Below are 248,028 nucleotides of genomic sequence, written 5' to 3' on the forward strand. Positions count from 1 at the left end.
AGCACTTGGTCTCAGAGAGCAAAGATTGCTTTTAATTTATCCGTTGAAGAGAGTGTTGAACCTGGTAACACTTTGGCTACAAGATCACAAGGGTTGTCAAAGAACATGTAATATAGACTTTGATGTTGGTCGTGTTAGTTGTAAAACTATGCCGCGTGGGATGTCAAGGGAAATCTATGGCAATTCTTTTTGACTTGACCTTTAGGATTAAGGCAGCCGCACATTTTACAAATGGCCTCTGTGTAAAAGGATTCAGAAATACAGAAAAAGTGTTAGTGTTAGGGAACTGGAAGAAGTAGTAACAGAGATTCAGATACAATAAGGTTGGATAAAAATAAGCTGCATCACGCAGAACTCCACCGGCTGCCCCACTAGACACCAAGAAATCTGAAGCACTGGGGACAAGTCGAGGGATGCACTGATAAGTCGGAGGAGGGTAAGAGTGGCATATGGGGGGTATAAGGGCTTTCTGGAGGCAGAGTGGCATATAAGGGGGTATAAGGCATATCTGGGGGGGCAGAGTGGCATATAGGGGTATAAGGCATATCTGGCAGCAGAGTGAGATATCAGGGAGGCATAGTGCATATAGACATATATGGGATATAAGGTATTTCTGGGGGGCAGAGTGGCATATAAGGGGGTATAAGGTATATCTGGGGGCAGATGTGCATAACTGAGGGCAGGTTGGCAAATAAAAGGAAATAAAAACAAAAATTCTCATGTGAATAAATATTTACTGGTAAAACTTTTTTTCCTTATAGGGTAGTCTTATATTCAAATTTTGGGGGTCGTCTTATAATTGAGCAACTATGGTAAATATGTCAATTTCACACTAATTGTTTTAATTTATATGACATGCCCTTTCCCTTTCCTTTTAATATGAACATTTTGGGTCGATAAAGTGGGAAAGGACGGCTATGAGAAAAACTCTAAAAGAAATGAGCCATGCCTTTTTGATAAACAACCACCCAACCACAAGGTGGAATTAAGGGTCAAGTCAGGGCCAGACTAAGGATGAAATGCAACACTGTCACTTTGCAGCCAGTAGCCACTAAATTACGTAGATAGAGCCACGTGTTACGTTTTTACACTCTTGCAGAATGCAGTCACGTATATCCAGTCACACACTGCAAGACCCCCGCAGCAACTACCCCAGTCTACGACTCCTATGGAGTTCAGCTAGTAATGGCTGACTGTATATCATGGGAGCTGCAGTTCATCTGTACTGTAGGCCACCACAACCCTAGTCTAAAACTAGAATTCTGCTGAATATTATCGTAGATGCAGTCAACAAACGCTAGTGGTTGTACTGTAGACGTAGTGTAGCCCCCAAAGCCCAGTCTACAGTTACAGCTACTATTTCCATAACAATCAACTTGCAATGTTGCTGCTCAAAATCGTGCGAGTTGTAGTCCTTACTCCAGTTGTTGAGTATTCACATGGCTGAGAGTCACGGAAAATGCATTCTCAACAGTTGGAGTATTAACTAACCCCAGCTGCAATACCTGTTTGATATAAACTATTTTGAGTCTGCAGCCTGCAAACTGTGTCTCTGCCCAGGCAGGGACTCTGTGCCTGTAAAGGAGCAGCTGGCAGGGAAGCAAGGAGGAGACCAGCTAGAGGGAGAGGAAGAGAGCAGACCAAACCACTCTGACAGCAGGGGGTGTACATAATTAAATGCCACTCCCCTGACTACCAGTTTATTTCTGCTATGTTTTTAACAGCCTCTTTGAATTCCCCCCCTCCATGCCGGCCATTTGCCTGTTATACCAGATGGCCAATCTGGTCCTGCGGTGACCAAGATGATTGGATTTTTCTAAAGCTGTATGCAGCCACATGATACAATTGTGTGATCTTTACTGCAACTTTACCCATGTGTAAGTGCGGGGCTCATAATTGGCCTGAGGAAGGCATGGTCCTACCAATACGTATGTGTATGTAGCAACAGCAACCATGTTTTAAACATCAATTGTTCCCTAAATAATGCAGAAGAGAGGAGTGTATTGAGCGATGCAGATCGTCTCGCACATGCTTGGGGCCGTTGGTCCAGTAAATGTCAGTGAACTATGTCAAGAACACATGTAGTTTTATCTTTATAGTGTAATTTCTGATTCATTAAAGATGGCCAAAGCCTTTCATCGTTTCCAAATACTTCTCTGAAAGGACGTTCTGCTGCTTTTCCATACATCTAACATGGTACTTTGGACATAGCGGCACATACACAACTAATTATAGTGTCTTGGGAGAATTATGAAACCCCGCTCTAGTATCCCTCGTGTGTGTTTCACAATAGGTATAAATCTAACGTGCTATTCACAGATTGCCTGATTCTAGCTTACAATTTAACCCCTTCAGGCTAAATGACGTATATATACGGTACTCTCTCTCTCTATATATATACGTATATATATACATGATATAAAACAAAGAGTTTTAGTAATGCTACCATTATTTTAAAACAGAAAACAACTCTTTGAAGGTTTTTTTCACATATAAAATCTACAGTTCATGCTATTAACCTGCGGTATTCTACCTGAAGTTATAAGCAGCCGCAGATATGAGTCTAGCTGGCTAGGTTTTAATAAATGTTCTGCGGGTCATCGAATTCTTCTGACAGCATCTTCTGTGTTGCCTCTGGCTATCTGGTGTTTTTTTACACATTCTTCCCAGAATGTTATGCTAGGATCTTGTGAAACATCTCGGTAGGATGCCTCGGATTATACAACGCAGACGTAAGAACAAATACATTCCACCGGTGGGGGTACATAGCATGACAAAAGGGAAATGCTCAAATCTGCCATTTGCATAATTGTTCTCTCTCTCTCTTGCTTCTACGTGGAGATCGTGGGTTCATCACCAGATTGGGCAACTGACAGGGGTAATTTACACCAAAAAAAAAAATTGATTGATGAAGATATTTAAAAATATCATTTTCTCCCCGATGTAGCAGTCCAAGAAAAAGTAAATTACGTCATGGGTTGAGGTTTCCTTTGATGGATGAACAAATCAATCTTATGAGGTATTTCAGGGCAGATGGGATCGAGAACAGAACAATGTTTCTTCTTCGTGACAAGGTTTATGGGGCAATCCTATTATATCTCGCTTGATCCCATTCCCAGTTGGTTTCTATGCATGGTATACTCTTGCAGAGGTTTTTCTTTGGTAGTAGATACGCAAAACAACCTCCCAGTAGAAGTGGTAGAAGTTAATGCAATGAGGGAACTTAAACATGTATGGGATAGGGATATTACTATCCTGAACCAACGACTGATTAAGGTCTGAGCCTTGACAGCAGGAAAAATGGGCAGACTAGACGGGCCTTCAAATTCTATGTAAAAAAAGAAAGGGAGAACCAATGGAGCTATCATAAACATTACGAGAATAATAAAACAGACGATATTTTCTGCTGTGTTACATGATTACCTATGCTAATTGGGAATAGAAATGTGTTAATCTAACGCATTAATCTGAGATGTTGAACTGACGATCCATAGCAGGCTGACAGCTTTCTATGTAACACACGTAGAACTTTAGCGGACACAAGAAATGGTGTAGAACCAAGTTCAAGACACTTCAATGGAAGGAAAATGTGTTCAAATCTCATAGCAGAGTCCTCAGATCAACGTGATCATCAAAGTGCTCGTATAGCTCAACGTCACATTGTGTTGACCCCCGGTGACACGTTTTAGTTCTCCACAATTAATGAATACATTATTTTGTAAAAAAAATTTGTAAAAAAACAAACAAGAACTTCATGGTTGTATACACTAGAACTATATGTAAAAGGAAAGAATAACCTATGGTAAATATCAGGGTTTAATGCAGTGTAGGAAGGGGTGCTGTTGTGCGTGTGTTTGTGTAAGTGTGAGTGTTAATGTCTGTATGAGTTGGGAACTTTGTTTCATATGCCCCCTCAGCCCTCCGCGGGTTTTATGTCACCCTCAAGAGATCCCGATCTCCCTAAGTGACTGTCCAATGATGCAAAACAAAGTGAATCAAAACAATGTATCGTTGTCTCATATAATGTTCATCAAAATCAGGTATTCTGGACTAACTCCACAAAACTGGGGAGTAGCTCAACTTCTAGGGTGATCAGACCTCCGGTGTTTGGCATCTTAAGACAGAGGTTACAAGGGAGATCCTAACAGGCCTATGTAGACTATGGGCACGGCCTCCATAGACTGCTATAGAAAGCACTAGAGTCCAGAGTGACTAGGTCATGGCCCAGGGCTCTGCATAAAATATTTCTTCTTTTGGTGTAACAAAAACCAATCCAAGTGGACCATTCTCCAAATCATGAACTAATACCAACGAGTCTCTCTATCCCTAAGAACTATTCATTCTCTTTAAGATAAAAATGTATATCAAGAACATATTTGTTCCTTGAGACATTGGAGAAGTAAAAGTATTTCGAGAAGCCGGGTGTCCAAGGGGTAATGTGCTTGTTTCATATGCAGACAGCGCTGTTCCTTTAAATTGCTGTTTTCGGTCTGAGAGACAAAATGTATTTTATCGCCACTTGTGTGTTGAAATAATGACCAGCTGTTTCATGTTACCCTCCTATATTTAGTGCTTTTTTGCTTCTGAACCATAAACGGAATTTCAATCCTTCTGGCTGTATTTAAAAGAGGTGAATATTTTGTTTTTTTGTAAGTACGGCTTGTAATGTTAGATTACAAATAAATAACAAAAAAAATGGAAAGATTATAAAACGCATAAACATGCTTAATTTTAGTTTTTATTTCCATGTATCCAAAAGTGAATTATTAGATAGTTTTAGTGCCTTGTTCTCAAATAGCAATAACAAATGCAGACTATTGTGATGTTTATACCTTGGAAGAGCAAACAGAAAGTTCCTCAAAAGAAGTTATGTTTCAGGATTAAAATGGCCTTTATGGCAGCGATTATTTTTTCCTACAGTATTAGCCAACACAGTGAGCTTCTAATGCAAGAAGGACAGAGCTGGCCGCGTATAACGCACAGTTAAATCGAAGGGGGTATATTCACTTAACCGGGATTTTCCAGAAGTGTGGTTTCAGCATTATGAACATTCTCTTCAAAGAAGAGTTTAGATAGCCCTGGATAATGTATACTTAAAACACTGAGAAGCCTCCTCACTGATTGAACAATAAACAGTATCATTTAGGGCGGATGTAATCCTTCTGTGCTGGCCATTTATAATGCGTAAAGATGTCGGTGAGTCAAGAAATACCTCACTAAGTCTACAATACTCAAGAGTAATTCAATCCTGACTCTCACTGGAGTTAGCCTATTATATTGAATTTTGACTATCCTGAGCCCCATCCATGGGTGAGCCTAGGGTTACCGGCACCTGGGTGCAGGATTACTTTGGCGACCCCCTCCTCCTGGCAAGTTGCACACACCTCTCATATTTTTCTTACCTTTCACCAAGTCACGTGCTCCAACGTCCCCACCAGCCTCTGTATTGTCCCCCACTAGCCCCCATCATGATCCCCACAGTCTGTGCAATGTCCTCACCAGCCCCTGCCATGTCCCCACCAGCCCCTGCCATGTCCCCACCAGCCCCTGCCTTGTCCCCACCAGCTTCTGGCATGTCCCTTTCAACTTCTGTATTGTCCCCACCAGCTCCTGCCATGTCCACCCAGCCACTGCTATTTCCTCCTAGCCCCTGCCATGTCCCCATCAAACCCTCAGTGCACCCTTCGTAAGTGAGCGCCTAGGTGCAGTGTACTCTCTGCACCCTAGCCACATCTCAGGCAGAGGCAGATTTATTCACTAATGTGGGTGATTCCAGGAGAGTTTGCAGAAAAGTTATGGTTTCAACTCAGTTCATTATCCATGATGAAATTCTCCTGTGTGAACACAATGACTGCAGAATTGAATGGATGAGGAGACATTCCAGAAATGTCATTATACTAGGCCAACCAAGGTCTTCTTACAGGAGATGCTCACTGGGGTCATCCCTTTATAATGTACAGTGACGTCAGGGAGATGAAACTGCAACTCTCCTGCAAACCCATCTGCCAGCTTCCATTTAGTGAATAAGCCCCTTAGACTAGGAAGACGCTCTAGTCTTCCATACTAATACAGAAAGGTATAATAAAATAACCCCTTAAGGACAATGGGCGGTCCCTAAACCCATTGAAAACAAGGCATTTTGAGCCCGTACATGTACTGGCTTTGTCATTAAGGGGTTAATATGCAATGAGAATTACTCGGTGGCACTATATATATATAAAAATAATATTAATCAGGCTCCCCAGTGCACCATTGCTCAACAGGACTGTTACAAGGGAGCTCTCTGAACTCCCAAACCAGGACATTGACACTGTGGAGAACTGTGCATAGCAATCATATCCCGATGCTCAGTAGCCCTAGGTGCTGGGATCATGCCTAGGACAGCAAGCATCCCCGCTTGCACACATCTTAACGTATTCAGCTTCTTAAGAACAGATGGACTGCGTGCATCCAATCCATATTTACAGTACAAATTGTTATTGCAAAGAAGATAAATTATCAATCTAAACTTGACACCCCATCAAGGAGAATATATATATATATATATATATATATGTAAAAAAATATTTATATACACTATTGTACATGATTAATAATGACGATCTTTTCCAAATAGCTGAGAAATATGTATTTCTTTGAGAGTGAGATATTCCAAATGATGAATCCTCTGCTAGCACGTCGGAGTGTAAAGCGTGGTATCGTTCTATTCCCGCTGTGCAGCTCCGTGGGTTAAAGCGTTTTATTACTCAGATCACTTTCACGTACTTAATAATTGGTGCGCTTGCCGACCTGTCAGCCGGCTCTTCAGGGGACCGACATATTGGGATCGGTTCCAAAAACATATACGCCGCTCTGGTTTTCTATACATCTTTCTAGCGGAAACACATGAAACGTTCGATGCATTGTGACCATATGTTCAGTGGAGTTTTATTTTTGTAAATTCTCTTGTAAGAATCATCTGCAATAAATGTTCCAGGGGCCATCCAGGATGTTTTATTCATATCCAGAAGTAATTATGTATCGCAGATTCCTCAAATATCTGACCTTTCCATATCTTCCCTGACTTGCAGTTCAGTCGCCTTTAACATTCCAGCCGTGCGCCGCGCATCTGCGTCCGTACAGGATCTACAATTTCCCGTGTACGAGCCGTCCGTTTTACTCGGATTTTTTTTCTGTTTTATTTATTTATTTATTAATTTTTACTGACAGGTCCGTGGGCTCGTTTCCTCTGGAAATATATAAAAACTAACATGTGTTCTTAAAGTGGCTCTGTCGCCAAAAAAATAAACTTGTCAGCAGGAGAATAAAAAAAAATACCTATAGGCTATATATGCCGTGTTAACATCTCTTAAAATATTATACGGCGGTTTTTTAAGATATTTGTAGCTTTTCCTTAGGGCACAGTTGGGCATCTGATATTATTTCTAGATTTCTGGAAAATAGACAAATGAGAAGCCAAACAGGAAGGCAGAGGTTAGCTGAATACTGGGATACACACATATTTTCCGAGACTGGCACTGCCTATTGGATCTGGTCACCGACAGAAGGACATCTTAAGTAGATCCCCTCTAACGTTTTGGATCCAAAGTAAGTGTTCCTCATTGCTGGAGCAGTAACATAAGATTGCTCTGTCGGAATCTAGTCTCTCCGCTGATATTCTTTGATGATTGGTAGATTCTAAGAGAACTGACCTGAATGCATGAGATCACAAACAGTATTATTATTTCTTGATTTATTTGGCTCCAATATAACTCAGGACATAACACGTACTGCCTCACATAACAATTTGAACAGAGTTGAACAGGACTACACAAGCTTACAACCTAGAGGTATAAGTACACTAGCCGAGAAGAACAAACTATATATAAAGTATATGTATTTTGTTTATGGCACAATAATAAAAAACTAAGTATTCTGGGATATGGCGTTCTGCTGGCATCTGTGAAAACCAGATTCGTTACGAAGCGAGAAGAATGATTCATCACTCAAGAGAAGACGTTTCCACTGCTCCAGAGTCCAGTGGCGATGGGCTTTACACCATTGCATCTTGGTGATCTTCTTGATCTTGACTTGTGTGCAGCTGCTCGGCCATAGAAACCCATTTCATGAAGCTCCTGACACGCAGCGCTTGTGCTGATGTTGCCTCCAGAGGCAGTTTGGAACTTTGTAGTGAGCGACAGAGGACAGGCGATTTTTACACTACACAAAGGGAGAGCTGTTGTTACTCCTAGATGCTTCCACTTCACAATAGTATCCCTGAAGCAGATCTAGCGGAGCAGACATTTAATTAACTCATTTGTGGCAAAGGTGGCATCCTATGATACTGCCATGTTTAAAGCCCCTGAGCTCCTCAGTACGACTCATTGTGGTGCCAATATCTCTCTGTCTACACGCTTTGATTTTATACACCTGGATGGATGTGGCCGAAACACCTAAACTCAATATTGAAGAGTGGGTCACCAAATACTTTTGGTCATAGAGTGTAGCTCAAATTGTATCAATTTAATGTCAGTAATGGAATGACATTGTCATGTATTGCTTGCAAGTTGTAAATGTGAGTCGGAACAGTCAACGGCACCATTTATTCCCTAGGTGCTACTTTCTAATGTAAACCCCCTTACTGGTCATGGACTGGGAGAGGGGGGTATAGATGGGCTCCATGTCTCCCCACAGTTTTTTCCTCATTTTAATTACCCCCCTCCCCACATCACTCTCTATATAAGATGTAGGCTAAGAGAGAGAGGGAATGGGGAGTCTACTCATACTTTCTCAAGGGCAACGTATTAGCCCTAACCTCCCAGCACACATCTTTGGGGTAGAAAGGTGGCAATTACCAGTCAAAGGGTTCCAATGACCCTGTTTTTTTATTTATTTATTTTATGTACTTTTTATTAAGTTGCAAGCACTTAATTTCCTCCTATTTCATCCCTTTAATTCAACGTTTCACCACATTTGGCTACCTTAATTTTTAGAGTTTAATGAGTTTTAAGACAATAAAAAATATGACTAATAAAGCATTATACCGCTATGAGTTATCCACAATCTTATATCCAAAAAGAAAAGAAAAAGCACCTTAAATTAAGCCACCCTAATTTAAATCCAGCCATATCACACGCAATTCTCAAATATTCTCTTACATGTGCCAACTATATAGCTGCAGCCTTCTAAGGGCAACATCTATATGAAATGCAGTCTATCTATATCTATATCTATTATCTATCATAACTGTTACCTTTCACTCTTCTTAAATAATCCAATATACAATCCAAGTTTTAATTAAATGCCCCCCCTTATAAAATATTACAAACGTTTCATAGAAAGGAGGACAGAAAAGGTTCCATAGAGCAAAAAAAATCACTTGTGAAGGTTTGAATAGATAGAAGACAGAAAAGGAAACTACTTGTGCCGTGTCAGACACGTCAGTCATATACTTGACTATCTTAATGTGGACTGCCTATTCCTGTCTGAACCAGTTAGACAAAGGGTATGCATAAAAGGAGCAAGTAAGGATCCAGGGCACATAAAGGATCCAGTCAGGGTGTAAATGTTGCCCAACGTCCTTGTTTTTGTAGACACCCCAGTGACCACGTGTGGAACGACAGGTGAAACACACCAATAAGTGCCAGGTTGCAGCCCAAAATGTTTAAATCAGAGCACCCCAGAGGGGCAATTGCACCCTTGCCCCCAATTCAACACAGTTTTGGAACTGATCAGCTTGGCCGATTTATGACATCTCCCTAAGCAATTGTTTCACCCCAGTAACACCGAAGCAGTAGAAATATTATACAACTGGGCTCCTCATTCTTTGGCATCATGTATGTAAAATGTTCACATACGCAACCCATGGCTCAACTTTAACCCTCGCTGAAGTTCTTACAGCGATATTCCGGAGTCTCTATGGAATAATCTGCCCCGTTAAACTTGACAAGGTTCCGCTGGTTCTTCTGAGGACATCGCTCTGAGCAAAGGCAATCCTTCCAATAAAACGAGTATAAATTAAAATATACATAATAAATAATAGAACACAGTTAATGTTTTACAATATCTCTCTATTATCTACTCGGAGCAAATATATTTATGACCAGATGCAGGTTATCTCTACACCCAGGGCTAATATTTCTTTCCATTAAAGCCATTAGAGTCATTTGATGAAGCGTTTGTTACCTACTGGTTGATATTCTCATATGTTAAGATGGTTTCTGAGGGATAACAGTGGAAGGCTAGGTAATAATGAATTACCAGCGTAGTAAAATATCTTATTTATATTGGTCTGGTTACAGAACAAGAACAAAAAAGCGTGATTATTCACGTGTGGATATTTTGGCCACGAGACAAGCTGATATATCCCTTGAAACGTTTTATTGGCGATTTTCAATTGACTCCTCAGAAAGTTTCGCCTGTACATGAAACGCAAGTCGCTTGCCGATTTCGAACTCCAGAATTCACCAGATTATACAAGTTTCACAGATGTTTTTGCTTTTAAAAAATCTGTGGGAAACTCGGTGAGCATTTTCCTCCTTAGGAGAAACAAATTCCATTGCACTTTCGATCCAAAGCTGCTGACCTCAGACCTAAGTTTTTATTGGAAGTTATCAAACTTGGATAGTTTTTCCTGCTTTTTTTTTGAATAATAAAGTAGGGCTGACAAATATCAAATTCACATTTCTACATGTGAAGGACAAGTGTGCGGGGAAAGGCCAAGAACGAGTATTTCAACTGTGAACTGGAAAAACAGCGGATCTAACTCGAAGTGGAAAGTAAACTGAGTCTGGAAGGTCTAGGGTCAGAAAATAAATATGTTGTGCGAGGTCAGGTTTGCTACTATTTTCAAAAGTTACATTTCTGTAAAAATAAGTAGTCTTTTACACTAAGGGACGTTATTTTTCTCTTCTTATATATATGGATACACTTATTGCATATGTATCTTTATATATTATTGAGCCTTGAGCAAGCTTCTGTCCCATAGGCCACCTTCTGTAGCCTAAGTGCAAGTGATCTAACGCTTTCTCCAGTGCTTAACCTGCTACTGGACGCTGGCCGTGGAGATATCTGTGCCAGCGGCTGCAGAGACATCTACCGCCAGACTATGGTGGCTATTGGAGACAGCTGCCAGCAGGCCTTAAAGTAAGCATCTACCCAAGCTGGTCATGGGTGGACTGACCAGGCCAGCATATGAACTCTACTGGGGTACAACAACAAAACATGCCTGAACAACACAATCTCTTCCTACAGAAAGTATCATTTACAAACTGTACTGAAATGGTATTGGAGAAACAGATTCCTCCATCCGGAACTGTCGGTGTAATTTTGTGTCTGTCCTTCGCAATGTCATTGGTCAGCAATCCCTGGAGAAGAAAATCTCTTTGCCAACATAGAACATGGGATATGGAGGAATCTGCCCATACGTGATGCGCTTGTCTGCGGGATGGGTTCTGGTCCAGCTAAATGGTTGCTGTTTTTGGCCCAGATATGTGGGAATTTGAGAAAAAAAAAATATTGGGCCTATGTATATTTTTTCTCAGTACAGTAATCACACGGCGCTGGACACTTTATTATAGTTGGAGGATTAGATGTGTATTTATTTAACGCTTAGAAAGAAATTATTTTTGTCTGATGTTCTTATTGTTCGTTTCTTACAATGTGATGTATGTTCCTTACATAACCTAAAAAAACAATATCCCTCCCCTCCTTCCAAAAAACTGTCACCAAATCACAATTCTTATTTAATGCCACTGAGGCATGGATGGGAAACCTTTGCCTATTTTGTTGTTAAAGTCCAACTCTTATCACTTTGTGATCTTCATATCTGAATTCTGAACTTGTTGCTTACTGTAAAATGATCAGACGTATTGACCCCCCAGGTCTCCAGGGCTTTTTGATATGTAAATACATATATAGAAATATATACAGCCTTTCATTGGTTGATGCCAGAGGAGCTCCCTGCCGGCGACCAATAGAGTAGCTCATATGGACCTTTAACTCCTGACACCAAAACTTGGCCTGGAGCGACCATTGGTCTCCCGGCTCGAGCAGTTAAAGGTCCGTACGAGCGACTCCATTGGTCACCGGCTGGGGCCTCCTCTGGCACCAACCAATGAAGGGCAGCTGCATGGTGTTAATGAGCCTGTTGGGGATCTCAATGAACTCCCTTTCAACAGGCCCATTGGACAGGGAGCCTGGTTGCACAAAAGGGAGACTGGATCCCTGTTGTTTGGCAGAGGGGCAGCTGCCGATCTGGACCTAGAACTGGGTGCTATGACAAGAGTAAGGGAAAATGAAATAAGAAGAGCAATAAGGGACACCTTACAAGAAAGCACATACAAAGGTTCTGAGAAAAGAAGAAAGGAAGAACTGAATACTTCAACAGAACTAATTAAAAAACTAAAGACTGAGGGATCTGAAAAGCCATGGAAACAAAAGGAAATCACAAATGTGGCAAGTATTGTTGATTATAGATGTAAAAATGCATTAAATATTTAAAGATCTAGGGTCTATCGTCAACAAAAAAAATGTACTTAGAAATTATGCCAGAAGTAATTACGCTAATCACAGATATAAGGATGGACAGCAGAGGCAACAGACATTACTTCTCTACTATCCAGCATTTTCCATCCAAGTACTGTCATGAGTTATATCGTACATATGAAAAGCTTCGCATTACAATACATCACCAATATCATCACCTAATTGCAAGTGAAGTCATTCATCCATACACAGAATTTGGAAATATATCGAATAGTGAGAGAGATCCCTTGAGCAACCTTAGGTCTCGAAGCATTCACAACATGGGCAGAATTCCACGTCTTTATACGATGTTGTATGGTAACAGAGACTATTTCTATCATCAGAATTATCAGTCTTATTACTGCGTAAGAGCATGTGCTTTAGATATATATATATATATATATATATATATAGAGAGAGAGAGAGAGAGAGAGAGAGAGAGAATAGACACTTTGTACAATCCTGTAGTGTGCTGACAGGTTAATCAATTTCCTCCTAATTATATGTCTCTGAAGTTTTTATTTTTGGATATTATTTAGTATACACAACAAACTTCAGTCGACTAATATCTCTTATGATACTGTTATGTACAAAGGAACAGAACACTCCTTTATGTTCTTTATGGGACATCTAAAGAAGTGAAGCTAGGTCAAGGAGGAACAGACAAGGGTATTGGGAGGACAAAGCCTTACTGCCACCCAAAGAACAAAGGCTTCTTCCGAGACCTGGTAGTCAACTATGATTCCTGGAACTTCTGGGGCAAACCAGTCTGGGTAGAAGCTGTCTGGAGAGCAATGGGAGGTTTTGGAAACTCATTCAGATCTTTTGCATCTTCACTACTTATCCTCAAAGCACCAGTATGTTGGATATACAGTGAATACAATGGTTAGTGAATATCCTCTAGAGATAAGAAGGCTCTCTGGAGTCCTTGGTTGTCCTCATACTTCCATCAGCTAAAAGGTGGCTATAGCCCTGGTCTGTATGATCTTAAAACTATTCAGTGGACGATTATTATGTGTCCCATTGCTCGTGGAACATTTCTGTGAATCTTTTTTTTAGGAAACAGAAAACTGACTTATCCTTGAATGGGCTATTGTAGCATGTTTAGAAATGTAGCAGATATGTCAACTTCTATTCAAATGTCTGGACATTTTGAATTTTTAAATATTTCCTGCACATGCTTTTGTTTTTCTTTCTACTTCAATATTTATTTTGACTTGTTTCCAAATAACATTAAAACCAATATTTTCAGCTATAACATTATGTTGCTGCACTTGGGCCAAAGAAAATGATGTCTTACGGGATAGTCAAGCGCATTTTAACTGCATTGCACCGTAATATGGTATACCTAATAAATATATACACTGCGTTCATTTTATAATTAAGATGGTATATACTTAGTTAAGAGCAAAAAGGGGGACCACATGGGTATATTTGGGGGGAAATATAACTTATTCTCCACGTTTCAATGTTGTATTATTATTTATTGTTTTATATGGCGCCATCAGATTCCACATCACTATACAAAGGGTAGACAGGTACATTTCTTTTAAAACTAACTTTTCTCCAAGGTTCCTAATGCAAGGTTCCAAATTCAATAGTAACCGAGTGCAAGCGAACTAACATTTCCCTTTCACAGAGTTCAGACCACATTTTGGAGGCTAACGTTTCAAACCTGTCAGATTTTGCGTCTCATCTCAGGGTCAAAAAGATGTCAGCTTTTGAGCTTGGAGGTCTAAACAGAAGCATCTGGCTGAACTTTAACCTTTCAAGACCTTAATTATCTTCTAAAAGAGATAATCCGGAGGCATCAATGCCTAAACACGTATATCTTTAAAGGGAGGTTTTATGCCATAATCTAGACATTCAGGTATATATTAATGTTAATTTGGAATGATTGCTTATAAGGAGTAAAATAACAGAATCCTGATTTGTTGTTGACGCTTTGAGGTGTATGGTAGTCGGTCCTCTTTATCCATGGAAAAGGTAAAACGTCCATATCAGTCTCTCAGCTGGTGGTCTTTCCATCGGGGTAAATATGGCCCAGGGGAGACACATTCTGTTTACCTAATTACCTTATTGCACCTGTTCTCGTAGGTAGCCTATTATTTTTTTCGATTCAAAGATTTTTTTAAACAAATTACCGGCAGAGGCTAAATGGATATTACTGACTTCAATCAATAAAGGACTAATTTCCCTTTTTTTTTTATAACAACTCCATAGAGTAAAGACCCAGCCGTCTGAGAAACTGGATGGTTACTTTGTTCGTTCATTTATCTGTTTGAACCAATTGGGAAAGCAGAAAAGTGATGACTTCATATCAGAAATACTCTGTCCCTCTGTTTGCAAGGAATACTATTTGCCCCTTACATGGTGCTCTAGCAAGGGATAAGACATAAAAACCATGTAAACCATGTCAGAAATAAAACTGCAATGGATTCCTTACGTCGACAAACACTTTCATCTCCTTGGGTATCACCGATCATTTTTTTTATCCAATCCAATTAATTCAAATAATTTCCCAAATAATACATATTTTGCTGGAACACAGTGACATCTTGTGGAGTTAAGTTTGGAACAAAATTAGTGTAACCTTCCGTTAATAACGAAGGGATCTTGCTTTGAGGATACTGTTTACATATTGAAGGTTTATGGCACTTATATGGACACCATATGGTATAAGAAACAGCTGTAATGTGGAGGCCAGCTCAGAAGGCATATCATGTTCCACAGATCAATGCAAGTGGTTTATTAAATATAGCTCAGATAATTCAAACTCAACCACACATGGAGCTCCATGACTCCACGGTCTGAAAGCATATCCTGACTAGCACTGGAGCTTTGTAAAGCACCGTGAAAAGATGTAAAAATGTTCCTCAAGCGATCTTATGAATGTTGCCAGGATTTGCCATTGAGGCATGGCTGGTTTTGGCTCAGAATGCATACATTTACTAGGTTAAATCATCTGTCGAGTTCCACTGTCAAACTGCAGCCAGAGTCTGTTCCTACAACTCTAGACGCTTCCCAACTCTGTTATTTACTCGAAGTGCTTTTGAAACAGAGGTCTTAAAGAAATGAGATCCGTGGAACACGCAAGTAGTGACAGATCCAGTTAATCAGAGATTAAACAACCAAAGATTTAATAGTATTTATTTAGAAATTCCAATCTTAGTAGAGTTGATTATCGTTCCAGGAAAAAAATTAAAAGGTTTTATGAACTGTTTATGAAGGACCTCTGTTCAACCATCTAAAGCGGACTACCTCTGCCTCTTGTAAAATGTTGGGCAGCAAGTCAGTAGAGGTGGGGGAGAAGGCCATGCCCCGGGGAAAGAGTCGGACCCCGGGCACGGTTGTACTTGCCTTCCAGATATGGAGGTTCAGTGTGTGCTTTTCTATGTTTTTCTCAGCCTTGGCTTCTTTTCTGGACTAACCGAGCCAAGTGGAGCTGGGGTCATGCCCTTGGCCCCTTTTCATTGCTACACAAAATCTAAAATGAATTTAAAAAACCAGGACAACTAGGAATATGTTGAACATCGCTGCAGCGTCTTATTTTTGACCCCTGTGTGCTGCTGTGTCTGCTGACGGAACTGGGCTCTTCCTCTCCGCCAGCCCGTGTCAGGTGCCAAGTGGTTGGTAGGTACGTGCGTATGGCAGACCATACGCTCCTCATTAACCTTCCTCTGTGTTGCTTTCCCTGGGAGTCCCCCCCTTCCTTTTACCGGTGCCTGGAGCTCTCACAGGAGCCCAGTAAGATCCTCTCCCGTAAGCCTGTCTGTCCATTACAGGGGGAGCCATGTACACCGCCAAATCCACAACTGCTTGAAGTGCAGTTCCCCTCCTCGTCCGAGGTTACGTCCCTCCAGCTAGTGGTTTCATAACTCATTTCCACTAGCTAGTGAAACAAGCAGACCCATGTCACCAGTATTACTGACCACGATGAGCCTTTACCACTTGCGTAATGCAGATTCTAAAACAACGTTGAAATGTTTCTGTTTTTTTCCATTTGCATATCCCCACGGCCATAACTGGAACCCAGAAGGCATTAGTTTCTCTTGCTCTGTTAGCTAACAAAGATAGGTTATTAATTGAGGTCAATAATTGTATATTTTGTCTAACATTGTTAAAACATTATTTTGCCCTCTTCTAGGTCTAACTGACATGGTCATGGCACTCTTCAGACAGACTTTCTCTCAATATCGCTATGTTCTCCTCCTCTCCATTTCTACCCACTTGCCCCTACCAACTAATATCTCAAGGGGAAGTACAAATTAAATAAAAAGATGGTTATAGGGAATTTAAAAATCAGTTTTTTCACAGATAGTAACATACGTGTTTCAAAAGTAAAATGTTTGCGTTCTTACACAGCATAACGCTGATAATACCCACTGGCATAACTACAAAAAGTTGGAAACTGTGTCATCTGTACTGTCCTTATGTATTCTTAGGTATAATTACAGATTATTTCCATTAACTCACTGAGCACACCGATTATAGCTTCAATGTTATACTTACACACAGACAAAGATGTAAAGTTTTCAACATCTCAGAGGTCTCTTCTTCAGATGACAAGCTTGTTTAGAACGAAGGTCCTGAAAGCTTATGTGGCTTTTTCTTTAATTTGGCCCTATAAAAATATCAACTTTTCCCAATGTTTCTGAATAGTTAATTGTACATATTTCTGATTCTGCTCCCTCTGATCCTTAAGTACCAACCCTGCCAAATATTCCTTTTTGTAATTTGGTCACAATATCATTATGTAAGAATTGTACTTTACTTGACGCAGGGCCACAGCTGTTTCCATGAGTCGGAGCGGCGTTCAGATGCCATGTAGGTGAAAGGATCAGATTCATGCTGGGAGAGTGAGGGCTTAGATTGCCAAGAAATGCAAGAATCGCAACCCGCTGAGAGAAAACTATCTGTTTAATTAGAAATAAAAATAAAATGAAGCTGGTTCAAATATGTAAATATGGCAAGAAAAAAAGTGTGTGCTTTTTTCTGTTTTTGACCTTACTTTGTACTACTTTGAGAGATGCCAGTGTCCCAGAGAGACTACTTTGAAAGTTCAAAAAAATAAAATAAAAAAATATAGTTACAATTGCCCCCGGGCCACTCCAAAATTCTTGACTGAGGTCAAGCATCAATGTCGGCAGCCCCCCCCCCCCCAAAATGACGACATACGCAGGGATAATCATTAACATTGTTCAGCTATGGATAAAATGTAAGGGTGGGAGGGAATGCTTTAAATTAAGACTCCAGGTGGGCTCACTATATATATCACCCCCCTATAAACAGGGGTGTCCTGTCACCTCTGCACCTATCACCTTACAGCTCTGGTAATTGATTAGGGCCGTTGCCCCCTCAGTCATGTGCCCCTTTGGCTTAATACTTTCACCCAGGGCTTACGAAAAAAATACTGCAGTTTTTCTGAAGTAATACTGCAGTTTTTTGGACATGAAAAAACTGCAATACTGCACATTGAGGCTTGGTTTCCATTGGGGTTTCTTTTGCTAAAAACGCCTATAAAAACGCCAATAGCGCCACCTGGCGTTTTTTTGTGAAAAACGCATGCAGCCAGATGTTAGCTGTAATTCAATAGGAAATCGCAAAATGCCATTTTCACTTGGCGTTTTTCTGTTTGGCGTTTTTTCAGTCCTCTTTGGCGTTTTTCTGCTTTTTTGGGCTCTGTGGCAGTTTTTCAAAATCGCAGCATGTTGACACTCTGGCGTTTTTTGCAAGAAATCTTGGCTTTTTTTCTCCAATAGAAGTCTATGGGAGAGAAAAAACGCCATGAAAAAGCCATGTGGGTTTATTGCCTTGGCGTTTTTTATGGCGTTTTTTCCACAGTTACAATGCAGAGGATGGACCCAGTATCTGTGTGTCCTACGAGAAATAGGCTGAAAACAAACAGTTTCACACAAAACAAAGTCCTGGACTGGTTCATATTGAATTTTACACCATTTGGAACAAACATGCCATTACAAACAAACATATGCGACCGGATCCTGCGTGCCAAAAGCAACAGCAAACAATTTGCACCATCATTTAGGGCCAATCTTCCCAGAGGAGCAGACATTCGAAATAAAGCATGCCTTACAAACCACAGAAAAGAGACAAAAGGGTCTACCAAGTAAATGACATCAGGAGAGGGCAGATACTTGCCATTTATCCTAATCCATTTTAGCTGGGTGAAACTTCTAACTTGTAAAGGCTGGAAAAACTGCCTAAGGTCAAAAAAAGCAATTTCCACAGAAAGGCTAAAACGCCAGAAAAAACTGCAGAAAAAACGCCAAAACGCAGGTAAATGCAGTGGCAGTTTTCTTGGCAGTTTTCCTGGCGTTTTTCATCAAGAAAAAAACGCCGGACAAAAACCCAAGTGGAAACCTAGCCTTACTGCAGTTTTACTGCATTTGTACTTCACTGTACTGCAGTTTTACTGCAGTTATTTTTGTACGGAAGTACAAGTGCAATAAAGCTGCAGTACATTGAAGCACAACTGTAGGTTTGCAATATAAAAAAAAAGTGCAGTAAATGTGCAGTACAACTGCAGTACAGTGAAGTACAAATGCAGTAAAACTGCAGTAAATGTGCAGTAATACTGCAGTAAAAGTGCAGTATTGCAGTTTTTTCATGTCCAAAAAACTGCAGTATGGCTTGGTTTCCATTGGGGTTTTTTTTTGCTAAAAACGCCTATAAAAACGCCAATAGCGCCACCTGGCGTTTTTTTGTGAAAAACGCATGCAGCCAGATGTTAGCTGTAATTCAATGGGAAATCGCAAAATGCCATTTCCACTTGGCGTTTTTCTGTCTGGCGTTTTTTCAGTCCTCTTTGGCGTTTTTCTGCTTTTTTGGGCTCTGTGGCAGTTTTTCAAAACTGCAGCATGTTGACACTGGCGTTTTTTGCAAGAAATCTTGGCTTTTTTTCTCCAATAGAAGTCTATGGGAGAGAAAAAACGCCATGAAAAAGCCATGTGGGTTTATTGCCTTGGCGTTTTTTATGGCGTTTTTTCCACAGTTACAATGCAGAGGATGGACCCAGTATCTGTGTGTCCTACGAGAAATAGGCTGAAAACAAACAGTTTCACACAAAACAAAGTCCTGGACTGGTTCATATTGAATTTTACACCATTTGGAACAAACAAACATACGCGACCGGATCCTGCGTGCCAAAAGCAACAGCAAACAATTTGCACCATCATTTGGGGCCAATCTTCCCAGAGGAGCAGACATTCGGAATAAAGCATGCCTTACAAACCACAGAAAAGAGACAAAAGGGTCTACCAAGTAAATGACATCAGGAGAGGGCAGATACTTGCCATTTATCCTAATCCCTTTTAGCTGGGTGAAACTTCTAACTTGTAAAGGCTGGAAAAACTGCCTAAGGTCAAAAAAAGCAATTTCCACAGAAAGGCTAAAACGCCAGAAAAAACTGCAGAAAAAACGCCAAAACGCAGGTAAATGCAGTGGCAGTTTTCTTGGCAGTTTTCCTGGCGTTTTTCATCAAGAAAAAAACGCCGGACAAAAACCCAAGTGGAAACCTAGCCTATTACTTCAGAAAAACTGCAGTAATTTTTTGTAAGGGAATTTCTTGAAAAAGGGCCCACGCGACTGAGACCGGCCCACTCAAAGAGTGCTCAAATCAGCTTGAAGTAGCCAGTCAATGGCAGGAAAGCGATCTCATTGATATAAATAGGAGTGCTTTCTCAATAGATCCCCACCCACAGCATTTGCCGAGCCGGAGCTGGGGCTGATCATGCGCAAGGAAATTAGTTTTGGCCGAAAACATCTTGTGCAAGGAAAACACCTGGGGAATGGAGGAAAGGACAAATTAATATGCGGGGGGCTTCCACAGAATAGAGGTTACCAACTAAATTTAAAGGGATCTCTCAGCTATCATATGCATGAAAGTACTAATAAAGTATTAAATACTGCCTTCCCCCACATCCTATCCTAACAGACACCTACCAAAGCCTGTGTGTTAAGCACAAAAAAGCCAAAGCACTCAAATATCCCAGTTTGGGAGGGAGAGTCCCTCTTTGGAAGTCAAATCCCTGTGTCCCTCTTTTCTCCCCTGATGTCTCTCTTTTATTAATAACAAAGAACATTATTCTTTTTTTAAATGCCGTACTCAGTTACATAAACATATCTATCAATAGTTAACAAGGTCAGCTAAAACGTGCGGACAGTCAAACCTCTTACTACATTGAAAGTTAAATGGAGGGATGTATGACAAAGGAGCCTTTATAAAGCTGGGTATAGAATCTAAAACTGGTTAAAGTTCTGTATTAACCTAAGCTGGAAACACTCTGCGTCATAGTTTTTTTTTGCTGTAAACCTAAGGAAAGGGCACTATATTATGTTCTTATACAAAGAAACAATAACATGAAGCAATGCTTTGCTACTATACGATTCAAAATTATGATGCATAGTATTGAAATCTGTATGCTGTGTTTGCTCAGTTATAAGACGCCTTATTGCAGAAGTACGCCAAGAGTTTAGAATATTGCAGATGGATTTGGGGAGAAAGAGAGGTGCAGAAAGGTCCTCTTTCTCCATGAACCGGTCTGTAATATTCTGGCCTCGGGGAGCACTTCCACAAAACGGGGGAGCCACAGCGCACCCCAGGGGACATCCTCTCATCTGTTCCTCCAATTGGAGGTTGTTTGTGGAAGTATCTGGATTATGAAGGTGATACTAGGGAGAAGCACATGAAGAAAGAACACAGAAGAAAGAATACAGAAGAACAAAAAGCGGCAAGAGAAGAAGTAGAGCTGCAGAAAACGACACAGAGGGGGTCGTCGGAGTAGGTAGAGTGAGAGCGTAAAGGTGTGTGAGAGGGTGAATGAAATAGTGTGAGCATGAGAGTGTGAGAGAGCAGGAGAGAATGAGAGTAAAGGAGCATGAGTGAAAGTGAGTGAAGTGAGTGAAAGTGACAAGCCCCTAGGCTTAGTAGGCTGTGCGGTGATACCACAGATCTGAGGTCTGAATAAAAGATGACCTTGGAGACATGGCTGGATTTTCTGATGATTTTTTGAAAAAAAAGTCTTACAATTGAGCAAATACAATAATATGTATTTTCCTCATACTTTGTAATTTAGATCAAAAGTTATAGGATAGCATGATACACGTAACATTGTTGTACACATACATCATACCTCCCAACAATTCTGGGTAGTCATGGGTAGCTGCTCCCCTGACCGACCCAGGGAGGTAAAATACCAATAAATCAAAATCAATTATTATCATCAATATTATCTTTCTTATCTATTTATTATGATTTGAAAACACGCTAATAATAAGATATGTAGACATTGTGGGTTTTTGATCATTCCTAGATTTTACATTCTGATTATATAAACAAATCAAGAAATTGAAATAAATTCAACAAAAAAATGTGTTCAAAACAAAAAAAGAATTACTAACTACAAACAGATGAGGAAATTATCATTTAAGGCAAAATAACAAAAACGTCAAGCAGTTATACTTTATCTCGGTGTGTCAGCACAGTGTTCAGCCACAGACAGAATGTACCTGATACATCGAAATGTGTGATGACCTGGGACTTATTCTTTTTGGGGCCAACTAGGCTTTGGACGGCAGGTCGGTGCGGATGGAAGTCAGTACAGCAATATCTTCCCCTACCATGTTATGATTTCTATAGCCATTTGCAAGGACAGACATGGGGATAACCTGTAGGTGCTAAGAATCCAAGGTCTTTCAAGGTGTATTTAGAAGGTACTAAGGGTGTAGGCTTGGAAATGATCTTGTTCAGCTCATATGGCAAGAAGAAATGGTTTTCCTTTATGATTGAATTGGCTATGATGAGAATTAAGTCTTTAAGGTTATAATTAGGCAGAGGTGTAACAAAAAAGTATGGGGCTCATTGAGGGATCCCATGAGGGATCCCATGTAGGGCCTCCATTACGCCAGTGGGCTCTAGTGAAGAGCCCCTACATGTTGTATTCTGTTTCCCCGTCTCTGCTGAATTTAACATGTATTAAACGTAACAATGTTAATTAGAAACATCCTTCCTAGTTCTGCTAAATACCTAAATAGTTCTTTCCTTGAAAAAATTGTCTAACCATGTAAAATGTTGTCTGATTCAGAATTTTCGCCAGGAACATTTAACTGGCATGTGACACAAAAGCAAGTACTGGAAAAAAAAAAAACCTGAAAGGGGACCTTGTAACTTTCTGCGTTGTTTTTCCGTTATTAAACATTCAGAGAAAAGGAAACAAGGACAGATCTGCTAAGGTTTGTTTGCTTAACCTATTAGAGAGTACAATTACTGTTTTGTCTCAGTGGAACAGCACCTTTAACAGTGACGTTCAACAGGACCCTAAAGAACCTGTTCTTTAGCCAACGGCCATCACACTTGAAAATATTTTAGCGCTTAGAAGACATATCAACGCCATAAACGTTTGGGCTCTTTCCAGCAACGAAAAGACAAAACAGAAGAGTGGATCCTCCCGCTGCAAAAAGTAAATGTCCAAAAACACTGACAAGCGATTTCTTGAAGGCACAAACATTAAAGCACAGTTGATATACGTCCGAACATTCACACCCATTATCAATTGTTTAAAATACCATTTTGTCCATTTTTTTGCTTGTGGGGTATTGATGGCAGATGTCCTGAGAAAAATATATTTTTCGCCGAGCTGCTGTGTGATGTCATATCCCATAGGTCATATTTTACTGAAAGGGGTTTCACAAAGTACAGGAGGGAATTTTATCGAAGCCAGAGGTCATAATTTAAAACTAGAGGGTCAGAGGTTTAGATGTAATGTAAGGAAGTTTTTACTGATAGGGTGGTAGATAAATGGAACAGCCTCCCAGCTGACATGGTAGAGGTTAATACAGTGAGGTTATTTAAACAAGCATGGTATAGGCATAAAGCTATCCTTAATCTAAAACAAGATCAAGGACTGATTCAGAGCTGCGTTGCATCAGGAGAAATGGGCACACTAGATGGGCCGAATGGTTCTTCTCTGCCATCAGATTCTATGTTTCTATTTTAAAAGGTCTACTTAGGTATGTTATGCACAGGAGTAGGTTTCCTAAAGGCAGACTAGGCTAGAAAAGCCATTTTACATAATGGCTAAACATAGACTAAATCTATGTATGCCGTCTAAATGCCCCCCCCCCCATATAATAAGGATCATCTTAGTTCTTGGAGTTTTTGTGTCTATTTGTTTCAGTAAAGTCTAACCCCGGTCATAGTAAAGTAATCTGGCCCTATTCCTGAAATGAGTCTCCCATTGTAACACTCAATTATCATCTCAGATACACTGATTGAAAAGCTCGATTCAGAGTCTGGCGGCTTTGCTTGACAGCTGCCTAAATTTTGAGTAACACCCAAACCCATTACTTTTGTCTATTGTCTTGCTGCTTGGAGACCCATTAAGTCACGACAAGATCATATTACCTCATTACGTCCTATCCTCTAGTGTAGAATGTATTTACTTAAAAATGAGTTTGCAGGTGATTGGAAACCTTTGATGTCATCGCCTCCTCCTTAGAGAGCTTCTCCTGCAAGCTCTGACCATGGATAATGCAAAGTTCAGTTGGTGAGTTGACTTTTAAGAAAACTCAGCAATGCTTTAGGCGGAAAAATATACCGTTCTTACAGTATCACTTACCAGGGCTCAAGTTCCGTTATTCCTAGATGGAACCTAGAGAAATTGGTGAGCTAAAATGTTTCAAATCACTGCACTTCACCCAAACTCATGGTCTATAGAGTTCCTGATATCAGATATTAACAAAAAAAAGCTTACATTTTTCCAAGCTATACACATAAAAATAAGATTCTAATGCATACATATGACTTATATACTCCACAAAACCATAGCACAAGTGTATTTAGTGTAGTGAACTGTAGAATGTAGGTCCACCTACATGTATTTTGGTGACATCTAATTTAAACGTGCCATTATGTAGATAATGATACTAAAACATTAAGGACATCGCAACATAATCCAATTCATAAACTAGCTGTAAGAATGATTACAGGATTGTTACTAGATCATAGACAAAAGAGAAAATATATTAAAGCACTTAAAGGGCACGGTATAATTCCTGCCTGACGCATTTTGTGTCACTTAATCATGAGTTCTGATGAAGTGTTTGACATAAACGACGCAGACAGAGAATTTAATGAAGTGCCTAAGCTCTCGAATAATACGGATAATAATCTTCCCTGTCTGTCTCTTACAATGTATATTGTCACCAGTTTGAGTCTTCTTTATCTTGTTGCTGTACGTTGGTCCAGACTACCTCAGTCATTTGAAGACAAAATATTAAAATAATAATAAATGATTTAAAAAGCTGTAAAGGATGATGATCCACGCAACCATCGTCAACTGTAAATATGTTCAAAAACTCAAATCTATGTATTATGAGTAACTGATCCTATTCAAAGTAACATACTCATATATTCACTAAATTCTGCTATAAATTGGAATTGTAAAAATGGCAATAAAAGTTTTAAAAGTTTAAGAAATGGTTTAAGGCCTTTCATTAAAAAAAAGAAAAGAAAAACAGCTTAACATTCTGATTTATATTGTTACATGTTACATACCCCACAACATAGGTATCCCCACTGGGGGTGTAACCAGAGGCAAAGAGGGGTGGGGTTATAGGTGGGAGGGCGGAGCTGGAGTAAAGGCTAGGACAGACCAAGAAGAGCCACCATGTGGTCACCTTGCTCAGCTTCAGAGTATCATAAGGTGACCACACGGGAGCTACCACGGAGGTTTGTGTTTCAATTGAAACCTGTTGAGGGGAGATCTGGGGAGCTTCCCAACTGGGCCACGATCCCTGCTGCCTGTGATAGAGGGACAGTAGGGCAGCTCGGCAGGACAGAGGGACATTTCTCCAATGTCTGACTTTCCAGTGGAAAACAGAATGGTCAGGACGTACAGAAGAATAGAGTTGGACAGCAGATAATAACTTTTCGTCCCATCTAGTCCGACGTATAATGTTATATTTGTAAATTATGTAACCATTCATTTTACTTGTATTTAATTACTAGGGATTTTTTTTTCCCTTTTCCTTATTAATTGTATAACTCTTGTCTTTGTTCTTGGATTCTTCTGGTTTAGATCCAGTTTCCGTTTGTTTAACACAATGAAACGTTAAAAAAAAAATTGATCAGAAACAACAATAATGACCCATATTTTTCCAAAACAGAAAGTTAGGCATGACCTTCGTAGTAAAGTATGTAATTAGGATCAGTTACAGAGAAGACATTCACTATAATAAAATGCCAGTCGCTATTAAAACAAACGGTTATTGGAACTCAACAAGACTCAAAAAAGCTTCTCGCAGATTTTCAGTCATAAGCAAATTAACTAATACATAATGGCATACCTCAACACTTCGGGCATTGCTTATTTATATTTTCTATTTCTAAACCATGAGAATATGTGATGTAGCGTCTAGTTAATCTGTTGCAATAAAGCCTGGTTTAGAACGTTAGAAAGATGTTTTAGACTGGCTCCAAAATATATCAATCCCCCCCCTCAGCTAAACTAATTTCTGTTCCTAATGTTAACTGACAATAATTCTAAAACCATCATTGTAAAAAAATGTGCATGAGCTAAATTGTACTTATTCTGCATTATTTATTACAGGGAAAAGACTTTATCTCTGCCCACTGGAGGGGAGGTATGGTTAGGATCTGGATGATAATTTACCAGCGACCCATTAGAGATCGGGTTTATCGTCAGTGTTTGGTATATAAACAGAACAAGTCAAATATAAGAATCTGGAGAAAACGTGAAGACATTAAATGGGAATAGTTGTGACAACGACTTCAAGTTTCATTAAAATTACTAAATTTAAATCTAAATAATTCGGTGCTTTTTATTTTTTCAGTCGGTGAAAATGTTTTTAATTGTTTTGTAGATATTTGGTTTAAAATGAAATTACACCTCGGCAAAGCAAAGATATGTAGGAAAAGATGGCAAAATTAATTACACACTAATTAAATTCATGTTCATTCATTGTGGCCAAAGTGGTGCCAAAACTAGAACTCGAGAAACTCCACAGGAAGTTAAGAAGGCTGCTCCCGCAGTCAGTCAAGGGCCGGCGAGGGTGCCATTGGGGCAAGAGGCCCCTGAGCTGGTCTTTTTATGACTCTTTTATAACAATTCTATGGTAGCCAACAGGATATCTAGAGCAAGCAGGGATTTAAAGGGCATTTCCTTGATTATTACAAGGCCACTTGGTTCAATTCCCCCCCCAGTGTGAATGTTGCGAGCTCTCCTCTGTCCACTCTATGACAAAAGAGCTGGTTTCTCTCACTTTCTCTCTTACAGTGTTGTCCAAATCAATGGCCAAATAGTTTGAAATGTTACCTCTATAGTTTCAATATGGTCGCCATAATGGTGGTCACCATAATTTTTTTATAAAACCCGATTCTAGACCAATTCATTACGTCATAAACGAAGCTCCAAGACTGCTTGTCCTTTGATACCGCTATAAACACTCTTAATGAAGAGGCTCATACAAGCGAAAAAGCCACTCAGGGTCCCGTCTCAGCCGGAAGCCCCCCAGGGAGCAACAAGCTCTTCCTTAAGAAGAAATTTTAAAAATATCAATTTATAACTACAGAAAAAAATATGGTTCCCTTCTCTTTTAAGAACTATCTCCATCAAACTTTATACATTTTTTTTTCTCTTTTTGACTGTTTTTTTCCATGTTACGCAGGAGCCTCCTTCATTATCTCTGGACAGGACATATTTACAGTGCTGTTAAAATGATGGAAACGTCTTGTAAGAATGTTTATCTAACCTAACAAAACTATCTTGGAGAGTAAATACCGTCAGACACATTTGGAGTCACCGAGATAAAGACAAACGATACCTCAACTGCCTATGTGACTTTATAGAAGCTTTGGTCAGTAACCTTTAGAGTTTTTGTAATGTAAATATGAAAGAAGAGGCCGAAACTGAAATTTAAATAATAAATGATAGGACCACATGCAGACTTGGATACACTCTGTTTGAATGATGTACGACCTAGTTCGAAATCGGAACAGTAGATCAAGTAATTCTTAATAGCTCGATGCAACATACAGCGCAAGAATCAAATAAATCAAAACAAACTAAATATAATCATAATAAAACACATATGTTTAATTAAACTGTGTACAAAAAAATCTGGCGCAAGTGGAACGCATAAATTAAACTCTGAAAAATATTTTGTTTGGTTGAACATTTGCTGTTTGATATGCGATCCAAATCATAGCACAGAAAAATAACATTTCAGGGCATTTTACATGATTTTAAAGTACTGAGCGTTTTGGGCTCTAATACAATAGAGAGCCAAATGCCACGTATTTCATATGAGACAATTTTTACATTTTTTCTGTTTTCAAAATAAATTTTCTTTTCAGTTGCTGAAAATTGATGAGGTTATTGCGATTTTAGCTGAAAATTTTACCCAATTTGGATCATAGTAAAACAATTTTATGAGTCTAAACTAGGACCAGAAAAATGTTAGCTTTTTGATGAAAATGGTTTGATGCCAGTACCTGATTAAGACTTTCTGGGGCCCCTAGGCACACATAAACACACATACACACAAAAATACACATAATGTGACCCCCCCTGTATCGAATTCTGCCTACCGTATCCTGAACAGTTTAGGTGATGCATTGCCAGATTAACCATTAGAGAACTGCGCCCCCCCCGATCAGGGTCTGCTAGGCACTTTCCTTATGTATCTGATGGATAATCTGCCACTTTATTTAATATTTACAACTTTTTGACACACAAGTAATATGAAGTTCTCCAAGGTATTATCAAAAATAATTAGAGGAACAATTTTAAGTCACGTTCAACAATGCCGGAGCCAAAGGGTAGAAAATAAATATATTTTTGGACTTTCCCACAGGACCGTCTTCGCTAACCCACCATGAACATCATATCCTCAGCAGCTACAGCTGGCACACACTTGAGGGGCACCCGTCGCATTAAAATGCCTGTGGGAAAAAGTTTTATAAAAGATTCTCCGAGGAATATTGCGATGTTAATCATTTCAAAAAATGCAACATAATAAGGTGCTGAAGTTATGTTGGTATCTGCCGTCCTTTGATGTCAACCAAACGTTGCGTGGAAAATATCTCTAAGCAATAATTATTATTTTTTAAATTAAAAAATAATAATAATAAAAAAATGGTCTCTGGGACTTTCCTGCAACTCCTGGAAGTGTGAAAGGCGCAGGCAAGTCAGAGAAAGGGATGAAAAATACGTGGAGCCAAATTGGTGTATGTGTGGAGGTAAATGCTATTCCCCACCCAGAGTTAAAATATTGGTCCTAGTGATAATTTGGTAAGAGAGAGAACAATGGAACAATGGGTTCGCTTCCACTATTTCTGTTGCCGTGATACATTTTGTGATTCTGTGATACTACCGATAATACCTGAAGATATTAAGAAACCCCCAGTAGTATTGTAGAACACACCTTACGTGCCCCGGCTTCCTAGCCATGAAACCACCTCGACCCATTAAAATATAGCGTAAAAACATAATGGGTGGCGATGGGAGAAGCGAAAATAAAGCCTCCCATAGCATCCCTACATAAAAGTGTTTCTTTATCCTGTGCCAAGTCTGGCCCATGATCATTAGTCTGTAGATGATTGAGCATCAGTAGAAGTATAGCCTAAAATTATTTAAAATCAAATTCCGTAGTCTATCACCCTCTCAGTAAAGTAAAATGTCCTTTCATTCATTACATTGAGCATATTGGGAGTTTAGCATAAAAACACAATTCTCGTTCTTGTCTTATCATCCATCTTTATTTGTTTGAGCAATAACGGAATGTGTGTCCACATTTGCAATGCGTAAAAAAAAATAATGTTTCTTTATTAATGTCTGTGAAAAGATAAAGAATCCATCAGGCAGATTGAAATACACAATTAATATAAAGAAGTCATTAAAATCTGTTTGATACTGAGAACCAAGGAGAAAAATCTATCTCTGAGCTTAAATTGTCATGTTTTCAGTGGAAAGAAATAAAAGAATATTTAATAAACATTATTCAGCGCCAAGAACTCTGCTCTTGTTCCTAAATAAGTGATTAGTGCCAACTGGCTGTTAATTACGTTTGTGTAAAACGTTGCACGCCATGCAGTGAATGCACGGAATAGCCGTGCTCGCACCCCTATTTGCAGTCATGCACACATTCTTTCTGAATCCTAATGTGGGTCAGACAGATTAATTACAAATAGATGTGATTAAGCGACATGCTGGCAAGGCTCTTCTAAAGCACTCGTGGAATTTGTCTTTTGTGCAGTAAATTTAAAGGGATAGTAAGTGGTTCGGATTGGAATCTTTTGGTACAATAAACATTTTTTTTAAATAAAAAGTTGCACAAAAAAAAACCTGAGAATAATGATTTGTGTTGACCATGGGAACCAGAAAGGGGAGAATGATGCTGCAGGAGGGCATTGTCATACTTCTCTCGTCACCAATGACAGACCAAGTGGTCTATTAGGGAGCAGAGACAAGTTCTGTACCTTGACATAGATACTAGGTTTAGGATCGAAGAAGGAACCGGACCCCTTTGAGACTCGGCGTCTAGTCCAGGCTACACCTCCTGCAACCCATTAGACAGTTTGCTAACACCTTGTTTTAAATAATGACACCTACAGTAGAGTTTATCTGGTAAGAAGGCAGTAACCATAACCTATTCACCTTTGGCCCAACCTAGGGCAGCTCCCCTTGGTCGCCCTCTTGGTAGAATAAGTAAGTAAGAACTGGGCATTGGGATATTACATCTTTTAATAAAGTCTATGGAGGCTGTGTTGAGCCTCCATAGTATAAATGAGCTGGTTGGGGATATTGGGCCGTCGAGGGGCTTAATCGCTTGTGAGGGTGATCTGCACCTTGGTTTTGTACCAGGGAGACTGCTGTGCCCCTGGACGTGCCATCCTAGGCCAGGGTACATCACTCACCATAACAGATAGTAAATAACATCATTAACAAATACACTGAAACCTCATGCATGGTGCGCTGTCTGTAACGGTATTTAATGGCTATCCCTCCCCACTGCCTACACTAACATGATTGATCTAAAGTCTGGTGCTAACCATTAGCTGACCTTGCACTTTTTATACCTTTAATGGTTGAGAGTTTTAAGTCTATTTACTATAATCACTTTTTGTTCTATTTCTTCTTTTACACATTTTCTCAACTAATTTAATTCAAAAATCAGACAAATCCACCCAAATTAACAACAAATTACATAAATAAACAAGAAACAGAACTGGATTTCCAAGTAAGGTACCCCAATATCCAATTAAGAATGCAACTACCCCAATCATTTCCCTGCTCTTATATGCAGTGGGTGCTGCTCTAAGCCTCACAAAGGGTCGTAAACCTGATACCCGCTTCAGTGGTTGCTGTTACTTCCACTGAGCGCAGGCATACATTGAGCAGAGGCACACCGAGGAGCCTGATCCTGACCAACTGATGTCTCCTCCACCCCTGACCTGCTCCTGAAAACACCACTGATCTTAGATCCTTTCTCTTGTATAAGGGAATCCACAAAGTACATGTTGCCCTGCCTTGAGCCCTGTCAGTCATGGGCAGTTGGAGTCTTTGAAAGCACTGAGAGCAAGGTGTCCATGTATGAAGTATGCATAAATGCAAAAGTGTTGGACAACATTCCGGGAACATTCTTATCTGAGGCACACGTTCATGTAACAAGACATAGCATAGTGATGTCTCCATGTTATAACACAAACCAGAGGAGCATGTTTCCTTATTATGTGTACATCATAAAGGCACGGCTGATACCATCTTGGCCCCAAACCCCTTTAAATTTCTAGAGTAATGAGAACTGTCTAATTTCTGTATTGAAGAGACCCAACTGGTGGGTGTTCTAAAAACAGAAGATGACAAGAGTGCTGGTGTGTTTGACATTTTATTACTGTAGATATTAGTTCCTCCTGCCATCGGATAATTTTTGCCACGTGTAGAATTCCTCGTTTTTAACTTGTATTATTTCGTTTAGACGCATGAAGACTTTTATCTCGTTTGAACCGATTATTTTTTAGTGGTTTGAATCTCAGATTACGAAGACTAATTTCAGTAACTTGGCAGCTCGGGGAATCCTATTGCACTAACATCCCAACAATTTGTATCTGTATCATTATATAGGGGAATTATTTCAGGAGAGTTTACATTTAAACTAATAAGCCCAGCAGGGATAGAAATAATAGCAGGATTTTAACTTTTTGTTAAAAAAAAACAAGTTGAGCTTACTCAATAAAAAGCAAATGGGGTGGTAGATCAATTACGTTTTGTGCTTTGGGATCTCTGTTGGTCTTGTTGTCTCATGTAAATAAAACAGCAACTATTTGTATGTTAACAAATGATCCAAAAGCCAGTAATGCTCTAAAAATATTTTTGGAAACACTGATTGGAAAGAAGGTGAGTAATGAGGGAACAGAATTGGCTGCCAGTATTGTTTTCTGCCAAAATATTTAGGATTTACAATTCTATTTGCTTTGTTTTTTAATAAAATTGTAAAGTTCCATAGAAGACCTGCTCAGTGAATTGCAATGATCAAGCTTCACTTTGCAGCCATACAACTGAAATGGCTAGGGGTATATTGTGTTATTTGGGGTATCTTTGGGTGTTTTTAGTTTACAGCCAGGCTCATATTTGGTTGATGAAAATGTCCATCTTGGCAAAGATCACTCACAAGCAATCAGAGGGAAACAAGAGGGAAAGCCATTCAGCAAGGTTAAAGTTTCTGATATTCTGGTTATGGCTCCTTTCTTTCCCACTTCCCTTTTCTCTCCTTTTTATTGTAAAGTACCTATTTTGGGGGGGGCATTGATATGGATTGTTACCAGCATGTTTCTAGATACCTAAAACAAGAGGGTCCAAACTACAAGACTAACTCTATGACAACCCCTACACATTTACGGCTAATTAACACACTATTGGACTTAATTTGGCATTGAAGGGGTAAAATAGATACCCTTTTTGGATACATCAATGCATATGTATTAGGTGAATGTTTAAAATTTCTATGGTAGTGGCCGTGGTTTTCTATTCTTTTCATTCAATCATTTTTTTAGACGTCACACTATACAATTTTTGAGTTTCGTCAGGAAGCTGAATCGCTAAACGTACATTTTCCACCATCGTTAACACCAGTGACGGTTAGACGGTCTGCAAGCAAATTCTGTAGTGAAATGTGACTTCATTAGCAAGAAAGCTCAATACCACTGTTAGGGGCAAGACGATCCTAGAACCGTAGACAAGAAAAGGAGGATTAATACACTTTTTTTGTGTCGCACACTAGCAACTAGACTGAGTATGGCTGCAATAGGGAGGGCTAGTAGGTTTGCCCAGTCTACGGAAGACCCAACCTCTTTGACAGTCAGTACAGGAACCCTATATCTACTTAATAATTAGTGCGTCCCTTTGGTTTGACCTTAAAATCCATTTACTGTCCATCTGTTATCATAAGAGGGATACCAGAGACTTGGGCATTTGCTGGGTGCGCCTAATGACCAGTCCAGGCCCACACACATAATGCAGTTATAATTAGGCTTAGCGCTAATAATTGATGGAAGGTTATCTTATTCTTAATTACAGGCTGGCTCTAGTTAGACTACTTTCATGGGTTGGAGGTTATTGAGGAGTTTGTGTAGTACATTTCCCCCTTATCATTGTGGGATATCATCAATTTCAGCAGATTTATAGTTAACTCAGGAATGTGCAAATATAACATTTCTGTTTTTGTTCTGTCAATTTCCCCCAAATCCAACTTTTTAAAGTTCTAGACACTAAATAAACCCATTAAATGGTGATTACAGAATAAAGAAAGCACTATATATTTATGGTATGATGGTATCTCCTGATGAAGGCTCCGTGTAGGAGACCGAAACGTTGATATGACCTACTCTATGACCTAAATTAATAAATATTTTTCCACTTTAATATGAAGTCCACAGACCGCTCCTATTTTTTTCCATGGATGTCTAATTGTGGTCGAGGATCAGCACCGGGGCGAGTAAACATATGGATTAGAGTGTTCCTTCCATTCTTGGGACATTTATATATATATATATATATATATATATAACCAGTCTTATGTGTAATAGTCATCTTAACCTCTCGTTCTCAGGATCTGCGTGATAATTCTCTGTTCTATTGTTAAGTTGCTGATTCAGGTAGTCATTGGGTCAGAAGCATAAGATGAGGAACTGAGGAACTTCAGGACGAGTAATTAATGTTAATTGTGCATCATTTCGACACATATAACTGGTTTCTGTTAATCAAATATTGGAACCCAATATGTCCAAAACAATGACATTGATCAACAATCAAAAAAGAATACACATTTGCTTATATTGGCATAAATATATCTTCAAACGTGTTTTGGAGAAAGATCCAAGTGAGAAATGCGGTAAAATAGTAAATGTTATATTACATATATTCAATGTAAAAGTTTAAACATAACCTTTTTTTTAAAAAATGCAGGGCCTCTGACCGTCATTGAACCCACTTCCTTCATAGGAAGGATGAAGAAGTACGAGGGGGTACAGCACAACAGCTGGACAGTTTTAGCAGTGATATGTTTTAAGGATTAGTTTAAAAAGATTTGTGTCATATTACATTATATTTTAGGTTTTTCTGACCATATGTGTTCTCCCACATGGCTGGCCAACATTCTTAAGGTCCATATGCCTTTCTAAGTTCCTAAACTTCCTGACACTATTTCTGCCCAGGAATTTTCTCATTCCCATCTATGATAGTACTGAGAGTTTTAAAGGGACATGCAGGAAAAGTCGGGGGAACTGGAGTCAGCGTAGCATATTGAGATATATGGCACCTTAGCGGGCGCTAATGTGCTAAAGTCACTTGTGTTACAGATGTCTGTAAGGTAAATAATCATATGCGTAAACGTATGTGAGTTTGGAAGACGCGGTGCGCATACATGCTTTCAACCTGCTTCCATCTAACCATCCATACAGATATCTTCATGTGTACAATGAACATATATAATATATATAATGATATATATAAATATATATATATATACGGTATAAAATATATTATAATATATAATGAATATATATATATATACAGTACATGCAGGGAGCACTCACAGGACTTTTTCAAAAATCAATTAAACACAGCCCAATGTTAAGCTGAGTGCAGACATTATGGAGTGATATATATTATTGCACGTTGAGCAAAATCGATTCAGACAAAATCTTTGTTTCGTTTCTGGCGCATTTGTTTTTGGGCAAAGAATTTCATTTCCTGGCCATTCGTTTCGAATGAAAAATAAGAGGTGGGAAAAAGAGGTGCAGCAGCAGCAAAGTACTAGGCCTGGGCCTTGGCAGACTCTGGCAGATGATAGGCACATGCAGCCCCGTGGAGCACTACTTCTACCTATCAATCATTAGTATGTACCCTCCTACTCACAGCCCCTCCCACTTTACCTCATCAATGACCGCCAAAACAGCTCTTAATGGCGGCATCTTTACTTGGTGACAAACGGACGAATCATGACCAAGTTTAGTATATATATATATATATATATATATATATATATATATATCTATATATATATATATATACATATCTACAACCTCCTTTACAAGATGGTTAACATGTATAACTATTACGCTAACTCAGTCCCTATGAGTCATCTTGCTGATGGCCTTACCAAGTTCCTGATAGTCAACCAAGTGTATTTTTGTCTAATTTATGTTGGCTTTGTATATAGTTTGGCATTCGACAGGAAAATGTTTTATTTTTTTTTTCAAATTTGGGCAAACAACTTCAATCAAGATCCAAGAAAAAGGGGCCGTTGGAGGCTTGTGCCTTTAGCTCAAGAAACAGCTGTATGATTTAGGAAAAATAATTACGAGGTAGAATGTTTGGCAGATAATTTACTAAAATCGCAGAAACACATTCCATAAAGAGGAAAAATACAAAATTAACAATCATTTTAATATGAAAATATCTTTTTTTTTTTTCTTTTAAATCCGGGATGTATTTTTATCTTACAAAAGAGCTGTCTGGTAAATTGAAAACGCTATTTAAATTCCACCGCAGCACTTCCAAAAATATATATTTTTTCAATTTTTCTTTTTGTTGTTAGATTAGCTAAATAGAGAATTCTCTATTTAGTATAAGAAGAAAGCAAGCAGATACAACATTATCGGCTCTATTAAACTTTTGAGCCCTTGTTTGGGAGAAATAATATGTCTGTTGGTCAGCTCAAGAGCCGATCATCCCCCCTGCACTATAGAAACAATAGATCACAGAGAGGGGGCCCTATAGTGCTTGGCTCCTGGGGTCCATTTGTCACATATATTTTCTTCCCACATAAATGGAGTACACACTTAGATAACGGCACAGACTGGCCTTTAGGTACAATGACCAAATATCCTATAAGCGCGTACCCTACTTGCGTACCCTTGCTACATATCCCCAGCCATGCACTGCAAAAATGAGGGTAGTATCATTTATGCTGCCCTTAAAATGCTAAGGTTTATATTTATCCCCAGTCCATTTTCTCTCATATATACATTAGATGGCAAGAAATCTGCCTTTCTTAACAGATAAGTGTGGGTGTAGTTACCAGTACCCTTATATATTACCTTTAACTATAATCCCATGAAAATTACAAAATGTATATGGTACAAGATTTGTGGCATTCAGTGTGAAGGCACATGGTGGGGTAGTTTATGGTAAGAAGTATACTTGGGCGCCAGTCTTCGTGGGGAAAAAAATCTTTGTATTCCACGAATATTTGCCCGTTCCTGTGTTCAGTTTGTGCGAATATTCGTGTACATTCTTCATGATCGTTTTTTTTAGAAGGGGTTAATACGGGGTTAATGCGGTACTCAGCAGCTTTAGCGCCAGGATGCCAGAGGAACTACCAGCTGGCAACAAACAGTCACTCGCACCGACCTTTAACTCCTGGCACCGAACCGTGGCATGGGGAGGGAACATGAGTTAAAGGTCCATAAGAGCAACTCTATTAATCACCGGTGGGGACCTCCTCTAGCATCAACCAATTGGTTGATGCCGGAGGAGGCCCCTACAGATGACCAATAGAGTCGTTCACACAGACCTTTAACTCCTTGCACGATCCTCCCCCTTCCCTTTATTAACATTAACCCCTGTAATGCTACGTAGACAAGGTAGGCTAGAAGGGGAAGGGACCAGGGAGATTAGTTAGGAGATACTAACGAAGACGAACACAAAGATTCTTCATGTTGTGCGTCTTCGTGTACGTTTTGCCGCCGCCATGTTCGTTTCTTCGGTATTCATGCTAAACAATGAAAACGCACCCTTCGTGTTCCTTTTCATGTTCGCCTGAATACGAATGCACACGTCTAGTAAGAAGAGGAGTAAAGCCAAGAGAGAAGATTTGCACTGTAGATAGGGAAATGTTTGCATAACTAATGTTCCCTTAAATTACATTAAATAACAATATTTCATGTCTGTCAACAACAATGCACACACTTGTTAGCACTTTGGAACACAGAATTCCTCCCCTTTAAGGTTTATCTCATTAAGTACCAAAGAGGATATGCCTTCTTCACTGTGACTTTTAACAGGTTCAGCACCATGGTGTTCAGTGACATAACTTTAGCACACACAGTGGCGTATTCTGGCGTAGCATGGCTAGGCCTAGGGCGGCAGGTCCAGCGTGACGGCAGCCCCTATGCTGCATAACAGACAGCCTCAGGCTTTCTGCAACACCACTACTCAATGGGCCGGTTAAATGGGAAATCGCTGCTCTCCCAAACTGGCCCATTAACTCTATAGAAGGCTGTGCCATGCTGCGCTTCCTTTAAAAGTAGTGTGCCGGGATATGGCATCATAACCTGATACCCAGAAGTAAAGACATGGGGTTAGCCCTAGGGTAGCGCCGAAGCACATGGATATTAAAATAGTAGACACTTTGTAAATTAGTTTTCAATAAAATATATATGATGTGACATTTAAGTCAACTTTTCGATTATAACTGTAAGTTAACTGCCTGCATTAATAAAACTTTGAGCAGACACTCCCATTGACAGAAATAAGAACTTTCCAAGTGTTTTGTGAAATATATAGCTCCGTAAAATGCTGACAGTAATTAAAATGATAAGAATTCAGGGTGCTGCCAAATTCAGATGTCAACCGGTTAGTACTGCGGTGGCTTGGGAAATAAAGTCTTTGCGATTAAGAGATCTATGTTCCCACTTGACTTGTTGAAAACAATAGGTTTTGCCTTTAAATTAACTTGTACATTTTAAACGCATAGTTGTAAAGGTCCGTAAGAATATGTTGGCTTGCAAATCTATAGTAAATAATTAAACTGAACTATATGTGAAGGTTTTTTATTTTTATTGGATTAAAATGAAGATATTCCACCTTTAGGAGCACAATTTATAAGTGTCCTCCCTTTTGTCCCGTATATATTCAGTTTAAATATAATTCACTAGGAAATATTCTAGATTTGCACAATACAAACACAAAGCGATACCAGATTTTTTTTAAAAATGGCCCCCAAGCGGCAACTTTTTGGTTTGGCGACTTTTCGTGATTGAAAACATATACAATTACGTTGGCGTGAAAAATCCGTCACTCCCAAAAAGCAACACAGCGGGTGAATTATTCAGGACAGCTCACAGGTGCCAAAAACAACTCAGAAGGCGTGAAATTATATGCGGAAATGAGAATCTCTGGTGTTGTCATGGTGACATACAGATGCAAAGTACTGTTAATAATACAAAGTGCTTAGAATGGAAGGGCTCATCAACCTGTGCTTTATTACTGAGCATGACCCGGGGTGAACGAACGCCTTTTGGGGCTGTACTCACAAAGAGCAATCCTGGGTCAAATTTCTAAATGAGGAATAAAGCAAAGGAAACCAGTGGAATGTACCAGCAACTTTTACTTTGCACTAATTAACAAATGATGACATCACAATGGCGTTGAGGGGCATTAAAAGGTAGCTTTTAGCATAAGTAAATCAATGTATTAAAACTAACTATAGATTGTGCTTTTTGTAATCAGTGTAAATGTTTTGGAGATATATAGGTTTGTGGAAGATGGGATCGGTGGTTCAGGGTTGCAGAGTCAGCATTTTCTGACCTATTTCCTGTTCCTTCTCCCTTTACCCCCAACTTTACAAAGGCTGCCAGAACAATCAGCAACTTAATGACAGGGCAGGTATAAGTTAATAGGGAGGAATAGTCATGTCTTTCCCCATTGTATACATGTAAAGTATTTCATTTGTATACAGTATATTGCTTTTTTAAAATATGCACTCACTGTTTTATTGGTTTATTTAGTACACTGAACTATAAACAGGCAGCATTAGGGAAAAGTGACAGACCCCCTTTAACCATTAGTGACATACAATGGAAAGTATGGAAAATTGTGTGATTTTTCATGTGTGTTTTGTTAAAGGGACACTCCAGCACTTTAATGGTAACTTTTGCAAACGCATGGGGGGGGGTCTCCTTTGCCTGTCCCCGTTATTGGCCACACATTCTTCTTGCACGTTTTTTTCCTTTTTTAAGAACGCATATTAAAATATTTTCACGTGCATTCTTCTTTAGTGGGGCAGGGACAGTAAACCGTCCTTTTAATTTTAGGTTTTGTGTATCCCTATTCCCATCAAAATTACTTTTTCCCATCTAGATAAAGTTTTTAGGTGCATTAATATGTTAAATATATAATGACCATTTCTATGTATCTCTATGTGTTCCTTAGGAAATGTATACCTGAATATATATCACCCATTAATCCTGTAGCTCTAAAATGTAGCGTATTAGTGGTGGCGGTATTAAGGTCATATTACCTCCATACCTTCAAGACCACTGAGCCCATTGGTAGCACTGCACGGCAATTACAAATATAAACTTTATTAATTAGAAGACTAGATATATTAAATGGCCACCATAGACTGGGCACTAGCTACAGTTTCCACTACACAAACCACAGAGATGAATGAACTGAACATTAAAGTAACAAACAAAGGAGAAAGAAACTACCAGAACAGATTACTAGAAGTTGAAGGTATCATATTTACCCCCCCCCACACACACACTGCAATATACAAATAGAATTCAAGATGAATAAAAATCTAAAAAAATTAAATATAAAAGTAAATAAATCATTTTTTTAAAATGAAACAGGGTTCCTCAGGACAACAGTGAATCCTTTGCTTTAAACCTCAGACGCAGCCATTAGAAAGCTTGGTAGATTTTTTTAAAAGTGAAGTGATTTACATGTTATCGTTTAAAGTTAAAGTACTTGAAATTGCGGTCAGTTATTTTCTCTTGTCATCAGATTCTGTTTTTTAAAGTAATTTAATGTTCAATAGTTCAAAACTATTTTGGCAGCTGGAATTGCAAAGTACTTGGTATTGTGCCAATTCTATATATTTATATATATATATTGTATATATCTATATATACATATATATATATATATATATATAATAAATCAGTGTATTATATACTTTATACTGTATGTACATTAGTGTATGTGTCTGTTGCCATTAAAATGATGATTGTAATGATTTCTCTTTCTGTTTTTTATTCTTTTATTGTTTATTTTCTTGTGTCCTTTATCTTCTCTTACTATCTCATTTTTTTCCTTATTTCTATTTTATTCCCTCTTTTTCTTTTTCTCCCTTTCTGTTTCCTCCCTCCTATTTGTATACAACACGATCCAAGCACCCATCCTCCCCCCACACAACACTATCCAGCAACCCCACACTCTCTAGCAGCCCCTTCTCTACAAAACTATCCAGAAGCCATCAAAAGTATTTCATCTCCTTGGTTTTCGCATAAATTCTTTGGGATGAACTGGAACAGAGATTTTGAGCCAGGCCTTCTCCTTTAATTTTAGTGCCTGACTTCACAAATGCTCAACTGGGTGAATGGGTGAAAACTCCCACAGAAACATCAAAGTTCTGGACCGGATCGTGCAAACCCAGCTTGGGCATCCAGTCTGCTACAATACTGAAGTTGGCGCGTTGGCCCACTCTGCTCTCCAAATGCTTCACCCCAGGGACCCATACACAAGATTTGCACTTTATCTTCACAATATACACACAGAACGTCTCCCTGGGGCTGTACAGTTACACAATATATCTTCTTTTGGGTGCACATTTAGAAATTAAAATGTTTTTTTTTAAGTTATGTTTCCATGCCAAATACTTTTAAAACTTTTACAGTACATGGAAAACATGAAGCTCATATTAGAGTAACACTGTGTTCAATAAAATGTCACAAATGAGCACATTAACAAGAAAAAAGTAAGATAAAAGAACAAATATGAAAAAGAAAACTATACTTAATGAAACCCTTCATTTTTACTAGTACTCAGAGAAATATTTGTTCTTTACTATCTACTGTCCTGTTTGCTCGTTAATATGCTCCATTACGTTTTATCAGCACAAATACGCTTTCAAATATTTAGTCAACAATTGCTGAGAAAGAAACATTGCACTTAAAATGTCCCCAGTGGGAACATGAGAATTCATGGAGAAGCCCAAGACAGACCAACCGCAATCAGACAGCAAGTGAGACAGAACTATTGGAATGTCTTTTGTTTGGGGCAGACTCCAAGGAAATACTGCAAAAAATCCAAATGTTGTGACAGAGAAAAGTAAAATATCACTTCCTTTTTAGTGCTTTTATTTCAAGAGACATTGAATTCAAGACGTGCTTTCAAAATAATGCAGAATAAATTGCACTTACATGTTCATTATTAATATTTAGTGTCCTGTAAACCTGAGAGCAATGTTGTAAACATAGAAACAAATTATCTGAGTATATTGGCCCTGACGAAGAGATTTATGCTTCTCTAAACTTTGAATCAAGATTTACTTATGATTAAAACCTATTCAAATATAATTTTATGGAACTTTTTTACAAAGATACTTACTACACCTTCATATTTACCTTCATAGGACCAGGCAGCACTTTTGTGCACCTCTCTTTATCCACAAATCTATCTGTGCACTTCCGCAAAAGGGCAGAGCCATGGGGACAACCTCTCCCCCATTCCTTCAATTAGGGGAGAAGGTGTGTCTGGAAGCTTTGCTCTTTTGCAGAAGTGCACTGAGAGGCCAGGTTTATGGAGAAGCAGTTGAAGAAAGAAGACACGGGTAGAAGCGGACGAAGAAAGACGGCAGAAGAAAGAAGACAAAAAATATTAGACAAGAAGAGACAAGAGAAAAACCGGAGCTGCGGGAAAGGAGACAGGGCTATGGAAGCAGAGGCGGTAGGAAGACATTGGGAGAGGGCATGAATGAGAGTGTGTGAGAGCATGAGAGTGAGAGTGTGATAGAGCATGGTATAGCATAATGGATGTGGGCATGGTTTTGGTGGGAGGGGGCAGCATTTCATCCTTGAGCGCAAGGCCCTCAAGGTGTTACACATACTGGGACTTAAGTCCATATTATGTTTCAAAAGAATATGAATGACTTTACTTATACACACAACACAAATGGTCTATACACACAACAGAATATAACTATTCCATATATACTGTTCATTATCCTGACTCCAGACATTACCAGGAAACTAAAAGCTTTACTTCTTTTTTGGCCCTAACAATGCTTATCAGTTACCCTATTAAGGGGTTGTTACATTAGTTTGTCACCTTATGCTTTAAATAAGAGGTGTGCTACTCCAAACATCAAGGGCTGTAAAAATGCCACACTTTTTGGATCTCCCAGCTTGAGCATAGGCATCTCAATTAAAAATGAATTTAACTACTTGCTCTCAAACAGAGATCCACATCATTCCTGCCCTGTTTGTGGCCCTTGAGGACTGGAGTTGTGCACACCTGCTTTAAACGATGGTGAACCGAGAGTGCTGAAAGTTCTTCGTCTAGATATTCACAGACAAAATGATGACACCTACATTAAATTCATTGTCTGGGAGCACTTGGCATCCCTTTGGCTGCAGGTGGGTTAGTATATCTATCCATGGTCACCTATGTATTAAGACCTCCTATGCATTATTGTGGGGTCTTATTTTGAAATGTCTTCTCATCCTCTGGACAGCGAGCCTGTATATCCTCCTACACCTGGGAAGATGTACTGTAGTGTCAATAACTATTGCAACTCTAAGTGTTTCATAACCTCCTCCTTAACTGTGTGTGAAATGTCTGATGACAGATAAAGACCTCAACAAGCCCCGAGCAGTACCTTCTTTGCAAATGTTTTACCCTATGGAGATATGAAAGATCGTTTAGAACCTTGACATTCCTATTGCCAAAAAGCCCAAAGCACAAACAGATGAATAATGAATATATAGTATTATGTGAGTGTATAAAAGATACACTGGCACTGAAGTCTATATCCAGAACTTAAATTATGGACCTGGGAATCTGGGACTTACTAGTTTGACGTTTTCCTATCTCCTCCCTTCCGTGAGAAAAATATCCCAAACTAAAAAAAAGTTCTATAGTGAACATAATATATTTAACTAAGGCATTGATCGACTCTTAGAAGACAGTGAGATGTGTCATCCTAGGACTATGTACATCGTGTTCCTGAAATCAACCAACATTTCCAGACTGCCCATTACTATGAGAAACATTTTTCTATATATATATTTTTTTTTTATTCACTCTTAATCAAAATTTGTGTATTAAAAAAAAAATAACATCAATTAGTAATTTATTATGAGATTCAATGTGGCAAAAAATTGTTACCTCCAGAGAAAATTTATATTTTTGCAGCGTTACTTTATTACATTTGCAGGTATATTTCAGAGATATCTAAGCAGGTAAGAGTTTTGATGAAGTAGTTAAACATGCGGCTGGTGTTATGTACCATCTTATGGGCGTGTTGGCCAAAGAAAACATTGGTCGCCGCAACAATAGTAAATAAATAAATATCCACCGATCAGCCATAACATTATGGGGGAGGGGATATATTTGGCCGCAAGTGAACATTTCATTCTCAAAGTTGATGTGTTAGGAGCAGGAAAAATGGGCAGCGTAAGGATCTGAGCGACTTTGACAAGGGCCAAATTGTGATGTCGAGAGGACTGGGTCAGAACATCTCCAAAACTGCAGCTCTTGTGGGGTTCCCGGTCTCCAGTGGTCAGTACCTATCAAAAGTGGTCCAAGGAAGGAAAAGTGGTGAACCGGTGACAGGGTAATGGGCAGCCAAGGCTCATTGATGCACATGGGGGGCGAAGGCTGGGCCTGTGTGGTCAAATCCAACAGACGAGCTGCTGTAACTCAAATTGGTGAAAAAGTTACTGCTGGTTCTGATAGAAAGGCGTCAGAACACACAGAGCATCACAGTTTGTTGCGTATAAGACCGCGTAGCCGCAGAGCAGTCCGGGTGCCCATGCTGACCTCTGTCCACTGCCGAAAGCGCCTACAATGGGTCAGTGAGCATAAGAACTGGACCACGGAGCAATGGAAGAAGGTGGCTGGTCTGGTGAATCACGTTTCCTTTTACATCATGTGGATGGCCAGGTGCGTCGCTTACCTGGAGAACACGCGGCACCAGGACACATCCATGGAGGCCGCACCTCGCAACTTACAGGTCTTAAAGCATCTGCTGCTAACATTTAGGTGCTGGAAACCGCAGCACACCTTCAGAGGTCTAGTGGAGTCCATGCCTTGACTGGTCAGGGTTGCTTTGGCGGCAAAAGGGGGACCCACACAATATTAGGCAGGTGGTCATAATGTTACAGATCCTTCTTAAAGGGCTATTCTATGGCCTATATCATCTAAGGGGCTGTCTTTGTATTTATATCCTCCACATTTATCTACTAAGTACACTATATAGTGTTTTTGTTCTGTTTTTTTTTATATATATGTGGATCCATTTGAGTTTCTTCCAGCACTTTAAAGATTTGTTGCGGTTATTTATTATGTTATAACATGCAGCCCTGGCACATTTGTGTTTATTATTGGTTCCTTTTATACTGTTTTTTTGCATTTTGGGAATAATGTTATGGCTGATTGGTGTACTTGTCATGTGGTTGGAAAACTTGTTTCTGATTCCTGGCTCTGCCCCTATTGATGTCAGTGGGGCGAGGGGTGAAATCATTTTAATGATAATTCCACCCTTTCCTGTTCATACCACATTATGCACCCTTACACAAATTTTCAAGCATGTTAGAACTATTTTTGTTTGCATCACATTCATTTTCCACCAGTGCCTGCCTTAGAAGGTATATTCAGTATGTTTAACCTTTCCTAATGTTTAAATAATGCACTGGATAGCCAGAATAAGGGCTAAGGAAGTCCCAGCACTGGTGTTGGGACATCGATGCACGCTTATCCTTTGTTATCAAGTTTCAATGGCTAATTTAATTATACCTTTTTAGTGATTTAACTATTATTGGCTTTGCTAAGTCACTTTTACTGCATTTCAAACAAAGCCTTGGTCACTTTAACTTTTACAATAAGACTTGCTAATGGTTCAAGTAGCGAGCTGGCCATTGCGCTGGATGAACCAAGTCTGAGCCAAGGCAGACTTGAGGAGCCATAAACAACCTGACTCCATGTGCCAAAGAACAGGAGGGAAATCTTTGTGAGTGTCCAGGACCAAAAATCGGACGAGATTTAAGCCAGACTCAAGCCAGGTGTTTGGCTCAAGTCACCCGCTCTCCAAAATTCAGAATCTGATCAAGATACGAAAACAGTCACTCTTAACCTATAAAAATGTGCCTTTAACTGACTTTTATTTTACCGCCATAGCTGGCAATGTTTCAACCTCTTTCGGGTGTTCTTATGTCATTAAAAAGTCTAACCTTCCTTTCATACAGAAGTGCTCTGGTAAAAGTACCCTGTCACATATATTTCAATGTACCTAATATTTACCCATTAACGGGTTTCAACTAAGACACATAAATGTAGCTATCACAATCACTTGCATTCACAATAATCACTACATTTGTGCACGCTACAGAACGATTATATACGATCGTACTTTATCTGAGGTATTTTTGCTATGGAATCATAGAGTATAGTTACGGTGTGATGTAAAATCCAGTCTTTATACGTTACAATAGTTGGATAGCTCTGCAAACAATTTTGTGAGATTTTAAGGAACCCCTAGGTCTTGGGCCCCGGGGACATGTACAATGTTACCGTACCCCTGCCAGTTTTCCAGAAAGGTTAATTTAGCCACATCTCCTACACGGGATATGGGGAAAAGAAACTGTTATAAAAACAGTCTGTCATGGCGATTCTATTATAATAAATTAGAAACATTTAACATTCCCGAGAAAAGTCAACAAGCAACCTGTGAAATGTCAATGAAGAGAGACACATGAATTAGGCTGTGGCTTCTCATACTAACCTGACATCGTGCCTCCATGCTGCCGGATAACATTCAGATTAATTAGGACAAACCACATGCCGCTAAATGTACGTTGTTCCCCAGACAATTTGCTCTCATTTGACATAAGATTACATGCTATATAAGCCTATGGAAGCCCACATTCCGCTGAGCGATAGGATGACTTGCATGATGATGGTGCTTGGCCTACTAAAATATAGAAAAGATATGACTAAAACAATTCATTTTTTTATTAAGTATTTTAGTTAAATAGTTTCGTTACATGATTACATAATTCTATGTATTTATTTCCATGAAAAATGTAAAAAAAATATTTATTTCAGTCATCTCAGTTATTGAAACAACTATAAATTCCCTGAACCCCACATACACAGACACATATAATCCCCCCCCCCACACAAACTCACATCCATACATATATAACATTTTTAGTGAAATATTTTTTATCCATTTTTATTTAAAGTTAGCTCATCAAAATAATAATGAACATATAATGGTGTTTTTCAAATTTGTTTTTTTTAATTTGCTTTTCAAAATAACCATACGTATAGTTTGAGCCCACCTTTTGTGTATAAGAGTGACCATCATTAAGGGACAGGTCTATTGTTCCTGAAAGCCCCACTAGGGAAGAATGCATATTAAAGTACTCTGTGGATACTTTAAAATGCATTCTTTAAAGATGAAACAAATAAAAATAAAAGCACTTACCAGAGGTATGTTGCAGCATACAGGGTATAAGCTCCCGTGCAGCCTGTGACTGGGCACACAAGCCTATAAAACACAGAGGGAAGTGAAGCAAGACAGAGGCTGAACAGCCAATCAGAGCACACTGTGACCTAAAGCCCTCCCACGCTTACTGTCTGGGTGTGGATGGGATAGAGGAGCCGGATCCGCATGGGGTTAATCAGGTAATATCCATACCTGCTGTAGAGCAGATGTCTGACAGCTCCTCATATTAATCCAGAGCTCAAAGGCAGCACAGGTTAAGGCAGCAGAGGAGCAGCTCAGGCTATTACCAATCAACTATGACCATTACAAGTAGAGAGCTCAGGGCCCTCTAACACCCTGAACAATTTCCCAATGTGACCCTAGGTTAATCCGGCCCAGTGTAACACGTACATGTTTTCCATACAAAAAGTTACAGTTTCATTAAATAAATATGGTTATGCAAACTGTGACAATTGACAATTCCCCTTAAAGGTGGAAACATTCTGTAAATACCTTTAAGGGTTACTCACTTTGGCCGCACATATACCTTTAACTAAATTATTTACTAAACTTTCATACATACGGTAATACATAAAAATCTCCAACTTTTCAAAATGTTTTTCAGCTAGTTTTTAAATGATGATTGTCAGAGAAAATGTACAGGATTCAGTCAAATATGAAATAAATCAGCCCTTTTAGCAGACTGCTAGAACATTACAAATGCCTGACGTTGCCTAAAACCATGAAGAAATGACAAGATCTGGCATCGGGAAGACGCAAATATGGAAGAATATCATGCATTTGAGGATTCCAGAATTCTCACTGCGTTTTAACATTTTGACCTCGTCAGCTCCACATAATAACTTATCACTGGATTCAGTTCATATACTAAAGAGTATGTGAATTGATGTGCATAGAGAAACACCTTTCCAAATATCCCATCGGGGTTTGTTGTGTGTGTTAATTACGACCTTGTCTGTGGAATATTAACATCACATTCAGTGTTTGGTAACTGTGCAAGTCAATGAAGTATGTGAATCTTAACACACAATATGGACATAAGTATTGGGACACCTGCCCATTACACAAACACAGACATTAATATATAATTGGTCGCCCCTTTGCAGCTATAACAGCTTCCGCTCTTCACAAGGCTTTCCACAAGATTATGGAGGGTTTCTGTGGGAATATTTTCCATTCATCCAGTAGAGCGTTTGTGAGGTCAGACACTGAAGTTGGACGAGGAGGCCCGGCTCGCAATCTCCGTTCCAGTTTATCCCAAAGGTATTCGATGGGGTTGAGGTCAGAGCTCTGTGCGGCCGGTCAAGTTATTTCACACCAAACTCATCCAATCATGTCTTTATGGACCTTGCTTTGTGCGCTGGGGTGCAGTCATGCTGGAATAGAAAAGGGTCTTCCCTAAACTGTTCCCACAAAGTTGGAAGCACAGCATAGTTGAACTTGGAAGCCTCTTTTTTTAAATAACATATTTTTGTGGGAAAATAATTACAAGCTGAGCATGATTGACCCACTTTTATTTTGCCATATTTTACTTATAACACTAAATTATGCAAAGGTAAATAGCCCAGGTGGGGATGCTTCTATGCTTTTCAGAGATTTATATTAAATGCATACACATCCTGTACAATAACTTTTATGATCAAAATAATTTTTATTATGCATCAACTGAATGTATATTAAGAAAATTTGCTATGGAAAGGATCTGAGAGTATTAATACTAAAAAAAAAAGAAATCTGGATTTTTTATTTTTTTAAGCAAACGCAAGTATGAAAGTTGTAGCCTCTGGATTAAACATAGACAAACATTAAACACGAGACATAGTTAAAGCGCTGGAAACCATAGAGCTTGCACACGGTCTAACTTGGCTCTATGCATGAGAGGTATCTAAGTATAAATAATAAGTGACCTATGGCTTAATTTCCCCCGTTTACATTTAAAGAAACATTGGTTTTGTTTTACATCTGTATAAAGAGTTTCATTTTTATTCTATAAGTGGAACTCTGAACTTCACAGGAACAATGATGTACCGGGTACATCACAAAACAGAGGACAAGAGAAGTGCCAGGTACTTCATAAGTTGAAAATGGTATTCCAGCACTGATCTCATCATTGCCGGACTGAAGATAATCTGGAGTCTAGTGATGTAACGCTACAGCACCTATCGCAATGTTGGACAGCAGCCCACCGGGCATTTGCCCAGTGTGCCAGGTGGCCAGTCCGGGCCCGGATCCCATCAAGAATCAGTGGACGAAGGCTGTATAATGATATCCTGGTCTTCTCTGTGTCAACATAGAACAATATCTCTGGCTCTAAACTATCAGATTCAATGTATAAAGCAAAAAAACTAATAATTATAGGGAACCAAGTGATACCACCATGCCATCAGAACAGATACTCTCTTAATAAAATAGAAATCTCTGACCCCAAAAAGATCGCTAGTCTTGTCGCAATGCTCTCTGATAAAGAGCAGTGTAAATGAAACATTTCACTGTGTGGATCATAACGAATTGTGGCAAGTTCTTGGGGGTATGGGGATACCAAGTCATCTTGTCTGCCTCCAGAGGAATCTGTATAACGACCAAGTAGCAACAGTAAGAACAGACCACAAACAACGGACTGGATTAAGATTGGTAAATGAGTACGGCAGGGTTGTATACTCTCACCCTACTTATTCAACTTGTATGCGGAACACAACATGCAACGTGGTGGGCTTGACAAATCCAAGGCTGGAGTTACAATCGCTGGAAGAAACATTACCAATCTAAGATATGCAGATGATATCACTTTGATGGCTGAAAGTGAGGAGGAGCTGAGGAACCTTATGACAAAGGTGAAAGAGGAAAGTGCTAAAGCTGGGTTGCAGTTAAACGTTAAAAAAAACGAAGATTACGGTAACCAACTTGACAGTGGAGACAGTGACAGACTTTGTATTTCTAGACATAAAGAATACTGCAGACGCTGACTGCAGCCAGGAAATCAGAAGACGTTTACTTCTTGGGAGGAATACAATGACAAATCTCGATAAAATAGTTAAGGACACACGCATCACACTGACCACAAGGTTCTGCATAGTTAAAGCAATGGTATTCGGTGTAGTAACCAATGGCTGCGAGAGCTGGACCATAAGACAAGTTGAGCAAAGGAAGATAGCTGCTTTTGAACTGTGGAGGAAAATTCTGAGATTGCCATGGACTGCAAGAAGATCAAACCAGTCAATACTCCAGGAATAGAGCCAGACTACTCACTTGAGGGAATGATATTAAATGCAAAACTGAAGTGTTTTGGCCACATAAGGAGAAGACAGGATACCCAGGAGAAGATGCTGATGCTAGGGAAAAGGGAAGGCAAAAAAAAAAGAGGGGCCAACCAAGGGCAAGATGGATGATATTCTGGAGGTGACGCACTCGACCTTGAGGGAGCTGAGGATGGCAACGGCTGATAGGAAGCTCTGGCGTGGCCTGGTCCATGAAGTCATGAAGAGTTGGAAACAACTGAACGAATAAACAGCACAAACACTGAAGAACGTTTAACAAATAATTAAAAAGAAAAAATTAAGCCAAAAATAAAAAAAAATGCTAATTAAAAATGATTAAGAAATGTCTAAGAATTGTGCAATAACAATATATAACTGAACAACCGGGAAAAGATAATTTAATGGGAGGAATAATCTTGTAGATCTTGATGCTTGATCTAATTACATGGGTTTATTAGGAGTACTGAACGGTGAATGTAGGATCTTCAAAAGATCTTAAGGCCTTTTCAGATTCCGGGGCTTGTGCTTAAGAAAGAAGATCTACCTAAATATTCATCCTCCTTTTCTCTGTTTGGTTGATCAGTCCGTAGCTGTTTGAGGCCGCAACTTGTGTTGAAAACGGTGACAAAAAGTTTACAGAATATTCACATAACATAATGAGCTCTATGTCAGTCAGGCTTAACTTAATTAAAAATACCTTTCGGCATGCTGGAAGATAGAGAAGAGGAGAAGAAGGAGATGAAAGAAGAGGAAGAAGAAAAAAGAAGGAAGAAGAAGTAGAAGAAAAAAGACAATTTTCCTTAAAAACTGTTTCAGTAAAATAAAATGCACTATATTTTATTAATGAATATATTTTAAAAACATGTGTTGCATTGACATTCATTCTAAGTCAAAAGCTATTTAGTTTAGGCATTATTTAGGTTTTTTAGGTGTTTGACTGAATAATATACAGATAAAATAGATGATGTGGATTGTATTGTGTGATTTATAGCAGATGAGGCAATTTTTCCAAGCTACTAGTGCAAAAATAATATAAACATTTGATATTCTTTTTAGTAAAATGACACAGAAACCAGAAATGGATACCTTCCATTCAGTAGAACAATGAAAATGTTTCACATCTCTTTCCAGAAGCCGAAAACCTATCCTTAGACAAGCTTGTTAGACCCAGTGTACAAAAAAAAGGATCCAGTTGTATGTCTGCCAATCAGAACAATAGTAAATGTCAAATACGATTGGATAGAACATTAAATGTTTCATCTTGATCCAACGCTGGCTCCGTACTTGTATGGAAACAACAAGACGTAGCATTGTTAGGCTAGGCAAATTATAAAAACATCTGGCGTGACAATAATTTCAATCATACAGTGACGAAAAGCATTTAGAACAACAAGAATCAAGTAGACAAATTCCTAGACAAAGCAAAAAGTTGTTGAAATATATACTTTGCATAAACTTTTCATACATTCTGTGGAATGCCCAGGCTTTTTATAAAATGGTGAAATACTCACACAATGGTGAAACATGCGCACTATACATAATATTGTGTTATTTTAGTAAATTCAATGGACTCTGTATTGCTGGGCTCGGAGGCCTATGGTCGATAGCTCTTAAAATCTGTGCCGTTGAAAGACATATGGTATAATGCCATTGTTACTCAGGTTCAAATATCTTTTAATCAAGAAGAAGGCAAAACATGTGTCTTCAACATCACGTCGAAGTTAAATTATTGTAAAATTGAATACCTGTCTTTTCTGGAAAGGCATTGAACTTTTTTTTGAATGATTTAACTAAGTCAGTCAAAGCCACTAAACTGGGAAGTGCATTCCACATCTTAACTGTCCTCACTTTAAAAACCACTAGCAAAAGGACACTTTTTCACTGGCCCCCATGTTGTCTGCAAAGTCTTAAGAGGGCAAAGGTTCCCAGACTGGTCTTTGCATTGTCCTTGAATATTCTTGTCTAAGCTGATCATATTCCCATGCAAGTGTCTTTTCTCCAAGGTAAACAAACCTGATTTGGAAATTCTGTCTTCGTCCCTTTTATTTGTTTTTTTGCCTGTCCCCTCAGCACTCTCTACTTTGTTTTTTTTTTTTTGGTACTGAATGAAGCAATAGTATGTTTTTATAGGCTAGACTAGGAAAATGGACCAAAAACGAATTTAGTAACATGCCTTTTCCGTTTGGAAGAAATTTAGAGGGCGTTTTGAATTAGGAAACAAAATTGGTTGTCACTCACTTATTCACTTAGACTCACTTTCTCTCTAAATGTCTCCCTACATTTTCCACCAACCGGTTTCATGTCCCTGTCTCCTTTTTCAGCAGCTCCACTTCTTGTCTTGCCTCTTCTTGTTCTTCACTTTTTCTTTCTTGGTCCGCATATTCCTGTGTTATCCAGGCCTCCTGGAGCGCTTGTGCAAAAGGGCGGAGCCTCCATGCACACCCTTTGCCCTGATTGGAGGAGAAAGAGTGAAAGGAAGAGAAAAAGAACAAAATGCATTGAAACCCAGTGAAAATTCAGCTCTAAAAAAGTTAACAACATTTTTCCCACACATACTTTAACCGTGCAATAATCTGCCTTCCTTGGGACAAAGGTAGTCCCTCAAAAAGCATTAACTTGAAGGCTGATTTCATAAGTTTACAAAATAATTTTTAGTATTTTTCTCTGACGTTGTCTTTGGTTCCAATATGCACCAAAACATCTGGATCATCTCTACTTCCTCCCGGTAGTTTGTCGACACGATCTACAATATGTCGAGCCTGAGCAGCAGGGAGAGGGTCTATTGTTTTGTGGGTGTAATTGGGGTACAAATTACCTCCTCTTAATAATATATAATAACGACCCCACACCAGCACAACCCGTCTGGGCTTCCATGCAATCCGGATCCTATCTATGCTAGAGGGATGGGACCGGCCGCCATTTTCCTCTCCTCCTCCCCGCTGTAACCATTTCTGTTACCCGACCATGTCCCTTGTGGTCCTCTAGCTAATTTCCTCCCTAATCTATTCTTGCAGATCTGTTCCCTTTAAAGATTGTAAATGATTTCAGGACAGGGCAGAAGGTGAATGATCAAAGCCCACCAAGCATCGGTGATTCAGTCCCTCTACAGTAAATAATAAAACACTAAGACTAGGAAGATGAACTCAGAAAAAAGCAAAGTTACGCATGATTTCGGTTAAACGCTATAGGAAATGCTACAAATGAGATACATTGGTAATGATTACAATGTACTTTTATAAGCATTACATGTTATGATGGGTTACTTCATGATCACTGATTTCCTCTTTTTAATTATTTTTATTATGTGTAATGATTTTATTATTATTTATATGACGGCAAATTAAAGGTAATTCCACGTGTATTATTTAAAAGTAATATATTATAATTACACGGAATTAAAGTAATTTGTATGAGATTTTTGGGATGTAGTTTAACATAAATGTCATTTGTACAAAATAATACTTGCCATTAACGTTATTTTATTTTTTTGAGTAATAAATTAAGCAGATGTTACTTATATTAACAGTAAGTCATCATTCCTTAAGATTTTAGAATAAAAAAAACCCTTAGCGTATCGATGCTTTTTAAAGGTTTTGTTGATTAACCCCTTAAATACAAAGATTATGTTTTACTTGAGGGCAAGCAGTTTTAGGGTGTCTTTGTTTAACCCTGATTCCCCTAATTCCATTTACCTGCACAAATCAGCAAATTTTTAGCAACATTTCTCTATTGCCTTGATGGATTAGGGTTTTTTATATAGGTCATGTTTTTCAGGACATATATATATATATATATATATATACATATATATATATATATATATACAGTGCTGCCCCCTGCAGTATGGAGGATGTAAAGACTGAGTAATGTATTCACTTTACATGTCAATGTTTGGAATGTTTGTATCTCCTGGAAAGAAAAATTGCCAACCCAAAGTGTCAACGATGAAACCACAGGGAAGGAACCCCTGAACTTCTTTTCCGACTCTCAAAGCCACCGCGGGCTCCTCTGGAGAGAGGCAACCAGGCCGCCTTCCACAGCAATCCCCACATGAAGCAGATGCAGCTCACATTTTAACCTATTAGTTACCTAAAGCATCACTGGTCTTCTAGGCAATGGTAGAAGAGCCACCACTTTCGCATGACATGTTCAAAGCCTACAAAGTACAGTGAATAGTCAGAGAAAGCGGGGGTTGATGCCCCTCGATGTGTTGAGGATGATGAGTTTCTCTAAATTAAGCAGACGAGGTCCTGGAGTGATGAGAAAAACAAATTTAGCCAAAGGGCAAGAGTTAGATGTAACACCTGCAGCCCCGAAGCATTAATTATCCATATCCAATTGGCTTTGACCTGGGGATGAACAGAGTTTCTGATTCTTTCCTATTGACTGTATGTATTGAGATAGAATGAGCAATCTGGCACCCATGCGTCGGAATTCTTTGGATTTTCTCCAGTGTCCAGCTTGGCCCTGGCTCTTTAAAGCCAACAGTCGATAAAGCAAAGGCATTTGGCCACCTGCTGAAAGGTGGTCAGGAAGGTTACCTCAGGGCAAAAAGGGCAGCTGGGGACAGCCCAGACATCCTCAGAGGCCAATACACAATCACTCTTTTCCCCTCTGATTGTTTTTCAATACCCTGGCAGACCCCTGTGCGTCGGATATAGATTGAGAAACAGTTGGAAGCCTTATTTAAAACTGATGAGGAGAAAAGATCTACCTTGCCCCCCCCGCCCGCTTCTAAAGTGGTTTGTTCCATGGACACTTCCTGCCCACAGAGAGCACTTCCTGTCTCAGGGTGCATGAGGGCAATGAACTCTTTTTTTAAATTAATTATTATTATGTTTTATTTTTATTAATGCGTTTGATTTATCCCAAGCTGGTATTGTCAGTGATGATAATTTCTATCCTCTTTGCGACGGTCATGGCAAACAGAAACGCTTAGTGAAGTTGGGACTGTCCTGGTACATTTATGACGTTTGGCAGCTATAGTGATAGCGGAAACGTTTGTAATAATAGTATTAAAAATAGTTAGAAATGTAGCATTTTTGGGATTATATTACACCACTGGCTGCATCACTGATATTGTTTTAAACTGTAGTCTATCTTTCTGTGGAAACTGGGCTCATAATAATTAATTCTCCAGGGAATAAAAATGCTATTTTATGTTGGCCGGGATCTTTTTTGATTTACATATTTTTTGGCAAAAATATATTTTAACCTCGCGCCAACTACAACCGCTGCTGGAACCACACACACTGATATTTTATATATTTCCCAGGCATCAGTTTACATTATGTTACGGTTTTATAATGGCTTTTTTTGGTTGTTGTCCTCTGCAGTAATGTGGGTTATTGTTGTATTGTGTTCTATTTTTGTGATAATTCACCTAACATGGCTTTTTTAGTGAAGATGTGACGAAAACGGCTTTTACCAAAATTGGATGTCAAAATTAAGGTACAGTATAAAGGGAATCATACAGTATAAGGGTACCGTACAGTATAAGGAGTACCGTACAGTATAAGGAGTAACGTACAGTATAAGGAGTACCGTACAGTAAAAAGGGTACCATACAGTATAAGGGGTACTGTGCAGTATAAGGAGTACCGTACAGTATAAAGGGTACTGTGCAGTATAAAGGGTACCATACAGTATAAGGAGTACCGTACAGTATAAGGGGTACCGTACAGTATAAAGGGTACAGTACAGTATAAAGGGTACCATACAGTATAAAGGGTACAGTACAGTATAAGGGTACCGTACAGTATAAAGGGTACAGTACAGTATAAGGAGTAACATACAGTATAAGGGTACCGTGCAGTATAAAGGGTACCATACAGTATAAGGGGTACCGTGCAGTATAAAGGGTACAGTACAGTATAAAGGGTACAGTACAGTATAAAGGGTACAGTACAGTATAAGGGTACTGTACAGTATAAGGGGTACCATACAGTATAAAGGGTACAGTACAGTATAAGGAGTAACGTACAGTATAAGGGTACCGTGCAGTATAAAGGGTTCAGTACAGTATAAAGGGTACAGTACAGTATAAGGAGTACTGTACAGTATAAGGGGTACCGTACAGTATAAGGGTACCATACAGTATAAGGGGTACTGTACAGTATAAGGAGTAATGTACAGTATAAAGGGTACCGTACAGTATAAAGGATACTGTACAGTATAAGGGGTACCGTAGAGTATAAAGGGTTCAGTACAGTATAAAGGGTACGGTACAGTATAAGGAGTACCGTACAGTATAAGGGTACCATACAGTATAAGGGGTACCATACAGTATAAGGGTACCGTAGAGTATAAAGGGTACAGTACAGTATAAGGGGTACCGTACAGTATAAGGGTACCGTACAGTATAAAGGGTACAGTACAGTATAAGGGGTATCATACAGTATAAGGGTACCATACAGTAAAAGGGGTACCGTACAGTATAAAGGGTTCAGTACAGTATAAAGGGTACAGTACAGTATAAGGAGTACCGTACAGTATAAGGGTACCATACAGTATAAAGGGTACAGTATAGTATAAGGGGTACCGTACAGTATAAGGGGTACCATACAGTATAAGGGGTACCGTACAGTATAAGAGGTACCGTGCAGTATAAAGGGTACAGTACAGTATAAAGGGTACCGTACAGTATAAGGGGTACCGTACAGTATAAGAGGTACCGTGCAGTATAAAGGGTACCGTGCAGTATAAAGGGTACCGTACAGTATAAGGGGTACCGTACAGTATAAGGGTACCATACAGTATAAGGGGTACTGTACAGTATAAGGGTACCGTACAGTATAAGGGTACAGTATAGTATAAGGGGTACCGTACAGTATAAAGGGAACCGTGCAGTAGGTACGGTCATACAGATGATTTAAAGGTGGGCAGATAATTGCAAGTTTGATGCTGGATTGTATAGAAAGAGGTTGTCTTGAAGAGATGTTCCATGGGAAGGTGGTGTAAGACATGGGCATAATTATAGGATCTATACCCTCCAGGGTATTTATTAACCACAATAACACTGCAATGACCTCATTCTATACGGTAATGCTGATAAAGTCCTGCTTATCCAATGAAATTGCTTTTTCCCATAGACTTACATACGAGTTTCGGGGAGATTTAAGACTGAACCCTACTATTATTTTCAACAAGGAGACGTGATAAGGAGTCGGGGGTCTGTCTGAAAGATCGGGCTCAGATTACAAAGTGAGAACAAATGGCTGATATGCAGCCGCCTTAAGCAGTATATTATGCGAAAAATAGAAGTTTTTAAAATAAATAAAACAGGTCAATAGTTTCTAATATGATAAAAAAAATGGTGGGAGTTTCTGTTACAATAGGGAGTCTTTTTAATTTTCTTTAAACGTTTTCATGTTAAACCATGATATTGATCTATGTATATGACAATTTTATATTGGTAAACCAGACGTATTACCTTTTTTTTAAAAAAAAAAAAATAATACCTCCCTACTACCTATGTTATTTCTTTCAATTCCTTTGATAAAAGAGGTAGCTGGTGCTCCAAAATGGTTGAGGGTAAATATACAAGACCATATAATTTGGTACATAGATTACTTATACCCAAGTGTCCTGATGATTTACCAGATTACTTAAAAAAATAAAGAATATAAGAAATATGTTTTATATATATATATATATATATATATATATATATAGTCATTTTAATTGGATCGGATTGTTCTACAGCTACAAAAACAGCTACAAAAACTGTATTAATGTGTATAGAGACAGCGGAAATGTGATCATAAATTTAAAAGGTAAATAAAATACATTATTTTTCTTCTGAATGCTTTAATCAGTTACATAAATAGCGCACAGTGTCACATAAAAGAGTAAGTGTCCGTGAAATTATATTCTTTTTCATTAAACGTTTTTGGCAACATAATAGAATGTGCTATTATTTTATAGGTTATATTATAATAGGTACCGTATTTTTCGCTCCATAAGACGCAGTTTTTTTCCTCCCAAAGTAGGATGAAAAATCAGCCGCGTCTTATGGAGCGAAGATGCAGGCAGGGAGGGGGGGGGCATATACTCACCAAAAGCGCACCGGGTGCCGCTCATCAGGGGGTGCCAACTTGCCGGCACCCGGCACCCCTCCAGAGACGGACAGTAATGTCCGCCGCTGGAGGAGCAGGCTTGCAAGAGAGCGGTATCGGAGGTCTTTAACAGACCTCCGGCTCCCTTGAGTGATTTTAAGCCGGTTCCCTTGAACCGGCTTAATATCACTCAAGGGAGCCGGAGGTCTGTTAAAGACCTCCGATACTGCTCCCTTGCGATCCGCGCGGCAACTGCTGCTGTGGGCGCGGCTTCAGTGCCGCCGGGATCTGACAACAAACCCCGGCGGCACTGAAGCCGCGCCCACAGTGCCCTCTGACCCGGAAGAAGACAGAAGAAGAGGAGCGAAGAGGAGGATTGCTGTAAGAAGAAGACTGCTGTAAGAAGAAAAGAGGTAGAAAAGAAGGTAGGAAATCATTCAGTAAGACTGAGTGACAGTGAGAGTGGATTGGTATGTGTGGAATCTGTGGATTGGTATATGTGTGGATTGGTATGTGTGGAATCTGTGGATTGGTAATGATGGTTCTTAATGCTGCTGTTGGCTATTGTTCATGTTAAGTTATTCAGTTATTGTAATAAATATTTTAGCACATTTTTTAGCTCAAAATATTTTTTCCTTTTTTTTCTCCTCTAAAATCTAGGTGCGTCTTATCAGCAGGTGCATCTTATAGAGCGAAAAATACGGTAACTTTACAATAGCTAATTGGAGGCATCCTTATTATTGAGTATGGTGTAATCCCTCAGGATCATGTCATTCATTCATTAAAATTCCTTCTGTAAAACTGTTTAAACCTTTACATGGAAGGGATTGGAGTAAAGTTTCCAATTCTAGGAGCCAAAGGAAAAATACCCCATGTGCTGATGTTTAAACATTTGTCAGCCTTTAAAAAGAAAATCTGCAGTTCCACATATGGCCACTGGGTGTGCCAAGGAAACATAACCGCAATTCATGTGCCTCTGGTTAAGGCATCTAATGTGACCATTTCCTTACCTGGACTTATATTTTATTATTATTATTATTTATTGTTTTATATAGCGCCATCAAATTCCGTAGCGCTGTATTTTATAAGATTTTTAAGTTCTTCAGAGCTAAAAGGGTGTACGAAGCAAAATATAACGCATGCCATAGGAAGGGTTAATACTGGCAAACAAAAACCCTAAACCAAAGGTTATTTTGCATTTCATAAAGTGTCCCCATACTTACAATATGTTAATTTTCAAATACATTATAAAAATGTGGGTTTTTTTTTCCCCGTTTACAGAGATTTGTAATTTTCATGAAATACTAACCTTACGAATGACTTTTTCTGTATTATATTTAAAATTTTATTTAAAATATGGTAATTTCATTATGGTAGGTGAATCTCGCAAGTCTATATCTCTGTATTTGAATACCCGCGTCTCGGTATCCAAAGATGGCCACGGAAATAACCGCTGACCCGGAGATCAATAATAATTTTGGGTGATCAGTTGACAATGTTTTTTTAAAGATGGAAACCCGAATATAACAACAGGCTTGGACCGGGGATGCCTAAGCGGCTCTGGTACATTTAGTCCGGTTGTCGTCAAATGATGTTCATACGGCTGCCGGGTGGATATGCATGACTGCTTGGGTCATTTGGGTCAGAGCCAGTGTGGTATTAATCCATGGGCCACCAGGCTTCATTTGCGACTTCATACCCCGTTGTTTTGCCTTTTAATGACACAGAAGTAAACGATAATATGACAATTGACTCCCTGTTATGCAACAGAGGGACTGACGCCCTATGGGCCATATCTTGGAACTGGGAACCGGCGCGCCCCACTCCCGAGCCAACAACGTTTTCCTGTGTGTGGGACTAGCCACGCCCACAACATCACCAGGACCGCCCACTGATGTGACTGGAACCACCCACCTGCAAAGCTAAGGTTCCGTGTAGCTGAAGCCTACCTGTTCCCAGGTATGCCCACGGACCGACCTCCCTAAGCCAGAATACACCGCTTGTCACAGGGCTCGGCTTCCTCCAGGCCCCTCATAAACCCACCATTCCTGCCAGGAACTGTGTATGAAAATACCAAAAAATGTGTGTTTTCACTAATCCGAACATCCCATACGTGCCGTGTGAAACATTTGAGGCTAATTCATAGATGGGCACCAGCTGCAGAACGAGCGTTACAATAGATAATAGCTGTCTGGTGAGACCATATGGAACTTGGTGTCAGCTTATTGTACAAGCAACTAAAAACAGAAGAAATGCATTTACTTGTCTGCTGTGGAAAATAAGGGAGAATCCAACAACAACAAAAGGATCAGTATATACGATCTTCAAACAAACAAACACAACAAAGCGCATGTTGTTTGTGTAGAACGTCACATAACGGCATTTCGGTGCAATTCCGTTCTCTGAAACACTAGTTACCCCTAAGCCGGGGCAAACACCATGCATTAACTCTCTATAAGCAAAACGGCGGGTTTATCATTTCTACATTACAGCATTAAAGTGTTCTTTTCCACCAAATCCCACAATTCACTGCCCAGCTCCCCAAAAAATACATAAACCTATGAAATATCTGCGAATTAGAAATATCAATTAAACGTGATTCACATTATTACTTTCTCCTATTGTTAAGTGGCTGATTGTTCCTGATTGGTTCCGACATATTAGTAATTATTAGTATTATTATGATTATTAATTATTATTATTATCTTTTATTTATATAGCTCAGCTTCCCCATTGTAAAGTCCATTTAATATACTTAAAAAGTAACCGGCCCCCTATCACACAGCCTGCGGGGGCCAACACCGTGTTACCTCTAGACTGTGAGCTCCTCGTTACCTGTGGTTTCTGTCAGTGCAAATTGTTGTGTTACACGCTACTACTTGTTATGTGCTGTTTACTCATTGTACAACGTTACGGAATATGATGGCGCTATCTAATAAATAATAACGTCACGTTACATACATTAATCGGATGGATTATCTGCACTTTAACAGCATTACAGCCACAAACTCCTCAGACGGGTGACATTTAGTGAAATGCTGGTTGGAATCCATCTAATCCGCCCAATATTTACTGTTTTATGGTTTTAAACCTTATTTACTCCTTTACAGCTTTGTCTACCTTTCTTCACTGTATTATTACGCTACCACTTACGCTGGGAGGCTGTCCCACTTATCCACCACCCCCTATGTCAAGTAATACGAGCCAGTAAAGTATAGATTGTTGCAAATTCCAAAAAATGAAGGGAACCTGGGGTAATAAAAGTCACTATGCACAAAAATATAATGTTTCTGTAGATCTGCCATGTCTACTAAACCGATATTCATTCTGGAATGAGCGTGTGTGACAGTATGGTAATTCTGATCAGTCATACTTTAGAAATACCTTCCAACACACACACAAAAAGACAAACATGTTTATTGGTAAACATATCAAAATAAAAAACAAACAAAAACTTTACAACTAAAAACTATGTGAAATCTTAATTAGATTTAGATTGTAAGCTCTTCTCACCTTTTGTCCAGATTGTTATTCAATGCACTAATTGTTGTGTTCTATATGGTCATTGTACAGCGCTGCGGAATATGATGGCGCCATATTAATCAATCGTACTGATTGTAACTGTAGATTTTTGTAATGTATCGCAGCGAGGGAGCCTACAAATGTATTAACAGGATGAAAAGTGGAATTAAGAGCCCGCAGGCGGCCCCCTGTGATGTGGGGGGAGTAGAAGACAACTCCTTCACTGATAGCTTGACCTCCGGGTACTAAAAAAAAAAGTTTGAAAACATCCAAGAAAGTTTACAATCCAAATGTGTCACATGAAAGCGCAAAATCAATCCCACCTTCCAGGGAGAAAGAATAAAGAGGGGCTGCGAGGAAAGCCAGAGGAAAGCTGGGGCAAGGAGACCCCTCAGCCAGGGAGATAAGAGGGGCAGAAAGGTAAAGAGGTAAAGCAGAGAGAAGCCACACAGAGACAGCAGACAGACAGCCCTGAGATACAGTGAGATTTATTGAGAGAGGGTAGAAGCAGGGGGTAGATAGAGGAGGAGGAGGGCAGGGAGGAGAGGTGCTGTCAGGAGAGGAGAGATAGTGAGGGGTGACACTCACACCAAGAGACAGGGCATCACTGAGGGCTCACTCATACTGTGTGGGTGAGGAAAGGAGGTGACATGAAAACAAAAGGAGAGGATCTGAAAAGCAGAGTCCAGAACACACGGGAATAGCAAAGAGGGAATCCAGTGGGTGACATAAGAGATCCAACTGTGGACTGGACAGGGATTCTGCGATCAAAGAAGCACTGGAGACAAGGAGATCTGCTACACAGGACCTATCTGCTATAAAAGATCCAGCAGAGGACAGGAGATCTGCTATAAAAGATCCAACAGAGGAGAGATCTGCTAAAGGAGATCCAACAGAGGAGAGGAGATCTGCTGAAGGAGATCCAGCAGAGGAAGGGGATCTGCTAAAGAAGATCCAGCAGAGGACAGGAGATCTGTTTAAAAAGATCCAGCAGAGGAGAGGAGATCTGCTAGAGATCCAGAAGAGGACATTATATATTCTAAAGGAGATCCAGATTTGCTAAAAGAGACCCAGCAGAGGACAGGAGATCTGCTGAAAGCCGCAGCAAATCCGATACAGAGAAGGGGAAAGGAGATCTGCATTAAAAGAGCGAGCGCAGGATAAGAGATCTGCTGTCAGAGACCCACCGGCGGGATCTGTGCGGGATCTGTGCGGGATCTGTGCGGGACGGTGCGGGACTCCGGTGTCCTTCACATGCCTTCCAGGCCGGCCTGTGATGTGAGCGCCCCGCCTCCAGCGTTATACCCCGGACCGTGCAGCCGGCTGTCTGACTTCAGCTCCCGACTCCTCCAACTGCGCTGAGGCTCGCCAGGTCCCCCGACCCGTCCGATCTCCGGCTCCCGAGCGCCCCCTGTAGCCCAGATCCGCCGCGTCTGCGCCCCCCGATCACCGGCGAGTCTGCAAACCGAAGCCTGGAAATCAAGAGTTTTGGGCAAAAACCAAGACTTTCACAGAATAAGGGCACGGAGCGCGGGCTGCGCCAATGTGTGAGAGCGGTCCCCGGAGGCTCTGCCTGTGTCTGGGCTGCCTAATGCTGCTCCTCTCCCTGGGACTGGCCTGGACCTACAGAGAAGATCTAGAAGCAGACAGGTGAGTGTGACCTGCGGAGACCCGGAGATCTGCCTCCCAGCAGGTGAGGTCACTCTCACACCTCGCCAGTCAGCAGCCCTTTTGTACATTACCCCGGGTTAGAGGTTGCTGGGTGCCTTATTGCTGCACATTGCGACATGTCCCGATCATGATAAGAGTTACTGCTGTTACTTCCTGGTGCTCTTTGCTTAGCAGTCCTAATAGCATCAGTGAAAGCACTAATCACCAGTGCCTTCTACATCAACCCCCCGATGGGGCGATAAGAGAGACCGTCCACCTGAAAACATACATTTATTTATATGGCGCCAGCAGAGTCTGTAGCGCTGTCACAACAGGGGGCAGTGGAAATATTTACCAAGGACCATTTCAAATTGACAATAATCCTAATACATACTGGGACAGAAGGAGAAGAGGGTCCTGTGAGTTTACAATCTACTAGATCAGTGGTCATTAATCTGATTCCCAGCTGATAATGGACTCCTATTTTAATCACAGGGTGATACAAATTATATTTTCGGCCCCATCTAGTCGCCCCGCTATTCCTGATGTTAAGAGTCCGACCTTAATCAGTCTTTGGTCTCGTCTTAGATTCAGGAGCCATATGCCTGTCCCATGCATGTTTAAATTCCCTCACTGTATTAACCTCTACCACTTCTGCTGGGAGGCTGCTCCGTTTATCTACCACCCTTTCAGTAAAGTAAAACACTGTTTGGAAACGGAGATCTCGTATGTGGCCACATTGGCATCACAGTATTTTACAACTTTCTGCAAATAATGAACATATGAAAAAAGCAGGTTATGCCAATAAAGGGGAGAAGGTGAACCCCCGATACAAACACCCAGAATGTTATTTTACAATCAAACCCGAAAACCTTTTTTTTTTCCTTAAATATTTTTTTTTTCTTTTTTAGGGAAATTTGTTCGGAGAATAAAATCACCACCACCAAGTACCCGTGCCTGAAGTCGACGGGAGAGGTGACCACATGCTTTAGGTACGCTTTACGATTCATTTAACTCGTCTGCGGAGCGGCTTTTGATAAGCAGGCGATAACCGTGATAAGAGAACGCCTGGGCTACAATAACCTGCTTGCAAATTTTTTTAAAAAAATAATAATAATAAATGTGTTATTTATTGAATTTTGGGTTCTATGACTTGTTTTGATTGCGGACACCCTTTGATAACGAATGAATTATTATTGTTTTTTTTAAATGTTTCTAAATATTTGGTTATGACATCATCAGGTGCATGCTATGTTATAAAAACACTGGAGAGTTTTCTCACCTGCTGTGCGAATGTTTATCTGATGCGCTGCGGACTTTATTTTGGGAACCGCGGACGGTGTTGGGATCTCTTTAGTCATGCTGGTAATGAATCAGAACTTAAAAGAAGTATTTTCCAAGAGAAACATGAAAAAAAAACACGTTATGCGTGCCGTTAACTCTTTACCTGCCAAACAACGTGCATACTGCTTCAGTGGCACTCACAGGCACTTAAAGAGTTAAGGCGCTTTATTGTATTTCTTGTGATTCTGCTGTAAGCCTGGATATAAAACAGCTGATTTGGTATTGGTATTTTGACCTTTTCAGAACGTTTTTAGCCGCTGGGGGCTGATTATTGTTGTTATTATTATTTATTGTTTTATATAGCGCCATCATATTCAGCAGCGCTGTACAAAGGGTAATCAGGACATAACAAGTAGTAGGTAACATAAGAATTTGGCGGCCCTGCTCAAGGAGCTTACAATCTAATTTATTTCAGGTACCGTAGCGGCTAATTATAGCTCCGTAGAAGATCTCGTTTTAGTATCACAGACAAGTCGCGCTTTGTGTTCTCTGATCTATTATTACTGCAGAGTATCTTCAGATCTACAGAAACATTATATTTTTGGTACATAGTGACCTGTATTATCCCAGTTTTCCTTCATTTTTCTTGAATTTGCAGCAATCTATGTCTTCACCGGCTCGTATTACTTGACATAGAGGGTGGTGGATAAGTGGGACAGCCTTCCAGCATAAGTGGTAGACGTTAATACAGTGAAGGAAGGCAGACAAAGCCGAGGAGTAAATAAGGTTTAAAATCATAAAACAATAAATATTGGGCGGATTAGATGGGTTCCAACCAGCATTTCACTAAATGTCACCCCGTTAAAGTGCAGATAATCCATCCGATTAATGTATGTAACGTAACATTATTATTATTATTTATTAGATAGCGCCATCATATTCCGTAACGCTGTACAATGAGTAAACAGCACATAACAAGTAGCTTATAACATAACAATTATAGCTATTATGGTAATTACATTATTAAACTTTAATGCGGGCGCCCAATAATCCAGAGCTCCCTGGGCTTTGATCTTTCATGGTTAACATTTAGCAAATTTATTATTCTTTTAATTTCTTAATTTTTTTTTTTATAGAAACTAATTTATTTGCAATTTTTCTCATGTGACATGTTACAGCCATAGCCGATTAATAAGCGTCACTCCTGCCAAGAAGTTAGCAGACACGGGACCGGTCGTACATCATGGAAATAATAAATAGATTAAAACCTAGTTTTTTTTTGCCTAGTCTTCTTCTATTATGGCGGTTACTTTCCGGAGAGGGTGGTAGATACGTGGAAGAGCCTCCCAGCAGAGGTGGTAAAAGTACATACGGTTCTGGAATGTAAACATGCAGGCGATCTAATGACGGATCACAAGCTTTAGGTTGAATGTGCGTGTTGAAGCGGGAACCTGATAACATTAGATAAGTATTTGGTGTCAAAGGACAGTCTGTGATTAGGTTTCAAAAGGACTACTAGTAGCCGTACCCGGGATCAGGTTTGCCGCTGAGTCGCAGAGGTTTTTGCTCCAACCTCAGGGTCTCAGGGTGAAGGGGCAGATTCTCAGGGTCACGCAGCCTGGAGCCGACTCTCTGCAGAGCTGATAATAAACAAACCTCCCAATTAGTGCTTTGTATGTTATGGATGATATCCCTGCTTGAATGCAGGTGATTAAAATAAGTGCATCTTTAAATAATGAGTCCAGTCCAGGATCAGTATAGGAGTCATTTGGTTAACACGTTTAAAGGGGGGGGGTAGAATTCTCTAAAGGGGTTAATATTTAAAGAGCCTCAGGGTCAGCTCTGCACTTCTTACTGGTATCCTTGGATTGATTAATTTCTCCTTGTGAATAGGTTTAGAAGTCTTATCTCCCCCTCCGCTATCAGTCTTATGAGACCATAAAGCGCCCGATAACCTGATTTCCTCTATTAACCATTTATTGACATTGCGGCAACATTCAGTACCTGGAAACGAGAAGGTGATATACACGATGGATTTGGCACTGAAAGCGTTAAGGATATATCTATACCTTGTGCTGGATCCTGTACATTTTTCTCAAGGCTTTACCGCTCTCTGTGCAGAAATCAAAATAATCCGAGGCAATTGTTATAGCACTACAGGTAATTTAATAATAAAAAGCATTAAAGGCAAGGGGATTTTCAGTTTACTTTACTGAAGGGGTGGTAGATACGTGGAACAGCCTCCCAGCAGAAATGGTAGAGGGTAACACAGCGAGGGATTAAACATGCATGCGACAGGCATATGGCTTCTGAATCGAGACCTACGACTGATTAGAGTTTGAGTCTTTACATCAGGAATAACGGGGGTTTATGTTCTAAATATATCTCTAAACGACTAACCTATGCTGTTCTATAACACATGCCTCCCAACTGTCCCGTTTTGTGCAGCACAGTCCCAATTTTGCCACTCTGTCCCCCCGAGCTCTACCTGTGTCACGCTTGTGAGGATGCATCCTGCGCGTGTGCTGCATTGTGCGCATGCTCAGTTGTGCTGCCAGTTTGAGTAACATAATACCTCCCAAGCTTCATCCCCGGCGATAACACCATGCCTGGAAGCTTCATGGCTCTGGCTACCCGGAGCCCGCTTGCGGGATGTGGGCGGGAAGTCCTGCTGATGTCGGTGGGCATTCCTGCTGATGTCGGTGGGCGGTCCTGCTGATGTCGGTGGGCGTCCCCCCCTGACATCAGAGAACCAACACCTGGGATCTTCTGGGCTCCCGCTACCCGGAGTCTACCCTTGCGGGATACGGCCAGGACTGCCCACCGACATCGGTGGGCGGTCCTGCTGACATCGGTGAGCGGTCCCATTGGATGTCAGTGGGTGTACCCGCTGGCGTTGTGGGAAACACCCCCATTTAAAGGGGAAATGGGCGGGGAGCGGGTCGTGTCAAGACCCCGCCCCCACGACCCAGAAGATTTGAGTGTTGACCCGGAGACCCAGAGAAGCGGCACTTCTCCCAGAGACTCCAGGAGAGTCCCCGGTATGGATAACACACAATATATATATATATATATAGATATCAAAATAAAGCGTCTTTCTCTTTATTACGCCCCTAAGGAGAGGATTCACTAAAGGTTACCCATTTGCCGTTTGATACAAAGATGAAATCCATATGACTAATAGCTGCGCTCTTCCTCGGGGAGCTGGAAATGTAGAGGGAAATTTATCAAGGTTTGCAAATTGGACGCAGGATGAGATGACAGCGAAAGAGCGATAGTCAGAGGATCGTACGATTAACCTGTCAGAGGCTCCCCGGACGCAGATTACTATTCCAGAGAGGAAACTCTCTCTCAAACATTCCGTTCGTTACACGGGAGCCGTCCTTCCCCGTACGCCGTAAATACTGCCGGCCCACACGGGCTGCACGCTGAAAAATAATACACGGATATCGATGATCTCCTTGTGAGAAATACGCGTTCTGCAAAATGACATTTTTCTGTTAGTTTAAGGAATTTTGTAACACTACAGGTGGGGGGTTTATTTCGTTTTTTTCTGGTGTGTTTAAGTAGGGGCACATCGCGCATGCTGAAAGCCCGGAATAAAATATATGGCATGTATAAAGTTTTTTAGTTGTGTGGTCTTAGGTCTGATGCTTTATTTCCAGGTGGGGTGTGAGTGGCATCTGTTTTTGCCCACTCCCTTCCCGGGCTGCCCTCACTCAACCTCCTTTTGGCTCCCCTGTGGGGCATTTGGGGGTGAGAGAGGGCGATTGGGGCCGTAGTTTTGGAAACTTGTTTTGTGTAATTAGGAAAGCAGTCTCTTTGCATATGGTAATATGCGTGTGTAAAAATGTGTGTGTGTATAAATGTGTGTGTGTAAATGGTTGCGTGTGTAAATGTGTGTGTGTGTAAATATGTATAAATATGTACGTGTATAAATATGTGCGTGTAAATGTGTGTGTGTAAATGTGTGTATAAATATGTGTGTGTGTGTGTGTAAATGTGTGCGTGTGTAAATCGTTAGAGTGTCTTGTCTTGTAAAACAACACAGCTTTATGTGTATTGTACATTTATTTACATCCAAATGCACATGAGGTGGCGATCAGCACAGTTATTATTATTATTATTATTATACTTTATGCGGGGGCCGCAGCAGAATTAGTGGTGAGTGGTGAGTGGCGAGTGGCGCGTGGTGAGTGGTGAGTGGCTCTCAGGGTACCTGTGAGGTCCAAACTTGTTCAGTTTCCTCCTAAGCAATCAGGTCTTTCCTAAATGGTTTAACAGATAAACAAACCTGTCTGAGCTTTTAGGAAAAGCAGAGGCCTGAGGGATCTGTTTCAGAGTACGGGTAGATAAGGCTTTCATTTTCTAGGGGGCTTTTATTCCTTTTAGGGGGGCAGCTTAAATATATCCTGCAGGGCTGTATTAAAATCAGGGGGAGGAGGTCTGGTTACTGTGGAATGAATGCATAGAAGAAAAGAAGTGTTTTTATGGCCAAAAGCTTTGTAAAACATTACCAGTTTTTATTATTCGGCCTTCTTTAACTTAACCCCTTGGGTGAATGATCCTTTGCCCAGGACCAATGCATTCCTTCACCCCCCCGGCATGCGAGAGGTTAACCGCGCTCTCCGAAGCTGGGACAGCCCGTATGCTTTTACTCTATTAATCTCTCTGGGTTTAAAAACAAAGTTTTCCCCATTTCTCCTTCACTTCATATTTTACGCCGGAGGACTGTGCCTGAGGACAGGGCTGTTCCAGAAGAGCCCAGAGGCAGAAGTAATTAACCCCGGCGCTCCGCAGGCTTATTTCAATTCTCACAAATGACATTGTACATGAAATATGATTCTCCGCTGACATCTGATAAGAAACAATACATGCTTTGGTATATTTACTTTGCATTTTGCAGAAGTGGCCTCTTCATCCACATTTTAACAGTTTCTGCGCTCATGCTTAGAACTCATTACCTGTTTTTTTAACCCTTTAAATTAGTTTTTCATATATATATATATATATATATATATATATATATATATATATATTCTTTATTTCTTTATTTCTTTTCCAGTGTTACATTAATTAAGGTTCAACAAAAGCACACTGCAATCTGTAGTAGATACATGGAATGATCTCCCAGTGTTCATTCACACTAGCCCATTTAAAAATAACTACAAAATAATAACGATATATATTACAAATATAGAATAGGAACTCCAAGGGAGCCAGGAGGAGGGTGCCTTTTAGGTCTGGTATGAGTTGATACATTGGTAAAATATATTTTTTAAAGGTGCTGTTCCATCTACTCTACTGGATTGAACACTTTTGTAACTAAATGGATTATGATAAACATCCTAGTACTGATGGGTGTCCAAACCTCTCTCAAAGCTAATTCTTCATCATGTACAATGTTGCCAGCAACAATTGAGTATCGCAGGATGCAGAAGATTATTATATACGTTGTGATGATGTGTGTTGTTACTATTGAAACTGGGAAAAAACATGTATTATGTATTGTTTTTTATGTGAATACCCTTCAAAGGAACAAAAAAAATATGGCAGATCTATTAAGGTTTATTTATCTGTAGGGTTTGGATGTATGGCGTTGATATATGCTGGGTTATGGGGGTCTATGTTCTAAGGGTGACTAGGTTTCCCCTCTAACCATAGTTATGTTTATGGGAAATGCTACCACGTATGATGCATGTTTTAGATGGGTCTCCTTTCAGAGATGCCATCAATATTGGTTAGGCATGAAAAAGGACAGACAAGCAGAGCCTTTGTGTCCTTATCAGCTCTCCAACCCTCCTGTTTTCCTGGATCTATGGAGAGTTGACCTGTTCTCCTGGATCAATGGAGAGTTGACCTGTTCTCCTGGATCTATGGAGAGTTGACCTGTTCTCCTGGATCTATGGAGAGTTGACCTGTTCTCCTGGCCGGGCGCCCTGTAAGGTCAGGCTCTCGGTTGTAACTTCATTAAGGTGGGTGTCAGACCTCATCTCTGAGGACCACATCTTATCAGGTCTTGAGAATGTCTCCCATTAACATGTAATCAAAGATAAAAGGGCTCTTCACTGGAGTATCTGCGGACATGGAGGATGGGAGGTTTAGCTTGTTTGCACTGAACACCTCTGACATGCGATGGGATCACGCAGTAGGATAAAGCGATGATATGACCTCTGCTACAAGTGATAGCGTGTAGAGCCGTGTTTACGGAGGGGCTGATATTAAGGAGTAAATGGATCCTCCCTGGGGTATTCAGTGAAATGCACGTTGGTAGATTCACAGTTTGCACTTTGTCGTTTTATTAGCTTTTGAATCGGTTTGATAATAATTACAATGTTGGCGCTGTAGGTAAGATCCGGTGAAACGCAAAGCAAGTATTGGACCGGGTGGGCATCAGCGCTCCATCAACAGCCTGTATCTAGAAATATAGAATGTGACGGCAGATCAGACCCATTCGCCCGTCTAGTCCGCCCGTAAAGACCTTAATCAGTCCTTGGTCTCGACCAATTCATCGGACTAATTATTCATTATTTTTTCTAATCGTTTCAGTCATTTTTGGCCCTGTCCACACGTGCCCCGCAGACCTAATCTGTGGCTTTTATTACGCGGCTCGGAAACGATTCTTGAAAAGTAAATTTAAAAGGTGTAATAGACTCAAAACCCATGCCGACTCACATATTAGATAAGATATCTTTTGTTCTAGAAATTTGCCAAGCACATTAAGATGTTTGCGCAGCACAAAGTAAACCTGATGTGTTTGGATGTCAGATTCACTTTAATGACTTGTTTCAAATAATAAAAAAAAGCAAGCTTCTTTGGGAGATAGAATTTGATGGCAAATCTGGCCCGTTAAAGTAAGTTAAGGAAATAAAGCCTGCCGATTGGACAATCATTGGGGCAATTTGATTGATGCTATAAAGTTTTTACCTAGTCCAGATATGGCCACTGGGTTTGAAAAGCCCTGGGCGGTTAGGGTGGTCTGTGAACCATGCAATTGCACAACGAGTCCTAAATCCAGAACCCTTTACCTTTCATCTTTATACATAATATATGCCCACCACCTGCACATATTGCCTTAATAGCCAGTTGGGCCAAAAGATAGAGTACATTAGTCCTTGATAGGACCATAACTATACATGGTGGCTACGTTCTACTGCACCATTAGAGTAACAGATTAGTTCTTGGGAACTACAAAGTTCTACGCTGAGTGATTCCCGGTTATCAGCTCTATGCTTCGTTGAAGACTCTTCATGTCTAATGCAGGTTTCTTGGCTGACCAATGCCATAGTCTTAGATGATGGGTATATGCTTCATGTGTTCCGGGTTGACCTCTTTGTTCCAAGGTGACGGGTCATGTGGGTGCATTCTTATTAGAAATGTCCCTGGGACCTTCCCGCGGACTGAGAACAGATTGAGTACACACTCACTATGCAACAAGTACTTTCTCACTGTAACTCTGCTATGACCTCCGAGAGACTGGGGCCGCGCTGCAAGCCTTTGGATGTGACGGCTATTTTATATTGTTTAGAACTTCGCTGTCTTGCAGTAGAGCACAGATCTAAGTCCCTGATGGTTTCATTGTAGTAGATGATGAAATGGATCATTGTAATTGGGTTGAAGGGCATCTCCTCGGTGGCCGGACTGCATCATCACACAGCACGCTAGTCATCGGAGACATGACATGCCGGTGATTTCATTATTCTGCTTCTATATACAACCCCAAAAGAAATTAGAATTGTCAAAACAATCATTTTACAACATTCCTTCTGCCACACGAATTACATAAAGTAGGCTGAGCAGCACTGGGTCAAAGGCATATGGCTGATTGTGAAAAGGAATACGTTGGACGGTTTTTCCTACCATCGCGTGCCTCTTTCACATGTTATTACAGATTATGCTTGTGGTTGTTTTGGATGTAGTTGGCTAAAAGGGGATCGGTCGTATTCAGTTTCCACTGCGGTCCACACGTTATCTGCTGTTGGACACCAGTGTATGATGTCATATCCCACTTCTCTGTGCAAGCAGGTGATGCGTAGGTGATGACGAGTGCAAGCTATCTGCGCAGACCCCCACCGCAGGACTATGGCAGGAAAAATAATTATATATATATATATATATTAATTAGTTACTTTTTATCCGATCTTTCAAATGTGCGGCTGATTCTCTTTTTTTTTTTTGCCCACTGAATGAGACATACAGTAATTCGACACATTTGCCGGAATAAGCCAGAGAATTTCCTTTTCTTTGATTTATGGAAGAAATGCCTGAAGTAGTAGTCATGCAAACAATATAACGTGACATGCCTGGTGTCTCTAAGATCCTTAAAGTGCGAGTGCATTGGAAATGTGCAGTAATGGTTTTCCCACCTGCCTATATTTATATAGTGTGTGTGTGTATATATGTATACTGTTATGCGTTTGGTGTTTTTCACATTTCAGTGGATTTAGTTATTTTAAGTAAATCGATTACTAAATGGAACACATTGTATCAAAGTTTTTCTTTTTTCCAGTAAATATCAGTTACTCAAGCCTTGTTATGGAGAAAAACATTGTATCTTATCGGGTTTGAGTGAAACACAGGATTCCGTAACATTTTATGGTGGAAAGTATTGCCCCTCCTTTTGATCTATATATATATATATATATATATATTATACAAATGGCATCCTTCTTGTTTCAGGAAAAGAGTGTATCAACCCACCTGGTGGGTCTCAAAGTTCAGGCTGAACCGTGGTAATCTGTGGGTATTCGTTATCGGAGAGTTTCAGTAGGAGGAGCGGGGGGTGGAAAGGAGAAAGGCCATTTCTTTCTGGACACATGGAAGTTTCACAGGCTCCTCAAACAGTGGAATTGAGTAAATAGTTTGGTTGCCATTTAATGAATCCAATATTAAGTGCCCCCATAGGTACATTCATGTTCTACATTCTATATGATGACGCTGTGTAAATCAGTTATTCATACTTTTAGGTTGGGTTTGATATTACTAACACTTGGAACAAAGGAGCCAAGCAGTAGCCAAAACATTCTTGTTTCACTAAAAGCCGCCTTTCACTGCCCTTTTAAGTCATTGTGTGTCGTCCGTGTTGTGTCTAAAGACCTTTTATCTTTGATGGCACATCTAGAATAGATTAGGAGCATTGCTTGGGATTGTCCTTGAACATAAAACCAGACACTGTATTCTTCCCGGGTAATGGTGGTTGTGGAGGAACTGTGTCTGAAGGGGAATCAGTTAATTGGATGCTTTAGGAGCTCACCTGCTCCATGCGCAGTACTCCAGCTTCCACGTGTCCTCGGGACACAGTGACATATTCATTGTACTGGACGGTAGAATGTATCGGTTTGTCTTAGTCTGTCAATCCTAGTCTTGTCAGACCCCTTGAATATCTGTATTGTAAGAAGTGCTGTGTGAATTGTTGGCGCTATATAAATAAAAGATAATAATAATGATGAGATTTCACATGAGTTATTGGCATGTGGTGGAGAAGTGAAGATGCAGAACTCTTTTCTGGGTACATTCAGCTAGCTTGGGCGAAACATGGAACGTCGTCACTCTGGAAAACTGAATACGTTTATGGTAGCCCACCATGAAATGATGGGTTCTCCTGCATAAAACCTTTTGCTGTTGCTTTGAATGTCTCATGAAGTCCTGCTAATGAAGAATTCAAATGAAAGCATGTAGGAAGTCCTTTTTTTGTGGAAAGTATAGAAAACATAATAAAGTATTTACCGTCTTGAAACTGCCCTCCTTTGTTGTCCAAATTTCACGATGATTTCAGCTGAACGTATCAACATACATAATACCGCATTCAAACATACTACACTATAATAGCTGAATCTCCGTTCCAGAAGTAACTGTTATCGTAATGTGAAATTTAGCCTCTTTCATATTTGTGCTGGGAACAGGTAATTGTCATGTGACCCAAAAGCAAAAACTGTTACCATAGAAACGTATATGTCTCAGTGTTGTTTTTATGTGATTAAATCTTCAGCCGAGATTGTAAAATTGTCAGAGCAGCTACAGTTGATTTGCTTAGCATATTAGAGAAGTGCAATTAATGTTTTGTGGAAGTGGGACAGCACCTTTATTGCCTGTTTTCTAGAGGCTGGTTGGATTTATGATGTATCAAACTGAAGCCACAATGTTAAGCTACCTTGTAAAGGGTAATGCTTTCTGCTTAGGGCCCCGATGTATCCTTTCGGGGCCCTCTCTGGAACACTGGAGGTAAAGTGATATATTATCACGATGATAGCACTGTGTTTTGCTATATATTTTTTATCGCTCCTGCAAGATTTAAATGGAAATTCCTTAATTGTTTTCTTTATTCACCGTCATTGTGAATTTAACACCCTTTTGAAATGATACCTCTCGGGGGAAACATTATGATGACGTTTCTTGTTGACCTAGCGCGGCGTTAACACTTCTTCTATGGAGAGGCCAAGAATGATCGCATATCTGGTACGCAGAACACATTCAGAGCAGGTTCTCTGCTTTACGTCCTCGGTAAAAACGTGCATCATTCTATCGGTGTAGTCACCGCCGTGGATCTAGATCCAATTCCACTTGTGGAACAGCGAAGGATACGTTTCAAGAGGTCGTGTACTGAATGTGGACTTCTTAGGGGTCTCCAAGCTCAAACTAGTCAATAGTTATTGGGTCGGTGGGGTGTTTTTGGGGCACCAGGTTCACTTTTTCCTCCTGGGTTTACGAGCCCTTTGGCTGACCCCAAGCCTAACAACTTCTCTTCTTTACGTAGAAGAATGGAGCAGACATTAGTGAGGTGAACAGAAAAATAGAGGCAGCTAAAGGCTGAAACCATCACCCTACAAGTACTTGGACATTTTTATATTCAACCCGTTCAGTAGGAAGCTAACTACACTGGGTGGTTAATTTAGTTATCTGTCTATCTTCTAGGTATCGTTTGAAGTGGGTTGACATACATTACTAGCTGATTTACTATCGCAGAGCTAGAACAAGAGGTCGGGGCTGGGACAGAAACCTGCTTTGGATTAATAACAACAGTATCCAAACTTTCCAAAGTCATCGGAACATCTTAGATTTTACGATTTTTTTGAATAAAAGAAATTGATAAACAAGTCCCAAGTATAGGATATCTTTAGTTAAAACGCTTCCATATGTTTACATATTAAAAATTGTGTGTTTAGCAGGTGGAGAATATGTTGTATAAACATATTTTGTGGCCTGCTAGGTGCGCTGACATTTCTTCGGTTCCATGTGGGAGTTGTTTTAATGAGGGCTATTCTCACTCTGTGTCCTGCTAGCCCTCATTAAAACAAAGGGGCTTGGGAGGTAGGCAGCCATATGGCGGCCAGTAGGCTCTATGGCTCCCAGAATCGAGGTCTCCCTGTGTCCTCTTGTGTCTATGAAATCAGTGACCTATACATAGCGGGCTGCTCCTAGCTTCCAGTACTGAAGCAGTTTGCCCAGGTCCATTACTGATCTATCATTATCCTCTGGTTTTTATGACCCCCTGTCTGGACTCTGGCTATGTTCCCATCTCAACTTCTCGGCTCACTGTTTTCTAGCTATGTATGCCCGCTTTCCCTATGGTACCATATTCTGGTTCCTGTACCAATGTATGACCTTGTTACTCCTGCCTACATTCCCTTCCCCAGTCCAGAAACCTGTACTTCAGGCCAGCTCTACCAAAGCCTCATGTTTACTAGCATTCTCCTGAAGACCCTGTCCACAGATCACAGTCTCGTGGGCAAGAAGAAAGACCAAGGCAGCAGTCGAAAGCTGCTTTCCTTTGGTAGCTCAAGACTGCTGTCTCCAGCCTGACACTTTCTGGCTGGAGACAGCAGCTCCTTTGAATTCTGTGTATCCTTACCATGGTACCCATATGTTCCCCCCATTTTGTTGCCCTTATGTTGTTCACCATTTACCAAAAGAGGTCTCACGTTCTATGAGTTTCCCCAAACTGAGACCCCATTGACTCAGCTGAGAAATGGAAAATTCATTGGTCCATTTTTCTAGCAACCCCCCCACACACAACTAACCTTTGTAACCGTGGACGTTTAAGCTGGGGTGCAGAATGCCACGATAAGAGAAATATAATGGTTTCTGGACAACTTTTTGGCTCCCTCCGTAGTTAATTCCGTAGTTAATCGATAAGTTTTTAGCTATTGAGACGACTTTTTAATATTTGTTATTTGCACATGAATTAAACACCGCGGGTATGTCTTAGCTTTTAGCAACCGCTACAGTGACCCATGAAAATGACGGATGCACAGAAAGGGAAGGAATCAAAGGACCTCGCTGTCTAAATAGTGATTTATGGCCGACACTTTAAAAGCTTTAAAAAAAAAACTTTAATAGGTTTTTGATAATTCCTGATCCTTTAAAGTGCACTGTGCTTACCGACAGCGGACTTCATGATAAATGAGGGCATCTTAGGTGCTTTATGTAAATGCACGCTTTAACTAGGATATTGGAAATAAAATTCCACGCTCGGTTACTGATATCATGAAGCTATACATCAGTATCTGTCAGTTCCGAGAGAGCGAGAGAGCGCATGAGAGAGATATTCCCCACTGACTAGTGTCTTGCATGATGACTGCTAGGTGTAATGGAAATATTTACCCCGGTATATATGTAATAAGTAGGATTTGTATGGTATCTATCCCTGTCAATATTTTATCTGTAGTATTTTTAATAATTAATAATTAATTTTAATAATTATAATATTAAAATTATAATTTCTTTCGAAATATAAAATTTTAAAATGAAAAAAAAATAACAAAATTTATTATTTCATTTGGGAATTAAATAAACACAATGTCAAAGTATTTGGCTTTGTTCCCATGATAGATGTGTTTGAGATGAAGACTCACGTGTCTCAATTCTGTTTGAGATGGCGTCTTTCTATGAAATGTATTCAGTCTCTTTCTTTTTTTTGGTTTTTTTTTGTTTACCGGTCATGGGCCATTGAATGGATCAAAAAGCCATTGCGTTAATACGCCGAGAGGTTATGATAAAGCTCTCCAGCTTGTTCAGATTCTGTTTACGGAACCCATTTAAGGGGAATTACTCAATCAGGTTGTACAAACACACTTTTCTTTTGATTAAGGAGTCTTTGCTCCAGAGGCTATGCTTCCTTAAATAAGCCATCGGGCGTGTAACAAGGAGTTACATGCCTGAGTGCTCTCATTTGGTTGCAAATCCATTATAAATTGCAAAATGGGCCAAAAGGATTTAAGAGAGCTTTACTATGCAAAATCAACCGAATCGCATTCAACAAACTAGTTCCAGGAGCTTGCAGTTCAATTTTGTAATTGTGGATATTAAATCCTCCAGCTAATCTTTTTTTGTATTTTTTTTTACCGTGGCCGAGAGGTTTTAGGTTTCAGTGTTTTTCGTGTTTGTCAGATCTAACTAACCTAACATGGTAACCATTCCTCATTATAATTCATACCATGTCTCTATACAAGAAATCACAAGTGCAGCCATATGTTCTTCCATTGATACATTTCACGTGTAGTTAACTCTCAAGGAGCTTTACACAAACACCTGACGCACAACGTATTTAATACGCTCACTGGAATCGCCACAGAGGAGGCCTAGCTTTTTTTGGTGGGGAGGCGGTGGTGCCTTTTGGCCCCCAATGGCACTCCTCATAGCTCTCCCCCGCTGGAGATTTAATCCGAAGAGGGAAGGAAGGGGCAGCATATCCCTTCGGGGAGTGTCGCTTCAGAAAATTTCAGGGTCCGGCTTCCACTGTGGCTTTTACAGTCACCCCCCCACTTCTTCATGAGTATAACAAAGCACCACCACCCTGAGGTTCAATAACGTAATAATCTGTGACAATAATTAAATATTAATTGGAGAAGCTGCCATAGGCCTGCCTATGTCCTACTTGGGCAGAGGTCATAGCCCGTCTCTCCGCAGCCTTCCGAAGCACGGATCTCCACAGCGTAAAAGGGCTGGTTGCAAGGTCAATCACGGGTACGAAAGACCAAGAGACTTGGCCATAAGCATGGAGGTTGGCATTGTAGACACAAGGAGAGGAGGACGCTGTGCGAGATATACTCCACTGGAATATGTCATTCTAGACTTCAAATCAGCGCAAATAAAACACAGTCCAGGACTCACCCAAAAAAATTCCATCTATTTACCGGCCACAAAGAGACACAAATTTTAGGGGCTGGTGCTGCGTATTATCCACGTTTAATCTCATTTTTATTGCTGTGGTATTAGTACCATATGAGTCCAGCCCTCTCCTGGTGGGAATATATTAATATCTATTACTCTTTATCACTGCCAGATGCTAAATCTGTTTTGGGTCGTTCGTTCATCTCTCTACTGATAAACATGCACCTTACGCGTGTGACGTGTATTAAATGCCTTTCTTACTGAATAACAATGGGAGGATCATGCGGAGTATCCTGCCAGTAAACTCTTTATTGGAAACGCATCACAGAAGATGCCAACATTCTACAGAAAGAATTCTATGAAAGCCGAGGTCAGGACAGGGTAGAGCAATATAAATATAAAAGAAGCCACATCCCACCCCTCGATTTAGAATTTGTATGCACCCAGCAAAGTAAGTGTCGGTGAACGGGACGTGGTGACGACTGTGAAACCATCCCCTGGAAAGTTTTCTCTGGCCCTGCTCTGACTTGTCATCGATGTCAAATGCTGGAATCATCATCGGCTTGCCCAGCGCAATGCCCCGCAGATTATTGAGGCTTGAACCTTTATCGGCTTGCTCAGTGTTAGGCTGGACAGAACATTAGGGTTTAAACCTTCATCTGCATCCCCCAGTGTTTGGATGCAGAAGACATTGCAACAAATTGGCCCCGTCTGATGTCAAGACTCAGATCGTTGGTCTCGTCTTAGATTCAGGAGCCATATGCCACATGCATGTTTAACCTGCCTCACTGTATTACCCTCTACCACTTCTGTTGGGAGATTCTTTTATTTATCTACTACCTAGGAAATTACTTGTTCTAAGGGACCTGTTCATCAGCTTAGAATGAAGCTCCATAGGATTATATTTTCAGTTTTCATTTTTTGACCTCTAAAAGTCTACTCCTAAATTCCACTTATCCAGCGTTTTTCCTTGAAACTGGATAAGAAAAGTGTATGTAGCCTTTGATTCCACCTCAAGAAAAGACCTCTGAGGCCCCGAAAGCTCATGTAACATTATACCCTTTTCTATATTGGCCCAATTAAAGATATCAACTTCAATTTTAAACAGAGTTCATCTCTAGCAGCTTAAAAGATGTTATCAAAAGCAGAGTTTGTACAACCTTCAGCCCGACAAGGATGTGAATTGTAAGTTGTTGGGATTTGAGTAGGCTCGGGGGGAATCAGAACTGGACTGGCGAGGACAGGGCGGCCCTGGCACTAGCTGGCTAGCGGGCTCCTGATGACGTGAGTCTTATGTTTCAATGTCTACGTTGTGTATGGCATGTTGCTTTCCCCAGAGGGGCAGATCGGGTAAGTGCAGCTGCTCACTGGGAAGATGGTCCATTGGGGTCTGGGGGAATCTTTGTAACCATCTATTTTGTGGTCTGTTGGTAGACGGTAGTTACAGGCTTAATGGAACTGTAAGAATTTCTCACAGCCCCTACCCTTCTCCCTAACCCTACCTGTTAGAGTAGATAGAATAGATTGTGGATGGATGCCTTTTAGCAGGTGGGGGCAACCACATGCCCAACGCATTTTCAATGCACATCCCAGTTGCGGACAGAGGTGCATCCATGGGACAGACGGAGCGGAAAATTAACTGGCAACACTTTTCAGATAAGGATTTAGCATTTTATATCGACCAAAAAGTTCTTATCTACCAGCGAAATGCATTTTCCTCTCTTTCTCTCCATCCGTTCTCTACACATAATGTATTGCAGATGGGACTGTACATATTGAAGGGATATGATAATTACAATAGCCAGCTATATCCACGGTGAAGAAGGATTGCAGTGTAATGACTTCTTATCTCTATGATATACAGACGCATGACAAAACAAATAATAATTGTAATGCTGTTTTATAAGCTCTACACCCATTCTGAGATAGGAATTATCGGATGAGAGGTTTATAAGGAATTTAGGTTGTAATATATATCCCTCGCGCGGCAACTTTCCAGATAACCTCCCGTCTAAACTATCGTATAAGCAGGAACACTGCAATAGTTTGATGATAGTTTATACTATAATTACAAGCTATTTTATTATACAGATCCTGGTTTACATTCCTAATTTAAATCAATAAATAGTTCACAATATAAGAAGTATTTTGTTAGTATGAATTACATTGTAAGTGATGGTCTAGTAGACTGAATTTACAAATGAAATGTAATTTATGAAACGTACAATAGTGCCTTAGATGAAATAGGGAAAGACAGTATATAGTATAAGGAAGTTTAACTTTAAAGAGATGGTGGTTGATAAGTGGAACTGGCTAACAGCAGAAATGGTAAGAGGCTAATACAGTAAGGGAACCATGGATGGGTCCTTCATCTAAGACGAGACAACGACTGATTAAGCTCTGAGTCTTTACATTGGGATTATTGGGCAGACTAGATGGGCCGAATGGGTCTGATCTGCCATCAAATTCTATTTTTCTGTGATTGCTTTGTGTTAATATCATTGTCAGTTTTTAATTGTCTTTGTTAAATAGTTTCACTGTCCCCTTTTTGTATCAGCACTGCGGAATTTACTAGCCCTCTATATAAATAAAAAGTATAATGACGCAATAGTGGAACTGTTTGATCGATTCTTGATACTAAGGACAAGCCTTGAGTTCTCTCTGAGCTCCTGTAACGCCATCGAGTCTCTGGAGACTCCAGGCGGTAGAACTGACATGCAAATGAGTTCAGTAATTTCATCACAGATCGTTAAGACTGGAAAAATAAAGCATGCATCCTGTTAACGAGACAGATGAAGAAAGCCAGGACGGAATCGCCCCCACCCGAGGAACTCGCCACAAGATCTGGCTACTTGTAATGTCCTTTGATAGGCACCACATTAACGCCAGCGACAACATATATCTTTATTGTCAAAGCTTATCTTTGTGTGAATTTGTCATATGAAAACACAAAGTGCGTTATTGGTCCTGGGGAAAAGCCTAGCGAGGTGGCGGTGGGGAAGCCTGAAGTTCTTAGTTCTATACGTATACAATGAAGACATTTACGTTTTGTTCTTTGAATTCAACGTGCCAATATAGATTTTTAAAGAAAAAAAAAGCTTTTAGGTTGTGAAATAATTAGCATTGTCGTATTAGCGGCCCAACGATCTTTTTTCTGCATGCGTTCCAATGTAGGGTTCTTTCATTTCAGGATCAGCATGGAGCAGGGTTCATACGCCTTGAAGGTAGGACCTGAAAAGAAACACATATAGAATGTTTTCGGGCAAAAAGTGTAATTTAAGCTGCCGTGAGGTCTTGGCCTTCCAGATGAAGGGCTTTTTGAAGGTCTTAGACTTGACCCAGGCATGGCGAATCCAATGAAGCCCAAACGTAGGTAGTAGATGCAGGCTGCTGGTTTGGTCAATAGAAGCTGAGGTCCCATTGAAATCAATGGGAATAGCATCAGCCAATCACATGCTTGCATATCCCCCAATATTTCAGGATTGGAGTACAGGGAACTTAGGGTTTAATGGAAAGATGGACCGGATCATCAAGAATCTGGTTCTGGGAAAGCATGAGGAGCATCTGTGCCCCGAGTGTCAACCCAACAAGTTTTGCTGCAGAGATTATTGGCCCCAGTGAAAAGTGAGTGGGTTAAAAGAGTTGTGCCATGATTGTGGTAAAAACACACAAGTACTGCTTTAAGAACGCCATGTTCTAAGGATCTATGTGATTATTCCTCCCCATTACCTTTTCAGTCCCTTATTGTTAAGTTGCAAAATGTTATTGATTGGCTCGGCAGCATTTGTAAGGGTGGATAGAGGAGAAAGTGGATGCTAACAATCCGCTAAATAATAAGGTTGATGGTAAAAACAGTTCATGCTGTGGAGGGGACAGCTCCCATGTACTAAGGTATATTTATTACGAGGCTGCTATAAACATCACCCTTTGCAAACAGGCGAAGCTAAGATAGCAAAACGCATTCACAAATATTGAATTTTGTTATCTGTGCGCCACAGGATATTATAAACCGTCTGGTTAAATTCATTCAAGCGAATCGTGGTTTATTTATAGAGGTTTTTGTCATCTGTACTTAATCTGTAATCAGTGGAAAATCTTATGCCGTCTGTGAATTTCTTTCTTCTTTTAAACCGGAATCACTCTGGGTGCTCCACCTTGCACTTTGAACGTCAACAAAATAAAAAAAGGCTTCGGAAATATTGTTTCTCCTGGTGACGGAAACCAACTCTTCGCCAGACCTCAGTCTTCTTTCTTCAGCAGTGCCAGCGTTCGGCTTTCTGATGTTATTTGATGAGGTTAATTATAACAATTCCATTTTGTCCCGATTCCACCTAATTTACTAAGGAGTTGGAGTTAAAGCTGCTGTTCCCTAACTTTCTCAGATCTTTTTATTAATAGGCACTACTATGGGACATTACTTTTATGTATCAGCCATGACTCCACGGCACAAAGAGCGGGAAACGGGCAGAGACCGCTGGGCATGGCCTTAGTCTGGTACCCTCAGACAGGGCAGGCGGGTGACATTTATTATTGAACTTTATGTTCACACTGGAGAACTTCAAAAGATCCTGAGTTAATAAATGCCAACGTTTCTACCCAGTATCAATCTGGCTTTCCAGTCCAGGAACGTTCTGCCTGAAATGAGGTTCAGCTCTGGTTATAGCCGACCTGAATTGACTTGTGTGATTTTCCTTTGAAATTCAGGCGATAACTAGGAATGCGGCATATTTACGCATATTTCACGCGGGTCCCACAGTGGGACACTGAAGCACGTGTGACACCAATGCATGGGTGACATCACAAAATGCCCCGTCTACTCCCATTTCCTGCGTGTGCGATCGTACACCGTGCATGCAAATGCGTAACTTGGACATTAGCCTTGACTGCCGGCAGCTGTGACATAACTTCAGTCATCGGGACTTCCCTGGCAAATCCAGGGACTCTTAGTGAATCGACTATCGCCATATGTGTTTATGGTGTGACTTTTTTGAGGATCTTCCTCAGCTCACAAATTACGCAATAAGTTCCAATTCACTAACTATGGATTTATATGAACTTGAAAATATTCTGTGAAAATCTTTTATTACCAAACCCAGCTTTAGCAGGTAAAAGAAAAGCAAAGGTGACGGTATAGCATGCCTCCCAACTGTCCTGCTTTGTGTGGGACAGTCCTGATTTTGCCACCCTCTCCCGCTGGCTCGCCAATCTTTTCTGGTCCGAGGTAGAGCTCAGAACCACGATCCCCCGGTTCCGATTTCATTCTGTGGTGTCACCGCTCTCATATTAATGCAGTCCTATAGACTAATGTATAGACCCCCTATACCACATCTTTGCGATAAACCCCCACACACGATTTCCTTGTATCCGACGCGGTTCATTTTATCTACGTCCTAAAACCTAATGGCCATACTTTTATACGCGAATGTTAATTTCCCGCACGACATCTGTTTCCCTGCAGTTTGAAATGTCGGAACATGATTGCATTTAATCGTACATAGTTGAACTGTCAGCTGTGTTTTTTCAGGTTAATTTATGACGCCATAAGAATTTAATAACATGATGGCCGTTTTGTACTTTTTTTCCCTCATTTTTATTGCTTTTATAGTTGAGAACAGATTTAAATTTTGGCTAAATATGTGCCATTTCTGTTGCAAATATAGGAAAGATTGAGGAGCTGGCAGCGGAAGTAACCACCTTACAATCGCCTTATTCTGTTCTCTGTACTCGGGACATATTAAACGGCATCGTGTTTGTCGGTTACCGTAAATATAATTTCTCAAAAGATGAAGAAATCAGTGGAACCCGAAGGCCTTTTTAATCCATAAGTGCCATATCGAAAAAGTACTAAATGCTATACTTTTGACAAATTAGTTTTGATTCTCTTTTCGTAAGAACAAATATATTTTTTTATACCGCTTCTAACATTTTTTTATATCCTTAAAAAAAAAAGTCGCCGAGCAACTTTACATTTTAAGGACATTAGACTAGAAAATATGACTGAAGTAGCCTTAATCTCCGCGTCAGGCCCCCGACCCACTTTCCCTTAACCCGATAACGACAGACACCAGAAACTTGGATTTTCTTTTTTATTTAATAACCAAGTCATTGCCCAGCAACCTTAGGCCCGACACCTCGTTGCGTTAACAGGGCAAAGACTACAAAACTGAACACATAAATATAATAAATAACAGCAATAAACATAAATAACTAGGAACCACCACACAGGGACGGACAAACCAAGATGCCCGAACCTGAGGCTCCCAGCACCACCTACCGGGAATCTCCCGCCAAATGCTCTCCTCAGAGCATTCACACCCCCTAGATGCCTGGTAATCTACCCACCTGGCTGTGACAGCAGAAATACCCCCAACCTAACACAATAAACAAGGAGGGAGGGCAGGACAAACACCACAGGGTGAGGTGACTACAAAATGTCCCTCAGCCTCATGTCAGAAACCCTTAAGTAACTACCCCCTAAACCCCACCCCCCACTTACCAAAAATTGGCGCCAAAACCTGGCCCTACTCGGGATCCCAGTCAGGGCCCACTCTGGCCATGCTGCCCCCACGGGCATCGTGACTGCGTACATAATATACTGTAACTGGTCTAGTCCTTCAACCAGCTAGGCCCTTCATTCCTCTTGTATCTGTATGTCAATTGCTGTATTGTACTTGTCGTTATCTGTAACATTTTCATCTTTGTACAGCGCTGTGGAATCTGTCGGCGCTTTATAAATAAAGTATAATAATACCGTAATAATAATAATAATTTATTCTTTACACACATTCTTTGCCCGCTTAAGAAGAGACATGAAGGGTAAGAGATATCTCTAACTATTCCAGAGACAGACACCCCCAATGTGTGACCACCCAGCAGACGACTAGTTTCACAGAGCTCTTTATCGGTTATGTCCTGAGCGGCATTGATCGCTCATCCGTTTTATGAAGTATCCGGGAAGTATCCACGTGAAGCGTGTCTTACAGACCTGCCGTGGCTTTAGTCAGCCGGCCCGCTGAGACACAATCAGATATTTGGGATGTTTTCACAAATTGCACAATGTCGTTGAAAATTCCACTCTGGAACTATGCAAACAGTAAAAATGTTGGCCAACTTCCAACAAACACACAAGTCTGAGTGAATGAGGAAGCAAGAATGGCAATATGTCTGGGTGGATGATTTAAAAAGAAATGCTTTTTATTGAACGGAAAATAACTAAAAATGTATCTATAGGGCAATATTTCCCATGTACGTAGAAACATAGAATGTAACGGCAGATAAGACCCATTTGGTCCAACCATCAATGCTTGGTCTCAGACTCAGAAGCCATATGCTTACCCCATCCATATTTTAATTCCCTTATTGTATTCACCTCTACCACTTCTGCTGGGAGGCTGTTTCACATACCTACCACCCCCTCAGTAAAGTAAAACTTCCTTATATTCCATCTAAAACTTACATGCACTGCTTAAAACAGCATCGACTTATATTCAGCGGTACATGTAGCCACCGGAGCATCTGTTTTCCTTCTTTCATATCTTGCTCCTTCATTTGAGAATTTTTCCTTTTGAGAAATGTTCCTCCCATAACATAGTGACAAACTGCCGCTAGCTGCCAGAAATAAAAACGTTAATTATTTTTTAACTGATTATGGGTCAGTTTGATGAATGACCCTGAAAATTACGCCTCCGAATCCAAAATAAACAGTAAGTGTTCTGGGACCTGCAGACACCCGTCGCTTTGAATTTAAACGCACACAGACACATTGTGGAGGTAATTGACTTGTGCGTTTTCAGCCGGGTCTGCCCGACCAAAAAAAAAATATATATAATTTCTACTTTTCTTTAATTACGTTAGACACCATCGTTAGTTACGCATAAAACCGCAGCCATTCCAATGTCAGGATCCTAAAGGAACGTCAAGCCGTCATAAGCGTTCAGTCATTTGATATAGTAGCGTGTAAGTGCCCCACGTCCTCGGAGACTCTTTGTTTTCAGTAGCTCTCCAACTTTTGTGGAACTGCCACTTCTCAGATGCCCTCTTTATAGCCAAGATACCATAATAAAGCTGAGCATCATGGGAGTTATAGTTCTATAACTATTGAGGGTATTCTGCACCCTCAGGGTCCTAAACCCTCAGATTGCGTGATCGGTTTGTGATTCTAAAACCCAAGAATCAATGTTTTTATGTTGAAATTAGGTCTTAAGTAAATTAAACAGGATGGAATGGACACTTTGGGTATCACAGGCGAGTGAAAGACAAATAGTCAGTACACAAACATAACAGTAATATTCTGAACAGCATTCTGTACTGGGTCCTTTTTTTGCCCCTGTATGTTATTTTCCCTCCTTCTTGTAGTCGAGGAAGGATCATTCACTTCCTAAATGCTCCAGAAATAAAGAAGTCCAGAAGTCATTTGGTGGTATTTCATCCTATTTAACCTAAATTTACCAAAAGGATCTACATAGGAAACCAATGAAAGGAACACATAAAGGATCCAGCTGGAATAAAAATACTTGGTACATTAGATATCTCAATGGCTATATGTATGTTTAGTGAATAAAATGCAACATGCTTGTGGCCAAATTCTTCAAATCAGAAGGAACTATCGTAGGACTTGCTTTCTGCATAGTAGAGCGACATTGGAATTTCTTCTTTTTTTATACATTTAAGGGCAAACTTCCAAACCAAACATCCTATTTTAAGTAATAAGCTATTAGTAGTAAGTGGAATTCTGTAGAATTATGTTGGCGACTCGATGCAGTTACATATCTCTGATTCACATGAATTCTCCCTATGTGGTCGGTATAAGAGCCCCGTTCATTTGGAAGGATCGTCTCTGACACCCAAAGCTGTCATGCATTTGCCCTGTGAATGGAGAATTGGACAGACGCTTCCTGCCCCGTGGCATTTGCTGTGGTTATAGGTCAAACCAATAATCCTTACGGGAGATATTGTGTGACGTAGGAGTCCGGGTGTCTCTTTGAATATCAGAACTCTATATCGTGTATGGTTCATGGCACTTGGGTTTCATCATCACTGTGTGCACATTGTATTTACCCAGTATCTGACTTATCTTCTGCCACTATGTACCTTTGGTCTGCTAAGGACTTTCCTAAACAAATACAAAGTTACTGCCTTCTCCCATGTATTGCTGCATAGAAACGATTTTACGGTTGATACCGCCATATGATTTATTATATATGTAACTACTTTATAGGGCAGGCTTGCCTGTGAGGTGCTCTGCAGACCATAAGGACCTTGAAGGTCCACCATATTGGATGTGGCAGCATGACGAGCATTGACCGTGGATGCTGTGCTGATTACAAGATAAGATGTTACAGGGAGCAGCTGTTCCGTTGCCCCATTTTTCTTTATTGGCCTTAGGCTTAATGGATGGGGCAGTGGTTTCCTGGGTCCTTTTTTCTGCCCCTATTTTTGCCCCCAATTTGTTGTCAAATTACTATAAAGGCAAAAATGTAAAATTATAGTTATGAATGAACTATGTTAATTTGGACAAAAAGGCATGGAATGGATAAAATAGGGTTTTAGAACATTAAACTACTATAGTCCAGTCTGTAACATTTACATGGACAACACAAACAAACTTGATCTGATGCTGTTAACACCCTCTTAAACAAATGCCTGATCAGCGAACAGGGCCATTGGCTCTCTCTCTGTCGCCCCCTGGGCTTCGTTGGCCGAGGCTCAGCATCTTCAGCAGATAAGTCTTCTTCTTTTTTTAAACGGGTAATGAATGAATATTGAAATACTTCCAAAGAACCTTTTTTAGAATGTGTTCTTGGTTGGTGGGGCTGTATGGGGTATTAGATTGTCCGTTCAAAATAATTGTGTAAGACAACCTTCACCATTTACAAGAATGCTAAGCAAAGCATCTTCTTCTGTTACCGTACCAGCTATTGAAGACTAAATGCTTCTGAAAGCGGGGCTTTACTTGATGGGAGAATGTTATTTAGAACTGACGTCCACGCTGGGCCTGCAGGTGAAACGCATTCCTTGGCCTTTTTTATTCTATAAGTAACGAGAGCTCGGGGATATTTTCCAGGAAAGCTTTTTGAAGTATACTTGCAGCTTTCCATTTAATTTGTTTCAGGATGTAAAATAGATTAAGAACACTATATCAGTGGGGCCGCCATTTGGCTTTAATTACAACGGCATTGAGGACTTTTAACAACCAGTAGTCATCATTTCTCTGTGTCTCTCGGTATTTAATTTCTTCTATCTGTTCTGTTTGGCGTTCCTCAATAACATGGACATGGACATCTCCACTGGCCCAACTGGCTAGCAGAATCCTTAATCACACACCAGCGTTTTATATGCATAAATACTTAAGACAGAAACGTGTCCACCTCACCATCCGAATTGATACATAAAATAAGAAGATTGTGCTTGAACAGCGTCTGTTGTAGAATAAATTCCAGGGGAAAGACGACCTCGCATTGGATTTTTGAGCGTACTTCATCCCGAGTGTGAATTCTGCAATATGCTAGGCACTTAAAAACCATTAGCGTGCAGAATTCACACACATCTGGAATCCAGAGGCTGATCTGGAACGGCTAGTCGTCATCCCGTAGCGAAGCGGACTCAAAACAGAAGAAATATGCGGTGCTTGGTCACTGGTACTCCTGGCCTCGTCAGCAACTTGGAAGAAGCATTAGAGGAGAGAAGCAGCCCTAAGAAGGAATGGTTCTGGCTCACAGGATAATTAGTTAAAGCCGTCCAATTGTACTATGACATCGACACTTACAAGGGAGCAAACGGCAAAGACTGATACCCTAATGCAATCCAAAAGCGCTTCATCGTAGACGTTTCAACCATGCCTTCGCCTTCTGCTCTCCTGAAAGTGTCCACAAATTGCGTTTGGTACTTGCTTCGTGCCACCCATACATCATTGTCTATTTAAGGGTTTGCTGAGGATTTGCTTGCATTTAATCAAATTTCTTTATAACAATAACACCATCTCAGAAAAAGCACAAGCCGAGTATAATTTTAATCATAAAGCTGCGAGGGCTTCCACCAAGCCTTCCACCAATCCGTCCGCAGGTTCTTCAATGTTGACTTCTTCCATGGATGGAATTCTTCAATCTCACTCTGTAACTCTTTATCATTAGAATCCAGAAAGATTATTTTGTTGTGATGCCAGGTACCCTGTACTACTGCAAAGCTTAATCCAAATATGCATTGAGACAGTTATTGGAGCTTGGATCTCTTAATCCTCCTTCTTCTTCTTCTGACTCCAGTGTAATAATATTTTTTTTTTCTTGTTATAATTCCTAATAATAAAAAAAGTAACAGACTGTTCGTATATCAAAGACGTGAAGAGTCTGGCTGCCCTCTTATCTACCTTTTCTTGCTATTCTCCAGGAGTGTAGAACACACGTATTACAGCGAAGGACATTTTGTGTTGGGTAAAAAAAACAATATATTCATCGTTTTATTATTTTCTTGGCCCTCGCTGTAATTCTGACAAAGAGGGAGGAAAATAGATCCATGTGTATTATAATAATGTCATGGAAAATATTTGTTTTATTTTCTTGAACACTGTTTTGTCTTTTTGTGCACATTTTTATTGGGGGAAAAATAATTAAAGAAAATGGTTACAGAAAAAAAAAGTTATTTTTTTTAATGCCATCCCGTTACCATTTCCACCCCATAGGTACGCACTGTGGCCAAGGCCGTTTAAAGAACATGGAACCCGGAACCACTTATACAAAAGGGGCCCCTCTTTTCTTGCAGTCGGCTATTTTTTCACGTTGGCCAAATAAAATATAAATAAAATAAACAAAAACAGTATGTTGCAGATTCCTCCACGCTCCTTCATAATGTCACATTTTGTTCCACCTAAACTAAGGCCTGTTAAATGTGAAACCAAGTTTTACTTTAAAAAAGGCACCGTGAATGTGTTTCCAACGAAGAGCCAATCTGTGGTGACACTGGACAGGACTCACAGCGGGACAATTGGCCTGGGACTGGGCACACAAGCCCACGTAACATGAAGAGAAGGAAGAAGGCAGAACAGCCAATCAGAGCACACTGTGACCTCAAGCCCTCCCACGCTTACTGTCTGGGTGTGGATGGGATAGAGGAGCCGGCTCCGCACTGGGTTAATCAGCTAATATCCATACCTGCTGTAGAGCGGCTCTTCTCTGCCATCTCCATCACAGCCCCCGGCCAGTGTTGGCCCTTTGTAATATATAGTTAAGTCAGGGAGTTGAAACCATAACTCCCCTTTAAACGTATTTGACAACTCTCCGTTTAGTGAATAAACCCATTTGAGGGACTGAGAAGATCTGCCATCTTATCTGCACAAGACATGATTCACCGCTTCCTTCAGGTCGATATATTGAAGCCAGTTGTGGCAGAGAAGAACATGGATGCCAATAACACATACTATCCGTATTACTTATATATTACTTATAATATCACATTCCAGTCTGCCCATAGAACATTCTAACTGTTTTTTTTTCTCTGTCCATCAGCATCACAATTAACCCCTTACACCCAGTTGGATATTAAGCTTGTATAGACCTATGAAGATTCTTTCTACGACTCTAGATCCTGTTTTGGCATATTGGCGATTTTACTGATCGGATTTAGCAGACATGATCTTTTTGATCTCATGGAGGACTATATTTATCATTTAGCTAGAATAAAAAAATGCTTCATCGCACCAGAACTGTCTACCACACCACCCATAATTACTCCTATTGTAGGATATCTGAAGACACATGTGCATGTTATACATGTATAAAATAGAATTGCATGCACTGTGTTTTTTTCCCTATAACGTCTGATGTAATTTATGTTTGTGTCTTGCGTGTAAGAACAAACACTCTAGAGATTACACGGTGGTTTGGTTCTCATTCATAGAGCATTGTTCGGATATTTCCTTTATCGAAGAGAAGGAATATTAATGTCCTCCTCAGTAAAACATATAAATCCCAAAGAACAGAAGAAGAGAGTTAGCAATATGTCATACCTCCCAACAGTCCTGATTGTTGTGGGGCAGTCCCAATTTTCAGGCACTGTCCCTGGACGCTCACAAAGCGCTCATAAAGCGTAATCCACGAGAAACATAGAATTTGACGGCAGATCAGATTTGGGTCTGCACATTTTTTTGATCGAAAGACTTAAGTGTCTTAATTCAGGAGCCATATGCCTGTGAGAATACGAACGTTGGATGATCAGTTTGTTCTAGAAAAGTTTACGGAAGAATATGTTTGTTGACGCGATGTATAAATACGATTGACCGGTTTAAGAGCCTGACAGCCATTGGATGCCAGAGAGATAGAGTATTTGTTTAAATACTAAGAAACTCTATATCCTGTAATAATTCATTAGTTTAGTTTATCAAATGGTTTCCAGCTACAAGAAACAAAAAGATTCATTTACACGATCCAAAGTTATATTTTTACGTGGATACAATGAAATGTTTTCCCCAGAACTTCTCTGAAAACGCCATTCCGTTCTCCTTGTACTGAGCTGCGTGTAACATTATATCACAACCACATACACATGATACAGAAAAGGACTAAAGCTTGTATTCTCAAATCCTTACTAAATTTTATCTAGGAAAAAGACAAATTTTATTTGTTTTTTATTTGTTTTCTCGTTTATTTTTCTTTAGGCAACAACAGCTTTGAGTTATATTACAAAATATTATATTAGATACGGAAACATAGAATTCTACTGCAGATGAGAACCTTAATCAGTCGTTGGTCTCGACTATCCCATTCATGTTTAAATTCCCTCGCTGTATTAGCCTCTACCACTTCTGCTGGGGCAGTTCCACTTATCCACCACCTTTACCAAATTTCCTTATGTTACATTTAAACTTCTGACCCTCTCATTCTGGATGGCGACCTCTTGTTCTAACATTTCTCCTGTGAAATAAAACTTCCCTCCTGCACTTTGTTAAATCGTGTTAAGTATTTAAATGTTTCGATCACGTCTCCCCTTTCTCCCCTCCAAGTTCTGTTTTTGTTTATTTGTGGAATGAATGCATCTTTCGTCTTCTTTATCAGATTACCATAAACAACACGGATCTTGCGTAACGTGCAGAACACAGAATTTGCGATGATATTTTAGCTTAGTTCTGGAAACAAGTGTTTGTGGAATCTTAACAGTTTGTGTCTGTTCCTGATTACATTTTTACAACCTTATAAACAATCTGAATTCGTAGGCATCGGGAGACGGAGCCGTTTGAATCTGACAGCAGATGAGACAAGCTGCCAATTCCCCAATCTACTTTACATCCCCAGATTTCCTCGATCATTTCATCGGAATCCATGCTCAGGAGAGTGGAGAGATGAGATGTCCCTGAATTATGAAAGCCTGGGATGTCCAAATTGGTGAAAGGGGTGGGGCCAGCCCAGGGAATGGGTGGGGTAAGGGCGTGGTCACCCGCCCATCTCACCAAAGTAGGCTAGCGTTGCAAGAAGCCAAAGTGTGAGCTGCAGTGGTGCTCTGTGTTTTAATAGTCCAGACATCTATTTATTTTACCAGGGCTGGTCGGGAACGGGGAGGGGATGAGAGAATCTCCCCAGCCAACTTCAAAATCGAGACTGTCCTGCAAAAACGGGATTGTTGGGTGGTATGAATTAATAACGAAAGCTCAACTACTCAAACCCACAGCTCACTGGTAGACTTAATGTGGTGCATTAGGCAATTAATGAGGAATTCACACATATTCTCATTCTCTCTCTCTCTCTCTCTCTCTCTCTCTCTCGCTCCATATATATATATATATATATATATATATATATATATATATATATATATATATATATATATATAGTATAATAATAATAATATATAATATTATATATATATATATATATATATATGCAGTTTATACAGTATATATATATATATATATATATATATATACATACAGTAATATATATAATATTATATATATAAATATATATATATATATATATATATATATATACAGTAATATATATAATATTATATATATATATAAATATATATATTTGTAACATCACTTTAAAGTGTGGTGTAAATTCCTATTCTGATTAAGTTAACTTGGCCATTCCTTTGAAACCGCATTGTTCAGCAGTCCTGTTTGGCCAATAACATGTAGGACCGAACACGTTTTCTGCGAGTTTCCTCCAGCTTTCTGAAAATATGTGGCTTTATTAGAAAAAATTGAGGCTATGAAGTTATTTGACCTCCCAAAACACTGGATGTACAGTTTGAGTTGCGCAATCTGCAGGAAGATTAATACTCGCTCTGATCATTCTGGCACCTACGTTGGCCATACTATGTGCAAAACGGCACATATTTCAGATTAATGTACCCAGAGGACAAGGTTATTTTTAAATAATTTTATATTGTTTTGTACAGTCATGTTGGTCAAAGAAACATCATGATGCTAATAGCATTTGTTTTTCATTTTATTTATGATTTATGGCATGGCATTTTGTCCCAAAGTTTAGCCATATGTGAAAAGCTCTTTATTTTTGAACTATTGTTGAAAAATAATGAGTTTTTAGTTGAATATACAAACAGGTAATTAATAGCAAGTATTTTGTGTAAACCCAGGACTAGGGCGGCAGGCCCAGAGGGAAGGTAGTCCGCTTGTCGTAAAACTGGCCAGATCGTCCTATAAGTTGGGGCAACTCTTTTATCCTAGCTGTTCACATGAAACCCGATGGGATCAATGTATGCAAATGGAGCAACAATGATTTGGGCATCTAGAGGCCATATTTGCCCTGATGTAATAGGTCCTTTCTGTGGGCAGAAGATTACGAGGGGCTTCTTAGTCACATTAGTCGCCTAGTTTTCAAGATTAGACCACCCAACACTTTGTATTCATATTTTACGGAAACTGATTTACTGTATAAACAGGTGAACCAACAAAATGCTCCGATCTAGCATTTATTGGCAAATAATAAATGTGATGTGACTTGCTTACAGTCTGCATTCAAAGAAGGATATGAAAAAGCCTCATCACCCGGTAGTCACTGAACTTCATGAGTATGACTTAGTCTTGCTTTTCCACTCATTACTGAACCTAAATTTGAAGTTTTGCATCGTATTCCAAAACTCCATAATCCATCTCGCATGCACACGACGTGATCATTAATAAAGCCCCAATGTTTACAATAGGTCTGGGTCCACTGTCTGTAAGGTCATCACTTTTTGGGCTTTTCCCTCATTCTTCACATTCAGTTCTTGGCCAAATCTTTTTGAGATTGTCTAGAAACATCATCGGAAAACACCCTTTTCCCAATCACGAATCAACCAGAACTTGAATTCATCGCATCCAACATCAACTAATATATATAGTCATCTTCATTTGCTTCGCATTCTTCCTACCCTAATCCACCCACAATGCCTTTGCCAGACATATTGCTTCTCATCTGTTTCTTCACATGCAAATATTGTATACTAGCTTTTAAATCCTCCAGGATTGCATTTCCAATACTAAAACACTGGCTTACAAAGTACTTCAGTGATGCTGACAACTCATCCATCAACTCCATGCACTCACCCTTTGTTCTGACTTCAATCTCCATCTCTACCCCTTACTCACAACCTTCCTTAACTAAAACAAGATACTTTTACCAGTACCCAGAATACGTAATATTCATTTTTAATATTTTTTTTATGAATTTTATTATTTTCTTGGTTACTAGGACATCAGGTGGACATCGCTTCTCGGCCTTTTGGCTAAGATCAAGTGTAGTCTCTCTTGTGGTGGGGAGGGATGACACTGATCCTCTGGCCTTAGGGTTCGGGAAAGCAATGGAACCCGAGGTGAAATTGCCCTGGCAGAAATGCCGGAGTCACCGTGTGTGGTATTGCACGCCACTGCACACGGTGAGCGCACGTTTCCACTGGCGGCCTTCCAGCACTACTCGCCCCCATGTACCATCAGGTCTTGGGGATGAGAATTATTTTTGAATCCGGCAGGCCAGAAATGGCCTGTCCCTAAATTATTTTTCTTTAATTTATATAATTCACTTCGTTTTGCACGAGTGCCAATTAATTTACCCCCCTTTTTGATTCACGGTTTTGAAATTCACGGATTGGCCCTCACTACTCTATGGCACACGTTTTGTAACCACGTTTTTGGACACTGTTTTTCCTTTTAGGAGGCAGTGAAGTCTGGACTTTGCTGGAGGAGGATTGGAGCCTTCTGGCCCTTTCCTCTCTTCAAGAAGGCCAGCAAGGAGTCTCACTCTTCAGGGTGAGACTCAAGATCCGACCCTCCCATGGGGGGGGTTGGAATTTGTCCGAGTTCTCCGTGAGGGAACTCGGTATCGTAGTCTGGCTTCTGCTGCCTCGTGCACAGAATGCGGCACCAAAGGAGCACGCACCTCGGGCTTCCAAATAAAAAAAAAAAAATCAGGTGGACAAAGTCTAAATGAGAGAGCCGCACCGAAATAGTAAAAACAAAAAACAAAAAAAAATCCCAATAATTAAAACAACAAATAAAAAGTGTTGTTCTCTAATAATGAATTAATAAGTTGACGGAACATTTCTTATTTTTACTGATGGGTCTCTCTAGTTGATTGGTCTTCTAGTTGAGTAAAGACAACATAGCAAGTTCTTAGTATTATGTCCTTGAGACTGCGATCCGTTCCTCGTCGGAACCCAGATGGCTGAGAATCTCCTGTACTTTGCAACTTTTTTTTTTTTTTTTACCCGCTCCCTCTTATTTTGGAAGCGACTTCATTGTTTTTCGCTGTCAATCCAGGACAGTTGGCAGGTATGGGGTTAAATATAACAATCCATCCAATCCATGCGATGAAATTGCTTCGCAGTATGCAGAAGATGAAAGATCAGACAGAAGTTCTGGAAGTCATCAAGTTGGGTGTAAATCGTACAGCGTGGATTTGTGATTGAATCTCTAAACTCCGATGTGACATCTGGAAACCATCTCCACCTCGGCCACATTAGGTATATTATCTTTATAAGATCCTGTAACTTGTTGATCCTTAGGATGATTACCTTCACTTTAAGAAGACCTTAGATGTTCGGAGGAAAATAGAACCTAATGCATAGAATTGTAGGAGATTCATCTAGTGCTGTGGCATTAAATCATCAAACCTGCCATACTGCATTTCATTTTATCGATACAAATCCTCTGCAGACCACAGCCTACATTTAAAGCTCATTATGAGATATTTTCACATCTTATTAATAGTTTCAACACAGGAAGAAAAAAAAAAAAAAAACCTTCCGAAATGTATAGGCAGTGGAGTACTTCTGCGGGATAGCTGTTTATAACCTGAAAAGGACTAGAAGGAATTATTCTGCTAACCAGAAAAGGGGAAAAGTGAAGCATTGAGTAATAAACTGAAAATATATCATGGTAGATCACCGGACGAGACACTATCCAGCATAAGATTTATTTTATTTTAAATATTTATGCCAACACACCACTGGCACCGATGGATCCCAAAAAGGAGAGCGTATCCTTTGAGTCCAGTAGACCCGGTAGTATTACATGTCAGGTTCTGGGCAGAAGCTGACTACCCCCAGCCCCACTTCTAATCACAGTTCCGGCAAAGGTGTCCCGCTTTGGGTACCTGGGATTTTTGGAAGGGCCCTCTTTAGTGTCATAGGATGCATAGAATTGCTAAAAGCTGTTATTCTTCCTCTTTCTGGACATCCGAACCAATCGGGCAATCTCTTACCATACCCAGAACGAGGCCAAGTGAATCACGGTCATATTGCATACTATGTTCAATTTAAAGGTACTTTGGGGGCATTTGTGAATTCTTTGGTCGGCGGCCATTATTTTAACCTTGGTTTGAACACCAAGAAGCCGATTGAATTCAGCTTTGATTTAAATCTATTCTTTCTCTGTGTTTTACTGGCACTCCGATCCATGACTGGGCAGTCTGGGTTTAATCCCGAGTCTCCGGGTGAAGTGCTGCTTCCCCGGGTCTCAGGGTCACTCTCTTCCCAACCCAACTGGGGCAATACTCTGAAGAACGGGAGCTCCAGGTACCCTACGTATGCTTCTCTGCCACGCTTTCACTAACGTGAACAGTCAAACCTGGCTTTGTCAAACATGTCCGACCTCTCTCCTCTCTCGGCACCAGATCGCATAAAACATTAGGGCGTTCCTGGCCAGATTTTGGATCAATGGGGTCAGTTAATGGACTTGGTACATTGTTTCCCCGCATCAGCAACATGCTGTTCTCTGGAACCATCCCAGTCGTACTTCAGCAGATGTTGATGAATAGCCTCTTTTACTCTTTTTTACACAAAAACAGATCCAGCGCCATTTATAACAGGGTTAAATGAGACAAAACCAGTTGTATTTAATTTCATAGCTTTCACAAAATTTATAAGCACTTAATATGTTGGAAACAGGCATATGGTATTCATCGTGACAAGCAAAGGAATGCTGATGATTACCCTTCCAGTTTGTACCTAAAATGCCTGCAGGAAATCATACCAAATAATAACTTAAATTATTGAAGTAGTGCAATAAAACGTAATAAAAAACATATATATTACCTTATGGCTTCAGCCGGAACCGGGACTCGGAGTACACGGAGTTCCCATCTTGATGATTGATAAAAATCATAATAATGGAACATTAGCTTTATTCAGATAAAATGTAAACTTTGCAGGTCTGATTAGATTGCGTAGCTGGATATCTGTCGGTTGATGCTATAGGTTAGGAAATCTGATGATAACGGCAACCCCCCCCAACAAAAGCGGGAGAGCATAAAAAAGGGACGGGGATTAGGTGGTAGATAAGCGGAACAGCCTTCCTGCAGAAGTGGTAGAAGTGAATACAGCGATGTGATAGGCACATGGCTTTTGAATCTAAGACTAACGACTGAATATGTTCAGTCTCGTACTCTGCCAAGTGCCAAGCGATTAAAGCCAAGCATGCAAAGCCAAGGTGTTACAGATCAACCATTCACTGAATAATTTTATATCCGTTTGGGACTCATAGACCCAAAAGCTCGTGAACCCTCTGTACATAATCTTTTGAGTCTATGATGATCGTAGCCAGGTGGATGAACTACAGAACAGAAAGGCTTGTGAAAGAAAAAGAAACAGAAATGCTTGCAAGCTCATTATTATTATTATTATTATTATATTTGATGTATACAGCTCCAACAGTTTATTATTATTATTATTATTATTATTATTATTATTATTATTATATTTGATGTATACAGCTCCAACAGTTTATTATTATTATTATTATTATTATTATTATTATTATATTTGATGTACACAGCTCCAACAGTTTATTATTATTATTATTATTTATTGCTTTATATAGCGCCATCATATATCATTACAATATGGACTTACAGAAACAAGAGGTAAGGAGGACCCTGCTCAAAGGAGCTTACAATCTAGAGGATGTAAGTAAAATTCGTCCAGTAGATGCCCCGTGCTCCATATTCACGTCGAGTGGAAAATGAAATTATTTTGAAAGGATGAGTGCAAAGACGGGGTAGCCCCTCAGACTTACAACCAACAGCGGCTTCCAGCTGTCAGTAGGGATCAGAGCTTTTGCCAGCAAAACTGCAGATATTTTGGCAAAGAACTAAATCTTCAGTGCTGTAGCGCGGCGCATGATTTATGGGCAGGAGAATTGGCCTTCTGAATTGCCCAGAACGTATCCTTGTAAATATGCCGGTGTATCTGAAAACACGGAAAATCAATGGCAGCTGTTGCTGGTGAAGATTGAATCAGATTTTGTACTAATGTTAGAGATTTATGGGACTAATGCACATTTTTTTTTACATTCCGTGGTTGCCTTATAATTCTACGAGGCTGGGCCACCATGGGGCAGATATGGCCAAGACGGATATTATACCCGTTACTGTATCGTGTTGTTGCAGCCACCTTGCGGATGGTAGTGGTTGCAGGAATTGCGCCACGGTATGTGCAGGCATCAGAAGGGAGAATGCTTAGGTCAGACCAGGCCTCAAACTCATATTATCTGTGATAAAGGATATTTCCTCACACAGACCTGAGAATCCCGCATGGCCACATAAAAAATCTCATTTTCCGTTTCCCTGTTCTGTTTCTTCTTCCTTTATCATTGAATTTCTTTATCATTTTCTATACCCCCTTCCTCCCATCTGTCTCTTTGGTTCTTTGCGTTCCTCCATCCCTTCTGTTGTTTTTTTTTAGACAAACCACCTCTGGTAAGCAATTCAATAGGGTGCGAAGAATATTAGCAAGACTTAAGTGGATACATTAAGTGGGCACATTTCAGAACATAAAACTCTTTGTCTACCAGGAAATATATTAATGTAACAGAGATTAACAGAATCTGGTACTCCCACTACTAGCTGTCTCATATTGGCTGTAATGAGCTTCTGCTGTGGCAGATGGGCAATAGTTTAGATGTAGAGTCAGCACACATTGGCTTTTGTGTCGGAAACAGATTTTTGTTTTATTATTTTGCAGCCAATCAAGGATTGGCAATGCCTTGGTACATGAGTGAGAGTGTGAGTGTGAGTGTGTGTGTGTGTTAGAAGTTAAGATGGCTGATTCCATCATATACATAAAATGTGGGTCTTTAAGTCTTTTTTTAGTCGGTAAACAATATCATTATTTAGCGTACTGAACATTACAATTTTGGGTTTGGGGAGAAAGAACAGATCCGCTCGATGAGTTAATGTTCCTTTGAGAAAAGGATCTGTATAAGTTTAGTGAGAATTTGCCTCTGGGATCTGCCATGAGTATACGGAGAAAGATAAGAATGATGGATATAAAAGTCAGCGCTACCAGGGTTTTTAAGCAGAAATATGTTTCCTGCCTTTTGTTACGAGTTTCTGTTTTTCACACATATCCCCTTTTTCTTGGATCCACACTATCTTCATGTTACTTAAATATGCTTTTTGGCAGTAAAAGTATAACAAATATTTGTATTGCATCTTCTTGGCTTAATGTAATTCAGTTGTTCAGTAAAAAAAAAGTCTAATCAGCCCCCCAAAAAACCCAAGTCTCTGCTCATTACCTTGTGTATTGGACAGGGGTAGTCTTATCATGGATACCACCGACATTTTGCCTATCCCTGGCATCTTCAGCACCCAAGGTCTATGGTTGAACGCCGTTGGGGGTATGCCTCTGATGGACTCTCCATTGAAAGCTAGGTTTAGAATAGAAGTTTGACCTGTCCGAGCCACTGGCATATGAGCCAAATAGGTGGCCGTGGCCTCAGCGCCCTTGAAACCTCTAAAGGACACAAGGAGACCGCAGCTATATGAAAGGCAACAAATTGATGCGGTATAAATGGACGGAGTTTACTTCTGTTATAACTCAATGGTAGGCAAAGGGTTAGGACCGGAACGCGTTGATACTTGAGATGTCATGTATCTAAATCCACCGGGCTATCCAGAGATCTGTAAAACTCCATCCCACGGAATGCATGACATAAGGCTGATAAGTCGGGTTTTATAAGGCTTCGGTAGAGTTTTGCAGAAGCTGTGCGCGGAATGATGTTAAAGCGAGCCAACTCATGCTGCGCCATAAAGCCTGGCGGGACGTGCTACGGCTGCGGGGCTACGGCTGCGGGGCTATTCCGTGTGATGCTGTTTTATGAGGTCACAGGGATACTCAGATCAAATAAATACATAGATAGCGTTAGTACTTTTGTTTTGTTTGAAGGAATAGCAAATAACAACAACTACACTCATATCTAAGCCTTATTTCTGTATTCTGCCTGCTCAGCATTTACAGAGTTTTATCGTGAATGCGGGGGGTTCAGCAGAAATTTGACCAAATCCCTCTGATGTAATCTCCCAAGGTTGAATAGCACAATATATAAAAAAATGGAACGTATTTTTATTGTTATTTATTGATTTGTATGGTGGAAATAGTACGCAGAGATGAACTTCATCAGTAAACTCCTTCTGCAAGAAGGACTTATCTCATCCCATTCATGATCTTTTCACAAATGAATGTAATATGCCTTTTTTGCAAGAAAACACCCCAATCTTTGCGCTTTTTAATGCATTGCGAGGTTGGCACGTTGACCGGGTCAAGTCTCCTTCAAATTCCTGGTTTGCTGAATAAATAAATAAATATAAATATGAAAATTCAAGTTTAAGGTTTAGGTTAAAAGGACGCCTCTTTGCCTTTCACACAGGCTTTACACATCAGCTGCTGTAGGCATCAGTTTTTAGAGAGTTAATTATCTCCGGGGGTAAGTCTGTGCAAACGGGGCTTTTAATCTGAAAGCGTTCTACCCGTGGAGCTCTAGCAATTCAAAAATTACCTTATAAACCACAGGCGTTTGGTTTACGAGCTCAGTGCTTTCTTTTAATGATTTACCTGCGGGTGTCCAGTGTGCTTTATAAAGCATGTTAATGAATTAAGTGTGTGAGATGGTGAATTGCCGTTCATGTACGCTAACACCCTCCACCCAGCTGCTGGTTATTAGGCTGGAAAACCAGTATGTGCATTCCATACGATTTAGATCGCTTACGATTTAGGGAGAAGCTCTAATAAAGGGCTCTCCGACATACAGATTCTTAAATAGTTAGTATATCGTGTTGGGAATAAACGTGGTCGGACACTAATTCTACCTAATTCATATGTCAATGTTGTCTGGTTCAATCCACTAATTCGGGGAGGTTTTTTCCCCACGGTGGCTGCATCTTGACCTCTCTGCACATGCTCCTTAGCAAGCACACACAAAAGTGTTAGTGCGAGTGTATGCGTTCCCAGTAAGCGGACCCACTTCCTAGACACTCTTTGATAGGTTATGTCTGCGGTTGTGGAGTGGTCGGGGCTGTCACCATGGGTGCAGCTTTACCCGTGACAGCTAAAATGTTTGGTCTAGTAGAGGGAAAGGAGAGGAAAGAACGGAGACAAGAAAGAAAAGAGATAAAGATGAGTGTTGACCATGAAAAAGGCAAAGGAGAGAGAATAATAAGAAAAAACGAGTGGAGACTGTATAGTGAGCTTACTCCACCGGCACGTATATCACAGGGGACATCTCTGATCTCCTCAACCTGCCCATGAAGCGGTGGTGCAGCAGGGAGCCAGATGTCTCATTAAGGTGATCTGCCCCCAGTTAAGTGGCAGAAGGACCTTGGAAAAGGGGGTAAAGGTCATTCAATGACATAGTGTACTATCTACTACTAAGTATGATCTTGGACTAAGCATTTGCTACTCCACTTAAATGAAACAGTCAGTGTCTGATATGTACCTGAAAATCTACTGAACATGTGTGTGCACACGCACACATTCACACGCACACATTCACATTCACACACAATTCATGCAGTTATATGCAATTAACTCCAATTACCTAGAACTTACAAACACAATTTGTTTTTATATTTTATGTAATTAGGTGATTTAGGGATTTTTCGGTAATAAATGAAAAGACAGGTCTGATTTTATTATGCTCCAGAACGTGCAAAATACCTTAAAAACAAAACGTAATTCTTATTCTTTACTTTATCAAGGACAGACAGTGAGTCTGAGAATCTTTAGCATTTATAGCACTTGGCAAAGCTCTCAACCCTCCTCTCTCTAAGTGCGGTGCTACTCATTCCTGAAATAATGCCCGCTTGGTTGGAAGAAGCCTAAATCTTCCAGTTCCTTAGAAAGTTTCAATCTTTGTCCTTTTCAACTTTTAATTTTACTTATTTTTAGACCTGAAATGACTCAAAGGAATTTTTAGGCACCATATTATATATATATATATATACATAAAAAAAACTAACCGATAATATAAATATAGTAACATTGTTAAAGTCAATGTTATAACATTTTTATGGTTCGTTTGTTTCCATATGTTGTTCTGCTAAACACGATAGAGAGAGGGAGGGGAGAGAAAGAAAAAAAGGAGAGAAACCGTAATGTAAACCTGTCCAAAGGTCTTCCTGATTGTGGACTCCTCACCATCACACCTATATGAGTTTGTTGGGCATTAATATGGAGTTGGCCCCCTTTGTGGCTTTAACAGTGTGTCTGTGGGAACTTCTGCCTGTTCATCCAGTAGAGCGTCTGTGAGGTCAGGCAACGATGTTGGACGAGACGCCGGCTCGCAATCTCCGTTCCAGTTCATCCCAAAGATGTCCGGTAGGGTTAAAGTCGAAGCTCCTCCACACCAAACTAACACCGCAACGTTGGAGGCATACAATTGTCTAAAATCTAATTAGAAAGAGGGTGTCCAAATACTTTTGGTCATATAATGTATAAATACAGGCCAGTATACCGTTAATGTTACGGCGTGTCTGTATTTACTCCAATGTGTCTTTTGCAGATTAAATAATAAGGTTATTTGGGAACATAAGCCAAGAAACACAAGCTAGATATGAATCTGGCCTAAGCAGTGTAATCGACTAAGTGCTTATTCTAGATACTGAGATCATTGCCCTTTTAGATTTGCCTGTAACAGTTATTCTAACCTGTGACTTTATAAATACAATGCGGAGGGCTGAAACGTTACGACTCCCCGTCGAGCTTTCACCCAGTTAATTGTAATGCAAAGAGTATCTCAGCGCTGTCAGGCTGCTCTATGTTTAATGTACAATTTAGATGTTTTACATTCTGGTAGGGACACAGCGGTAATCAGCATGAAATGAAAATAAAAAGAGGAATCAGCGTTAAACCTTTGAGATCTATGACTACTGGGTTTTTTTTCCAAACCTGGTTAAGATGTGGAAGGAATGATTCTTCCCAAGACAGTCTTCTCCTCTTCTGATGATGATGAGGGAGCTGCTATAAGTCCGATGTGCTCGGCTTGAGGTAGATCGGCTCGGGGTGGAACAAACCTATGTTCTTCCTCCCTGAAATAAGCAGAGCCTGAGTGAAGTAGAAAGTCATGCTTACCTTATACAGCATTGGGGCTGGGTTGGTGCTCACCGGTAGGTGCTCCAAGGCATTTGTAGCAGAGAATTAAAGTTTGGCAATCCCATAGACCGCTTAAGTTAGATAATTAAAATTAAAAACCAAGTTTATTGTTCCATCAGCAACAATGCACTAAGCACTGGGAGGCAGAGACCATGGCTGACGGATTTTACATCTGATGACGCTAAATACTAGGCATGACGAATCATAGATTTATGATTAATTGCCATTGGGCACAAAATTCATCAGACATGGCCCTTGACTTCATGCACCGCATGCTGATGGAACAATAAAGCTTGGTTTTGAATATTAATTGTGCTGCTGGAGCTGTCTCTGAGACTGCTGCCCTTTCCTTCTCTCCAAAGTGTTTCTTTCAATGCCATAGCCTATGATTGCGTTACATGTTGTGTTTTGTCTTCTGTTCCTGTAACAATGTGACAGACAGTCTGTTGAATCATACGTTGACTCCTGTGTGTCTAAAGAGGCTGCTCATGTTTCCTTGCACGCTAATAAAGTCTGTCGGGAGCAAAGTGCTTGGAGTGGTCACCACCAAAATCCATCGCCATTGTGGGAAACGATTTCATTATCCATGGAAAGCAGCGAATCCTCCATGAATGCTCTGTCCACCTTTTGTTCTAGAGCAAAACGCCACTGGAGTGAGTGGGCACTAAGAGCTATCACACTGGCACAGGTCTCTAACGACCAGCCTCTAATGGAGGCTCCATAGGTTATCGGGGATCCAACTGTATTGGTGATATAACGCAATGCTGGCTCCACGTCTTGTTCACATCTTGATCACTCCGATGATAAAGTCTACTGTTTAGCATAGGGTTCTAGGCGTCCCTTGTTAAAATGATTCCTGATTTATTGCTGTGTGTAAGGTCGCATGGAGCTTGGATTAAGCGTTCCAACATGTAACCCTCTCACCTGGACCTCCAGTTTATTTTGTACATTCTGCGGTTGTAAAAAAACATAAACACAACCCCATTCTTTCCACGCCGCCCTATTCCCATTTGATTTTCTAATCTGGTTCTCATTTTTTTCTCCAATGTTTGTTTTTGAAGATGCTGCAGAATACGGATTCCCTGATTACCCCAGCATTCTTTTTTTTTTTGCGAGTCTCGTTAGATCCTCGTAGACCATATCGTCATCCAGCATAAATGATTTATACCGTTTACGAGGTTCCCAGTTGTGTCAAATCTTTATGTTGTTTTCATCTGTCACTCCATGCTCTGATAGTAATCAGATGTTCCGTAATATTAAATTAGAGGAATCTAGACTGTGAACCGTATTAAATGATGACTTCAGTATGGTTTACGATAGCCGGTTACTGCCCATCTGCGATGTTTAAATATATAGGTCTAATTTTAACCCTGCGGTGCTGGATGGATCTTCCCGAATATTGAACATGATGCACTAAGTACATCGATAACAGAAATTATCCATCTGGTTTATGATTAAAGGGCCATTAAATCTTAAAAGTTTAAAATGAAACCACTATCTTTTATACCAGATCGGTAGATAAGATCCCCTCTAGTTAAATCCAGGCTGAATCCCGTGGACTGATGGCTGATGGCCCATTTTTTGGGACTGTTGACTACTGTGTATTTACGCTGCTCGAATGGGGGGCTGCCGGTGGGACAGGCATTAAGTGGAAGCGGCATGATGTGATGTCATAATGACATACTTAGGACAAACTCAGAATTCTGCCTTTAAAACAAAATTCTATTGCATTTCAATTTTTAAATAGGGGTATAATGAGCGCTACGAAATTCTGTGTGGCTTCCGCATTCTTCAATCCCCTTGCCTCCGACTTAATGAGGGATAAAGTGTTAACAAGTGTTATTTTTGTAGACTTCCTCATGACCTAAAACCGAGCAGAGCGTCAGCCTTTCACTTTCCATCAGCCGTGTCTGAGTACTTAAAGAAACAAAAATATTAGGTCAGCCTAATGAAGGCTCCGTACGTAATTCAATCCTTAGATCAAAGGCGTAGGTCAAACGACCACGTGTCATCGGCTGCAACTTTCTGCTTACACGCTGACCATCACAAATAAAACTTTAAAACCTTACGATTGTCCTAAGTTCCTTTTATTCTCCTGCTGACTCCAATATTCCGCTAACGGCTCTTTAAATGCAAAAAAAAAAAAAAAGTTTTGGTTTCTTATTAATGTATATGTTGTTTTAGAGTGACCTGTGCGCTTAGATTGTCAGCTTTGTTGTCCGCTTGTTATTTTGTTTTTCTTTAAGTGGTTTAAAGGGAGCCCTGAAAGACCAATTGCGGTTTATGAACGGGCGGGCGGCTTCTTGCTTATATGATTCTCACTTAATTTAACCCTTTAATTACCTGTGGAAGCAATGCATTGCAAATGCGTTACCGTTTGCGTTAAAGAAACTCATCATGGAATAACGTTTTATCCAGTTTTACTTTAGACACGGTCCGAACAGCAGTTTGATTTACACGTTTTACAGACTTAAATTTGTAATTAAATATTAATTTAAAGGTAATTTGTTTAAAAAAAAACCTGATTTATAATGTTATCTATGCAATGGAAAAATTTCATAAAAAAGACATTATTGGACCATATTTATTAACTGAAATAAAAACATGGAATCTGAGTGTACACAAAATATAGGTCTCCCTTTCCTTCCATCTTAAACTCCCTCAACCTCCTAATAGATTGTAAGCTCAGAAGAGCATGTTCCTCTTTTCCTTCTCTACCAATATGTCTTAACGTGCATTAATGTGATCGTCATTTTAAATTGTCTATTAAATATTTTATCTGTCCCCTATTGTAACAGCGCTATGGAATCTGCTGGTGCTATATAAGTAAATGTAATAGAAATAAATATTAATATACATCACTTCTTAAAAAAAAATTAATTGCAATTTGTGTGGCAATTGCTAATTAATTAATACAGAAATGGATATAGCCATATTAATCCAAGAAAAGTCACCTATGAGTTTAGAACCTCAGAAGTCTCTTATTCAGATTTCGGAGGTCCCAAAAGTTTATGTGATATTTTTCTGCATTGGCCTAAGGATCACCTTTCACTACAGACTCCTGTTCGATTAATTTTAATAACTTTATCTCCAGTATTCCACAAATTATTAGCAAAAAATCCTCCAAAAAGGAGTGATCCTTTTCCACAACAGACTAATCCAAACCGAATACGCTACAAATAGTTACACGCATTAATAAAATGTCCACGATTAACATTAAAACAGACATGCAGACATTAATCCAAACCACACTCTATAGGCTACCCAAACTTAGGTCTTTTATATATATATACACAAATGTATGGATTTAGAAGACAGTTTGGGGTCAATTAGAAATATCCTTGTTTTTTTAAAGAAAAGCACATTTTGTCCATTAAAATAACATGAAATGAATCAGAAATCCAGAGCAAATGGGGTTAAAATTGTAAATGACAATGGAATCTCTTCATAGGCGTACAGAGGCCCTTTATCACTCCCATCACTCCTGTGTTCCAATGGCCCTTTATCACTCCCATCACTCCTGTGTTCCAATGGCCCTTTATCACTCCCATCACTCCTGTGTTCCAATGGCCCTTTATCACTCCCATCACTCCTGTGTTCCAATGGCCCTTTATCACTCCCATCACTCCTGTGTTCCAATAGCCCTTTATCACTCCCATCACTCCTGTGTTCCAACGGCCCTTTATCACTCCCATCACTCCTGTGTTCCAATGGCCCTTTATCACTCCCGTGTTCCAATGGCCCTTTATCACTCCCATCACTCCTGTGTTCCAATGGCCCTTTATCACTCCCATCACTCCTGTGTTCGCTGATCAATGTCTACATTTAAAAGGCCAATTGATCGTCAGAAACCCTTTTGTAATTATGTTACAGCGAGGAATTTCCTTGTTTTCCATAAACGGTCGTGTGTATTACTAACCAAGCCCTCTATAATATCATAATTGTTCCTCCTCGTTATCTTTTTTTTTTTTTTGCTTTGCCCCTGCTACCTCGCAGCTATTTTACAGGCACATTTGATCCGGTTTATCAGCTCGTGTCTCCGCAGTCTCTGGGGGGTGTTGTTTGTTAAAGGTCGCCAGCTGTAAAACCTGCAAACCCCAATTAACCTACAAAAATGACACCAGCACATACCAGTTCAGGCGCCTTAACCCTTTGAGTGCCCCGGCCATGTGACCTTTCTCGCCCCGGAGATGGTAATCAGAACGCTGCGTAGACTGAATGTGTAATGATTATTGTCTCAGTTTGTTTCTTTCACTCTTTCCTTGGTTAAGTGTTGTTCTGTCGCACAAAACCCGTTGTGTGTCCGTTTGCACCGAAGCTCACAGAATGTGGATTTTTGTAAGCAAGTTTGCTTAAAAATTATTTCAAAGGACAAGAAATGTTACAACGTGTCATGTCATACTCTAAAACGAGAGGGTCCGAGGGTTACACATAAACTAAGGTTTTAGTTTTACTTTACCGAGAGTGTGGTAGATTAAGTGGATCAGCCTCCCTGCAGAGGTGGTAGAAGTAAAACCCGTAGAGTTCCCTGGTATGCCTATCACACCTGGCTAGCGTATCAGTGTGACGGATAAATGGTTAATACGTGTATGTGTGTTATACTTACCTTAATTAAATGGTAAACTGAATATACGGGTGGTATTCCTGATGACGATAGACCTTTACGATAAGTTACTGTTAAAAATATACATTCGCTTGAAAAGTCGGTAACACTCTGTATTATTAAAAAGCCCGTGCTAAATACCAAAGACAAGACGGTGGTAAATAAATGGAACCGTCTCCCAGCAGAGACAAGAGACAAGACTAAGGACTGATTGAGATCTGAGTCCTTACGGTAGGTAAAACGGGCAGACTGGACGGGGCCGCAGGAGTCTGATCTGCCGCCAGATTCTGCGTTTCTACGACTTGGATACATTTAACACCTTGAGTTTATATTAAATACAATGTTTTCTGCCCATAACTGAAAATTCCACCTTTAGAGACCAATAACGGTTAAAACCACAGAAGGGAAGCTGTGAATTCAGAGAGGCGTATGTTCCAAGCAAAGCAGTAATTGCTATAAGACCACCAACATGACGGCGAAGCCCCCCGTTACACACGCTCATTCACACGAGCCGGATCCAAATACCGGGATGTGTAATAACTCGGAACGTCGGTGATATCCAGACAATAAATCGCCAGCTGGAACCGGAGCCTTAAATGGCAGAATTCATTTCTTTGAAGCTTAATTAAGTAATAGATCTTGACTTAGCGAGTTGTATCCACCCGAGAAGGACACCGGAGGATTTTTAAACAAGCCTGGGGAACTTGCCAATGTTCTGCAATCTAATTAAAGGCTTAACTGCAAATGGATTTACTGCCCAATTATACCCCGAGAAAATGGATACTTTAAATGGTTCAAAATGTTTGACGTGCTGAGGGGGCCACTACTGGTGATGAAATAAGCCCACCTATATGATTCAATTGTAAAGATAAAACTGCAATAAAAAGACTATTTTGACGTATATGAAAGATTATTTTTTTTATATTTCTAGTAATTCGGAGACGTTAACCCCTTAAATGAGGCATGTGGCTTATAATTATAGCTTAAGCCGTCTGAATGCTCAATGAGTGTGTAGGGGAGCAGAAAGAGGCTCCTTAGCTAATGATCAAAGAGATGGTTGCACAGAAGTCTTCACTCTGGTGGTTCTCATCCATGAGGATGCAAAGAGTCCCCTGGCAGTCCCGTGCGGCATTTCTACGTTGGTGGAGAGACTCCTTTTTTGAATACTGCCCAACTGTCCTGTTTTTTTCTGCGGAACCATGCTGATTTTCAGGCTGTATCTTGCTGTCCCGCTGGGATGCCCCACTGTCCTGCTTTTGTGGGCAGCGGGAATCAGGTGCGGGTCGAGAGGATCAGAAGTTCTCCCCATACCAGCCCATCATGCTTTGAAATCGATACAGAAATGTATCACAGCGTGGCTGCTAGGGGATACATTGAAGCTGAGCGCGGCAAGGTGGCCGGGTGGGTAAGGTAGGCGGGTGGTCCTGCCTATAAACCATACTCTGACCCAGTGGCGGAACTACAGGGGTCACAGGGGTCGTGACTGCGACCGGGCCCTGGAGTTCTGCCAGTCAGGGGGGCCCAAGGGGTGCCGAGCGGTTGCTGAAAACGACCGCTCGGCAACTCTTGGGCCCCCCTGCCTGACAGAAATCCAGGACTCCTCTGCTCCCCGCCGCTGCTGCCGCCGCCTGCCTCAGCACTGCCCAGAGTGCAGCGTTGGGAGCGTGAGGTGTTTGTCTCGGGTGCCGGCGCTCAGCAGTGAAGACAAACGCCTCACGCTCCCAACACAGGAGTTGACGGTAAGTGACCTACAAAGGGGGGTAGGGAGGGAGTGGGTAGATCGTGAGAAGGGGGGGTAGGGAGGGAGAGGGTAGATCGTGAGAAGGGGGGGTGGGGAGGGAGAGGGTAGATTGTGAGAAGGGGGGTAGGGAGGGAGAGGGTAGATAGGAGATTGTGAGAAGGGGGGTAGGGAGGGAGAGGGTAGATTGTGAGAAGAGGGGTAGGGAGGGAGAGGGTAGATTGTGAGAAAGGGGGGTAGGAAGGGAAAGGGGAGATAGTGAGAAAGGGATAGATGGGTTGGGGGTGGGGGGGGCCTTTACAGATTCTCGCACCGGGGCCCTGAGGTTTCTATTTACGCCCCTGCTCTGACCCTGCCGCCATCCTGCCCCCCAACAAAGTTGCCTGGAGATGGACACCTGAAATATTGGGGGTATCCTTGTCCTCCTTTTTATTATAGGCTCACTTTTCCCCTTCAACCAGTAGGGGGGTCAGACTAAGTTTGCTTGGGTGTTCTGTGTCTATGTTTTGCCATTTCCATGGAGCACAAAACATACTTATATCATCAAGACGGACGTTCTGATCGATGCTGATCTTTGTGAAAGCCACAAAACTCTTTAATTAAAGTTTCTCCGCAGAAACTTCGTGTGACATTTGTGACATAACCACAGCTAACCTCCCGCTTAAACCATTCCTGAAAATACCCTCAGCCCAGTAAACCGCAGTGTCCCGTATTCTTTTGTTAAAGTATTTTGTTTGGATTTTATCCTTGATAAATTACAAGCGCGATATACTAACGTGTAGCTGCCAACTTCCATGATTCATTAGGTAAATTTACATGATGTAATGCGTTCTGGCAGGATTCGCTTCCCCGCAATTCTACATCAGGTTCATCCACTGCGATTTGACATCAACAGTTTAATGCACGTATTTGGCTGAGTCGTAACGACCACAAATTGTAGTTTTTTTTATGTTGTTGGCAGCGCCAAAATCAACACAGCATCAGATCGCCGTTCCTTGCTGCTAACAAAGTGCGGTGTCGAGCAGCGGGTTGAGCGTCGATAACAGACGTGTGGTTCACACTTGGTATCCTGATAACACGGAGGAGGGATTCCAGTTAAAGGGCAAATCATGCTCTCCTCGAGTTTGTTGAGTTAGATTAACGCCGAGCCAGGAACGGGATTTTGTCTGATCGCGTGCCAAGTCACTCTTTCTTGTATTAAGTTTTTCAGTGGCGAAGGGAGAAATGGTTGTGTAGCCCAGCTCCGGCATTCGACACAAACGTGGGCTGTGAGAAGAAGGAGGACACTTTTTTTTGGCTCCTCTACTGGTTTTTTGACCTCCTAAGGTCCCCCAAACTTCTTTTACTTTACCAGTTCTTCCTCTGTGCGTTACATTGCAACTTGCCGTGTCAATGTTAAAAAACAGTTGGTTAGTCGGACCTGATACAGCACCAGAACTCAGTAAGACCCCACAAAGTGAGCTGGGCCCACCCCATGGAATATCGGAAGTTCTCAAGCTCAACAAAAGCAAGGACCAGGCTACTAAGTGGGAAGGATATGTTTTAGTCGGCTTTCTCCTAATTTTTCAGGGTGCCAAAAGGGATAAACAGCATTAGGTAGCACATAATATTGTTATTATTCTATCTATATAGCGCCATCTTGTTCCATTGGGCAATGGATATGTTCATAAATCACAGGAAGCGTGATTTGTAGGCTTTGGAATTTGAAACCTGACACTGAGTAAATGATTTTTCTCTATAAACCGTAAATTACACAGATAAAACATTTTGACGGAAAAGTACTTGTAAGTGCTAATCCCTTTTGAGAATAAGGAGTGGTAATGAATCATACGTCGGTACCATCTGGCCGGACCTATCCACCCAACATGCCGCTGGAATGGCAGATGGGATGGTGCTGTTGGCCAGCAGCGCTTTGGGCATTTGCCTGGTGTGCCAATTGGCTAGTCCGTGGCTGCTTACATGGTTGAGGTCAGCCAACTTTCCATGGATTTGACTATTCAGGGCATTTTTTTTATGTATTCAGAGTGTTCTGGGAGACCATCGCCTCTTTAACAATACAACAGGGGTGTCCAACCTGCGGCCCTCCAGCTGCAGCAGGACTACATCTTCCGTACTCCTCCGCCAGCCCCTTAGCTGAAAGAGCATTATGGGAGACGTAGTCCCGCAGCAGCTGGAGGGCCGCAGGTTGGACACCCCTGCAATACAACATTTACTTAAGATCTTTCTCTCACCTAGACCTTAAATTCTGGTAATGTTCTTTTTTATTTATTTGTTTTTCCTGTTTTTATCCTGAGTATATATATCCATCAACATTTCACGTAGCTTCGGGTGATTTCCCTTCCATTCCTAGTCCGCTTGTTTAAAATAAGCCAATAAATAGAAGCCCTGAAGGACAACGTCATAATAGAATATTGGTCTAGACAATTTTAATGGCTGCTCGTCGACATTTGTAACAGCGGAGAGGAAATGACATTTTTCTGTGTATACATTTAATGGAGTTTCTTAATTACTTTGTTAATCTCCAAAGAATTCCGTGCACTTCTTTCAAGCCTGACTTACATTGCAGTTTATTGTTCTTACGGAGGATACGCAGCCATTTGTAAAGAATGTTTCGGAATACGCCGTGTGGGCTTTAGTGTTACTTGGTAAGGGTTTCCTGTATATGGAAAAGGCTCGTTTTCTTTTCAGCGTGATTAAGCCTTAGCCTTTCTTCTAGCTAGAGCTGATCACAATCAACCAAAAAAAGATCTGTATTATTGTCCAAAAGGCAGTAGGAAAGCCACAGTCCTTCCGTCCTAGAGCAAGTGCCCTATCTCTTCATGGACTTCAATTCCCATCATCTGCTGCAGGGCCGGCCCAAGACAAAATGCCCCCTGGGGCGAAGTTTAAAATGCCACCCCCTCCATTATCTACCCTTCCTCCCTATTATCTACCCTACCCCCCCTTGTACTTACCTTTCAGCAGTCCTACTGTCAACTTGGTAAGCGAAAACCACTCGGCGCCCCTCTCTCTCTCTTCCGCTTTAAAAAAAAAAAAAGGGCTTGGGGCGGCCCTGATCGGCTGCTTGGTGGCCACACTATGTCCAGTTTGATGTTAACAAAAACTAATATGCATTCAGTTGGCTTCTAGGTCTCTATTGCATTCCATGAATTGTATAGAGATTGGCGATCTGGGGTCTGAATGGACTCTACCTCGGCTCCGCCAAAATGATACCAGCTAGCAGAGAGTGTTTTAGTGATTTTAAGCATCTCTGGTCAAATAAGGGGCTTATTGGATAAGCAAATACTATATCTCATATATTCATTCCCTGGTTTCTATAGCATCCTATTAATATCACAATGAGTAATTAACTTACTTAAAGTTAGCTGAGCATTTACTCTACTGACTGCATTTCAGAGCAATGGCAGTTTAATTAATTTAATTATCAAAACAGATTATTTTGTTGTACCTGTGTAATCATCTGCCTCTTTTTCCTATAAATGTATAATTAAGTATATAAAAATAGCCTTTGATTGCGATATCATAGAACATTTTGTACAGAAAAAAAAGGATACAATACCTTTTTTTTATGTTTATGGCTGTTTATTTTAAAGTAGGAAGAGTCAGTTAGGAAGCTTAAGACATTTTAAGTAGAATATCAGAGGCTAAAGAACAAAAAAACCCAGAAACACTTGAATCAAACATTTTCTCTTTTGCTGATAGTGTAAAAAAAAAAAACTCAAAACGTTTATGAAAGTAATTTTTCTGTTTTCAATAGAGTTCAATAAAATGTTCAATGTGAAAATATGTTGGTTTTTTTTATTTCCTTTAATGTTTGGTTGAATTCTCTTACTGACCAGAAAGTACTATTGTGTATATAGATAAGGAATGATACTTACCGACTTTTTAATGTCCCAAGCCGAGGCATCGGGTCACATGTAATGCCTTAACCCCTTAATGACAAAGCCCGCACATATACAGGCTCAAAATGCATTGTTTTCAATGGGTTTAGGGACCGCCCATTGTCCTTAAGGGGTTAATAGGACGGCTGGATTGTGATGCCACTGCTCTGCGCACGTTCAATGGCATTAGAGTTGTGAGTTTTTATTGTTTCTAAGAAAAATAAGAGAAAACACAAGTTTATAAGCATTGGATCTAATGTCAGATCTACCCACCTAATCTGAAAATGTCCTGCTAGTGGACTTCAAACCTTATTTTGTCCTTGGTTTTATCTTATATTCACGATAGCTTTATGCCTATTGAGTGCATGTTTAAATTTCTTACTGTATTAACCTAAACTACTTCTGTCATCATCCACATCATTTCAGAAAAGCTCTGAAACATCAATGTTCTGCATGAATTTAATTATCTTCCATGGCCCCTTAAAAGCAGAAGAGCTCCGGTCATCTTTCTGAACTCATGAGGAACTGTGATGAGTTCCCATCAGGTTCTCTGGATCCAGCGGCTCACCTTGGACTTCACACTTTGGATACGGTAAAGAATTCTTCTACGGAGCCCGGGCCGTACCCATATTCTGTGTATTTAACATGATGATTGCAGAATTTATTTCTCAGGCAATTAATCTAGAACAGGAGTAAGTTCTGGCCACGGAATTCTGCCACACTTTGCAACCGTGTAACGATTTTCTTTTTATGTTTCCCTGGGTTCTTTTTTTTTTTTTTTTTGACTCGAAAAGCGTCAGTTTTACCAGCTTCTCATTCCAAAGGGCCCCTACAGGGAATGAATCCACATTCTCTGGGAAGCGTCCTGCAGGCCCCTCCAGCTGCCAGATTAAGTACTCGTCCGTTTCCTTCAACAAGACGGCCAAAAAGACATCTAGTTCAATGAAAATTTTGTGCGTGTGATTTATAATTTTTGGTAATCTGAGCAAGCAAAGGCCTTCCAGTGTGTATCTTTGGAAATTCTTTGAGCATGAATGATAAAAACATTTCCTTCGGAGCCGGTGCGATTTTTTTTTTTCTTCTTTTTTTGTTTTGTTCCTTTTTTTGGCTTTGGAAGGAAGCGTAGGTTGTACACTAAACGAGTGCACGCGTGTAACATACACCAGACACGTGCAGTAGCGCGGTATGCTACACTGGCTATAATCATTGCCAGAGACCTTGCATCTCAAAAAGCCGTGTTATGTTGGTGTCTTTCACTAATTACGGACTCCTCTTTGCTGTATCTTAATTTAATTTAGTATTATAATCATTCCATGGGAAGAAAGGCAATAGTTTAGCTATAGAGCAGGAAACTGACAGACAAAACCAAGACGTAAAGAGACATGTTTAAATATAAATTGGGCACAATAATATTGTTTTATTATTACTTATAATTTAGCAATATTATTTATTTATTTTTTTACTATTTATTTTTTATTTGCTTTTTTATTTGTTTTCATGATTTTGCCTGAGAAATACTTGCTTTATTTGTGTATAAAGATCAATCATTATCATACCTCCAACATTGGCCCTATTCTGAAGTGACAGGCCCTCTTTGGGGCCCAAATAACCCCGTGTCCCTTTTCGAGGAGCTCAGAATTTTTGCTGGGTATGAGGGTATCGCAGGGTCTACAGCTCTAAAAAACCCCCAATAATGTGTATAGAAACAGCAGGACCTCTGCACTGTTGATGAAAGAAAAACAAGGAGACAATAACCACTCGGGCTCCCATTTGTATTTTAAAGGACGCGGCGCTTTACTAAACGCTGCAACGTGTTTATTGATATCAGAAATATACAGTAGTTTATTAACCATGTATGATAAAAAAATTAAATCAACTTTAGCTATTATTACTCACAAAAGTACAAACGTGTGAAAAGGACGGTAACCCGTCTTACCTCATAGATCGGCGTCCTGCCGAATACCACCAGCCGCAAACCATACACCAACATGGTGGGTCTGGAGCCACCTCTGCTTCCTTACACCATGAATAAATCTCCATGGTCCCCCCACAAAACCAACTTAGTCTGATCAAGGCTGCCACCAACCCAAATTATCCTTCTGCCAGACAGGAGCCATATGCCTACCACTCAAGCTTTAAACCAAAACCCAATCCAACTCTAGGGAGGGTGGGGAGGAATTCTAAATGAAAAGGTTCCCTTAAGGGAAATGTTTGGCCCTTATAAAGAAAACCCTTAGCTGCACTAACCACCCCTTTATTTTCCCTCCAATGTCTGAACTTTTCACCTCCATCGTGGGTGAGGTCATGTCCCCTGCTGCACATTTTGCTCCAGGGGTTCATTGAAAGTTGGTTTATAAATTAAATATTGTAAACAGAACGCATAATTACTTTTTTTTTTATAAATGCCTTCTTCGGTTACAGTTGAAAAAGCTGTATGAAGGCTCTTGATAAAAATCTGCCTTTTAGCCACACTTCTAATCACACAACCCCCTAAAACAGAAGTGCCCCTCTTTGGCCGTAATAAATGATAGGAGGTATGCATTGTAACAGTCTTCTTGGTGACTTTTAAAAGGTTTTTTTTATAGCTGTAAAAAAAACAGAATGTCTGGGTTCCAATCCTCTAGGAGGGCGACCTCAGCAATGTTATTTTTATTTATTTTGTATATCGCCATCATATTCCGCAGCGCTGTACAATAGGTAAAACAGCATAGAACGGGTAATACATAAAAGTTCGACTTACAGAAAACAAGAGGTAAGAAGGGCCCTGCTCAAAGGAACTTACAATCTAGAGGGAGTTAGGGTGTGTTACACAGGGGGTAAAAGTGCCGTTGTTAGGGATGTAGCAGCCACACTGGTAAAAGTATTACAGGAGAGAGGCTAGGAAAGGTCGAGGAGGGCATTCCAGAGGATAGAGGAGAGGATAGATGGAAATCATTGGATGAGAGGAGAGACTGACAGAGAGGAGAGGTGTTAGTAAAGCGATGGGTGAAGAAATTGACAGTATTAAAGAGGTGTTTAGAGTTATGAGAGATATAGGCGGTGAAGTAGGTTTCCTCAGCAAGGGTGAGAGCAGAGTAGTAGGAACACAGCATGAATTTATACTGCAGGAGTTTAGACGTAGAATGAGACTTCCGCCAACTAGGTGTCGCATTACTGTCGTGTGCCAGGGTCATGAAGAGAGAATAGTAGTTGGAGCTACATCTTCAAGAGTAAATGGGAGAGAGGAGAGGGAGTCAATCGCTTGAGAATTTCTGAAGTTCTGAAGTGGTTATTGGGAAGAAAGTGTAAGAGTAAGGGGCAAGGTGAGAGAGCAGGATAGGAAGTGGTGGTCAGAGAAGGGGAATTAGAGAAGATAAGGTCAAGAGTGTGACCATCACCGTGAGTAGGGCACTTAGTAGTTCAAAAGAGGAGGTAATGGAGAGGAATTTCAAGCCACGGGACTCAGAGGGGTGTCTTCTGCGATCCAAGAAGTCTCCAAGGATGACAGAGGAAGTGGGGTAGCCATGAAGAGAAGTGGTCATGAAAGATTTTAGCAAGGCCAGGGGTGCTGGTATACGACGGCTATACAAAATAAATAGCAAGATAGCATGAACATAAAATGAAGAGAAAGAGTGATGGAGGGAATAGGTTGAAAAGTACAGGTTCTATCATCAGGTTATTGTATAGGGAAATAAATAAACTACTAAACCCTGCCTTAAATAGCATTATTGGAGCTGTGACTGGAGTGGAGAATGAATATAAAACAGCACAATATTTTCCAAAAATAATTTTAATCTGATACTAGCAATAACAAATGTTGGGCGTTCCCATTTAAGTATTCTTCTTTACGCTACTACAGTTGTTGTCCTTTCGTTTTGTGGCCAGTTAATAGCATTTCACAGTGATTTCGGCATTTTTGCCTAACTTCAAGCAGGCGAACATTTGATCGTGACTAGAATGATGTAACATAATGTTCTTATGGAAATACTTACGCTAATTGACCTAGATGGATGTTAATACATGCACATGCGGCGCACCTAACAGTAATGTGCATGGGTATGGAATCTGCATTCTGAAACATGGTGATTAATAGGAATGCACTTGTGTAAAAATGTAATGGACTTTAAATGGAAAACAGAAACATGTTGGGTGAGTTTGTAAGTCTTGGAGTTAAGAGGACATTGTGACGTAGGCTTAACCGTTCTATTAGTTAAAGTTGTCCCCGTGCGGAAAATGTTCTTCTTGTTGGTATTCTTGGAGACATGGGGATGGTCTTATGATATATCAGAACGACACAGATTTCTAGGGTAAGGAACTGGTCGGGGGGCTTGTCCTATGTTATCAAGCAAGTACAATGAGGAAGGGGGCACCAGAAGCAAGGTTTGCCCGGGGAGCTAGAAACTCTAGGGCTGGCCATGGCCATCTGGCACACCAGGCAGATCGGGTGCAGAGTTCGGCCAGAGGCTCGAAATGACCGTCTGCACGCTACGTGAGCATAAAAGGTGTGCAGCCACTCATATCTTTATGTCATCAGTCGCTGACCTTAAGGTGCCAGGGTCTTCCAGACATTGACAGTCCGGCCCTGCCAGGCCACCAGGGAAATGAGTCCGCAGGTAGATGGAAACATTGACAAATTTTTATAAGGATCCAGTTTTTTACTTTTACAAAAACAACTAAGAAAACCTTATAGTACAAACAACCTTGGCAAAATTATTTTAGGAGATTAATGCTTATCTGCTGTTGCCTACTTTCTCCCGGGCACCTTCTCCATATTGTCCGCTGTACACCGGGTCTCAACCAGTAGAGGAGCCGGCTCTGTCCATACCGAGCAAGTTTGCAAGATTCGAAATGCTAGCAGTATGTTTATGGACTCATAGATTTTCTGTAAACCATCACTATTGCTGTCTGCTGTTATTCTTGGGCCATCTAATGTATAGCTGGCCTGTGGTAGCCCATGGGGCATGTTAAGGATTTTTATTTACTGCCTGGACTGTCTGAAAAGAGATCTTCCGCTCTTCGAGTCTACCTGAATGGTTGCTACTGTGTATTCTTCTACATGTAGATATTTAATCTCCAGAAGGTTGCTTTCTCAGATCATACATTGTATAAGTCAGCGGTCTTAATGCAATGAGCAGGTCCGATGGAACACTCAAGGACAATAAGATGTATACCATATGATATATAATGTAAATAAATGGCATATGCACGACAAGTAATGATAGGATTGATTTCTGTTCTACCTTTTGGCCTTGTTTGGCCAAGATTTATTTCAGGCTTACTCGCTCCAAGGGAGTTGGCAGGAAAGCTGCAGTTTCAGCACTGTGACTTTACATTATGAAAGACCAACCCTGGTGAACTTCTGCTCCAAGCATAGCGTGGTTGGCCCTGTATAAAGCATGTAAAAAAATTGAGAATGACAACTCTAATTTTGCTTGGAAACGATGCCACCCTCTGTATCCGAGATCATGGATCCAGTATCTTGAGGAACTATTGGAAATCGGGAGGAAACATGAGATTAACTAGAATTAAAAAACGACTTTGTTGAAGACTATATCAGCGAGTTAGAAATCAGTTTCTGGCTCACTGACTATGTTTACCACAATTAAAATGTTTTGCGTCCCGCTCTTCCAAAGTGTTCTTGATGAGGTTAAAAAGTAAATGTATCTTCATTTAAACATCACATTTTAAAATGACCGTAACATAAGACATATGGGTTAGGTTAACAAAGTCCTGCTCCAGACCTAACCTCGTTACTAAACGGTGAATATTTCATTAATAGTAATAATACTCGCAGATAATGAAGAGGACGGTTAAATATGTTATTCATCTGTGATCTGCCTCAAAAAACACGGCAAGAGAAAACACTCACAGACATTAAAATCAACATAATAGCCCCGTAACCCACAAAATTGTCAACATACAAACATATGGAGTTTATTTAGCAATGATCTAAGATGAAGCATAGATTGAATCAGCATGAATCAGAGACGCTATGAGAGGATCTGCAATTATTCAAGGTGCTGTTCCACTTATACAAAACATTAATTAAGCTCTCGAGCATGTTACCCAACTTAATCTAGCTGATGACAATTAACCATTCCTGGCAAAAATAATAAACAAGGGAGAATTAAAGAATTGTATCTACAAAGGTTTTGGACATTCAACCGCGCTAGGAAATATGTCTTAAATGCAGCATTTATTACCCACTACCACTTCTGATGGGTGGTTGTACTACTTATCTACCACACTCTCAGTGGTAGTTCCAGAATTGTATAAAATATTTCTATATAAATACAGAGCTGGTCAGAAAGAAAACTACAATAAGGATCCTGAAACACAACTTGGTGAAATATCAAGGTTCCAAACTTAAAATGACGTTAAACCTCAAAGCTCTGGCAGCGTCTCATGAATGTAAAAAATGTTCGCCTGTCTGAGGGTTTTAAACGTACAAACATCTGCTGGGCATTCCGAGGGCAGGTAGCGTTCGCTGAACCCAGCCATCGGGAATTTGCATTTTTTTAATATGTTGGTGATGTCTGCATGAAAGGTTATTTTATGAGTTCTCCGGTCTGAATATACTGTATTTCCTGACTTTTATACAGATTGTGTCTCGCTTCTTCACTATGGTCATATAACAAAGGCCTGCTGCCGGTCCATCTTCTAAATTACAATCTGTGTAATTTAAGAGAAAATGTTATTAATTTTCACTTTGGGACGTATCCAGGTTAGCCACCTAAATGGTTTGGATTAGAGGAAGGAGATTCCGTACCCAAGCAAAGTCAGTAGATACTTCAGGCCCCGTTGTCCTCTCCTATTATTATTATTATCTTTTATTTATACAGCGCCAACAGTTTACGCAGCGCTTAATACAATACATCTATTCAAGGGGTCTGACAAGACTAGAATCGACAGACTAAGACAAACCGATACATTAGGTGGGGAGAGCCCTGCTCGCACTACTCCTACCTTATCTTTATGAATGAGGTGGGGAGTATCTCGGATTAGGTGTTTTTTGTAGTCTGGCAGAAGGGAGGAAAGTTTACTATAAAATGAAAAATGGAAATGAAACAGAATGAGGGTAAAACTGAATACGGAAAGGACTTGAAAGACATAATGAGGCCACAGAACATGGGGGGGGCATCACTTGGGATCTTCATTTTGCTCCTCTTGTTCTAAAAAGTTTCAGAAATTTGGTATATTCTTTCTTCTGCTTGTAATTTAGGAAATAGGTGTTTTCCTGCAGACATTTACGCAAAAGTGCACTTGGCATGTGGATCGGGGCACGCGGCTCAGGGCCCATCCAGTGGTTCCTATTATCAGAAGTAGTCATTGGATTTGGATCCCTCCCCACATCCCCTCTTTGAAAAGACTTTACATATCGAGTATCTTTAGCCGCTTATTCAATTTCCTCAACAGCAAAATATTCTTTGATTGGTGCTTCCATTTCTTTAAAATCCAATCAGTTTATTAAATTAAGCAGATACTGAATATCTAATAAGGAAGAGTGTCGTCAATATACCTTCCTTAGCTCACTAAGTAGGGGTATCGCTAATTTACAAACTTCTAAATAAATACTCGCATGAGCCAGATTTATTTTAATACTTTATTCTAACAAACAAATTATTACTTTGGTTATTATATTGCACATTATTGCCTGGGCTTAGTATGGGAAGTATTCAGATCAAGTCTAGTAATAGGGGTTAGGGGGGGTACAATGGATGTCCTTGACAGTCTGCTGTATTAATAAATAAGGAGCTGAAGTATGATGTCATATCCCAACCAATTTATTTGCTCGTTGGAGTCGTATGAGGGCGCAGACGACATGTCCTAGTGGTCATACTGGACCAGAAGCGTCTTGAGATACAACGTATGAAGCAGGGAAATTGAATATGTCCCAGCACAGGCTCCTGTACTCCTAATTTAAATGAAACATTAAGATCACCCACGTGCTCGTCTTGATCTGTCATTTGTATAATAACAACGTGGAAAGAATCCGCGTCTATTTCAACACAGCCTGATGGATTTTATTTTAATAGCTAAACACAGCTTCCGAAAATTGCGCAAGTCATCTCCGACGGGCTTAACAGGACTTAACCCGGTCTGAAGAACCTTTTCTTTTACGAACCAAAGATTTAAACAGCACCGGGGTTGAGGGCAAGGATTGAGTGGAAATAGCATCGCTGTGTATTTTTCTTTTTTTTGCAGTACACATAGCTTCGGGGTTTTGGAGGATCTGTAAAAATCCTCTAAAAATGAACAATTCGTAAAACAGAAGCAGATCGTTTGACAATTGTTAGGAAACATTTGTTCCGTATAGTCGGCTCATTTTAATTCCTAATGCAAAATTGTTTACATCTGTAGAAAGGACCCCCGAGGTCGAGGACAGCAGCGGTACTCACATCCTCAGTGTGACTATTCCACGAACGTTTAAAGGTTCTACCTGCTGTAAAAATCTCAAGGTTTCCTAGGCTCCCTTGTGTCGTCTTTGTGATAGCCGCATGCATGTCCCATTGTTTCAATTCTCATGGCCTCTTGTTCTCCGCTGAAATAAACTTCCCTCCTGTACTTTGTTAAAAATATGGAAGACTTCACCAGTTTGAGTGTCATCCTTCCACAGGACACTGTGGGCACTTTAGAAAAAGGGACACTGCAGCACTTTAATCTATATGATAGCTGAGAGGCTTCTTTACATTTTCATTTGGTGGGATTCTGAAGACCCCCTTATGCATTTGCCTGATTCCCCTTCCCGCAAGCTGGCTGGAGATGGCGTGGGTGCTGCACTCGCCATCCGCCGGCTCATGCAGGAGTTCCAGGGGGTCTAGCGTGGCTTCAGCGGGAGCCGATCGCTGCTGCTGACTGACGGCTTCAAGCAGCCAACCACCGAGACCACCGAGGGGGCTGCGAATGACATAAAGAATGTGGCGTGATTTGATGCACTGCTGCTACGCGTTGGCTGAGAATAATGGCCGTTAGCATGCTTTTGGTACGCACCGGCCGTACCGGTCTAAGGCAATTAATGTATGTCTACGGTGTAAGGAGCATATTGTACTTGACGTTCAGCTTTCGAATAACGTCTGCAGCGCATGTACAGCTGCCTTTTGTAACATAGTGTGTTCTCTTGTTGACATGTCACAAACGTAAACATCATTATAGTGCAATTGCTTGAAGTCACCCTAAATAGCTTCATTTATCACCGAAAATATGCCGGGGAGGTCTCGAGTTACTCCAGTTCACGTCAGTCCCTTTTAGAAATCGCAGCTTCTACTTTATCACGGCCCGCGGAAAGGACTCAGCTGTGCAGCCCGAACGCCAGAATGGCTTGGCCAAATATCCATTAACTGGGCTTTGGAACGTGACTTTTAACCCTTTCACTGCCAGAGCTGCTGGAAAATGTCTAATGCACCAATCCCTGATATTATTGTGATGCACAGCAGGGTCGCCATTGTTGGTAACGATGTTGTTACTATTTATTGTATTCTTTTTCTGGCTAGTCACATGAATGTTACTGTCACGTTACATTTTTTATCAGTATTTTTCATGAAATTTTGCAGGAAACAGTTTTTCTGGAGTTTTCTATGTTTGTACAGTACTCTGTGGACATCGCCAAAAGGATTTCAAATCTTGATATATTGTAATTGTTTTTTTTGGGGGGGTATTATTTGCCTTACCATTTTTGTGCTACTTTAATGAGTGGATGGTAGATAAGTAGAACAGCCTCCCAGCAGAAGTGGTAGAAGTGAATTGAAACATGCATACGGCTCTTAAATCTAAGACGTGACCAACAACTCAATTAAGGTCTGAGCGTTTACAGCAGGAAAGATGACTAGATGCCAGAATCGTTCTTATCTACTGTCAGATTCCATGTTCCTGTGGTTCTGTTGTTACTTCTCTATTAAATGCTCTCTTCTCATCGGTGAAGTCACCAGGACTGAAAACCTCTCGAGTCTTTCCATAGGGGGGACTCCATTTAAACCTTTATGTATACGGCTCACTGTTGGATCTCAATACTGGTTGAAAGTCCCAAATGTGATCCCGCTCTCGCTAGCATGTTGTGCCATGATTAGTATGGCTTCTCCCACCATCACTGAGTGATATATGTCCGATTAGAACATTAATTATTATTACATCGATACAGTGTTAATCCACACCATTTACTCCCTTATGTCTCAGAGGTTCTGGACAATGTCTGCATTGCTAGTTAATCTCCGCGGACTGTACTTTTAATTTGGTTGCTTTATCATTTTGAGGTCTTACAGATTCAATACAAACATCATATCTACACGCCTCAGCTTAGTAATACGTCAGGTCATTGAATCAACCGGTATTAAAGGGACGTCCCAGTGTCCCAGACTGTCTCCTGAACAAGGAATACACATCAAAGTCCTTTGTACTTTCAAATGCATTCATTGAACATGGAAAAAAAGAACAGTCGGTTAGCTTTAGTAGAAAGTGCAGCTCCAGAGCTGCAGCGTATCTTCTGGTTCGTTGTTTGACAATTCACACTGCTGATAGGCTGTTTGAAGTATCCAATCAGTGGCAGGAAAGCACTTCCATATGATGACTGGAGTTTCCGTTTAAGCCTGATCTTAGGTGTTAAGAAAGATATTCTTACAATATTAGTAACCTAAGTCAGAGCTACAACCCGTCTGTACTAAAGATATTCTTTTACCAACATACTTTGCTCTGTGCACCCCACGCATTGCGAATCCATGGCTTATTTTTTATTTGCATGAAATTGACGATGTATATTTCTGCACAATATTTTTCAGAACTTATTTTTAATCTAATGCTAGTAAAAAAAAGTTTTACTTCTTACAGTTGAACCAAAAAAAAAAAAGCCAAAATTAAGGTAAAGCTCTGCAAAATTTACTTGCCTTGTAAACCTCTAAATTGTTTATGAATTGCTCCAGAGCCAACAGAATTATGGAATTAACGATGAATAATTTCATTATTCTCATCTATCCAAGAAAAGCCAACCAAAAAATACTATTTTTCAAAAGTTACCCAACAGATCGTTGGCATATTATCATAAAGAAACCTTAAAATGTCCTTAATTCACGCTCCTTTTTTATTTTTTTTATTTTAAAAAAAAAAACCCAAACATTTTGCATATTAATCAGATTTACGGAATTCAAATCTATTAAAATCCCTTTTAAAATATATATTTAATCCATTTCTGAGTTCCTGCTAAAACCATAAGGTAATGAAATATTAACTACTTGAGCTGAATTATAGCCAGCGTTAAGCAAGAGGTGTTGGACAACAGAACACAAAGATGTTTCTGCGTTTTGGGATATCGTGTTTCTTGTTACATTTTTTAATATGAATAAAATATCCCACAATCTGCCGAGGTATTTTGGAATACAGATAATTAAAGCTCTCTTTCTGCTAACATTTTTACTATTCAAACGAAGGCTTTCTTTTTAATAGACAGCTGGCTGGGTTACCCGTTTTCTCCTTAATCTCCCTATGAATTTTTGGAAACAACCGTAAATGTATATCTGTCATGTTCATGCTGTACAGAAGCATTAATGTTTCATGTAATTACCCCAGCGCCCCTTCCTATAATCTCCAGCTATTTGTGGCTGGTCTTTTTCACAGTTCATATGTATCCTTAGGTTTTCCGGACATTAGTTAACATGTTTATCCGTATGGTTCCTGTAACACTTAAGAAGAAATCCCCCAAATAACAAGTTTTTCTTTGAGAAGTGGTTGAAATGATGAATGGCAGGATTTGTAGCACAGAAATGCTCGGCCCTTTGAATTTTGGATAGATCAGGACACACTTTTTCATATCGAACCTCAAATCGATTCAATAAGTTATATAAAAAAAAAAGAAATGACCACCTAAAATGAATACATCCATAAACCCTTAACAAATATGCTTCACGTCTCCAAACCTTACCTCCTACTGACCATCTCATAGTTATATAGTTGCATAGTACATAAGGTTGAAAAAGACCTAGGTCCATCAAGTTCACCCCTTCTACCTAAACATCCTACTCTTCATCCAAAAGAAAGCAAAAAAGACCCCTAATTAAGCTACTCTGAATTCTGCCATCAGGGGAAAAAAAAATCCTTCTTGACTCCAAAAGGCAATCGGATTTCTCCTTGGATGAAGAAGCTCTAAAATATTAATTCTATTTATATCCCTGTATGTCATGTCTATAATATCCAGACCTCTTTAGAAGGCATCTAATGAATTGGATAACACCACCTCCCTCGGCAGTGGATTTCATACCTTTATTGCGCTCACTGTAAAGAATCCCCTCCTTTGTCGTCTATGAAATCTCCGCTCTTCCAGAACAGGTCACTGAAGAGCTATCATGTCTATGTCTATCGCGCCATTTGTAAAAATGATAGATTTATAATTTCAAGAGGCAGGTCTTGTGGTTATTTGCGTAAAAGCCAAAAGGAACATCTGGGATTTTTAACAATGAGGTCTACTTACTCGACTAGATCATTCCTGTGCTCCCTCTATAAGCTTTCAGTGCTAGTGATGAGTTACTTGTTTCATTAAGTATGTTTCATGGACGCTACATAACCTGCTGGGAATTACCCCATGATGTCTCCTGTGCCTGACGTGAGCTTAAAGCCTCCATAAAGTAGCAGGGAAAGACAACGATGTCCTCCAACCACATCTCTTGCTAGGTTGTCCCTTAAAGAAACATGGCTGTAAACGTGGCATTACCCATGCACCCCAAATAACCCCATCACTCCCCTGACTGCCGTCAGCCGCTACCTTGGTGACCGGCGGCCCCTTTGGAACAAATGTAACTATTTCGGAGATGAGCATTGGCGTTAAAGCATATTGCATATCAAAATATAAATATTTTAAAGCACACAGCATTTTTTATAAACATAAAATAAAATTGGCACGTATTTTTTTGGCACCGTTTTAGCGACGGCCGTTGAAAGTAATCCATAGTGGAGGTGGAAGTATGGTCAATTCCCCGTCGTATATGTCTCTTAAACACGGTATATGTGTGATTTCAAAAAAGCTTTTAAGAGGATTTTCATACACTCCTACCTTGGTTGCTGTCAAGAGATAGTGCCAAGGAGACAAATAATTCACTCCCAGGGTTCTCCAGAGGCCTTCAGAGGTCATGTTTGATGCAGGAATGTAATGGAATCCCTGGTAAGCAAGGAGAGATCGTTTAATACCTTTTAATGTCGAGTTGAAAAATATTGCTTTTTCGGAGGGTGGAATGGAAGTAAAACTTCCCCTGTCATCACCGAGTTAATTTAATATTATGTTCTGGACAAGGGCTGTCAACGGTAATGTAATATTCATAGAAAAATAAGGGTTATTTGATAGCCCTGAAACATTCCAGAAAAAGCCATTTTTTAAGATGATGTCCACTTCATATGGCAGGCTAATGTACAATAGCTCTATACAGGACCATGTTTAATCATAATGGGGGCTGGGCAAGCCCCTAATGCCCCGAGCTCCCCCTCTAGGCCAGTCGTACCTGGCGGTGTAGTGTGAAGGTGGAGGTACGTGCAGACTCTGGCACTGATCTCTCCAATAGCGACTCCTCCTGCATAATGGAATCTGGAATATGATGTCATTATATTATTATTATCTTTTATTTATATGGCGCCAACGATACACGGCGCTTATCATCCACTGGCTGCAGAGACCTCTATTGCACCTTGCTGGAGTTTGGCAGCAGCTTTTGATGAGGTCCAAGATACCCCTGCTGGATCCAGGCAGCTGCCCCCCGTTGCCTTGCTTTAGCAAAACTACTGCTGGGTGATATTTTGGTGCAATTTGGACCTTTTTGTTCTTTTAAAGTCTTTATTCGAAGTTGATCCTTTTAATTGGATTCTAGAGGTCTCTCAGTTATGGGAGTTTTACCTGAGTTGACCCGAACTATGCATACTGCAGTTAATAGAAGCAGGAGGTGAAATTAGGAGATTTTTTGTAATGTGTAAAATGATCAGAAAGGTAGTTTCTACAAATAAAAAAATTAATTTTTGGATTTCGATTGAAACCTCCATCTCGTTTGAAGATTCGTATCTGTGTTTTCAGAGCCATCTTTCAGGATGCTCTCCAAATTGGTGATTTCAACTTTGATATCATATAGAATATTCTTTTCTATGGGTAATTCAGATGATGGAACTGTGAGGTTTTTGTTAATATCTTAATCAACTGCAAAAGGAAATACTATATTTTACAGGCTGGCCTGACTTAATTAGACCTTCGTCGTGAATACACTGTGGGATTCGCAGTATTTAGCCCATCAGTACCCATACTGAAACAAATCTAATAATTCTATTCCAAATAGTCCAAAGCAACATCAGTTCTTCTCATTCTTCACTTTAATTATGTTCTTTTTGTTGAGAGGGAACATTTGTTTTTTATGATGTAATGGAATTATCACTTTGTAAAGAAAAAAAGGGTATTTTGTGTATTAATGAAGCAAATCATGATTTCCTTCATTTTTCTATATCTAAAAATGTGTAACTTTCATGATGGCGCATTCAATTTTTAGTATTTAAGAAGAATCCCCTTGGACCTCCAGCCATATGGTAATTGGGAAGTGGATACTGTGTAGTACAGGTTACTTTCTACCATACAAATTGCAATATTTGTGAATGACTGATTATATATATAGATGTTATTTTGGGAGGGGGTTCACTAAAACTTCCTTTTTGGGAACAGAATTTTTTTTAAGGATAAAAGATTTTTTTTTTCTTGTCTTTTTTCACAATATCATATTTTATTAATATACAAGGAAACATTTCTTAGCAATATCCCATTTTAATCTTAATAAATCATAATGCACACACAAACTCTGTATACACAATTTTCCAACTACATTTTCCAGAATGTACAGTCATGCCAAAAAGTACAAAAAGACACGTGTTTCAGGTCAGTTGAAAGCACTTTACAAAGGATATACCGTATATATATAAGCTGGAAATCCTGTTGAACGGAATACATATAATTGCGATTTTTTTAAAAAATTGCCGCGGACAAGCATGTTCTAAATACATAGAATATTGTATCATTTTTTGGTGGCTTATGATGTTTACATTGTATCCTTGTTTGAGTCGATAAGCGGAGGACATCAATGTACTGTCGTGTATGTGCAGCTGTGTCAACATGTTGCTTATGTATGTACACGCAGTGTATGACCATAGGAAGTACTGAGACAACCAAGAACAAAGCAGCGCTGCGGGAGTAACATGTCCTATTGTGTTAACCTATGTGATCGGCCCTCTAAGAACACTTCTCTATGGGGTGCATGTAGCTTTGCTCCAGAGCTCAGGGGGTTAAAGAAATGTAACGCACAGATCTTCCATTTAAAGTATGTAGAACATGGATGTTGGGTGGTTAACAGGGATCCATCCCAGCTTTTAGAGACTAAAATTCTAAATTTTTCTAAATTATTTGTACTTTGCGCCTTTCCCCCCTGGCTAATTGTTTTACAGTTATTTGGTTTAAAAGGAAATGACTATTTTTCCTAAGGCAAAAGGTGGCAAAATTAGGATATCCAATCAATTTCCTGCCCCTCCCCCCAGTTACTGCCAGATTCTAAAAGATTCGTGATAATACGGCTTCCTAAAAAGTGTCAAAATTACCCTGGTGAAATATAGTCTTATATTTATTAACATATGGTTTGAACAGCGCTACGGAATATGATGGCTCTATATAAAAAATATATAATAATAAAAGTTTTTAACTATTCAAGGTAGAGTCCTATGTTAAGCTTGAAAATTGGCGCACCTTGTAATATTCGCCCTATAACTAGAGAAAATAGATGAAAATCCTAACTGATGAAGAGGGACATTACGGCTGAAAAGAGACAGCAAAAACGCGACAATTACTGCTGTCCTGAAATGTACAAAAGCTTTGGTCCTGAAGGGGTTAAGAAACCTCCCCTGTTGGGGCAATATTAATGATTGTAGATTGTGAAGTATCCACGAACAAGGGAGCTCTTGTGTACCTGTTGGAGAAAGAGGCCAATTTTAGAACAGGATCTCACAACACGGGTCTAAAAGTCTCGTAGAAGAAAATAACAGCCAAAAAGGTTTTTTTTTTCTGGGGGCGGAAAAAGGGAACGCATCTTTTTAAAGAATGTAAATTAATGTTGCTAAGAAACATTACTTAACGTTATTTTTAAATAGCAACATTGTATTACTCCCTTGGCTGATACCCTAGTATGCAATAATAGCGCTGTTTGGACAGACTCGTTCTCTGTCACTCCTACACGGGAACGCTACGTGCCTTGTGTATTATTTTTCTTCTTCTTTTTTTTTTTTTAAGGAAATTTCAGATTTTCTGCACTTTTTATATTTATGATCCTATTAAAACGATCTCACGGTAGATTTTTTTTTTTTTTTTACATATAGTTTGGAAAAGTTCCACTTTTGGGAAGAGGAGATATAAGATTCTTCTATTTAAATAATCAAAGCTAAAAAGGAGATCAAATGCACTTAAAGGACTAATTGTGATGTACAAAAAAAACACAAAAAAAATGTGTTCTAAATCAATTACAAATTTATTTTGATTAAAATAGTTTAAAAGAATAAAAAAATAACCTAAAGGCAACCCACTGCATTTAGTTGCATTTAGTTTGTGTTGTTATTTTTAACAGTGTAACTTTACAGATATTGGTGTTATTACGGGGCTATTTTCTACTGGCAGAGATAGGATTTGCGTCGCAAGAACGTTTTCTGTTCCCTGCCCCGTGCCTCATTGCTTTTTTTATGCTGACACAGCAGCTTCCATTAACGATGTACAACAATTTAATTAAAAAAAAAGGAAAAGAGACAAAAATCCATGTTTAAAATGCAGGCAATAGGTTTTTATTATATATAAAATATATCTGGCAAAGCCAGTTCTAACCAGTTGTAAATCTTTTTATTCCTGGTTATCTTGGGTTGTTAAAGTATTATAAATATGTAAATATAAAAATAACATTTTAAATGTGTTCCATGGAAGCCGTTATTTTACCTACCTGTTCTTAGAATGTTCGTGTTAATTCTTTCCTGTTAAGTTCACTTTTGCCTTGTGTAACGTTACCTACATACTTTAATTCCGCCTGATGCTGCGCGTCTTTAAAAGGCGGAGCTACAGGATATGATGTCATATCCTGATACTCTGTATTAATGACTGCATCCTATTGGCTGGAGGGTCCCTTTAATGTTCTTCCAGCCAATTAAAAGCTAAAGGAGATTTGTGAGGTACTGCATGTTCGGTACATGCGCTCCTTCCACAACCACTTAGTTTCATCTACATTCTCCTTTTTCCTCTGACAGGCTTTTAAATCTAACTTTTGCTTCTGTTTCTAAAAGTGTCTTTTTTTTTTTTTTATATTAAACGTGCTATCCCACACTCTGAAGACCCTTCCATTACCATTCATTATTTCTAAACACAGCACATTGTGATTTGTTAGTGTATTTAATGTATTAATACGTCTCAGTCCATTAAAGACCTTTCCATATAACCTTTATGCTCCGGATTTGGCCAACGCTTCTTTCATGCGCCAGACGCCCCATTAAAAGCTTTTAACATTCTCCGCGTCCATATGTCAAAACGGGGAGATATTTTTCTCTTGCGGAGGTCTCGATATTGGTGTGTTACCCCCTTAGTTACACGTACACCGGATTATGTGCACTTAACTAGTCAGCACCCCACGTAACCTCTTACCGTGGAGGATTGTGGTTCTAGAATAGATGGTTGCCGGAGGAGGATAATCTGATAATAATGCTTTGTCAGTGAAAAGTTACAAATTTAAACAAATTGATTTAAAACACTTTGCAGAATTTACTGTTTGAGACCGTAACTGAGATTTTGGATTCAATGTATGTTATTATAAAAGAATATATTATTATTATTATTATAATTTTTTATTTTATATAGTGGCATCATATTCCGCAGCACAGTACAAAGGGTAGACAGGACATCACATGTAGTGTATAACATAACAAGGTGACATACAGAATATAACTAATAATCTATGGCCCCAAACATACTAAATAAAATAAATAATTATTTAAAAAATATAAAACACTTAAAAACATAAAAAAGATAACCATTTGAACCAAAAAAATGGGTATTCATGCAAAGTATGTGCTACTGAGTAATATGTAGCAGTAATTAGAATTAGAACTTAAACCAGATTTTGACGATAAGCAGTGTGATAACTTGTTTACCGCTCTAAATTACCATCAATTACTTGGAATTACACATGGAAGCGCTGCGGCTAATCTCGCTGACAGCTAACGACTTGTAGACGCTTTAAGATTAAAAGTGTTTTCAATTACAAGAAAACAAAATTTGGGTTTCGGTTTCTTCTTTGATGTGCTGCTTTCGTTTTTTTAAAAGAAATATTTAACCTACACTGTATGTATAGTAGACCAAATGATGCTTCATGTCATAGTACAAAATTGTGGAATTAATTAGGAAAACAGATTGCGATTCAATAGTATTACAACAAAAAGACTGTGAGATCACCAGATAAAAGTAGAATGTTCCAATTGTCGATCCGGTTCCACAAAAAGACTTGTGCATGACCAAAAATATTTGGACACCCATCCTAATTATTAAGTTTAGTTGTTTCAGTCCCATTCATTGCCAAAAGGTGTATTTATAAAATATATTTATTTTCAACACTGCCCTAGGCCTAACACCAAGCAGCGCCACCTAACACCAAGCAGCGCCACCTTAGCCCCCTCCTGGCCATGATCCTTAATTCAGGATATATCATATCCTTTTGAGATGTGCTGCGCCAAGTGAAAGTAAGCGGTGGCTATGACTTGGCACACTCTTCCATAGTGTGTGTTCCATAGTGTTAGTGGACCACTTGGGGAGACCTCTGATCTCCCACTTAACCAGCCCATTGTATAGTGAAGCTACAGGGAGCTCGATCGGCCAAAGGGGCCATCCTAGACCTTGTCATCTTAGGCCAGAAGACACCACTGCTCGGCCTCTTCTGATTCTTGTAGGAAGCAATTAGGGGCGTGTCTTAGTTAAAGAGTCGGGGATAACTATGCATAATGATTGGAGAAACACTTGAAGGGGCAGGGAATGGGCGGGATCCTGGGTGGGACTGAATGCCGCTACTTTCCAGGGCCTCCCAACAAATTCCGTGGAGATCCCAGGATTGAGTGTAGGTTCCTTGTGTTTGACACCTACCAAGTTTGTTTGACTTGACTCATTGACTCTTTAATGTGCAGACGCATTGTCTTTGTCTTTAATGACAAAGGCATTTTGTAATAAGGTTGTGAAATCTTTTATCCGCGTTTTGAATAAGGCCCAAAGAAGAAACGCTATTTGAGAAATGTAACTGATAAACCAATAGAAACGTGATCACTGCCTGAGAAATGCGAACTAATTCCAAGGAACTGATTATTTAATACGTGTCCCTTGTGTCTTACAAATTCCTGGTAGTTAAATTGCATCAGACAGAAGTTCGCAGCAATCACTGTGAATGAGGAGGAGGCAGGATAAACAGGATCTGGTCTAAAGGGTTTAATCCCGTCACATGTCGGATAGCTGTGGGAGAGATACATTGCATTCTGATGTCACATACCACGGTGATAATATTATTACTGTTGGGGTAAACCTTCCTGTTCGTTCAACATTTTTGCAATCACACTGATTCAACATGATGTCACTCGTGTGACTAATTGCAATGCAATAATAATGATAGGCAGATGCACATCAAAAAAAGGGAAAAAGGAACGTTGCAAAATATGGAGGGCTACTGGTAGGATATATTTCTATTTAGCCAACGTTTTGGCCATAATGACCTTGATCAGGGCAAAAACTTACAGGCCTGTGGCTAATTAATAGCGACTGGTTACACCCGTACAATATTTATAGCTTTATTTCCCCAAAAATATTTGTTTACTGCTGAGAAAATTCCCCAACACCTCTGTTTTAGGAAGGGACCTAACAACTTGGTCTTGAAAACTTGCAATTAAACTCTCAGCCAAAAAATGGTATCAGCAGATTCGGGACAGTTTAAAAGGTCGCACTTCTGCATCAAGAAGCCTTGGGGGGCCTCCTAAACTCAGGGGCTGCGGTGACCCCAATTACATATTTTCCTATGTCTACCCGTAATACCTGGGTATATCAACTATGACTAAAGACACAATCTTCACTCTTATTAAAACGGTTATTTCCATTTTACGAATCAGGAATAGCCCAGAGATGAAGCAATGGGGAGGAATAATCACAAAGAACCCTTTCCCATGTAATTACGCTGTCTCTTTTCGACGGAGACAGCATAATTACATAAGAGTATCGTTTGATCTATACATATGCTAAGAACCTTGTCTACGGTACGGAAATGATGTTACTCAAATACTCAAATATGCCATATACTGTTCTATCGATCGTGTAAAATGTCCTCTATACTGTATGATCTCTACCACTTCACGAATATATCATACAACGCTCTGGAATATGAATGCACCAAATAAATCCATATTAATAATAATGGTATGGCACTGAACGGTACAATCGCTGTGCTTCGGACGTAAGGTGTCCAAAAGCGTATGCTTTATTGCCGATTTGATATATGCCGCTAAGGAGAGCTGTAACGTTAAGATCGTTAATTCTCCTTGACTTTTGAAGCCTCTTTTGTTTGTGAACTTGGCAATAATGTCATCCATGTCCTAATGCTATTTAGTTTCCAATGTGTGGTGCCTGCACACTCATAGCAGCGAGCCAGGCTTTTTTTAAGTGCTCCCCCGGGATGACTTCTCTAACCCCTTAACAAATTCTTCGTATTCATTGTTTTGACGAAGCGTCCGTGCCAAAGCCTTTGCTTTCTTTTATGAGCTGCGCATCCAGTAAACCGGCTTTTTTTTCTCTCTCTCTTTCTGGGTCTCGGTAGAGACTGACCATTGATCGTACGCGCTGATTCCGTTAGTCATTGTATCGAAGGACGAGTCTGGGAATTAATAGCACATCATGGAGGAAAAACAAGTGAACGTGGGAAGGATTTTCACGACAGAGCTGTTAATAAGACGCCAGAGACTTGTGAAAAATTTGGTAATGACCTCCGCAGGCCCGCAACAAACTATATTTCATTCCTAGAACGCTCTTTAAATGCAAAGTAGCTATTTAGACCAAAATAACCAAACTAATATTGCTATGTACTGTATAATGTACTCCTCTATAATCGAGTATATTGTGTTAGATAATTAAATAGAAGCAGATTTTTTTATTTCCTTTATTTCGGCTCAATATTTAAAAAAACTATTATATACAAAATATATATACAAATATAAATATATATATATATATACACAAATATATATATATATATATATATATATATATATATATATATACATATATATATATATATACATATACAAATATATATATAAATATACCATTATATACCCAATATATATATATCCACATTTTTATATAAGAATAGGGCAGGCATCACATGTCAATAAACATAATTAACCGGTCAGCTGTGTGTTTGTTTTACACAGATATTTATATACATATAAATGTTGTATACAGTGGAGCAGTAGTGGTACCGCAGCAGTAGCAGCAGCACCTGCAGTAGCGGTGTATTTTATAGCGCATGTACGTCATAGTTGGGAACTTTCTAACAGGCTACCTGGGATATTCATGGCGGCCTTATCATGGCACAGGGCTAGATATGCATGGTGCGGGGCTAGCTGTGCAGATTTGCATGTCTAGCCCAAACAGTATTGAGTAGATTGTAAGCTCCTTTGAGCAGGACCCGCCTCACCTGTTGTTTCTGTATGCCATCTTGTTATGTTACATACTAATTGTTATGTCCTGTCTAACCATTGTACAACGCTGCGGAATCTGATGGCGCTATATAAAACAATAATAATAATAATAATAGACTGCTGGGATGGTCTATAATGGAGAGATGATGGATTTAAGTCGCTGTAACATGAGTTTATGATTAAGAAGGACTACCTGTGTACTTTACAAGCGGCTCCTCAAATCAGATCATATGCAGTACGGCGCATGTTCTTCATACATGGAGCACCGTTTGAGAATGTTCAAAGACAAAGCCTTCTCTTCCAGCTGTTTGGTGTTTCTGGGTCTCATCATTGTAAGGATGCTTCTTTCTTCTGCTATTATTATAGCTAATCACAGAGCCTCTATTAAAGGCCATCTGAGAATCAATTTCCCGAAACAGTTTAGACTCGGATCAAGGGTCAAAATAACATAACATGTAAATCGAATCATATATCAGAACTGCACTTGGGAACAAGTACACAGCTTAGGAAAAAGGTATACCCTATTATATTTATTGCTCATTATATATATATCGCTCATAAACTACGAAAGCGTTTGATGCAATCAGATGTGATTCTACACAAAATCTGTAACGTTTTCTCAACTCCAGGCACAAGAACCACATCATCCTTTATCATTATAGTATAGAGAATTATACAATATGGCGATATAAATCAATTAATAATAATAATAATAATAATACTAATACAGGCACTTGTGTGGATAGCTGTCAGTATGTGATAAAGTCACCGTAACGTTTTGGTAAAACCCCAGCCTCACCTCGAGCCGCATTCATAAATTTAAAAAAAATGTCCTTTTTTTGGACCAGGTGAAACGTTGAGAGGAACAATAAAATGTAATATTAGTGGGTAAGACTTTTTTCTCCCTGTTTATTGACTTTGCTGGAGTGATTTATGCATTTAAAACAGACGAGCAAGTGAAGGAGAATGAAATTCCCTTATATAATATTCCATTTCATTTAACGATAGAGAAATATATCACACGGAATTGAATGGCAATTTTCCCGTAGACTGAAATTTTAAAAATATTAAGAAAAGACTCTGTGTCTGTATATATAGGGTATATTATTATTATTATTATTATTAATAATTATTATTATTATTATTCAATCTCAGTAATTAAATAATAAAGTATATTTTATTTTTTTCCATTTCTGAGTAACTGCTATTCAATTACTTAAGATATATGCATCTCTGATGTTGAATAAACTTCCAGCATTGAATCCAGCACAAAGTATCAGTTTTTCTTACTAAATTTTAGTGTTTCCTGATTAATTTGCTCTCAAAGATCTCCAATTAGACAATAACTTGACAATTTATCTAAACCAGAGGCCGGATATCTGTTTTCTTAGTGAGTTATTGTCATTCCTTCTCCATGAGGATACCCAGCCTGACAAACTCTCTATTAATTCATACTTTCATCGAATCATATTTTTTTTTCTAAATTACATTAAAAACAAAAAAAATGAGAAACAGGAAATAACATAAATGAAACAATGAGGCAGCAGCTAAGCTACTATCTTTAGTTGCTAATCCTCAATTACTCATTAACGTTATTTGTGTCCAGTATAGGCAGTAACGAGCAAGTTATTCTTTCTTCTGCATTTTTTCAGTTAATATTTTTGGGAAAAATGACAAAATCCCGTCAGATCACTCGGAGTAGATGATTACATTTTCGGATAGAACTAATAAAAGCTGGACTGCAGTGTAACTTTGAGAAAGACGTTGCCAAGTTTCTGAGCCACATAGCATTCCTGATAGATATTCGGACAAGTATTTCTACACAGTCCAGAATTACTTATTCCCTGTACTCACGACCAATCCTTGGACGTTATTTGGAATCTGTATTATTTAATTACACCAAATTTCTTGCAGACGTCTTGCAAATGATTAACTCACTTCAATATTGTCTTGCCAGCAGTGAAGACACTCTTAGAAAGATTTTGCTGTTGGGTTGTTACACATACATTTAAAGGGCAATACTTTGCCCCAGATGCTCCAGAATATCTGCCCTTAAGGCACTTCAAATATTACCCATTTAATACCCTACCGCAAAGATCCCATTATAGCGGCTCTCTAATGGTGGTAACCAAATGGTTCCAGTAATGGTCCTTGTAAAAACCACCATTTGTCAGCGGGTAAAGATATTGTGAATTAAGTCACCTGTATGCAAGCAGTGATTTAAGTGATGTAGCAGTAACAAAAGCATAGTTTAGGATATCATTAAATGAGAATTGAATATGAATCCTGATAATTTGCCTGCCTACCCTTAGATTACGGTGGAAACCCTGAGACTCTGGATCAAACCCTAAGAGGTCCTGGTTATGGGCTTTGGAATTTCATGTTATGAGCTATGGGATGAAAGAGCTCATTAATGGCTGATGATGGGGAAGAGACGTCTATATCAGTCATCTCCTTCTCCCCTATTTGCTGATTTCATAAGCTGTTCACCACCAGGGTCTGCCCTCATCATAGATAGAAGGTGGAAAACTTCAACCAAAGAAGTCATGGACACCCAAGAAATTGAATGATTATAAACTCATAACTCGGTTGGGGTCCTTAGATCTGTATCAGGAGCTTGAGACTTATGAGCACTATGAGTACAATGTTAATTCCTTAAGACACCTAAGCCATCTAAGGTATAAATATTGGGGATTCCCACGATGTGGACCTGGACAACTAAAAGCCAAGATCTTTTAAAGAGAAAGAAATAGTGATCCTTTGCTATTAGACGTGTAATCTTATCCACTTGCTGATATTTCTTGTGGAACCTCAGCTGATGATTATGGATGATGGAATGTTCTATACATTTTATTATCATATTATAACATCTTATTCATAGAGGACCAGTGGATTCTCTAGCACCATAACATTATAATAGGAGAGTAAAAAATTAAAAGTAGCATTAAATACAGTAATATACAAATAAATAATCTATATTCTATGAATATTCTTGTCGGAATTAAATAGAATACAGTTTATCTTTTAAAAAAATTACAGCTTATCTTTCAAAAAAACTTTGATGCGTTCCTTAGTATTTTAAATGGTTAAAGGCATACTTGTGGCTTTTATGAGCAGGCATCCGGAAGCTTTAAAAATAACCATTTGAGTGAAATCCAAACTGCGCTTCATGTACAAGCATACCTCACAACTTCTATAGTCTGGGTATTAGAGCGTCACTGGAAGCGCTGTCATAGACACCAGAGAATGAAATCGGGACATCGGGATTATGGTCCCCAATCCTGCTCTCCAGCGGAGCTCTACCTCTGTCCCATGAAGCGTGACAGAAGTAGAGCTCGCATGTAGAAGCCTTGCTGACATCACCCATTCTGCATTATGAGGTCTCTGCCCTTGCATTATCGTAGCATCACTTTGTAAGAGTGTTAATGAGGCCAAGAAAACCTTTCAGTATTGGGATCATAAAGCGTTCCTTTGACTCTGTCGCTGGTATTAGCGGTGTCCCCATCTGATTTTCTTACAGCCTTTTATGTGCTATTATCGTGAATGAGCGGCCACTACAAGTCTGTGACACAAGCATCTGTTTCCACTAATGTGCCGTATGCCTGTCACTCCTCAGCTGTTTGAAACGTAGGAAGAATAGTTTTCACTTTAAACATCTCCTATGGTTTTAAAGAGCCGGTCTTCCTCTTTTTTCGGTTTATGTGATTTATTGCTCAGGAGAGCAATATTAGGCCAAAAACCAGACCACTGCTGAAAACAGAAAACTGTCTTTGAAGAGGTTTATCTCTGTACCTCGATGCCTTCATTTTTCTCTAGTGTTTGTAAGACCCCAGGGAACACAACACGAGAGAGATGAAACACATACGCACACGCATGTACGCACTATCACCTTGCACAGACAGCAAGGATATAATAGGTCCTGAGGTCTGTACAACAAAGGGAGGTCTTGATTATAATTTATTTGGAAATACTATTTTCAACTCATTATTAGCCGTCTCATTACAATTCACCTCTTATTACTCGTGTTCTTGATCTTGTTTTGGAATCCAAAGCCTCTGACCTTGTGCTGGAGATCACTAGAGCATTAATAGTGATAATTAATCAGATGCAGGATTAAAGCGTTTGTATGAATTAATGGAATTAAACGTTCCCCTTTGTATAGATCATATTTCCAGTTTCTTCTGTTACATAAGAAAAATCTTCTAGAAGATAAGCGACTCACATGCTTACCTCCAAGTCAAAGTAGAGTTTTAGTTGTACTGTATTTAATTTAAACCGTACATGCAATAAATTAAGATAACTGCTATGTCTGTCAACTGCCTCTGACTACAACTCCCAACATCCTCAGCAAGCAGTTTTGTTGAAGCCAGATTCAGAGTGTGATATAGGCAGCCACTGGCAGATACCAGGTTTTATGGGCACCATGATACTTCAGGGCATATGATGTCATATGTGAGTCTACTTTCATGGAAGTGTGATGTCATATCATGCTAAACCGACATTATAGAGATGCCACACGACGCTAAGCTTACATTGGCAAGGGTGGCCACCGATAATCTATAATCCAGGTTGTCCACTGTTGCCAACAGTCCAGGTATACCATTCATTGCTCTGGACTACAACCCCCGCCATCCTATTGGCTTAGAATAATGGGATTTAAGGTCCTGGAAAGCTTAGCTATGAGCACGTGGTCAGATTCTTAGATGCGTTTGATTAAGAACGTTTATATTCTGTAGGCAACGAACCCCCAGGAACCATTCTTTGGACCACACAATGATTAATAGACACGCTTGATGAATTGGGTGTCTGTCCAACAGCGGGGGTTTTAGTTTTGCTGTGTAGTGGATTAAGTGAACATTTCATATCGGACAACACGGCCACGTTTGCGGTTTACAATAAGGATGTGCATCATATTATCTGTAATTGAAACCTAAATATCTCAAATCACCTACCAAACATCCCCTGGCTGAGCGTCCGCGATACCGCCTGCATCCCGATGATTAAGTAGGGCTATTGAAATAAGTGGATCTCGGGCACCAACATTATTTTTCATTTAAACATAAAACACATGAAGGAAGATCGCTTGGAAGGCAGGCGGACATCTGTTTGAGATTGCAGGTTCAGGAATGTCAGTGATGCTGATGTTTTGATGCAAAACACATTAAAACCATTATGTTAATAATAGTAAAAACATGATAATTTACTTAAATGGAAGGAAACAATGTTCAGGTTTCATACAGTCTTTCACTGTGGAATACGGTCTACCTATCCACCATCTGTCTGTCTGCCTCCTTCTGTCCGTCCGTCTGTCCGCCGCTTTCTACAAGCTTTGAGATAAATTCTACCAAATAAAATAACTTTATGTCCAATATTTTTATATAACTTTATTTTATTTTATTTTTTATTACTTTTAGTTGGCGTTGAGATACCTGTTTGTGTAAAATTTCCAAAACTAACTTATCCTTTTTTTTTTATATATAAAAAATTTCGCATCCTCAGGGCTTAATTGTTAACATTGGCTAATCAAAAGAACGCGGTCCGATGTTTATTCATTTGATGTAAGTTGAAGCTTTGTTTAGAAACATAGAATTTGGCCGCAGATAAGACCCATTCGGACCATCTAGTCTGTCCAGTTTTTCCTGATGTAAAAAGAGGCAAAACCTTAATCAGTCGCTGGTCTCGTTTTTAGATTCAGGAGCCGTATGTCTATCCCATGCATGCTTAAATTCCCTCACTGTGTTAGCCTCTACCACTTCTGCCGGGAGGTTGTGCCACTTATCTACCACCCTTTCAATAAATTAAAACATCCTTATATAACACCTGGGCCTCCGACATCCGTCTATGGACTAGATTAAGATGAGGACATTAAATTGCGTGATCGGTGCTACTATAACAACATCTGGCAAAGTCCTGCCATACCAGGCACACATCCGAAGCTTCCCAGGTATTCATAAATGGGGGAAAAAAACACAAACTGATACTTATTGTGTTTTTCTGCTAAATGTACATTTTTTTAAAGATCCCGTATTTGATGTTGCCGGTTCAAAGACGGCTCTGTAAACATCGAACATAAAAACTGGATTCCGTAAATGTTAATACTTTTCACGCACATCTTTGTTTATAGGATTCTGTTTCTTAGCAATGAAAATAAGAAAATAAAACCTTTCAAAACAGGGACCGGATCGCATACCATCAGCCACAAAGCCTACCAAAAACGAACAGCCAGATTCCATAAACCTTAAAGCAGATGTCTTGGGTGTTTTTGGATGAAATATATCATTGACATTGGCCGCAGATTTATCTGGAAACCGAAGAAACATCAACTTTACAGATTTTAGGATATGACCCAAGATGTCCCCGTAGACTCTCATGCTAAAAGGCATATAAAAGGGGGGGGGGTACATTTAAACGTTCTGTATGGTCTGTAATTAGAATGGTGATGGTAAAAGAGAATAGTATATGGGAATGCAGTTATGTACATTAAGGGAAAGACCACACATCCCAAGTGTCCCCTGGTTGTAGTGAGAACAGTCCCTATTTGGGACTCTGCCCTGGTTTGCTGCTCGGATGAAATATTGTATGCGTAAGAGGGTCTCAAAGACCTAAAATAATAATAATGCATATATTATATATTATATATAAAACCTATGTATACATTTTGTTTCTGGACCCACAAATCAGGGAAGGGGAAATGGGCAAATGGCCGGTGGGCCGAGGGTCGATACCCCACAGTCACGGTATGCCTGAGTGTGCGTGAGTGTAACGTAACGTGAACATTTCTGTCATTTGCCGGCCGCTGGCCTTGAAGTGCTGGGCCTAGTCAGAATGCAAGGTCAGGTTGCCATGGTGACGTGCTGCCTAGGATTGGCAGAGACTTCAGCTTCAGCCCCGGCTTACATGGGAGTTCCAGCGCCTAATGGCACCCTCTGCACACATGCACCAAAGAGCCCTGGATTCCTTGTACTTTAATATGCATCTAAATCAGCCTAAATAATTATTTATTGTTTTATATAGCACCATCATATTCCGCAGCGCTGATTTTATGATTTACACATTTACCCATACAAAAAGTTTCATTTTTTTACATAGGCTCCTTAGAGGTTTTTGGTAGTTTTTAATGAAACGCTGTTATTATCGTAAATGCAGAATCTCTAAAGCTAGAAGAACCTCAGAGATTTTTCTTCAGATGTTACAAAAAAAATGTAAAATTTTTAAGATTATCATCAGTGTTCTGACTTAAAACGTGTCAGAATTCAGTGGCAGAAAAGGTACAAAATAAATAAATAAAATAAAAAGACGATGTTTTCATAGGAAGCTGGCAAAGAGTTTTAGAACTTTTTAGTAAAACTTTTCTCGACCTCAAGGGGGGCGAGTTATGGAAAGAAATTATACGCTACGGCTAAGTGGAAACGTTAACAAAGAGAGTTATTATAGATTCCGAGCGTGTAGTTCGATGTTACGAGTTCTTAAACAAACGAAACAAATGGCTTTTCCCGTCGATAACGAGGCTTAGAAGAAAACTAATAAACACCAATCAACCTTATTACATCGGTTCTAGAATCACACAGGATCAGATGAATTTCGCTGCACTAACATTATGCGTAACCGTGTATTTCTGCGCCAATACTCCGCGCTTCGCAAAATCGGAAAAATATAGGAAACGTCTTGCGTTGTAAAACCTGTTAGCTGTATACGGGGGATTTGCACCAGCTCAGATGCACAGAAACTCGACAAGTTTATAGCAGGTAACTTGATCGCGGTTCATCCTTTCTAATGCTGTTATTTCTCCAAAGACTCGCTAGCTGATCTTCTCGGCCTGAATTGCCAACCTAAGAATAAAGGACACTGAAAAATATATCCGGGAACCATTTATCAGGAACCATCGGCCCTCAATCGTAAATTTTTTTTTTTTTCTATGCGCTTCATAGTGTGTGTACACCTATGTCTGCCAGTAGCATGGACAGAAACCCACTTGGTTAGTTTTGAAGCCACCGCTAGTACTGATAACAGGTATGTAGGGTCTCTGTTGCTGCGATCGTATGCGGGATATCAAGAACATTAGGATCACTTATTGGATTTTAGAGTGCTTACCTGATCCCTGAATAAAATAGCATTTTTAATACGTTTTAGTGTTCTAGGGAATAACAGCACAAACACTGCAAGAGTCAGAAGCCTGTGCGTTTTGTCTTTCTTTTGGATCTGACCCCAGCTATGGATTTTATCATGGGAGAGTCATAGACAAAAACACAACTTAGTGGCTGCTGTAGCAAACAAATCTATAAATAATATATTTTTCCATTTCTAGGGTTTTGCATCATTCTGTGTAACGGGATATGAAGGGTAACATATAACTGTATTTCCAGGTGGTTCTGGTCTGTGGTGGATTTAGTATCATAGTACCTCCGGAAGACTGATGTTGGCGGTTTGGGCTATGTGTGAATATTGAAATCCTAATAAGTTTTGCTTATGATGTAATAGGGTGTAACTGGTAATGGGTCAACAGATGAGTGACCAATGACCTTTTTTAATAATAATGGGGCCCTGGGCAAGTGTCCTCTACAGGGAGCACCAGTCCAGTGGAACCTGCCGCGGTGTGATTGAGGCAGAGGTCTGTGCAGCTGCCAACATGTTCTTCTCCAAGAGTGCTTCTCAAAATCTAGCCTAGTGGAACATATCCAGGAGAGAACACAACCTTGAAACAGAAGAATACTGTCTCAGATGGCTTCTTGGTTCTGTAACCTTAAACGGGTGGTTAGTAAGCAGGTCCCTGGCAAGGCTACTAGGTGTCAGTGTGTGTTGGGGTAGATATGTGGCGAGCCCTACAAGAGAACATCCCTACGAAGAGGTCTAGGACTATGGTTGGCTACATACTACAAACATGGAGGTCTGTGAAACGGAGAAGACTCTCTGTGAAGCGTTGCGCACAATAAATCTATGTTATGGTAACAATAATAATGTTAATAAATATGAATACATTCATAACTGGCTTTATTTCATACAAGTAAAAATTAACCAGCATTGCTGGGGTTATTTCTAAAACTCTTTTCTACAAATTAGGTTTTTTTTTTTTTTTTTAGCTTTCTACCCTCCTGCTCCGAGTCTTTTAATATTAATAGTTTTCTGTTTGCCAGCATTGCCACAAAAATATACTTTACAAACTTTTTGTATACTTTGTCTACAACTTAATATCTGAGGAGGGGACATCTGAGGCTTTTCCCCTCTGAATCTATAAAATGCAGTATCTCATCTCTCTGTTCTGTGAAATGCCGGCCGTTAAATCTTTAGCTACAGAATAGTCCTTAAGTGTAAAACCCATCATGAGAAAAATTTACACAGAGAGTACAAAGCAACATAAATATCCATCTTTCCATATCGTTAAAGTCTCTTGCAATTTTGAGTCATAAATACATATATATTTTACTAGACACGGCAAGGAACATAGAAATATAAAATTTGACTGCAAATTTTACCCTGGATCGGTAAGATTTTTGAGGCAATCCTGGCTTTAATCCAGTGTTGCGTTTTACTAATATTTATGGACTGTTTAGTACCTCAAATTCAAGCATTTTTTAGATGCAGTAGGATACTCATCAAAACATGTTATACTTTGATATTCCAGAGAAATATGTAGTTAATTATTTGTGCTATAGATAAAACAATGTATTTATAGGCCGCACCAGATTATAGGCCGGTGCTATTTTAAAGAAAAATACACATTAGTGGAATGGTATTTTACCTAATAAACAGAAATACATGTATTTTACCATTTTGGTATCTACCATGCAGTTAGTCAGAATATATAGTTATATACAAACAGAAATTTGGAAAACCAATAGCCATTTTAAGGTCCTCCCTTACTTCGATATTCCCTCTGCCCCTGATATGCCACTCTGTCCCCCTGATATGCCACTCTGCCCCCGATATGCTTTATGCCCCCTGATATGCCATTCTGCCCCTAGAAATGCCACTCTGCTCCCTAGATATGCCACCCCCCCCCCAATACACCCCCAGATTTGCTGGTGTGTAGCGGGGCCAGTCAGTAGACGTCTGCGCGGCACTTCTGCCGGGGCTTCTATGGCGGAGCACAGGAAGGTTACGTCACACCTGTCCTCTGTTACAGAAGTGCCGGCCACAGCGGTTGTCTACGCGCATCTCCCAGACGTCCGCCGGCTGCCGGAGAGGAGGATCCAGGTCCCTGCAGCGCTGCGGGGGATCTGGAGCCTAACCCTGCTGCTTACCCTCAGCAGGGATAAATGAAAAAGAAAGTCTATTGTATTTATATGACATATCAATTTGTTATTTGTTCATTTTTGCCAAACAAACAGACTGATGCAAGGAAAACAAAGTAACGGAATACATAGGATTATTATTTTATTAATCTTTTTACATCCTTCTCACATAATTTAATGCATAAGAAAGCTGTGTGGCCCCTTTTAATTTTTGTGGTTTGCAAATAGATGGGGGGCTTCTGCAGACTTCCCCGTGTGAATTTGCCCCTTCCCTTGCCTCCCAGCTTTTTACATTAGAGGAGCTGCGTTCAGGGCCGGCAGTTGATTGCCAATCCTCTGGGGGGGGGGGGGCTTTTTATTACTTAGGAAGGAAGGGCCTGGACCTGTCCACTCTTACATTTCTAGGTGTCTGGAAGTAGGCAGCAACAGGTGGGCATTTCAGTAAATACATCATTAGGTACCATGGCTTCCAAAAACCTTGTTAGGGGCACTCGTGTCTGGCTATGGACACTTTTCCTACGTGTGTCTGGGTCTCAGACCATCTCAACGCTATGGAAAGGACCTGGGGAAGCTCTGGAGGAGCATAGCTGTCAGGTTCCCAGGTCAAAATGAATGATGTGGCCCCTTTAATGAAAGGAATCCCCCATTGCGCTCTCAAAACTAGCCTGTCTATGACTGCCCTTTGTACGTCAACCTATTTATAAGTACACCTTATGGGTTAAATTGCTGCAATATGGCGGCGAAGACATTGGACTCATGTCCAGTGCCCCATAAATGACTTCTGCAATGTACACATACAACATGTTGGAATTACAAAGCTGGAGACCCAAAAACTCTTATGAGTCACAAGCTGATATCCAGCTGGACATAAAGCAGACATTGTTATGTACAACAACAAAATTTGGATTACAGAAATTGAAACCACACGTTACATATTCATCACGTTTCATCTGTATTTATCTCACATGCGATAAATAAAACATCTTGTTATTCTAAGGAGCTTCTTCATCAATCACTGAAACTATTTTAGACACTTTAATTAATATGCATTAATGCTAACCGTTAATTATCTCTGTTATCTGGCGCGGGGTAAACACATTTTTGTTGGGTTTACTCCATTTTTCGAGAATGGAACATACTCAAGTGTAACAAATTATGCAACTGCTTTTCATAAGATTTTAGCTGCAGCATGGGAATAACATATATAAGTGGGTCACACTGAACTGGAATTTTAGGGACCGAGCCATAACATTTTTTGGAAAAGACAAAGACCATGTTGTTTCATCTCAAAATAAAAAATCAAAAAAAATCCTAATTTTATAAAAGAACCATCACCTTTTTATTTTTAGCTCTACTCACAGCTATAGGCAAGTTTAATAACTAAAAAAACCACATTGTTAAAATAAGCCTAACTTATTTGCGTTGCTGATTTTACTCTTATATGCATATTAAAAGATAACAGCTGCACGCATCCAATAAAACTGGTATGGGATATATTATATGTTATAAAAGTAGCTATTTTTAAAAGTTTTATCATTAATATATTTTATGTCTATAGTTCCAACAAGTTACCCAGCTCTCAGTCTTTATATTTAAAGGGTCGGAGAAAACTAGAATTGAAAGACTAAGACAAACTGTTACGTTAGGTAAAGATAGGGTCGGACATGTCATCAATGTGTGTTGGGTTCCCCATTCCTTACACCAATGGTGTCCAGGTGGATAGTTTTAGTACTGTATCGAGGAAGCAGTAACCCATATACCCATCTGCACCATCATTTCAACCTTTCAACATGGTCAGACCAAGAGATAGGCTGCCCTGATGCATCTTCTAGATGGCACTCAAGATGTTGGCTCACGAGTATTAGCCATATGGACATCACTTACAAATGAATGGGTCTTGCGGCAGGTTGGATCCATATTATGTGTTTCTAATTAACATGCTTTATAGTTAGTGTAGGACTCACATGAGAGGCCATGTCCATTTAGACCTAGGTTTCAATGAAATATCTTAAAACATTTAAATATGTAAAAAAAAAATTACAAAAAGTTGTTTTTGTCCTGTTTATGGAATGAAGTACCTTGAGATAATGGCACCACTTAATGAAAATGGGTTCATTTTACAAAAAAAAAACAATCCCAAACACCAATGTTGGAGGACACTGCGTTCTCACAGATGCTATTTGCTACTATTATTTCCGTAAACAATGACATCAACGTGCAAAGACCAAGCAAGGATATGAAGACGTTTGTGGAATGTCTGTTTACTCTTTAATTGGGGGGCTTTATTTTTTTCTAAATAGATGTACACGACAGATGTGCAGCTTGAGGGGTTATTCTAGGTCTTTGAGGGTGTAGAAGCTGAGTGGCCAAGTTATGGTAATTCATTAACAACCTTTTCATTCATGTAATTTTGCCCGGATGGTTCTTGCAGGGCGATTTAAATGAGTATGGGCTGAACCGAGGGGCAAATAGGGTGTTTGGGGCACTAAGCGATGGCAGGAACAATGAATACCTATGGCTTTGATCGGGGCCTTCACTGAAAACATTTCTCCAGATTCCTATAGTGGTTTTCCACACAGTAACCATTGAGAAACAGCTACCACATCTGTCGACAAAACCGTAGATAACTTATTATTCTATGTCAAGCAGGACAAGCACACAGCTAATGTTTTTTGCGTTGCACATATAAACACGTGTAGCATGTCGTGTTGTCCTTTGACACCAATATTGATTCCACATTTTGGTGAGCTCACCCTACGATATATAGAATTTCACTCTTCATACCTCGTAACGTTAGGAAACTCAGCTGGAGTACGAACAAAGGGAAATAACTTTGTGAAGAGAGCTTTCCATTGATTCCGTGAATCAATCATTCCACGCAGGGTGTAAAATAAAGCAAGGAAGCAAATAAAAATAAATATATTTCATCACATTGCAAAAAAAAAAAAAAAAAAAGGAAGGTTTCCAGCCAAATACATGTTTTTGGAATCCTAAGCTTTGTCAAGCACACTTTAGCTGCAAGGAATTCTGGGATTAAACAGTCAAATAAACACAACCATCGAAATTTTATTCTTCATTGATGAATTTTTCGAGGATGGCTGTACCCTAATCTTCTGCGGATTTTTAAGGGCGAAAAATACATCTGGAACGGTGTTTTAAGTGGTACGTGAAACCCAAACTGACCTTTTGACAAATATCACCCACTTGCCAGCAATCCAACCTAGAAACACTTTATCAGCCAACTAATAAAACCACATTCCTTACTTCACGGCTTTGGCCTTTCTTTTGGTTTATAAAACAGAAATGAAGTGCATGACTTTATTTCTCTTCTGAATTTTTTTTTTTCATAGGAAATTCAAACCAGTTAAGGAATTTACTTTATGATAGTTTTTCTCCGGCTGTTTTCGCCAGCGGGATGGTTTGATGAAGTCGAGAAGGTATCTGATAAGCCTTCCTGAAGAGGTGTGCAATGTTAGAACTTTTTATGTGGTTGGTTTCTTGAAATAAAAAAAAAAGTGATTAAAATAGTATAGGGCAGGACGAAGCTGTTCACCAGCTGTGTCATTGCACGATAACTCCCATTATCCTCTGCCAAAAAGAAATATTATTTCACTGTTCAGGAACTGATATTCCATCTCCCCTTCATTTTATCAAAAACAGATATATTGATCTGCCAAAGGCAGGACACAGGTGGTTAATCTCAGACCGGCCACTAGGGGTCTCCACATTACATTACATTTTATTTATAGATCAGCAGCAGTTTCTGTAGCGCTATTACAATAGGAGAGAATGAAAAGTAGCCATAACACTAAAATAGGCAATTTACTGAATTGACAAAAACATGAATACCAGATGTTGCATTTAGATTGTAAGCTCTGATGAGCAGGGTCAGTTTATATTTCTTGTCACTGTGTGCCAGCCTCTTAGCTTCCACACTATATCACACAGCCTTATAAAACTGGTGTATTTATGATGATGTCATTATGTTAGAAACATTTAAATACATAAAGGGATTCCCAAGTACAAGAGGGAATTTTATTTAAAGGAAGGGAAGATGTCATATTCTAACACTAGAGGGCCAGGGGCTTAGATGTAATGTAAGAAGAGACCTCTAAGGTCCCGAAGGTTAGATAACTTTACATCTGTGTTGGCCCCATGAAAGGTAACAGCTTAGTAACTAAAATCCCCATCTTCTCTTGGGCAGAAAAAAAATATTTAAAGAAAATAGGTACTATTTTTTTTTCTTTTTTTTCTGGTTTTTTTTTTTTTTTTTTAAGTTTGCTATTGGAATAATGCTGGCCTGGAGCTTTGGAGATTGGCAACACGTACTTGTGATTACTCAAGTCCTTACATCGCATGTGAAATGTTACGGTGATTGCCCCTTCATTGTCTTCTTTACGGTTTATTAAGTGAGACAGCATGATGGAAATTCTATTTCCTAAAATATATACAAATGAGACGCCTTTATAAAGAAACTCCTAACGTCCGCAGATTTCTATGTCTATGCTGTGAATGACGCTCTCTGACATTTTTTCAGCCACGGATTTAATAAAATTAAAAGAGCATAAAATTTCTGTGAATCCGTTTTGACATAATTGCCCCATCATGTTACAAGCTTTTTTTTGATTGTTTCTCTGTATCTTCGGCTCCATCTATGTTGAATATGGTTTCATGCTTTTTTATATTTGGAAAAATGTTAATAAAAATTCCCAGTCCCTTTCATCCCTTTTTGTCTCCTGAAGTGCCTTTGTCATTAATAGTGCGAATGAATTACAAGGTTACGAGATAAGAGATCTAACCTCTACAAAATCAATGTACCGGAACGGCACAGATTAATAAAGCCAGAAGTTAAGCATTTTTTAAAGGGGCATCTGACCTGCCTTTTGTTTCTTCTGAATCTGGAACTGACTCATGCGGGCACCGGTGGTAAATGTTGTTGTATTCTTTACGAGAGGCAGGGTTTGTGGTAGAACCCATTCATGCCATTGGCATGCAAGCCATAGAAAATTCAAGGTCAAGAAAAAAGCAAGCAGGCTTGCTGGCAGATACCATATCCCAAGATTGTGCGGTCTGATACATTAAAACTTTCCCATGAGAACTGATTGGAAATTATTTTAATAATTTTAATTATTTTAATTCCTATGAATCCCACTAGAATATACCTGCATTTTCCCCATGAAGTAAAAGGCTTTAGACGTACCTAGGAACCACAGCTTAATTAAAATGAATAATTTAACTTTTTAATTAAAATGATGAATTACGTTTACCATAAACATGTTATATATCTGAAAAAAAAAAAAAAAGGCAACAAATCAACATACTCCCAGAAAATATGTATTTAAAAACACATACCGTATTGGCCCGAATATAGGCTGCACTTTTTTCCCCCACTTTAAGTCTTTAAAGTGGGGGTGCGGCCTATATTCAGGGTCTAGCGCCCGACGCCCGGGACATGCAGTCCCGGGCGCCGGGCAGGCAGCGGGGTCAGGATACAGATCCCCCGCAGCGGTGCAGGGGACCTGTATCCTACTGTCTGATAGGCTCAGACAGCCTCCCCTGCCAGCACTTCCCACGGGGGGGTGCCGGCACGAAAGGTTGTCTAAGCGCATCGCGTGGACGTTCACCAGCAGCGGCGATGCGCCGCTGCCGGTGAACGTCCGCATGATGCATTTTACATCCCCCCCCCCGACTTATCAGAGCAGACTCCCGGGTGTCTTGCAGGACCGGCGGAAGACATCTACGCAATACGCGTATACAACTTCCGGTGCCGGCACTTCCGCTGAGTGCTGGCACCGGGAGTTGTATACACGATGTGCATAGATGTCCCCCTCCGGCCCCGCAAGACACCCGGGAGTCTGCTCTGGTAAGTCGGGGGAGGGGGACAGAGTGGCAGCATATCTCGGGGGGGAGGACAGAGTGGCAGCATAGGTTGGGGGGGACAGAGTGGCAGCGTATCTCGGGGGGGGAGGACAGAGTGGCAGCATATCTCGGGGGGGAGGGACAGAGTGGCAGCATATCTCGGGGGGGGGGAGGCCAGAGTGGCAGCATGTTTTTTTGGTGCTTTTTTAAAGAGAAAAACTTTTTCTTTAAAAAAGCACCAAACTTTTAGGGTGCGGCCTATATACGGGGGCGGCCTATATCCGAGCCAATACGGTAAGGCATAAATATTGGAGATTCCGTCACACTATGTAGTCATATATTGCTTCGCCCGTCACTATGTCAATGTACCCCAAGTTTGCTGATCCCTGTCTCAATTTGTTCCATAAAAAAAAAAACACTAAATGAAAACTAAATATTATTTATTTTTATTTCCTGACAGTGAATATTTGGGTGGATTTTTTCCAATTGTATTTGGATGATCGCTGCATTTCTTAATATTTGTTTGACTTATCGTGTAGATAACGTTATATAGTACAACCACAAGACTATGGCAGGGGAAGAAAAGTTTTCAAGTTAAATTAAAAAAAAGGTTTTATTGGGTTTATTTGGATAGCAGTGTTAACCGTTATCTTGAATAAGATTGACTTATTGCTGTGTTGGTGAATGAGAAGGTTCTCAAGACCCCAAGACCACCCAACTATGTATATTGTAAGAAGGAAAGAGAAAGGGTCCGTCTGCCAGCATCCAGCGTAAGTGATAAAAGCACAGCTTTACCGGCATGTAGTTTAATTAATTTCATGCGAAGCCGGCTGATGCATAGATTTTGCTTAACATCAATGGATCCTTGGAATGCGCTGCCCTCAGAAATTAAGCTCTCTGTAAATCTTCCACATCTTGTGATTAACCTTGCACATAATTCTGCCCCTTCCTTCTCCTGCCTGTATCGGTCCAGCAACCCATCAGTTATGCTCTGAGCAACTTGCCCTGGGAGGAACAGGGATTTTAGTCCCCCTTTAGTCCCCCCAAAGTTCAGGGCAAGGTACACCGTGGAGCAACTTGGCCTGGGGAAACCAATGGCTTTGGCGCCAGGATTAAAAGGTCCATAAGAGCGACTCTATTGGTTGATGCCAGATAAGCTCTGCCGGCGACCAATAGAGTCACTCTTACAGACCTTTAAATTCTTGAGCGATCCTACGGATTAACCCCTAGGCTAGAGGCAGTGACTTGTATGGGGGGAAGGGACCAGGGAGAATAGCTAGGAGATATTTAGGGATTTTGTCTTAACTAATAGGCTTCCCTAGTGTATATATATATATATATATATATATATATTTATATATATATATATATATTAGACTTGGGCACCAGGGGGCTCTTCGTGTTCGTCTTCGTGCTCGTCTTCGGCAAAAAAAAAAACTTCGTATTCCGCGAATATTCGCCTGGTCCTGTCTTCTCTTCGGGCGAATATTCGCGGACATTCTTCGTGCTCGGGTTTTCTTCGTTTTCCCCGGTTAAGGGGTTAAAACGGAGTTAAAGCCGCTCTGGCGCCAGGAGTTTAAATGTCCGTATGAGCAACTCTATTGGTCGTCAGCAGGGGGCTCGTCTGCCATTGGTTGATGGCAGACGAGCCCCCTGCTGGCGACCAATAGGGTCGCTCGTACAGACTGTTATACTCCTGGTGCCGTAATTGTTCGGCAGATCCCGCTGGTCTCCCTGTTCTATCATTTATTAACTGATAGAACAGGGAGACCAGCGGGATCTGCTGGGTAAGTTGCAGCATTGGGATTTTAAAAGTCTGTACGAGCGACTCTGTTGGTCGCTCGTGCAGACTTTTAAAACCCCAATGCTACAATTTACCCGGCACATCCCACTGGTCTCCCTCCCTGTTCAATTAATTAAATGTCCGTACGAGCGACCAATAAAGTCGCCCGTACGGACATTTAACTATCTGAACAGGGAGGGAGACCAGTGGCATCGGCGTGGTAAGTTGCAGCATTGGGGTTTTAAAACTAATTGAACAGGGAGGGAGACCGATGCTCGTACGGACATTTAACTAATTGAACAGGGAGGGAGACCAGTGGCATCGGCACTGCCTCCAATTGGTTGATGCCAGAGGAGGTCCCTGTAGGCGACCAATAGGCTCATTCGCACTGCCCTGTAACCCCTGACGGCGAACCTGCGGATTTCCACTTCCGGGAACTGCCGCGAAGCCGCGAAGACAAGGTAAGATGAAGGGGGGGAATGGTAGACGAAGACAATCACGAAGATCTTCGTGGTGTGTGTCTTCGTCTTCGCCTACGTTTTACCGCCGCCGTCTTCTCTTCGGCGTGTCTTCGGAACGAACACGAAAACGCACTCTTCGTGTTCGTTTCCATGTTCGCCCGAAGACGAATGCACAAGTCTAATATATATATATATACGAAGACGAAGAAACGAATATTCTTTGTGTTGTGCATCTTCGTCTTCATGTACGTTTATCCGCCGCCATATTCGTTTGTTCGTTATGTGGTTTCCCAAATACGAATACTAAACACCTGCACGGTGAAATCCGTTACTAATCATTTTATGTTATATACTCGATAATAAAGATGTTATTGTAAATGTAAGAAGTGCGTAGGTTGTAAGAAAAGAACATTTTAAAAAGAATGACATGAAATTATTATTATCATTATTATATTAAGCATTGGGACCTACCATAGAACTTTATTTTCCTGACTTCTGTCTCCGACGCAGTATGACGCATTAAACCAGCTCCCCAAAACATCTCTGATGTACTCCAAGAATCCAGTTGTTATGGAAGTTTGCGCTGCTATTTTATATTGCTTCTTTCATGCATAATTTGTTAACTTTTGGGTCCAAAAAAATCAAGTGATTAAAATGAAAGAGGATCTTGCAGGCCTCACAAAAAGTTTACAAGAAACTCCAAGAGTAAACCAAGTACCAGGTTATTGAAGTCCAATAAAAATGTAACGCTTGGCAGGGGTAGCAAAGATAAAATCAGCACAGCTTTCCCAACAGGCCCGTGCTCTCCGCTGCGGGCAAAAGCGCAACAGTGGGCCAACGACTCTTTATCGTGGGACAGCACTCGAAAATCAGGACTGGCTTGCGAAAAACCAAGACTGTTGGGAAGCATGGCATTGGTCTGTACTGACTCCAGTGTATCAATTAATCTCATTTACTAATTCCTTTGGAATAAAATCCATAATATGTATAGGATAGAAAGAGGAGATGTGATAGCAACATTTAAAAACAAAATACAGGAAGGAAGTTTATTTTCGAACAAAGGGTCATAATATAAAACTAGAGGGTCAGAGGTTAAGATGGAATGTATGGAAGCTTTACTTTACTGAGAGGGTGGTAGATAAATGGAACAGCCTCCAATCAGAAGTGGTAGAGGTTAATGCAACGAGGGAGTTTAAACATGCATGGGACAGGCAAAGGCCTTCTGAATCTAAGATGAGACCAACGACTGATTAAGGTCCGATTCTTTATAACGGGAAAAACGGGCGGACTAGACGGGGAAGAATGAGTCTGAACTGCCGTCAAATTCTATGTTTCTAAAACTGATTATTTTGGTTGCAACATAAAGAATTATTACTATAAACAAGTTCCTCTTTGGCCAGATGTCGGATTTTGCCCCTTAAAGCAAGAATAGTTACCATTAGCTCACTCCTTCCATGGCAACTGTTTCCACCTCTCCCACTATGATATTTCGCTCGTTTCTTGGCAGGCCCCGTTCATTTTTAACATTTTATCTTTCATGTAAGTAATCAGACTTGTTGTAGTTTGAGGAGAAATCTGGCAACATCGCAGCTTAATCTATAGATCGTGACAGACGTATCCTCGGCTGCCAGACGATACCATAAACAAGATGTAAAGGTCCTGCGGACCACTTGTCGGCATGTGTTTTCTGTGTACTTTTTATTTGCTCATCTGGCCGGGCTAGTTTGAAAATAGTTATTAATGACTTTCTTCTGTAACCTGTTTTCATGGGTTAAGATAGTTTGCCGGGTATTGTGCAATACCCTCTAGATTGTAAGCTTGCGAGCCGGGCTCTCTCCACCTAATGTGTCGGTTTGTCTCAGTCTGTCAATTCTCGTCTCGCCAGACCCCTTGAATATATGTATTGTATTAAGCGCTGCGTAAACTGTTGGCGCTATATAAATAAAAGATAATAATAATAATAAAAATAATAATAATTCCATGATCTTTCTGTATCTAAACCATTAATTGATTGTCAGTTTGAACCTTTACTGCGTTCTTTACATGATGTATAGAATCTTGGTTAAGTAGTCTGTCGATGTACGCGGATGGGGGGGGTACGGCTGGATAGGAAGAAGTATGCAGAAAGAAATAGGAGGCAAAGTATTCCTTCAAGAAATGAGTACAACTGGAGTGCTGTGAAAAATCCAAAAATGAAATGCTGCCAATATAGTATGAATGCTCCAGTTGGGAAGATCAAAGATCTCCCTTGTTCCCTCACTGTATTAACATGGGCCACTTCTGCTTGGAGGCTGTTCTCCTTATCTACCACCCTCTCAGTAAAGTAGGAATCCATTACATTACAAAAAAATTCCTTACCTCGGAGCCTCTGACCCTCTAGTTCTAGATTACGACATCGTGTTCTAACGTTTCTCCTCCTTTACAATTAACGTCCCTTCTGTACTTTGTTAAATCCCTTTATGTCTTTATCCCTCTATAACCTGTCCAAGATTGCTTTTGGGGTCATTTGCCTTTGGGAACTTTATAAATCATCCCTTTTCTCCCAATTACAGGTTTATTTATCGGCTTTCTTTATACATTTTCCATAATTTATTTGGGTCTTTCAACCTTTTCCCCATCTTTGTTTTCAATTGTAGTAAAAAAAACCAAAATGAGTTGATACATTTCTCTATATATCAATGTACGTTATCTTATGTTTTTCACAACCCCACCCAAAAAAACAGCTCGAGAATTCACATTAAATCATGAGAAACCTACATAGCACGGCACTGGATTGGCGTAACGTTAATGGCGTGTTCTCACTCCTTGGAACGTCAGATGCTGTCGAATACCCTGATCGATAGATAACTCAGGCCAACATGGCCAATTGCGGATCTTGATTCAATTTAAAGAGTTTTATCCATTTCCCAACATTCGTTGAACTGTTGCAAAGGGAGGGATCGTTATCTGAAGCTGCAGATGTTCCTTAAATTGGAGTTGGTTTTTACGGAGGGTTTCCAAATATTTCACTTCGTTTCAACACTTCTAACTCTTTTTTACTTTAGAACGCTGGTGCAAAAAAAATTGAACTAATTCCATCTTAATTAACCTCAGATTTTTTAGTAATAAAGGGAATTTAATTGCTTTTGTAAGCTCAGGTTACTACATTGAGCTGTATATAGGAGGCAGATTGTATATAAAAACAGATGGATTCGGGATCTTAGCGCCTATAGCTTTTTATATACGGGGGTAGATAACACCAAGGAGGGATAACAATGTATGACCGCCTATAAGGTACATTCGTTAAGACAGGAGAGAATATGTAATCTCCCTGACTTCGCTATGCGTTAAGAAGGGCCGACTCCAGTGATCGACGCTTAAAGAAGGTAAGTTGTCCCTGAATAATAAAGAGTTAAATCATTTAGATGACTTTTAAGGACTCCCTCGGCCATTATACAGGGCCAGCTGAGTCCTCCTCACTGCTGTTGAGCCTCCATGATGCATTTGGTAGTTGGTCATCTACATAGTGGAATTCCCAGGACCCGCATAACGTTTAGTTAAATGAATTAGGAGATCTCACCGATTTAAGTTCTTGGAGCGGACGCTCTGGGGTTGGACCTTCATAATGTAAACGGAGGTCAGAGAGATGAAACCCAGCTAAAATATGCGTGTGTTACTCTATTTCATTATTATAAAACGATTTCAATAGCACCATCATATTCCGCAGTGCTATTCAAAGGTGCGGTTCTTCTGAATAAAACACTTCTGTAATTAAATGCAGCATTAGAAGCATCATTTGCGTGAAATCATTCTTTAATGCTATAAATCATTTTTGCATGGAATATCATCACGTGAAACAAATGCAGGCGCTGACAGGCAGGGGCTACGTGGCCCAGGGGCCACACTGAGAGGCGGGAGCTCAGTGAGGTCATATAAAGTGGCATAATGCAACCCTATGTAGCATGAGAACGAAAGTACAAGGGGTGCACTTGGCTTTATTAGCCCCCAGGTTCCCCAAAGTGCAACACTTCCTATGCTGATAGGTTGTTGCAATACTGAAAAGGGTTCTTCAACATTTCGGCATTGTGTTATGTCATTAAATAAAATGGCAGATATTCTAAGGCTTCTATGCTTAACATACACAAGAGGACAATTAATGCTTTGTCTAAGTGGAACAGCACCTTTAACTACTGTGGGTATAAGAGAGGAGTGAAAGCAGCTATTATGTGTCCTCCCCAAGCTTTATATATATAAAAAAAAATACATGAAAGAAAATAATTTTTTTGCCATTATTTTTTAGACAAATAATAGTAAAACCTGTACAATTTAGTCTGGTTCATGCTGCAAATAAATATTATAGGTGAGTTCTAATGGCATCGGTAGTATGGCTTAGAAATAAATCCCTGATAATAAAATCTGATCTTATATACAATATTAATAAATATCGGCATACCTTTTGTTAAAATCCAACACTAGGGAGATGACGCCGACTTTCAGACTCGAAGATCACGCGGATGGCTGGTTCAGGGAAACGTCAAATTAGTTTTTGATACATCTGGTTCTGTTTAACCTACAAACACCTACTTTGAGAAAACCTTTGTTTCCTAAAACTCTTTTATCGCAAGCTGGATTTCTTCATAATGTTACAGATGCTTTACAGGGGATAATAAACGGCTTTTTTTTTTTCACGATATCGTACTATTTGACACAATCTTTTGTGTACTTTTGAACCAGCCAAGTATGGAATTTGAAAAACCCTTTAAAGCCTTTGGAACACAAAGGGTAAAACTTTAAAACATTATCTAGATTTTTTGTGTGTGAATTTTTATTTATTGACGTATTTTGGGATTTTACTTTGGGAAATAAATGTGAGGCAATTATACCTCCACAAGGGAACCTACAACCCCATATTTATATATATTTTGGCCTTCATGAGCCTCGGCGCTGAAGTGTGGTCGGCAAACTGGTAAACCCAATGGGTCTGAGCTGGAGTCTCCTGATGGAGTGCTGCTACCTCGTGTCTCCGGGTCACTCTTCTCTTTTAGCTACGCCCACTTCCCCCTATTTCTCCCAGCACACTAAAGGTGGACTTGGGCTAGCCCCGCCCCACATAAGGCTTGCCCCGCCTTCACACATAGAATGAAGAGAATCCCGGTACCCTACCCTAGGAAGTTCCCAGGTATCCCTATAGGCATTGTATACATTAGGTTTTACTCTGGATGTATCTACAGCATAAAAGCTGAGCTCCTTTCACATTTTACCATATCCGTTCGATTTGATGTATGACTGGAGTAAGTTGTGGGTTGTGAAACCTGTGTCTTCCCCAGATCATCGTAATTAGAACCTTCCCAGAAAGAAAGAATCTTCCTAGAAAATTAGGAAATATTTGCTTTATTGTTGAACCGTAATATTCATCCTGTATATTTTACAAGTATAATGTAAATGTTTATGTACGGTATAACAGTCTCCAAATTGAAAGTTATATTTGCAGCCCATGGAATAACCATTGGTTCATAACCAAAACAATATCATCTCTGCGGAACAGATGTTTTGGCATCAGCCCGCTGTCTGCGCATGACCTTTAAAGTATAAATGGAGCTGTACGTGTTAAATACATGTACAGTGTTCGGTAATAGAGAAACGCTGTACAAATAACACATGTGTTTAAGAATAATGTTAACTGAGCATTGTGGTGAAATTGGCAGAGACGGAAACACGCAGAACCGTGTCACGGAACTCAGAGTAATGTATCCAGGACCTTCTCTGTGTCTCGTGCGCTGGGGATGACGGGATGACGGTAAATCCTTACTCATAGGTAGTCAAGAAAGATGGCAGGGTCCCCCGTCTACCCGCCTCACACATTTAGCTTTGATGTTATAGTCTGCGGGCAGGCGGTGAGGGAAAATTTTCATGTCAAAATCTAGCTTGGAGTTATAACTAGACGTGTGCATTCGTATTCAGGCGAACGTGAAAACAAACATGAAGGGTGCGTTTTCGTTGTTCAGCCCGAATGCCGAACGTACGAACATGGCGGCGGCAAAATGTACACAAAAATGAAGACGCACAACGCGAAGAATCTTCGTGTTCGTCTTCGTTAGTATCTCCTAACTAATCTCCCTGGTCCCTTCCCCTTCTAGCCTACCTTATCTACGCAGCATCGCAGGGGTGAACGGGAATCTGTAGGATCGCCCAAGGAGTTAAAGGGCCATGCGAGCGACTCTATTGGTCACCAGTTGGTTGATGCTAGAGGAGGCCCTTGCTGGCGACCAATAGAGTCGCTCTTATGAACCTTTAACTCCTGTTCCCTCCCCAGCTGCCCTTTATTGGTTGATGCCAAAGGCGCCCCCTGCAGGCGACCAATGGAGTCGCTCGTACGGACCATTAACTCCTGGAGCGGGGAGACCAATGGTCTTGTTGCAGAAGTCAGGGATGGGTTGTTGTTTGTGACTGGTTATAATACCAACATGGCAGATAAAGAAAGATCTCACATCCTAAACCACCTGGAAGAGATGCTCAGATGATGCAACGCCACCGAGGCCTTATAACTTTTAGACATGGCAGCTTATGCAAAATGTTGGCATTAACTGTTTACCGGTACCTGGAAACTTGCCGGCATCCACCAAGTTCCACCAACTTCCCCTTTCCTCCAGTTTTTTTTATGTTTGAGCAATGAGCATTTGGTTTATACCCAAATCATGATGAAGCTTGAAATCCAGAGGCACGGCCGCACCCATTGCCTGAGAAAGTGGCTTCTGTCATCAATTTAAAAAAAAAATGATATGCCTGCATATGAATTTTCCATAAATGTAAATTGGAGTGTGTTATGTGGTTTTATTGGGTAGCTGCTACCGCCGTTTTTTTGAGATTTTGTATGTTTAATGTGGTTTAACAAAACCAGAAGAAATAATCGCAATAGAACACTGCTAAACTGAATGTGTGTATTTCATACATTTTTCGTAGAAAAAAAATCACAGAGAAGGGAAATTGTCCGTCAGTCATGTGATATTTTGAACGAATTTACCTGCTCAAACACCACACTGAGTTGACACTTTATGGCAATGCTAATCAAGTCCTGTTTGTACAATAAGGTCCTTTCTACCATAGACTTTGATTAGTCAGAATGCCCAGCTGGGTCAGAACTTATACAAATGGCTGATACGCAGCTGCCTGAAACCGCATATTACGCAAAAACCATTAAAAAAATAACTTTTAATACTTTTAAAAACTTTTTTTATTAAAATAAACTTTTTTTTGGTAGTTCCCTTTTAACCCCTTTGTGTGTCCCAAGGCTATTGATTTTTGTTGTCGTAACCCTTTCCTGTGCATGAATTATATACTCACCCTCCCAATTCCCTAAAATAAAGGATTTGTCCCAGGGGCATAGGTGCGCAAAAATTGAAATTAAGCAACACTAATATCTCGTTACACTCTCTGGGGTCCTCTTAAAAATTCCTTAGTAAGTCTGCCTTTTGGGAAGTCCGGTTCCTTCAGGCGTGGAAAAATGTCTTTGTTTTCATATTTTGTCTAATTTTAGAATGTAGATCTTAGATTTTTATTAAATATCCGGATTCTTTTTTTTGTTTTTCGTTGCCAAAAAAAAATTCCAGAACCAGGTAGAAAATTGACGCGTGCTGCTGCTGCTGCCGCCAGGATGGAGGCCGAGACCATTTAAAATACTTTTTTTTAATGAGAAACAAGGGGCTGTGAATTATTCCATGTAACGGGAAAAAGGATAAAAAAAAAAAAAAAAAAAAAAAAAAGTGGAAGCTGAAAGGAATCATTTCGATTTATCTCGGTATGTTTTTCCCCAGTTGAAATTCTATCGCAATTGGCAAAACATAAAATGTTTAGTTCTTTGAAAGGCTTCATGTAGTTCTCCACCAAATGATAAAAGACTACAATGATTTTAAGCTATTTAAATGCTGTTAAACGTGCGATTAGCCTTTCTGGATTCTCATACCTTAGATACTACAATCAAAATAGTAACAGAGAAATGGAACCACATGTCGGAACGCGGCCGGGGAGCCGAGTATGGAAACCATATGGCAGAAGCGTCTTCATTTGGTTCTAATATAGCGCATTTAATATTTGGGAAGAACGCAGACCGATCGCAGCCTTGCCTTGCTTCAGAAGTGACCTCTCTCTCTTCTGTGAGCTCGAATAAAAGACAGATTTATGAAGACTGGAAGACCCCTCTGTCACTTGCACGTTTCAAGATGACGTTTCCATTGCCGGCACTGGTTTTATTACCGGTGGAAAACGATCAACGTATTACACGTACGGAGGGTGTAATTGATGATTTAAAAGAACACGAATCTGAAATAGTTGTAACATTCGAATAAAAATAAATGGCAGATGGAGCCAAACTTTAAAGACACAAATTTTATGCGTTTCTCCCTCCAAATATATTATATATATAAATATTATGGAAAGGATTGTACCCAAGATGGCGGTAAATATCACAATTCTTTGTCTGCCCAGGACGTAAATCATTAAATCTTGGGTGTGATATGTACTCGTGCATAACACAAATGCTTAATTTAGCTACATGCTAAGTCAGTCTTCAGGAATCTTTTACATATAGGGGACGGTATTTGGCACTTGTGTGTGATTTTTAAATATTGTGCAAAGGGCTCATAGATCTGAAAAATGATTACATTATTTATACATATATATATATAGAGAGCGATCAGCCATAACATTATGACCGCTGACAAGTGAGTAACACGGATAATCTTGTTATCATGGCACCTGTCGGGGGGGGGGATATATTTGGCGCAAGTGAACTTTTCATCCTCAAAGTTGATGTGATAGAAGCAGGAAAAATGGGCAGCGTAAGGATCTGAGCGACTTTCACAAGGGCCAGATTGTGATGGCGAGACGACTGGGTCAGAGAATCTACGACTGCAGCTCTTGTGGGGGTCCCGGTCTGCAGGGGTCAGTACCGATCAAAAGTGATCCAAGGAAGGAAAAGCGGTGAAACGATGACAGGGTCATGGACGACCAAGGCTCATTGATGCACGTGGGGGGCGAGAAGGCCGGCCCGTGTGGTCAAACCCAACAGTCCGGGTGCCCATGCTGACCCCTGTCCGCTGCTGAAAGCGCCTACAATGGGCCCATGAGCATAGGAACTCGACCACGGAGCAATGGAAGAAGGTGGCCGGTCTGATGAATCCCGTTTTCTTTTGCATAACGTGGATGGCCGGGTGCGTCGCTTACCTGGAGAACACGCGGCACCGGGACGCATCCATGGAGGCCGCACCTCACAACTTACAGGATCTGCTGCTAATGTCTTGGTGCCGGAAACCACAGCGCACCTTCAGAGGTCTAGTGGAGTCCATGGCTCGATGGGTCAGGGCTGTTTGGGCAGCAAAAAGGGGACCTCCACAATGTGAGGCAGGTGGTCATAATGTAATATATATATATATATATATATATATATATATATATAAAAATATATGTTGTATCCAGGTGTAAGAATAAGGATTCAGTAAAAATGAACTGAGTCAATTTCCTTTCAATTTTGGTAGGTTAGGGTGAGTTCCATTTTCCTGGCTGATGCCTTTTCGTAAAATAGCTATTACTTGTTTTCTTTTTTTTTTTGTTGAGGGGGGGCAAAATCTGAATTTAGACCACAGTGAACAAAAATACTTTGCCTGACTTACGAACATGAGGTTTAAATAATAGACAGATTTTGATCGCTTTAAAGTACATTTTGATTTTGTATATTTTTCCCCCAAAACCCTTTGAAGACCACGCCGCTTCCAAATATACCTTGTTAAATCGGTGCAGCTGAACCCACGTCGCCCAATTCTCCTGAAACAAACGGAAAGATTTTTACTGAAATAATGAAGTTTGGGAGGTATAGAAATCTCTCATCTCGATCCAGTAAAGCACCCGACCGAGAATTAAATACACAAACATTCCCCCAGTTCAGTTTCCAACTCAATTTCAGCATCTAAAAATGGAGTGAATCGAGTTAACCCCTTACGTGCTAAAAAAGAATGCAAGACAATGCCAGCTCTCTACTGGATTTGGGGTTTATTCACTAAACAAGTGACTTGAACCATTAGATGTCGAGGACCAAAAATTTGAATAAAAAATCGAAATGTCCAGACTCAATCAGTGCAATGATTGGTAAGAACTTAAAAAACGTATTTTTCCGATTACCAAGACGTTGGGGAAAAGCGTACGTCTTCTGTATATTATTACTTTTGCCCTACCGCTCTCTCATTAAGACCCCATAATGGAGGATGAGGGGTGAACAATACTTTATATTGTACCAGTAGGCAGTTTTTGTGAAGTAAATTGAGTTGGCAGGATATATATATATTTATGTGTGTATGTATATATGCATGGGGTAGAAAATAGCAGTCTGTTCATTTGTCCATAAAGACAAGTCTTCTGAGGTCTTGAAAGCTTATGTGATACTGTTTATACGGTCTATACTGTTTTTCTATTCTGTATTGTTTGTTTACTTGTTTGTTTATGGGATATCAGACGGATACATTGTATAACGTTTAGGGATTTAGGGAAGTAACACTTAAAGTAGACAAAACGGAGCAAGCCAGTATAATATTGCAGATAAGATTCTAAATATTCACGATGAGGTCTTTATCAAGTAAAAAAAGACCTCACCGTGAGGTGGAAACGTTGTTGTCCTTCTCCTTCAATAAACCTGCCTGAGTGGAACCCTTGAGTGCCTGGAGCCTGTTTTCTATTTTCATTTCTATAATGTCCCCATGAAAAAGGTGAGCTCTGTCTTTCTTATCATAAAGGCCCTTAACGACCATCTGGTAGTTCTCAGTAGAGTGTTTCTGATATGACTTGGTTGCCTCCAACTATGTAAGTTAATAGAACAAATACTCCGGTCATCATTGTTCAGATCGTTATATTTGAGGCCCATTGCGTGATGCAGGCTGCTCAAGGGCCAAAAAGAATTTGACAACCGATAAGAACCTGATCTGTCCATTTTTCTCCTGCCGCAAAAATCTCAAACCTTGGTTGTTCTTTGGACTCGTCTTAGATTTAGGATATGCCTATTCCCTCTCTGTGTTAACCCCTACTACTTCTGCTAAGAGGTTGTTCAACGAACATACCTACAAGCAGGGGCGGGCTGGGCCGGGGGGCAATTGCATCAGCACCCAGCGGCCGTATGCGATGGCCGCCAAGTGATGGGAGCAGCGTGAGGGGTGAAAGCTCCGCCCCCTCGCACTCACCTTTCACCCCTCACGCTGCTCCCATCACTATGCGGCCATCAGATTGTTGGAAATCGAATCTAAACGGCCGCTGGGTGCTGATGCTGCCGGCCGGCGCTACTTTAATACTTTATTTATTTATTTTTAATATGGCAAGCCGATCCGGCATATTAAATAAATAAAAAAAAGGATTAAAGTAGCTCCGGCCGGTGGCATCAGCACCCAGCGGCCGTTTAGATCAGTTTTCCAGCAGTCTGATGGCCGCATAGTGATGGGAGCAGCGTGAGGGGTGAAAAGTGAGTGCGAGGGGGCGGAGCCACTTCACTTGACTTGCCCCCCCAGGCCTTAGGCTGCCAGCCCTCCCCTGCCTACAAGTAAAACTTCCTTACGTTACATCTAAGCCGTTGACGCTCTAGTTTTAGAATACTTTGTTATTTGTAGCTTGTTGAATCCCTTTATCCATGTAAGTGTTTCTATCACATCCCCTCTCTCATCCAAGCTATACAATAATCACCTTTTCGGTTCGTTCTCACCCCTCCTAAAAAAAAAAACTGCACTGTGTGGCTATCAACGCTGCTTCAGAAATATTAGGTAGGACGTAGGAGCCTGAGCATTCCGCTTGGGGTTTTGACTGTTGGCACGAGCTCAAAATATATCACATAAATAAGTATAAACCATAAACGAGTTTGGTTAAAGTGCACATAACCAGTCGATGTGCGTTATAAAACCCGAGTGAAGTAATTTTGGTCTTAAAGCACTTCAGACTGCAGTCGAGTAACAGGGTCCTTCCATATGTGCAGATGTCTCACAGTCTAAAAGCTGTTTAACGTGACCTGGCAGATGGAGGGACCTTCTGGCAGGCAACCTCCATGTGGGTGTCACCTGCGAAGCAGACAGTTATATAGGAAGTGATTTGTAGGTGGTTTAAGTGGATTTCTTTCTACTGAAAGACTCACTGAGCGCACAAATAATAAGAATCAGATTCCCAAGTGGGGGAAATTTTAGATAGGAGAAAGCGTTTCGGCAGATTTCTGCCTTTTTATCTTGCTGGTAGACCAGTGGTTTCGCGTTACTTCTGAAACATTCCGCGTTCCGCCAGAACCTATGATGTCATTTAAATAATAGTCATCACTTCCAGTGCAAGAAAGTTACTAAGATTGAAGGAATTACACGAGCTTCACAAGTGGGGTGCTCTTTGATGATAAAGTGGACCTTGTCAAACAAAGATCCATCAAAAGTCTCCAGTTCCATACGGTTGACAAGATTAAAAAATAAACTTTATAAAATAGAAGTAAATTTTTTCTTTTACCTTGCCCAAACGGTACGTTTGGAGAAAGTTTTTGAGTAATTTACCAATTACTCCATGGATATATATGTACTTTTACACAGAGTAGTCACAAAAGTGCATGTTAGTTTGGAAGTTGTAATATTCAGTCGTGAGTTGGACTAAATATAAAACACAGAAATTCATAAACCTTTAACTAGAACTTTTTGGTGGCCAACTTGGCCGTTTTCATGACCACCTCTCCTCTGTCTTGCAACTTGCTTGTTCCTATGACTAATTAGTGAATTTATTCCACTAACCTAGTCGCTTGTGTATCCTTCGGATGAGGGCTATCATTGATGAGCAATAAGAGGTCTAAACTAATGTTGACACAGACCCACCAATGAAGCTTTGGTTTCTTCTACATCATGTCTGTCTGTGTTGGGTGTCTCTCCCGTTGCATCGTGTTGTTTTAATGTCTTAAATTAAGTTTTAGGGTCTCCTCGTTAATAAATTCAAGCACAATAACATTTTAGTTTATGGTTCTCATCGGTAGTCTGATCCTTGGTTGATATCTTGGAATGTTAGATGTTCTGTCCACAATATCATGGGTTCTCTTTTGCTAGTCCCACACCTTGGAACGTTCCAGGTAAGGCTATCTGGATAGTAACTTTGTGATGGGGCAGGGCTAGTGGTGCGTATGGGTGGAGCTAGCCAGAGAAAGCAGCCAATCAGTGGCAAGAATAATTGGATCTACAACTCTACAACTCTAGGGCTGCAGCTTCTTTAACATTTAATTTAGATGGGGTGTCATGGGATTCAAAACCAGGCACCAATAGGTTGTTGCACGAAGAGCCTTACAAGTTTCCATGTTGTTTTGATATTATTAAACCTTAAGAGGAATAGAATGACCGATCTGCTAGGGCTTATTTGCTCGAATACCATACAGAATAATGTTTTGTTTAAGTAGAATAGCGCCGATAACACCAAATCCATCTAAAAAAAACTCGATTCCCAATTAAAATCAGCGCTCAGAACGCATCCGCCTCTTACTAGAACTCCGTGAATATAAATGGGTGGCTTATATCCTCGACCGTATTTATTTTCCGTAGAACCCATGAAAATAAGCACATTTAGGTTTGTGTTACTGATGTCTTAGCCGAGAACACGAAATCCAAACAAAACAGGAACCTTTGAACTTCGGCATTACACCACTGAATCTTAATTATCACTGCATAAAAGTTTAAAGCGCTGTTAAAATAACAAAAGCTGTTTTTCTTTCATGTGGGTCCCCGCTTTAGGCACGGATCAGGCTGTCTCCTACGCAAGTGTTTCATTTATCCTGTTGATAACAGAATTTCACTTTTTGTACTGATACCTTATTTTAACACTCCTCATTCCACAGTTTTTTGGCCGGGGACCTGCTGTCAGCTGGCCTTCCTCAGGATTAATCCTTTTTCGTGTTCCAGGTGGACCGTATCACTTTTCGGTGATCTCCGTGCTAAGTAGAGAACCTCGAGGGGGGAAAAAAAAAAAGCACTAAAATAATTTAACAATTTAATCAAATTTCAACATTTATATGAATGTTCCTCTCGCTACACTCTTCAAAGCTGAAATAACCAGAAAAAATGGTCCACTTACCTTTTCAGACTTACGTTATTTTTACGGAATAAATATTAAATTATTTTACGGTTTTTTTCTACTAAATATGTTATAGCATGAAGCGTATTTGAAATAATGAGAAACAGTTGTTTTCAAGACAAAAGTCATATTGGGAGAAGTCTATGTTCCTGGAGTCTTTAGTCAAAGTTGATACAGAAGCTTATGGGACCCCGGAGGTCTCTTTTTCAGGCAGAATGTTAATTCTACATACAAATTATGCAAATGTGTGTTGTTTTTTTTCTATTTCTATTAATAACTGATTATTTCAAGATTACCGAGTCTTTAATTGAAGTTGATACATTTTATTGGGGCAACACTTTAAAAAAGGTAAAGTTACATCAGCTTTGTGACCTGAGCTCTCTTCTGCATGTATTGGTTTATCAATAAAAAGTATTAATTTCAACTGAAGACTTAATTTTCTGTTGGGCTTATACGATTATACGACATTTTTCTTATAATTATTGAAAAATCAGAAAAAGAAACAATAATTTGGAATATAAAGAAAAAAACAGCTTTTTTGTAGCGATTTTTGTTTTTACTTTGTTACAGAGTCTTGAAACCAATTGGCTTAATTCCATCTTTTTGCAAGCAAGTTATATAGCTAGCACTTGGGGTAATGTGAGTGCAACTCATGTGTGATAAGGCTTTGTCATTGGCCTCAGTTCAAGAGTTAAAGGGACAAAAACATGCTTTGCAATAGTAAAAAAATAAACTTATAAATTAGGTTGTTGGAAATTATAGTTTATAGAGTGGGATTTTCAATATATTTTTTAATATTACCGTATTTTTGTCTTTTTTTAGGAAAAAATGCTGCAATGGATACAAATTTGTTCTTGGACAGTGCATTCCAGAAGGTATGTCGTTTTATTTTGCAATTCAGGTTATTTTTTTATTCTCCTACGCCTAATGAGATGTTATCTGAGCTGGGAACTCTATTGGCTGTATTGTGGTAAACTATTTAGTACAGTATACGGATACAGCCAAGGAACGCAAGTCCAAGTCAATCCAAGTGTCCCAGATTTAAAGAAGCCTAAAACATTATTTGACAATGCATATATCCCGTCCTGTATAAAATACATTTTATAAATGACTACAAAGCTCATAAGATACACATGGAAAGGATGGAGTGGCCTTAAACTCATTTTACTCTAGACACCCTGGTGGCTGTATGCGGAACTACACACAGAAAAAGCATCAGGCAGTGTCAGGTCAGGAAGGGAGATTTGCCACCCCTGCAGGCATGCCTTATACTGCTAAGACAAGTTCATTCTTGTTGGGGTACCCCCTAGCAAGCTTTGAGATTCGGATATGTTAATTCGTTCGTACCCCTCTAGGACATACCATTTCCAATTGCTCACCTTGCTGGTTGACCCCACATTTTGCGATCAGCAATGCAGGGCTGTGCAGCCCTGTGTGCTGATCACACTGTGATCAGCACAGACAGATCAGGAGGAGGGATGGGAGAAAAATTTAATATAAATAAAATAAATGAAAACATAAATACATTTTATTGGGAGCCCAGTGAAGTCCCTATAAAATCAATGGCATAAAAAATGTATGAGAGGTCGCCAACCCCCCAAACCCCTTAAACCAATAGTATAAAAAATATGTATTTCTATTATTTTAATAGAAGGCCCTACTTCTCCTGACTATGTACAATTTGTGCTGCTTCATCAAATATTTAAAAGGGAAATTGTGGTTTAAAAAACATATGGAAAGATGACAAATACACCTGTGGTCCGTATGAAAAAGCCCTGGTCCCTAAGGGGTTAAATGGTGTTACATTGTTTCCTGTGATTGTGAGTCATATAATATTGATGATGTTTATTTTATTTTCCTTTTTTTAACTAAATGTTTTGCTGTAAAAAAAAAAAAAAATTATGATTCAGCCCCTTGTACTTTATCTTCGGAATCACAAATTCGCTTGATATTCAAGTCCACATTTGCAATTCAATCAAATAAATAGAGGTCCCCACATGAGACAAAACAGAGGGGTGTGAGGGGTCTATGCTCCGCAACCAACTTATAGACTAGCGATATTGGAGAATTCTCATAAGAAAAAGATCGCATTCTTAAGGGATAGCGGGAGTTGTAGTTCTTAAATAGCAAAACGATTAAAACAAGTTTCTGGCCAATATTTCAGATTCTAGAATGCATCAAGTGATCAAGCACCCTCTTTTTTAAAATAAATTATAATTATTATTATAGTTTTGTATTAAGTGATGACGAGTCAAGGCTTCCAGTATTAGAGCCATTCGCTTAACACACTTGGCGAGTCACTACATAGAATCTTCACCGTCGGCCATTAAAGGGTTAATACTTCAAGAGTCCCGGGTTCAGCTCATTTCTGGCTTATAACGAATTCCAAGGCACGATTGGAATCCAAAGGGTTAAAGCCAATTTACCTCATTCCCTGGTCTTCAACCAAGGACTTAAAAAAAAACCTTAAACTATCTCTCCAGTCTCCGAGGACTGAAACGAAATGCCTGAAGGCGTTAAAACGTTTTCATGCATCGTACAACGGATTACTAGCTCTTTGGCATATCAACCCCACATGAGTCATAACTAACATATTAAAATTCATTGCCAGCTTACATTCAAACCCCCCGGAGTATAAAGCGGTAGATCACTTAAACCGTAACTGTAAATAGTGGTGCGTTTGGCATCGGAGAGCCCCTCTAAGATGCGGAATTGGAGTCTTTTTTTGTACGATGACAGCTGCTTTCCTACACACTCTGTGCCCGGGGGCCCTGGGACCTCTCGGTTTGAGTCCTGGAGCAGGTTGCAGAGTTGCGATTAACTGTAAAAATAAATTGTAAACCTAGAGTTTAAATTTCTCGCATTCCTTTTTTTAGGCTGAAAATGTTTTATTTTTCAGCACAGAAAAAAAAAAAAAACATACTCCATCCTTAAACTCTGTTTAACCCATGGGTGTCCTTAGTTCTGGGTTTCCTCCATGTGCGTCACCTTTCCCTGCTTGACTTGGACTTCACTGGGTGATGCCAGCCACGTATCGCTGAAAATTAAGCAGAATTAGGCTTTTTAGGTTATTTAGGCTATTGGCCTTTTGAACGGCTTATTTTGGTCTTGCTGAAAGAAAAATGCATATTACATCCATTAGTAAGTGAACTTTTTTCCTGGGTGTCCTCTTGGGGTTCCAGAAGACACCTTGCGCCTGTTAAGATTGTGGAATAGGTGTCAGAGGTCCCACCGTATGAGAACTTAAGGTTGGGGTTTGAAAAATTGAAAGCCTTAATTGATTGGAAATGGAGCTCCATAGAAAAAAAACTAACATGGGAGTTTAATTTAAAGTTGTGTCAATCTCTTACATTCCTCCAACTATCAGTGCTATGGCCAGCATATACTAGACATGGCCTGAAGATACATGGACCGGAGATGACCTTTCGGTTGCTTCTGTTGGGTGTAAGAAATGATAAATATTATCCATTGTGGTTGAGATCACACTGGTAGAACATACAGTGGCGTGTATATTCACTATACACGTGTGCACATTGCTCCAAGGTGGATTGACCCATTACTCCATGATGAGATTGGTCATTCGTGGACCTTGTGAACCTCACTGAGAAGCATGAAATCAGTAGATGCCAACTTTGCTTTTCATCTTCCTCCTAGAACCATCCTTCTTACACACTGGATGCTGTATATTTATAACGCAAAGCATACGTGTAAAATAAAAGTATGCATCGGCATTCAGCCGCTTACAGAGTGGTTTTACAAAGTACCTTTCCACTTAATAATACGGCCAAATGTCAGCATCCAACAGGGGCGGAACTAGAAACCTCAGGGCCCCGGTGCGAGAATCTGTTAAGGGCCCCCAAAGGCATCCTGGATTTCTGTCAGTCAGGAGGGCCCAAGAGTTGCCGAGCGGTCGTTTTCAGCAACCGCTCGGCACCCCTTGGGACCCCCTGACTGGCAGAACTCCAGGGCCCGGTCGCAGTCGCGACCCCTGCGACCCCGGTAGTTCCACCACTGGCATCCAACAACTTGTTGAAGGTTCTAAAACCTATTTTTAGGACTTCTTGCCTTCAAATGTGGATTCTGTTAATATGTTTTGATGGGGGGGGGCGATAATTCAGAAACCCCGCATAGGAAAGTAGAACCAAACCCTGCAAAATAGTTTGTACACAGATAAATAAACAAACAATTTGATCCTATAAAAATAATCGGTTTTCAAGAACAAAAGTAATCTGATCCAATAAACATAAATTTCCACATCTCTAGATATTCAAACAGATCTATCATCTTTATAAAAAATAATCACAGTGTAATGATAAAAAAAAATAATTAAAAATGGTTATTTGGCAAAAATCTGTCCACAATAGTGTCATAAATGAATGTTCCAATACAACACTTCACCATTTATTTATATTCAAACATGTAGTTTTTTTATAATTTTATTTTTAATTACTATGGTAAAATATCATTTTGTTATATGTCGCTTGAATATTACTAATTTCACATATTTCAGAACGTTTTAAAGGGGATCTGTCACGCTGTATAACTGAATGTTATTAATGTTTTTAATGTTCTGTTTTTATGATCGCAAAATTAAATTTTTTTTTCAATTTTAAGCAAATTGTTTCTAATATGCCACGGCAACCGACTTCCTTACCTCTTCCTGCATTGCTTCATCAGATCATGCATGAGCCTGAATGTTTTTTTTCCTCCCCTGGCTGCCTCTACTGAAACCACTAAGCATCAGTACGTAAAGAACATGAGCACATGCTCAGAAGCAGCCCTATTGAAGTGACTGATGCATCAGCCAATCGCGTGTATGTATTAGTATACAGATGGCGCGATTGGCTACTGCTATCCCCATTGATTTCAGTGGGAGCTCAGCTCCCGTTGACTAGAATGGCAGCTCTACTGAGCATGTGCAAGACGCATACTGTGGTATGCTAACTGCTTTCGGTGGAGGCAGCCGGGGGAGGAGATTAATGAGAGAAACGTCTCATTTCCTAACTCAAATAACTAAAGAATACCTGCACTGATTTCGATGCAGTAAAAAGCACCGGCATCCACGCAGAATGGACTCCAAGATGCATTTAACATGACGGCAGGGACGGAGTGTTTGTATAAGTGGCTGCAGAACCGCTACACTCATATACCAAGAAAAGTGGCTGCCTGCTGCTCCACAGCTGTGGGAGGTGCTATCTGATGCCTTGTCAAATACAAATGTCTGTAATGAAGAATAGTTCTAGTTTGGTACCAAATTCACACTAAGACGCCGGGAGCTGTGACTGACTGTACGTTTTGTCACTTCACAGACTACGATGTATGTTCAGAAGCACCGTGCGAGCAACAATGCACCGATAACTTTGGACGTGTGCTGTGTACTTGTTACTCCGGATACAAGTATGACCGAGAGAGACACAGGAACAGAGAAAAGCCGTACTGTTTAGGTAAGTGCTAATTTACTCACATCATCCTAGGACAGCCGACAGGTGGGAAATAAGGAAATTCAAGACTGTTGGCAGGTATAGTGTTCTTGTTGGAGCAACCATATAGTTTACCATGTAGGTTGAAAGTTGCTAGTAGCACAAGTATGTACCACTAATGGAACATTTAAAAAACTAGAGACATAATATAATATTTTGAATAGTATAGGTGCTGCCTCTATCATTATTATTATTTATTCATTAGCATAGCGCCATCATATTCCATTGCGCTGCTGCAAGCACTGTACGAAAAAAAACAGAAGAGCTGGCAGATTCTATTCCCTGAATATATTGTTTAAATACTTTATATATACGATGGTTCATTTTTTTCTTCTTTAGGATCTACTGAAAGATTTGTAAACTATTCTGAAAGGTATTGTGCAGAGCGAAAATAAATTAAAAAGTCATAAGAGAAAAAAAAAGGATATTTTTAACCAAAATGACATTTGAGACTTCTGGGAAAACGGAGTGCTTAATTTTTGTAACGCTCGATTCAATCTTTCACAAGTCAGCACCAGGCAAAACTCTCTCCTCTGCTTGGTTACTTTTCATTGTCTGGAACATTGACGAAATAATAAACTAATGTTAAGTAATATTTTAATGCAGTAATGTTTAAAATGTAAAAAGACAGTCTGGTCTCAAAGTATTTTTGTAACGCACGTTGGAGTACAAATCAATTATAGGATTATTAGAAAATAAGACGTCGTGTTATTTCTTCTTCCCCTGGGTGCCTCTGCCGACAGCAGGATGCATACTTAACTACACTTTCAATAATACTCCTTTGAAAAAGAATAAAACTTTGTTGCTTAAATCATAGAAACATAGACTGTGATGGCGGATAAGAACCATTGGGCCCCATCTTGCCAGCCCATATCTCCTGATGTAAAGGCTTCTTGCCGTACTTTGTGGCCAGAACTACCATTATCCCCTTTTTTATCCCGTGCTACCCGAAATAGACAAATAATCTGCTTCAAGGGGTATCCTAACTTACTTTTATACCCACTCGCTGACCACCGTTGAGGTTAATTTAAAGGGAACTCATCATCCACAAATGTAAGACTACTTTTTACCTATACAATCGCTAGCAAGGTGGTTACCAAAATGTATAGGCTAAACTTATCATTTTCTTGTTTATGCCAGAATAAAGAGGATTCTTTTAGCACCTCTATAAAAAAAAAGGAAAGATTAAATCAGTCGCCGGCATTCCGGTCACACCAACATCATGACCAGGGGCGTAACTAGAAACTTCAGGGCCCCGGTGCGAGAATCTGTTAAGGCCCCCCCAACCCATCTATCCCTTTCTCACTATCTCCCCTCTCCCTCCCTACCCCCTTCTCACGATCTACTCTCTCCCTCCCTACCCCCCCTTCTCACGATCTACCCTCTCCCTCCATACCCCCCTTCTCACGATCTACCCTCTCCCTCCCTACCCGCCCTTCTCACGATCTACCCTCTCCCTCCCTACCCCCCTTCTCACAATCTACCCTCTCCCTCCCTACCCCCCTTCTCACGATCTACCCTCTCCCTCCCCCCCTTCTCACGATCTACCCACTCCCTCCCTACCCCCCCCTTCTCATGATCTACCCACTCCCCCCTACCCCCCTTCTCACGATCTACCCACTCCCCCCCGCCTCTTCTCACAATCTACCCACTCCCTCCCTACCCCCCTTTGTAGGTCACTTACCGTCAACTCCTGTGTTGGGAACGTGAGGCGTTTGTCTCATATGCCAGCGCTCAGCGTGAAGTGCCGGCACCCGAGACAAACGCCTCACGCTCCCAACACTGCACTCTGGGCAGCGCTGAGGCAGGCGGCAGCGGCGGGGAGCGGAGGCATCCTGGATTTCTGTCAGGGGGGCCCAAGAGGTGCCGAGCGGTCGTTTTCAGCAACCGCTCGGCACCCCTTGGGCCCCCCTGACTGGCAGAACTCCAGGGCCCGGTCGCAGTCGCGACCCCTGCGACCCCGGTAGTTCCGCCAGTGATCATGACCCACATTATTATCTAAAGACTGGGCTTGGCTGAGGCTTCCACGTTGGGCCAAAGCTTAGATCCCTCTGTTTCTGTTTTAGATTCCTGCGTATTTACCATGTCGCCGATACAGTATCTGTATAAATTACTCCATTATTATGCGAAGGTCTGGCAGCGCTAATAACTCAGCGCTCTAATCTCCAGTACAATCATTAGAAGGTTACGCAGGATGACCTTCACATTTCTTAAAAAAGAAGCCTCGGTAACAGGATCTTCCATCGAGGGATCTACATTTCAATGGCTTGGTGATCAACAGTATCATTTATAAAAATAGCGAGGAAACATTTCATTACTTGTAAAAAAAAATAAATTTGGAACTAATAAGGGGCAAAATCATTTTTATACAAGGAACTTTAAACGATAATGTGTAACATGCACAACGGGGAGGAGAAGGCTGTTTAGTGACCTCCTACAATGAGAAACAGATGGAGAGCTGACATTGGAAAAATAAACTGAATATCTTGACAAAACACTAAAAAAAATATATATATATTTTTGGAAAATAGCAAAGAACAAGATAAGGCTGCAAATAATTTTACACATAAACTGTAAAATATGTTTTGGGTTTTTTGTACACATCAACAAAAAGAGCTAAATGTATCTATTTATACTTAGATATATTGTATAAAACTACTGTATAATAAATAGAATCTACTACTACTCATACCACCTTCTCATGTACACTTGCAAACCGGGGGCACCCTGGGTTGTACCCCCTGTTACCCCTATAATTATACCAGGTGCCTAAGGGTCTGTACCCCCTGTTACCCCTTTAATTATGCCAGATCCCTAAGGGTCTGTACCCCCTGTTACTCCTATAATTATGTCAGGTGCCTAAGGGGCTGTACCCCCTGTTACCCCTATAATTATGTCAGGTGCCTAAGGGGCTGTACCCCCTGTTACCCCTAAAATTATGCTAGATGCCTAAGAGTCTGTACCGCCTGTTACCCCTATAATTATGTCAGGTGCCTAACGGTCTGTACCCCCAATGTTTTCCCCTTTTCCATGCCCCATCATGTAGAATGCACCAGCAGCATACTTAAGTATGCTTTAATAGCAGCTGGCAAGTACAAGGAAAATGAGGGCCAAATGTTCATTTTCTTGCTACTATAAAAACAGAATAGAGCTAAAAAGTCATCTTTTTCTGAATTGCAGCCTATGCAAAGGGTACCTAAATTTGCATTTAAAATGAGAAAGAACCCTAGGGACAAAATTGTCTCTTTTAAACAATTGGGTTATATAGCAGCCCTGTTTTCTTAGCTAAGGATATGAACGTGGGGTATTCATTTTGTAGGGGCATGCGAGTATTCTACTTGGGTTCTACAGTGTATTTCTGTAACTTGATGAATGGCATTTTCACAATTCTTGGTTTAAGTAAACGAATGCTTAACAGAAATAAACTGAATTGACTTTGGATGGAAATATGTTAGTGTGATTTGTGCAGCAGTGTTGCTGAAATGTCGCTAGCAGATTGAAGGAATGTTTAAAGAGAATCTTTCAGTGAAATATTATGTAATCACCGTTAAATGCGGGTCAGCCCTTCGAGAATGGTTAGAAAGTAAATGTTTGTATAGTGAGTTATTATTTCTGAATTTGCTGCTTCTCCTGTAGCCTGCAGAAATTCCCAAGTGGCTCCTCGTGGGCGGTACCTGCAAACAACCTGTCGCACCACTCAGATGCACTCTTAGTTATGGATTCAGGATAAGTCAACATTTTAAGAACAAATATCTGATATTTACACTTAAATACATTGCAGAACCTCCTTGGCAGACAAAGTAAAAAATGTGAAACGTAAAAATATATTTTCCACCAAGAATTCCCTTTTAGAACCAGATTCTGTTACACGCTATCAACGTATCACTTGTCCTATCTGTAGACTCTGTAAGCGGAACATTTAGACATAAAAAGCAGGGATGAGGTTTTCACGGGCAGGTTTTTATGTCCTGGATGAGGTTTATGGGAGTTGGAGATAGAGACCAGCAAATGACCAGCTCAGGCATAAACTATATTAAAAATGTAAATGAAAATGCCCATCGCTGCCGATAACAGTAGTAATGTATCTTTACAGAACATGCTGTTTAAGGAGACCCATAACGTCATAGAGTATCACTGATCCAGCTGGGGGCTTCCTGTCCTAAAGTCACACCGCCATCTAGAGGTCATACCAAGATTCAGAACTGCGTGTTTGGGACAGCGGCCTCCACAGAGCCAGATAGCAAAGCACAAATAGTTAATAGGGAGATACAGTGTATAAATAGAACAGGTATAGTTGTGTCAAGCTAATTGCAGAAAAATGATGTCATCTGTTGTATCCCTCAAACGGATCCTTCTAGCTGCTGGTGTTCTACAATTAGAGTTTTCTGAAAAACCTCACACCTAACCAGAAGATCAGTAGCTAGAGATTACATTTTATATACACCTTCCATTTCCTTGTGATTTTCATCAATATTTCTATCCCTTTAAAGCGGTTTCACAGACCGTGTGCCTGATGAAGGACCATATAGACAGGGTAGACTTTTCAGATGGTATTCAGTGATCACGTTACAAATTACAATAGGCAATCCGTACGATTTGGGTTTGGGTCACAAATGCAACAGTAAGAAACAAAATCCGCCTATCTTCCGCATCTCCCCGCAATACTCCACAATATGCAGCGTTTGTGGCTGGGCCAATTGCCATCACATGGAAGCCTGTGAGCATTTTTTCGTAAGCTAGACTTGGATCCCATAACCAGCCAGCTCTTCCACCTCATCCACCTTTAATTCTGGAGTGTGTTTTGTAGGCTTTGGTTCTGTGGTTGCTCACTGCCATACACACACACACACACATATACACACACACACACACATATACACACACACACACACACACACACACACACATACACACACACACACACAGAGATCTTTCAGCTACAACCTATTCCAGGTTCTCCCTAATAAAATGTTTGGGTTTTTTTTGCCAACCTGGGGTAACCTTGCTGTAAGCCTTTAAAAAGTCAATATTCGTGCAGAGGAACATTGATAACATCTGGGAACTCAGAACATTCACGTCTTGCCCTTATTTTTGTTACTAATATAGATGGTAGCTGATTACATCATGTTGGTATTCTGGGGGTTTCAGATATATGTGGTTGATTATGTTATTGAAGCCAATGACATATGATGTAATAACATGTTCTGGTGTCCATTTGGGCTTTCCTGTTTTATGAACTCCTTCCCAAGTTGCCGTATAAATCTTTGAGACGCGTGGATATTGGGCACTGCCTGAAACAGATGGTTAATTTTAAATCATATTCTAGATATTCTCTTTATTAGAAGCTACAATCTCTGGCATAAAAATTATTGTGTTTGTCTCATCAGGGCCAGACTTGGAATTAAAACCATCCCTGGAAGTGATTGAATATCAGTCCCAGCACAGATATTTTTTTGTTCAGAATAGGGACAAACCATGCACTTTTAAAGTATATTTGAAGAACATGTTAGCCATGAGGAAGATACATTTGAAGACATATATAGTGGAGAAGGAGCCCCAATATAGTTCATATAACCGGAAGAAACAGATCTTAAGCACAAAATTGCCATGGCTGTATGTATGTATGTATGTATGTATGTATGTATGTGTCAGCGTAGAGCTGCCCCTGACCATCATCATACCCCTAACATCCTAATTCATTCCAATACCCAACCACAATCATTATTACCCAACCACCATATTCAAACCTCCGTAACCATATTCCTTCTCAGAAGCATTTCCACCCCTACCATTATCACCCCATATTGCACTATATTTATTTCCCCATATTAATAGCCATCCTTTAGCTTGACCCCATTCCCATTGATACAATATTTAACAATAATTATTATTAATTCATACAAGTTAACACAGGGCCCCGGTGCGGAAATTTTCCAGCCCCCCCCCCCGACTTCACAGTGCCCCCTTTATTCCCAAACATTTGTGAGTGCTACGTTTGCCCCCCAAACAGGTTATCAGTGACATCTTTGTCCTCAAATTGTCTATGCTAATCTTATCCCAAACAACTTGTCTGTGCTGCCTAACAGCTTGCCAGTGCCATCTCAGCCCCAAACAGCATGTTTGTGAGATTTTTGCCCCAAACAGCCTGTCACTGCATCCAAACAGCCTGTCTGTGCTATCTTTGCCTTCAAACAGCATGTCTCTGCCATCTTTGCCACCAAACAGCTTGACAGTGCCACCAAAGAGCCAGCCTGCTCCATCTTTACTAAACAGCTTGCCAGCTCCCCCCCCCCAACAGCCTGCCTGTGTCATCTTTGCCCACCCCAAAAGACCGGCCTAAAGGAAGAAGGGACGCATCAGTCTTGTTTTGCGCATCTGCCATATGTGCATATAATTAGATGTAAATGTAAGGTAAATGATGTCAGCCATCTAGGCCTGTTGGGCATTTGCTGGCTTGTCAGATGGCCAGCCCATAACTGTTCAACCTTTTGGACAAAGTTCTGTAGACCACCAGGAGAATAACTCTCTTCAAACTCTTGGCCCTGTTTCAGCTGCCTCTTTTCCCAGAAATATCCACCAGAAGACCACTGTCCTCTTTTACCGTCTGGCACCTACATAGTTAAACAGCCGAGTCCTTTTATTATTCCCTAGAATTCATTTCTAATTTAAAACACACGTGGATCGCTAAATAAGCTGTGGGCTCACATGGTGACCCTGCGCTGGTTCTATTTGTATGTTGTCTTTGGATCCTGTTGTGCTAGATACAATAATTCTAACTGTGATACTTTGTTTTTCTTTATCTGGCTTATCCCTGATCTCCTGTAGGAAGCATATTTTTAAGAAAAGCACAAGATACTGTCCACGGGCTTCTGCAACGATCTAAGCCAAGTAAAAATGGATGGGAACCTTTTCAGCTCTGAGATAATAATAATAGGGATATATTGGTTAAGTGCTACACTCTTCTGGTGAAAACTACTCTCCGGTGAAAAATTAGATCCTGTTATTGATATACTATATATAAAAATGAATGTATGATGTGCCGGGTTTGGCAGCCACGGGAAGTCAATCACCACTACAAAAAGTCTCATAAAAAGCAAGATCCCCTCTGTAGGAAAGCACTGAAATCTGATATCTCCATAAGATTAAAAAATCACTTCCAAGGTTGTACAGCTTGGTTACGTACGCTCCCATGCCTCATGCCCGTATTATCCAGTGACTACATTGCGGTTGGACAGATGGTTCAATTATTCAGTTCATGTAAGGACTGTTTGAGGTTGGAGACGTTTCCATCTGTATTGTACATAGGTAGAGTGTAAAAACACAGCAGCAATATCTTGGGAGAGTAACCTAAACACCTTCTTATATGTATATAATAATAATATAATATATACACACACACCCATCAGCCATAACATTGTGTAGGTTCCCCTTTCACCGCCAAAATAGCCCTGACCCGTCGAGGCATGGACTCCAGTAGACCTCTGAAGATGTGCTGTGGTATTCGGCACCAAGATATTAAGAGCAGGTCATTTAAGTCCTGTAGGTTGCGAGGTGCGGCCTCCATGGATGCGTCCTGGTGCCGCGTGTTCTTCAGGTAAGTGACGCACCCAGCATGATGTAACAAAAACGTGATTCATCAGACCAACCACTCTGTGGTCCAGTTGTAGGCGCTTTCAGCAGCGGACAGGGGTCAGCATGGGCACCCTGACTGGTCAGCGGCTACGCTTCCCCGTGCGCAGTTCTGACACCTTTCTATCAGAACCAGCATCGACTTTTTCAGCAATTTGAGCTACAGCAGCTTGTCTATTGCATTTTACCCCATGGGCCAGCCTTCGCCCCCCACGTGCATCAATGAGCCTTGGCCGCCCATGATCCTGTCACCGGTTCACCGCTTTTCCTTCCTTGGACCACTGCAGACCAGGACCCCCACAAGAGCTGCAGTTTTGGAGATGATCTGACCCAGTCGTCTCTACATCACAATTTGGCCCTTGTCAAAGTCTATCAGATCCTTACGCTGCCCATTTCTCCTGCTTCTATCGCATTAACTTTGCTGCCTAATAAACCCCCCCCCCCACCGACGGGTGTCATGAAAAGAATATTATCAGTGTTATTCACTTCACCTGTCAGCGGTCATAATGTTATGGCTGATCGGTATATATATTTATTTATTTATTTTATTCAAACATATTCAGTCTGTCTGTGTGAAATGTGCTTGTGAAATTCACCATTTACTTCATATCTGTGAGTTCGTTCATGGTGTTCCTACATTACATTGTCGGGTACCCTGTGATACTCGATACTGACGATGTAGTGATATTAATCCTTTATTATTACTGTGCCCCCTGAAATGTTAGCGGGCCTGCTGCATTTGTAAGAAAAAAATATGTATATTGGTTTAAGAGTAGAGTTCAGATAAGAACTCGGAGACTTTTCATGTTCATCTGTGTTTATGTTGGCCCCATAAACTGTTTCAGATTCAACTAAAGACTGCACTTGTGAAGTGTTAGCTCCTGGTGTAACAGCACTAGAGTAGAACAAGAACTCTATAACAAAGCCTTTAGCTGAATACGTATTCCAGCTTTTCCGGCAGTGTCAATATTCTATGGCCTAGCGCAGGGGTAGGCAATCTTCGGCTCTCCTGATGTTGTGGACTACATCTCCCATAATGCTCTTACAGTCATAATGCTGGCAAAGCATCAAGGGAAATGTAGTTCACAACATGTGAAGCGTTTGTACAGGTGACAGAGTCTCTATAATTAAAGGGACTCCCGAGAACCCAATCACAGTCTGGGTCTGTCGGAATTTTCCCGGCAGACTAAGTCTAGAGATGTGACAGTAAGTTGTGGGTTACTGGTTCCAAGCTCTTATTGAAAGAGTGCCGCGTCTCCAATTATTCCTCCCCTTGGCTTTGTTATGGTTGCTTTGGTCCATTATCTTGTTGAATATTAACCAGTATAACTTTACAACTTTGTATTTTTTTACCATTAGATATCGATGAATGTGCCGTCAAAAACGAGACTGTCTGCTCCCAGATTTGTATCAACACACCAGGAAGTTACAGATGTGAGTGTCTGGAGGGATATGTCCTGGAAGAGGATGGTAAAACTTGCACAAAAGGATCTCAAGGTAGGAATACTTTCTCTCCTATTCCCTACTCTGCTTTCTAAAATGAGACAAAGAAAGCTTTGGAATATGTAGGACATCTTGGTCCTTCTTGTTGGATGTTGGCTGGAGGTCCATTGAGATGCCTGCAAGAACCAACCTCCTGATGACATCTATAAGGTTGACCCTTAATAATATTTCATGTTTCTCCATATAATGTTGGTTTTCCATTTTCATATTTATTTTATTTTGTTATAAAAACAGTAAGATGATGATTAAAAAAAACCCCTTTTCCGAAATTGGTTCCATTGCGCTCTGAAAGTCCAGGAAAAAAAAAACTACATTTCAGCAGAAAATGCCTTCAAGACCATTATTATAATTTAAGAAGGTTAGATAAATTCAGCCAAAAAAATGAAAGTTAAATAAAAGTTGGAATAAATATTGATGAAAGATGCAGCAATTCCCCTGACAATCTAAAGATCGGAGTTCGGCTCCCCGCGTCGTCCTTTTTTAAACCCAAGTCAGCTCAGAAACATTGGGAATTCCATATATCTTCACAAAAAAGAAAAAGAATCCAAGTTAATCTCATTTACTTTGTCTGGAACTGTTTTAGAAATGAAGATGAATATCTGTCCAGCTACATAATAGCTTATGTTTTCTAACGTAGATCAAACGCAGCCTTTATGGGGAATGCTATATTTTTGGGGGGGATGTTTTATTTTGTAAAAATTTATTACCTGCAATCCTTAGACGTGTGCTGTGCAAATATTATTAATTGTTACAAAATAAATTGCTAACGCGTTTTCACAACATACGAAACAGAATTCTTTTTTGATGGTAACCAAATACATGAGGTTGTTTCACGTTCTCATAGCGAGCCGTACAATTACTTTGATTTGTGACGGCTGGCTTTAATATTTGCCTCATGGAAGTATGTATATATTTCTTTGGATCCCATGGAGCATAAAATGAAGTGCTTTATGCCCTAATATAGGTCGACATTAACAAAAACCTGGTTTTATCTTCCAATAAACGCCATTTATCTACAGACCAGGAGGCCGCCATTGTCGTCAGTCATGTGATATATTGGGTGACTCTCTCTGCTCAAACACCACACTGAGATGACTCTTTATGGCTATGCTAATGAAGTCCAGTCCTCCATAGATCTGATACTAGTAATACAAAATGGTGGGATGTTGGCTTTTTGAATGTTTTTCTTCCTGACTATTTGCATGTTTTGCCCCCCCATAAATGTGCTCTCCCCAATTTAGTCTAGCATTAAAGACTCACTTTAAACTTGTCTCTTTGGAAAAATGTACAATCTACTCTTAACCCCTTAATGACAAAGCCCGTACATGTACGGGCTCAAAATGCATTGTTTTCTATGGGCTTAGAGACCGCCCATTGTCCTTAAGGGGTTAATACCCACAACCTGCATTCCCGGACAAGCCTGTTTGCTTCCCAAGCTGTGATATCTCCATATCATCGTCTTCCCCGCTTTTTATTATTATAATGAGACCTCCTTTGCCCAAGCAAAGCCCCTTACTTTCTGTCCCAATCCCCCCTCAACCTCATAATATTCTTTTAAGTATGCGAGAGCTGGGCCCGCTTTTCTCTTTCTGTACCCGTAAGAGTTTTACTCATGTTATTGTTAATTTAGTATATTCCCCGCATTGCTATAGCTCTATGGAATCTACTCGTGCCCTATAAATAAAAGGACTACACTAAATTCATACTCACCGGTAAGCAATTTAGCTCCCAGGGTACAAATATGAAAAATCTCTACTAATCACTCAAAATGACATACACGTTTAGTGAGGATAACTCATAACCACATTACAGCAAGCGCTGATACAGTCTGAACCACTGTGAGTCTAATAAGATCAAAGGAAACTTCTGGGCATCCAATTAAGATCAAGGTAATTGAGAAGTTCAATTTAGTAAAACTAGCTGTAAAAATCTATAGAGATCCAAAATATCTTGAGATCCATAATATCTTGAGAATTTCTTAAAAGTCATGTATTATAATACAAATATACTAATTAGTGAGGTCCATGTAGTGCAGGGGATTTATGCCAGGAAAAGTATCGGCGTTCAATTGAAAATACTCCATCCAAGTTTTCACCATTTATGTAAGCTTACTTGTCTTGGCTACATGCCAGAAATGTAACAATATATCCCAGTGCGCCATGTTTTAAATGCTGGCAGTGTCTTCTAATGCAGTCTATGGAGGCACCTGAGCGTAAGTAGGCTGGTTGGGGGAGAGCAAAGATCTCCTGCAAAGATCTCAATGGGCCTGTACCTGACCCATTGAGCAGCAGGGCTGCTGCCCTCTAGACCTCCCCGAATACATCACTGGGCCATATTACACATGCATGGAGAACATGTGATTTTAAAGAAGTACACCAACATGGCTCGATGGGTTTGTGAGATCCATAGGTGAAACAGAGTGGATGGATTGGCAAATGGCAACATAGCTTGATATTACATAAATATATAAAGCAATCACAGAAACAAAAATGGAGGAAAAGTAAATTGATGATACTAGAATCTGCCACTACATCTGTCGTATTACCACTTATCCATTATTGGTCTTAGTGGCCATAACATTGGCCATTTACTAACTTGGCATATTTAGTCACATTCAGTGACCCGTATGTATACCCCAGCCCAGGGGAATAAACGAGCTGGTAATATATGAACACCAGCGTCTTGTTACTGATTGGCTAAGTGGCGGTAACGGAGAACAGGCACCCATTAGCTTAATGGCTGGAATTCCGATGTATCACTGATTGCTTAATGGGTGTAACCTAAAAACTATAGTTTCAATCTACATTCTGAAAATAACTTTCGTAACTACTTAGTATTTTCATTTTAAAGATGTTAACAATTAGTGCATTCCAGGCTAACAAACATTTTTATTTTTCAGGAGAATTTGAGAAATCAAACAATGTGATGAAAGCCGGGGTCTGTTCTGACACGTGCAAGGAGTTCCATCAGATAAAGCAAACTGTTTTACAACTTAAACAAAAGGTACAAACGTGTTTTTTTAGCAATCTGCAATTTCATATATATGTCTCCCTCTTCTCCTCCCGGATGCCCCTCCTCTCTAGTGTTCTCCATTAATTGTGGGTCCAGTTTGATGATCCAACCTCTTGGATCCTCAGGAGTTCGAGGCGAAGCCAAACTCCCTCAAATGTCTTCTCCCCTTTAGTATTTTTGAGAGAACACAAACGATTCCCTTAAGTCTGGCTTGGTTGACAGCTCAGAGTCTGCTTCTGCCCTCCGCGCCACTGGCCATCTTACCCACTTCTGGCAAGGAAGATTCCCATACTGATGTCATTACGTTCACATGCCCAATGTGTCCAGGAATCAGTGGAACAGTCCTGATTTAGAACTTATGTTTACTGTCCGGGATTTCCGCTTTGGTGTCTTTTTGGTGTTTTTACCTACTTCCTTAGGACAATGAAGAGATTGCCTGTTATGGCAGGACTTTGTCCAACTGAATCAGGGACAGTTGCTACGTATGCAAACCAGCTGTCCAAAAGGGAAAATGTGGCTTGGGAACCACTGACCTAGAGTAATAGGAATGTTAATAGTGGAGATATTCGACGTTATTACATTAATAGGGCCGAATGACTTCAGTGCAATTGACCAACATGGCTTGAAAACAAGCAGCAATAATGTTTATCTTAATTATTGTTCCGCAACAAGAAAACACTCCATGCTGTCCAGATAAATGCTATAATAATGGGCATTACAATTAATAGTATAATAACGGCATTGCTGGGAGTTGTTTCTTCCAAGATATATACGTAACGATAAAGGTACAAAAGATTTACTAACAGGAAATCGTTATTAAGTTAAAAACAAGACATTTCCTGAATGTTTTACATTCAAAATTAAGTACAGCAATTACTATATAATATATATATAATATAAACTGCAGTTTTTGCAGTCTGACTGTATAGATATATTCATCTTTCCCTAAAAAATTGTATAAACGTAAGGAACATAAGTCTTTTTTTTCCCAATTCAAACAATTTGCAAACAAACTGGAAAGGCCACATACAAACCGTAGATAGCTTTAAATTAGTTTGGATGTAGGAGGAGAATTGGGTGGGTGTGGCTAAACATCACTCCCCTCCTCTGATTGATGCCCCACGTCTCTGGGTCACTCTCCTCATTCACTCGGGTTAGCCACACCCACTCTAGTTACCCTACCTGTGGAGTGGGCGTGGCTAAAAATCAAGAGATTGAGAAGAGTGACCAGGAGACCCAGGGAAGCAGAACTTCACCCAGAGACTCTGGTTCTAACCCAGAGAGTTCCCGGGCAGGGTAATACACAGATCATATAGTAACTATATGTTAATAGAAACGTGTAATATTGTCACGAACCGAGGACACAGGTTGATAAGGAGCCCAGGTGCAGGGGATACAACAGACACGAACAAGACAGGACACACTATACAGAAACTAGCCTAGGACTATTAGATAACTATTGGAGATTCCGTCACATCTTATGGCCATAGTATGCTTAGCCCACCACTACGCCAAAGTACTCCAATGACGGTGGGTCCTAACGCTAATCCCTGCAAGACATAGATACGGAACAAACAGACATGTAATCAAAACACATAACACAGAGACATACCTTTGGACTACAGACTAAGACAAACGGAACACACGGATGGGGCAAACCTCATAAGGGAAGCAGAACTTAAGAAAGGAATGTCTCTTGGCTGGAAGCCCTATTGCAGGGCACACGGCAGGAAGCCCAATTGCGGGGCACACGGCAGGAAGCCCAATTGCGGGGCACACGGCAGATAAGCCCTCTTGCGGGGCACACGGCAGATAAGCCCTCTTGCGGGGCACACGGCAGATAAGCCCTCTTGCGGGGCACACGGCAGATAAGCCCTCTTGCGGGGCACACGGCAGATAAGCCCTCTTGCGGGGCACACGGCAGATAAGCCCTCTTGCGGGGCACACGGCAGATAAGCCCTCTTGCGGGGCACACGGCAGATAAGCCCTCTTGCGGGGCACACGGCACGGCTAGAAGCCCTCTTGCGGGGCACACGACTAGAAGCCCTCTTCCAGGGCACACGGCAGGTTGCCCACTTGCAGGGCACACGGCAGGTTGCCCACTTGCAGGGCACTCAACCAGGGTAGTCCACTAGTGGCAGTCATCCTGGGAGTCGCGATGCAGGGCACTCCTCTTGGGAGTCCACTAGTGGGGCGCTGGCCGCAACTCAGGAACACGGCAGATTGCCCACTTGCAGGGCACACGGCAGGTTGCCCACTTGCAGGGCACTCAACCAGGGTAGTCCGCTAGTTGGCAGTCATCCTGGGAGTCGCGATGCAGGGCACTCCTCTTGGGAGTCCACTTAGTGGGGCGCAGGCCGCAACTCAGGAGCATGGCAGGTTGCCCACTTGCAGGGCACACGGCAGGTTGCCCACTTACAGGGTACTCGACTTTGGAGTCCACTTACTGGGGCGCTGGCCGCAACTCAGGAACATGGCAGGTTGCCCACTTGCAGGGCACACGGCAGGTTGCCCACTTGCAGGGTACTCTACTTGGGAGTCCACTTAGTGGGGCGCAGGCCGCAACTCAGGAGCATGGCAGGTTGCCCACTTGCAGGGCACACGGCAGGTTGCCCACTTACAGGGTACTCGACTTTGGAGTCCACTTACTGGGGCGCTGGCCGCAACTCAGGAACATGGCAGGTTGCCCACTTGCAGGGCACACGGCAGGTTGCCCACTTGCAGGGTACTCTACTTGGGAGTCCACTTAGTGGGGCGCAGGCCGCAACTCAGGAACACGGCAGGTACTGGAACACGGCAGGTACTGGAACAAGGCAGGTACTGGAACAAGGCAGGTACTGGAACAAGGCAGGTACTGGAGCACGGCAAGGTACTGGAGCACGGCAAGGTACTGGAGCACGGCAAGGTACTGGAACACGGCAAGGTACTGGAACACGGCAAGGTACTGGAACACGGCAAGGTACTGGAACACGGCAAGGTACTGGAACACGGCAAGGTACTGGAACACGGCAAGGTACTGGAACACGGCAAGGTACTGGAACACGGCAAGGTACTGGAACACGGCAAGGTACTGGAACAAATCAGGAACCAAACAGGTAGTCCTCAAACATTACAGTCAAGGGCCAGACTGCAGGGCTGGGCAGGTTTATAAAGGCTGATTTGATCATGAGATCAACTGCAGCTGGACCTGATAATTAGTCTGAGAGGCTCTGAATAGCAAGGGCGGCCACTAGTGGCTGGAAACAGGAAATAAAGAAGGCAAAGTATAAACAAGTCCAGCCAGCGCATGGGGAAGCGTTACATACCCCCACCGCAAGGAGCAGCCCCCGGATGCTTACAGACCTGTGGTCTCTTTGTGTCTGGGTCTTCGTGTTCACCACTAATTCCAGTACTGCAGGCATCCCCGCGGACTCCTCGTATTGGCCTTGACATTCTGTCACGAACCGAGGACACAGGTTGATAAGGAGCCCAGGTGCAGGGGATACAACAGACACGAACAAGACAGGACACACTATACAGAAACTAGCCTAGGACTATTAGATAACTATTGGAGATTCCGTCACATCTTATGGCCATAGTATGCTTAGCCCACCACTACGCCAAAGTACTCCAATGACGGTGGGTCCTAACGCTAATCCCTGCAAGACATAGATACGGAACAAACAGACATGTAATCAAAACACATAACACAGAGACATACCTTTGGACTACAGACTAAGACAAACGGAACACACGGATGGGGCAAACCTCATAAGGGAAGCAGAACTTAAGAAAGGAATGTCTCTTGGCTGGAAGCCCTATTGCAGGGCACACGGCAGGAAGCCCAATTGCGGGGCACACGGCAGGAAGCCCAATTGCGGGGCACACGGCAGATAAGCCCTCTTGCGGGGCACACGGCAGATAAGCCCTCTTGCGGGGCACACGGCAGATAAGCCCTCTTGCGGGGCACACGGCAGATAAGCCCTCTTGCGGGGCACACGGCAGATAAGCCCTCTTGCGGGGCACACGGCAGATAAGCCCTCTTGCGGGGCACACGGCAGATAAGCCCTCTTGCGGGGCACACGGCAGATAAGCCCTCTTGCGGGGCACACGGCACGGCTAGAAGCCCTCTTGCGGGGCACACGACTAGAAGCCCTCTTCCAGGGCACACGGCAGGTTGCCCACTTGCAGGGCACACGGCAGGTTGCCCACTTGCAGGGCACTCAACCAGGGTAGTCCACTAGTGGCAGTCATCCTGGGAGTCGCGATGCAGGGCACTCCTCTTGGGAGTCCACTAGTGGGGCGCTGGCCGCAACTCAGGAACACGGCAGATTGCCCACTTGCAGGGCACACGGCAGGTTGCCCACTTGCAGGGCACTCAACCAGGGTAGTCCGCTAGTTGGCAGTCATCCTGGGAGTCGCGATGCAGGGCACTCCTCTTGGGAGTCCACTTAGTGGGGCGCAGGCCGCAACTCAGGAGCATGGCAGGTTGCCCACTTGCAGGGCACACGGCAGGTTGCCCACTTACAGGGTACTCGACTTTGGAGTCCACTTACTGGGGCGCTGGCCGCAACTCAGGAACATGGCAGGTTGCCCACTTGCAGGGCACACGGCAGGTTGCCCACTTGCAGGGTACTCTACTTGGGAGTCCACTTAGTGGGGCGCAGGCCGCAACTCAGGAGCATGGCAGGTTGCCCACTTGCAGGGCACACGGCAGGTTGCCCACTTACAGGGTACTCGACTTTGGAGTCCACTTACTGGGGCGCTGGCCGCAACTCAGGAACATGGCAGGTTGCCCACTTGCAGGGCACACGGCAGGTTGCCCACTTGCAGGGTACTCTACTTGGGAGTCCACTTAGTGGGGCGCAGGCCGCAACTCAGGAACACGGCAGGTACTGGAACACGGCAGGTACTGGAACAAGGCAGGTACTGGAACAAGGCAGGTACTGGAACAAGGCAGGTACTGGAGCACGGCAAGGTACTGGAGCACGGCAAGGTACTGGAGCACGGCAAGGTACTGGAACACGGCAAGGTACTGGAACACGGCAAGGTACTGGAACACGGCAAGGTACTGGAACACGGCAAGGTACTGGAACACGGCAAGGTACTGGAACACGGCAAGGTACTGGAACACGGCAAGGTACTGGAACAAATCAGGAACCAAACAGGTAGTCCTCAAACATTACAGTCAAGGGCCAGACTGCAGGGCTGGGCAGGTTTATAAAGGCTGATTTGATCATGAGATCAACTGCAGCTGGACCTGATAATTAGTCTGAGAGGCTCTGAATAGCAAGGGCGGCCACTAGTGGCTGGAAACAGGAAATAAAGAAGGCAAAGTATAAACAAGTCCAGCCAGCGCATGGGGAAGCGTTACAAATATTCTGATCTAACACCGGTGGTATATTATTTCATATGATTTGTTATTTTTGGGACCACCTCTCCAAAATTAGCGCTCAGGGAGACAGGTGCCTGCCAAATGCTTATCCTGTTGGCTAACCGCGCCATCTAAACGTTCAGCTCATTTCACAAATCATTACGTTTTATAATCTTATATCCTGTTCGGGTGAAACATGATGGGTTATGGGGAAATTGGTTTGTGGCAGTAAGAGCTATAACAGAAGAGTGTTTTCTTGGCTTGTCCCCGATAGCTAAACATCTCTGAACATGAAACTCTGAAATCATTACAGTAAAATGTATGAATTGCGTACGCACACCCATAACGCAGCGTATTTTACCATTAATAACTTTTCCGTTGCTGTATAACATTTGCATCTGGAAATTTCTGAAAGGTGGGATCCCTTAGATATATAGCCGTTGTAAAAATTGAGTTTAATAAAAATAATTATTGAATCATAGCTTCATTTTAAGCTACCCAGTTTTGCAGTTTCTCGCTCTTCAGTTTTCCAAAAAAAGGGGAAAAACAATTGTGATAAAAATTATAAAAAATGTATATAAAAAGAATGAACACATGTAACACATATAGGATATATATATATGTTAACATAATCTTATTTTGATTACTTTCTAGTTAGCGCTGCTACCAAACAGCGTTTCTGAATCAAGCAAACAAATTACAGTCGACAAGGTGTTGGCCTCCACCATGTATGTTCAGGGACCACCGGGATTACCAGGAGCACAAGGACCACCAGGTAACCTCAATGAAATCACACACAGCGGTATCTGAAGTCTAAACGCACATAGTTTCAGAATGCCGCTGTGATACGGGAAAGCATCCAAAAACATGTAATTTATTCTCAATAAGGGGGAATTTGGTTTGGTACAGGCCGAGAGAAATATGTTTAGAAGCTTAGCACCCTACGAGTGACCCAAACCGTGATAATTCTCAGGTTCCGTGAACCCCCAGGAATTATTATAACGAATATTCAATAAAATGTAATCGGGCCAAACTTAGCATTTATACCCAGTGGGCGCCCTCTGCACTTGGATGCCTGCCAAGCTCAACAATGAATGTATTAATGGCCGTCGACAACGCATTTGGTATTGTTACGTATATAAATCTCACCCGGCAATGGCTTGATACTCAACTTTTCCTGTTACTTTGTTTGTTTTGCAATGAACTGATTTCTGTGGCGGCTGATGGCAAAGCTCATATAAATAATTACTTACTTGAATTAAACTCAACTCTGTTCTCAACTAAGCAGATTCCAACAAGAGGAGGCGTTAGGGCTAATAATCTAGTAGTTAAGGAGCAGTTAAGGTAGCTGCTCCCAAAGATCTTTTCTTGGCAGATGATTGACATTTTAATTTGTAAACCCAATTTCATTCGTTTATTAAGTATCTTGAGCTCTAAAATGTGGATTTGGCAAATCCACTTCAAAAGCTGCATTAAGACGCTACATGTAGCGGATAAATGGCGCTAACTTATTTGGAGTAAGTGGCATCTGGGCTCAAATTCCGAATCTGCTCTGGAGACTGGGAAAACAAGGACTGTAAAATCCATCCCATGTGTGGTTAATCTCAAAATATCAAATCACAACCAAACACATTTAGGGCAAATTGGCACTTTGGAAATAAAAAAAGTTACGCAATGCCATTTGTGGCTGTGTTTAAAGATACTCGGGATTCTAGGAACCTTTGATGATAGATTTGCTTTATGGTGTCGCTGCATCGTCTGGCGCGTAACCAGCTAACAGTTCTTGGTCTAAGAATTTTTATGACATGTTAACATTTCCCATCCATTAATGTTTAAATATAAAAAAAACGTGCTTACATTCCACAGAGGGGTCTGGAAAAAGTTAGAATAATTCCGTGCTCATTAATTCTGGTTCATCTCATGTCAGGCATTCAACTTTCACTTACACATTCTATTGTTATTTTCAACACTGAAGGGAAAGATCTGCTAAGCGATGAGTTTATTCCACCTGCGGAAACTCTGGTGTTGCTCTACAGAGTCAGATGGAGGGAAGGATTTTTTTGCTAATAGGAAATCTCTTTCTTCTACCTTATGCTCTTTATTTTACTAAATACACTCAGTACACAACTCTGTATAAATCTACTTTACAAGCTAAGGAATATGTTGCCCCTTTTTAACCTAAAAGAAAGTAGTAGTAGTATATATTAAACTGGATAATTAGGCATTGTATGCTGTCTATGATAAGCAGGGATAGTGCAACTGGATTAACCAACCAGGGCACCCAAGGAATCTGCTGGTGCTAGATACATTCATATAATGTAATGTCTGGCTCAGTATATAGTGATTGTAGTGATTTAGGGCATAACTCCCATCACTACATACTGGGCCAGGCACTGATAGTAGTACAGCATAACTCCCAAAACTATACACTGAACAGGACATTGACAATGGTACAGCATAACTCCCACACACTTACTCATGCTTGCGGTGGGCGCGGCTTCAGTGTTGTGCGCCGGGATATGACATTAAATCATGATGCACAGCATCAGTTGCTGGCCCGCATGGCAAGGGAGCAGGATCTGAGGTCTGGGTTAACAGACCTCCCGCTCCCTTGATTGATTTTTAAGTCGGTTAGAGGGAGTTGTTTGATCTCCCCAACAGAGCCTGCTCCTCTAGCTGCAGACATTATAGTCTGTCTCTGGAGGGGTGTGCACCCGATGCCGGCCTGGTGGCACCCCCTTGATGAGTGACACCCAGCGTGGACTGCCCCCCACGTCCCCACCCTAGGTACGCTACTGTCTGCCTCTCTTAATGCAATATGAGTGTTGTTCCAAATTAACAGATGTTAGCATCGTTTCCTGTAATTCTACAATTCCAGGCGCCTTTCACTGTATTTTAGGATTTTAATAATAATAATGTTAATAATAATCTGTGATTCCTTGATTTTCTTTCTCTTCTAAGGATTACCAGGTCCTAAAGGCAGTGCGGGTCAGCCTGGACCTCCTGGTCCCCCAGGTCCAAGAGGATTCATGGGACCAATCGGACCTACTCCGGATATATCTCACATTAAACAAGGCAGAAGAGGGCCCGTGGTTCGTATAATTTGTATATTCTAGATTTTTTTTAAAACATTCTGTTATCAGTGTTTTGTTTTAAATCATTCTGCTTTTTCTCCACCAGGGCCCAACGGGAGCACCAGGAAAGGACGGCGCAAAGGTATATTTGATATTATTTTACACAGTAGACTTGCCTCCTCAGCCAAAACCCAACAATAAATGAAGGTCGGCTGGGGATATATATTGGGATTTATTCAGAAACCTATAACTACTGAGGATTTCAGCTCTTGGACTTCTTTATTTATCATAAAGGGCCAATTCCATTGAGCTTCTTCTGGAAAAAGAGCTAAACTGACCGTGCACAAAGTAGTGTTAATGTGTCGAGGGTTCCTGAAGGGTATTCAGTGACTTAATTATACATTATGCAGGGCCAGCCCTTGGAGGAGAAGCTCCCTGGGTTTGTTAATTTATAATGTAGAGTGTAATCAGGAAGCTGAAGTGTTCTGCCCTCCTGCAAACCCCCGGGTTAATGAATACACCTCATAGCATGACCTAAACCACTGAACCAAAATGGATTTGCAAAACGTTGCCTCAATGTTCCTCGTATAATTGACCCGACTAAAAGTTACTTTTACTTTACAACTTGATATTTTTTTGGAGGTTAAGTCTAAGATAATAGTGGTGATTTTTTCATTTATTACATTTGGAATAAGGGCAAACCTTCAAAAAACAGGAACCTGATGTCAACAATACTGCTTTAGAATAATAACATTGTATTTGTTTATTGCAGGGTGACAGAGGACCTCCTGGTCCAAGAGGACTACCAGTAAGTCTTAATAACTTCTTATAAGCAAAGACCCCGTAACTAACACATGACATACAGTTTGTGTAAAAAAAATCTAAGCGTTTTTGGACCACCCAGGTACCCGTAAAATTAGTAACCTACATACTGTGGGGGGATTATGGGGGCACATTTTTAGCAACAGGTTTAAGTAGTTAAGTCGAGCAGCCTCCGTCACACCTCTGCCCCCCGATGCATGGTATTTTTATTTAGGTCTTCGGTGACATTTTTGATAGGGTCTGCCCGTTTAGTTGTTGTCCCCCCAGGTGACGTGTTTCTGTTTTTATGGCTCTCTCCGCCTGAGAACCTGGTTCGTGAACTTGCAGTGATGCTTGTTGGACTGTTTCTTGTTGGACTGTTTCTTGGACAATGTCCTGGCGGTTTTCTCGTAAATATCTGTCTTCTGATGCATTATGGCGGAATCGTAACTCTCTGAAAGTTAATAAAACAAATGTAATCACCGACAACTTTGACAATAATAAAACATAACAATCCTGCCTCCTGAAGATTTTATCTGTTCATAAATCACTAGGCAGCCGAGATGGATGCGTTTGCTAGCAGCAGATAAAGGTTATCCACAGTAATTCTGGTGGAACAAAAAGTATTTTTACGATCAAAAAACAAATGCATAACAAAAACATCAAAAACATAAAATTGGACCTATTTTTTTGTATTTTTTATTTATTAAACAATGCAGTGGCCTAATGTTAATTGGGATTCGTCAAACTACTGGTTCTGACCCACAGACAGTTCAGTTTCACCAGTTGTTGCTCTATATAACCTAATAGAGGATTAACCCCCTAATGATGTACTATATTGGATCAAAGCATATATCGGATCCATTTATTATGTGGGAGGCTTATTTTTTTGTTGAGATTTTAGAATCTATGGAGGAAAGTGCTTATAGTATGTTAGACCCAAGTTCCTTTATTTTGTTTTGAGGGGTCTTGGTTGTCCCCCAGCAGATATATTACACATTCTAGGGTGCATATGAGTATATTATGGGCACACATGACTATGTTAGACCCCTACTAATTTATCTAATTTATACTAAATTGTATGTATTGTATAGATATTGTTTTTACAGATATACCCTATACCTATACATTGATTATGATGATATTTTTGTAATTATTTCTATTATTTTTTCATTTTTATTTATGGAATATTCATATTTATATCCATAAGTGGTTGCATATCATTAAAAATGTTTTTATTTGCAGGGTCCTCCAGGGTCCTTTGACTTCTTGCTTTTAATGATGGCCGACATCCGGAACGACATTGCGGAGCTGCAGGACAAAGTATTCGGTCGTCGGACTCATTCCTCGGCAGAAGAGTTCCCCTCGCCCCAAGAGTTTTCCAACCACCATGATACTTTGGACTTTGGTTCTGGGGAGGATTATAAACAAAGAACTGTATCAAAAAACCTAAGAACAGACAAAAAAGGTCACCATTAACTCCGAAGTGTTCAGATGAAAATAATATTTGTTTTTTTCATTTTATAAAAAAGATGCACTGATAATGTAAAGAGTATCTATTTTTGACTTTTTTTGTTGAATCTATTGTTAATAATGTTATTTGTATTATTCTAATGCTTTTTTGTACAGAAGTGTACTCTTAAAATGTGGGTAGACTTGGTGCAGTTATATAGACGACATTCAACTCCCATTATATTCTGCCATGTAGATCTGGCTGTACGTTGCCATGTGGCAGAGGATCATGGGATTTGTAGTTCAGCCACAGCTGGAGAGCTGCATATTGTCTACCTGTGCTCTAGGACCGATAGTATACATGGGTGGGAACTGGAGATTATATGGCTTCTTGTTTCATTTGGATAGTGCAGTCACATTTCTTTCACTTATAAAACTGTACAAAAACAGTGGAAGAGACTGTCTGGAGTCAGAAACTGCACTAGAATCTCAATGTATAAAATAGGGATGTCGGGTTTGGCCTTGTGGACCATAATCTTGCCAGAATTATTTATTTTGAATATATTATACCATAAAGAATACATTGAGCATTTACAAACACAGCAATACAACCGCAAGGTTACATATGTAAAACAATGAAAATACAAAGGAATTAAGTCAAATTAAACATTAAAGGAGGTGGCATTTTGATTCAAAATACATTTTTTTAACATTCTAATTAATATGTAATCCAGAGATTAAAGAGGTTGTATGTGTGCTATTTCATGTGCCCTTATGTTTGCTGGTGGGTCATAATGTTAAAATTTGGGAGATGCATTTTCTGTGCCTGTTTTCACCAGCAGGTGGCGCTGTCTGGATGTTAGTCCTAGCCACGGCAGTAGGACCTCCAGGTCTCTATGGTAAAGGAGGTAGAAGCACAAAAGGGTTTATCTCTACCGTCTATCTAAACAATAATAGCGACAACTATCAGAAACCATCATGAATATCGTTGTTGTTTCAGTATTTCGGTTGTTTTGCCTTTTGTGTTAGAGAAAAAAATAAAAAGCTCAATTACCAAATTGAATTACCCAAAAATATAAGTGCACATAAAACAACAGTCACATTGTAAGACTGCTTCAAGATGGTCGTCTTAATAAATTCTCCAATTGCTTCAATGACCTCCCCAAGCTGGCCAACTTCCTCTGTATTATTATACAATAGTGTTAATTATGTCCTAAAAGATCCACGTGTGGCCCCCAAGGACCAGAGTTTGACATACCACGCTATAAGAATTAAAAAAGCACAAATATATATTATATAGGAGCACCTTCACACACAAGTTAGTTTTAAAGGTGCTGTTCCACTTAGATAAAACATAATTGGATTGTCATTTTTTTTAGTAATATAAACGAGCAACACAGAAGCATTTTCATTTGTTATTGCAATAAGCAATGAGCACCTGCTTTTGTGTCCCAAGTGTTTCCATCAAAATGATGAATGAGGCGAGAAAGCATTAGTAGTAATTATATTTCTAATACTGCACTAATACTAACACTAATATAAATGTATTACAATCAGCTGAGTAGGTGGAACAGCACCTTTAATTTGGTGAGTGTTAATAAAATGTTATACAACAAGTTGGTGATGTGAATATATTGGGGCACTGAAATGGAAGCTAATGTTAATTTTGACCCAATTATATCCAAATTATTCCCAGGTTATTTACCTTATGTATTTATCCTAAATAATTTGCATTCATCTGAAATTATCGTGATTCGTGTGTCCTGACCCTTCTGGAAGAAAGGTAGCTATTGTGTCCTAAATTCCTGAATGTGTGTTAAATGTGTTTATTTTGTTTTATAAATGGTACGAAACGCTATGTCTGCCATAGAGAGGTGAGAGGCACCAGCAGAGCCAGACCACGATGCATATGAGCCGAGCCGACCAGATATGCAAGACCCGGTGTTAAGAACGTGAAAAAAAATGCTTAGAACCTAATAAAAAATAAAATAAAAAAAAAAGATACAGAAATATTTCATGCACTATATAGTTATGTAAGCATTTTTTTTATAAACAAAAAGTATTTTTCTAAATTTGTACTTGTTTGTCATATGTCAAATTTAACCCTCTAAGTGCCTGACTGATGAGCAACATCTTATAGTTGTGGAGTTTTAAGAATCAATAACTGCTTCCAAAGATGACGGATGTTCTCTTCTGTGCCATCTTTCATTTTTTATCATCGCTAAATATGCTGTTTGTTGAATCTTTGGGGGGGCTCTTTCCAGTCTCGGCAACATCCTGACCCATTCCTGCCACTTTATAACCATTCTTCACCCTTCCGCATATTCCTGTCTCCTCTCCCTCATGCCCTCCAGGTTTTGGAGACTTTCATTATAAGTCTCTAGGTTTTTAAAGTCCCTTCATCCAATGGCTGGGTGTGGATCATAAGAGGTGTAGTCCAAACAAAGGGGTTTGGACTGCCCTACTGTACATTAAACTACTAGTTTATCCCTTGATGTCTCCATGTCTCCCTCCATGTCATGCTTTTTCTTCAGTCTGTAAGGGGCTCCTCACCCTCGGATACATTTGGGTACTGTAGACTGTCCCGTTTGTGTGGCATGGGCAGTCATCGATAGAGACCTCCAAATCTGCGTATCCACCATTCATAAAGTTGAGCATCATCCATTCTGCAGCCACTAAACGGCCAATCCATTTATCGTTGGCCTTGTAAAGCGTGTACATATTTCTACGTAACATAGGCAGATCCCAGTTGTTACTCTGGAAAGCTAAAGTAATAATTACTTCCAGGTTCTTGAAGAAGCATCCTCAAGTTCCAGGTTGATTTGCTTAATGTTTGCATTGTAAAGACTACTTCTGTATCATCATAACCCTTTTCTTCTTTGTAATTATTTCTTGTTCTGATAACCCTGGTTGTAAAAGCTGAGTTTGTTTCTTATGCTTCTTCTTCAGGAGAAAATCACTTTCTGGTCGGTAGCAGAAGCCGCAAGTGTCCACCCAGTGTGTCTATGGTGGTCTAATGGGGGGGTGGCATGGGCTGCTGATAAAGACAAATCACACTTACCTTTCCAGTTGAAACATTGTGTCTGAAAGAAGTATAATTTCTCTGCTTCAGTGAAGGATAAGAAGAATAACTTAAGAGGGCTGAAGCAGGAAAATAGCATTTCTTTCAAACCTGGAAGTTGTGTCAACCTCAGCTTCTGAATGATAAAAGTTTAAACTAATTATCTTCACCTTCTGCCCAAGCTATAAGTAGTTTTATTTTAGTTAATGAACTTATTTATGTTTCAGTTCCCATTTAGTGTTGAATTTTGTAGAAACAATGCGCTGAGGGTCCCTCCAAGTTTGATTACAGAACCCAATTGAAATGGGCCCTTGTTAACATCAATAAATACCCAAATCGAAGTTTCTGAACTTCTGAGCCTTTTTCTGAACTTTTTCTATGGACCTAAACCCATCAATTTTATTCAAATGTTCCTTTTACATGGATAATTACATCTTGTTAATTATAATTGCTACCAAGTAAGTGAATGAAGGCACCGTAGTGGGTCATTGTAGGGTCACCCACTGTATCTTTGAGACCCTCCAAGATCAGCCATTAGGGACCAATCTCCGAGTAAGGTCCATGCTTCCCCTCGAAGGTACGGAGCAAGAACAATAAACCCCAGTTCCCTCAGTCACTAATTAAATGGACAATCAAAAACTTAGATCCTTGTATCTAGAGTGTTTGTGTCTTCGGACATAAATTCCCCAACTACAATGTATTGTTTCCAGGATTATAAACTTCTGGCTCTGATTTCTTGGTGATACTACCTGCCACAACCCTCTCGCCGTCTTCCTTTGGTGGACACAAGGGGCATGTTCCTGGGTCCATGCGGAACAGAATAATTTATACACAGCAAACCCCTTTAAAGATGCAGCTCGACCCTTCAGAGATTACGAGTTAAAACCTAACCTTTATCTATAAAGTGTTTAAACTGTTTTTGAAGTCCCTTGAGAGCGCCATTAAAGGGATAATTTTTTTGCAATAATATATATATATATATATATATATATATATTTATCTGTCTCGGATGTGTACAGCCAAGGGGTTAAGACATGGAATATTTTGATCTGTTCCTATTTTTTCTGAATTATCTGTATCCAATTAGCATTTTCAGCTCCAAATATCTTATTCTGGAATGCATTAAAAAATTAAACGGGGTGATATTAATATCAATATTTACATTCCTAAAAGCACCCATCATTGTAATATTTCTGTTGTGATTCTTTGTAACCTTATTGTGCAAATGTGAAAAGTTATAAACCCTTTATTAAATTATGAAACCTATTAAACTGGACTCACCAGATGTTGCCCACGCTTGTCCTTTTGATTTATTTCGTAGATAGTCTGCTTGCATGTGGTTATTTGTTTCGTCGTTTGGGCAGAAGTCTATATGATGTAATCCTCCCGCTAGCACAAAGTATCAGAGGATTGAGTGTATTCCAGCGTTAGTTCAATGGACTCTTTCCCGTTGGACCTGTCTGAGTTATTGAGTATGTCGTTCAATGGGCAAAAAGATCCCTTTATGAGACTGTTCCAGATTTATATGAAATGAAGGAACAAATGGGTAGTGGGGTCATATAAGTGTATTGGGACGTGAACATGAAGTTAACAGAACATGTTGAGGTAGGTAGGTTATGGAGGAACCTCAGCTTTGCTTTCACTGGGGACTTTTAGACGATACTGTGTCCTAAGGTCGACAATGAAGCCGAGTGGGGCAACCGCTCCAGGCGGCACTTTTGAAGGGGCCGCCCCAAGCCCTTTTTTTTTTTTAAAGCGAAAGAGAGAGAAAGGGGCGCAGAGTGGTTTTCGCTTACCAAGCTGTCAGTACCCGCTCGGCGTCCCTCTCTCTCTCCTCTGCGGCGAGTCTCCCTGTTCGGTCTCGGTGCCGGTTTGTAATGCTGAGTGCCGGAAGATTTCCGGCACTCAGCATTACATGCCGGCACCGAGACCTAACAGGGAGACTCGCCGCAGGACTGCTGAAAGGTAAGTACAAGGGGGGGGGGGCGGGGGGGGGAGAGGAAGGGTAGATAAAGGGGGGGGGGCATTTTAAAATTCGCCCCAGGCGGCATTTTGCCTTGGGCCGGCCCTGGTGGTATGGAGTGTACATGGAGTTATAGCCCGGCAGGGGAAGACACTGAGGTCCTTCAACTACAACCCTTGTCAGGTTTCTAAAAGGAACCAGTTTGACACTCGGGAATGACCCTGGCTGAACCTCGTGGTTGAACATTCAGGTTACCAAAGAACCATGTGGAATAATTACATATATGCATTCATTTCTTTTAATGGCAATTGAGCCCGGCATGCATGTGTAATTTTCTAATAAAATATTTTTTATTATGGATCTGCTGGACAGGCAACATGTGTGTGTGTGTGTGTGTGTATATATATATATATATATATATATATATATACATAGAGAGAGAGTGAGAGTATGTATGTATACATATACAGTATATATATATATATATATATATATATATATAGTGTGTGTGTGTTAGTGTATATATATATATATATATATATATATATATATATATATATATATATAGTGTGTATACCTAGAAATTCTCACGAGCTCCCGTTAAATCTGAAGCCTGGAATGTGCTACTGCATGTAAACAGGCAAAAAACGTAAGTACAATGTCATCTTCAGTAGAAGGAGAATGAAAATGAGAGTTCCCAGTAATTCTCATTGTTACATATATACGGTATTAGAATGTGCCAGAGAGAAACATAGAATATAACGGCAGATAAGAACCCTTCGTCCCACCTGGTTTGTCCATTTTTACTGCTAGACTCAGGTTTTAATTGGCCCTTGATCTTGCCTTAGATACAGCCTATATCATGCATGTTTAAATCCCCTTACTGTATTAGCCTTCACCACTTCTGATGGGAGGCTGTTCCATTTTCTACTACAACCCTCTCAGTAAAGTAAAACTAGATCTTTCATTTTTACTGAAAATGATGGCAGGGCAATAATGTCTGTTTTTTACAAATGACATTTTGGTAATGTTTATAAAGGCACTTGGAAAATCAGAAGACAGTTCACACCGGCTGGACTGAATTTGGACAAGTGGGAGAAATTACATTTTAATCTAAGTTTGACCGGTTAATCGTGAATAATTGTATATAGTACAACATGTGTCTTTGATGTGGTTATCTTGTTGATAAATATACAAGATGCAGAAATGTGTCCGTGGTATTTTGCGGGATCAGTTGAATATTTAGCAATTATTATATCAGGATAATAAATCAGTGATTGATTCGATGATAGCTTTGTCGGCTTTGGAGACTGTCCATATTTTCAATAATAAAACATCTGCATTGCCGCGTTAAGCAGAGGTAGGTTACATATTATGTAAATATTTGACCCATATCTGCTCAGCTGTTAATCACCCTTTCATGTGCCTATAAGATATAACTAAATATGTTTCCAGTTCAGATATGAAAGATAAAGAAACACGCAGATCCAAATGTAAACCTGCAACAAGTTTGTGTTTAAACAGTTTGAGATAAAACCACAATTGAATCCAGCACTAAAGAAACCATCTGCCGCTTGTGTTGTTGTTATTTGTAATTAATGTTCTGTTTTTTTAGTATGTCTGGATTATATTTTCCAGCATCCAACAAAGTCATAGCCAGGGCACATCATGCAAATCCAAACCCAGTGACTTATTCACATTTTGACACTGAGATACAGTATAACTTCAATCAATATATACTGAGCCTGACAGGGGTATATGTCAACTCCCATCACCACAACAGAATAACTCCTATCATTATATAGTGACCCAAACACTGAGTGTGGTACAGTGTATTTCTTCTCATTATATAGCAAGACAGACGCAGACAGTGGTACAGCTTAACTCTAATCACTATATACTGAGCCAGACACTGACGGTGGTACAGCATAACTCCCAATATCACATCAGTATATCAGTATTACTTTTTAAGTAGATGCACTAGGCCATTGGTGCAAGCTTTCCTTGTTTTTATACCAAGTAGCTGTAAGTAAAACATGCATTCCAATAATTATACATTACAAAGGGACAATTTTAATATACACAATGACCAGCTACACCATGAATGCAGGAGAAATGTTGGCCCATCAGAATGCACAATTAAGAATATCAACATTGATTCATCACAGATAAACAAATGCAATTTGCCCAGCACCCATATTGCATCCACAGGAGCTGCCCCAGCACCCACATTGCAAACATGAGACTTGCCCGAGAATCCAGATTGCATCCACAAGACTTGCTCAGCACCCAAGTTACATCCAAAGGACTTGCCCAGCATCCAGATATCACTGATTGGGCTAGCCCTGTTTTTTTCCCTTCTCATTTTCTCTTCCCTATATATTTATTTTATTCTCTCAATGTTCTTGCTATTAATCTCTACCCTTTCTCATGATCTACCCCACTTTTCTTACACATATCTCTTGCTGAAGTACTGTGGTGCGAGCCTGAGGCCTCTGTCTCACTGCTCTTTCGCAGTGCACGTGGCTTTAATGCTGAGTGCCGGGGAATGACATCATCATCCAGCGCCGGCACCACGACAGAGCAGTGAGACAGAGCCCTTGGGCTCCCAGTACTGCAGTAAGGGCAGCACCGGGCCGGTGGCTGAAGGGAGCACCTGCCTCGGCGTGGGCTTTGATGGTTTACTACTATGCAAGTTCCGTAATGTACACATTATCACAAATATCTTAGGGTGATGGTACCAGTTTGATGATGCAGCAGCAAGATGGCAGATCCCACTGAGAACATAAGTAGGTCTATGGTCAGCACTGAGTCACAGAAATGTTCAACTCAATCTCCGTATTCCCAGACTGCAGATTGAAATTACAAGACAATCAGCAACTACATTGACCTTGTGAAGACTCTGATGCATGGAGCTATGAGAGTTCTGGTCAAGTAATCAGTGGTGGATATTAATGGGGAGAGAATTAAATAAAAGCTTTTTTGTGCAAGAGGTGACAGGCATTGATTACATGTAAAATAGTTCTATTTTAGTATATTACCGGACAGATGAATCTAAGGGATCCCTTTCTTCTACCTGAGCTGGGTTGCACATTTCTTCAGTACTGGTGCCTTCATTACTTGTATCTTCGATAGGGTTTATGCATGACACATGGGCTCCATGTTTGTAATCATTTGATGTATAAACTCCTAAACCTTCCAAAACTGACAATAGATGGACACTTGGACCAGATCTGCATATGCATTCTTCATCTGTTATCTACTCCTCTGTATTAAGTATTTTCTCTAAAATTCTAAACTGGAAGTAAGAAGAAGAAAGCTGCACTAAAGACGGGAGACTGGGTGCCACACAGGCTGGGGTATTTGAGTCCCTTAACAATTCAGGTAGTCATACCATTCGGAGTAAAACACATTGAAATGGAAGTGGTGATACGAAAGTCACGACTCACGTTAAGGCTGGCTAACTACCCGGAGATTCATAGTTCCTCGAGGAAGAAGAACCAGATCCTGCTTTGAGAAACATTCACAATAGCAATGAATTCTTGCCGTGGGCCTCATCCTGCCCAGAAGAGGTCCTACATTTGACTATTTTAGAAAGAAAAATTAATAAATATCACTTTAATGGACAAATCTCAGTTCTGTTTTTTCCCCCCGCTATAAAAATAAAGTATTTTTGGACATGTTTTTTTTTTCTACTTTATAACTTTTATCATACAAAATGGATATAGAGTGTATACATTTTCGACAGCCAGCTTGTGTGTTAGTAATAGACCACAGTTACCGCGTATATATGTATCAACAGAATTGAGAATCCATTCCGTATGTTCCTACGCCACTTTGTAAAGATTAGCCACATATTATGCCATTGAAGTCCTATCTCTCCGACACAACAGAAAAATGTATTTGTTAACATTCTGCGGGCATGTGTTTGTAATGTAACTTTTGAGAGTCTGGAAAGTAAACGTTACACCAGTTAAATTGGTTTCACATTGTGTGAGGAGCAAAGAGACAGCTGGGATGGATTTTGGAAAGCACTTCAAGTTTTCCACTTTTCTAAATCTTAAGCAGTATAAAATTGCTATGGAACGTGCTTAGCCATTTAGTGCAAAGACGGCGGTTCACTTAATCAATGCTTTACTATCCACCGTGACAATGATTTGTGGCCTTCCTGATGAGCTACATCTTCAGTAATCCTCCATGACTACGAGTTAGAAGCTACAGTTCAGATGTTGTAATGTAGAGCGTTGGCAATGTATGATGGGAATTGTAGTTGAATCACAGAAAGGTGTAAGTATAAAGATCTGGCGGGTTTATACATTCCTTGAGCCTGTGAAAATAAACAGTTCTAGAATGTGAAGAGATGCATTGACCAGGTCTAGGCGCTGCTCTGCTATGTAATGTTATGACTTCTAACAGTCTACTTGTGGCCTTCTGGAGTGTTTTGTTTGAGACATGTGGAATGGTAACCGGAGATCACAAAGCATTAATTTAAATAATATACCACATGAAATCCAAGCAACAATTATTTAAGTTGCTTCAAAGCAAGAAATTGTATGAAGGGCGTGGCGTATTCTGGCCTAAAACACTTCAGAAATACATTACAGCCATCTTTGTTGAGGCAAATGCTAGTTTGACACTGCCCCCCATAGAAAATAAAATAGCAGTCTTTGGTTTAAGATGTCAAAATAGTTGAATGGATGAGGTGATGATTAAGTAACTGGAAGCAGAAGGTAGTAGTTAATGGTTTATATTCAGAGGAAAGACTTGTCACTAGCCGGGTACCTCAGGGATCAGTAATGGGACCTGTACTTTATAATATTCTTATTAGTGATATTACAGAAGGTCTTGATGGTATGGTATGTCTTTTTGCAGATGATATAAAGGTCTGTAACAGGGTAGACCTTCCAGTAGAACATGTCAAATGGCAAATGTTTGAAGTCAATTAGAAGAATGGTCGACAGCTTGGCAGCTGCAGTTTAATTATGATAAATGTGAAATAATGCACTTGAGACATAAAAATCTCAAGCAGAATATAGTATTTTGGACACCGTTCTGTTGGTGACAACGGAAGAGAGAGACTTAGGAGAAATTATTTCTTAAAAGTAAGAAGACAATGCAATAAAGTGTTGGAAAAGACTATCAGGGTGCTGGGTTGTATAGCGAGAGGCGTTAGTAGCGGGAAGAGGGTTCTGCACTTTACAGATCTCTGGTCAGACATCATCTAGAGTATTGGGGAGAGTTCTGGAGACCCCAACCCACAGGAGGATATTTACACAATGAGAGCGTTCAGAAGAGAGTGACTAAAATGGTATGTAGTTTGCAAGATAGAAAACATCAGGAAAGAGTAAAAGATCTTACTATGTATAGCTTGGAGGAAAGAAGAAAGAGGGGATTCAATAGAAACATTTAAATACTTACAGGGATTTAACAAGGTACAGGAGGGAAAATAATTGGAAAAAAGGAGCAATGTTAGAACAATATGTCATGTCCAAAACTCGGGGGTCAGAGGCTTAGAGGATATGTAAGGAAGTTCTACTTTACTGAGATGGTAGTAGATCAATGGAACAGTCTCCCTGTGAATGTGGTGATAGCTAATACAGTGAGGGAATATAAGCAGGCATGGCATAAAGCATCAAGGGACCAAACCAAGGACTGTTAGCGGCTTGAATCCCTTACATCAGGAAAAATGAGTAGACTTAATGGGCTGAATGCTTATAATCCACCATCAAATTCTATATATATATATGTGTGTTTATTCATCCTTATATAAAGAAAATCAATTTTATGAGAAATACAACATACTGAAATGAATTGGTTATGAGTGATACTTACTAGAAACACAAACTAGTCTCCTAGCTTATACATTCCATTCCAAACAGCTGATGAATGAAGAAAAAGAATTCACTTTTTTTAATATTTGTTCCCAAAGGAAAAATAACTATGATAGTGAGAAAAAAAATACATGGAATTTTGTGTGATTTATAGAATGATTGCGGTGCTGGATTCTAATGGAATCCATTTTTAAAAAAGATCAAAGGAATGGGATTTGTCATAAATCATTTTCTCATGGTATATCTGCATCTGGGATTTTAATAAAAGCTCGCACATCACTCGTTCCTTCATAATATAACACTGATTCACACCTAAACACTCTTACACAACTATTGAACTTCCTTTCAACAAATTAGATTTACATCGGATAAGTAGGTGAAAGTGAATCCAAAAATGTGCTGATTTTTTTTTTTTTAACAGAACATATGACATTCTATTTTTCGCTTTCAAGGCTGGGAAAAATAAAATATCTAGAACATATGTATATTATATATATATATTTAATAATCAAAAGGACATTTAAATATTAGAACGCTGGGCTGTAGTAAGGAGTCCTGAAGAACGTAGGAGATTTAGAATAATGACCGTAAGAAAGACAATGTTTCCTGACAGCTCCGGGCTTTGTTTCCTAAACATCAACTAGACATTAATCATCAGACATATTAAACCAATGTTTATTAATGTCAAGTTTAGTTCAGATACAATAAATCAATGTTTTTTCTATAGTTTATATGATATGCATGATGTATGATTTTTCTTTAGTTTATTATGTAATCGATGGCCGCTCATTTCTTTGCTTCCTTTAGTGATATGTGAATTGACTTAAAGGTAGACTCCAGGCATCTTTAAGGCATAAAAGTTAAGGGATTCTACAGAATCCCCCCCAAAACACATCTCCTGCTACGTGATATAGCACAGTTCCACCGATCAGCTCCGGGACTGGCGTGGCGCTTGCACAGAAAGCACTTCCATTGAATTCAGTGCAAGTACTTTCCCGACACTTGGTGCAAACCGTCTGAGCACCTTGTCACCACTGGACTGCGGAGCGGTGGAAACTAGACTTGTGCATTCGTCTTCCGAAGACACGCCGAAGAGAAGGCGGCGGCGGTAAAACGTAGGCGAAGACGAAGACACACACCACGAAGATCTTCGTGATTGTCTTCGTCTACCATTCTTCCCCCCCTCTTCTAACTTACCTTGGCTTCGCGGCATCGCGGCAGTTCCCAGAAGTTCGCCGTCACGGGTTACAGGGCAGTGCGAATGAGCCTATTGGTCGCCTACAGGGACCTCCTCTGGCATCAACCAATTGGTTGATGCCAGAGGAAGACCCTGCAGGTGACCAATAGGCTCACTCGCACGGTCTTTGTAACCCCTGACAGCGAACCTATGGATTTCCGCTCCCGTTAACCCCTTCGATGCTGCGTTATCTAACACAGCATCGAAGGGGTTAACGGGAGCGGAAATCCATAGGTTAAAGGGCTGTGCAAGCGACCAATAGGCTCACTTGCACGGCCCCTTAACCCTTTAAAAAAAGGTTAACCCCTAACTAATTGAACAGGGAGGGATGCCACTGGTCTCCCTCCCTGTTCAATTAGTTAAATGTCCGTACGAGCGACTTTATTGGTCGCTCGTACGGACATTTAACCCGGCACAGACTAACTAATTGAACAGGGAGGGAGACCAGTGGCATCGGTCTCCCTGTCTCCCTCGATGTTCAATTAGTTATAGACCAGTGGCATCGGCAGGGTAAGTTGCAGCATTGAGGTTTTAAAACTGGTCTATAACTTGCCCTGCCGATGCCACTGGTCTATAACCAACAGAGTCGCTCGTGCAGACTTTTAAAACCCCAATGCTGCAACTTACCCGGCACATCCCACTGGTCTCCCTGTTCTATCAGTTAAATGTCCGTACGAACGACTCTATTGGTCGCTCGTACGGACATTTAACTGATAGAACAGGGAGACCAGTGGGATGTGCCGGGTAAGTTACAGCACCAGGAGCCTAAAAGTCTGTACGAGCGACCAACAGAGTCGCTCGTACAGACTTTTAAAATCCCAATGCTGTAACTTACCCGGCAGATCCCACTGGTCTCCCTGTTCGATCAGTTAATAAATGATAGAACAGGGAGACCAGCGGGATCTGCCGAACAATTACGGCACCAGGAGTATAACAGTCTGTACGAGCGACCCTATTGGTCGCCAGCAGGGGGCTCGTCTGCCATCAACCAATGGCAGACGAGCCCCCTGCTGACGACCAATAGAGTTGCTCATACGGACATTTAAACTCCTGGCGCCAGAGCGGCTTTAACCCCGTTTTAACCCCTTAACCGGGGAAAACGAAGAAAACCCGAACACGAAGAATGTCCGCGAATATTCGCCCGAAGAGAAGACAGGACCAGGCGAATATTCGCGGAATACGAAGTTTTTTTTTTTGCTGAAGACGAGCACGAAGACGAACACGAAGAGCCCCCTGGTGCCCAAGTCTAGTGGAAACGTGTCTTCTGGACTGATGAATTACGCTTCACTATCTGGAAGTCTGTTGGATAAATCTGATTGGTGTCCCCCACCTACCAGAAAACATACTGTCTACTTTGGTGGAGGACGGGTAATGGCCTTGGTCTGTTTTAGTTCCAGTGAAGGGTAATATTAATGCTACAGCAAACAAAGACATTTTGGACAATGATATGCTTCCATCTTTGTGGGGACAGTTTGGGCAAAACCATTTTCTATACCAGCATGGCTGCACCCCAGCGCACAAAGCAATGTCCATAATGACATGGTTGGCTGAGTTTGGGGTGGAAGAACTTGACCGGCCGCACAGAGTCCTGACCTCAACCCCATCGAATACCTTTGGGATGAACTGGAACGGAGACTGCGAGCCGGGCTTCTCATCCAACATCAGTGCCTGACCTCACAGACGCTCTACTGAATGAATGGGCAAAAATTCCCACAGAAACCCTCCATAATCTTGTGGAAAGCCTTCCCAGAAGAGTAGAAGCTGTTATAGCTGCAAAGGGTATGCCCATGGTTTTGGTCAAACAACCTCACATAGGTGAGATGGCCAAGGTGTCCACATACTTTTGTTCATATAGTGTATCTGATATAACGGTAAGGGACTATTATATTGGCACAAAGCTGGTGGAAAAACTAACATATCAGTCAGTTTCCTCTTTTTGCCCCCATCCCTACAAATGCTTCGGTAATTTAGAAGGGAGGAATAATCATGTAAATCCAGAGAACATTAAGTTAAAATGCTTCTTCTCCTATAATTCTGTAAAATATAGAATTTGGAAAAGAATTGGGAAAAGGGTGATTTCTTTCTGTTACACAAAAATATGTCCATAAATACCATCTCTTTTCATTTTTTCCCCCCCAAATCTGCTCTTCGACTCGCTTCTATCCTGAGAAAATATTTTCCGAGGATGAGTGTCACGTCAGACTGAAATGCTGCCGGCTGATATGCTGGAATATGAAGAATGAAGAATGTATTTTTAGCTTAAAGCGACAATATGATGAACTGAAGTAAAAACCTGGGCAATTAAGAATTTGAATAACCATTTCATATTTTTGTTATAGCATGGAGAAATATTTCATTTGTATTTTGACACCATAGTTAGAAAAAAAGTAACCCTTACAGCATTAGAATATTACAAATTCACTACATGTAAATGTCAAAACACTTGGTAGGAGTTTATGTGGGGAGGAAAATGTAACTTTCTACAAGTCTTTAAAGTTGAAGTTTTTTCGCCCAACAATTATTGCTTTATTGAAGTCTGTCTGCTAACCCCAGATTTGGTTACTAGAATCCATTCCTCAGCGAATAGTGTTCTGGAGCAGGTTCTTGAGCTCCACTTACCTCCCTTTTTACAATCCACCCACATTTTATGTTCCCCCAAGTTTAAGTACGCGCCCCATCTGGCCTATCTTTAGATTGTAGCCAGAGGAGCAGCGCAGCTTAGCGGAGCAGGCCTTGACAGAGCTAGGAGGAGGGCTTTAAGGGTTGTAATGGATTGGGATTGGTGGTAGTCTTTGTAGGTGGGGTTTTCCTGGTTAGGTATATATAGGCGGACATTTTAGATCCTGCCACAATTAATTTGAACCACTTACCTGTTTTTGTCCCACCCTCCCTCCCTGTTTTTGGTTTTTCTTTTTTGCCTCGCTTGGTCACAGCGGCGGGGCTGGATTGGTTAGGTGGGGGGTAGAATGGGGATGTTTTGGTTGGTTATGGTTGTCTGGTTGATATGGTTGGTTCGTTTGGTAGGTTTCGAGCTGGTCTGTGGCTCAGAACCTGGGGTGGTAGGGGTATCTCCGTATGCCCCTACTGTTGGTTTGGTGTTAGTGTGCACCTCACTCGTATGGTGAGGTTTATGTGTTATAATTTGGGGGTCATTGTCTATGTGTTGACATGTTGGGGATGTGTGACGGTTATACTGTGTGTTATTTGTTGTGGACAATGACTTATTGTTTTGGAATGTTGTATATATGTTTATATCATACTTATATGTTAATATATTTATTTTGTTATGGTTTATAATAAAGCTGTGGACAATTATTTTCCAACATATCTGTGTGGTCTCCGTTATTGGGTTTACGGTGGGGGGAGAATATTTTGGTGTCCTTCCCAAGCCCTACTTCGACGATGTGCCTGTCAAGCACAAGTAACCTTTTTTACTACAAGTGTATATCCAGTATACCAGTCGTTTCTTTATTCCTTTTATTTTCCTCTGTTTTTCCACCTCATCTGAATCTACGTCCGCATGGCTTTGTGGGTATTTTAGAGGTTTTTTTATTAATTAAACCATTATATTTTCATTACATTTTTGCAATATACGGTAGTTAGTTGCCAAGCACATCCTCCTGCAGTGCATTTCCCAATTTTACCAGGAGATGGCAACATTGTTCCAAGAAATGATTCTAATTGCCTGAAAAGGTATGTAATAAATAATGTTCATAAAGGGAAACGTGTTGGCTACGTAATATTTTACATTCCACTGATATAATAAAATAATAATTCATTATTTGGTAAAATAACATTTATACGTATATTCCGCCTTTAAAAAAAAATGATAACTGTAACAAAGCTAACAATGAAATAATTCGAGTGACATAGAACTTTGACAATGTTTATTAGTAAATAAAATGATGGCGCTATATGATAATGATAATTATACCCTGCAGGACCACCATCAGAAATTATTATGCTCAGTTTCAGTTTAGGTGTTGTCTAAAAAAGGTCACCCCTCTTCCACAAGGGCTGCCATGTTAAAGAAGCATAGAGCCCCACTCCTGCATAAGGCATATTGGATTATGGGGGCCCCGGATCTCCGTCACAGACCGGGCTCCATACAGCTGGGCTTGTTGTACCCGTCGATCGTGGCCCTGATGAGTATAACGGCACTGAGCTTACGGCCCATGACAGACTAAATTGGCAAGAGCAGGTCTCGCATGCTCTCCTGAACCAGTATGTCTGTCAGTTTTGTGCATTGTCTATTTTAGTGTTATAATTCATTTTTGCTCCGTCTATTGTAATAGCGTCACAGAATCCGCTGGCTATCTATATATGTAATGTAATATGTAATGTACAATGATAAGGCATTATGGCCTGACGTGAAAACATGCCCCAAACCACACAGTCCAATATAAGAGATCTCCCTTTGTGTTTTTTTGAGTCTATATCCCATGTTCAAACACATCTTAACTCCCGTCCGTCCCCCCCCCCAGTTTCCTTCCCACGGAGCTTCTTTGTGGGAAGTTCAATTGATTGCTGCTAACATGCCTGCTTGAATCCAAAATATTTGCACTGTTCACTGTCCAGCTTTTATTGCGCTAATTATATTTCGCTGATTATCGTATAAACGACGTGAATTAACCAGAATCTTAAATGCTCCAAAGATCTTTGAACGACACCTTTAAAAACGTGTTTAGAAAATGCATTTTTATTTGCGTGTATTCCCAAGGCAATAACATAATTTGACCTGATGTGATGTCACTTAAGCGCTAACACAACAAAACATAACAAAGTTAACTTTACCCAGATCAAAACAAGCCCAAACTGCATTTGGGTACATGGTGGTGAGATGATGAGTGGAAACTGGGTGATATCTACCCATGCATGTTTACATTCCCTTTACTGTATTATCCACTACCACATCTGCTGGGAGGTTGTTCCATTTTTCTACCACTCACTCAGTAAAGTAAAATTTTCTTACATCACATCTAAATATATGGTCTGCTCACCACCTTTGTAGCATATAGAACAAATATATAACTGTGTACCCGTATTCCTTCTAAGGTGAGATGTCCAACAGAGACAGGGCATATAGGACACTTCATGCACCAGGCATTAGACAGGTTGGCACTTCATGGTTTCAGTACCGGAATGGTCGCCTTAGAGGAGACACTTTTCTGTACGCTTGGAAGGGAGTAAATACTAGAGAAAGTAGTATGGATGTTTTGTATTAAAGCTGATTGTGGGGCACAATCTTAAAATTGGTTGTGTCCTCATAGCGACCAACTGATTGCTTGCGTTGACTGGATCGTTCCGTTGGTGGTCATGGGGAGAAGTCCAACTTTCAGACTGTGCACCAGAATTACATAAGCCGTCCACCTTGGGCTTGTTTCGATGACAGCTGTAAACCATAACTGGTGTTAAAAGTGGCAGAAAATGCACGGTTTGGAGAACGTAGCAGATTGTGGATTGTGGAGTGAAGGTGCAGGTCTGGTAGTGAGACCACCAGCTCGCTGTACCCGAAGAACCACCTGGCGGAGGTTCTATGCGGCAACAGTACTGACCTCCTTTGATTTCACAGCTTACAGGGGGTTGGTCAGGGGAGGTCACAGGGAATTCAACAATTCCCTTGAACTCAGTTAACGAAAAGTTAAGAAATCTGAAAATATTCTTTAACCCCTTAATGACAAAGCCTATATATGTACGGGCTCAAAATGCATTGTTTTCAATGGGTTTAGGGACCGCCCATTGTCCTTAAGGGGTTAAACATACATCTTAATTCCTATTGATTTTGTACTGTGCCTTTAACATCACGTTGGTTTACAATACATCAATACATGTGTACGGCCTATTTTTCAGTTGTATTTTTATTTTATTTTAAATTGTACTGATCTGTAAAAGGTAGGATTTGGGAAAACCGACAGATCCAAGTTAACCATAAAATTCGTCAGCTGCCTCATTCCTAAAAGAAGCCAAATACAGATATTTGTATCTGAAAAGTTCAAGGTCCTTCTAACTTTAGACGTTTGCTTGTTTAGTTGGGTGACAAGTGGACTGCATTGACCCTACCGTACACTTTGTATCGATGTGCGTTCCGTGGCGTGCCACGTAGTGACCTTGTTTCTGTTCTTTTAGAAAGCCAAATTCATGTTATTTCAATTAGAATTCTATCGAAAAGAACTGAATACTAATCACTCCATGGGTTATTTTCTTGAAGGTCCTTGAAGATAAGGCCTTGACCAAGCGTTAACGTAAAAGATGTGCCAAAACATTGGACAAAGCAATGTTATCAAAGGGAAACTTGGCCGGTGCTTAACTTTTCAAATAAAGATGTCCATAATTACAAAGGATTTGACTTTAAATAAATATATCAATTAAATAATGAAAAATACTCAACCCAAAAGTGACAAAATTTAACATTTATTTTAAAAAAATAAGGGTATATTAAATATAAATTAAAAGTATACAGTAAAATGTTAATGGCAATTTATTTAAATTTTAACAAATTAAATTGAAGCAAAAAATAATAAAAATAATCGATTGGTCAGTTAACCATTCAGGAGTCACTGTTAATCATTAACATGTTTATTAAGCTGACGCAGTGTTCTGAGCACTTATCAGGGGTTTAACCTGTTGAAAAGCAGCATGACACAGAGCCATACCTGTGGTTTCTCTGGGTTTGCCCCGCACTCATTAAAAATCCATGACAGCCACCTGGACTGCTGCTACTTAAAGATTTTGGCTACCTTGGCTACTTTTTTGTGCGCTTGGCGTGCATTTCCGCATATGGCCACTAGGGAAACAAGGACTTTCTAGGTTTTTGGGGGATTTAATTATTAAAAATAAACATTGCCATACTAATTACAAAAGAGGGCATGCTCTTTAGAACTTAGGAACACTTTTTAGAGCACCACAGAATATGATGTAAACGTTCTTTGAGGTCCCTTACAAGTCCAAAAGTGGGTAAGAAAGACAATTTCCATCTACTGACATCGAATGCGGAACATGGTTTTACCTCCTATAGTGTGAGAGGCTAGGGGCTTGACAAGTTCACAGAGCTTTGAATCTCTTCTTGAGCTCCAAAACGTCCTTCCGGGATTTGCGAGATAAAACAAGCTATTCTTGGACTGCCTTGGTGAAAAACCCAAAGTGAAAGAAGTGTTTTATCGCGTGGTTGGCTTATAACACTCCTGCCACTTCTCTATTAATTATAGCATTTATTTATTTATAAGAACTGGTGGTAGGAAGTAGGAACACGTACCTCCTCCTCCAGATTATAAGCATTAAAGAGACTCAGAAGGTGACACAATCGTGGTTATGGAGATTATGATAGCAGATACTCGTAAATGTTTCAGCCATAGAAGGGCACATTAAATTATGTGGCTAGAGGCATGGCTAGGGGGCACCAAAACATTTTATTGCTTTTTATAAAAGAGAGAGTAACAGTAATAATGTGTTTAATTTACACAATGTACCCTCATACCCAGCAAACACTCCTAAAAGAAGATGGACACTGTTCCAATTTTTTGGATATCAGGTTAGGCTTACTCATACTCCAAGGATTGTCCTCCAATTTCTGCTGAAATGTTTCAGCCCCCCCCTTGGGGATTTTATCACATATATTGCTATATATATATATATATATATATATATATATATATATATATATATAGCAATAGAGATAGATATAAAGATAGATAGATAGATAGATAGATAGATAGATAGATAGATAGATAGATAGATAGATAGATAGATAGATAGATAGACATCGATTTTACCAACAAAGTTTTTCAGTAAAAGTATTTGAAGGCTTATAAGCGTACAATAGCGTGGAATGTTTTATTGTCATTTTATTTTAGAGAATGTCGCTGTTAATAATAAGCACCTTTAAGATCCATTGCCAGGCGAGTTTTCTCACGGGATAAATCTGTGGATCTCTGCATTTCCTGATTGCTCTAGAAACCTCCTTCACCGCTAACAGTAAAACAAACAACTCAGTTCATTATGTTGTAAATTGCTTTTGTTGTTTGCAATAGTGTTGATACAAGAGCACGTAATCCTTAAAGTACCGGCCATAAGGTTAAACCTCAATCCTTTCCTCGGTAATTAAGAAACCAACAATAGCTTCCTATATGTTACCTGCAAATCAATAAGGCACACTCATATACAAATGAGATGAGACAATGACATCACTTAATGAGCACGTTTATATACAATAATACAAAAAAAAACAGGAAAAAACAAATATATGGCATATTTTGTAAACACACACAATATTTATAGTCTATATCCTACATACAATAGAAAAAATAAATACAAATACATAAGGTGCTCACGGCAAAAAATATAGATCAGTATTCAAAAAAATGGTATGGAAAATCAGGTACAAATATATTTATTTTAAATTAAATTAAAACATCTGTATTAAATGAATTGGGCTGAGATCATTATTATTTTCTTTTATTTATTTATATAGCGCCAACAATCTACGCAGCGCTTAATACAATACATAAATTCAAGGGGTCTGACGAGACGAGAATTGACAGACTAAAAGAAACCGTTACATTAGGTGGAGAGAGCCCGGGTCTCGAGAGCTTACAATCTTTAAATAAAAAGAATGAATGAAATAGAATTATGTGTTTAAAAGAAATGAATATATATATATATATGTATGCCTTATTCTATATTAAAGGCCAATGCGTGGTGAGTGCAGAATGGGTACAGTCTAGGCTATCACTTTAAAATCGTCGAATACCCCGTTGGAAGCAGTTAATAGTCCATACACGGTACAGACCGGCTTAGAACGCATTTAATATTTACTGGAGTGCTGCTTGTACTCAATTATAACTCACTGCTTAACATCGTAATAATTTAAATCTGTCCACCCCCGGAAAAATCCCGATCGGGGGACATGAATGCACATTTTGCTTTTGACAGTATTAAATTAAAGCTAAATGGTGGATTGTGTGTGAGTAACCGCGCAGGGATAAAGACGCTAACGAGGTAATTTCATTATGGAGACCCATCCAAGCTTATGCGAAAACAAGGGAAGTAAATGAACGGGAAGGCTGCTAAGGAAATTAGGGTTCCTTCTACACTAATTAATGTTTTGGAGCATTTAGTCCAGGCACTAAATTAACTGCTCCAGAGAACTCTCATTGAGAGAGAGAGAAAAAATACATTGTTGCCCTCCGAAGTAATTAGTAGACAGTACAAGCAGGGCACTTAATGAGCATAAAGCCAGTCTCCAGCCTATTAGGCCCAGGCACCGAAAACACGCCATTATCGGGCCTAGGTTTAAGGAAGCACAAGGCATACAATATAGGATTGTTTAGGCCTCTCTGCTTTTTTGTGAGTTGTAAACAGGTAGCCTGTGAATGGGGGACTCTGAGACTCCGGGGAGGCCCGTCTTCCCAGCAAAAAAAACTTAAATGCATCCAAAAAAAAGAAAAAGAGATGAAAAAAAAAAAGCATAGCACGGCGTGTACAATGAACACTGAATAGTGTCTTAAGTGATTACACAAAGTTACGCCACCCCCTCTCATTGAGTTATCTTTACACTGCCTTTGTCTCCTCTAATTGGACCTGATGAGGTGCTAATTGGTTCCTTTTGCTACTTAAGAATTGGCAAGCGGAGTGAGACAGCATGAGTGGAGTTAATGAGGGTTTAGCCCCCCCCCGCCAAAAAAAGAAAAACGTAGGACCCCCCCTCACTCCCACCCGTCTGTCCCTTCTTCCACCCTTCTGCCCCCTCTTCCACTTTATTCCATGTGAATCGCTTGTTTCTGGGAGCGGGGCAATAGGTTGTATAGCCGTGTTTCTGATGTATACTTTCCTGCGGTGAATGAAACATTCATGTAACGATCATTGTTTGTGTCACAACCTTAAATAAAGCAGCTCCTCATAAAAACACTCCACTGGTAAGAGGCTCTATTTTTTTATTATTATCAGAGCCGGGGGGGCTTTTATCCACTCATTAGATTCCTCTAAAGCCTCCTTTTTTACGGCTAGGTGGTCTTTAATGTGAGGTAGATTGATAGATAGATAGATAGATAGATAGATAGATAGATAGAAACTTGCCATAGGATTTTTCTTGATTAAATGACGTAATTAAAAAAAATAAATAGATTTTGTTCTATTAAAAAAATACACAACTTAAATGTATGTAGTTTATGCATATAAATATATATATACCGGTATATATATATATATATATATATATAAATATATATAACAGAGAACCATAGTGGGTAAAAATATTCCCTAAAGAGATCAAGCTGAATGAATACTAAATGTCCCAAAAGAATCAAAAATATAAATTTCCACACTGGGGATTTTATACATTATACCCCATTAAACATATGGTGCGGGTGCTTCGAGAGGCCATTAATGACACTGAGATGAGTACATAGATTAAATCGCATTTATTCGCTGGTTCCAGAGCGTTATTTCAATGGGGGGGTAAAAATAAAAGGGTGAAGGTTGAGAGGAAAAGTCTTTTGTGCCCGTTGATCATTCCCCTGGTAGCATAAAGCTGGCACCCTTTTTGAAGCAAAGCGTAGGCATCAAACAAACTAGAATTTAAACAGTTCTCCTACGATAAAACATGATAATAACAGAAATTATCAGCAATTTAAATGTGTAGAAAAAATACACAAAACTTTATTGCGGTCATCAGGTAGCACGTAAAGCCAATGTCGGGCTGGACACCCACCGTCGGCTTTATATGAATGCGTCGGCACCCGACTACTTTACCTGCTCCTGCTAATTAAATTAACGAGAGGAACTGAATGACAAGTGTCAAATTATCGCATTTGTTTATTCTTAAAGAACCTGTATTTTTTTTTTTAAATACATGTAACACTGGAATACAGAATACTGCAATATTGGGGTTACATATAAATTGCAGGTCTGGTATAAAGTGCTTAATGTAGTAAAATCCCGATAGCAACCAACGGAATATTCATACACAACATAATAATAATAAATTATAAACAATAATTATTTGTAATACTATTATTATTTGTATTATTATTGTATAGCTACGGTGCTGTATATAGAATATTTTAAACTCAGTTTATATAATTGCATTCCTATTTTTTAATGTATGCGGCTGAAATCTTGACAAAAACTCAATGCAGCTCTTGACGATTTCACCAACTCAATTTATTGCGTAACAAGTGAGCTGAGTTTTGTTCTTTGAAATCATCCAGGTTTAATGCTCTGATCCCATTTTTATATAAATAACCATTTTAACATTACATATAGTCGAGTTGTTATATTTAACTAAGATGGACCAACGAATTAGTTTCGCATCTCAGGATGGTGTCCCCCAGAGACATCGCTTACCCCCGTTGGAAACGTCTCTAGCAATTCCCATAACTGCTTCCCTATCCAGCAGTAAGCACTGCCTGCCTGCCTGCCTGCCATCAATGGGCACAGATCTTAGTGGGTCATCCACATACTACGTGTCTCAAATAGTATGTCAGTCCTAATAGTTTTCTGATTTTTTGGCCCTTTCTGATTTTTTTGGCCCGTTCTACATTCCATTGCGTGTCCCACCATTAAGGTTAACCTACAGTGATGTATTTTTTCCCTCGGGCACTTTTGGGGATTAAGGGAGAGTTGTAGTCGGTGTTTAGTAAATCTAAGCGTTTATCTCATGTAATTTGTACTTTCTGTTGTTACGCTGTGGATTTAGCTCCATTCAGTAGCAAACTGCCACCGCTTGCCTATTGTCATGTAAATAAAGCGCATCCTCCGGGTCCCATTGTCACTTTCTAATGAGCGAGTTACAATGTAAACAAGGTAAGTCTATAAATGAATTAGGTGCAGTTATTGTCCCTCAAGGAAAACACTGCCAGCGAATTTCTAGGGTAAGCTCCAAAAAGAAACATAAACAATTACACGCACGATTAAACGGAATTAAAACCCATTCTTGGCACGGTGGAGGAAACTTTTATTTTTTTAATAAACAGAACCTTGTTACGCTACGTTCAATGGCGTTAAAATCTAAAGATAACAATGACACGATGTGGTAGCTGATTTAAAGCTAAATTAGCTTTATTTTTTTTTATTTGATATGTATTTTGTATGTAAATTTTATGCAAAATGAAAACTAATTATAATAACAAGTACAGAAATCTACCGAGGGCCCAAAGAGGAAAGAGACAATTTTTTTTGGCCCGTAAAGGTTTGCGTGGCATGAACCACGTATCTTTTTTTTTGTCCTGATACAGGGCACATGAGAATTAGGTGTCTCACCAATTTTAACCCCTTAAGGACAATGGGCGGTCCCAAAACCCATTGAAAACAACGCATTTTGAGCCCATACATGGGGCTTTGTCATTAAGGGGTTAAGTTACTGTGGTAATGGGAGTGTACGGGATCATGTAATTTCACAGATGTTACAAGTATGAGACTAACTTGATTAAGACATTGCAATGCTTAAACTTGCCCCAGGCCAAGTACCAGCTTGGGAGTGTGCCATTAACCCCTCAACAGTGTACCGGACAGAGCCCGCCATAAGGGAGTCTAGATTATAAGCCCTCCGCACCTGTTGTTGCGTTATCTACTACTTGTTATGTCCTATCTGTAGTATATGATGGCACTAGATGAAACAATAAATAATAATAATATTAGTATTATTCCGCACAACAGAACTTCTGACCCAGAAATCTGAAGCCCAAGGTTCTATGTCCAAATGGAGAAAGTAGGGTTGTCCAAAAGATGCTCCAGCGAGAGCCTAAGTGGATCACCTGAGCCCCTTCCAGACCTCCTCGGCTGAAGCCTACAGGAGAGCCCGTTCTTCTTAGTCCCCTTCAAGGAGTTCTAGTTAGGGACCACTAATGACTTCATATAACTCTCCCACAAAAAAAAAATAATCCTCTTGGATATGATATCACTGTTATATTTTAGTGAGTAAAAAACACATACTTGTAGCAATTTTCATGTATTGTTCATCCATATGCTAAATTAAATACATCTGATGGCGGCGCTATATATAAATAAATGTAACGTGAATACAATCAAACACAAGAATACACCTCATTGGCACACAATAAAAAGTACATTACGCGAGGGAAAATGAGTGAAAAAAGTGTCACCAGTAGGCACCAGCTTAAAGGGCTGGCTTTTTAAAAATGATTTCCCTCCGGCCAGCCTAGAAGGTCCAGGGGACGCCAAAAATTTTACAAAAAGGTGGTGTCAAAAGTCTGTTGGTGCCCTTGTGTACAGAGCCGGCCTTAGGCGTTGTGGCGCCCTGTGCGGACTACTCCTCTGGCGCCCCCCCTCACTACCCCCCCTCTCTGCCCCTTCAAACTACCCCTCCCCTCTGCCCCTTCAAACTACCCCCCTGCCCCTTAAAACTACCCCCCCTCTGCCCCTTCAAACAACACCCCCCCTCTGCCCCTTCAAACGACACCCCCCCTCTGCCCCTTCAAACGACACCCCCCCCTCTGCCCCTTCAAACTACACACCCCCCTCTGCCCCTTCAAACTACACCCCCACGTCACTTACCTTGTTGCCGGAGTCCTGCGGTGAGAGCGGAAGGCATCCGTCTTCTCGCTCTGCCGTGGTGCCGGCATTTCATGTTGAGCGCCAGAATAGTCCGGCACTCAACATGAGATGCCGGCACCGCGACGGAGTCACGGAGAGTAAGGGGCACCGAGCGGTTGCTGGGAACTTCACAAGCAACCGCTCGGCGCCCCTGCCCAGGACTTAGATTAAAGCATCGTTTTTTTTTAAACTTTATTTAACATGAATGATGTTAAATAAAGTTTTTAAAAAAACAACGATGTTTTAAGTTAAGTCCCGGGCAGGCGCCCCTGCTACCATGGCGCCCTGTGCGGTCGCACAGGTCGCACACCCCTAAGGCCGGCCCTGCTTGTGTACTTACCAGCATCTTCCTGTGCCTCACCGGTTATGTGATGTTTAGGCATCTCTTTAGGTAGCCGGATCCAGGTCTGACTACCATTTTACTCTTAGGGAAGCCCATGAGTCTTCAAAAACAAGGCAAACTAATCTGAGATCATCTTGCCCAGGTTTAGTCATAATTTGGACGGGTCTCAGTGTTTGCTACTTACTATCATTGCAAAGCACAGAACTCCATCACACATCGGACTGATCCGTAAGGGCAGAGACCATCGGAATTGGTTGCCATTTTAAAGTTTTAGAGGTAGGTCCGATCCGCGGAGTATGGAAGCGGTGCTGGCCGATAATGGGAGTTATATTACAATGATTGCTGACAGCCATCAGACATCCCACACCTGTAAAAAATTCATTCATGTGATCAATATGCAGTCCTATAGCATGTAAGGAGTTACTGCTTAATACCCATTTAAAATAAATATGGAGTAGGAACAAAATAATTCTATTTATATCTCCAAATTAATTCCAAATGTTGATCATATTCAGAAAATTAAACGCAAATTCAAACAAATTGAAAAATTGTTTTTAGAACAGTAATCCGTTCCAAACACAGAACATCAACCATTAACTGCTACTTTGAAAATGGGAAAAAGGGAACATAGAAGAGAAAATATGTCTTCCGTCGGCCAACATAGAAAAGGAAGGAACATCACGTAAGTTTTCAGGACCTCGGAGGTCTCTTCTTCAGATGAGACCTTATCAATGGAAATTTACCAACCGGGCGCATCAGTTGTGAGTTTTGCCCGCGTGCCAAATGTATCTATTGAAAGGTTAACAATGGTTTAGAAAAAGTGTTATTCTGAATCATTTCATTTCACACTTGATCACTTCCTCTCATTGAACACCTAATTGTCATATCCAATTACGTCTGAGGAATAAAGCCGGCGCTCATATTAAGGTATTAGCGCGGCCTATTAAAGCAAGAATAATTATTGTGTCGGTAACATTAGGTGATATTTTCTTCCGTAGGGATACAAAGCAAGAACAGCACCCGAAATGGACAGGAATTGCTTCTTTCCTCCCGTGATCAGGACGCAGGTGTCTATCATCACACCTTCCTCAAATAAGATTAATTAGAAATTCATTTATTTGGAGAACGTATAATGAAATTTCAATCACAAAAAGTAATGTTTTTTCCAATTATTATTTTTTTTTATATTGGTTAGAGCTTAAAAAATGTTTTATCTGTAGGATCAATTTTACTAAAGCAACCCAACAGCTGTAAGGTGTATTTCTTATAATAAATCTGGAATCACGAGCAGTTTCTTGTTTCCATATTGATTTTATTACTGTTATTTCAAAGAAAATTGATATTTTCCCTATAAAAAATATATATTAAAACAGAAACGGCTTTATAAGTCCACAAACACTATGCTAGACAGAAATGTTATATCTTAGAATTCTGATACAATATTGTTAAAACTTCCTTAATTCCGTAGGAAGAGATTGGTTGCCCTGCTAAAGGGAACCACAAAGTAAAGAAAATGTCTACATTTTCAGTGAAATTTTGTTTGAACTGTGCTGCTATGGTAACGAAACTGCAACCCTCCTGCTGGGTTGTGCACTCCTGCGGATTTGCTAAAATTATTATTTATTTATTTACGGTATATAGCGTCATCTTAATCTGCAGTGAGCTTCTAGATCTCCGTTTTCTGAAGAGTATCTAACAATGGATACAGTGACGGATTACCTAGTAGGAACACTGAGCATGTGCTTTGGGGACCCTATTGCCACCCTACTGGCCACATGGCACCCTCTATCTGGAGTGTGGCATGTGGCGGCCGGGCAGCTTGCCACATTGCATAGCAGTGGCCATCAAGGCTACTTTACCTTGGAAGGGATGCTCAGTGTTGCCACGCATCCTACAGAATCTACAGTACTGGTTCAGCAGCACCGCAAGAGTAAGGGGAGCAAGTGTCTGGCTTGTGAGTGTCAGTAAGTGAAAGTTACTACAGATAAGATCTATTTCTCCCATCTACTCCCTGGCATTCTTGCTGTGATGACCTAAAACCTCACATATCGAGACTCCTAGTTTTTCCTAAAAGCCAGTCTCCGTTTTAGAAGCCATGATGTTCCTGATATGTTTACCTGTGGCTTAAGATACAAAGAGAGAAGGGGATGGACACATCTTTATTTAATATTGGTAGGCAACACCAGCTGGACTGAAGACACAGACTGAGTAGCCTTCCCTATTAATAAAGAAGGTATGAAGGGCCCTAAAAATCCATGTTCCTAAGGGTTCTGGAGTGAATATGAAACAGCAAATTCACACAGTATTGTTGAAAAATGTAGATGGTTAGTTTTTTTTACCTGTGTATTAATGTACAGGGCCATATTTTAACCCGACAGGTTTGACAAACATCTAAGACACCATGGTCTTAGAGGAGTCAGGGGAGGTAGAAAGGTCCATACCTCTCACCTGTCCCATGAAGCATCGATCCGCCCGGGTCCCGTGACAATCATCCTCACATCGCTCCTCGTCCACAACGCACATACGGGGGAAGTGGAGGATGCGGTAAGTACTGTGTATATGTGTGTATATGTGTGTATATGTGTACTGTGTATACTGTGTATAAGCTGTAAATCGTGTCCTGAACGCGGTATACCCTGCTACCGCCAACAAATATTCCCAAGACATATAAAATTCAAAAAGGGTTAAGTGCAGGTCCTTGTAAGTCACTTAGAAGTCCTCAAGCAAACTGCCAACAGTAGCCTAATACGTGTATTTATATATGTGTGTATGTGTGTGTGTATTGTGTATATGTGTGTGTATGTATATGTGTCTATATATTGTGTATATATGTGTGTATATATGTGTGTGTATATATTGTATATGTATATATGTGTCTATGTACTGTGTATATATGTGTGTGTGTATGTATATAGGTGTGTATATTTATGTGTATGTATTGTATGTGTATATATGTGTGTGTATATATTGTATATGTATATTTGTGTGTATGTATTGTGTATATATGTGTCTATGTATTGTGTATATATGTTTGTGTGTATGTACAAGTTTATCGGAGCAGCCATGTTAAAAAAATAAAATAGAAGCGATAGGTATTTTTAATGAATACATTTAGTTATACTAAACGCTGGGACACTGACCGTTTCCTTGTGAATTCTTCTCTGCGGTTCTAAATGGGGGAATCTAGAAACCTGTGAAATATTCGTAAAAATAGAGATATTTGGCGTATTTATCCTGCTGCCTGCGCCATATGAGATGCCGCTTCCCATGCAGACAAAAAACCCTGTTATCTACTAATTTCAAACTCAGAACTTCTACTTAACTTCTAAAGCAAACCCAGCCGTTTACAGTTGTGGCTCCAGTATCGCTTTTCACAATAATTATCGAAAAGCCAATCTTTGCATTCTGTAACTTACCATTTTTTGTACTGTATCTTCAAAGACCTTCAGGGCGGATTAAATGACAGGAATGGGGAGGAATATTAAAGGCGGTAGAAGGAATTACTCTCATCATTATTTTAGGAAGTGGTTTCTTCCTATTGTCAGACTAGGAGCCCTTCACCCTTTGTAAAATTGACAGCGTTTGAGCAAATACTAAAGACGGTAAATGCAAAGTACACGTCTAAAACACAAGGAGGGGAGGAAAAGCTTCAGACGCCTGTTTGAAGTGCACATCATTTTTATGAACGCTTCATTTACTGTACATATCACTCATTGAAATATACAACCCATCAAGACTCTCCATTTTTCCTGCTTTAAACCTTAATCGGTCGTTGGTCTCGTCTTAGATTTAGGAGCCGTATGCCGATCTCATGTGTGTTTAAATCCCCTTACTGTATTAGCCTCTACCCCTTCTGTTGGGCGGCAGTTCCACTTATCTCCCTCTCTGTGAATTTATTAATTAAAAAAATATAATATATGAATATAATAATAAAAAAATATATAATATATTAAATATAACATTTTAAACTTCTGAAAATATTGTACTTCCTTTATGTGACCTTAATATGCAAATATTTAAATTTTTGTGTTTATACCGGGACTGAGACACATTTTTTTATTAAAGGTTGTCTGTTATGTTAATTCATAAAAAAACAAATAACAAAATTATTTAATTTTTTTTGTTACTACAAACAGTTATTTATTACATTTTATTTAGATATATATAATTAATTGGTAAAATTAATAGAAATTAATAGAAATAGAAATAAAAATAATAATTAATTGGTCATTATAAATCCCTAGTGTTTTATTTTTCTTTTATTGGTTTCAGATTTACATTTCTTTCTCATCAAATAATGTTAAGTATTATAATTATTTTTACCCTTATTTAGCAGTCCTGCTCATATTGTTATATTTGAATTAAAGGGTATTTTTGGTTAAAAAATAATCCTTATAGATTACCATTTTAATAGTTTCTTTTTTTTAGAAATGTTATAGAAATTAAAAAGGCTTTATTAGTATCTTATTTATATTTGTTGTCTTGCTTTTTGCTTTAAATAAGGATTTTTATATTACTATACATATTTTAAATTGTTTATTGAATTTATCAGCTATTTAATAAGTAGTTTTTTTATATTACAAATGTTCTAGTATTTTTTATATTTTTAAATAATTTTTTTTAATAATAATACCCGATATATATTTTTTTATTATTATTTTTTTTTTTTACATTTTGTTCCCACCTTATGAGCAGTCATTAACAGATTTTTTTTCCCCCGAAAAACATTATCACAACCTTCTTGTTACTTTGGTTCCAACAAGTTTTGGAGTCAGTGACCATTCTCCGTTCATTAACTGATTGACCTTAGCGTTAACACTACCCTCGGCCAGAGTTGTCTTGGAAACAAAGCTTCCTGTACGTAATCCAAGATTATCTAGGTCTTTATCCCGCATGTGACCCTTAATTACTTGCTAAATTAGAATGGTTTTCTGAAAATCACAAGGGGAGGTTAATGTGTTCTTCCAAAACTGGTCAAGCTAAGTTGACACTGAATTTGCGGGCAATTGAAATTCCATGATCCCTGAAGGCGTCCCTTTCAGCGGGGAGACGTGCTGAGCCCATAGGAGCCACAGCGCCTCGCTAAAGAGTCTGTCGCTTACATTGTGTTGTCATTATGCATCTGCGGTATTACCTAATCTCATCTGAAAACATCGATTGTCACGGCAATAATGGCACGTTCATTTTAATTAATTGTTCTAACAAATAAAAACAAGCCAATCAAAGATCTCGTCGTAACAATGCTATATTCCCGTTCCTATAGAACCTTCATTTACTTTATCAGATACAAATGCAGGGCCGTTCTGGGTAATACTTGAAGTCATTATATTTTTAAAAATGAATTTTAAATTATAAATAGAAAAGTACTAAATTGCGATCTTACACTCGCTGCATATGAGGTTTGCATTTGATTCCCATAGGGAGAAAGGTGCCATAAAAATTGAATCAAAAGAACCAAAATAATTTTATTATTATTATTATTATATGTACTTGTTTACGGTAATGAGGAATTGTAAAATAATTTTATCTACGCGTTATTATTATAATAATATAATAATAATTTTTAAGTACGGTATATAAAAAACTATGTATAGAAAACTATATATTTTTTTAAAATATTTAAATACATAGAATTCTACGGCAGACCATTCGGCCCACCTAGACTGTCCATTTTTACCGATGTAGAAACCATAATCAGTTGTTGGTCAGGTCTTAGATACAGGAGCCATATGTCTACCCTGCGCATGTTTAAATTATCCTTACCACTTTCTGCTGGGAGACTTGCTCCAATTATTTACCACCCTCTCAGTAAAGCAAATGTTTCTTATGTTACGACTATATTTTTATTTTCCATGGCAATTCCCATAACAGGTATCAGTCGTGCTATAAATTCTTCAACCGGTCAGAAGTGAGACCAGGTTTGTCCTGGGAAGCAAGTTCTAAATGCGTTGGGGATATAGTGACATGAAGTGCAAATCACATCGGTTTCCTTTTCGTAAAAAATTCTGTCCACTGGCACAGCATCTTTAAATATTAAAGATGCCACATAAGCCAGGAAAAAAAGAGACCCTCTTCTGGAAGACCTGGGCAGTAGTTCTGACACTGGAGAGGTCAATGGAAGAATTACAGAACCACTCAAAGCAAAAAAGTACTTGAACAAATCCATGATTTATTGAAATAAAGGGAACAGGGAAAACTAACAAACAGTCCAAAGGTCGGTACCGGCAGCAAAAGTTCAGGACGGGAGACAAGCAGCAGCAACAAAAGACAATTCAGGGGTCAAAGTCCATTAATCACAGCAAAGCCTTTAGCAGAGCAAGGGCCATCAGACAACAGATCACTGGCCGGAGGGTGTGATGAGCATACCTGGGAACTCTCCGGGCTTGACCTGTAGCACCAGAAGTTGGCAGACCAATAGTAGAAGGTTCACCTCTACTCCCCTATGACAACCGACCATCAGCTAGACATATTTGTGGCAGGGGTCGCAACCACCGTTGACCTACTAGGCCAAGCAAACCTAAATACCCCAATGGAGGACCTGCATTCTGCTACTAAACAGGACCCTGGGCAGAGATGGCCTCCTCATTGACCTATATTCAGCTCTGTGGGAGGTAATTGGCTAAAATACTTGCAAACAGGTTGCAGTCGGTCATCAGACTTGTAGCAGACCTGTAGCGTTTGTGGCCGTCAGCGTAGCCCTCACCAGGGAGACGATCCGTTACATCGTGGACCGCAGGATATCCTTGATGGTTTGTCCCACGAGTTTATGCGTAGAGACAAAGAGCGCAGAGCTCCGCGTAGGTTTGGTTTACTGTTCTGCTCTTATGTTGACTTGTATCGGGTGTTCATGACACATTTGTTGCAACCCTGGAACCATTACAGGTGTCCACCCAGTGTCACGATTACTGTTGTTCCTTTGTATTTTGCATGATTGACTGTTTCAGGCTGTCGCTGTATGTAATTGGTTAAGCTGATCATGGTGTCCTGCACTGATTTGCAGATTGCCTGATTTAAGTTCTGTTCTTGAATAAACTCAATTAGGGCAAAAAAATGTGTCCTGGCTGAGGAGCGTCATAGTCATAGAAACAGAATTAGATAAGACTCATTTGGCCCATGTCGCCTGCCCGTTAATTGGTTCTTGGTCTCGTTGAGACAGTTGACAGCATTATACCTATCCAATGCATGTTTAAATTCTTCAGTCTCTACCACTTCTGATGGGAGGCTGTTCCATTTATCTACCGCTCTCACAGTTAACTAAAACTTCCTTACAATACATCTAAACTTCTAACCCTCTAGTTTTAGATTACTACCTCTTGTTCTAATATGTCTTTTCCTTTGAAATAAACTTTCACATCCCAAGTGCATTAAGCTACACTTATCAACATTGAACTGTTGCTGCCAAGCTTTCGACCGTTCTATAACTTCTAAATCATTTGCCATTTGGCTTGTTGCACTAGAAATGTCCGGAGTTCAAATCACAATTCATTTGTCACGGTAACGGATTTATAAAAGAAAACATAAAAAAATATTATTAATAAAATGATTACGCATGTAGCCACGTGACTCCCGAGACTTTGGCTTGGTTCCGCTTCTTGTTCCAGGTAACCACGACAAGACTTTATCCTGCCAAATCAGCCACACTCCCATCACCTCCAGCCAGGACATCACATACTGTCTGGGGTAGGGGAATATATGGTGCTATGCTATCTGGTTGTGGAGATTTCCCAGTGGATGCTGAATCACCATCATTATTTTTGTTTGTTATTTTTTTGTTTGTTATTGTTCTTTATGTACAATTGCAACACCGCTCGCACGACAGTAAACGTAGCGCTAACTGAATCAAGCTCATTAACTTAATTTATTTACTGCCACGCAAAAGCACCCAAGTACGACGCCGCTACACAACTTGTTGTTATTGAACTACAATTCCCACGAGCCTCTGCAACAAACCCAGGCGATATCCTAAAGGAGGATCATGGGAATTGTAGTTCTGCAGTGTAAAGGGACTACTGTTTAACTATTACAAAGTCCCTGCTAAGTAACAACAAGTAGGTCACTCTGATTCAGAAAAGTCCGTAGATAGAAGTAACTAAAAAATGTAATCAAATCATTTTTAAAAGGCATTTCCTTAAATGATCGCAGCGACCCCCAAAGGCCGGAGGGCTACACCGCAGGTAGCGCGGTCGAAGTGTTTTTCGACGTACAGCTAGGCAACGGAATGCAGTTCGGCACGCCCACTTCCTCCAGAGCCGACCAATGGCTGAGCGCCCTGTTGGCTCTGCGGGTTCTCTCTCTGTCAGGGCTACGTCAGCACTAGCAAAGATGGCGGTGTCCATACATCGGGAGCGCAGGTGTACGGTTGCCGGTTTGTTTTGGGTATTCCTTGTTCCCTTCCTGAGCCTTGCGGCGGCGGAGGACGGACAGGAGACCCAAAGCCCTCCACACCGTAGGTTCGAGTATAAATATAGTTTCAAAGGACCGTACTTGGTGCAGAGTGATGGCTCAGTACCCTTCTGGACCTACACTGGTAGTAAGTATGTTACCTCAGCCAGGGGTTGTTACCTGAGGGGAGGGACAGGCCTCTAATGCCTCCGGGGTATGAATACCGTCAGGAGTAACTTAGAGCTCATGTTACAGATTCCTACCTGTCAGCAGAGCAGTGAGGTGTCCCGTCATTATTACTGTACAAGCAATGTGAATATGGGCTGGGGGGGGGGGTGGAATTCAGCTTTTCTATACATTTCCCTCTAGAAAATCTCCACATCTGGCCTTAATACATATAATACAAGCGCAAGAAATGTACAGTCCACCTGAAGTAAGGTAACTCCTAAACAGGTGTCTCTCAAAGTAGTTCCAAGGCTGCAAGAATTGTCAACGTTTTAGTAATATTCAAACATTTTATTACTGTTATTTATTACAAAAATAGAAGTGTAAGACATAAAAAGCACGACCAGCAAGGATTGGTATTGTGGTCTGGCTCAATATACAATGTACTGGGTATGATAATGAAATACTGAGTCACTGAATACAAAGTCAATGCAGCTGCTCCCTACTATGAGAAAATGACATTTTTGTACTCGTTTTCTTTATGTAAGTTTGATGCAGGAACATGTTTTTGTTCTTGTTTTTGTTCTCGTTCTAGAACAGGGCTAGACATATATGTGTTATAGTTAGGAGACAGCGTAATATTTTTAGGGGTCATCATGGCAACCTAACTCCTGGAATCTGTTCTAGACAATTCATAATCGGGGGAACTTCAGGCAAAACGACAATAATGTTTAATTTTAAACAACGCTGTATTTCTGGGACTCTGTCCCCTGTTGTGACAAATTGACGCAGATTTGGAGTAACAGTGAAGTCTACAGAGAGTGGAAAATGGTGGAAAATGGTTAGAAAACAGCTTAGACCCCCTCTCTTCCGTACCCCGGCACCAAGGCGCGCCGTGCCAAACCCAGCCAACAAAGGTGAAATGCGAGGGGGGGGATCCCAGATGAAATGGGGGGGAATGCTGGCAGTTGCCAAGCGAGGGGATCACCCGGCGTGGAGTATTACTCCGGTTACGCCGAGACATTGAGTTTTACCCAGCCGATCCCCGAAGTATAAAGTCCCGGCCGTCTCTTTAAGATAAAAGTAAGCGACTAACTTCAGGAGGCAAATAACACAATAGTGTATATGTTTATTTTCAGCTACTCAGTTGATTTACGCCGTATATATTTATATATAATGGGGACACGTTAACTATCAAAGCGACACTCGTGTCAGTTGTATGTTGTGTAGAATTGAGGTCGTTCTGTACGTTTGCTGATGACGGCGCAGTTGGTTCGCAGCCGATTCATTTCTCATTCTTGTTTCTGACGGCCCGGCGGTTTCGCTGATGTGTCGCTTCTAGTACAGCTGTGGCCTCTGCCAGTATTTCTCATACCTGTAACACGTGTCTGTCACGCGAACGTGTGGCTGAAACCGAGGAGACGCGGTTCTTGTGTCTCTGCCGTGCTGGGACGTGCGGCTGCGTAGTGTGTTGCAATAAAAAGTTCTTACGTAAAGACCTGCCTGTGAAATTACTATTATTATTTTTTTTAAGAATTGTTGGTTTGTAGTTAGAGGTTTTGTAGCATTACTAAGACTGTTCTTAGAATTATATATTATTTACATGCTATGTATTTAGTAATAAAATTAAAGGGCGTTACAAGTTTCTGAAATTGCCATGGCAACACAAGCTTGCTTTAATTTCTTACTCTGCGCTATACAGAACAGGGAAAAATATATGTCCACTACCGTTCAAAAGTTTGGAGACACTCAGCTATTTTAAGAGAAAACAAGGACATTTCTGGCTGTAAAATAGTTGCAGAAGGGTTTTCTAACCATCAATTAGACTTTTAAACTTAAACTTGGATGAGCGAATACAACTTGCCATTGGAAGACACAGGAGTGATGGGAGTGATAAAGGGCCATTGGAACACAGGAGTGATAGGAGTGATAAAGGGCCATTGGAACACAGGAGTGATGGGAGTGATAAAGGGCCATTGGAACACTGGAGTGATGGGAGGGATAAAGGGCCATTGGAACACAGGAGTGATGGGAGTGATAAAGGGCCATTGGAACACAGGAGTGATGGGAGTGATAAAGGGCCATTGGAACACAGGAGTGATGGGAGTGATAAAGGGCCATTGGAACACAGGAGTGATGGGAGTGATAAAGGGCCTCTGTACGCCTATGAAGATATTCCGTTAAAAATCACCCATTTCCAGCAAGGATAGTCATTTACAACATTAACCCCGTCTGCGCTGGCTTTCTGATCCATCTCATGTTATTTTAATGGACAAAATTTGCTTTTCTTTTAAAAATAAGGAAAGTGACCCCAAATTTGGGTTGGTAGTATAGATAGAGTTTTTGTTTTGCAGGTTCCCATAACGTTTGTGGTATTTAGGCAAATTAAATCAAGACTATAAATCTTTAAATGATATTTTGGGCAGTAAGTGGTTTTTCCGATGTTTCGGACGTGTTTGAGAATCTCCCAGGTTCTATAAATTGTCCTTTTGTATCCTGCTGATTTTTCTTATAAATTAAATTTGAAGCCTCCGCTCATGAATACTTCCAACGCTGTGAAGAGGCTTCTCTCCGTGCCTTTTTTTGGGGGTTGAGAGCTGAAGAAACCGAATAGCCTGGAATTAAAGTTAATTACAAGCCTTTCAAACATCGAAAGTTAAGGCCGTCGGACAGGACCTGTTCTTAAGTCTCTGTGTGTAGACTTTAAAAGTCCTCGTCGGCACGCAGAAATATCATCTGGAGGAACTTTTCTGTTCTACAGCGGTGCTACTTGTAAGAAATAATTGGAGTTATTTAGAAATAGAAGCCAAAGAAATCTATTTAAAAGCAATAGTAACAACCATCAAACTGTTTGGGGCAGTAGGCTGCCCGTTTGATTTTTGCAGGTATTTAGTTAAATGCGAGATAACTTGGCTAATAGTTAATAATTATTACCGCTCTGAGCCAAAATGCTCTGTAAACATGCACATATATCCGAAACGGTCGCACAGATCCGGTTTATCGCTTGCTGATCCTGTGACAGCGGGAGACGCTGGGAAGTTTCCCATGAAACGCAGCAAACAACTTAAAAAGGACGGAAAGTTCAGGAAATCAGGATTTGTCCATGAAAAAGAAAAAGCATTTACTACTCCCCCCCTAAACAGAAATGGTATCTCCCTTCACTGGATGGGGCACATTCCTTTACATTTAATGGTAAATAGCTGCGTAATATAAAAGGTACATGTGGGATTTGCAGCTCTAGGTAATGCTTCGGCTTGGACACAGTACGAGCCGGACGATTAATCGGGCATAATGTGTATGCAGAGAGTACGGCTCAAACTCACTACGGGAGGCGGTAAGGGCCATATAAACCAAGCCTGCAGCAATTAGCAGAAGTCCATATCCATCTACGGTGAGTGATCCAAACTAGCACTTTCCCCCAGAATTAGGTTTTGCTGTTAGATCTGTAGGGTTTAGTAAATATAGCTATGCGGTCTCGCCCTAAAAGTGTTCTTTCTTGACCTATAAACTCTAGTTTTGGCATCCAATGCTTGTAATGATTGCAATGAACATGCATTACGACTTTTGCGTTATATATAATCTGCTGTGTCCTTCAAGAAATTAATCTAATGACTTTTGTATTTTATTATAGATGCGATTCCAGGTTCTGATCAGATTAGGATAACCCCATCTTTAAAAAGCCAGAAGGGTTCTGTATGGACGAAAACCGCCCCAAGCTTCGAGAACTGGGAGGTGGAGGTAACGTTTCGGGTGACGGGACGCGGCAGGATAGGAGCTGATGGCTTGGTACGTGACCTCTGATCCTCCGAACATGTGAGTGTTTTTGTGACCGAGCCGTGTATCTGGTGTGTAACTAGTGAATCGTTGTGTACGCAGGCCATTTGGTACGCCGCGGACCAAGGACTGGACGGAAATGTGTACGGAGCGGCAGATTCCTGGAACGGCGTTGGCGTTTTCTTTGATTCCTTTGACAACGATGGAAAGGTTTGTTTAATTTGCTTGTGCACTTTGGTACCGTGTTGTACCTTGGAATGAACCCGATTAAGCGTACAATCGCATGTTTACTTATCAGAACATAAAGCAACTTGCCCAACTTTTAGTTTTCTTCTCAAGGGTTGGATTGTAATGGAGGGTAGATAATACAGAGCTAGGAACTGCAATCTCCTTGCAGAAAATAAGCTTCCTTTTGTAAAGTGCAAACACGCAGCGCAAATGGTTCGGTGGTGGTTGCCTGTGCAGGCATACCCAGTACCGTACCTTGTGAGAATGGACACGTAACAGCATGCCCCCGGGTCTTTTATTCATTTCATGTTTTGTGGTGGATATGACCGGACGATTGCAGTGCAGTTACACACATTAATAAGTGAATAAAGGTAGTGCTTCACCTCTTCGTTTTACATACATGCTCTGGACTCCGTGTTGTATGTTAATGTGGGGCATGCCTGTACAGCAGTACAAACGTAGTGACAGATAGGAGTACCCAAGAGAGATATGATAGTGACTATGCCCAGGGACGTCTGTACTTATTCCACTGAGCCCAGAAGAGCTCTAGGAAGCCATGAAGTCATAAACTGGATATTACCTTTCAAAAAAGGGATCTCTAGGGTTGTTATTATTAGTGTTTATTGTTTCGTATAGTGCCAACATATTCCGCAGTGCTGTACAATGGGCAAACAGCACGTAACAAGTAGTATAAAACAATATAACAATTCTACATACAGAAACAAGAGGTAAAGCCTAAAATACCACCGAATGAAACTGTTAACCTTTATATTTCTTCTCGTTTTTATCATTTTCTTCTATAGAAAAACAATCCTATGATTCTGGTTGTGGGCAACAATGGAAAACTTACCTATGACCACCAGAAGTAAGTGTTTGTAAAGTCTGTTCCTGCAATCACTCAAACAGCGATGTCTGTGGAAGGGCATTCGATAACATACACGTTAGAAATAAACATAGTAACACGGTAAATGTGTTTGTGAGTGAAAAATATTTCATGTTTCAGCGTGTTTTAATAAAATGCTGAAGGAAAACCCAACCTCGGAGTGGGTATGATTTAAGAGCCTATTCACTAAAAGGATGAGTTGGTAGGAAAGTGGAAGTTCTCACTTGACTATTCATTATGAAGGACCCAACACTGGCAGGTTTCTCCAGCTAGAATGAGGAGACTGGCTTTAACTATACATTATACAGGTCCAGCCAAGCTCTTCCTGCAGCAGAAGCTCACTAGGGATGGTCTTATTATGCATGACTACGTCCGATCTTATGTTCACAGATTTAATACTTTAGGGATCATTCCTATATAAGATAAACATTACGTGAACACCTGAGACAGCGATCATGTTGGATTAAACCTGAACCAGTGGCCCCAAACCCATTCCCCAAGGCACACTACCTAAAGGATTTAGTAATTATCACATTGTGTTCCTGCGAGAATCTCAAGAGCTGCACCAGAGCAGAACCACCGATCCAAACCATACCCTTTTTGCCGTTTTCAGCATGCAATGGTGAAATTATCCCGACTCGCTTGCGTTCCAAACCCATCCATATAAAGAGTTTTGTTTATGTATGACGTGACATGATATGAAAGTTGCTTTCTCTTACATTTAATGTGTTGACTGCCAGCGGATTCCGTGGCACTATTACAAAAGATGATATACAGAATAACCTAAACGTACAGATGCCCAACTCTGGAGTGATTGGTCTAGCTGTCCCGCTGTATATAAAGTTTAAGGAATATTTACGTTATTTATAACATTATTGTTTCACCTAAACCAATCTCATAATGGTTTCTTGTGTTCACAGTGATGGCTCCACACAAGCGCTTTCTTCTTGTCAAAGAGATTTCCGAAATAAGCCTTACCCTGTTCGCGCAAAAATCACATACTATAAAAAGACATTAACAGTAAGTATATTGTGTGTTGTTAAAGTGTAGATTAATATATATATTATTTTTCTTTGATAAAATGATTAATGCAGAGCCCGCACGTCCTTTGAAGACTACCTTTTCGGAATCTGTTGATGAGGCCAGTAATCTTCAGGCAGCCCGTGGACATAAACAGTGATATCAGGAAGGTGTTCGAATAGCCTTGTCTCTTCCTTTTTTTCTTTTAGGTATTTATTAACAATGGGTTTACTCCTGATAAGGAAGACTACGAGTTTTGTGCCAAAGTGGAGAACATGATTCTTCCCAAACAAGGTTTCTTTGGAATATCGGCAGCTACCGGAGGCCTGGCAGGTTATTGCTCTTTCTTATTTAGAAGTGAAGTCTGTCTGTTTTTCTTTCTTCTTGAAATACTGTGTATTCAATTTCTAACAGCAAATCTCTAAGAACCACATCTGGGCAAACAGGAAAGGCTATTTTAATTACCATCCCTGGAATTTTGGGGCATTTTTTTGTTCAATGGAGGGACCTCTTACACCCGGTTAAAGAATGAAAAACAAAACCTATTACAGGTCTGAAAAGAGCTCAATGAAACATTTAAGGATAGACATGGGTTGTATCCAATAGCCTAGGAGTTTGCCTTTTTAAATTTATAATGAAGACCCATCCACATTGTGTGGTTCGAGAAAGGTTGAGCTGGCCCTGTATATTGCATTATTAATATAGGGAGAGTTTTAAATATTAGCTCTCCAATTTAATTATTCTCAATCTTACTTTGAATGTAGACCTTAAGAGTAATAATCTAAGTAAGTGTAATAAAAACTATGTAAAGGTAAAGTAAAAACATTGGGATCCAAACTTCTGAATTAGTGATCTATACTTATGTTTTGGTGGGACGAATGGGCCCTAGGCAATCTTACAGGCCTGTTTCTGTAGTTGTGTTTTAATAACATACTCCCTTTACCTGCTCGGGGACCCGGAGAAGCCGCTCGTTAAGGGAAATTGTATGTCTGCTTTTAGTAACTGTTGTTTTTTTGGCTATTCAGATGACCATGATGTCCTGTCGTTCTTGACCTTCCAATTAACTGAACCTGGAAAGGAGGCAGTAAGTAATTGTGTTTATACATTTCACAAGATTCCAACTTGCATTTTATCAATGAAAACGTGTGTTCCATTAATAATAAAACTTGGGAAACATGTACATATATATATTACAATGAGTTATGTGTATACGTATCACTTGACACCCTTCTCTAACACTATCACTTGACTAATACGACTAAACCCATGTACACTCACAAAGTTTGTGAGCGTCTCTTCTCAGATGACGCAATAGCGCAGGTTTTCAGGATTTTTTAATAGCAGCGGCAGAGCCATCCCTTCCCGTTTTGATATCGGCATTATTGCCCCTTTTTTTCCTCTGCCTCCTCGCAGCCAGCATTGTCAAAAGTGTGTTTATATGACGCTGCACTACAGAATATGTCAGTGCATCCTAATGGCGAGTCCCGCTATCAGGAACAACATCCCCTAATAACTGCCTATATAATTATACAACTTTCTAGTCCTGTAACTCATAATATAAGGGGCTCAAATAATTTTTTTTGAAAAAAAATTAAGGAAATGTATTTTGCAGAAAGAGTAGTAAAAGCCTGTGCTAACCTACAGGGATAGGTGGCAGATGCTGCTTTGAATAGACGTTTCATACCCTGTTTGTTCCAGTTCAGGGGTTGGACTGGTTGTCCATCCCTTTTACTTGTTATGTAACACGGCTTTCCGAGCAGAGCCCAGGTTTTCTTAGGCATTCGTGTGTCAAAAGGAAATGTATGGGAATATAACTGGCATGTGATTCCAGCCCACTCCAGATGGAGAGATCCCGAAGGAAGAAAAGGACAAGTACCAAGAAGAGTTTGAGAACTTTCAACAAGAGCTGGATAAGAGGAAAGAGGAGTTCCAGAAGGACCACCCAGATGCGCAGGAACACCCAGGCATGTGCTTGGATACTTGGCTTGCATGTTGTGTATTTAAGATGCTTTCATTGTTTTAAAGCACATTCTTATATTGTATGTTTTCCCCCCCAAAATAACTAGTCGATGATATGTATGAGTCTGTGAACGATCGGGAACTGAGGCAGATTTTTGAAGGGCAGAACCGCATCCATCTTGAGATCAAGCAGCTTAACCGGCAGCTGGATATGATTTTGGACGAGCAAAGAAGATACGTGACTGCGGTGACCGACGACATCGCCAAGAGAGGAGCGAGCGCTCCAGGGCTGCATGAACAGGTCTGGCGAGAGGCCGAGTGGGAGGGCTGATGAATATTTGGAAGGAGCCATTTTATTTTACTTTTTAAAGCTATTAAACTAAACTATTTTGTTTGTTTTAATTTAAAGGTTTCTCAGCAGGAACTGGAGTCTTTACAGAATGCCCAGAGGGATGTTTTAAAGCAAATCAGTGAAATGAGGTAAGAATAAGACTTTAATATTTATTAGTTTGTTTTACTGTGACTCTTTCGTGCGTGAGATAATAGTCTGGTGAAACTTGGTTGCTTGGTGACTGCATCACTTTTATCACTTTGCATCAGAATGGCTCTTGATACACAAACTCCGCTGCAACCCACTTCCCATGCAATGTTGGCATCGCACTATACTATTATACCCCATTGTATTTCCCCCAAACCTGGTGCATAGCTTAATATTACCAAAAATATACATTTTATTAACCATTTGCATGCTACTGTGCTACAATGCAGTACTTGGCTACTACTAAGGGTTTAAAACCATACATACCCATGTATTTTCTGGTGTGAACTGTAAAAAATAAATAAATAAAAAATAGTAGTACCTAGTAGCCAATGGTATGTTTCTGATGATTGGACCATTCTGATGGCTGCTGTGATAAGACAACCAGAATTAACTTTTTATACATAACCCCATTCGCAGTCGCAGAGAGATTTATGTACTAAAATAATTAAGAGCTATAGTTTGATTTCCTTGTATCATCTATAGTTACATTACCGTGATGTCTCACTAACTGAACTATACATCACTCAGAGGCAGCTCAGTTTTCCTTCCAGGATGTTCGTAATGAACAATGAAGCTAGAAGAAAATTCAAACTGAACTCCGCTGCAGCCCCCCGCTATAGTGCATAAATCCCAAAGGTTATGGAATGAATACGCCTCAATTCATGTAACATTCCGCAGATAAATAAACCAAATTCTGACACTCCTATAGCTGAAATGCACCTGCACGTCTTCATTCTAGCTAAATACTAACATATATAGGCGTTTTTAGAGGCTACTCTGACCTTGTGTAACATATCTTTGTCTCTCAATTGAGCAAAAAAACAAAAACAAACAGTAATTTCGGTCAGCATTGACAAAACTTGGTTTTATCGCCTTTTTGTTTCGGTAAACTCCCTTTATCTGCAGACCTGAAAGCGGCCATTGTTGTCAGTCATGTGATATTGTGAATGACTTTCCCGGCTTAAACACCACACCAAGCTCATTCTTTATGGCGATGCCAATGAAGTCTGTACTTCCATAGACTTCCATTAGTCTGGCTGAGTGATTGAGACTGAGCTATTCTATTGTTTCCCACAGACAGTATGATAAGGAGCCAGGGTATTGTCTAGTAGATTGGGCTCAGATAACATACTAGAACTGTTAGAAAAATAAAAAGTACACTATTTTTAATCTTCTATTAAACCTTTTTAATCTTATACGAATAATTTAAGTGGGAGTTCCCATTTAATCTGTTGGGCAACATGTAGCCTTACAGCTACTTTTACAACTCGGACCATCAAAGAACTTACCATGTTCCACAGAGGGGGCACCATTAAGAACAAAGTCCCCCAAACCCACTAATGGATGGCTGTTTTGCACGGAATCAAATATACTATATTTTTATGAAGCCTTTGCAGGGTTTTTGGTGATGTGGGTTTATAGTAAATGAAAAAATGAATTGCCAATCCTCAAAACTTCTACTAAAACAAAAAGCACAGGATATAGATATATATAATTTTTTTTATTATTATTTTTTTTGCTAGAGTCTTGTTTGATATTGTATTTTTCTTTTGGCAACATGGAAGTTGTTAAAGTATATTTTCTTTTTTTATTTATTGCCCTTTTTTGCTTGATGACCCCGTCTCTTTTTTCCATTGACCTTTCTACAAGCTAAAAGACAAAAGGGAGTAAGGCCAGGTAACTTTAACTACCCAGTCTGAATGCCCCTTTTTCTATAAGAAAATGCCCCTGTTCTTAAATATTTTTTTTACAATACGCCGTCTAAGTAGGTCATCTGCCGGCTGCCGATTATCTTACTTTTGTTTTTCAAGGGAAGCTTTTGCTTTAATATTCTTCACAAATCTTTATTCCAAGGAAGCAAATTAGATTTGCCAGTTAGTCCGAAGCATCTTATTTAATATTGATGTGTTTGGCTAAATTCTTCTTAATATGTTGGGCATAGATTAAAGGGCTATTTCTGAGTAAAAAAAAAAAATGAACAGCCTGCCATATTTTTATTGCTGCTCGTTATTTATTATCATTCATCCTGCCTTAAAGCAAGTAAGTAATTTTCTTCAAACAGATTTATGGATTTCTTCCCTAATCGTCCGATTATAAACTGTCTGTTTTGATATGTTGGGAAAGATTAAAGAATGGCAGTTAATGATTATAATGTTTTCATGAAAAAACGTGTGTTATGCCTTTTATATATTGTAGTGATTATAACGCCACACTTTATTTTTAGAGAATTGTTTTTATCTTAAAGTACAAATAATGTGAAATGGGGTAGCGTTGATAAGTGAAGCACTTAATAAGCTTTTTATCAAACTTTTAAATATTCAAAAAAAAAAAATATATGTTATAGGACATAGTGTTTCAGAAATTACATTTTTTTTTTATATTTTTTTTATAATTTTAGGAAATTTTCTGCTGCTGATTGAATGTTTAAAGTAGCCAATCAGTAGCAGGAAAGTACCACCGTTTAGATCAGTGGTGGTGCTGTCTGTGCATGCTTACTGGGGGGTCTTGTTAGGGAAACCCCCCTGTAATGTTTGATGGGCCAAGGCTGTAGCTGGCTGGCAGTAAGCACATGCATTTGATAGGGTTTGAAAGGGTTTTCTAACAATCAATTAATGTTTTAAACTTGGATCAGCAAACACAACTTGCCTTAGAACACAGGAGTGATGGGAGTGATGAAGGGCCATTGGAACACAGGAGTGATGGGAGTGATAAAGAGCCATTGGAACACAGGAGTGATGGGAGTGATAAAGGGCCATTGGAACACAGGAGTGATGGGAGTGATAAAGGGCCACTGGAACACAGGAGTGATGGGAGTGATAAAGGGCCATTGGAACACAGGAGTGATGGGAGTGATAAAGGGCCATTGGAACACAGGAGTGATGGGAGTGCTAAAGGGCCACTGTACGCCTATGAAGAGATTCCATTCATAACCAACGTCTGTGCTGTGTTTCTGATCCATTTCGTATTCTAATGGACAAGATTTGCTTTTATTTAAAAACAAGGAAATTCCTAAATGCCCCCTTTTGAATGGGGGGGGGGTTTATGTTCTCCTCTCCCTTGAATGCTTGTTGTTAGCATAGAAAATATGGACCTTTCTGTTTTCCTTTAATCTTCTTGCATGGGGAGATCGTACGTTCAAAGGAAAGTGTCGTCAAGGCTGCTAGTGGATTCCAGTTTGATCCAAGCGGCGTAATATTAAATACATCTGTAAGTGGAGCATTTTTGTCGTGTTTATTACCGAGACGAATAAGCTTCTAAGACTTAAACTATGTCTCTGGGGTTATTTTCCATTGTGTCTTTTGCCAAAAGTAGAAAAAGGATTAAATTGCACATGACGGTAAATATTCTCGCTGTAGACGTTAATCCTCTTTGCAACGAGAAAGAAGCATCAGTCGGCCGGGAAAATGATACAAGCATATTGATTAAGGCGCATGTTTATGCTCTTATCTGATCGCTTAACTGATCTCTGTTAAAGTCCAGGTCTCGAAACTTAGTCCGGATTTTGATTTGATTTTTATGGCAGCGACAGAATGAAAAGACAAAGATAAAATATTTCCCAGCTTGGCAACGGCACATATGGGAGAGAGTTTGGTCTTATGTTTCAATATAATCTTGGACCTTAGCCCTCAAGCCTTTGCTTATCCTTAAGCCTCTTCATTTCTTGCACAACTGCATTAATTTCTTTTGGAAGGCTTTGCACGTCTCGGGAGAATATACCGTCCTCCATCGTGCTTTCGGCAAACGGAGAACATGTGTTACGGCTTCCAAACCGGGGGGGGAATCCAAACCGGGGGGCAATCGCATGTCGGTTTCTACATTTTCTTTAATGCCTATGTAAGAATATTACATTTCTCTTTTCACTTAAATATCGATAAACTATTTTATTTACGTATACGTGACCGCTGACGTTGCTGCCGATCACTTGGGCTTTAACGCTTTGCCGTTAGCTATTCACAGTAATGCTTTATCGAGGAAGGATATTGTTTACTATGTCTAGCGCTTGGGGCTCGTACGCAGTCAGCCATGCCGGTGGAGTCCGGGACGCAGATCACAACTTCCCCGAAGGGCTGCTTGGAGAATTCAAATGCAATATTCATTGAGAAGTGTGTACAATGCCGCGAGACATATATATATATATAATATTATACCTGCAATTAAGGGGAAAACTTGTCTTTGGCCAACTGTACATGGTCCTGGTTTAGTTTGCTTACATTGGGTTGTCCATTGAGCCATAATACAGCCGCTAAAGGTTGCGTGTTTGCTTAGCTATTGCCACGGAGGGATCTTCTCCCCTTCTCGGGTAGTATATGCGGTATGGGTCCATCCTTTTGTAATAAAACTGCTTAAGTTGTCATGCTGACCCCATATCGTTGAGTCCCTGCTCGACCGGGGTTAGTAGTAGGGGGTGTAGAGCGTCTATTCATTACTGCACCCCCTGTGGCACTTATCATTGTGCACTAATTGTTCTGTGTCTATGGGGACGCAGTAAGCCATTCGCTGTAAGTGATTACTGAATTTTTAGTTTTTCATTGTAGGAGCTCAATGAGTGAAACTTTACGTCTTGCGAGTGGAAATCAGCATTTGGGCTCCGCTGGCTACGAGACCACGCAGCACTTCAATGATATCAAGGAGCATCTTCATGTAGTGAAGAGGGACATCGAACATCTAGTGCAAAAGAATCTGGTAAATATATTCTGCCCATCTAATCGCATCCTGGTTCTATGGTGGAAGCAAATCCAAGATCTGTTTTTCGGGGATCTGGCGCACTAGAGGCTCTTGTTCGTCTGTTTCCTACGGCCTACGCACCGGTGTTTCCTAACCAGGCTTTACATGGCGGTTAAACATCCTGAGCTGCTTTATCGCTGGCTAAATCAGCCCTTCTTGCACGAGATGCCCACTAGCTTTAAAGAGAGGTGAAATCTCTGCTCTGATGCAAGATCGCAGTTTAGTGAATGTGCATAAAGGCATCCGCGGTGGTATAGACGTTCCTTACTGGAGCAGCTGAACATAATGGAGCACACAATTTATTTTGCTTCAATATGGGGAAAAAACTCAATACCCTTATTTACCTTAAATATACCCAAAATTTGGACGATGGTAGCTGTATCTGATGGGAACAGGACAGGCTATTTTGCATCCAGTAGCTTTTAAGAATTTCCAATTACCCAAAAGTTTCAAAATAGCCCAATATGGTGGTTTTTAGAAGTCGGCCCCGTTGCTTGTTCACGCATACATTGCTTACTCACAAATTGCTAACTTATTTTTGGTGTTTTTGTCCCTGCAGCCACATGAAAAGCAAAAATGCCCAGAGTTGCCTCAGTTTCCCTCTTGTTTATCCACAACACACTTCTTTGTGTTTGTAGCCGTGCAAACAGTGTTATTCATCGGTTACATTATGTACAGGTAAGAGAGTTTTACTTTAACAGCATTTAGAGAATGGGCCAGAAAACCTCAAATATTGGCACTTAATATGTGATACATGATGGTACGAAATCTGCTGTAAATCCCAAAGCCATGGAGAGTTTATGGGTGTAATAAAGTACAAATTTCATCAATTTATTAATTACATTAATTTATTAAAATGTTCTTATTGACAAATTGTTATGTCTTGTTAATAATGGTTAGTTGCATGTATGAAAACCTATTAAATTATTTTTAAAAATTCATTTGAAAACTTTTTTTTTTGCCTTTCCACTTAAATATTTATGATCGGTAACTAATATTCGTCTCATGCTATTATTGCCAAAATGCGTCCATTTAATTGCAATTATGCTTTAATGCAAATGTATTATTTTGGTTACACATTAATTGCTGCCAAATAAAGCACTTAATAGTAGAGCATTAAATTGTAATATTCATACCGCCGATAGAATGGAAAGCAAGGAGCGCCAATAAATAGTGATGTATACAGGTCATCACCAGGTCATTAACCAAAAATATTCAAAAACCTATAAAGTCATGTAACTTGTCTGGTAATCTTGCATGTTTTTACCCAAAAAAGGAAGAGTGCTCTCTGTTTGAGTGGAGATTTAACACAAGGTGATTATCTCACTTACACTTAATGAGCGCAATACTCGGCTCCGGTCTTCATACAGCTTAATATTTAACAATCCTCACGTGCACCTTTATTTTCTAAAATTATTTGAGGGCATTAACTGACAGTTTTCTTCTTCTCTTTTAGGAGTCAGCAAGAAGCAGCCGCTAAGAAGTTCTTTTGATGACCTGTTACATCGTGTGTTCCGGACACACACGGCACATGTTTGTACCAGAGGGACTTTTTTATCGCTGCAAAGCGCCGCTAGATTAAGTTATTGAATTTTTGGGGAACCCAAATTAACATTTTGTTGATGGACGCCAACAGAAATGGGAAGAGAGGAAACATTTTTACCTATTTTTTTAAAAAGGAGCTTTGTTTTAAGCCGGGTGTAGCTTATTTGCTGGTCTGTATTAAAATTGTCTCCCTTTCACTCAGGGCTATTTTTTTTTCCATTAATTAGGTTTCATTTTGTTTTAATTTCTTAGCAATCAAACACTTAATTTGCGGTCTTGGTGTGCTAAGTAGCGTTTTGGTTTGGTTTTGTAAGGAGATTCAGCCAGCACCATGGTTTAAATTAATTGCCAAGAACTGCATAGCGTTTAAAAGTTTTTGTGGAACATTTTTTTTTTTTTTTTTTTTTTTAATTATAAACTTTCTGTTCAATTTTAAGAGGGGCAGATAATTGGGATACAGATGTAACTGAGTCTATAGAAAATCGGGAGACTTTAATACAGCCCTAGTTTCAATATTCACATATCATGCTCTCTCCTTACATGAGCCCTGGTGAAACCATTTGGTTTTTGTTTTTTGTTTTTTTGGAATTTTCAACAGATTTACCTATGCTAACAATAAGTCACATGTGATCAAGGATACGAACCAGAAAAAATAGTTGATGGGTCCTGAGTGACCGACCTTAGAATGTTTACTGTAATTATTGTGTAACTAGAACATCAGGGTATCTGCACATCAGTGTTATAATACTGTGCCCATTCAATGCGAGACGCGTTGGGTGAGCACCGTTCTGCCAATCTGCCTGATTCCCTCCTGCCTTTACCGCATTCTAACAAGTCGGTTTGTTCAAACAACCTGGCGGGAGTCATCGTTTTTTTATTTCTTCAGTGAACAAAAATAAATATATAAACTCACAAACCACGTGTTGCCATTTTATATGCACCATTTAGCGTATGTATCAAGATCCAAAAAAGGATCCAAAAAAGGCTTGCTGGCACCCCAGCTGCTCCGAACGACACCTCCCATGATGCCAAGAGCTACCCGGAGCGCCACCACAGCGGAAACGGACAGGCAAGGCTCTCGCGTGATGATGGATGTTGCGTGATTTTCATTCTGGTTTTGAGTGAACTCCTCGGATTTGAAATAGGTTTTTTCTTCGCTTGTTGTAGTGAATGTTTACTGATCGTCTGTGTTAGCAGCAAGCGGTTACCCGACTGTTAGACCTTTTGTACAGTTATAACGGAATAAATAAAATTCAGAACGCAGCCGCCTTCTAATACCACCAAAATCGGTTGTAAAGCTTGTTTTTATAATGTTTAGTTTTTTTTTTATACTATTTTAGAAAACTGCCAACTGTGTGTGACCAGTTTGTACGCAAGGGGACAGTCACATTTCTGTTTATGCCCAATTCTTATGCGCAATGTACACGCCAATCAGCCGTAACATTATGGCCACCTGCCTAGTATTGCGTAAGTCCCCCTTTTGCTGCCAAAACAGCCCTGACCAGTAGGGGCATGGACTCCAGTAGACCTCTGAAGGTGTTCTGTGGTATCTGCACCAAGACGTTAGCAGCAGATCCTGTAAGTTGTGAGTTGGGGCCTCCATGGATCAGACTTGTGTGTTCAACACATCTCACAGATGCTTGATTGGATTGAGATCTGGGAAATTTGGAGGCCAAGTCCACACCTTGAACTTGTGTTCCTCAAACCATTCCTGAACCATTTTTTATTTGTGGAAGGTCGCATTATCTTGCTGAAAGAGGCCATCAGGGAATACAGTGTGCATTAAAGGGTCTACATGGTCTGCAACAATGCTTAGGTAGGTGCTATGTGTCCGTAACATCCACATGAATGGCAGGACCCAGGGTTTCCCAGC

The 248,028-nt window shown here is 40.3% G+C and overlaps 2 protein-coding genes and 1 pseudogene across 2 annotated transcripts; all 3 read left to right on the plus strand.

Moving 5' to 3' along the window:
* The first annotated feature begins 62,839 nt into the window (after positions 1–62,839).
* Positions 62,840–198,184, plus strand: CCBE1 (collagen and calcium binding EGF domains 1). Its single transcript, XM_053448159.1, has 11 exons — positions 62,840–63,046; positions 63,958–64,038; positions 169,469–169,521; positions 173,956–174,090; positions 183,115–183,252; positions 186,158–186,261; positions 192,278–192,398; positions 194,585–194,715; positions 194,804–194,839; positions 195,470–195,505; positions 196,744–198,184. The coding sequence occupies exons 1-11, from the start codon at positions 62,940–62,942 to the stop codon at positions 196,975–196,977; spliced, it is 1,176 nt and encodes a 391-aa protein (XP_053304134.1). The 5' UTR covers positions 62,840–62,939; the 3' UTR covers positions 196,978–198,184.
* LOC128468727 (uncharacterized) lies at positions 95,136–95,315 on the plus strand (annotated as a pseudogene).
* Positions 198,185–231,236: 33,052 nt separating the features above from the next.
* On the plus strand, positions 231,237–246,374 carry LMAN1 (lectin, mannose binding 1). Its single transcript, XM_053448161.1, has 13 exons — positions 231,237–231,463; positions 235,112–235,266; positions 235,357–235,464; positions 236,286–236,347; positions 237,286–237,385; positions 237,595–237,718; positions 238,411–238,469; positions 239,217–239,349; positions 239,452–239,645; positions 239,754–239,824; positions 244,421–244,568; positions 245,170–245,288; positions 246,067–246,374. The coding sequence occupies exons 1-13, from the start codon at positions 231,256–231,258 to the stop codon at positions 246,101–246,103; spliced, it is 1,518 nt and encodes a 505-aa protein (XP_053304136.1). The 5' UTR covers positions 231,237–231,255; the 3' UTR covers positions 246,104–246,374.
* The last annotated feature ends 1,654 nt before the right edge of the window (positions 246,375–248,028 follow it).

Source organism: Spea bombifrons, chromosome 1, assembly GCF_027358695.1.
Source record: "Spea bombifrons isolate aSpeBom1 chromosome 1, aSpeBom1.2.pri, whole genome shotgun sequence".
Taxonomy (NCBI): domain Eukaryota; kingdom Metazoa; phylum Chordata; class Amphibia; order Anura; family Pelobatidae; genus Spea; species Spea bombifrons.

What these genes read in the sequence shown, in the direction of transcription:
- CCBE1 (XM_053448159.1), top strand. Translation starts at nt 62,940, where the DNA reads ATGTGTGAGAGCGGTCCCCGGAGGCTCTGCCTGTGTCTGGGCTGCCTA. An exon ending in GAAGATCTAGAAGCAGACAG is followed by an intron (nt 63,047 to 63,957) that starts GTGAGTGTGACC and finishes TTTCTTTTTTAG; the next exon opens with GGAAATTTGTTCGGAGAATA. An exon ending in CTGGTCCAAGAGGACTACCA is followed by an intron (nt 195,506 to 196,743) that starts GTAAGTCTTAAT and finishes TTTTATTTGCAG; the next exon opens with GGTCCTCCAGGGTCCTTTGA.
- LMAN1 (XM_053448161.1), top strand. Translation starts at nt 231,256, where the DNA reads ATGGCGGTGTCCATACATCGGGAGCGCAGGTGTACGGTTGCCGGTTTG. An exon ending in AAGCAAATCAGTGAAATGAG is followed by an intron (nt 239,825 to 244,420) that starts GTAAGAATAAGA and finishes TTTTCATTGTAG; the next exon opens with GAGCTCAATGAGTGAAACTT. An exon ending in ATCTAGTGCAAAAGAATCTG is followed by an intron (nt 244,569 to 245,169) that starts GTAAATATATTC and finishes TTGTCCCTGCAG; the next exon opens with CCACATGAAAAGCAAAAATG.